This window comes from Grus americana, chromosome 7 (genome assembly GCF_028858705.1).
Source record: "Grus americana isolate bGruAme1 chromosome 7, bGruAme1.mat, whole genome shotgun sequence".
In the NCBI taxonomy this organism is placed as follows: Eukaryota; Metazoa; Chordata; class Aves; order Gruiformes; family Gruidae; genus Grus; species Grus americana.
The window spans coordinates 14,865,388-15,147,043 of NC_072858.1; the positions used below are offsets into that span (position 1 = coordinate 14,865,388).

The following is a 281,656-nucleotide window of genomic DNA, read 5'->3' on the forward strand; positions in this document are numbered from 1 at the left end:
GTGGATGCCGGCGGAGGCAGGAAAGCCACTGTCCCACAATGGGGATTGTTCTGGAGGCCGCGGGCAGGATGTGGCCCAGCCGGCTCCGCGCCTGACTCACATCCTTGCTGGCTGGGAGGGAGCCGGCAGAGAGCCGTGGCTCCGGCATCCCTCCCCGCAGGGCTGGGACGCAGGACGGGCGCTGGTGGGGACCCCCTCCCCAGGCGCAACCCACCACCACCCCATCCCCAAGCGGCTCCTTCTGAAAAATCCCCATCATCGGACCCGGGGAGCAATTACTGGTTCCTTCCGAAGGCAGGTGGGAACCTCACACCGGAGCTGGGGTCCCCCGGGGAAGAGCTGCAGCAGAGCGAGGCGTTTGCACTAAGTGATCACATTTATTTGAATATTTTTTTTGTGTGTGTGTGTGTTCTAAAATCGGTTACAGAATAAATACCTGTGCCTTATAGCAGGAAGTCCACTTTTTTTTTTATACAAAGTGCTTGTTACAGGAAGTTGCATCAGCGATACGCAGGAGGGGGATGCATTTCAGCCACGCTTCCCCTCCTGAAAACTAGAACAGATTTTATTTATTTATTTATTTATTCGTGTTTTGTTTTTTTTTTTTAAAGTTTCTTTTCCCTTTTTTTTTTGTGCATTAAATTTCCTGCCATTGTGTATTTACAAATCTCTGAAAGAAGAAGGAAAAAAAAATGCCAATATGCATGAGAAGTGGCCTCGTAACACAAAAAAAAAAATCAGCCTTTAAAAAAAAAAAGGTAACAAACCCAAAATCTACAAGTATCGTTTCATACTGAATCAATGATAAGATTTTTTTCTTTTTTTCTTTTTAAAAAGGGAAAGAGAGGGTTGGGGAAAGGGAAAAAACTGAACCAAACCAGAAAAAATGAACTCAGAGAAATGGAAAGAGAGAAGGTGCCATTGTCCCTTCTGAAGTTTTCCAAAGGCAGAGAGGAGCGAGGAAGAGCGCAATGCACAGACCCAGACGCCCAACTGAAATCCCCATCAATTTCTTCTCGGTAATTTCTCCCTCGTCTTTTCCCAGCGAGGGGGAGGAAGGACTTTCCAAAATTAAATTAAAAAAAGGAATTAAAAGGAAAAAAAAAATTATTTTGTTTTAAAAGGATTAAAAAAAAAAAAGAGAGATGAGAGAACAACCCTCCCCAAAATCCTGGAGGGGCATGAGGTGGGGAAAAAATTGGGTTTGATTTAGAAGGGGACAAAAAAAAAAAAAAGAAAAGCCAAACCAAACCAGACTTTTCTCTCCGAACGCGTCATCGAGCGGGACTCTCCGGAGAGTGTGATGGTTAACTGGTGACGTAGTGTTTCGCCGACGGCTGGCCGTAGACCCTATAGAAATCCTGCCGCCCGTGCTGCTGGGATGCGTCAATCCATTCCCTCACGGCAAGTCCTGGGAGCGACTGGGGGACGGCGGGGGCGGGCGGCAGCGGGTGGGAGTACTCCTGCGAGGAGACCGTCCAGGGGAAGTGCCCCGACCGCGGGTAGGGCTGGTGCCCGCTGTGGTTGGACACGGAGGAACAGTAACAGTTATCCACGGAGCAGACGAGGATTTTGCGCCCGCCGTACTGGGAGAGCACAGACTGCTGAGATGACGTGGTGTTGGGGTAGTGAGATGGGTTGAAGACGGAGCCCGAGTGCACCGGCTGCGGGCCGCTGGGAAGTCCAACTATGTGCTGCGTGGAGCTACAAGGCACCATGGCTTGTGCGGACTGCCCCTCGCCAGCCGAAGCGCCCTGGCTCATGTACTGGCTCGCCACAGTCCCAGATGATGGCTCGAGGAAGCTGCCCTCGGGGAAGGCGGTGGAGTGCTTGCGCTTCTCCGCGCCGGAGTTGCTGACGGTGCAGGGATACATGGGGATGCTCTGCAGGAAGGGGACGGGGGTGCTCAGAGGACCTGGGGAGGGGAACAGGAGAGGGAGACTGCGTCAAGCATGACATGGCACAGCTCCAGGGTGCTCCGGCCGCTGGTCCGAACTGGCAGTGAAGCCTCGAGACCCGTGCTCCAGCCCGGTGCAAGCAGAGGGTTCCCCAGCCTGCCCCACCAGCGGCAAACTGGGCACACAGCCGTACACAGGTGAATTTGCAGGTTCTGTTCTGGGACCTTGCCAGCAGGCTTGCAGCAGCCCCAAGCGCTGCTCAGCCAACATGTGCGCAGGCTGAGCCCATGCACAGCTCATGGCCACAGTCCGTAACAGGATGAGAGCAGGACAGCCTGGGTCACAAACCCAAATTCGCAAGGAGAGAGGACTGGGAAGCCTCTGCAGGATGTGGTCTGCTCTCAGGAATGGGCTGGGGGCTGCAGGACCACGCTGTCCCCTGGCTGTCGCTGCCCATGCGCTGACCCCCATCTTTCCACTGACTTTTCCTGCTGATGGCCAGCCCCCCTGCTGTGTCACCCCAAAACATAGCCATTCCACAAGCCAAGGGAAATATCCTGGGGACAGCCAGGAACTGGCCTCACAGCACCTCTATGCCCTGACCCAGCTGACCACAGAGGGGTTTGCAGGGGTCCCTGCACCCTTTTGTACTGGGAACTGCAGGGCACCCAGCTATGGATACAGGAGGTAGCAAGGTCCCGTGCCCCACTCCCCCCAGCACCCCTCAGGCTTCACCCACCTTCCAGCAACTTCCTGAGCTGCTTCTCCTTCTTGGCGATCTCGTTCAGGAAGAGCTTGGAGTTGAGGTGGCCGATTTTGGGTGGGGGCAGGCTGCCACCTGTACAGTTCTGGGTCCTGTTGGCGACCGTGGGCAGAGAGGCGGGAGGGACAAGGTACACTCAGGGGAGGGTCAGACAGATCCTGCCCCTGCACCCTCCCAGTGTCAAACCCCTTCCCTAGGGCAGCAGTGTGGAGGGCAGCAGGGAACTGGCTCGCTCTGAGGGGCAGGACCTTCCCTGTCCAGCTTTGCTGTGAACGTCCCATGCCAGGGCGCACCTCCCACAGCCCACGTCCCTCCCATGCACATTGCCACCCCAGCTCGCCCCAGCTCTGCTAGCGCTGGCTGTAACCCCCTGCCCTGCCTCTGCCCCAGCAGAGCCGGACTGCGCCCTGCACCCCAACCCGCTGGTCCCATCCTGGCTGTGTCCCAGCTCTGCTCTCCCACAAACACACTGCTATGTTTCCCCTAGTCCAAGGGGAGGACTTGATTCAATGGCCCCAGGAGGGGATTTTTCATCCTCTCACACAGAGAGGGAAACTGAGGCACAGAGCACGCCTCTCCCAGGCCCTGCAGCATCCCTGGCCCTGCCTCTCCTCCGGATACTGTGCTACTGCCGCCCCCATGACAGCCCCCCTCCCCGCCAAGCACGCCTGCCCCGCTGCACTTACCTGTCCATTAAGATTTTCACAGACTTGGTGTTCTAGGAGGGGAAGGAGAAGCCCCGGTCAGTAAGGACAGTCCCTGTTCCAGTGATCACCTCCCCTTTTGGTGTCACCTTCCACAGCCCCCAGGAGCGAGCAGGCTGCCCAGGGGTGCCAAGCCCCCTCTTCCCTCCTGGCACAGGCTGCTCCAGCCCCATCTCCAGCTGCAGCATCTCTACAAGGCCAAGGCCAGAGCGTTGAGCCTGCCCCGCTCCTCCTTGCCTTCCCCCACTGCCAAGCTCTCTGGAGGCACCAGCAAGTCCCTGTCAGTGCCCTCAGCCCGCTCCACAAGGCTCCCTACACAACCAGACCTCCCCCTGGCCCCTCCCACCCCCAGCATGGGCAGCTCATCTCACCTTCATGAAGTTGATGTCCTCGGTTTTGTCGAACATGACCTGGACAGAGCTGAGGAGCTTCTTGGCCTCCTGCATGCGCTCGTTGAGGTGGAGGACCTGGGCTGCGTTCTCATTGCAGAACTTGGCCTGAGCCTTGTCCAGGATCTCCATGGTCTTCCGCAAGTCCTCATCCAAGATCTGGTGCATCTTCTCGTACTGCAGGCGCACCTCGTCCTTCAGCTGGCTCACCTTCTCCTGGGGGAGAGGAGCAGGGTCAGCCCCTCTGCGCCCTCCAACCTCCGCCGTAATGTCCCAGGACGCCTGGGTCCTTTCCCCAGCAGGGGTGGGTGCGACCCGAGTGCTGCACCACAGCTCTGCTCTCCTGCAATGCCCACACAGACCAATCTGTGGTCAGCTGCCACACGGGACCCCAACGTGTTGGTAGACCCACCAGGGCCACTGCAGAGGTTCAGCTGATCCAGCGGATCCCCTGGACCTACCTCCTGGGTTCTAGGTGGGGATCATCATTAGGAAAGCTAACGCCAAGCAAGAACCTGCTACACCACCAAGGGAGGTGTGCTCCCTTGAAAAACCCTGCCCATCCTCACCCTCATCCCCACCCCAGACTGGGGTCACATCATGCTCCAGAACCCTTCCCTCCATGCTCTGGAAGGCCAAGAGGCTTTAAGGACCATGAGCTGATCTTGTTTTACCTGTGTCCCAGCAAACACCCACTTGCATCTCTTTCACCTCCTGGGTATTTCAGGAGTTTATTTGGGGGTGTCTCATCTCCAGACCCTCCCTTCCCACTCAGGATGAAGCGGGTAGCCCAAGGAAGGCTGTGCTGAGCTGAGGCGGGGGGGGGGACATACCTGATATTTAAGGATAGCCTCATTCCTTGCCTCCCAACTCACCCCAGGACCCACGAGGCTGTAGGGCAGCCCACATTTCATCTCCCAAAAGTACGACTGCCAGGACAGGAATGGAGATGGCAGGTCTGGCTGGCTGCCCTTCCCCTGTGTGTCCTCCCTCCTCTCTGCCCACTCGGCTCCTACGCCCTGGGAGCCTGTCCGCATCGTGCCATGGGGTGACAGTCCCTGGGGCTGGCCACAGCAGGGTGAAGCACCAGTTACCTCAACCAGCCGCTTGTCCGATTCCAGCTTGTAGAGCTGCTCTTCTATGTCTTGCTCCCGCTCCTCCAGGCGGTCCTGCTGCTTCATCAGCATCTTCTGCAGAGATGGGAGAGAAAAGCATCCGTCAGAGCCTGGCAGCCACACACACCAGGAAGCTTCGGTGCTGCCCGTACCAGCTCTGCCCACACGGTTTGGAGGGGACAGGACTTTTTCCCAGCAGGATGCCATCACTGGGCTGAAAGCCCACACGTGGCTGGTGGAGGTGGAAACCTCGCTATTTCAATGGCCATGCTGGGGCCATGGGTACTGGGCTGCTTTATCAGCTGGGGATCTTGATTTGGGTCCCCTGGATGGGGGCACCCCCTTGCAAAGTCTTGGGGACCCTGGGGGACACACAGAGAGGCTCATCTCCCACTATGGCAGCACCGTTTCCAGGCCCATCACCCATCGCCAGCAGGCTCCCATGAGACATCGCCACCCCCCTCGCGCCCCTGTATGCCACGCCAAATCCTTTCTCCCTTCCCCGCCTCCATGACAAGCCCCAGAGCCAGCGTCAGCGTAATCAGGAGGGACAGAGAGAGGAGGAACAGAGCCTCCCCCCCGTCATGCTGCCAGCCCCGGCCCCCACTCCTCAGGGCTGGGGCTGGGCCATCAGCCCAATAACTGGGACAAAACCTTATCCCCAGCTTTCAGCGCAAGCGCCTCGCTCCTGCATGCTTCCCCAGGATGAAAGCCACTACCCATGAGAGAAGAGCTCTGTCCCTGCAAGCAGGGGCAGTGTTTCCCAAAACACCCCTCAAAATGAACTCCTAATTTCCACCCCCAGGCAAAAATTTTTCCCAGGGGAAAACCACCACACCAGTGGGGCGAGGAGAAGGGCTTCGCCTGGCATGGAGACGCGGCGTTAGAGACACTCAATGACGGGAGTGAGATGGGAAGAAACCAGCAGCGAGGATGAATTTCGAGGGGATTATTGCTATTATAAACCGCCGCTCGGGGATTTATAATCAAGTAATTAATTCCTGGACGAGGCGGGAGGGGGAGGGTGGCAGAGGCGCTGCTGGGATTAATTGCATTGCAGGGAAAGGCTGTCACCTCCAACTCAATTCGGGAGCAGGAATGCGATGCCTCCTCCCTCCTGTTGTTTTTCTTAAGGTCTCGGGCACCTCCAGCCTCACTGCCACTGGGCTCCTACCACTAATAATAATGAGGAGCTAAAAAAACACATCTTCCCACTCACAGTCGCACTCCACATGCGCACCTGGTGCCCACGCGTGTGTACCCACCCATGCACACGCACGCAGATGAACACACAGACAGCACATCCACTGAAAGAGGGTCTGAAGGGCAGCAACAGTGGCACAGACCCCCAGGTGTGGGGTGGACATTTGCTGGCACATGTGTGCAGAAACACACAGGCCTGCGAGCATCAAAGGGCATCACCACTGCTATTGGTTTTAAGACCAGCTGAATAGGCGGGAGCATCCACATGGAGAAAGATTTGATGCATATATTAAAGATCTCCTTTTTTTCATCCTAAAAGGGTCATTATTTGCACTGCTGCAGTGCCGGGAGGCTGCAACCTGCTCCTCAGTTAAATATGGTGGGAAATGAGCTCCAGAGTTGCTTCCTTGGTGAGAGCCAAGGGCACAGGCAGGAACTGTGTCCCAGGTCCTGTGCCGGCAGCCAGGCCAGGCCACAGGGCTGCTGGGGGCTTTGCTGGCAGCTCAGCTGGGGTTTTGGGTCCAGCACTGGGCAGAGCTGTGGGGTGGACAGGCAGCAGCCCCATGCAGCCAGGCAGAGGGGCGGCGGGCAGCAACCTGCTCCAGCAGCAGCACAGGCAGGTGCACGTCAACACAACTTGCTCCCAAGCACCACTGACTGAAAACACGGTTTGCAACATCCCTCTCTGCGGGCCTGGTGTGGAGCAGAGCGCGCCTGGCTCTGGAACCTGCCCCGGCATTCGCAGGCTGGAATTTCCCCACTGAAACTGCAGTCGACTAATGGGAAAGCCACCCAACACAGGGAAGGAGATACCTTCCTGCATCCCTGCTTGCAGGAGGCCAATTGAGCCCGGGAGCCGGGGCAGGTCTTGCAGCATAGGCTGAGTTTCTTGCTCTCCAAGCTGGAGAGCCAAAAGACACAGTGAGCCTTCGCACCAAGCCCTTCCCTACACCTCCCTCCCTGCTGGCAGAGACTTGCTGTCTCCACCATGAGCAGCCAGACCCACCCCCACACCAGCCCACTGCAAGGACGGCCGAGTCCTGCAGAGTCCCCGGGAGCAGCGGGGTTCCCTGCCCGCCTTCCCCGGCTGCCAGCTGGGGCAGGGATGGGGAAAAACGCAGGACAGGATCCAAGGCCCACAGCTCACCGGGCAGAGGCCAAATCCCCATCCCACCTCAGCATATGCATCAGGTGTCCGACATGGGGCCACCCCGAGGCAGCCCCTGCTCTTCCCCCCCGATGCTGCTGGGGTGCTCTTGCGGGGAAAAGCAAGGTTTCCCATCGCTGCCAGGTGCTGGGCAGGCAGAGGGGCAGAGGCCACCCTGCCAGCCCCACCGGTGTGAGGGACCCCAAGGGATGAACCAAACAGCCCTGGACATGCACGTACCATCGTCCCCTTCCCGCTGCCCTGCAGCTGCCGTGGCAGAGCTGCCAACCTTTGTGTTTTGTAACAAACCTCACAGTGCTCCGCTCCTGGAATCATACAAGTATGTGAAATCACAAATATATACATAAATAAATGTATAAAAATAACTTTTTTATATATGTAAGTTAATTTAATAGCCACTCACAGCTGGAAAAAGTAACCAAAACCCAACCTAAAGCCATAGAAATCAGAGAGAATGGAGGATATGCAGTGTTTTCTTTCAATCTCACATTTGAGCTACTCTCTTGATTTTAGGGCGATTTAAAAACCATACGTGCCAGGGATTGCAGCAGGATGGAAGGACTTTTCACCCACGGCAACTGAAACCTTAACAAGACACACGGGTATGAACTACCCCTTCTGGCACCGAGGGGCGAAATCTCATTGTCTCTGCAGCACGAGCTGAATTCCTTAGGTATTTTGAAAAGGAAAATATATCCCTTCCTTTCCATCCCCTCCCAAATCTGGTATTTCTGAAGTCATGAACTCCTCCTCCTCCAGGATCAGAATTTCTCAGGGTAATTTCTCATATTTCATGCATGACCTTGATGCTGGGAGAACCACAGCTCCATCCATACAAGCACCCTTCCCAGACTCCAAGCAACTCCGTGATCCCAGTTTGTCTTTTCTGAGACACGCCGCCCATTTGTGAAACGACCACCAAAAAACACTCTGTATTCCAACACTAGCTGAGAGTGGACTCATCTAATTAATTAATTAAGTTAATCTGTGGCTGAGGTAAGTGGCTGGTCCACCCCAACCCCACAGGCCCCAGCGAGATGGGGCTAGCTGCTAGACATGTTTATTCTGATGGAGTTGCAAGTAATCTCCCCCCTCCTCATGGAAAAAAATAAAAGAGGGGGGGAAGGTTGAGCCCTAAGAGAGGTTAGCGGGGTTCTCTGCAAACATGCCATGGGCATCAACCCTGCGCAGGAGCAGGACTGCCAAAGGTGGACAGAGAAACAAGCGGAGGTTATCCTTTGCTTACCGATCAGGAGCCCCACTGCTGGTGGAGCAGGGTGCATCCCAGGGAGCAATCGTGGCAAGTCGGGTTGGGTTTGGGGTACTGAGGTCACGCACTGGGAGAGAAATGCTACCTGGAAGGTCATCTCTGCGGGAAGCAAAGCAAGTGCTGCAGTCTCATTCCAGAGAGGACACGCACAGCTGCTCTCTGTGGGATCATGCCAGGGAAAGGCTTGCTTGACCATCAATATCCACCCAGTGCTTCCTGGGAGGAAACCACCACCTGGGAAACCACCCTTGCCCAGCATACACTCAGTCAGTCTCCCAGTCCGTCCCCTTCAACGTGCATGTGGGAAGCTCTGCACCGGCCCCACTCCCAAATGCCACTCCAGCATGGGACACATCCACCCCTCCAGGCAGAGGATGGGAGAACTTCTGCCAGAGGACAGGGCTGCCCCAACAGAGCGAACTTCTGCAAGATTAAATGCCTGCAGCCGCAAGACAAAAAGATGGTCATAAAGAGTTTAATAGCTCAGACAATATAGGGCATCTGGGCTCCTCATCCGAGAGTCATTACAGGGCTGCAGCACCACAAGCCTCGACTGCATTACACACACGGGTCCAGCTCAGCCAGCCAGGCAACTCCCCACTGCAAAGGGGGGCACTGGAGTGTGGGCAGGAGCTCACACCCACCTGAGACCTCCCAGGTAGGGAGAAAGCTGCGAGCAAGATGTCTCCCTGGATTTTCTTAGGCTGGTCTCACCACTGTTCTCTCACAGAGGACAGGGTTATTAAGTCTGTGGTTGCTGCTGAGCCCATGGTAATGGCGGATTATGCCCCTGGCCCACCTGGAGCCCAGCACTCCCCTCATCTCCCTTTGAAGCCCCCAGCAGCCCGTGGCCCTGGGGCTGGTACCAGGGCAGCAAAATCCCATAACATGCCCCACGGTTTTGCCTGCTCCAAGGATGGCCAGGGTCCCTGCATGCCTCCTGGGGACAGCAGGCAGCATCCCTTCCCTGGGGGCTTGAGCTCTCGCCAGCCCCTGCCTGACTCCCAGTGGGATCAGGAAGGAGCCTGGCAGCTTCACCAAAGCCAGAGAGATGCCCACGACCCGCTGAGCAGCTCTGGTTTTAAATGACAGCAGGAGCAGTGAAAAGCCTTGCTGTGTTAATGGGGGAAATGAAGCCCATGGAGCTTCTCTGATGTCTAATAAGTGCTGTGCATCCTTCAGGGCTGTTCCTCTGGAAAGAGCAACCACGTCCCCACACAGTGACCTGCAGGACACTTGCATGATGCTAATTCCCAATAAACTCGGCTGAAACCCACGACAGGTTTGGAGGGTATTACAGGACGGCAGGTGGACAAAGCACAAGAGCACACATCCCTCGTTCCTGTAGGAAACCAGGGGGGAGCAGAGCGCCTTTAACCGCAGCTGGACGGCTGGCCCAGGACAGGCGTGCTCACTTCTCTGCCTCCCTCCTTCCTTCTCCTCTGTGCCCGGGCCTTCCCCTCGCCGCCAAATCCCAGCCACTGACTGAATAAGGACATTGTTTGCAGCCACCGGAAAGGCAGAACAGAGGGAGCAGCTTGGAGCACGAGGGGGAGGAAGGGCGAGGAGGAGGAAGGTGGAACCGGAGCAAGGAAGCCGCGAAGGGCAGATGCCTGTCGCGGGAATGGCTCCAGACACCTGCAGCTCAGCCCAGGGACTGGGATCAAGGGCCCCCATTGAGACCCACGTCCCGGCACGTTGCTGGAGACAGGCCTGAAGTCACAGCGACTGAATTTTAATGCACCAAAAACCCTGGACTGAGGAGGCGAACGCAACCTTTCGCCTCCACGCACCTCCCACTTGCTGACTTCCTGCTCCCCAGCCCTGCTCCACCATCAGCTGGCCAGTTTTCTGAGAAAAACCCACACAATGAGCTATTCTCATCCCTCCTGTAAGTGTCCCCCCACCTGCCAACACACCGGCACCTTAACACCATGCGGCTCTGGGGCATGGCACCCCCGTACCCCCCAAAACCAGGATCTCAAACCACGAGATCCACTGCCGCAGCCTGAGGGGACCAGTCCCCACAGCCCAAACCCCCTGAAGCATCCTCCCAGCCCCTGCTATGGTCTCCTGCTGACCAGACCCAGGCAAAAGCAGCTCTTTCAAACTCCCCGTGGCCCCCGCAGCATTCATGGGAGGCTGATCCGCTTACAGGGACAGGAAGGAAATGTTTTCTAGTTGGGGTTTCATCTTGCACACATTTACAGTAAGCACCAGGCAGGAGGGGAGATCTCAGGCCGGAGCAGGAGGCCTCACCTCCCCCGGCTGGCCTGGAGCACACGCATGCTGCTCTGGAGTTTGGCTTTTCTCACAGTGCTCCCTGCACAGAGATTGGGCTGGTTTATCCCCAGCAGGGGAAGGAAGAGGGGAGGGGAACAGTCTCAGGGATATTAATAGGTGCCCTTGCTAGGAAGGGATGGGAACAGCAGCCACACAGCGCACGGACATCAAAAGAGACCCCCTTGCTAGCATCTCCCTTTGAGCACGGGGAGAGCTGGTGCTTCATGAAAAAGGGCTGGCAGCCGAATATCCAGTGCTGACTTGGGGGAAACGGGATGCAAGGTGCCTCTCGCAAGAGCAGCTCTCTGCCCTGTTCTCATGCCGGGCCTGGTGGAGATACCTCCTGCCTGTCCCCATCTTCCTGTGAGACGGTGTCTGGTCTCCAAGCCCTCCCCAGGATGCTGGGGAGGAGAAACCATCAGGCTAAGCTCCATGTCCCACCTCCACTGGCTACCCCAGATGCAAAGCCCCATGTCCCAGCACAGGGCATCCCTACAGCTATGGCACATGACAGCCAGAGGTTTCCTCCGAGCCACGACTCACGGCTGCTCAGCAGCATTCAGGTCAGCCCTCGACTCTGTGGCATGCCGGGATGGTAGGCATGGCAGACCATGCTCCTCCACACGGCCTTATACCAGCAGATCTCGGACTGCTGTGGGGCCGTGCTAGTGCCCACAGCCTGGGCCAGCTCTTCCCCTTGTTTACACCCGGTAGAAAGGAAGAACTCTTTAGTAAGGGGAAAATACAAGGCATTGTGTTGCATGAGGCCAGCAGTGGGATTTCTGGAGGCCAGGAAACAGGGACCTATTCTCCATCAAAAAACGACCTTCGGAAGGACCTTGAGGATGTTTAATTTGCCTCCCTGAGCCTCTGTGTCCCCCTGCTCCCTGCTGCCACTGGGGTTACTTGCGGCTGTGCCTCTTGCACAAATGGGGGAAGGAAGCTGGGGATCTCTGTGCCGCTTTCAGACCCCAACTTCAAGCCACAGCCCGGCTGCCACTGCTGTCGGCATCCTCTGAGCAGGGACGAAGAGCTGCTTCAAGGGTAAAAGGGGGATAAGGGGGATTAAGGAGCAGGGAGACAAGGCCAGCAGCTGCAGAAGCATCCCCTCTGTGCCAGCAGCCTCACAGGTCCCAGAGGCAGGACCCTTCCTGATACAGGGTGCCCAGTATGGGCAATGTGCCCCCCAGAACAGAGGCGCCCCGAACACCAAAGCCACTTTTGCACATGTTGCAGGATAGGAGCGAGGCCGTGCTGATCATGGCCCAGCATCAGGTGACATGACCCCATGCAAAGCACAGCAAGAGGCAGTGAAAATGCGACAAACCGCCTCTGCCAGACCTGGGGCTCAAGACTCACTCACAGAGTGGGGAGGAAAGGAAGAAAGGAGCTGGAAACACACCGAGAAGATGAATACAGGGACGGAGGAGCTGGTTTGCATGCCAACTGATGCTGCTGGCTCCACAGGACAAAGATGAGCCCTGGTGATGCCCGTGCCTTTGGCCAGCACAGCCGCCTCCTGCCAGGAGAGACGGCATCTGGCTGGGGAAAACATGCTCCCGCGCTGTGTCCCGGCAGCACAGGAACAGCAGATGCTTTTGGGTGGTGCAGGAGCAAGACAGAGAGACCAGCTCTGAGAGTTGCCGGGGCTGCGGCTGCAGGCGCGACCAGGCCCTCAGGGCAGCAAGAAGCTCAAGAAATCTTTTTTCTCTCTGCTGAGAAGGGAGGGAGAGGAGATCCCCACCCAAGCCTTGGCGCAGATGCCGGCCAGCAGCCCTCCCCGGCCAGCTTTCAGGAGGGAGGACAGTCCAGGCTGCCTTCGCCTGGGAGCAAGGAGAGCCAGGAGTCACAGGGCTCAGCTCCATGTTTATGAAGAACAAGGTCCGCATCTTCTTCACCATCAGGGACGTGAGGGAGGAGTTCTTCTGCCCCCCCCTTTCAGTTTTAGGGGAAAATGTCCTGGTTTGGGGCTGCTTATAAAACAGTGCCAAAATTCACCCTGTTGCTGAGCCATCTCTGGCACAAGGCTCCGGCTGCAGACCCTGGCACAAGCCCACCCTGCCCAGCATGACCAAACACTCTTTGAGCAACTGACTGCAGAGCACCAGCACTGCCGACTCCGGAACACCGGCGCTGGGGCATTGCTGGGGCAGTCTGGGAAAGCACGGGGGTTTGCAACATCCCACAAAGTTTCCGGCATCCAGACCCAAGTGCCCTGAGCAACCGTTTCCAGCCACTTGGTACCTCAGACTGACACCAACACCTGGAGCACATCTGGCTCCAATGACCAGTATCTCCTTCCACTTCCTCCTCGCCACGCCAGAAAATAAAATCTGGGCCCTGCAGCTACACCAACTGGGATCCACCAGGTTTCGCAGTTTTTTGGAGCCTAAGAGATCATGTAAGAAGTCCTGCCCCTTCCGCCTTCAGCGCACTCTGTGCTTGTGGTTTCTTGAATGTTTCAATCAATTTACATGTACGTTACAGGGGCCCTAACCTCCTTTTCTCCCTCTTCTGTCTCTGTTTTCATATGTCTGCCCCTTCCTGACCATCAATCCAGCTGAAAAATTAAGCCAGTAAGAAACCAGCAGTCTCTTTTCGGCTGGATCATCTCCCTGAACTGGCTCTCAGATGCACTCTGCCAGCTCCAGCGGTGGCAGTCTGGGCAGAAATGGGAGGTTGTTCAGCACTGAAACTCAGCCGAATCACAAAATCCTGCTCCTCACACAAACCCTGTTGCTCTGACATAGCATCTGTGAGTTGCTCCATAATCCCCACAAAAAAATAAACAGGCTTTGGCAGCACCTCCGATCCTGCCTCGCTCTGCCGTTGTCCCAGCCTCATGTAGCTTTGTTGAATCCCAAGATCTTCCCGATGTGCTGCAAGTTCAGGGTCCTGGCCAGTCATCCCCGAATTGCAGCTGGCAGGATGCCTTACCTTCAAAAGCAGCCATCCTGCACAGACCCACTCCCATCACTTGGCAGCAAACCTACCCCCATCTGCAGCCCCTGCAAAACTGAGAAACCCTCACCGCCTCTTCCAAATAAACATCTTGGATTCAAGATCCAGCTGGCCTGTGTGATCTCAGAGCTTTCTCCCTGCAGGGGTGAAACACAGCCAGCCTCTTCCACCCTTCCTCGCGTTGCAGGCCGAGCTGCCTCTCCCCTACCCAAAGACCTCCGCTCTGCATGCACCACAGCTCAGCCCCACCATGGGAAGACCTGAGGTCTGAACAACAGCCCCTTCACCTTCCTACCCTCCTAATTTCTAATTTCTGCTCTGGAAGGAGCCCGGCCCAAGGATGTGGATGCACGAGCAGGTTTTGGGGGGGAACTCAGATACCACTGAGGAGCAGCGCAGCCACAGCGATACCCACATACATCCACACATCCCAGCCACGAGACCACTGATAAGTGCAAAGGCAACAACCTGCAGCCATGCACCCTGTCAATGTCTCGTTTGGTGACCCAGAGACAAGGGGTTTGGCTGTGCAGGTGGCACAAAGCCCCTCTCAGGGCTCAGGCAGCACTAGAAAGAAAACCCTACTTTGATTTAAAGGCCATAATTTTATTTTTTTTCCTCCCAACTGATCTAGTTAAACTTCCAACTGCTCAAGGCTATTTTAATTTGTACCGGTAAGTTAAATCAACACAAACAAGGGCAGAACAGGTTTACATGCACCTCTATTACTGGCTTGCACCAACTAGAGCGCAGCTAGATTTCTCCAGGCAGGACTTTTTTATTCTAATAAAGATAAGGGGGGAGGTTTTCTGTGCACCTCCAACTGACAAATGGAGCCTGAAAGTGAGTTGGGAGTCAAAGCCTCGCGGAAAGTCAAGGTGACTTATGCGCCAATAGGCTAGATTCAAAGAGCTTTGCAAAAATGCAGATCAACTAACAAGATTTATAAAACCCGTTAGGGGCTTAGAGGCCGCTTAATTCTCAAAGGTGCCAAGGAAAGTGCCTGACTCGCAGAGGGATGGATGGGGCTTACAGAAGTGGCTATCTCAACCTTTCGGTTGCTTCACAAAAAGGGGACTCAATTTCTCTTGGAAATGAGGTTTTGATGTGCTGAGATGTTTACTCTGAGCCTTGGCTCCTCCATCACTTACTTTAAAGAAAAAGAAACCAAGTCCTGCTGCTGAAGACAACTGTTAGAAACATCTACTGAAAGCCACAGCAGAAATCTGCTGCTTCAGCTCACCAGCGCCAGACACCACCCAGAGGAGTATGAGACTCAACTGGATTCGGCACACAAGTTGGAAAAAATAAAGAGAAGGGGGAAAAAGGAAAAAAAAAAAAAAAGAGGACTTTGCACTTCTACAGCTCCCCAGCACCCAGCGTTTTGCAGGCTGGAAGCGGCCTGTCAGCACCTGCGGTCAGCCAAGGTGACATACAGCGAGTCTATCCACCCCTCCATACCCAAGAGAGGATCGACCACGACCACAACCTGCTGAACGCCGAGGACCCCTCAGCCACCTCCCCGCTGGGTTTTCTCTCTCCTCCGTTTTTTTTCACGAGGTGGCTGTTGAGAATCTGAAAGCCCGGATTATAATCTTTATGAATCCCATAGTTAGATCGCGCTGAACAGCAGCCCAGCAATACCAGATGTTCAAACAAAGCTGCCAACCGACAGCTGTCTGCAGCTTGCAGCGTGTTTTTACTTTAAAATGCAAAATGATACCAATCTATATTAAAAGAGAGACGTTCAGAGCCTTGTGATAGCAGCTGAAGCCGCGGATATTGCTCTTTCATGCAGGGTGTGGCGGCAGAAGGAAATATCTCAGAAACTACTGCTTAAGCCGCCCTCCCAGCCCCCCCAAATTCTGGCCCCTTTCCTAATGGGAAAGAGACTCACGTTACTGCCTGAGTGCCGTGAATGTACCAGTGCGTGTCCAAACAAGCCAGCAAAAAGAAAAATGCAGCATGAACAAACACCATCTAACGAAGGATGCCAGAATGAATCTGGGCGCTGCAGAGCCCGCACCTGGCTCTCAGTGGCGTGGGGAGGACGAACAGACACGCAGGGGGACAGAGGGAGCCAGCCCCGAGGTGGAGGGTGCAGCCCCTCCTGCACCAGTGACCAAACTAGGAGAGCAAAGGTCCCTTCTGGCAGTAGAGTATTGGCAGTGGAAGCAAGGAAGAGGGGCATCTTCACTGCTCTGGCCTATCCACCCAGCGTCCCGCCATGGGTCGTCCCACATCCCTCTAAAACACACAGGGACACTGGTGCAGTGCTGGCCCCACCAGGGAAACTCTGCTGGGGCCTCCTCCCAACGTGCAGCAGGTTTTGAACTTGCATCACTTTGTACCTTTATTTGTGAGGCTGGCTGGGACCGGGCACAAAGACCAGGCACCCTGCAAACTTTTCCACACGCCAGCTGCTGGGGAAGGCAAGAACCAGAGCTCAGCTTCACTCTCTGCTCTTTCTCCCTCTGGAAATGCAAGCCACCTGCACCCGCTGCATTTTGGGGGTGGCAAGAACTGAACACGCTGGACACAGCACAGTACTTCTGGTTTGCAGGAATCGCGCGAAGAGGGCTCTGACTTACTCAAACGTGACGTCCCAAATTCCCCACCAGCCGCGATCACAGGAAATCTTTGGGACCGGTCCCAAGGCTGCCTCATTGTGCTCCGAGCAGCAACAGCATGAATGAATCACGCTCCTCAACGTGACACCCAGCTCCCAGCAACGTACTTGGGACCAAAATATTTACGTTGCAAACGAGTGAGAATAGGACCAAATACCCTCCCCAGCCTGGTGACATAAAAAGGCCAACCTGGTCTTGCATTGAGCAAGTGAGCGGCAGGAGGATAAGAAAGCAGGAGGCAGAGACCAGCCCTGTGTCTCACAGCCTGGCTCTGCCCAGCAATACTGAACCACAGCCCTTTCTCCACAGCAGCAAAACCCCCGCAGCAGCGAGCACCAAGACTACAATCCCTGTGGTACTGTGCTCCCATCGGAGCTCAGCAGCCGGACGACATGCGAGGGAGCATGCTGGGACCTGTAGTTTCCAGCCAGCCAGCTGCAAAACGCCATCCGCCAGTAAACACCTCCCAAATTAAAGAGATGCGAGGCCCCCAAGATCCTGGCAAGGTGCCAGCCGCAGCTTCTTGTTGTCAGGCACTTGGCCAATTCCCATGTGTTGCATTAGCCCCTTTCCAAGGAGCAGCCAAGAGCCTACACCCCGCAAACCTCCTCGCAGCTGAGCCGTGCCCTGCCCTTGCCGAAGCGACCTGTCTGCACAGACAGCAAGATGGTCCCAGAGCTCAGGTGCAGCCCTGGGCTGCAGGAGATGTCAGCCCTGCTCCTGCCTTGCTGCGAGCTCCTCCGTTTCTGCTCTGTGGCACTGGGCCACTGACTTCAGAGGAAGACCCCACAGCCAGCAGTGCCCAAGCTTCAACTGTACAGAGCCCAACACTGCATCCCTAGAGGGGTCAAATAAAGATGCCAAAGTCGCGGGCAGCAAGAAGCCATACACCGGCACAGTGCTTTCAGGCAGAGCAGCACAAGCAGGCAAAGCTACACCGAACCACCAGGCTGATGGGGCTGGGGGCAACCACCTCCCCGCAGCATGCAGCCTCTCCCCGAGCATTGCCACCACACGCTCCGGTGTGGCCAGGACCGTATGTCACCCCTTCGGGAGCATGGCACCCCTCTCCTCACCCTCCCTGCTGTGGAGGAAATCGCATCGCCCAGCTGATGTCAGGAGACATCACTTCACACAAAGGCCAGGCTTCCTGGCAGGGAAGGGGAGGAGGGAATTGGGGAGGAAGAGGAGCCCAGGGCAAAGGCAACCGGCACCTCCAGCTCCCCATGTGCGCACACAAGGGGCAGTGGCAGGAGGCGATATGGTACCTTCTCTTTTAACTGCCCTTGTGCTCGGGGAAATATCCTGTTTCCCAGCGCCCTTCACGGGAACCACAGCCTGGCCCTGCCCCACTGAGCTGTGATGGAGCATGCACCCCTTTAAGGATGCACAGAAACAAGGGACTCAAGTTTATTTTAATTTGCTCCCGCAAATAAAAGAAATCCACCTTATTCACTTCAGCCAGACTGCAGCTGCTGCTGACCAGGGGAAGCATACTCCAGCCAAGTGTGGGGGTACAGCCCCCTGCCCAGTGCCCACCTGGGAGAAAAGCCTCCCTCGCAACAAGCTCAAACGCCAGCACCCCCAAAATGGGCACAAGAGCATGGCCTGCCTGACGGTCTCCTGCCCACAGGTGGCTAAAAGCTCATGGCTTTGGTTAAATGATAAAAACAGGTAAACCAAACAAATTCAGGAGAGTCAAGAGTCATCTGCAGCCCTCATTTCCCAAACTCCTCTCCCCAAAGCTGAGCATCTTTACAACACACAGCATATCACGGTACCCACAGCATCGACATGACCTCCTGCTTCAGCCTCTCTTCCCCTCCTCTCTCTCCCATGGCCCCAGCTCATCCCCCAGCTGCGAAAGCAGCTGGCAGCCAGGACCACACTGCATCGCTTTTGTCTTCACCTCAACCACCTCCCAAGGGCAGGAGCACTCTGGACCAGCTGCATGGGGACTGGTGAAGAAGGTCAGGCATAGGGGACCTATGGGATCTGGTTGATGTTGATTGAGGGGGGGGAATCACTGATGTTGCAGGGGGGAGCCTGGGAAGGTGGGTTTTGGATGCAGGCACCGCCAGGGAATAACCGTAAAGGAGCAAGGCCTGCCGCCCTCCTTCAACGTGCTGATTTCTGCTCCTAGGAGGAGGCCTGTCATTGGTTTTTAATCTTACCCGATTACGGGCCAGCCTTTGACATTATTGATCTCAGGCTCCTGAATTGTCATTTATCTTCCAGGTTTGACTTGGCGATCAGAGCCCGACAGCTCAGACCCCAGCCAGCTCCATCCTCCTGGGAAGCCAGGAGAACCACTCTGCTCAACTCCAGTCCTACTGATTTGTGTGAGCTGTATTCAAGGCTCAGTTTCCACCCCCAAATGAGGCAGCTTTCACCAGATGCCCTCTCCCCATGCCAGCACTGCAGACTGGGGTGTAGCTCATGCTCAGGAGCCCAGCAAAGCCTGCAGATGCACCCTATTGCCATGATGCTGCTGCTCAGCAGGGCTCAGCGCATGCTAGAGCAGTCCTGAGGAAGTCCGATGGGAGCCAGACCTGGCATTTAATCTCCCGACTCAAAAATCTACCTCCTCAGGTCTCCGGCAGACCAGCAGTGCTTTATCAAGCCCAGCAGTCCAAGGTGCTTCCAGCTGCTTCCCCCTTTCAGTTTTGTTATCCTCTTTTAAAGAGGATGCGGTGGAGGCACAAAGGTTATGGGATGTGCTGAGAGCTGCATGGGGATTGGGGGGCAGTGCCAGCATGCAGGGTACAACCAGAGAAGCCATTTCTAGCTGTGACCACACTGCCATTTTCTAGAGCTAAGGGACCAACAACAGCAGCTCCTCATCCCCTTGCAAGCTTGCACCCACAGAGAAACCTGGCTGCTAGCTCGGCTCTGTCGTGGCTTCTCCTTACCTGCTGGCTAGCACAGCCGTGCCTCGGGGCCAGCTTGCAATTTCTGCTTGACCTTCAAAACATTAACGTCTGCTCCTTCCGCCAGGCAGAACAAGAGACAGGCTCCACAGATGCAAAGCAGCCGGCAGGGCCAGGATTCAGGATGCTTGGGAACAGCGCTCCGAGGATGGGACATGCCTGGGATCACTGCCCCACGGGTTCCCACTCCCCTGGTTTTCTCCATCTTCCACCCAGGCTAACAGACGCTCCCAGCCTCCACCTTTTGGGAAGCACAATGTTTTCCTCAAATGTCCGTGTCTACAGTCACTGGATGCAGTGTGTGTGCGAATGTTGCCTTCTCGGATGCCTCCTGTCTCTCTCTCCTGCAAAGCATTGGGAAGGAGGAACACTTTCTAAGGAAGGCTCCAGCAGGCAGTTTTAACACATAGAGGAAGGTTTAGCTTTTGCTCTTCACCTCAGTATTGTTTATCAGATTGCTGCAAAAGCACTTTGATAAACAGAGATTAGTACCGTGTTTGTTCATAGATGTTAATGGTAGCCAGAAGCCAACCCTGGGAAGCACCAAGGGAGGAAGTGCCTGGGTAGGGGAGGCTGGCAGGGTCCGTGTTCAGCAAGGTACCAGCAAAGAAAGTCTGAGTCTCCAGGATTGCTTCCCCACAATACCACAGACTTCTCGACTCCCTGGTAGGTCTCCCCACCTCCACTTATCTCAACTTTAGGGTAACACCAACTCCCCTGATTAGATTTTAGGTTAATGCAGAGATTAAACTGACCTTTTTCTCCCCTGTTGTAAGTAAAATGCTACAAAATCCTTGGCTAGAGGACAGGCCATGGTTTTACCTGCCGGGCTCACACCCTCGAGAGATGCATTTGGCGAGGGGTGGTCTTCACACAACACACAAGGCGTTATTTCCAGTCCCCTGCCTGGATGCCCTGTCATGAAGGATGCCAGCAGGCAGAGGCAGGAAAATAACCCCCAAATGTGCTCCCGTTCCCTTATAGGGCCAGATCACGCCCCCATCCCCTACAACCAAACCACCTCTGACCCAAACAGGGCTTGCCGGGCCTCAGCCACCCAGGCAAAACAGTGCAGCTGGCATGAGAGCAGCAGTAATTCCCTGCTGGATCCAGCCACCCCCATCACTAAGGGGCTAGCACAATACCCAAGGGAAGGGGGAGCGTGGACACCCCCCCCCATCCCCAAAGGGCCTGTGAGGGGGACAGAGACCTCACGGCGCATTTATTCCACTCCATCCATTTGAGAGGCACGCTTCAAGGGGCTTTTTGCCGTTGGAGGCGGGTGCACCAGGACAGGAGAACAAAGGGAGGCACCGGCACCCCCAGCCCTTTGTCTGAGCGCAGAGGAGTTCACCTGCAGGGAAAACCAGCTCCCACCGCAGAGCTGGCAGCTCTGCACAGATTCGGATGGGGAGAGGGATGTAGCCCCCCCAGCCCCCGCTAGCAAGAGGATAATGAGGAGAAGGACACGTTCACGTTACCCTCTCTCCCCCTGCCACACACACAAGCCTGTTACAGCACACGCCAACCCCCCGACTTTCCAACAACAACCGCAACCAGCAATAAAAACCATTGCCACAAAAATATCAACCCGCCCCCCCAGCGCGATCGATCTGTGTCTGCGTGTGGCCGAGCACCAAACCCCAGAGCTCAGCTCCACCGACCAGGATCAACTGGGAGGGAAGGGGGTGGGAAACTGGTTTCCAGGGGACAGGGTTTTAAAGCCACACAATAACTGGCTCAACTGAGGGTTTGGATTAAGCTGTTGTACAGCGAGGAAAAACACTGCCTCCATTAGGATATGGGGAATTTTCCTTCCCTTTCTCCAAAGCTCCAGATCTAGGATGAAGCTTCCAGGTCACCCAGGCAGGGAGAGGAGAATGGGGTAATGCCAAGCAAACAGGGGATCCTGCACAGGGAGAGGCGGGTAGAGGGAGGAAAGGGCAGATTAGCCCTCCTCGAGCCCCAAATCATACAGTTGGCTGGTCTGACAACATTTACTCATATTTCAGAGAGAGACAGCCATCCGGAACGTCACTCCCTGCCAACTGCCTCATCTGGAGCCATCCGCAGCTCGGCTCTTCCCAGCCTGCTCTGGAGACAACCCCCCCAGAGCATCCACACAACAAGGAATTGAGAAAGGGCAGGTAGGGGCAGAGAAGAAATAGAGAAATTAAATTGGTTCATGTTCAAGGGTTTTTAGTGGTTTTTTGGGGGGCTTTTTACAGTTCTGGTATATCACCCCAGCAAACAGATGACTGAGTGTGTGTTACATAGACGGCACTGCTGCACAGTGGCAGGGCACTGCTCTGAGCTGGGAACTTTGCTCGTGTTACCATCATAAGGGAATCACTAGACAGAAAAGGGACAACCATGATACCCTGGTGAGAACAGGCCAAAGCTGTCCTTATCAGAAAGGATTTGGGACTGGGAACCTCTTCCCCAAGTTCACCTGGGGGACATATGTAAAGACTCTTGCATGCATCCAGAGTCTCACGCCTGTAAATAACCATCCCTCCCTGGTCCCATATTTGGGACCAGGCATCTCTTCCACCCCTTCCCAAGTATGCCAGCTATAGCTCTCCTGGGTAAAGGAGGGGTGGCTGCCTCTTCAGTCCTTCTTCCATGGAGGAAAGAGAAAGACAAGACATCCCCGGTCCTGCACATTCCACACCTCCCCACTGGTCCCACAGCATCTGCCTCATCTTCTCTACCTGCAAACAGAAGTTCATTGCAGAAAATTGGTTACCACCGCAAGCGAGCTCAGCAGCTCCAACTCCTACGAGCCATCTCCCTTACTCCAACCAAACCAACATCTCCTGAGCCTACAGGCTGCTGATAAATGCAGAAAGCTGACAAAGTCACCAGAACCTAGCCCAGATCCATAGCACTGTATTTTTTATATATATTTTTTTTTTTTAAGAGAAAAAGCCAGGCCAGACCAGATTCTGCCCTGGAGCCTGCGTGGCAAAGCAGAATCCGGCTCCAAGTGTTTATTTATAAATCTGTACATACATGTACATTTGAATTCTGACAGAATTAATTCTGGCATCCAGCTAATTCAAAGCATTCCTCCCCCATCACACTACTGTTGCAGGCCAGCCCAGCACAGAAGCTGATTATAAAATGCTGCACTAGCCAGGCATTTCTGCAAAGGCTTGTGCTATTGAGCATTCAGTCTTCCCTTGCTTGGCTATTTCATTGTTTCGGTGTCGATCCCTCCTCTCTTGCCCTGTGTTTCCTGGTTACTTTTGTCCCTGCTCTGGAAGCACTGCTGCTCTCAGCCCCATTTCAGTGTCAGATTGAAAAAAAAAAACCCACCCTAAAACAATTACATAAAATTAAAGAGAAGAAAGGAAGAAATTACCACCGTGTACCAAGATTTCCAGCAAACAGATAGGTAGCAAGCAAAAAATAGGCCAATATGCTGCAAGGCAAGCTGCAGACAGATCTGGGGATCGAAAACCCGCTGCCTCCCTCCAAAGCACAGCTAAGAAATCCCTGTGTGGTCACACGCTGTCCTCTGGAGCAGAGAGGAGAGAGGTCAGGGCAGCCAGCGCTGTAAGAGCCTCTTTATTCTTGGGCAGTTGCACGAATCTGATCGCTTGTGCCCTTTGTGAGACATGGAAATCTGCCTTCTCCTCCCACCCCCTTCGCCAGCCCCCTCTTCTGCTCCCCCTGCTCAGACGAGGACAGAGGCAACTCCTGGGCTCCAGAGGCAAAGACCAGAGCAGCGGAGAGGCTGTGGACCCCTCTCCAGCAGGACCAGGCTCAGTCGAGCACGCAGGAGAGCTCTAGGACAGTGCTTTGCTGAAGCAAGGGGAGGGGAGGAGAAGGGAAGGACGGTCCTGGGACTCACGCATTCCTCGAAGGGCTCACCCAGACTACCATGTGCGAGGCACGAGGCTGAGGTGGAGGAAAGTCCAGGGTGTCACACTGCAGCTCACATCTTTCCTACTTCTCCCTCTCCATCATGCCTGCAGGCTTGAGGAGAGCTGCACGCTCCACACCTCCATGCCAGTGGCCACATGACGCTTACATAAATATCACGGGTTGGATTTAAACTAAATGAGGGTCTGGGCTAAGTTTATTATGCCCTCATCACCAGCCAAAGCTGGGTTTATACCTGCTGGTTCAGAGAGCAGGCCAGGACACCCCCACCTTAGGGGCTCATTCAAAGTCACCACCGAGGGAGGGGTTCAGGGTGGAAAGCTCTCTTGGCCAGGGCTGTCTGGCCCAAGTGGACAAAGCCATGCCTAGACATCCCCACCGCAAAGCACAGCCAACCCCTCTATACCACAGGGGTATGCCTGGGCTGTCATTTGTTGCTGCTCCTTTTAAAGCAGCTCAAGGTCCTCAGATGAACCTCTCCCTCTTCTCCTTCCACCTCACTCTTCCCACCACCTGTCCACACAGTGTTTTCTCCTGTGGGAAAAGAGCATTCTCCACTGCAGCCACTGTCCTACTCCTTTATGAAAGCTGTCCCCTCCATGCAAGCCTCCTCCCTCCCACCCAAACCCACCAGACTGCCTCCCCGCGTCCTCCATCTCTGCTGTCACTTCTCAGATTGACTCTACACAGAAGACTTGCAGCTGTGGGTCTAAAGCAAGCAATCGCTAGCAACCTGATGGGCTAAGGGTGAGGAAAACACTCCAGCCTAGCAGGAAAGCAGCGGGGAAAAGCCCTTAATCCAAACCCCAGGGAGGCAGGAAACTGTCCCAGTTCAGCCAAAGATCTGGGACTGCCAAAACAGCCACTGCTGCTTGGCCAGCAAACCCAGATGGGTTTGCAGCAGGGTGGCTCTCTAGGGCAGCACAGACTGCTATCAGTTGTACTGAAATCCCCTGGTGCCTCTGACAATACAGTGCAGCAAAGCCTGACAGGTCGATGGTGGTAAGCGGCACAGAACTAGAAAGTAAGGCTAGGTGGGTGCTGGGATTTCTGCGACTGCCCAAGGCCCAAGAAGTCATTACTCATTACGGCAGCTTGACCAACTGACAGCATCCCAGGGCACAATGATCAGTCACATTTAGGAGTCTTGCACTGGACTCCCGAGGCCTCTGGGCAGGAATCAGGGCATAGGCAAAGCCGGGGGAGGGAGAGACTGGGGTTAGACTGACCGGGGAGGAGGAAGGAGCTGGCGGTTCAGCTCTGGGGTGCTGGTGGAGGCTCAGATGGAAGGTGCAGGGAGAACCAGTACATCTCCGGCTTCATAGGGCCTACTGCCAAAGTCCTCTCTGGACCAGGTATGTTCAAAGAGCGCCGTGGGGAATGCCTGCCAGGCATCAGCCCACACCATCTGCAGTCACGAGAGCTAAATTAACACTCCAACACTTGGGCACTTGCACTCACAATGCCTCCAGTGAGCTGCGTGCCGCGCTCCTCATAAACAAGTCATCTGGAAAATAAGTAAGCCTGTAAAAATCCAGCCCATTGCAAGTTACCAAACCTGTTTCAGAGTAAAACAACCTACAGCAGCTCACGCCAGGAGCCCGGCAGTGGAGCCGACCCCAGCCTCCCAGCACTGGGGCTTCCTAGGCCCCAGCAAAACGTCCCCGGCATGGATGGCAGCATGGGGATGTGACATCGGACTTGTTTCCAAACAGTAAGGTGTCTCTGGCATCAGAGCCATCTATCAAAGAAAAGCTGGTGGTATTTTCCCTGTAGAGACCTAGAGCTTTAGAATCGCAGAAGTAATCAGCTGGGGCAGGTAGGAAAAGCACACGGGCCATCTCTGCACTGGGGCTGGTGGCCAACACTGGCCAAGGACCAGTTTCTGATACAGACTTGGGATTCATCTCTTCCTGTGCTCCTACCAAGTGCTCATCTCTCCTCTCTCCCACACTTAAGAAAGCACCTGAGCTGTGCTTATCTGGGGTGCCGCCACGAAAGAAAGCCCATACCCACCAAGGAGCAGATGGACTCAGCAGCCTGATTTCCCAAAAATGTGAGCTAGGTCAGAGAGAAGTCTACCTCCATTCCCTGAGACAAAGCAGGAACAAAGCCTCTACCTAAGCCCTTTTCCACTGGTGGCACCTCCATCTGAGGATAGGGACATCCAAGCTTGCTGGGACATTCCCAAGCAAGCTCAGCTGTACCTGGCCTCAATCAATCACATCCCACACAAATATGGGACAAACAGGGTAACAGGCCGCAAGTCAGTCCTCTTCTTTGGCTGCTGCCTTCTGACCTGTGCTCCAATCCTGGCAATGTATTTTTCTTCTTTTAGGATAAAAAAAAAAAAAAAAAGCAACGTATCAACCTCATGCTGGAACAACTTTCTTTTTCAACCCTGGAAGCAGGATTCCCCATGGCAGGGAGACGGCAGGTTCCCCCATGCAGGCAGGAGGTGCGTGGCTGGGGCAGAAGGGCAAAGATGGAAGAAAAAATGTTTCGTTTTGAGACCTTGACACAAACAAAATGACAAGAAGCAAAAAAAAAAAAGAGGGTGGGTTGTTGGCTTTTTTCTTTTTTCCTCTCCTCTTTAAGCACTACAAAAACAGGAAACAAAGGAGAAAACATCTCACGGGGGGGAAGGGGAGGTAAGCGCTTTATACGCCCACGAAAGAAAGATTAACCACATATTTTATTTACTGTTTGTATTACAGTTGCACCACGGAGTCCAACCAATTCTGAGCCAGGGCTCTGCATGTTTGCGCAGCACCAAACGCCGAGCAGTCCCCTTCCCCCAAACCTACCAAGCGCGCACCTCGGCAGACACCCTCCTCCCTCCTGCAGACACCCGCCTCCAGCCTTTCGCCCAGCACGAGCTCTCTTGCCCCAACTGCCAGCTGACAAAGCGCTGGTGCTGTCCCCAAGGAGTTCTGAGCCCCTTTTCCCCTTCAAATCAGACTGTAATAGGGGGCAAGATGCCCTCCAAGATGGGTCAGCAGCAGAGCCAGAGTAATAAATACTAAAAAAGGTGGGTTTACAGGGAGGGTGTTTGCAGGCTTTCGTCCCTCTTCTGGGCCACCCCCGCCACACCGAGCTGATGTCGCACCCACACATACTCGCAAGTTCCCCGCACCAAGGACAGGGCTCAGACTCCAAACTTTGACTCATTTCTCAATTAACAGCTTCCCAAATGCAAGCCACGCATGGAACAAACCTCTCACGACGGGGCCTCCCCCGGACCTCCCAAGCCCGGCATTACTCATCCACCCCCCAGCCCTCCTTCTCTGGGATGCTCAAAGAGCGGCTCACCGCCGTGGGGTGAGCAAGCAGCCAGGAATCCCGGGCCTGGCTCCCACAGGCGGGAAGCCGTCACTGACTGAGCACACGCACCCTAATTCGGGAGCCGAGGTGGCTGCCTTCCTTGCCGGATGGCAAGGGGTCGCTTTCAGCCAGAGACCTGCCCAAGGCCACACAACGAGGGCCAGCAACCTGCCAGGTGTTTTTCCTGGGGGCTCTTCCCTACTCCAGCCGCTTCACGGAGGAACTGCTTCAACTGCAGAGGGGATCCTTTGGGCACATCATCCCCCAGCTTCGGGCTGTCCTCCATTGCCCCAGCCTCTGAGAACCCAACCGAGCCATGTGCCCAGCGGGAAGAGACAAGCTTATCATCGCAGAGAAAGGAAATTAAGATAACGCGGCAATGGAGGTACCAAGGGATTTGGCCAAGGTCACAAAATAAGTCTGTGGCTCTACAACACAGCTGTCTGACACGTTCGGTATCTGGCCACACATCCTAAAATTTCACGCCAGGGCCAAAATCCAGCCTAGCTGGTGGCAGCTTTCCGCCGGGTCATTAACAGCGTGCATCCGCAAGGAGCAGCAAACATCCAGCCATAACAACGGCAGCAACAACAAAAAAAACCCCACGCAACAAGAGCGGGAATAGATGAGATCAAAGCATCCTGGAAAAGGACCTGGAAAAATAGTTTTGGTCCCTGGCTAAGACTCCCGGGAAATGCACACGCGAGCCCTGTCCCAGCCCCATGCAGCCCTCCTGGGGTGGCTCCCCACCCTGGCACAGGGAGACCAAAATGACTCCCTATAAATAGAAGCAGAAAAGCACTTCTCCAAAAGCCTGGCTGGGTCTTTCCCCTTCCAGTGCGTGTGGCGGAGCTGCTGGCACCTCCGCGGAGGTCTCTGGTTTTCCCCCAAAAAACCTGGAGAGGAAAATAACCTTTCTGTGAGCTCAGGCTGGCTCCTCTCTGCACAGAGCCGCCCCCCCTCCCAGGCCTGGCCATCCAATTGGAAAGTAATTATACTGCAATTTTTATTTATGACTTTTTTTTTATTGCTAAATGGTGACTCATTTTGGCAACATTAAAATACACAGGAAATCATCCCCATTTTACAGTAATCACCATTCAATTCATTGTTAAATATTTATTCGGTGGACAAGCGCCGGGCCTCTTTCGAAGGGTCGGAGGGGCGGCCTAGGAAGGGGGGTAAGGTGGTGGTGGGGTCACGGCAGGGCTGCCTGCAGAGCTGTTAAATGCCCACCACGAACTTTGGGCTGGGGAACCAGGGGTGAAAGCTCCCGCCAGATGGTCTGGCCATGAGCAAAACACAGACTCGCTTTCCCTCAAATCCAGTGCTATGCCTCATGCTGCTTTAGGGGGTGGGGGGGGCAGCCCTGTGCCCCCTAATAAAAACCCCATTATTTGGCCAAACCCCAAGCATGAATGCTCGCCAGATAGAAGCCGTGGGTCTCTGACATGAAGCTCTCCCAGTGCCAGGGGGAAGGGGATGGCGACCGCTGGCCCCGGCGGGAGGCAGAGGGAAGAGCCGGCAGTTTGACATTCACAGGCCTTACAATGGACGGGGTCCGCATCTGCGGCCGCTTTGTTCCCCCGGCTAGTCTGATTTCGGGGTGACTTCACCTCGGACGCAGGCAGTTCCTCTGCCTTCCCCTAAACGGCTGTGCACCCCAGCAGGAACTGGGGAGACAGCCCCTCCGAACCCCCCTGGCCCAAGACCTCAACCCTTCCCTGCGCAGCCCAGACCCAAGCAGCTGCAGGTCCTACAGCTGAACGACTCCAAAGGCCTCCTCTATGGACCCCCTTCCCTGGGGAGCCCCCCCAGCACCCACAGACTCTGTCATGGCTCAGCTGGGGCGGCCACCTAACATGTCCGCCACAGGGGGACCAGGTGGAGGAGGAGCACCACTGGGGTGGATTTTGTGTAGGCCCTACACAAACACAGGCCTTTGGGGAACAAACACAGCAGGGGAAGAGAGCAGCCAGGAAGACCGGCAACCCCCCAAGCTGGACAAACCCACGTCTCCACGAAGGTCCAACTTACCCTGATCTCATTGCGGCGGATCTCCACATCGCAGACCGAATGTCCCTGGTGGGCCCCGCTGTAGTAGCAGCAGAACTGGCAGACGGCCACCTGCTCGGCCTCGCAGTGGTACAGGCGGTAAGCGTTGTGCTGGGGGCAGCTCCAGGCCCGCACGTCGTCTGCCTCCACCAAGAGATGGCCCCGGGCCGTGGAGGGTTGCTGCAGGTGGGTCTGGACGTGGGACTGGCAACACGGGGCCTCGCACCTCAAACAGATCTTCTGGGCCGGCAGCGGCGGGCCTCGGCGGCAAAAGACGCAGTGCAAGACGGAGGGGGGCTTCTCCAGGTTAAGGGAGTTGAACTTCTCCACGATGTTGGTGAGCTTCAGGTTCTTCTCCAGGTTGGGCTTCTGGTTGTAGGCCTGGTTGCACTCTGGGCACCGCACCAAGCCCGACTCCTTGGCCCACGCCTCCCCAATGCAGCCCCGGCAGAAGTTGTGCTTGCAGGGCAGCTGGACTGGCTCCACGAAGACATGCAGGCAAATGGGGCAGATGAGCTCCTCTTCGAAGCAGTTCTTCCAATTCTCAGCCATCTCTGCCGGCAGCCTCTGGCGACGTTTCCCCCCCCCACCCGCTTCGGTCGCTCAGTGCGGTCTAGGGGCGGACGCCGGGGTCTGTCCTCCCTGCAAAGGGAAGCCTGGGGGTGAACGGCTGGGCTCCCTTCCCCGCAGCACGCGCGATAAATAATAAACCACAGCAGATTTTTAAAATCGGGGATAAAAAGACCCACAGAGCAGCACTCTAGGAATCTCCAGTGAGAAAACGCAACGTCCTTGTCGCTTCATTAAAAAAAAAAAAACAACACAAAAACAAAAAACAAACGACACAGTTAAAAAAACCCAACATGGTATTGTAGGATTTACAGCCCAAAGTCTTAACCACCCCTAAAAGCCATTTGTTTCTTTTTACCCCAGAAGGTGAATCGAAACTTACCAAAGGTTGAAAAAAATCCATACAAAATCCAGCAGCAGAGTCCAAGTTCCATATAAAGCTCCTAAATTTAGCGCTCCGGATCGGATTTTTCTTTTCTTAGGTTTGCAACTGACATTCAATATTTTAAAGGGACTTTTGTCCCCCACCAACCTGGCTAACAGCTGAGAGCACGGACTCGCTCAGGGGTTTTTTCTCCCCTGTATTTCTCCTCCCTCTCCCCCTGATGGGAGTTGGGAATCAGAGTCTTTTAAAGGAAATAGATCAAAGGGTTAAGATCCAAAATGGGAAAAGGAGGAAGGTTAAAAAAAAAATAATAATAGCGATGATGACGATGCCGAAAAAACGAATTCTCTCCGCAGCCCCCGAGATTTGCTTCTAAACCGGGCGAGGAGCAAAGAAAAAAAACGGAGTAAAAAAAAAAAAGACAAGACAGGAAAAAGAAAAGAAAAAAAAAAAACCAAACACCACCCTCTCGCCCGCTTCGAAGATTGCGAGGTCTTGAATGGGAGAGCTCGGTCATTCAGAGCAAACCCCAGCCCAGCGCAGCCCTCCCAGCCTCCTCCAACGCTCCCGGAGAGGGATGGGAGAGAGGATGGGCTTTGCCAAGGGGGGATCTAAACCCCGAATCAACCTGCTCCGACTTCCCACCGGCGCTGGGGGAAAAAAAGGCGTCCGGGGGTGGGCAGGATCCGACCTAGCCCGGTCTCATGGCCGGCCGGGGGGACGCAGTCCCCCGACAGTAACAATGCGGTGGAGCTGGGGGTCCCGGGGCAGAGGGACGGGTGTCCGAGCCGCCCGCGGAGCGCCTTCCCCCGGCGCGGCTTCCCCGGTCCGGCCCCGCCGGGAAAGGGCGAGGCGGCGGCGGGCAGCCGGGAGGAGTCGGCCGAAGCGTGCGGTTCCGGGAGAGCCGAGTCAGCCCTCAGCCATTTTGAGCTGCCCTGCTGGAGAACGGAGACCGGAGGCGCATTAAAAATAAAATAATTAAAAAAAATAAAAAGGTATTAAAAAATTAAATAAAGTCACCGGAACAAAACCACTCCCGCTGCCTCCCCCGCCCGCACGGCGGGGCTCTGCGGAGGGGCTGCGGCTGCGGGGCCGCGGGGCGAGTCAAGCCGGAGCCCGAGCCGAGCCGTCCCGTCCCGGCGGGGCCGCTCAGCACAGCCCCCCGCGCCTGCCCCCGCTGCCGCCGCCTCCAGCCATCTTGGGCTCGCCCTGGGCGCCGACCGACCGCCCGCCAGAGCCCCACGCCCCGGCCTTCCTCCTGCCGCCCCCGGGGAGGCGGCCGCGGCCCGGGGAAGACGAGGAGCGGGTGCGGGGGGGAGGGGGGGCGCGGATCCCCGCAACGGATCTCTTCGGGGAGGACCGGGGGGGGGAGGGGGGGGCGGCGCCTCGGAGGCGGCCGAGCTCAGCGCCGGCGCTGGGGGCCGGGGCGACGGCGGCGGGGGGCGGGCGGGGCGGCCATGGGGGCGGCGGCCGCGGGGGAGATATCGACCGGGGAGGAGGGAGGGCGGGCGCGCCCCGCCCCGGCGCGCAGAGGGGCCGCCCCGCTCGGGAGCCGGTCGGGGTGAGGCGGGGGGAGCGGAGCGGAGCCGCCGGAGCCGGTAGATCCCGCCGGGCGCTGCCGCTGCCGCCTCGGAGCTGCGCGGGGCCAGGCTGCGCTGCGCTGCGGCGGGACCAGCCCCGCCCCGCCCGCGGGACCGCCCACCGCGCGTCACGAGAAACCGCCCCCCGCCCCGCCCAGAAACAGCACCGCCTTAAAGCGGACACGGCAGGCGGTGGGGCCCACCGCGGTGCTCGGCGCTGCGCTGTCCCTGCGGCTGGAGCCCAGGCTTGTCCCCAGCTGGGATGTCCCTGCTGGCCACTCCATCAGCGGCAGGGCCACCCTGCCTGGCCACCAGCATCCCTACGCAGCCAGAAGCCAGGGTTGCTCAGGGTGCTGGTCCATAAAAAGGGGCTGATTGCCCTGGAACCAGCTCACATCTGGGCCACAGCTGGGCCTGGGTACCGTAAATGCCCTCTGGAGCCTCCTACACCCTCTCAGCTCCCCCCTGGATGGGCTGTTACTTTGCACAGACCATTTCAGGTGCATTTCCTCCCTGTGCAGAGCAACAGCCGTTTGTCCCTTGGGGTCTTTGCGAAACCAGCAGCCCCAGCACCTCTTGCCCGAGCCCAGGGCACAGAGGTGTCTCTGCTAACAGCTCTCCCACCAAATGTTTCCACAGCTGTTTCGCTGGACACTGTATATCCAACCCCTGCCAAATGTGCCAGGCCACTGGGAATAAAGCATGTTGCTGGTGTAAATCCATTTCCCACTGGCGAGGGGGTCACAAATGGCTTCAAACCAGAGTATTTAGACCAAAAAGTGCTTAGGGTGCACAGTCAGGTTTATGGTGGAGTGACAAGGGGGCAAAGGCTTAGATGGTGGCTTGGCGATCTGGTCCCAGTCTTGCCCCTGGGTGATGCTCACTGATGGCAATTTGCCTCCAGGAGGGATTTAGCCCCAACTGCAGTCTCAAAGCCACAGACCAGACCGGCCAGAGACACCACCCAGTAGTGTCTACTACAGCACCCTATAGCCCCAGTGCCATGGGCCACCTGGGGCAGCCGGCTGCCTGCTAGAGGGATGAGCATCCTGCAGCACACCCGAGGTGGGGGTGATCCGTGTCTTTCCACACTTTCCTTTACAGGAACCCCCTGTGCACAGGTGAGATCCCCCTTCCCATTTCCCTGCCTCCACCTTTCCCCTCTCACTTCATGCTTTGACAGGACATGGGGGAAACCTTTACCTGCTGTCTGTGTTATGCCCAGCACACCCCAGTCCCAAAGTGCTGCCCCAGGGCAAATAATAACGAATAATAACAGTGTTGTACCCCAGCACATCCCACAGTGCTGATGGGGCTGCAACGGGGCTGCACAGACACAATCTACAGTCGGTGTGCCATGCTCAGGCTGGCTTGGGGTGCCTTGCTCACCTCTCATTTCTGGGTGAGGCTCCCACAGCCTCTTTGCCACAATAAAATCTATTTCTGGGTTCAGCCGGCTGATCCCTGCCTGCATGGGAAAGCCCACAGCAGGGGCACCCCGGGACTGGGGCTCACCCTGTATCACCCCTCGGCCGCCCCGCTCCATCCCCGCACACCCAGCCTACAGCTCCTGGGGCTCGAGCACTGATTCCTGCAAAGGGAGCAGTTTGCCATGTAATTCCTCTGCCAGGCCTCAGAGCCCACGGGCTGTACATCTCCTCTGGGGTTTTACAAGCCGTCCAGCAGCCAGGGCCGGTGGGAGCTGGGCAGGACAGAGCAGGATGTCTCAGAGCCGCTGCTGGCTGGCCGAGCCCACGTGGAGGCAAACCTCTCCTCGAAAAGTCAGCGCAAAACTATTCGTGACTCTCACTTTATAAACACAGGCAATACCAGGCAGCCCCTGCTGACAGCCACCGTCCCCACCCCAGGCAGGGCACAGCTCTCCTGCAGAGGCTGCTCGGAGCCCCCCCGTGCCCTCTGCTGTGGGTGAGCTGGGGAAGCCGGCTGGTATTTAGCAGGATTTCAAAGTGGAAGGTGGATGGGATGGGGCTGAGCCAAGCTGAAAGATGTGTCCTGCTCTCAGCTGAGAATCCTGCTGCCCCAGGACTGGCACTGGCCCTGCTGTCATCACACCCATGTCCGGATGATGCCATCTCCCTGCCCAGCTTGGAGAAAACCCCTTAGCAAGGAAAGCCCCAAAGCCAGGCTGGGCATACAACCCCTCCATAGCCAGCAGGAGTTGGCGGGGGGGGCTATAGGTGGGTAACCCCCTGCGCACACAGCTCCCAACCACCCTCCTGCCAGTGCTGGGTGGCCAATGGACAGCAGAAGGAGAAAGCTGCAGAAAGCCTGCCCACGCTTTGGGCTCCTCTCTACCAGGATTCGGTCCTGTGTGGGTGTCCCAGCCCACACCAAGGGGTCACAGAGGTGGTTTTTAGCCAAGTCCTAATGCGCATCCCTCAACCCCCCCACCTCGGTTTTCCCAGCCACCGCTGGGCCATCGTTCCCCTTTACCAGTGGTCTCACTTCTGCAGCCCTTAGCCCTGCCCTGGAGAGACCACGGCCCCCACCAGCCTCCTGGTAAAGTATCAGCGTCTCTGCTGAGGCCCCAGTTAGCACTGACTGGGCCCACAAAGGGCCAGCAGAGCATCACCCCACACCCTGCAGAGCCAGGATGCTCAGGCACTTGTCACCAGGGTCTGGCATTGAAGTGGCATTGCCTGGTACAGAGGGACCTTGTCCCCAGGGAGCAGGGTTGTGCTGGCTGGTCTGCAGAGCCGAGGTGCCTTCATCACTGTGGGCAGAGGACGAGCGGGGCCGTGCCTGGCAGCTCGTGTCAAAGACCTGCCTCTGCTTTTCCAGGCAGACTTCAGCAATGTTTGACCAGCCTGCAGACGTACAAAAATTCTGTTTGCTATTTAGGGCTGTGGACCCTACTGAGCTGATTGGAGGGGGAAGGTGTTTGCACAGATATACAGAGCGGTGGGTAAAGTGACAGGTTCTCTCTCTGCCATCACCGCATCCTCGGAATGCTGCTGTGGGCTCCAACACCCAGCCCTGCACCTTCCGCAGAAGCCTTCGGCCCTCCAAAAGTAATACAAAGCGACGTGCTTCTTGGGCCGTTTATAACTCAACCAACCAGAGAGAAGCCATCACCGCCCTTCTGCCCCCCTTCCGTGTAAGCCTGGTGAGGTGGCTTAGAGCGATAGAGAAAGCTCCCCCACCCTGCTCCCAGTGATTAACGCGTTGAAGGCTTTTGCTGAAGTTTTAAGACTGGGTTTAAGGATTTAAGGAACTTGCAGGGCGGCAATACCCTGGTTTGCAGCACTAAATCCGTCTGCTTGTGGCCGTCCCCTGTTCCCGGCTGGGGTGGAGGAGGAGGGAAACAACCCCACAGAGGAGGCACGACACAGAGGTCCCCACGGCCGGTCACCCCGTGGGCTGGGACAGGACACACCGCCGACATGTACTGCTTGTGCCCAGCCATCCCATGATGTCACACTCATCCATCTCACACTGTCACCTGCCTGCTGCTGCATCCTCACAGCCCGGTACCTGCCAGGGGAAGATGCACATGGGGTGCATGCACGTGCACGGAGCATCTGCAGGGGAAACCTCCTGTCCTCTGATTAATAAAAGGGGACCAGGAGCTGGGTGTGCAGCCTGCTCCCTGCAGCACACAAAGCAGGTCCCCTGTCCCAAGCACCCTGGCGTGTTGGGATCCAGCAACACCCACATCCGACACTGGCAGCCGGGAGTGGGGCCGGGACAGCACGCTGGATGCAGGGATGGTGATGCCCATGTCGGCCCCTCAGGAGAGCTTTGTCCTGGTGCATTAGATGCACAACTGAATCTCCTCTCAGGGCAAAAATGCTGGGCTTTCTCCCTTCCTCCTCTAGCCTAAAGCATGGGGCAAAGCAAACATTGAGGGCTGGCCAAGGGGGACTGCATGGGGGGTGGTGGGGGGGAAGGGCAGGGGGGGCTCCGCTTTGGCCCAGGGCAAATCCAGGGTGGAACGACCCAATCTGAGGTTGAAGAGCCAAGTCCGTGGTTGCAGAGCCAGCTGTGGGACAGGGGTGATGCTCTGAGGATTGCTGCCGTGGCCGGCGTCGGGGTGCTGATGGGTACCCGTGAGCCGCGGGTCTGGAGTGCGAGGAGCTGGGAGGAAGGCGGGAGGAAGGCCGGTGCAGTTCCCTGCCTGGTGGGTTTCTTTCTATGCAAATGCCTGGGAGCAGCTGCCCTGCCGGCATGACTCATTTCCTGCTCTTGTGTCACATTCTGGTCAGGCCAGTTTGGCAAAGGCTTTCTTCTCTCCCTCCCTGGCTTCTCCTCCTTCTCTCCCCCACTGCTGAGGGCTGGGATGTGCATTTGCTCAGCCCCTGGCAGGATGAGGCAGGATTTTCAGGAAACTGCGTCAAAGCCACAAAACCTCCATATATATATATTAAAACAAAACCCAAACCCAACCAAACAAAAAACCCAGCACAATTTTCTTTTTTTCTTTTTTTTTTTTTTTGAGCATGAGGGAGACTGGCAGCCAGATGGGCTCCTCCGCTCTTCCCCCCGCTGGGGTGGCTGCTTCCCCCCGAGACGGGATGGGACCCGGCAGAAGAGCTGTAAAAGTTTGCTGGGCAGCAGAGGGGGGAAAAAAAAAGCAGCTCCATCTAATTTTACCCTCTGCTGCCAGTTGGAGAGGTGCTGTCAGAGCTGCCAGTGGGAAGCCTTTAGGAGGGGATGGATGGTGTGAGCATCCGAGGGAGCCGCCAGCCCTGGGGTTCGACTGGTGTTTCTTATTCCTCGGCAGCACTCTGGTGCAGCCTCAACACTGCACCCTGAATAATGTACTGGCCGCGGTTAAAAGTAACTCGTTCGTCTTAACAGGGTTGGGAAGAGATGCTAGCAAACGCTGGCAGACCCCAGCATGGTGGGTCTGTGCAGGGGTCCCGTGTCTCCCACCGCAGGTCGGGGCAGGGGAAGGTGGTGCCAGGACCAAGTTACTCCGGCTGCTCCTACGGCCACGTCCAGGCTGGCGCTGTCCTAAGCCCAGGCTGTGCCCCAGGTACTAAAGTCACTTTTGGGGGCATTTCCCGCCTGGTCTGTGTTGTAACTGTGAGACTGGGATTTACAGCCTCCCGGGCAGCAGTGCGATCTCTCCTGACCCAGGGCTCTTGCTTCACCGTGCCTCTGTCCCCCAGGCACAGGGTCTGTGAGGTACATGTCCCACGCGTGCACCTCTTGGAGAGAGCAGCATCCCTCCGGCTACTGGTGGCCCCGTTTCTCCTTCTGCACCAGCCCTTTCCCGGGTGCATCAAGCTCTGGCACAGCCTCCCACACTGTGGCTGGGCATCTCCCTGGGGGAAAGCCGGAGCTCCTCAGCGCTGCCAGCCCCGTGACCAGCTTGGAGTCACAAAGCTGAGATCTGATCGTGGGAGACTGGGGGTGAGAGTGGGGTGCAATCCCACCACCTCCCTTCCCATCTGCACTTGGGTTCAGCCGCTGTCCCACCAGAAGGCTGCTGCGGTCCCTGCCCAAGCCGAGGTGTAACCTTTGCAATCTTCACTCTGGAGCAATTTCTCAGCCTTCCTCTTCCTCTTCTGCGTGCTCTCTGCAATTAAAGCCAGCTGCAGCCAAATGACCAAGTGACACACACATGCTAAAAAGCGCCCCGCCAGGCAGCTACTGAGCTGTCCTTTGAAGGGCAGAGCATCCTCCACCACCATGCCCTGTGTGACCCCCAAACCCACAGTCCCCGAGTCCAGCGGTGCTGCTGAGCCCCGGCTCGGTGCAGCCAGGGGAAACTGAGGCAGGGCAAGGGCAGGGACTTGCCCCAGAGTCGCAGGCTGTGCACCTCCCGCTGCCGGGGCTCTCCTTCCTCTCTGAAAGCCTAAAGGTCTGTTTGCCCGTGACAAAGGGAAGAGCATGAGGGTATCTGTGTAAATTAGGTCAGGAAGCATTGCTAATAAACTGTCACTCCTGGTTGTGTAATGGGAGCAATTATGGGTTTAGGTCTTGTTAAGACACCAGGAAGGAAAACAGGGTCTGTCTGGGGGTAGGAGGAATATGATGGCAAACAAAAAGGAGGGTCCTGTTGACAGAAGGATGAAGCTGCCTTTGCAACGGAGGCGTTTCCATCCCATCCCAGTGCGTTGGCAGCCTGGGGCTTGGATTGACTCCCAGGTGCAGGGGAATGCAGGGGGATGCAGGGGGATGCAGGGAGCAGGTTCCCAGCTCTCCTTGTACTCTGCTCCTTCCCCTGGGCACCCCAGGGCACCAGGGACTCGGGGCAGATGGTTTTAACCCCTCTGAAATCCCAGAGGCACCCCACTCAGCTCAGCACTTGGTGCCCACTGTCCCCACACAGCCCTTCCTTGGGGTCCGATGGGGACCCATGGGTGGTGGGGCTGGTGCTGGGCTGTGCCAGGAAAGCCTGGGAGAAGCATCTGAGCTGTGTCCGCCTGTGCAACCACTGGCTGCCCTGCTCTCCCCAGGGAGCTGCCAGGCTTCCCGTGCTGCCCACTGCCCTGTGCAGCCCACTGCCCTGCCGGGCAGCAAACACCTCTCTGCCCATCCCTCCCGAACCCACCGAGTGGGTCCCTCCCGGGGGCTCTGGAGGGATGCTCAGGCGCTGGCAGAAGTCACCCAGAGCCCAGCCAAAAGAAACCCAGGGCTCCCCATAAACAAAACCCTGGGGCACTGCCAAACCTGGGGTGGGGGCAGCCGTGCCCCCTCCTTGGGTGCCAGGAGAGCAAAAGGCTCCAGTGTGAATCCAGCCCATGCACCCCAGAAAGGAGGGGCCGGGGCACCCGGCGGCCAGGGTTAGCCTTTAACAACCCAAAACATGGCATGGAGGGAGAGGAAATTCTTGAGGCATCTACTAACATAAAAAGAGTCATACTTTATGTTCGGTCCCACTTATGGCTTATAAATGATTACTGCACCTTTTAATAAATGGTTAATCAAGTGTTAGAGTCCAAACAAGTTGATGGGTTGCTTATTACCACGGTTTATAACCTTTTATGAATGCCTTCTGTTGATGTACTTATAAACATCCATACCACGTACTTCTCGTGTCTTGACATGTTGGTCACATCTGTTCGAAGTTTATTAACTCTTGAGCTGCTTGCTAACGGCAGACCGGGAGGGATCCTGTTATTTATCTGTATTAATCCGAGCGGCTCAGAAAGCATACTTGGGCGGGAGGCGCTGGCCGAGGGGTGACGTGGACATCCCCCTTTGTCTGAAAAAGGTTGGAAGCAAGCAGGATGCATCCTCATCAGAAATAAGTCAGCAGCAGGGTGTTGCTCACATGGGTGCGGGTTGGTTTTTTTTTTTTGTCGTCACCAGGACAAACAAGCGAAGGAAGTTGGTGGTAGATTCTTCGTCTCTTGAAGTCATCAAGCCGAGACAAGACGTCGTCCTGGACCGCTCGCTTGAATCAAAAGCACAAGTTATTGGGCTCAACGTGAGAGGAATTGGGTGAAATTCTCTGGCTGGCAAACACAGGAGGTCAAACAGGATGATTTAATGGGCTCATCTGGCCTGGAAATCCACGGAAACATCCTTGGCTGTCGCTGTTCATGCGCAGCTGAAGCCCCCCTCGCATCATGTTGCAAATAATGAAATAAAACTCTCAATAAGCTGAATAATCAGAAAACAATTTTCCAATAAAAGCATCCCCCAAAATCTCCTTTTAAGGCAAGGACTGGGATTCCCACCGCCGAGCGTGTTCCCGACGCCTCGCGTTATTGTTCAGCTGCCTGTACCGGGGCCGGGCAGGCTGCCACGCCGCCCCGCACCCCCAGGGACGCTCCATGCCGTGTGGCCCCGCCAGCCCCCCCCGCTTCTGAGCCCTTTTTGCCTTTATTTTTCCCCTTTTGCTGGATGCTTTAGATAATTTTCCTGTTCAAAAAGCAAGCGGGGAGTATAAGGTGCCATGGTTCTGTGTTTGCTCCAGTGTTTTTAACAGCCAGAGAAGGGATTTGTGCATTAAGCCGATAGGGACGGTCCCAGCCCGGGTGGGAAGCTGAGTCTCTGGTTGCCTTGGCCTTGGCCACCCCTGGAGTTTTTTTAATATCTAGCTGTGCCTTTCCCTTTGCTCCCCGGCCCCTCCGGGTCCCCCATCTCCCACAGCAGCAGCGGGGGCATCTCCAGCACAGGGCAGCCTCACTCGCTGCCCTCCCACGGGTTGTTTGTGGCTGGACTGTGGAAAGTCAGAGGAAATGTGAATGGTGGGAAAGAGCATCAAAAATACTTTTCCCCCTGGAAAAACAAAACCAAACCTGAACTACGCTTTTTTTGGAAAGCTGCTGCAGCAATGGCTGCTGCATGAAACGCACCTGCAGCCAACATATCCCTGCAGCAGGACCGGCCATGTGTGGTCCTCAGCACCTGTGCTTTGGTGCCATCGCAGACCCCCCCTCCCCCCTTTCCCAGGCTGGGAGAGCAGCTGCCGGAGAGTGAGATGGGGAAGAAAAAGCCCTTTGCCCAAACTCTTCTCGCTGCAAGCACACCTGCCCCGTGGAGAGGAAAACGAGATGCAGCAGATGTCGGTCACGCTCCTTCCCACAGAGCCACAGGCTTCGGGTGCACCAGAGCGGGTCCCCCACTCTCCTGGGCTGCTGCACCCCAGGGTGCGGGCACTGCCGACTGCCCGCCCCACTGTGGGCACAGAGCCTGCACTGAGGCTGCGCCAGCCATGCTGCCACGGCCTGTCTAGTCCGCTGCTTCAATCAGCGCGAGCGATGAGGTGCCAGGGCAAGAGAGGGACATTTTTTTCTCAAATGCAAACTCTACCCGACAGCAGGAACAGTTGCTCTGGGAGCTATTTGGAGAAACTGGAGCTTTTGGGTATGCTGGGGGCTCCTAGACAGGGAGCTGGGGCACACGTGGGGCTTCCCTATGGCACCTCTCCCACCCCTGCCAGGTCCCGGTGTCCCACACCGGACGGTGAGGCTGTGGCTTGCAGCGGGGTGAGGATGCTTGCCAGCTCCCCACCGTCCCTGAGGCTCAGCTGTGGGGCAGGGGGTGTTTGTCCCACGACGAGGGGAGGCAGCAGGACCGGCCCAGCCTGGCTGCTTCAGGCCCCTCTCCGGTTACGGCTTGGCCACGGGGCCCCGCAGGAGCGCGGGGTGTTAATGTGTCAGGTCCTGCGCGCCGGGGCGTGCTGGGAGGCTTTCCTCTGCACCGAGGTGCTGCTGTGGCCGGCTGTGCCACGAATGCTGGCTGGGCGAAACAGCAAGTAGGAGAGAAACGAGGCAAAAAGAGGGGGAAAAGAAAAATCCAGAGGGACCTGGGTGCGCTCATCCCTCACGAGCCCACATTTCTGGGTGCTGTGTGACACATCCCTGTGGTACAGGTGAGCTAAAGCATGGAGAATCCCTCCATCCCATGGCTGCACCATCCCACCATGGGCTGGGGGATATGCCATGGGAAGGGACATACTGCGGGGGTGATGCTATGGGAGGGGGTTTGGGGGTCAGGACCGTGCCAGGTACCCAAGGCAGCAGAGCCAGCAGCCATATTGGCTCTGCCCTGGGTGGGCAGGGAGCACAGCGGGACCACCTTCCCGTGGGGGCTGCCCCCTCATCCCTCCCTGTGGGGACCCTTCTCCCATCCCACCCTGTCTCCCCCTCCCGTGCCACAGGTGCACCCTCCTCCCCGATGAGGTTCCCAGGTGCCGCAGTTCACTTTTCAGATGGGAAATGAGCCCTGGCCCTCCCTCCGCGCTCAAAAAAAAAAAATCAAGAGAGAAGAGAAATAAACAAACAAATCCCTTCCCTCTCCTGGCTTGGCATCTGTTCGCAGCCCTTCCATTATTAATTAGAGAAGCTGCCGGCATTATTAGCAACAAACCGCTCCTAATGAAGTTCAGAGCCGCAGATCCAGGAGGGGCTCCCAGACACCGCTTTTCAGAAACCTTAATTAAATTCACAGCCCGAAGGTGCTTTCAGCTGGGGTGGAGGCAGAACGGTGAGGCTGCCTGGGCTGAGCACAGCTGCACCAGTGGCAGGGCTCGGGGTGACACTGGGAGAGGGGCACCCTGCTGTGCCACAGTCCCTGGGGACACCCGCTCCCCTCTGGATTTGGGGCTGAACCAAGGGATCGGCTGGCATGTGCCCTTGCAAAAAGGAATACTGCCCGGCTGCCGCAGGCATGGTGAAAGTGGATCATTTAATTAATTAATTAAAGTAAGCGAGTGGCCCGGACTGTGTGAGCAGCGGGGTCCCTACTCAGTCCTGGCTCCGCTGTCCTTGATGGGATGTCCTAGCCGGGTGGCCCTTCACTTGCAAATGCTTCAAGGCCCAGGAAGGCGAGGGCCAGGAGGGGTCTGGGGACCAGCTGCAAGCAGCCCCTCACTGCCCCAAATCCCCTGCCCGGGCAAATAACCTCGCTGGGGCTCCTGGCTGACTGGCCGGTTTCCTCAGGTGAAACGATTAAAGCCAGCCAAGCTACAGCTGTGTTCCCTTTGGCACGTCTGGCAAGGCTTGCTCTGCAGCGGCGGCACTCGGAGATCCCACTGCTTTGCCTTGGGGCTGGGACAGTTCATGTCTGGATGCGGCTGTGGGAGAGGTTCTTTGGGAAAGGGTGGTTTTCACCCCAAACTTTAAAAGAAAATAAATCCTCTTGGAAACCCTTTCCTCCAATTGCTCCCTGTTCGATGCAGGGAGGGCTGAGTTTACACCTCTGGAGAGCAAGCACAAAATATGCCCCAAGCTGGATTTCGGCTCCCTGCACATCCTATCCCTTACCTGTCAGCCCTCCCCTGCGCGCAGTGATCTCCCCCTGCCCCAGATATTCCGCTCTTCCTCTCTCTCACCTTAAAAGAATTTATTATGAAGGAGTGTAAAAAAATTACTGCAAAATCGTTCTGTGTTACTGGGAAATCATTGCAACATTAGCTCAGTAATATTTTTTCATAAGTGTTTGCTGTGTCTCTTCTCCGACATACTCGGTCTCCACGCGCACGTCCACACCCCCGCGAATCCCGCCGAAGCCAAGAGGAGCTTGGCAGAGGATGGGAGCGTGGACCTGACCCAGCACTCACCCCAGCTCCCTCCTTCCCACGCTCACGGACAAGGTTGCCATCCTTCAGCTGGGCTGAGTCCTCGGACCCACAGGCAAGCGCTCCCCATCCTGGCTTGTCCGAACGGCACGGGGTGCTCAGGCTGCTCTGGCTCAAGGGGTTTCACCAGCAGATGCTCATGGAGGATCCTGCACTGGGATTGGCCGTTTTGCTGAGGATTTTTGGGAAAAGGAAGATCCCTTTCTCTCCCATGCCTGCACTCGGGAGGTCTGGGCAAGAGACCCCACTGACCCGGGGCCGGGGGGAGAACGTGCCGACGAGGAACAGCAGAGGAGAACGGGCTGCCAAGGCAGCCATGGGGCCGAGTGGGAGGCAGGCAGTCCCACCGAGTCGCCCGCAGAGAAGGACACCGACAATTCTGCAAATACGTTTAATGCACTTAGAATACACGGGAGGAAAAAAAAAGTTTAGTGATTCACAAAAATATTACAAAAAGTCACGTGCAGGCGAAACACACCCAGCACTGCAATAACAATGTAAGAATTTACATTAGAAACTAATATAAAATATTTAAAAACCTCTGCTAGTTTAGCTTTCCATTTGTTTTTTGTCTTTTATTAAAAAAAAGAGGAGGAGAGGGGGAAGAAAGGCCATCTACAAGGTACTGATACACCGGCTGCAGAAACGCGGGCTCCTTCCAGCCCCGTCGGTAGCATCCTTGGGCTCCTCGCTCGACGTGACCCCGCGCACGCAGACCGCACACACTCCCACACGCATACGGGTAGACTACAGAAAGGTTCACCTCCGGGCTGCGAGGGCAGCCCCGGCAGTCAGGGTTTGTTGTGGTCCTGGTCACCCCACATGTCCCCTGCCCTGGGAAGCTTGCCTGTGCTCTAGGTTTTGCAGAAACCATCCAGCACACAGAACAAATAGTGTCCCCAGCGAGCGGCAAAACCTCCATCGCTTTAAAAAACAGGAAAAAGCCAGCATGTCCAACCTGGGCTGGATGAGAGAAGGGTTTTGAATGATTAAACTTGGGTTTGGAGCGTGACCATGGCCAGACACGGAGCACCAGGACTGCAGGGCTGGATGGGTGCAAGGAGCATCCCAGCACAGGGGCCAGGGCATCAGTACAAGCCCCAGCGGGATGCCGTCTGCTTCCATGGGGCTGCAAATTGCCGCTTCGGGGAAAGCCAAAAGCCGAGAACAAAAGGGCCTGGAGCCCCCCAGCCCGTGATCAGTCACTGCTGGGACGACACCACCACTCACACCCGCCTCCCCTTCCTCTGCCCCCCACGGGTTTCGCAGCCCGCTTGCTGCCACAGGAGAAACGGTACGGGAGCTTTGTCGCCAGCACTGCAAAGTCCTTCTGCACCCATCCTGCCCGCGGCATTGTCAACACACACTGTGTTTATGTAGGACCTACCGCACACGGCGACAGCTCAGTCCCTCCCACCCTCACTGCTCGTGCAGCAGAGGGTTTCCGGAGCCGCACTTTCGCTGCAGTTGGGCCCCAGGGAAAGGAACAAAGGAGCCATTTTCATCTCCAGCCTCGCCGGGAGTGGAGGGAGAGGGCGAGAGAAAAGACCAGTGTTTGCAAAACACAACAATCGGCAGGAAATTTTCCTCTGGCTTTTCGAGGTTGGGGTTTTTTTCTCTCTCTTCCTCTTTTTAAAGAGGGGAGACACAGTGTCAGGACAGTTTAAAAACAACCAGGCACTGGCCAGCCACATCTGCCACGTGCAGCCCTTTCTGGGCTGATGTTCCTCTCCTGCTGTCGGGGCCCTGCGAGCTGAACGGTGAACGATGCCGTGGTCTTTCGGCGAGGGAAAGGGAAGGGGCTACCTTCACGGCAGACTAGAAATGATGTTTCTGAATTGATGTGCCGCTTATGATGATTTTATGGTCTGTCAGCGATTTTAGGGGAAACAGAATCATGGTAGAAATGAAGAGGTGGTGAAGCACGATACACGACAGGTTCACTGCCTGAGAGAGACAGGTTGACGCGGGGCTGGGTTTAAAACACATTTGCAACCTCAGGCTTATTCTCCATTTGAAATTTTGGACTCATGTCGAACACAAAGGTTTTTTTAAAAAAGAAAAGAGAACAAGCAGACACTAGACAACAGAAAAAATGTTATAAAAATAGTAGGTTGCTACAGAGCTCGTTAAAAACTGCCATGGTCCCAGAGACCTAAATTCAGCTTTAAAATCTTGGGAGGTGAACCCCACAGGCAAACATGCATTTTGAGATTGTTTTGGATACAGTTTGGCTGCTGTGCAGGCTGGCGTTTATCGATAGGGACAGATGCACAGAAAGGGATTCCTGGTTGCTCGACAATTCATCTGCCCTCGCAGCTTCACTCACAGGGAGAACTAAGGCACAATATAGACTCCATACGGAGGGCAGTCACGTAGAGGACCAAGTCCCCAGGAGGTGGAAGGGCTCTCATGGTGCTGGACCCGCTCCTCACCTGGCCATGACAGTGCAGGGGCTGGAGCCACAGGGTGCAAGGCCACACTCTGGGCTAGGGGAAAATTGGACACATGGGTCTAAGGGTTTCCTCTGGCCTGAAGATCTGCAGATCTCTTCTCCCCACCTGACATGATGCTGCCTTGCCGCATCCAGATACAAGCTGGCAAAGCAGGTCATGGACTCTAGATGCCTACCTAGGAGGAGGGAGTAGTCATCAGGACAGATAAACAGCCAAGTAGCCACGATCCCATGCCGACCTGTCGTCTAACCCAGCGTCCTGCGAAGCATGCAGTCAGCCAAACATTTTCCAGTGAAGCATCTGAGAAAGGTTTTTGTGAGGAGCTGGGGGAACATTTGATGAAGGGAACGGACGGTGGGTGAGCAACAAAGCTTGCTCGTGACCAGCCTGGAGGTTCTCACCAGCTCATGCTCCACTCCCCACTAATTAAAATAACAAATGAGACTGAAACAGCCACGTTGCCGCTCCCCATCTTTGCCTCAACCTCAGATGCAGCTAACACAGCCGTTTGCAGTCTGCACCATCAGCGGTGGGTACAGGCCAGAGTGTGAACACGCAGTGAGATGTGTGTGGCTGGCTGCTTGCACCCACGCAGGACCTCAGTGGGTCCTCGCATGGAAATGAGGACTTGCCTGCAGGGACCCCATGCTGTGCCGAGGCCCTGATGATTCTCACTTTGGTTTCTAGCTTCCCTGCACCCCCGTTAGCTCCCCTTGCAGTGCCTGTGGTGCATAAGGACTGCGCTGCCTTGAACAAGCCTGAGCTGTGGGTGCAGGAGGGAGGCTGATAACCTGCTCCCCAACCATGCAACCTCTCCCCAGCAATCTGCCCCCTCCAAGCCAAGCATCGCTTTCAACTCGTTTTTTTTTTTAAAAAGCTACACCCCCTAAATATTTCTCCTGGTCACAGATGAAAAACAACACAACCCCACTTCTTCAAAGACCATTTTGATGACCCGATGGTGTCATTTCAAAAGCCATCCAAGAGCAACTGAGTATTTGAAGTGAAGAGCTTCAGAATATAATTTCAAATCACTGTTGGCAAATCTATGTACAGTAAAACCAATATATCACCATCCTCAAAGACATTACACACAGCAGGCACCACCTATCTAAGCCACTGAAAATATCACTGCAGGTCACACCAGCTACAAGATTGACTGCTCTGCCTAGATCGTATCCCACATACTTTAATATTGAAACTATACATTCCTTCTCCTGTTTTTAATCACGACTTGAGAGAGAGAGTAGTACTGGTTTTTAGGACTTCTCTCATTTCTGAACTGCTGTCACATATTGGATTTTCAAGGCATTGCGGGTCTGCCATAAGGCTCTTCATCTTTGGAAATACCCCTATCAACCTGCATTGCAAGATTTCTCCAGGAGGGAGAAAACCCGTACTCGCTGCCTCTAAGCTGCGTTCATGTCCACCCAGATTGCTATCTTTAGCCAACACAAGCCTCACAGGTTTTGGTTTCATACAATCCTGCTTCAGACCTTCTACACAATCTAGAAAAAATCAGCACCAGTGGACCTACCATCTCAGCAGGTTTGGGCTAGAAAAATACTGTGGCATTTATTAACACCAATGCATTTCCCTTTTTCAAACTACTTGCTCACTAAAATACAAAGATTTCTTTTCCATTTCCTTCACACACAGGCATGTCCTCTTTCCCCAAGATGAAAATATCCAAACTCGAGATCTCATTTACTTGCCAATGAGTAAGCCTTTGGCACGGTTGCAAACTCGATGTGAATCAGGGGAGGGGAGGTCCTGTGGGTGCACAGCTCTTCATGATACTAACACGCAACTTTCTTAGATAACTGTTGAGAGGCAGCGACACGACCTTGGAGCTTAAGGGCTGACTTTCACCAGTTTCTCTCTCATAGTTGGTTTAACAATAAGACAGAGATTTCTATTTTAGCAGTTATTTGTCTAATATTTTTCCCCTTAACTAAATAGGAAGATTTCATTTCCTTCCCTTCAAACCTTCCCCTCAATTGTTATCTGGCTACCAGCAAAGATCTGTGAGAAAGTGTCTCAGAAATAGACATTTCTGGCATGCCACCTGTTCATAACTCAAATACACAGAACTATATATAAATACATGACACGGAACAAAAATACACACACACAAGGATACTGGGTGGATTTTCAAATGCATTCAGTGTGCTCCCTCTGAAGTCAATGAAAACCCAACCAGAGCGTCTGATGAGAGTAAATACGGTGAGGAAAACATACACATAAGAAAGGCAGAACTGGAGCACAAGCCAGCTCGGAGGAGGTGCCTTCCCTGCATACAGCACCGCATCCCTGCTGCAAAGGCTCAAAGAGTTCATAGGGCAGGAGGTCCTAAGCTTTCCAGATGTGTGTCAGAGCCCAGAGAGGGTCTGATGGACTTCTCTCTGCCCTGTGCTGATCTCTGCAGGAACAGCAACAATTGACCTTCCAAATGTCCCTTCTCCACTAAGATGTGGATTTTAAGCTCCTTTTAATGAGAGCTAGCATCTGGAAACAAGGAAGAGCAGCCAGCATTGTGGCAACGGGCCAGCTCTGCTGCAGGCACCCCCAGCAAGCTCATACAAGAGCAGTCCATGGGCTACTGTTGGCGGATGGCTTTGGGACAAAACTGTAGTTGCTGCCTTTGCCTTTTTCCCCGACTGCCACAATCATCTGTTTGTTCATTATCTTGCGATGGGACACTTGGGCACGTCATTTTTGAAGCCGGACTGGTACATTTTCATGCCACGTTCTCGCCCACGCTGTCCCCTGCATATACATCTACAGCACAGAAGGGATGCTTAGTACTAACCAGGACAATGAAAACTGGCCAAGAGATCCCACGGATGAATGCAGCCCGCCACAGCACAGAAATCGCTCTGGCTGGCACAAGCAGATATCTGAAAGTTTGTTCTTCCGCAGCAGGATTTTAAGATGATCCTCTGAGTTCAGACAAAATGACAAACTCATTTACATGTAAATTGCTTTCGTAGCTTTGCAGAAAGGAAGGTTCTGCCGAGCAGTGTTGGACCCTGCATTTGGCCTGCCTTAAATTATAATATAACAACAATTATAATAATACAAATACTACTTTGTACACAAAGCACGCCCTCCCCTGCAAACCCTGGCATGCTTCGGTAGGTCCTACAGCCCTCTAGTCAATAATCACCCTCTCTGCACAGAGAGACATTGAGTGACTTGCCTGAGGCCACAGAGGAATTCTGCTGCAAGTCCAATGAAAGCTTTGTGGCTCCTAGCTCTGCTTCTTGACCAACATTAACCAGCCTCAAATATATGCAAAAAACATCAAAGCTGACTGTGCCAGGAAGAAATTAAATCAGAAAACAAACAGAAAACCAACCCTGGGGTACTGTGAGGCCTCCTGGACTTTGCTGTTTGATCAGGGGAGCTAAGTGTTAAAAGCTTTTGTTATACTTGTATTACGATCACACAGCAATTGCGCATAAATTGCCAAGTTAGCTTACAGGCAGAAAGGGGTGGAAGGAAAGCTGCACCTCCCCTGACAAGGAGCGAAGAGTTGTCACCAAAAGACAATGGGCAGAGGAAGGCAGAGGAATACGTATCAGAAACCTGCTGTGGTTTGCTGCACAGGTATCCACTGGGGCCAGCATCTCGATGCAGACACACAACCTGACCCTGCAGAGACCATCTCCTCCGCACACCGTGTTTTGCTCTGAGGAGGAAGCCACAGGGACCCAGAGAGAGGGTCTTTTCAAACTGATTTTGATGCTTTACAGTTCAAATCTATCTAAAAAGAAGGATGTCAGCAACAAGAGCCAGCACAGTGAGGCTAGAGGGAAAAATGAAGCTGCACTAGGGCACAACCCTGCTGGAACAGGGAGAATGGTTGGCTCTATTGAGGCTGAGTCTCCTCTCTGCTACGCCAGGGCAGTTGAGATCTCCATTTCATATGCTTTCAAGCGGCCCTCTGGATCCTGCAGAGCTGCTGAAGTTGTTCCTGTGAACAAATGGTCCTTTCTAGCTTCTCAAATTCGGTACAATAGCAAGGAAAAAATACTTGACAGTATCTCTTTAAAGATAAACACACTGTAAACAGGAGATCTCCCCCGCCCCGGTAGCTTTCTTCCTCCTGCTTGTGCAAAACCAGAGGTTGCGACCTTCCCTGGGGTTCAGGCACAAGGACAGGATGCGCGAGAATAAAGTTGCCTCTGTTTGCAGCGATACCATAGCTAATAGCACCAAGACCAACACTTAAAACATGCCTAATTTGAGGGCAGGGAGGATCTGGGTTTGTTTTTCTTGACTGAACTAGAAAGTTCATCTTTAAATCTGTTCAGCTTCAAGCATGTGAGCTTTTGGCCTCCTTTAAACAGGGGAAATACCATTCTGTTTCTGAAAAGAAAAAAAAATAGCACATGGAAGAACAGTTCTGCAGTCAGTAAAAGTTTGGCTAACAAAAGGACTCCAGAGTCACGTAAAGAACATTTAATCCATGGATTATAGGCTCGCACCTGGCAGAAATGCATGTGTAAATACAGGCGTGCAGAGCGTCTACACCCTGGACTAAGGCAGAGGGGAGTTCTGTAGCTAGGAGAGAGAAAGGATTCTTACTACTAATTTTCATAGTTAAATATTTCTCACTCGCACTCACACATACGCAGGCTGTTCCCAGAGAGCTCAGCCTTGGGAAGGATAAAGGAAAGGGCTCAGTTCGGTCTGGGCTGGTGCTGAGTAGCTCCTCTTCTGTTTGCAGTGGTTGTGCAGTAAACTCTTTTATTTGCAGGCAGAGTTTTTACTGCATTAATTATCCTGTGAGTCACTGGGTAATGGACAGTAACTTGGCTCTCCCAGTTGTTAGAAGGGTGTAATTCAGCTCTAATGCAGCGGGTTGTCGAACACAGCATCTGGCAAGATGGAAACTTTCAGTTTCTTTTCAGGCCAGCTGTACTCCTTTGGAAGTTTAAACTGTAAGACAGTAAAGAGAACCAGTTAATGTATATCGCTGCAACCTAACCCATGGAAAAAACCCAAAATCATTGCAAAGGCAGGCAGTCCCATGTTGTTATTATTTTTTAAAACAAGAGGCCACTAAGAAAACATTTCCCCATCAGTATGTTTTGGACAGCAGTGGACATTAGATAATGTGGCCTGTGCCTCAGCTGCCAAAGTAAAGTTCTGAGATTTCAGCCCAAGCACTGTTTATTTCATCAGACAGGTTCTGGAGGGTTTCTGCCCCCATCACCATTTCCCCTCCCCTCTCTCTCTGAAAATTCACAGCACAAGGATCTCCCCCTGCACCTGACCATGTCCCTTTTCTTTCACCTACCCCAGCCCCCGCAGCCCCCAGTTTGCTGTAGAGACTTATGGCAGCTTTAAAACTCTTGCTTGTACAGGGTGGGATGCACGTGAGCTAGTGCGGCTCTGCAAATGGCCATCACCTCTGGGAGGGCAAACTGTGCTGCCCTGGCTGGGGAGATCCAGCGTGCCTGAACAGCATTTCTGCTCCAGCCCTACCCACTGCTGGTACAAAGGCTTTGCAGAGTGGCCGTACAATGCCCCGTACTCACACAGGCACTCAGCTGCTCAGGCTGTTTTGCAAACATTGATTGAAGCACAGGGAATGGAGATTTTTTGCCCCAGTCTGGTTTACACAGCACTGTCTCTGGCCATTGTTTCCCAAACAAGGCAAGTGCACCAGTCCTGTCCTGACGTTGCTCCAGGGCACCCCGCCTTAGGCTGGGAAGTCACCCCAGCATCTCTGATCCCAACCATGACTGTGTGGGGACAGGGATCCAAGGTCCACCAACCCCTCTCACAACCACCTTTGCCCAGGGCCCATGCATTCACACAGATCTCTCAAAAACAGCTCTGTGGGGGTGGGGGGTGGGAAGTGGGGGGTGCAATCTCTTAGGCTACAGATCTGCCCCACAGCTGAATGGCAACCAGTTCTGGACAAGCATTTCACGTAATCCCGGTGCCCAGCCTGAGGGTCCAAAATGTGGGGGACAGCTCTGGAAGCCAGGATGATTTTGTTTTTAAAACTCTGCTGCACCCACAGTGTAGCACCGCCTGACACTGTGATAGTCCCTGACACCCCGATGGGACTCCCAGGAAGGAATCTCGCCAGGATCCCACACCATCGGCAACAATCTGACCTGGAGGCAGCTAATTCAGAATGGTTACAGATACAGTGGTCCTCTCCTAGGAGAGTCCTCAGACCAAGGCCAGCAGTGCCATAAGCTTCCCAGGGGCTACGTAAATTAGAGAGTTGGTGCAAGGGGACAGTGACCTGCGAATCATCCATCTTTATCCAATTACTTGTCTTTCTTCCCATAAGCACACGTGCTCAGTGGCAGGTTCCTGGTAAAGGAGATCCCCTCCAGCTGCCTGCTCCACAGCAAGGGTGGCTCTAACATGAATTTGCTCCTGACCTTGCTCCCTTTGCAGCTGTGTACGAGGGTGACCTGCAGTTGGTACCCACTGACCTTAGTATTGCCAGGCTGGTGGTTCAGAGCCTGACCCATGATCTGGGGGCATGGCAGGAAGATCCTTCAGGATAGCGGCTAACATAAAATTCCACTCCTTCTCCTCTAAGAAACATAAACAGCCCAAGTCCCACTTATGGTTGCTTTTTTTTTTAAACTCAAGCCCTGTGTATAACTTTCACCATATAATCTAGTGGCCCTACACTGCCCAGGGGATTCTTCTGAGTTCAATGTCTGGGGTATGTGAAAAACATGCTAAAGATACTCAAATCATTTAACTTCATTTCACTTAACAGAGGTGGCTCTTTATGCAGCAAAGGAAAGACTCTCCTTGCAGTGCTTCATTCTAGCACATGAATATCATCAGCAACAGCCAGGACTGCTGAGGAACGCCTTCAGTTGGCCCAAAATGGGATCCTGCAAGTTACAAATCCTTGGAGGAATCTGGATGCTGAAAGATCACATTTCATCTCAAGTATTTTCCTTTTTATAAACAGGAGTGGTTCCAAAGCAATCCTCTTGGAGAAGTCATCCTTTGCATTTGTTTGTTTTTCACTTTTTAATTTAGCAAAGTCACAGTAACTCGGAAACGAGCGCCCAGTCGCTGTGCCAGGAGCTGCCATGCCCATTGCCTCTGCCTCTCAGTGGAGAGCAAAGGAACAGGAGCCATCCAAGGCCTTAACTAAAGGGCCTTCAAACCAAAATGCTCCTGGGCTTCCATGTCACTAGCAAAAATGAGCTTTGGATTAGGTTTAACTGGATAAAAGCTGGCCTGAAAGTCACTGCACAGCCAGCAGTGTGCTCCCCTTGCTCACAGGGTGAAGAACACCCTGGCATTAAATCAACTCTGGATTAAACAATTAGAGCCCTGAGATTTTCCTGGGGGGGAGGGGAGCAGGGCGAGGGATGGGAGGGCTGCTCTACAAGCCAAGGAAAGTTTCTTTAGAGTCTGCAGGGAGCTGTAAAAAATGGGATTAAAAATATTACATGTCATTTCTGCCACTGCTCTTTGAAGTCAAGCAGAATATTTATATGGCATGCATGGGAGACAGGGTGTTAAATGTTCCCCAGGAAGAGATCACATGGCAGAGGGAAGTTTAGCACCGCACAGCAAAGCTTTATAAAGCTCCCTTGGCTGCTGCTATAACGCTTCCAGGCTGGTGATGGTCCTCTGCACACCGTGCAGGGGCAGCAGGTGAAGGCCAAGCAGCAGATGTGAAAAAGCCCCCGTCTGCTCTCCAAATCCCAAAAAAATGAGGCCCCTTCAACAGATTGTTCAGCAGTATATGTGCTGCCACTGCTTTCAGCCTTTCTGAAAGTGGGGAAGGTGATGTGCCTGGAGCTGCTGCTGAGGACACTACGCACGGCATGGGGGAAACCCCGTCACCTGGCCCAGGGGCTGCACCGCTTTGATTTGGGGTGCTCAGATACTGTGTTGGGAAAGATGCTGGTGAAAAGGAAATGCAGAGTCTCTCTTAATACCTATCCCTGCCCTGTATTTCTTGCAAACCCTTCTCTCAGTGCCTTAGTTCACAGCAGATGTGAAGATTTAGCAAGGCCTCAAGTCTACGGGGCAGGGCTGCAGCCTGCGAGCTGAGGGGAGGATCAAAAACAAGCTGCAGGACGGGCTGAGCTCTCTGGGACAGTACATGGGAGATAGGGGAATGACGCAGCCTTACTTCCTCTGGAGAATTCAGATCTTCTAAATCTTCCAGCATTCTCTCTACGAACTCTTCGGTCAATAGAATCTGCAAAGGAAATACAGTAGTTTATGCCTTTATGCTCCTAGTTTTAGCTAATTGCCAAGAAACAGAATGACTTCTGCAGAGAGCAGACTGTACCAGCTCACGCCTTCCCCCATGTCCTTCTTTCCCACAATACAAAGGTTTGAGGGCAAGGAGCTCCTAACTTTGCCTCCCACCCCAACCACTGCAAAAAATGTTAAAATTATACAGCAGTCTTTTTTGACCCTCAATTATCTTCCTCAGTCTAAAATTAGAGGCTCAGCTTCAGACAGACAGAGTGGGGAAGAAGGAAAAGGGGTCAAGATAACAACTGTTGGAGAGACAGTGGGAGACAGAGCCGCTTTCATCTGACCCATTGAAGTTAAGCTCACGGTTTAATCAGGAAACAGCAGCACAGAGAGAGCCTGAGACCCATACAGAGCCAGTGCTCTGGGCACGGGGAGGGCTCTGACCCGAATGCAGCACATCGTTCAGATGAACCAGATGCTGGGTCTGGGAGGTGCTCCCAGAGGTGCCTGCACTAGGCACCTCCATGCTGTATCTCACGTGCCCATCTCGCGCGCCTGTGCTGGGAAAGCTTTTGGCTCATCTCAAGGCCAGGTTCACAAGCACAAAATGGTCCAGGATAGCAGCTGCCAATGGGTCAAAATCCCTGGCTGAGGGCCACAACCCTGGCTCCATGGAGCCCCCCAAGTCACACAAACCAGAGACACTGGGGGGAAACCAGCCCTGGGAATTCAAGGGGAGGCACTCCCACCCTCTTTAAAAAAGCACATGGTAGCCAAAAGCAAACACGTCCTGCCTCTCTTCACAACAGCCGTAAAGACCAGAGCTCCAGGCAGGCCAGCTGGCTTGGCACAGGAGCAGAGACGGCAGTGCGGGACCAGGCAAACATCCCCACACGGTGAGGGGGCGTTGGAGCGGCATTCCTGGGAGTTAGGTTGCAGCAGTATCCAGTGGATTATTCCCATTTCAGCCTACAGGTTTGTTTCTTCCCCCCTGCTCCTCCCTTCCTTCCTTCGCCCCACCCTTTACTCTGTCTCTGGCATTGTTTTCCATCCTGAAGCAGCCACCATCCTCATGCCCCCTTTCTCACCCTCCCCTTTCCCCATGCTCCCCAGCCATGAGCTCCATGCTTCCTCCCAGAGAAGGGACTGCTCCAGCACCAAAGGCTGACAGAGGTAAGCGCCTAGCCCCGCTCTCTGTGCTGTCCCCTGCAGCTCCTGTCTGGGAGAGGGGCAGCCAGGCTGTCCCACCTCCGTGCAGCAAGCCACCTCATGGCCACCAGCCTGTAACATCAGTGGGGAGCGAGTGACCACCAGGATGCCATGGGCCGTTTGGCAAGCAGAAGTCTCTGGGCTCTGTTTTGGTCACACACAAGCATGGCTATTGGACAGGAGAAAAGGAGGACTCTGGTCTCCCTTCCTTCAGCTGGCAAGAGAAGAGATCCAAAAACACCAAATCCAGATCCAAGAGCTACCAGGTGTCTGCAGTTCTTTCCCTGTCAACCTTGCCACCCTGTTGCCATTGCATACAGATTTCCCAGGGGATGACGGAACTGTAACCTCCCCTCTCCACCACATTCCTCTTTTCACTTAGCTTCAACCTGCAGCAGGCAGGCCAGGGTTTATGATGGAGCTGCTCAGCATGGATGCAGGCACCTCCATCAGGCCTTTCTGATCATACCTCGAGCTTGAAAAAACCCTGCTTCAGCTAGAAGCCAGGAGCTTGCTGCTTTGGACAGGATTCTGCAACCTGGCACCAATCCGCAGACTGGCAAGCTGAGAAACATTGCACTGAAACACGCAGTACCACCGCAAACTACTGCAGTCTCCTTGCAGGAGCCTGTAACTATTCTGCCTGTTGAACTGGAGACACTCGTTTGTTGACTGTTAGCAGGAGGAGGAAGCCGTCTGTCCGTGTCGGAGGCAGGAGGGCAACCCGATCGCTCAGCTTAGAAGGAAGAGCTGGGTGGGGAGCTGGGACTCTGCATGGAGCAGATCGGTTTCTGCGGAGGTGCAGCCTGCAACGGGGTGAGGGAATGAAAACAATTTGGCAGACATCAAAATCTACAGAGCAGCCGGAAAAAGGAGGAGGAATTGGTATTCACAGCAATCAGGCAAGGAGGAAATGAATATTCAGCCATCCACGGATGAGCAAAAATGCCAGAGGTTGGGATGGGTGAGAAAGCAGGAATGAGGAGCCGCAGCTTTGGCAGTGGGACTAGAAGACAAGCGCAGCGAGAAGACCCCTGGGCGCTCCCAAGGTGCCAGAGGCAGGAGAGAAATGGGAACCACGTGTGCAAGGCAGCCAGCTGCTCTGAGGCTGGAGGAAAACAAGAGAGAGTGCACAGGGGTAAACAGCAAAGGGTGGAGAGTGGAGGGGGGACAGGTCAGGTCCCAGCTAGGCCACAGACTCCCAGATTAGGGACAAAGCTAGCGCTGACCCGGGGTGCAAGCCCCCGAGATGGCTGAGCCCATCTGCAGCTCACTGCCCCCTCTCAGTGAATTTTCTTAATCCAGCTGAAAAAACCTCCAAATTCCTCTGATTTAGTGAGCCGAACTGGCTCCCTGAAGGGTCTGACAAGTGGAGTGGCACAGGAGTCCACAGCTCAGCTGTCTTGTGGACTGTGTTTGTGGGATCAAAGCAATGGCAGCCTGCTCTATGCAGCGCACTGAGAAAAGATCGCAGCGCCGTTGTGCAATCCCTGCATAGACAGTTAACTTTGGTGGAGGGCAGGCGTCACAGGCTGCAATGACAAACTGCTGCAGTGACATTCACAGTGTGTCACTCAGGGCCCGTCCTTAACAGCCCGACTCAGAAAAAAACCCACCCCAAACCCTACTACCCTGCACTGCTGGGGAGATCTGCTCTCCTTCCTGGAGAAGAAGGGAGTCTCTGAAGCGCAGGTGTAACCAAACGGACAAGCAGACATGTCCCTCGGGACAGGAAACTGGCACTCTTGAGCTCTCCTGAGGATGCAGGGGGAAGGCGTGCGTCCGCAGCACAACAGCTGCTGGAGAGGGCTTTGAAGCAAGCAGTATTGTCATCCTGGATTCGCATCTAGACAAGATTTCTCCTCTTAGAAGTAGCCCAATCAAAACGGCCCAACAGCATTAATACCTGTGCTCATAGATCAGGCTGCCATCCCCACCTGCAATCAGCAAAACCACCTTCATGCTGGTGAGTGAGTTTTTGCTCCTGCGGAGAAGGATGAGAATAAATCCAATCCCATCTCAGCTTCCTTCACTCACAATATTTCAGGTTTCCAGTTCTTGTAGCATGCCTGCTCCTGCACAGTATGATACCCCATTACATTAACACACACACGTTATATGTGCATGATATTAAAGGTGACATTCCCAGCAAATAAACATGACAGACTGCCATTGCTTTAGGCACCTAATTTAATTTCCTCTGGGATTTAAACCTTAGAAGCTCAAATTAAACAAATAGGCCCTGTTCACTTTATATTTCAGACCAGAATCTAGAGTCTTCCTCCGATGCTGTTAACTGATCTTATCAACAGGACACCGCACAGAGATCACAATGATAAAGCAGCTTATTCCCTCCCCAAAGGAAAACGGAGCCCTGCTGTTGTGCTGCAGCCATGGGAAAAGCCGTTGCAATCCAGAGGGGAAATGAAGTTGTCCAATGCGTCCTGAGCACATCTTTTCTCCCATGAAATCTCTTGGCCAGTACTGAGGAAGGAGAGGAGCTCTCCCGAGTGGCGGCAGGCATCCCAGGTGTCACAGAAGCCGGGCGCTTGCAGTGCTGTGTTTTCACAGCTCTGTGCAAACACTCCTGCTGACCCAGCCTGCTGAAGCTGGTTACAGGGTGTAGCTCAGCCTTTGTAATGGCTGTTTGCAGTATGAACAGGGAACGGCCTAGCCAGCCAGCTGCAGGTATCTGAAACATCTCCTTCGGTGCTGCACGGTCCTGCTCACACCAGGATCTCCCTGACCTGACCCAGAGAGGCCCGGACACATGCTATCCCACTGCTAGCACATCTAGATTCCATTTTCTGTGTTCTCTGCGGCTGTTAGTCATGCTGCAGATGCTTGGAAGACAATGACTAGCCGAAAGATAAGTCCCTTTTCTATCACAGGTACTTACCACACAACTGAGGTCTGAAGTTTGGGTTCTCACCACTTTACTAACAGCTGTATGTGTCCAGACACGTTACAAAATACCAGGCTAGGGTGTCTTATTCAGGTGGATATGTTCAGGGAACACACGGGCTGCATGCATGATGTCTCCCTCTCGTGGCAAGTCCCACCTGAGCTGGCTGAAACCTACTTCTTACCTACAGGGCTTACCTACGGGTCAACTGAAGGACCTTGTGTGGAAGCTTTCACAGTGTTGAAGCTTTCATACCTGCAGATAGTTGAGAAACCTGTATCGTGACTCGTTGTGACAGGCTGCGAGTGCATGAAAACAGGCGAGATCTAAAAATGTACACAAGGTCACGGGGCTCTAGACCAGTTTGGCTGACTTTGAAAGCAACTGGTGCTTAGTAAAACATTAAAGACTTTATAGTCAGGTTATACGTACCACCCCAGAGTTAATACCCCATCTCTCACTATGGGGTTCAACCCTACCATGAGGGCTTGAAATTCTCAGCTAAGGAAAGGCTGGCTGGGGCCAGAGGTCACATCATATTGAAAGCCTGGCACAGCTGGCAAGTCTTTCATCAAGGAAGACCCTCAGAAGCTGAGCTAGGAATCGAGCTGCAGCTCCAACTTCAGGAAACATGCTTTGTCCAGGGCAAGACAGAAGTGATTGGCTCAGGGACAATTAAGCAGAGGTGCTTTTACTGATAATACCCAATTTTCTTGCCTACCTAGAAACAAACCAAACAATTCCACACTTTGCCCTAGTGCTTTGTTTGCATTAAACACTGCCACTTGCATTTCTAGCAGGTTTGTCAAAGAAAGGAAACCATGTTTTATTAGTTCTGTACTTAGTACAGAGCTGGCTTGTATGGCTCAGCCAGAGAAGGTGGGGACACATTGCAATAAACCCCTATGTAAACCATACCAACCCTTCTACAAAACTGTTCATCCATCCAGGTGCTATGCCTGGAATGGGTGGAGCAGTTGTACCCTAAGCCACATGTCATCTATTACATCTGCAAACATCCAGCAACTTTTAGGAGCCCTTTGCCCTAAAAATGTTTCAGCTTAATTCCTGTCAACAGCACAGCAAAAAGTGAAGTTAAAGTGCATCAGCATTTCCCACTGAAATTAAACACTACCAAGAAAACCCCCTAATGAATCACGCTTTGTGGCACAAGCATCCCTCAGCCCATCTCGCTGCTGTCCCTTTGGCTTGTCCTTCTTTGCACTATTTTGCTTCGACTGCAAGTGGTTCAGGGCAGAGAGCTTGTCACTGCATCTTTCTATGTCACACCCAGCCCTGGCACTGTCTGAAGAGGCCACCTTGCTGCCTGAATCCACCACAGCTCTCATTACAGCCTCAAAGGTACCAGCATTGCAACAAACACCTTTGATGGGAAATTCCACTGTTGCTCTTCAAGGAGATTCACAACCCTCCTCGTAAAGGAAAAACATCCACTCACAGATGCCTCGGGGACCCTATTGCTTCACACTGCGATGTTACAATCCCAGAAGAGGAAGTATATGATGACGCTGAAAGATTTTGACCTTGTGGGATCTCTCCATGACATTCCCAACTACAAACCTGATCCTGGGGACCTGGGCTCCTCAGACCCCAGCCTGATGAGATTCATCTTGCAGACAGAGCTGCTTTCAGTGAACACGTAAAGTTTGGCTCAGTTGGAGAGCAGGCTGACAAGGGAGCCAAGACAACAGGCAATACCAATTCTTTCAGAATGAAAATGCAAAGGAAGAACAGGCATTTCAGGGAATGCTCCAAGTGGGTGGAAGAAAACCTACACAAAGTAGCCAAAATGTAGTTTGAGTAGCAAGGGAGGGGCATTACATGGTGGGATAGTCAGTCGGCTTAAGAAGGATGGAAGAACTTGACTCATCCAAAACTAGCCTGAACAAAGTACTAGAGAACATGCTGCAGGAGAGTTAATACAAGGAGGATCGTGATGATCTAACTGGACATTTTCGCCCTACTGTAAGTTTCCTCCAACATCTCATTCAGCAGTGAGGATGAAGAACACAAAGGGATGATGCAGTGAGGTTTTGGGGAGTGTTTGGGGAGGACAATAAACTTACTGGCAAGTGTTAGTTTAGGTTGCCCTAGACCTGCTCAAGAATTTGGGGGAAGCCACCCAAAAAGATTCTGAAAAAGGGGTTTTGGTTTTGGTTTTTTTTTTTGGGGGGGGGGAAGATACATAAAACTGCTTTAGGAACAGCAGGTTGTAGTTGTTCATGACTTAAACCTGCTTGTGGGTGTTGTCCTTAAACACACCATGCCACACATAACACATTTACTCAAGTTTGGGGAGACCAAAAAATCAATCCCTATCTCTTCCAAGAGAGGACTCGACCCATGGCTGCCACTTACAGGCGAGCATCTCAAACATCAGAGTAGCTCTTTCAAATGTTGCTTTGAATCTCTGCTGCTGCCATTATGCCAATGTGCATAAATGATTTAACATGTGGTATAGCAGAGAGAAGAACCAGATGTGCTCATTTCCAGGGGAATGTCCTAACTCTACCGGAACAGAGTCATTCTCTTGTGCTCTCTGTCTCTGTGACTAATTCAGTGTTTTATATGATGTGGAACAACTCCAATTGGATGAGCTGAGGAAGAACCAAAATACCCTACAGTTGTGGTGCCCATAAAGCCAAGAAGTAGAAATAGGGGTTCAAATAAAAGGAAAGGAATAAAACATGAGTTTCTCATATCCTAGGCGAGTGTTTTATCCCTCAAATATTGATTAGAGAAGGCAAAACTTCTAACAACTCCAGCTCCATTCTGCAAAACTAGATTTTTTTTGCTGTTTTTATTGAAGAAAACCTTCTATTTCTGGTTTCATTCAACACAAAAGCATTTTTTTTCAGCTTTTGGTCTCTTTAAGGCTTTTGTTTCAGCAAGAAAAACTGAAAATATTTAAAGATTGGGCTCAGTCTGATCTTCTTTCCCAGATTTTTCTCTAAGGTTGCCAAACCAAAAGAATGGATCATCCCCCATGACCCTGCTCACAGTAATCCCCCCTGCCACGACTGCCAGCATAGATAGCGCATGTTGATAGCTCCTGAATGCTGGATGCTTCCCGCAGCCTCCATGTACCTATCCTGCCTACAGGCACATTTAACATTTTCTATGAGAAGTTTGACCTTGCTGTCCTAAGTCTCAACTTAATTTTCCATGCTGGATGCCTTGTTTTTGATTTTTTTTTAAAGGTTTTTAGGGGAAAAGGAATCAAGTTCTCTCAGAGAGGTATTTTGGAAAAAGTATTTTTTGACAATACTAACAAATGCGTATGACCATTTTGTTGCAAAACATGAGAACTACCCATTAGGAGGAGGGTGATGAAGATTAGCAAAAAATGCTCTGGAGGTCAAGGGAAAGTCTTTCTCCTGATCACGCAAATGCTTTGCCGAGTCAGAAGCCTCTGAAAGTCACTGTTTGTCTATAGCCTTTCAGAGAAAGGCAGAAAAATGTACTGAAAAGCCCTCTTCACTGAGAAGGCCCAGCCCAAGACAGCTCTGCCCCAAACACAGGGCAGAGGTAGCTAAGGAGTAGTTTCCCCTCTGATCATTCCTCTGAGTGGCAAGGGATTGCTATGGCACCAGGCACATCAGGACTAAAGACAGGGAAACTCTCCAGTGCTCCTGCTGGAAGTCAGGCCATGTGGAGGAGGAGGAGAAGGAATTTGCCAACTTGAATGAAGGGGAGGAAAGCAGAGACAGGCCAGGATGAGGGGAAGACGGAGAGTCAGAAAAACAGGATGGAGGGCAGATCAGAGGCCAAAGCCAGAGGCGACACAAAGGGCAGGGAGACTGGAGGAGAACCCCAGTTCCACAGCCTCAGCAGCCACACGCTGTCTGCTGGACGTTGCAAACCTACTGGCACGGGAGACGAGCAAAGAGCGTCCTCCAGCAGCGGCCGGTGCCAGAGGATAATACCCCACCACCACTGTGAGCTCCTCAGCTAACACAGAGACACAGACCTTGTGCTGAGAATCAGAGGGTGCCAACTGCAAATGAACCATAGCCTCCATCTGCCTAACAGGATTCGTTATGAAACTGAGTAAATTACCTGGAAAAAAAACCCTCTACGCTCCGAGACCAGCGACATCGGGCATACAAAACTTTGGAAATGGCTGCAGAGATTGCCTGCACCATGCTAATTTGGCCCGAGCGTATGTCTGCCTCATGAAACAAATTTGTAATCACAGGATCACCTGCCATTTTTCTCCTACAGGACCTCTGCCCTGCTCAGTCCTCAGGATGGTTCTGCTCACTGAATGCAGCATTAGTCATCATTTCTTTTCTTTTCATTATCATTCAAGTTGTTTCCCCATTCCCTCCTACTCTCTTCCCCTTTATTTAGTACACTCCATCCGACTACTGCCAGCATGGATTATACTGGAAGTACCTAATCGTACTGTCCTTACCACTCTCGCAGCCTCTGATGTGCTCAGCCTCGCATTTCTGTGAGGCAGGGAAGCGCTCCTCTCCATGCAGCTGATGGGGGAGGGAGGCTAAAAGAAGCTGAGGCCTAACAAAGTCACGGAGAAAATCTGCAAGAGCATGGAGCTGAACATGGGTCTTCGACTCCCAGGCTGACCTCCTACCCCAGAGAGATCCTTTTTCTCTCCTGACTTACAAGAATGAATTTTAATCTCTTCCTGAAATTGTTTCTGGTGCTCATCTGTGGAGCTGGAATGCTTGGCAAGCACTGAATTAATCTTCATAGGGTGACTAGAAGAAGGGTTTCATGAACAGACACAGGAAAAATCAGTGAAGAGAAAACAGAATCTGAACGTCCACTTCTTGTGGGTGCCTGTCTCAAGACTTGCAGGTCCCTGTTTTCCACCCACTCAGCGCTGCAGTACACAGGGGTGTCCACAGAGGAATTTCTCCTGGCCTCCTCCTGCCACTGGGAACACAGATGGGACCTCAGGTCTCGAGCTGGCCATCCAGAAAACGAGGAACACAAACTCAGTTGCCACCCAAGAACATTTTAGCTTAAGAGTCTGGAACAGCATCGAGAAACGACAGAGTAGTAGAGGCAGGAACAGGATCCAATTCTCCAGGGCAACATTTAACAGGCTTCACCATGAGACGATTGTGATTTTTCTGCAATTACCTGCCTCATTCACTGCACGCCTTCTAATTTGACAAACAAACGAAGTGGAAGTCCTATAGGCAAGAGTCTACTTTACTCCACACTCCTGATTCATCCCCCAAACACGTTGCATCTTTGTGCACTGAATGAGGCAGGCATGCTTTGTAAAAAATAGATATGATCCTTCAATTAGATATGGTATCAAAATACACAAGTCTAACAGGGGCAAGGCTAAAGCGCAGAGACTGTTGTTCAGATATTTCTTAAATTCTGTGTGCTTGATTTTGCAGTTAACGAGGACTCTAACTATAGGTTTATTTTTACTGCACTGTATTGGCTCATATATCAGAGTCTGCAGCAATATCTGACGTGTAACATGTACGTTGCACATGATCAAAGACTTGAGTGTCATCTTTTTCCCTAGAACAATGACTGCCTAAAGCAGCAGGAGCAGAAATTATCTAAAGGTAGTGTTAAAGAAACCTCCTTCTCCCCTCTGGGGAGAGTAAGCAGTCCAGGTGAGCGAGGTAGGAGGGGAGAACAGTCTGCTTTGTGCTAGATGGGCAGAGAGCTCCACATAAAAGCAGAGGAGCTTTGCAGAAGCATGTCCTGACTCCCATCACTGGAGACTTAATGATGGTAATTCCCAAAGGATGATGCATGCTGACAGGCTTTGACACAAACTACCCCAGGATAATATTAATATGTATTAAAGGCTCAGGCAACTTTATTGGGACGGGCTTGATCAGTAACACATTTCAACAGAGCGTCTCTATCATCAGCTGGAATATAAGTAAGGGAGGGAGGGAGGGAGAACACACGCTTGCTTTGGGTAGGTTTTAGAGACAAACAAGGCTGATCTGTGATGAACTGCATGCTTGGCACAGCTCAGATCTTGGACCGAGAACTTTGGACACTCCACCACAAATATGCATGTCACTGTGGGGCAGTGTCTTGTCTGCATCATCAGCATCCTTAACCCTCCAACATGGGGCCAGACACCTCCTGCACAGCCTTTCTCTGTGCATCTGGAACATCTACCCCTTGAAAGGAGAGGAGAGGTGCTTAGGCAGCAGTGTGGGGGCTCTGCTGTCACAGCACTGGGGGAAGGGGGAGTGGAAGAACGAACCGCGGAAGCCTTTGATCATGTGTAATGTTAATGCAAGTGTTACACATCAGAGACTTTGCCACAGTAACTAGCATATAAACAGGACTCTAGTGTTAACAAGGAGGACTTCTTGAATATGTTTGTACATTTCTGAGTCAAAGTAATTTCCCTATTCAACAATACATGACACAGTGGAAGAAGTTCAGAAATAAACCAGCCTGACATGCTTAGACCTTTAATAGAATTTAGCTTCTTAGAACTAATTAAATGTTACTTAAATGAAAAAAAAAAAAATTCCAAGTACTTGGGAAAGGTGCCAATTTGACAGCTCTAGAGAATGAAATAATCTAATCATCCCCAGAGCATGGGCAGCAGCAGGACAGGCTTCCCCTACCAACATGCCTCGAACGTGACCTGGAAAGACTGTTGATAGAAACGGGGCGTACAATCTCTGTGGTCTAATGACTCCTTGTCTTTTCTGCTGAGACTGCTAAAACGGCTCCCGCCGAGTACCAGCTGCGGTGGTGATACGGACACCTGTCTGGTAGGAACGGTGCTGGGACCTGCCAAACTCCTGTCATTTGCTAGCCCTCCACGGGAGCCCAGCGACTCTCAGCTCATTGCTCAGCCCGGGCAAGCGGGGGCTGACAGACTGCAGCAATTCTCCGGCCTGTCCCACCTTGGACACGCTCCGCTCCAGCCCACGAGATGTAAACAGGAGGTACTGTGTTTAGTCTGCAGGTTTGGGTTTTCACTGTACCAAAGCTCAGGCTCAAGAGGAGTCACTCTCTGGCTGCTGCAGAGTCGAGGCCAGGATTTTTCAGGCTATTATTCCTACCCTCAGATAGAGAAGAAGTCCACAGGAGGACATGCCTGCCACCTCTCTTCCTCTCCATGGTCCCTCCATTTATTTGTCTTTGCAACAAGCCCCTGCATTGCAGTGATCTGCTTTCAGCCGCCGACTCTCCTTGGAGCTCATTGCTGTGCCTGGGGTCCCAAGCGAGGGAGGAAGAAAATCCTCTCTGGGCCTTGCTGTGAAAAGCTTTGCGGGGCTTGCCAACTCAGCCAGCCCAGACTGCAAGGGACTAAACCAAACACAGCTCGCCCCCTTGGAAATTTTATGCACCACAACTTCTTTTACTTCTGAAGCAAAGCCACATGAACCTCCCTCCTCCGCTCCCAACACCACAAGGGACTGCTGAGCACGGATCAAGCCTCCCATTGCACAGTAAGCCAAGAGCCTCAGACACTCCCACATGTATCTCACACAGCTGGGCGCTCCTCCTCTTGTCCCAGGCTGCTTTTAGCCTCCCTTCCTCCCCCACCCAGCTTCTCCTCCTTCATTCTCATCACAGGACAGGGCAGGAGCCAGCGGCAGAGCCAGTCACATCACATGAGAAGATCCAATAAGCTGACCTCGTCTAGGAGACAAAAGAGGGAACTTGCTTCTCTTTACCCCTCAGAAGCCAGCAATTCTCCATCTTTCCTCCCATCTCCTCCAAAAAAACTTCCATAATTTTCAGCAGACATGGAAGCAAACAGGTTCAAAAGGGTTAATATTAGTTACATGTCTGAATAGTGACCTAATTATTGCCATTTTTCACTGTTTAGAAGTTACCTGACTACTCTACACATCAATAAATTTTGAGATGTGATGTAAATGCAAACAAACACTCTTATGTTTGGAGTTAACACAGTCACAAGATCCTGTGTATCGTGTTGGGCAAGCACAGGAACCAACAGCAAATGACCCACCCTTAAACCTGACCATTTGCTGTTAATCATTACAGGAGAGTTGCACTTTCCAGTCAGTACGATCAAAGCACTCGAGCTCTTTGAAAGTCCATACACACAAGATGATTCTAGCCAAGATCAGCTCCTTTACAAGTCATACAGATTTCAAGGTATGATGTCCTCCAGACATATGAATATGGGCAGCGGAATGCCTTGAAAACAAGTCACTGGAAGGTTAACTGCAACACTGCAATGCTAAAACAAACCCCTGCCTTCAAAACAGAAGGGGAGGCAGGAATGCCACAGTAACAGTGAAGGCAGAGATGTACTGCATGCGTATAGTCCCTCAGAAATGGCCTTTTCTGCATAAACACATTCCCCAAAGCTTTTTTATTTTCGCAGTATGTTTATAACCATAAGAAATTCAAGGTTGGAACACCGCTACACCATCATATCATTAGTGCATCACTGCTCTGGGGGGCTGACCCTCAGCACCAAACAGATGGGGAGTTTCAAGGAAAATCTGTGATACTGAAAAAATCTGGGTGCAGAAAATGTGTAGGTGCTTCAAGTAACCATGAGCTTTTGTCAAAGAATCAATAGAAAAGAGTGAAAACTGAAAGAAGCTGTGCTCTCTGTGCTGCTCTACTATTAGGGATGATGTAAAACTGAGATCTTGGCTCTGTAGGATCACAGTCCCACAGCTTTCTAGCTCTTCCGCCCTGGCTCCATTCTTGTTTAGGTCATTCCACTCTGCCTCCCCAAATTCCTTTCTGGAAGAAATCAAGAGTAAATACAGCCTGTAAAGTGTCCGCTGACTCCAGGAAATGGACACTACTGTATTCACAGATGATTTTTAAATTTTCCAGCCACTGCTTATCAATTTGAGTTCCATTAATATAAATAGTAACAGTTCACCATTATTTTTTGAATCCATAATTACTGAAAATATTACACAAGAGCTATGAGAGATGTTGCAGCAGAAAATACAGGCTTGCTACACTTTTAAACCATGTAAGCCCTTAGCAGGATCATTTTTAGGACACAGTAAAGGAGGAAGGGGCAAAAAAAGGAAGGAGGTTTTCTCACTTGTAACCAAGGTCCATGTGCTGCATAGGGGTGCTCTTCTGTAGCAAAGGCTCCTTCTACTCCCGTTGATACAAACGTGATTGCTGTATCCCCTGTAATACTTTTATATGTAAAGTGCCGTCCATGTAAGAGCCTTCCCCTGGGGAATAAAACATATGTGTGTGAATTGAGAGGGTGTGAACAGCATTCAACAGAATGATGAAGATCTATCACTATAGCTTCTGCCATCGGCATGCAAAACCATTTTGAAGGCAGCAACTATTAATTTTTCAGGAATATATGAATGATTTGCTCCACAAAGCAGGTCACAAGCCTCCTTCTGAGGCAAGCAGTTCCCCCTTAATCTCAGGGTCTTGTTACAGAACTAGAACGCATCTAAATCCCACTGCATGCCTATCCCCACGATGAGGTGCTGATGTATGTAAGGGCAGGGGACTGCCAGTCTTTCAGTCAGATGAAAACTGCAGAAAAGAATCCAGACTCCACATTACGTGGGAATGTGAAGATGCATTGCTAAGCAGGATTATCAGTGGGGCCAAACTTACCTACCATGACAATACCTAGTAATCCATTGCCCTTGTTCTTGACAAATGTAACGTATTACTTAAGCAAATGCCTAGAAAATATGCATACATGGCCATCTATGGTAACACTTCCCTTTTTTCATTCAGTGCTTTCCACAGGGAAAATCATGGCTCTGGCATTTAGGCTCAGAGCACGTGACACGCATACATGGCTTCCAACATGCATGGGGGAAAATTTCAGGTGAGATATATAGTGCCTAACAGAGTCACAGCTGCTTGATGAGTTACTGCTGGTCAACTGAGCTGTGGTAACTGATCAGGACAGACTGTTCACACATTTGTGATGTAAAATAAAATATGTTCGTGTTAACTATCCCATTGGTTTCTCAACAGGCACAGGCAAATGTGATAACTCTGATACTACAGACTCATTAAGCTAAAGTAACTAAATCACCTACAATCAGTTGTCTCTACCCCACAGTTCATCTTTATGTTAAGGACTACAACGTTTGCCACAGGTATTTTTAAAATTAGTGCTGACTGAAATTGTGGAAACCTAGAAAAGTTACTTACAGTGGTACGCACAGCCTGAGCCTTCAAAAGACAATGTGTAGAGTATGTACACAAGGTGATGTTCCTTCAGTCATGTAAGTGACATAATTTGTCTAAAAAACACACTTGCATGCATAAACTGACTGCAAACAGGTTTTGCACAACTACTTGTGTCTTGAGTCTGTAAGTCACAATTAACAACTTAAGGTATTTCTTTGACAGAGTATGTTAAGACATCCCTTCTTTATCACAGAGTTGCCAGCATTAGACCAATAAAAACCCTCTATACTAACCCTGTCCTGTTTCAGCACTCAAAATACACTGGAGGACATAAAAAGAATGAGAAACAATCTTACCACGATGAGCACACATGCAAAGAATCATCTGTTTCTAATGTGTTTTGGCAAAATATCTCAGCTCTGGCCTTTAAAGACCCATTGCATGCATGTCTGTATAGTGAAACAATGCCACAAGGCAAAAGCGGCATGTTAGCACAAGCTGAGGAGGACGGCTTCACTCACCTTAAACAGAGGGGAATGAGTGCTCCGGACTCCTGGTTAAATTTCAGGTGTACGCTCTCCAGCTGTCTCGTGCGGATTAGCTCATGAGGAATGATAGCTGCTGAGCTCTCGCTTTCTAAACTGTCCTTACGGCTTCTAAGCAAAGAGACAAGATGCACATATTTAGGATCCCAGTGGTGTGTGCTATTTCTGCTGCGTTTCAGAGCGATTGTGTGAACATTGAAGGACACAGGAGCAAACTGTTATGAAGACGTATCTGAGTTTTCATCACCCCTACAGAGACACAGCCTCCCTCAGACTACCAGTCCCAGCAAGCAGCTCTTCACATTGATGTGATGACCTAGGATCTGAATTGACGCGCACACATGGTGCATCCCTTCCCAGCATACAAGAAATAAAGCTTCTGGAGCAAAACTGCACTCTCCAGAGCCCCAAACCACTATAAAATGGCTTGGAAGAATTACCAGGTGTGCCCTCCCTTCAGCTTTTGCTATATCTTCAGAATTTTTTAGGTAGTGGCCTGCAGGAAAGAGTTGCCCAGTCCCTTGTGCCCTTGCTCGAATATCTTTGAGGTCTGAGGCATCCCTACAATTGTCTCCAAATCATTTCTTTGCACAGTTGAACCAAAAGGTTTTGAGAACCCTCCGCTTCTACCAGCATCAAGTGCAACAGTCAAAAGATGGACTCTACATGTGACGAGTAGGACATCCATAGATTGTTTTCCCTTGTAAGTGGGGCTGCTTTAAGACACTGCAGCTTTGCTTTCTTATTAATTCGTTTCTCCAAGACCAGTGTATTGTGAAGCTACGACTAAAGGTTATGTTGTTACATGATCAGGAACTTTGCCAGATGGAATCCTCTAGATAATCAAACCGGTATATCTCAAAATACTTGACCATAAACACTTTATATGTTCAAAGAGCATCAGCGTAATCCTTTACTTGATAGTCCAGGACAAAGAATGAAGGATGAGGTGGTTACAATTTTTGCGGATGACATGGACTGATGCAACATGTCTGATATGTGATTTATATTCTTGTCACTTGACGTTCCACATGAACTTAATAGAGGTAAGACTTTGTTAAGATAGTTTCTATAGTACAGAATCACCAGAGGAGGGGGACAGGCAAAGCAGGAGGGAACTGAGTGATGCCACACTGCAATGTGGTTCCATTGTGCCAGACAGACCAAAAGCCAAAGCAAGCCGTGGCTCCATTTGAGAACGCTGTTAAGCCTGGATCCTTCCTCCACCCAAATGGAGCCACCTTTAAATGTACATCTAGAAATGATTGTAAAGAAACAGCTTGACCCTCACAAGCTGACTTAGATCACGCATCTACTTGATGTTACATTTGGGTGCTCTCCCAAAATTACTCCCATCCACCACACACATAGTAATACAGTTCAGTATGGCTTCCAAAGCAGATCAGCCTATTGCTTCCACCAGGTCACCTAGTCCCAGGTGAGCCTTTCACCCAGGCTGCTGAGCTGCCCACTCTGAAATGAGGATACAAGCTAAACTCTGATATCTCACAGTGCCTTCCTGAAAATACTCTGCACAGCCAGGTCAGAGACATGCAGGAGAAATAATCAGAGCAGCTCAGCTCCCTGCAAGATAAAAACTGTAAAAGGCATCCCATATTCTGCCTTAGCAACACACAAAAGCAATAATGGACCTAGCAAGGACACAGTCGGTCAGGACACAGCTTATGAACAGGGTGGGCTGAAGGACTGACAGTCAGCAGAGCGTCAGTCTGGTGGGTTAACCCCGAAGCAAAGACACAACGTGCTTTGTAGTCTATAGGTGGCACTTAAAGCTGTGTTTAATCTACTTCAGCAAACATTTTACAGCTCTTTGTAGGTGGGGTCTTCAAAGAGTGGAGTGGGCCAGCATTTTGCAGGCTGATTACCTGAGAAGTGCAGTTACAGTTGATTAATGATCAGTTGACCTTAAGCTAAGCTTTGCCTCAACTTCCTTATCAGATCTTATATACACAGTGAGCTGTGGGAAAGTCAGCCTGTGGTCTACAGCTTCCAATCATTCATTTATCAATCCCTACCAAAAGGGTCAGCCATTAGCAACGCATGATTTTCAAGCAGGCTATAAGCTTGCGCTCGTTAAATGCAGTTCCAGAGTTTACCCACCCTGGAGCGGATCAGTTTTACAGCAACGTTATTGCTACAGACAAGGGACTGTGCCCTTCTCACTGGACTGCCTAAGCGTGCCAGGCACGTCCCATAACGCAGCCTCACAAGTAATCGCTGCTGTAGGTTCATGCTTCGGAAGGACAGACAGCCACAGGACAGTTCCCCATATCCCTGGACTCCAAACCCCCTGAGGTGAGGGTGGGTTTTTAGGTTTCCACCATGCTAGCCAGTACAGCTGCTAGCACAATGGGGCCGCAGTCCGGAGGAGAAACAGCCTCCGGTTGTTAATGCAATAATAGGAATGACGACAATATTCTGGAGGCAAGGGGCAAAGCTTTAAGTCTTATTAAAAACAGCAAATGCTGTTTGTCATTACACACTCAAGAGAAGATGTTGACTAATGTATAACTATCAAGCGGAACTGTCATGACTTCAAGGCTGTCAATAATTATGACTTCACATTAATAAGTAACCAGCCCTTCTGTCAAAAAGGTGAAGGAGTGAAGCAAAATGGTAGTTAATACTTTGAGTGACATGAAATTATTAATCCTTTCCACAAAACTTTTCCAAAATAGTCACAGTCTCTGTGTTTCTTGTTTCATTTTAGTGAAGCTCACACAATTTCAGCTATTTAAAGTTAAGGGTGAAACTCCAATAGTAGAAACCAAACAACCTTCTATCTAAGCGATACCTTTCTATACGCAAGAGTTTTGTGCGGTGGGAACTTCTGGACATGTTGTGGACTGTGCGTAACACAAGGCCACAGTGCCATCACTTTCAGACTCTGGAACACATTGCATGACACCGGGACTTGGCAAGACCCATTAAAATTCTCTCTTTGTGCTGACCCTTCCAAAGGGTGATGGCCCAGATGAAGGGTCGGCAGGACTTCTAGGTTGTTATTAATAAAAAGTTCATGTCGTAACACACGCTGCCATCCACAGCTTGCAGTTTTCAGCCTCAGAAGAAAATGTAGAAAAAGTTTGCTTTCTAACACTAACATCCCTGGTTTTACGACTGTCAGTTACCCGTAAGCCTTTGCTTCCTCCACCCCATCACCAAATAAATCAGCAGCAAAAGCCAGTGGAGTTTTATTTGTTATGACTAAGATCTAGCTGACTATCACGTAAAATGTTGCAAACTTTGTCTATTCCAGATTTAATACTTCATCCAACCCACACAAAAAAATTCATGTTTCTCAGTGTCCAGAAAAAACAAGTCTGCAAAAGCCAGGGCTGCTGCATTAGGAAAGGCAGTAGATTTAAATGGAAGCAGCATGCCGGAAATGCCCCAGTTTAAGGACTGCACATCTCGTGTTTTGTGAAACTAGAGGGGAGTTGGAGGAGATTAAAGCACATTTCCCTCTGATTGGGAGCTTGTGGGAGGTGTAAACGTGGGCAGTTGTCAGATTAATTCTTTAGATGATTACATTCTTTTTGTTTCTTTAAAGCTGTTTGTAGTTGGGTTTGATGTCTCCTGTTCTGGGCAAGTGTATTGCTGCAGTTACCAAGGTGACTTTAGCTGACTTTCAACTATTTTTTCCAGCTTCAGTTTCTACCAGTAGTCTGCTTCTGGGCAGAGGAGAGAGGGAAGAAATTATGTTTGTTGTTTTTTTTATTTTTAAATCTCATGAATGCTGATTAACAGTCCATGAACTTAACCGAAGCTGTATTTTTTTTTTTTTTTGAGAGGGGTGGTCAAACAGTTGCAAAGGTGTCCAGTGTGGCCTGCAGCTTCCCCAGACCTCTGTCAACAGGGAGAAAAGGCCCGAGGAGACTACACATCCCAGCGTGCTGTGCTCCTTCTTGATGTGAGCGGCCACGCGCTGGAACCTGTAGGCTCCCGGGGGCCCTCTCTTTATATTAAAAATGAGGGTGGCTGCAACCTGCTTAATTTTATGCCAATTAGCAGCAGCCCCTGGGGATCCTGGAAAACCGCCAATGCAATCACTGGGTTGCACAGTTTGGATGTCCCCTCCTTATAAGTCATGTTTATAGCAACCTCTTCTCAAGCAACCCCACTGGCAGTTATTTTATGGGATTCAAGAATAACCAGGTTGATCGGATTAAGAAAGGTTTATTTACTCTTGCATTTGCATTTTGCTTTATGATCAGAGCGCTTGATCTCATGGACCTGTCACGGAAAGAGGTCTCAGTTCCCTTCCAAGCTCTGTCACTGACACGGAGCAGAATTTTGCTGCGTTTCCAAGACTCTCCCAGGTACCGAAATCCCAAAGGACATGCTGTTGGAAGCTGGCCACAGCAGGGGCTCTTTGTAGGAGTGGGTGCCCACTGCATCACTAACCTGAGTTACAGTCACTGCTCCTTGCTTTCTCGGTACAAAACCCAGCACCATGAGTTACCAAATGCAAACCATTACAGCAAGCTTACACAGCTGGGAGAGAAAGTTTGGGGGTTCTTTCCCCCCCTTTCTTCCCTTCCCAACCTTTCAAACCTCCTCACTCCCAAATGAAGATATGGTCAAAGATCACTTAAGTGCTGGCAATCTTCCACTGTCTTTCCCACAGTTTTCCCCGAAGGGCAAACGAGCAGTTGTGGGAAAGAGCCCTAAGCATTTTGGCACAGAGAGTTATGGGACACGTCACAGATGCACAGAGGCAAGTGCAGAAATGGGGAGGACATGGTACACAGCTCCTGCTGTGGTCACACCGAGACAAGGCTAGCTTGAGTGCTCAGACCTGGGTGCTCTTCATCCTGGTTAAACCGGATGGTGAAGATGTTCTGCATACATTTCCTGGCACAGAAGGGCTCCAAGGACAATGCCAGTAGCAACAATCTTCTTGCCACTCACATAGCCCTTGGGAAAGCTGCATAATAACTACTGTCAGTGCTTGCAGGGGCCAGACTGTTCCAGACCTGCAGCTGAACTGGGATTGAGAGATTTAGGCTGTGCCACTGGCACCCTGCAGACTCATGGGCGAAGTCAAACAACTCTTTTTAAGCTTCAGGTTCCCCATCTGTAAAGCTGAGACATTTTTCCACGTAGGGGTGTTGCAAGGATTAAGTCAATGTTTGCAAAGTACTTTTAGATTCTTAGATGAGGAAAGCTATGTAGCAGAGCAAATTATTAGCATGGTGACCACTCTGCACTTCTGACACTGGTTTTCCAGACATTTGCTTTCCTAGTTCACAGGCTTGTCACCCAGCACTCAGCCTCATGCTGAGAGACACTCCCTAAAGTATATTGCCTCCCCCCATTCAGCATTCCTTATTCAAGCAAGACACCACTGAATGGCGTCTCGATGAGAGAGCATGCCTAAATAAGCAGGACTGGATTGGAAACTTACTGCTTAGTGGTTGCAGAATCAGAAAGTCTAGCCAGAACTAGATAGTTTCAGAGAACACTGAAATGCTCCCCTTTATGTAAAAGTTTGCCTCCAAGAACTCAAGACAGGAAACCAGCTACACAGACAACAGCTCCCCTCTGCCCAAGGAAAGCAGCAATCAAAACCCAGCACAACTGGGAGAAGCAAAGTGCAGACTTGCCTCAGAGCAAATCCTACATCTTGATATTACCGTCAGAGCTTCCTCAGAAATGCTGCTCAGATGGAGCTTGTTAACGTGCATTAACCCAAAGCTACTCACTGAAAGGAGAAATCAGCATGCCCTATTTACCAAGTCAGAGGAACTACATGGGCAGTGGAGTCCAGTCCTGCAAGTGGTGCTACTGTTACTCATGCACTCCAAACCAGGTACACTGTGTGTCAGTCTGGGGTTATCCTGGGAGGACTTCTGGAGCGACACAACTCCTCCCTCTTCCCACAAGGGAAGAGCAACAACCTGAGAAGGTCACAGCCAGGACAGTCCTGCCAGCCCCACCTGCCAGAGGGTTGTTCCCTGCTCTGTTTGCCAGGAACCTGCCTTCATTTCCCTGCACAGCTGGAAAGCATTCAGGGCTGGATGGAATTAGCACACAGGCACAGAGCTACCATATGTTCAGGTTTCCCTGGACTCAACCTTTCTGCCTGGAAATTGGATGCTGATGGGATTTGAGATCTCTGGGGCACCCGCTGTGGGTCCCTCAACAAATGGCTGCGGTGCATGAGGGGACCAGCGCATGCAGAATTATCTGGGTAATCCCAGACAGAAATTTGGGAATCAGGCATGTTGAACCACACCACTTTATCCTTCTTGAGGGAGAGCGATAAACAGTAGAGAGACACTGGAGAAGCTTTTGCTTTTTGTCCAAGTAACATAGCCTTGGGAGACCTTTTTCCAACACTGAAGTCTCACCTTCAGACACTGGGGATGCGTGTGGGCATTATTTGAATCCTGGCACAACGAAATGTAGCAATTACTGATAATTTTAGCCTCAACATGTGCAGTAATGCAGCGTGCTAGCTTTAGGTTTCTACTCCATGCCTCAGCTGACAGGAGCAGTACAACGGTGTGAGTCAGCCAAGGGGCAGAAAAACATCACTTTCAGCAAGACTGTGTGATCAAGGGGACCCTTGAGGGGTGGAAAAGGTCAAAAATTCCCCTATCCCAACCCTGGCTCTCACTGCAGCTGTGGCATACTAACTCCTCTGTCCTCATCTGTAAAGTGGAGATACTACTCACCTACCCCACAGGAGAGCAGAGAGCTAATTGCCAGGGACAATTAAAGACTTGGCCCCAGAATTTATTACATCAAGAAATTAGATAACAAATGAAGCAGGACTCCACAAGCGTCACTGATCTTTGACATCTAGAGCTTCCAACCCACACTGAGGTCTTCGCAGCAGCAGTGATTAGTCTGACATCTAAATGTTCCTTGTTGGTAAGAGCTCGTCGTATCCAACAAGTGTGCATCTGCACACTTTGGGAGACCGGGAACCTCGCCTTTCCATCAGTCTGAACAGCACCTACCAAGCTGATGGGTCCTAAGAAATAAATAATGCACCACTGTAAAGTACATTTGTATTCATACACACCTCATTTTTCCAAGCAGTAATCAAGAGTATTATGTTACCTATGGTCGAAATGATTAGTCATGTTTCCAAAGATTAATTTACATGTTCTTTTGTTTAATGCGTACGAACTGATTTAATGGCTGCTTATGAACTGAGCTAACAGTCATTTTGAGAAACAGATGTCCGATGCAGTTTTAAGCATTAAGAGTGCTTTTATTCATATCCTTAGGAGAAAAAGGGCTACATAGTCTACAGTAATAACACTAATGAATCAAAGTACTACAGCTGCCCAACACAGTTTTGACAGAAACCAGCTTTTTCTCAAAGGAACTTTTTTTTTAGGACTCTGAGACAGTGAACAACTGGTAATATGCATGCTTAACATGTAAGTATGTGCTTTGCTAGAACCAGAACACTGAATCAAGCCCTATCTGCAACCAAACAATGTGAGGCTTTTGCATAAGCATTGAAAACTGTAACTACACAAAGACAGGGAAATCTGTATGGAATCTGGATCCTCCACATTTTATACAAATAAATATTTGAAAGTTTGAGTGTTTCTGATACTATTTTGTGATGCTGAATGCAGAACAGGTTGTCTGCTTTAAACCCTGATAGATTGTGTGTGGGTGGTAGGGTTAGGATAAAAGAAAGGGAAGAAAGCTACTAGGAAAGCAGTTGGTGGCCACAAATCTATGATAAATAAACAGCACATTCCTCTTCTGCACGAAGCCATTAGAGTCTGTGTCAGACTTTAACATCCTAATGTCAGCTGGGTGCAAATTTGATGGTCTAGGGTTCTGCAGTGCTCCCTATGGAAAATAGATTTGGAACAATTTGCCATGCCCCAACAGAGCGTTTCTCTCAAGTTCCCAAGGAGCCTCTAATGCACCAGTTATTCACAGGACCCTTGCAACGAACCACGGGTTTGGTATTTTATGGTCTGGTGTGTACAGTGCAGGATATGATTACACACAAGCCTGCTTCCCATCAGCCAGCACCTCGTAATCGTTAACATATTTATCCTTGTGGTGCCTCAAGAAGATGACATTGTTATTAGTCCCATTTTATAGATTCAGAACTGAAGCTCAATAGCTAAATGACTTGCCTTTGATTACACAAGATTTACAGAAGGACAGAACTGAGTCCCAGCCCTACCAGGCCCAAGCAAGGATTGCACCAGAAGGACTAGATCTATGTGCAGAGCTGTCCTTCATCTCAGGTGCTTGTAAGTCTTATGAAATGACTATATCTGCCCTGGGTTTTGTGCCTTTCATGTCTCAGCCTTTGCCACTGCAGATACCTGTAGGGAACACGAATGTAGATATATTACTAACGTGCAAAAGCTGAACTCTTAAGTTACATCCCTCTGCAGCAGCTGGAGATGAGAGTCTCCAGATCATGCTCATGGACTTAATAGAACATTGAGCAACTTTGCTCAAACACGTAAGACATGCTGAGACAGTGTATTAAGAAAGGCTGACACCTAATAAGATCTTCCTTTTCTGCTTCATCTGCACCACACTGTGCTGGAAAATATGTTGACTGATAAGTTTTAGCCACAGTAAGAGTAATCATCAGGTCTGATTTAAGTACCAGTTAGTTAGAGGTTGTGAGTAAACTCTGCTTTCCGGCATAAACCACACCTCTCAGTATGGTCAATGCATTGAACAAGTCCCATTTTATCTGCTACATGAATTGGAGAAGAGAAGCCATTGCACAAGTAGAAAAAGACCTTTTCCAAACTCCTCTCGAAGTAGTCAGTAAGATGGAGGAAGAAAGCATTAGGGCACACTGTTTTTTTAAGTTGAGATCTCCTCCATCCCTCCGACACTATCACCAGAGTAACCACTGGTAAGACACACAGCTGATAGCCCTCTTTCCTTAACTGAACTGCTACTATGGAGAAGCAGGCTAGCTATCAGTTTCCAGAGTGGTAACCATAGACCTCAGAGAAATGTATTGATCTTCTAGGAGGCAAACACTGGGAACCAGCCATTCCTACGTCTCAGGCTTCAGGCAGGGTGGGTGCGCAGCTGCTACAGGTAAGAGATTTGCAACAAAGAGCACTGTCACAGATATGGGGCTCTGAATTTGACCTGCCTTCCTCTCTGTCTCAGAACAGTTAAAAACCCAGGTAAATATTTGTGTGCTTCATCTTAGACCTCTGCTAACCTTTCACCACTCTGTCTTCAGCGTATCTCTGTTTATCTTACCCTGAATAACGTTAAGCTTTCTTATCTAAGCAACAACTGCCTCCCAGCATTAAGGCTTACCCATCAGCTGCCTCCCTGACCTGACGTGCACCCCAAATGTTTCTGGTTGTCCCCAACCGCTGCAAATTCAGAGCTTTTACTGGGCATACAGATTCATGCAGGAGCCCAGCTTCTGTGAGAAATCCTGCTCAATACTTTTGAGCATTCCAAGGCTGGGTGTGATTTGTGCAAATCAGATGGTGTAATTTTATTTTTTCAGTGGGGCCAATGGGACCAACCTTCAGGCAGGGAAGTACAACTCAAGATCTGAGTCAGGTCAGAATCTGGCTCTGTACAATTACTATATAGCAAAAGTAAGATTATTCCTAAAGCAATAATAAAGCCACTTGAGATTTTATTTTTTTTAATAAGCACCAATATCTTATATTACTTATTAGTACGCAGCATCAGCAATTGACATAATACTTCCCCTACAGGATTGGGCAACTCAGAAACATTCATATGTAAAGCAAATCAGAAGTCACCAACAAAACGGAACAAGAAAGGACATCAGGGGCCTAACCAAGTATGAGGAATGTTTTTCTCATGAAATGCTTGAATCAAGAAACAAACAGGAATTGAAACAGAGCAGGATGCTGTCCCTGCCTGGCACTACAGGAAAGAGCTGATTTTCATGATGATCTTTACTCTTGGAAAAAGAAAGCACAAACGTTCATCAGAGACTAGGAAACCAAAGGAAATACCAAGATGAAAGAGTGCAGTAAAGATGCATGCCTTTCTGTATCATTTAGATGAAAACATTAAAATTGATGGGAAGACATTTAATTAGCAACTGAAATAAGCCAAAGAGGGGAAGGGGAGAAACCGAAAAAGACGGAAAAACTGATACTGCAGATGGCTTGAAACCACAGGTCATTTCCTGTAGATTCACTGAAGTCAAAAGTTACAAACGAGGAGAGATCTACAGGCCCACCTAGTCCCACTTAAATCACCTGTTAATCTACAGACGATTAGAGACCAGGGTGGTATTGGCACATAATTACTGCCAGTACCTGCCTAAGTAAGGCAAGATCAAAGTCACTTTAAAAACAAAATAACAACATTTTAATCAAAAGGTTTGTAATTATGAGCTTGAAAACAAAATGCTGGGGCAAGAATATCAGCAAATGCTCATCTATACCACCTAACTCTTTGGATACCATAGGACTATTTACCACAGTACATTTTACAGGGCTCAGTCCAGTCTGATTTCAAATACCGTACGCCGTGAGGAGCAGGTCCTGCAGAACAGTCAAACCCACTCTGTGTTAGCAAGGTTTATCTAAAACCCCTCTCAAAATCTGCCCTCCTGAGCACCAGCTCATTAACCCAACTTGAACAACTTTTCTCCCTCTATCCTCTTGCTTTGCAAGTATTTGCTGCTAGCTTTCCTCTCCCCTTGCCAAGTCTTTTCCTACCCAGCTTTAACTTTGTTTTCCATGCTGAGCTCTTCAGCCTCCCTCTTCCCACCGTCTGAGCGTGCATGGTGAAACTTACGGTGCTCGGTCATGGTTCAACCCGTTCTGTCTTTGTGCATTTATTGGAGGTAGAACAGGTTTGCTGTTAATCTCAAGCCCTCTCCGCAAAGTCTCCCTGATTTGCTCCGTATCTGCAAAGAGAATTTTTTTAACATGATTTAGAGTCCCCAGAAACATCACAGACACAAGGAGATGTCAGCTTTTTTTTTTTTAAAAAAGGCCTGTTTCTATGTTGTGTTTCATCTAAATGCTTCCCCTTCAGAAAGAAATTATGCTAAGGGTGAATTCTTAACAGCTCTTCCTGCACCTTAGGAGTTATTTCACTTTATAAAGTCAGCATCAATTCCCTTGGTTTGGGTTGTGATGTTATGTCAGGCAAGGAGAGCTGGAACCTTTGGTCCTGCGCCCTCCCGATGAGGAAATTCTGAGTAGTTTTGTATCCTTTCATAAATGAGGTGTTTGCTGTTTCTGCAGCTCTCCCAGAACCTCCTGACACCTCCAGCCGTTGCACTGTAAGTCACTTTTCCCATTAGGCATAACGGGAATTTGTTCCTTTACCAAACAAGTGCAAGGCGGTCCTTGAGTTTTTGCAACTGGCTTTGCAAATCTGTTGATTAATTTACAATAAAATCCACAAAAGAAAGGAATTTTATGCAGGGCAAACTTTATCTTCAAGCTCACGTTTGAAAATAAACTGCAAATTATGGAGTTCAGATGCAGTCTTTTTACTTTCTCATTTTCCTATAATGTCTAATGGCCAAATACTTTAATAGGATGCTTTCCTACCTTTCTTAGAAATTTCCTCATCTTTTTCTGAGAAATGTGGAAATTAGGTAAAGAAAAAATATCTAAATTATTTCAAAAACATTTGAAAGATATACAAATATCACCATGTATACCTGTCTCGGGTTTTTCATTTACAGAGCTGAAGGAAAATAGCCTTTATAATCCAGTACAGTTCAAAATATTTGCATAGAAGCCAGAAGGAACCCTATATGCATTTAAATAGGTTTTTTACCATAGACTTAAAAAAAAAAGTAAGATACCATTCCTGTGGAAAGCATAGTTAATTCCAGGAAATCTCAAGTCCTCAAATTTTATGTTACTTCACCCATGTGAATGATAACACGCATAATTTTAAGCGCATGAAATGGCTATGACAACATCTGTACCGTGAGATGGCATCTCACTGCAAAGGGGAACTCCGTATTTTATTTCTTCTTTCCAGAGTTCCGTATTTGCAAGAATCACTTGAGTTCAGCCACAGCAACATGCAGCATCAGTCCAACTTGTCACCCAAGAAGTGACAATGTCAAAAAGGAAGCGCAGCCTGGGAAAATGCAGTTGCTTCACCTTGCAGGTGTTTACAGTCCTGGTTTCACCCAGTGCTCGGTTTAAATTTGCAGAGTTAATTAGAAGTAACCTAAAAACAATGCAAAGATCTCTTTTCCTCTGTCTTGCCTTCCTCAAAGAGGCCACACCAACATTCATTTTGCTCCCCGGAGACATACTGAGCCTTCCAGTAAATGTGGTGTTTGTTATGAACCCCAAGATGCTGCAAGACTCAGCCCACTGCCCAGACCCATCGGAAAACAAGCCAAAAGGCCATGACAGCGTCTCGGCCCAGGACCTCTTACCTTTCCCAGAGAGTCGCCGCGGCTGAGTCCCAATGCAAATGCTCCTGCTGTCTTCATCATCCTCCGGGGGCCGGCTGAGATCATCCCAGGCACATTTGGCACTCACTCCACTCAGGTTTGACCCATCTGTCTCAATCCCTTTGTCGACTCTCTCCTGCTTGAAAAGATCCAAAACCCCAAGACTTTTTTGGGTGTGGCTTGAACCTAAGCTGGAACCCACCCTGGCTCAATCCAACCTTCAGCAGCTCCTGTGCATCCCCCCCATCACAGCCAGTTTCCACTCTGGCCCCTGTGCTTTGATGTGTCAGCTAACCGTGACTGCACATTGAGCCATATCAGGGAGCTGGTCTAAACTGGAACAAGCCTTTTCCATAGCAGGTTGGTCTGAACTCCTACCCTTTTCCCACTGCTTTACTACATGGCCCTGGCAGGCACAAAGCAGGGAAAGAGAGAGGTGGAAATCAATGGCCTGGGGTACGCAGGGTTGCTTCTTTCAGTGTTAGCTCCAGTTTATACCAACTCAGAGTAGTTGTGACACTACATTATACACTCCTGTGTGAAGCACAGCTTGACAGTCTACCAATTACATGTCAATAACAATAAACCCCTGAATAACTAAACCTAAGTTCTCTTTCCAAGCTTACCAAGCAGTCCCACAATGAAAACAGCTCACAGAGACATCATCATTCACAAGAGTTCACCATTTGCAAACTGCCTGGACAAACCACTGCTTTTCAGTGTGCTGGGGTGTTCAGTAAAGGGCAAACATGCAAGGAGACACAGATCTGCATGCAATGTCAAAGCTTTTGCATAGCTTGCTTTATCGGCAAAATACACAAACCCCCTCCCTTGCAAGTTGGACTTTCCAAGCACGTAACCACCGTCCGAGCCTAGTAGGTGTTGCACACCAGCCACAAGCAGCTGGATACTCTCGGACACCACGGATTTTCTCAAGGACATGTGCATCTGTTGCCTGCAAGACTGCCCTAAGCTACAGCCAAAACTTCCACAGGACACCTACCTGCTAGAGGAACTGGCCTTAGTCTGAATTTCCACCTCGGTCCCACAAGGGGGTAATGTTGAGCTGAACAAACTCAGGGCTGAGCTACACCGAGTAATGGCTGCTCTTACCACTGCCACCTCTCCTCTGGAACCAAATCAACCCGGCTCATTTTCCCTTCTTCTGAAGGGGTGCCACTTCTGGTACTGCTCAGTGGCACCAGCAAGATCTCCATCTCACTGCATACATACTGTAACCTCAAAAAAGGCATTGAGTCCTGCTGCTTGTGGGACAAGAATCTTTGAAGATTTGAGGAAAGGGCAGAGCTGTGTTACGCACAATGGGAGCGGATCTCTCCGCTTGTTATTACTACCCACCAGTTTGACCTTGCCACTGGAGTCGAGAGACCGTGGGAGCATCCAGCACTTTGCAAAATCTGCAGTTTCCAGACTAAAACCCACATACGTTCCTCCCCTTGCCCAGCCGCGCACTCTGTGCCCTAGAAAGAGCATTGCCTGTTCTTGTGACCATTCAAAAGAAGATTTGAGCAGCTCAAAGATAAGCACAAGCACTCAGGGTGTGGTTGCACAGCAGTTTAAGCTGATGTAATTCGCAGTGGCTGCCATCCCATCCTCCTCCTCCATGTGCTCCTACCCCTTCCCTTGAGCCAGCTCCTTTTTATTTTCAGCTGGATCACCTCCCTAAACTGGCTTTTTGGCCCAAGAGTGGAGGCAAAAGCCTGTGGCTGCGGGCAGGACCAGAGCAGTCCTGTCTTAGATTTAAGTATTCAAGAGACTGCCTGCCTTCTGCTTCTCTCCCTGAAAGACTACTCCTTGTTGGGATCTTCCACTGGCGTCAGGGGAAACTGGCTTCTATGAAAACGTAATGGGAAAATCTGAGAAATAATACATCTGCTGGGATTTTCTTTTGTTATATCCTAAACATAAAATTAGTTGTTTCACCCAGAAATAGAAGTTGTGGAAAAAGAAATAAAAATACATCCGATCGTACATATGCAAACAATGCTCTAAGTGAGATTTAGCACGTGGTTCCTTCGGGAGCCCTCTGCGGCGCTCTGTGAGGAACCCAGATCAGCTGGCATGGGGAGGTTTAACTTGTCAGCATGGTTATTTTTCATTCCAGCAACTGGGGAAGCACCAAACTTGCCCTTGAGCAGGGAGCAGAAGAACCCAGAGGGCCCTGAGGACTCCATCGGGCAGAGGCTCTGGTGGGACGTGCTTCTCCATCCCTGCAGCCAGGGCCCCTGCTCAGAGACACAGTCAGGGCCTCCGGACAGCGCACAGAGCCTCAGGGAGGGGGAAAGGGACTCGTCATCTGCATCTCAGCTGCTTTGCAGAGCACTTCCTCAGGGGAAGAAGTGCTGCTCTGTTGGCATCCCTTGGAGATCAAGGGGGGCTGATGGAAACGAGCTGGCCTAAGGCAGCCTAATTTGCATGCTTGTTTTATAACGTTTGCAAGTATTGATGTTGAAGGGGGAGAAAAACAAAAAAAACCAACCCTAACCAGTGCAGACTCTCAGCTGGGGAAATGCACAGCTTTACCCCATCTTTAGCCAGCAAAGATGTGCCTGGGCTTCTTCCTCCCTTGAAAGGGCAGCCTGAGCAGGAGGTTGGAGCAGCCCAGGGCAAAGGAGGTTCAGCTTTTTCCTTCCTCAAAGAAAGGATGTTTCTGTCCCATTTTCCTCTCAGCATGTGGGAGGGATGCTCTGAGGCTCTTATAAGTCATTGATCCCTTTCTAAACGAGCCAGAGCACTGCAGTGTGACCCGCAGAGCGGCAACCACAACTCAGGAAATTCAAATCAGCTTTATTCTCTTCTGAGATATCTGCTAAAACAGAAGCAAAGCACTGAGAATCAGCGCAGAGCTGGGGACCGACAGGGATTGTTTGACAGTGCTGCCAGGGAAATCTGAATGGCCTACAGGGAAGCCTGGCTGAACAGAAAACAGCCAGCGTTGCCACAGCATTAATTGCCGACATCCTGGGATGACATCTTAGTTAGGATCCATTCTCAGCGACTCCGAACAGAAAGTACAGCTGCTGCTGCCAGGGCTGGGTTTAGGCCTCAATCAATTCCCACAAGAGACAATGCAGCCTCAAAACAAGCTCTGCCCGCTTCCCAGGCAGGCAACATGCTTCCCTGCTCCCAGGAAAGTTGTCCGTTTTCTCTGCCTGCTCCCTCTCCCCCTCCACCTATCTTCCACCGCTGCCTTTCAGCTCTCACACACCCTGTACCACCACCAAGAAAATGCCAAGCGAATGACACTTTATCCTTTCCCCACTAATTACAGCAGGAGGTGCGTGACATGGCTGAACCCAGCCCAGCACAGCAAAGGCTCGTTGCAGGACTTGGCGCCGCAGCAGCAGGTTTTGCCCTGTGAATCCCCAGGGGCTGCAGCAGCAGAGCAGAAGGAAGGTGTGTACACACCCCCCCACACCCCCCCCCGCACATATGCATTACTGCAAGGGCAAGAGCGAACAGAAACAGGAATGTCTTCAATGTGAGGAAGTCCGGAAAGACCATAGACATAGCAGCTCTCAGTGGCAGGACACACTGCTGAGGCAGAGGTACTCTTTCTTTGCCTTAACTTGCCTTGGCTGACTCAGATTCCAGTAAGCTGAGCTACTTTTCATTTACAGTAAATTGAAGAAAACCCTCTTATCATTAGGAATCACCAGTGCGCAGAGAACAGAAACACCCTCCAGGAGGGGAGAGGACAAAATTGTGAAGAGCCTAAAAATTTCATAGGACTTGCATCTGTATTAACTCCCACACTGTGGGACATTTGTGGAACATTTTTTGTGTCTCCAACTTGGGGTTATTTTAGATGAACAAATCCTTAAAAACAGTAAAAGTAGAATTTGGTTTTGTTCTTAAGCTTTCAAAATAAGATGCTGTGAGGCAACTGAGGGTAATCAGATGCAGACACACAGACCATAAGCAAACGCAATAGCTTGTACAAAACGTGCACATATGCACGTGCCCTACCAGGCTAAGCTGTAAGTTCTCTGTTAAAGGCAAATACTCAGTGATTCACTGAAACAAGGTCAGCACCACACTGGATTTGCCTGGGACCCATGTACTCCAGTACCATAACTCTGCTGAAGGGATGCAGAATTTTCTCCCAAACACACGGATCAGCAGTAGTCCATGGGATGGTAACCCCTCCATAGAGGTCCTATTCTGATCTTTAAACTTCAGAAATTGAACTCTGAAGAAGAAGGTTTAATATCTCTCCCTGCATGGATTATTAATAACTGCATGAGATACTTTTGGCTTCCCGTTATTTCTCAGACCACACTAACTACTTGGCCTCAGGTGACATCCTACAGGAATGAGCTACACTGTCACATTTGCTGTAAAAAAAAATATTACTTAGTTGATTTTGAGTTTTCTGCATGTTATATCTCCTTAAGCTTGCATATAAAACAGGAGGAATTTCCTGATCTATCATCTCTAAATCTTTTATTGTTCTATATTCTTTTATCTTCTTCTATTTTCCTCCTTTGTAAAACATGCCGTCCAAATCTTACCAATTTGTCTCATATATGACATTCTGTTTTCCTGGTCTCCCTTCTCTAACTTTCTTCCTAGAGCTGCCATCCACCTGGGGCTGGACATGTGCACTCTTGAGCCACCTCTAAGACTTTTCCAGGATTATTGCAAACATTGAGAAGATCACAGCACCTTTACAGAAAACAATAGAACTGTTTTATACCATTAAACCAATTCTCCCTGGCTACTACAAAAGACATGACATTTTATAAACTAAAGACATACTTGCAGATGTGGGTCAATCTCGAATATTGTCTCTCCTCTTCGCATATCTGTTATCAACCAGGGGCCTCCAGCTCTAAAAGAAAGCAAGAAAGGTAATGAACCAAACAAGCACTTTAGCTGATGCTCCCCAACAGAGTCCTCAGAGTGGATCTGTACTGGAAGGAAGCACAAGACAGAGCTTAAAACGCGCCTAGAAGCCCCTCTATGTCGTGTATACATCCTATAGCACGCATTTGTCCTTTACATTTCCCAGATACATAATGAAAGCCCTCCATGACCTAGCTGTTATCTGCCTAGTGTCTGACACCACCAAGTCTTGCAAAGCAGTCAGGATTGACACAGGCTATCCCCTGCATGGACCCACTTACTCATACAAGACTAAACTGGGTTTTAATCTTACAGGTAACTGAATTGAGACTGAGAAGTCCAGTGTAGCCTAGGTCTAAGACGGATGGGCAAGGCACGGGGTCAAGATTTATGCCTCTGTTACATATATAAAGATGCAGCAGGGTCCCAATAGGACTGCACTTTTTTGCTGAGATCGGCAGTCATGTTCAGTACCATAAAAAGCTTATTGCTCTGATAAATATCCTCACAATAGATGTTTTACCCAGTTGGTACTTAATGGCTGAGTTACTCAGATGGTTCAGGGAAATCGTTGTTTTCATTAGCAATAAAAGTCAGAAGGGTCAAGATATTTCCCAACAAAGGTGATAGAAAACAGATTACTGTGAAGATGAACTACTCAGAGACTTTACTTTGGGTCACAGTGCAGGCAGACTGCAGAAGTCAGCCTTAGATGGTGCTTTTCATTTGAAGTAAAAACTGAAGTCTTTTGGAATTGCCATAAAAATTTTCATTTTTTTCATGAGATACTTTGTTATTGCAGTCAAAAGCCCCCTCCTCTGGCCTTGTCTGTGTTACCATCTCCTAAAGCACTTGGAGTGGGAGCAATAAAAATTAATATTTTATAGATTTTCAGATGCATCGATAGCCACTCTTTTTTTCACATCACTTTGGAAGCTGTTAATTATTAACTGCAGAGGTGTGACCTGCTTCAGTTCCTCACTGGGATGCAAGAGGCTTTTACCCTGACTCCACCATCACTGACTTAGTAGTTTGCAGGTTTGCCTTCAAATCATGCACATTTGGGTTTTATTTTATCCTTGGAAAGGTGCTTGTACCACAGCACAAAAGCCAAAAACCAACATGAGAACAGACTGAGAGGTGCTATATCTGTGTTGACTTAGAGGACCCAAGGGAGCTGCAGGCAGTTTTTATTGTCTTGGGGTCCCAGAAACAAAGCTTGCAGCTGGACAAATTCACTCTACTCTAGGGCACTCGCATAAATTATCTGCACTTGTGCTTAAAAGGGAAAAGTTCAAGTTTAAAAAGTTCAGCAGCAAAGGCTCTTCCAAATAATCAATCAATTAAAGGCCATTGTAACATTAGAGAGTGTACTATTGTGCCCAGGAACACATATTCAGAACCATTTTGTTTAAAAAACAATAAAAATCTTTTGAGCTACAATCACACAGCAATAACTTCTACTAAATATAAGAGAAAAATATTTAAACAAAACAGCTGCAAGACAAAAAAGTTTAGCTGCAACCTGGCAGCAAATAAAGCATCATTTAACCTTTAAACCCCATCTCCTCCTTGACCCAACGACATGTTTGTTTTGCCATGGGAGAAATAACAATGAACTTCACTTGCATGATCGCTCCTCCTGTTGCAAATTGGCCCACCAAGAGTGGGACCAGTTTGAGAGTGACTTTCTCACTTTCAGACAGTACACAAGCTTTGCTAGGCACTGTAAGTCAGACCCTCTCCTTCTTTCTTTTGAACTACAGAGAGGTCACTGTAACAGTTATCCCAGCTCTCTCAGGAAGAACCAATGAGAAAATGCTGCAGGCGCAAGAGGAAGGAAATTAAGCTTTCAAGACCTCATTCTGTTTCACCCTGAACATGTGGACTTCCACATGCATTAATTTGCCATCTAAGCGTCTGTGCGTGAGAACAGATTTGCAACGAATTCCCATCTCTTGCTACAGCACAGGATTAAATAAGTTCCATCAACAAGTTAAAGATTGTTAATAAAAATAAACTGAATTGTTCTCTAAGGGAATGCTCCTCCTCTATATATGGGCTATATGAGCACTTACACTGGGACAGTCCGAAGCAGTTCCAAGATCCCTTGCCCATTCCACTGCTGAGCCGCATGCAGTTCCTCAGTGCAAACCCCAACAATCTGGAATAAATGACAACAGAGATACTAAACTGAATGGGAACCGTGCAAGAACTATAGAGAAATCTTGCCATGTGGTGCTGGATCAAACAGTGCATATATACAGAAGCACTATTTCTTTAAAATAAGCAAGGACAAATGGTGCCCGAGACAACAGAGGGATTCTGCAATTCCTTATGCCCTCTCCCCACACTTACCATGTGAAGTGCCCTGGTCACGTAACATTTAATCTTGCGTGGCGTGTGCGAACTTAACTGTGAGGAGGGCCTGGTGATAAATCAAGGTTTACTGAAGACCCACTAGTGAACATTAGTCTGTTCTCACTCTTCAAGTCTAGTCCACATGGACAGGCTAGGGTCTGAGGACATGCAGAACACTGCTCTGTCAGCCAATTGCTAGGGGCAAATGCAATACTGCACCAGCGATTTCAATCAGGCAAGGGACCCACTGCCATGAGAGAGTGCTTTGGTGCTCATCAATCCTTGACCAACTCAGTTTGCTGACTGGTTACATCTTACCCGGCATCATAAAGTAAAGCTGCTTACACATCGCATAATCCGCGCGTCACTGCAGGCAATCGCAGACTTCTGCCTTCCTGTATAAGGCAGGATGCGTTTGCTTTTCAGGATGGGAGCTGCCACACTGAGCAATACCAGATGTCCCTCTCACAGCAGCTGAGATCAGCCGCTTCAAATGAAGGGGTGAAACACCCTCCAGCTGATAGAGGAAGGCAGTTTCTTCCTGATCCGTCAACCGATGGCTTGTGCCTCTGAGCATAATGATTCATTCTTTGGGATGAAAAATTATTTTAGCCATGGCCTTCTATTTTCTTCCTCAATACTCTAAACCATTTCCAACGACATCGAATTTTTGGTCAAAATCTATTCAACTGATGTTTTATCAGAAAAGAGGAAAACTGAAAACTGAGTTCTGAAGAGCAGCAAGCAGAAGCGCATGATGTGCCTTTGATGCAAGCGCGTATCTGCGCTGATAGAGATCTGCGTGGAAAACCATCAAGGTCAGCACGTACCGAATTGTGCACACTGTACCTCCCCTGCCCCTTGCAGAGCTCACTCTCTCAGGATCCAGCCCTTGCAGATGCACTTCATCCCCACCCATCTTCCCAGGCTTCCTCCATGAACAGCCTGAATCACCCTTGCTTCAGCACACCCCTCCCTGGGCCTTCACTCACTAATTACATACAAACAGCTAGACTCTAAACAGAAAGTTATTTTGTGTTCATTCTTTTCTTTTTGCAATCATTTATCCTCATGGGTCAAAATAAATCCATAACAACAAGCATCAAACAAAGGGGAAAAACAAGTCAACTGCATGTGTTGTGGAAGATTAGAGGCCAAGAGCCTCAGGATCCAAGAAGCTGACTGTCCTTTGACCCAGGCTAGCTGGGCACTAAAGAAGAGATGCGGACTAACGCAGCACTAGCTGGGGAGGGAGCCAGGAATCACCCTGCTTAGCTTGGCTCTCTATCTCTGCTTCCAGGTCCCACAACACACCTTTCACTGATTAATCCCACACTCATCTCTTTCTTGTTGATAAAACACCTCGGAAGATTTGGGAAAGCCTCTGCCCTCGCACAGCAGTTGCCTTGTGCAGGTCTGTGGTAATGGAGCTTCCCCTTACATGTTGCAACTACAGCCCAGAACAACTGGGAGCAACTTGAAGCTTAAATTGTAAAATACAGACACTTGCAGGGAGAAATCAGCAGTTGGTATAAACTATGCCAGCTCTTCCACTAAGCTTAATAACTCCATATGCAATTTTAAAATGTCCAAAGCAGCCCATATTTAAGAGACATCACTGAGAAGGACTTTGTGAAAGCAAGCAAACCTATTTGGCCAAGGAAGCTTCCCTCACTGAACAGTAGGGTTAAATCGCAAGGGATTTTTTTAATGTTTCTTTTGCAAAGCAAACCTGAACTTTTCTTAAACAGTAGATCAATTCAGGAAAACTCACTTATCCTCTAAAGAATCATTGTATCAATGCTGCAACCTACATTTCTGCCATTAAATAATGCTAAAGCAACTCTGAGTTGCGCTCCAAACTCTTCTTTTCCTTGAACTCAAACCAGTGGATCTTTTACCAATACTGCCATAGAATTAATTTGAATTTAGCTTTACATTACCTTTTAGGAGTGTTTCATTCAACTTTTTTCCCTGCATTCATGTTTGAAATTTCAGAGCAGTAATATTCAACTCCAGGTCTGTTTCAGGGTGTAAACCTTCTCTGCATCAGACAGACCTCTATCTTGAAAACTGAGTATGCCATTGCTCAATCCTGGTAAAACACTGAACACCTCCAGAGTAACAACTCAGAGATGAGATCCATAGAAATAAAATAAGGAAGAAAGGTGGAAGACAGGATAATAAGCATCTGACTTAATCAAAGCTAAATTAAATGTAATGTTAGCCACATTCCACGCCCAGGAGGTGACAATCAGAGCCACCATTGCTGTGTCATACCTGTAGGAAAGTAACAACCCCGAAAGGAGTCTGCACCGGCTGCATCTGAGGGTCTTCTGTCAGTAACATATGCTGGATTCTAGACTCACTGTTGTCCAAAGGGCTGTGCCACGATACATGGTCACCACTGCAGAAGGTGTTTTCTGCAAGGAAGAGAAACAAGAAATATTTAGTCCAAAAAGTCTGCTAGAATATTCCTTCTGTTAGCATTTGCTCCTGACCAGTCAGGCAGGGGCCTCTGGTCTGGACCAGGACAGTCGCTGGTGGCTATTCGCAGCGGCTGCCTCCAGCCAGCTCTGCTGAGTCTCCGAGTCAGCTGAAGCACCTGAAGCAGGAAAGGGGTCTCATTGAGCCATCTGAATTCAAGCACTGACTTTAAAAAAAAGAAAGTGTCCTGCTTTGATATTAAACCCAACACAGGAATATCAACAAATAAAATTAGCTTCTCTCTCATTTACTATTAGTCTCGTATTGTAAGAGGGCGCAGAGTCAGCAGGCCATACTGGATGCCTATGGGATGGCGATTCACACTTAAATTGCAGCTCTGATTTGCCACAGAGAAAAGATTCTGAAGAAATGTGAATTAAACACAAATAATACTCTGCTATATCTAATAAAAATCCACAGTCTGCAGCCCAACTTGTGATGGTCTAAGTCAAAGCCACTTTCTCTCCCAATTGTCTGGTGGTTCTGGTGCAGAATTGTAATTAGTATGTTCCTTTTTTCCCAAACAATGACAAAACCAGTGGGCTATAAATTTCACTCTATGTCAGAATAGACTGCATCAAAACAAAGAGCCAGAAATTATCCTTCTCTCTTCACAACTGTAAGCATTCCTTTCTTTTCCTCCTCTCCTACTTAGAAAGACAAAACACCCAGATAATCCCATGTTCCACAGCTGGTGCATGCCAGAAGGCATACCAGAACCCATCTGTATGTTGCTGCCCCATCACAGGAAAGGCTAATGCTTGCTTTCTGAGCGAGCTACAAGTAAAACCACCAACCACGACCATTTTCACACCAGTTAAAGCATGCTCCATTCGCACACAGTTCCTAGAGCATGTGTGCAATAATGCTGCCTAGCCAACTGCCTTGGCCTCGGGTCTTGTGCTTGTCCCTCTCCAGGTAGAGATTTTATAGCACATACAAAGAAACAGCCTGGAATCCATATTCTGCCCTCTGACATCAGTGTAGCGCCCCAGGGATGAACCGCATACTGCCTGCTTCCAAAGGCAGTGGCAGGCACAGCATCCCTCTCCCTGACCAAGCTCGTTGATGATGGCAGTCTTGGCTGCTGTCCTCACCGTGGTCTCTCCCGACACCACTCTTACAGGAGAGTGGGAAGGTAGGCCTCGCCCACTGGAAGAGGACTAGGACTTCCACTGTGGACTGGAAAATGTTAGCGGTTACTTGAGTTGCTGCCTGTCAAGACTCATATGACATGGAGCAGGATCCAATTCAGAGGAGTGTTCTTTGCCCTGTAGCTACAAGCAGACGTGGTCCTGGATCTTCACCTAACCTTCCCACATCACCTTTGAAATTCATATCAATAGGACATCTCTTAAATAAGTATCTACAGGGCTTATCTGAGAATCCTTGAACGTGGCAGCTTCTGCAGCAGCAAGAGAGAAACAGCATTTGCCAGTAATTGCAGCTTTGTCCTCCGTCACATTAAACAACAGACACTTGCACGCCACTCACTGTGCGTCAGCACCACGACGGCATGCACATGCTCTCAGCTAGCAGCAAGTGTAGGATGCTTTGAGGGAGCCATCACCATCAGGCAGGTAAACTAATGAGAGTTATCTTGTAGTGGCTGTGGTTAAAAATACTCGCAGTCATCTCGCTGATGAACTAACTCCTGCTCACCCATTCATGGGTTTCCTGCAAGGGTGTCCTGGGCAACTCGTAGTTTCTCCACCAGGTGTCCCCATTGGTGTGCATTTGAACATTTTTAATATATGTTTTTTCAGATGAATTTCTTGGACAGCTCATTTGATTAAGAATTAAAATAAACTCCAAATACCATAAGAAAGCTGGCCCGAAAAACGAAGCATGTAACAGAAGTGTTGTGATAAGTAAGGGAATGTTTTCCTTAGTTAAAATTAGGCAAGAAAGAAAACATAGCGAATGCAAGCTGCTTGGAAGAAAGAGTTTATCGTTATGGACACTGAATTACACGCTTTCAGCTCTGCGACTGAAAGGAGTGGTTCAGATATTACTTTACTTTTAAAGTTGGGGAAATATACGTAGACAGAAATGAAAAACATTTTTTTTTTTTTAAGTATCAAAATTGGGTTAAAGAAACAGCACTTAGAACGTTGCAAAGGATATTGTGGTATTATCCAGGTTAGCCAAAATGTGGCTGATTAATTTTTTTTTTTAAATGATAAAAGCCTCTCAGTCACAGTTCTCAGGAATGAAACAAAGCCACAAAGAGCTTATTCTTGGGCCCTGTCTTTATACCACAACATTTTGCCCATCAAATGCTCACACAATTCTATGCTGATCGATCGCTGCGTTTCACTGCTGGTGCTGCTTCTCCTGGGAAAGCCCAGCCCGTTTAGAGCAGGTTTTCAAATGCAAATGTCTCTGCTGGAAACCCACCTGTTTATGTCCATGTGAACACTGAACACACTTAGAAAATCTCCCTCTCCCTTGCATGCACACGAACACCACAAGATTCACACTGACTACTCAATTAAATCACAAAAAAATTTTCTGCAAATAACATGAAGCCGAATTAAAACCTGAAAGATTACAAGAAATTCAGAATTACAGCCTAAAACTCAGTTCTTTGCTTGCTGCATTGTAACCCATATGGAATGTAAGATCAGTTCTTGTACAGACCATTGCAGCACTGAGGACAGCTTGAATTGCAAGACTTGTAGCTACAGAAAGGAAGAAATTACAGAAACAAAGGACTAGAAAAACACTTTCTCTTCCCTCATGCTGGAAACAGAGATGAGAATCCTCCCTTCCTATCTTTCACACTCATGTTTTCAAAACAAAACAATCAAAATCTTTCTAAGCATTTAAGTTTTAAACAATATTTTTGCTAGAAAATCCTTAAGTTTTCATAAATGATTCCTCCAAGGTATATTTCTAACTAAATTTGGGACTTTCACAAATGTTGAATTAGAACATAAACCACCCAGATAAATCCTCAAAGTCATCACAGCACAGATGGATGTGAAAAGTCTCCTGTAGCTTTTGCACCTATCATTTGCAATGCTGTCAATAACACACTTTGTACACCTTGCCTTTCATCCACAAACATGTACAATGTGCTAGGATTTCCTACACGTACATAAGTATTTCCATAAAACCAAGAGATGAGTAGGCACAGGACATGTGCACTCATCTCAGGTACACAAACAGTACAAGCACTTTACAAGGAACACCATGCTTCAGTCAGATGGACCTAAAGACAGCTCCTTTTGTTCCCAAAAATGCATCCCCGTGTCTCCCATACCATGCATACCAACTGGAGAAGCAGCCTGCCATCTCCAAACTAATTTCTGAGATCTGTTTTTCACTGCTACGAACCAAGGATGGGACTAGGACCTTTAGTGATAAGGATGCCAATATGGGTGTCAACAATATTCACAGTTTTGTAGCCATACCTCTCAGTATGCATTTTGATGCCTACTACAGATAAAAAAATGAGACACCTGCCCTCACTTGAAAATAGACATGTAAAAGAAACATTGTATGTAAAAATAAAAGATTAGAGGAAGAAGTTTATATCCATGGAGCACTGACCCACTCTGACAGGACTCACTGCTACAAGCATCCCAAAACAATTTCTGGTTTGAGCCCAAAACATGGCTCCCCTTTCAGATAAGCAAAAACCATTCCTTTGCAAGTTATCTCAGTTCAGTAAATCTGAAAGTTTACAGCCTCAGCAGCAAAGCTGGTTCTACAAGGATCCCATCACAACACTGGTGCTGTCCCAGGCCCTTGTAAATTCGGGAACAGCCTCTGCTTTATCCACATCCATTTACAGCAACCATCGATTCAATGCTTTTCACTCTTAACAAGCTCTGCTATGACAACCGTTTCGACAGTTTTGAGGAGGGATTGGAGCCCAACTGATGTTACAAAAGTCCTTTTGCACTTTCTTAATGAGACAAAATATATTGGTGTCCAGAATCCAGGAAAGGTGAAATGGTTTTCAGTGGTAGCTGTGAAAAATCACAGGCTACTACTGAACAAGCACCTTCTCTACCATTTCAAGAGGGCAACGTTCAGCCTGCTGGGACTCGGGTATCGTTTGCTGCTGCAAAGACTTCTGCCTCTTTGAACTTTGGTGTTACTTGGCTCCACAGCAAAGCCAACAAGAGACGTGACATGTTCGGGGAAAACATTTTATAGAATGGAAGGATTCTGACGTATTCTTCTAACAGATAGCAAGCCTCAAACTGGTGGCCAGTTGGCATGTTCCCATGCTTAGAAGTAAACCTGGACAAGACTTCTATGAACGGGGGAACTAAGGACACTTTGTGGGTTTGCACATTGTGGATGTATTTGTCACTGCCTAAGAAGGAAGGAGCTCTGATTAAAGCTTTTACTGCAAGCTGTGGCACACACAGGAGGACCCTATCTAGATTCACTTGTGTCTAAGGTCAAGCGCAACACATCTCTGCTCTTCTCCACTATACAGGGCACAGTTAGCGTTTTTTCTCACCTGCTCATTTTTACAATCCTTTAAGAACCAAGTCTCTCCAAGAGCCCTACTACTCTGTTAAGTCTGTTTGACATTGGCCAACAGGTTCAAACACCATTGCGGAGGCACAGTCAGCCTTCTAGGCAGAACAGCATGACTGCATACGCCGCCTTGCCTTAGGTGAGCACAGCAAAAAAAACAGTCACCAGAAAAAGTTACCAGGACCTCACCAAGGAATTGTCAAATGCGTAGGACAGATAGCAAAGCACAGAAATGATCTAGCCATCAACAGGAGAAACTAAACGGCAAAGGAACGGAAAGTATGATAAAAAATTAAATCCAAATGATTTTAGTGTATGGCTAAATCAGCAAATCCTCAGGAGTAAACTAAGGCTCTGATTTACTGCATATGAGCTGATTCACAGGAACTGCTGTTGAATAGTTCTGCCTCACAGTAAACCTGAGGTGGTTACATGTTCCCTCTGTGGAAGGAAGAGCTGAGCTACCTGACCCGCCTCAGGATAAATACGTATCCTTCAGCAGTTACCATGGGAGCGCTGGATGTGTTGTAAATACGCAGGCTTACAGTAACCTCTTGGAGAATCATACCCCTCCTGCTTGGAAGAGGCACTAACAGGACTTAAACCCAACGCAGCAAGGTGATCCATCCTCATAGACTTGAAACTGGTTCTTTTTCTGCAAGTTTGTGTTTTAACAAAAGCTACTGATTTTTTTTTACCATTTTCTTTCTGTTAGGGAATGCTGATTTCATGAAGTCAAACTGCTTCATAGGGAGGTATTGATTTCATAAGAATTCAACAAGGAAATCATTAAAACATTTCATTTCAAGCTTACTATTTTATTTCATAATTTATAATAGCAAATCTGAAGCCTCTCTCCAGCTCTACAGAAATGGGAGGTCTTTAAATTTCCCATAGACCAGCTCTTGTACCATTCTATTATGCAAAAGCAGTATCTATAAGACAGTTACACCAGACCACTCTTAAGATTCCCATATTTTGAAATCTTTAAAATGTCATTATCCATTTTCTTTTACAGCCCACATAAAGCAGGTGAAGTTCCTCCATGCAGCAATGATCATAATTCAGCTGCTCAATCTATCCTAACTTTACTATCCAACTGCTCTATAATGAGAACTGGGGAAATAACTCAGAGGCAACCCTTCCACTGTGGACTAGTAAATTTTCTTTGTGTAACATTGCTCATGTATTTTCTTGGAGTGCATTCCTCCCCACCTTTAATTTGACTAAATATAGTTGATGCCTAAAGAAATAAAACCAAGTCATATTCTTGGCCTCAAGATGCTTTATAAGCAATGTAATACATGCAATCTACACTCAAGAGGTGTTACCTAGCTCTAGAGAGAAACACAGATTACTTCCCATTGTATTTTCAATTTCTTTTTTAAACCTGCCAGTTTCACATGTATGGGATTCTGCTAAGAGCCCTTACTCCCTTGAATAGCCACAGGCAGCAAGCTGAAAAGGACAGCAAACCAAGACAAGTACTAGGATCTAAGAGAGCTCCATCCAGAGGGTGGATGTGGGTCAGGGAACATCTCCAGTGAGCTTGCTACCCTGCACCCAGAGCAGAAGGGAAATAGCTGTTTGGGCATCTGGGAGTCAAATATCTTCTCTGGCAGGCACATAGGGGACCGTATGGAGGAAAACAAGGAGCTGATGCTGTTCCACCAGCAAGGAGAGAGCACAGGAACCTGAAGCGTATCTCTTCTCCCTGCATGGCTTGGCATATACACAGTCCCCAGACCGAGTCTGGCCCCGGGGCAGTTCAGACTGCATCACTCTGGTTCATCCAGAGGCTGGAAATTTCCCGCTTCTGACATGGTCACACCATGTAACTCTTTAGACAGATTTTCAAATTAGGAGAATAGATTTGTAGCCTGACTGTTCCCCTGTATCTCTTATAAGGCACCTCCTCCTTTGAAATGCCAGCTAAAATCTGCAACAGAGAGGTTAAACTGTTGTGACTAATCAGTCAGATAAATCCATCCGGACAGTGTGTTACAGGTTATGAGCTGATACTGCACAGAGTGGGAGAAGCCCCAAGTACATTAATGACTAAGTATGCTTGGTTTTGGAAAACAGCCTTTCTACTGCACTCATATCCTTCCAAAGCAAGTTTCTGTGTTCCTCTCTTGTTTCTGCAGAAAGCCAGGCCATCATTACATGGTCACTATATTCTGGGATACGTGCAAGGTGATGCTGAAAGAAACAATCCTGCTCGTCCCTCTGAGCGGCTACCTGGATCACCCCCTCAAGCCAGTAATGTTGCTTAGCTATGCTAGCACAATGCTTGGCACTCCTCTGCCAGGTTGGTCTAAAAAAATATACTCAATAAATCTGCAACAGTGTGCGGCACTGGGGATGCTGGCATGCAAACAAGATGACCACATCCCTCACACGAGCCAGACCTACATTATCTGCATCACTCAGCTGCTTGAAAACTCGCTGCTTTCAGGAGTACAAACCTGCATTTTGTATCCAACTGCGAGATCTCAGCCAAACTGCAGGCAGCGAGTCACAGACGTCAGAGAAATTCTGTGTTTGAGGGCAAAGCAAAGAAGGATTTCGACTCCATGACTTACGGGTGCAGGAATGTTAAAAAGGCCCCCAGTGAGTTCCTGACCAGCACGACAGTGATGCAGCCAGACATTTAAATTGAATGCAGCTTATGCGATACTTATAGAAACAATGTAATTTATTGCATTGCTATTACCCCATGCACAGTCTGTATAATTTATTATATAAATGTATTTTCTCCAACACATTTTTAATATTCAGTCTAGCTCTGTTAAAAAAAAAGAGGTAATCTGGCAATCTGTCACAAATAAGATTTGATGCTGTTTTTCAGTACCACTTTGCAGACTGAACAGCTAGAATTAATAGCGAAACTGTAAGGGCAGACACAGAGTCCAACACTGAAATGTATTAGCTATATTTTTCACCAGAGCAACTTAATATATTCCTAACTAGCTCAATAATGGATATAAGCATGCATGCAAAGATGTAGCTATAAAAAACAGCTACAGAAGCTAAACATGAAAATCATGTCTAAAAATCTCAAATACTATACACAGATGCAAATTAAAAAAAACCCAACACAGTATAAAGAAAAAGACTTCAGACTCATTTGCCAGCCACATTAATTTAAGATAATCTAGGGATAATAAAATTAATGCTAAATTTAGTCTGTCTGCTTAGTTTCCTAACCTACAAAGAACTGCACACATGGATTAGTAAAGGGGAAAAACAATTGTGATATAATCTGTGGGGCCCGCTGGCAGTTAGTTTATAATTTCATTTTCAACTCAAGCTGAACATGTTTTAAGAACATACAAGTAGAATCCAAGCCATGATATATTTGCATTACATGAAAAAAATCCTTTTCCTCCTTGTTTTTCTTTTTCAGTTCAGTTTTGTTGCCCCTTATCTCCTGTCTGGGAAACAGGAACCGCCCAGCCCAGGCACTCCAAAGAGGTGCAAATTCACACGGTGCTGCTGCCTGCCGCAGACATGCACCATAGACAAGATGCCTTAGGAAGAATTAAATCCCTGGAGTAAAATGAAACAATAGCTTCACTGCAGGGATTCAAATTAGGCTTTTAGAAACAAGGGGCCTAGGAAAAGCTTCTGTAAAAAAAAAAAAAAATAGTGTGGAAAAAACCAGATTATCGATACTGTAAGGACTGCTTGACCTCTGAGGTTCGATGACAGTTTCAGAAAACAGAAGTTTGATGCAGATTTTTTTTAAAAAAAGAAATGATCTGCAGGTTGAAGATACAAAATTGATTACTACACAGCTCCAGGTTGTTAAGCCTGGAAAATTAAGGACTCCCATCAATTTATGCAAGCACATATAAACTTACTTGATCATTTCAGTCTCCTGGACTGAAAGCCTGACGAAGGGGCCAGAATCCCCTCCCATGCCTCCCCAGGGTCCATCACCAGCAGGACAATGTGATTCCTCACTCCTCCATGCCCGCTCAGAGCCCTCCCTCACCCCTACTGGCAGTGGGATGGTGGAAAACGTGTCTCTCTGCACTGCAGCTTCCACTGATGGAGTTACAAATGCTGCTTTTCTTATCACAAAGTAAATCCCAGACACCTGGATGCCGCCTTACGTGACATTGGAGAATGTAATATTTTAGCTGAAAAACAAACGCTAAAATGCTATCATACAATAACGAATTTGGTTCTGGGCCTCCTCTACCTCTTCTCTTTTCCAGGACATTTCTCTCCATCCCTTACACATCTACGTGTCTGGCTTGCTCCTTCTCCCTGCCCATCTCTATATGCGTATACAATTTCCATGACTGCAGCCTCCGAGAATTTCTCACGCAGGCTCCCAGCGAGTGACTCCCGTGCCCAGGGCACGCTCCCACCCTCTGCAAGCGGTGGGCCCCCTGTCCTCTCCCTGACTCCATACAGCCTACTCTGCCAGCCACCTCCTCCCACGCTTCCTCTCCTCCCCACAACTTCATTCAGCTCCTCCATGTCTGCTCCTTACAGCCTTCTCCAGCCATTGCAGTCAGCAGAGCTGGCACACCCAGCAGGCTTGGCACCCCTTTGGCATAAGTGCTGCCTGGGGCAGGATGCATCTGCCGCCTTGCTTTTGCAACAACACAGTTCTCACCTATCTACTGATTTATCTGCACAGCTCCCTCCCACAGGGAGGGAAAGCTGGAGAAAGGCACGGCAGCATGAAAGGACTTACCTGGCATTGCTGAGTATGGCAGAGAAAGAAAATGAACACAGATGAGAGTTGCTCATTCTCAGCCCCACAAAACTCTCCTGCCTCAAGCTCTGGCTCCTCTACACCTCATCACTCAGACTGATCACCCTTGGGTGCTGCAGGGCTGGGCTGCTTTCACCTCTTCCAAGGGGCAAGTGGGAAAACCTCTCCCTTACCCCCTCCATCCCCAGCCAAGCAACAAGGCAGCAGGAGTGACACACTTCATAGAATCATAGAATGGTTTGTGTTGGAAAGGACCTCAAAGATCATCTAGTTCCAATCCCCCTGCTGCGGGCAGGGACACCCTCCACTAGACCACGTTGCCCAAAGCCTCATCCAACCTGGTCTTAAACACTTCCAGGGATGAGGCATCCACAACCACTTGCCAAATCCTGAACTCCAGGCCAGGCAAGAGACCCTTCCACCTCTGTTCAGCTGCGCTGCTACCAGCTTTCTGCATCCTCCACCTGAACAAGACATGTTTTACAGCTCCCCTTTAAAGGATGGTATTTCTGTCTTTGATACTTTCAATTTTTTACTTTCTGTCTTCAATACTGAATAGCCCTAGGATGGGGGTGGAGGCCCAGGACTGAGAAAGGATGTTATACAGCAGGATCTCTTGTCAGATAAGGACTAGGCTCAAAACACATTTAATGACAGTTTATTTACAGGTTATGTGGTCCCACGTGGCCAATTTGAAGAAATACTTCCCTTTCATTTAAAACCCGTCTCCTGTGTTCTGACATGTGAACACCAGAATGTTTTACGGTTACCTGAGCATTTCCCAGCCAGATGCAAGCAGAACTTGTACCCACAGCGTTTAGCAACCTTTACGTGTCCTCAGTGAGGGAAGAGAACTGCAGCAGGACAGAGAAACTTTTTTTCTTGTTTTTGAACCTTCTACATACTTCTGCACATGCAGGCCACTGAGAAGTGTGGATGCTTAGATGGACACAGCAGCACGATGAGACTGTACAGTCACTTGAGATCTTCCCCTAGATATCTGAGATGTTTCTGTTGAAGAGCTTTTAAGGAGCTTGAAAGGGAGGCGACGGCACTATCCTCCTCTGAAGGACCCAAAGAAGATGCAAGCAGCTTCTTTTAATAGCCTTCACAGCACAGATGTCTGATAGAAAGACTGCAAGACTGCACTAGGGCATCCCTTTTGGCAAAAATTATTCAAGAAAGGGAAGACAGTCTGTGAGAAAACACCTACAGAGTTACCACATCACATTCTCTTCAGAAAAATTGTCTAGTCAGCTGGGCATTAGTTCTGGGGCTTGTAACGGACAGGAAAGGCATGGGTCTTTGAGAGTGCACTGTAGCATTTTTCTCACTGGTTGATTATTTTCTCTTAAATTTTAAGGAATTTAAAGCTTGCACAGGCCAAACTTTTGTTTTACTTTGGCAAAGCAGGAGGCTGAAGGGCAGGAAACAGAGGAACTTTGTATTCATACATATTTGTGTAAAATATTAGTTACGCACTGAGCTCTACCAACCCATTACAGTAGTGCAAGAGAAACACACAAACTTAGTCCAAGAGCTATATTTATGGTTCAAATGCAGAATAACCAGCCTGTTTATGAAGCACCTTTTGAAACACCATCCCAAGTGTTCCGAGATGATTCCTTTAAGGCCCTGATTTTAAACCAAAAAGCAGGAGAGTCCACTTTCCACAAGCTCTGGGCTGCCTGCAGTCTCTGAATACACTCTCCCAGTTTCTCTTCCCCACCAAGAACAAAACGCTTCCCCTGCTGTGCCCATTTGCTGCCTCCTGGCTGAGCAGGCTGCTGCAAAGGATCTTTGCATCCGAGTCTGTCAGAAGATAGTCTGTAATGAGCGCCGCGTACTGCCACTCTCGCAGGCAAAGTGCAGAGTGGGTTAGGCAGAAAGCACAGTTTGAACACCACTTGCTGCACAGATCTTCAATAGAAAGTTTAAGAAGGTGGATATGGAACAGTGAACCCAACTTCCAGTTCAATCCACTCTGCAGTTTCATCTAACATGGGCTTGGCAGCTGTCAAGGGAAAAACGGGTTCTTTTCACAAGGCTACTCAGTACGTGTAACCTTCAAACTCCTCTGTGCATCCCAAACAATTGCACACAGGCAGCGAGAGAGGATGCTCCTGCGACTGCAGAACAATCCCTCTGTGTTGTGGCTTTCAGCTCCTCGATAGGAGGAGACAACACTATTCTGTGCGGAAACCTTTAACTATTAGAGCGGCTGCTTCTGTTTCCCAGAAAAGGCTGGGTGGCACAAAACACTCATATATAAGACACCAAAGGACCTCACACCAGCAGGAGGGGGAGTTTTCTGCCTTCCCCAAGCTGTTTCCTTTGTCTTGAATTCCTCCTTCAGTACAGGGGACAGAGTCTTTGTCCCAGGCTGGGCTGACAATGTGCAGCTTCTCCCCCGCTTCCTTACACCAGGAGTCAGAGATGCTGCTCTTAATGGAGACTGCTGGTCCCCAGCATGTGGGCTCCTCCTCACCCTCCTGCAGCCCGGAGGCTCTGGGTAGGATGGAGAAAAGGCTTCCTGCAGAGAGCTCGTCTCCCCTCTACTTTGCGCAGAAAACATTAGCAAGGTCAGTTCTAATCTTGAACTGCGGCCACTCAGGAAAAACACCTGCTAGTACCTCACGTCCAAGTGTCCCGGGGCGCGGGGCCTGCTGGCTGTCCTCCTGCCGCTTCGGCTGTTGGAGCAGCCTTGCACGGAGATGTGTCACACAGCTTGCTCTGGGTCCCCATGCCCATTTCTTTCCTCCCTCTCCCAGTGGCAGCCCACATGCAGTATGAAGGCTAAAACACTTGTGCATTTATAAATGCAACCGTCTATCAGATTTACAAGTGTTGCTGCTTTGTCCATCCCTGACATTTGGGAACAGCCTCAGGGCACAGGGACTGATGCAAAGCACAGAGAGAAGACAGGTCTCTCTTTTTTTTCTTTTCCTTTTTGTCTTTTTTTTTTTTTTTTAAATAAACCAACTGAATGAACTGTATTGAACAGCTGAAAAGCAACGAGCCAAGTTCAGTTCCCAGGCAGGAACAGGACATGAGTTGACAGAATTAAAAGGGACAGCATCAGTTGAAAACTAGCCAACTCAAACTGGGCCTAAACCTACTTTATCTAAATTGCAGTAGCAGCTAAGAACAAGCCTCCTCTTTCAGGCAGTGCTGAGATCCCTCACTTACTGCCTAGAAATACTATGCAATCAGTAAAGCAGTCCAGGGAAGACAGCTTTCCTTCTATTTCAACAAAGTCTTTTATAAGGAACAAAGACTTTCTGTGCCTCTGCTCCTGGCACAAAGTCTCTCCATGCTTTAGTGTCAGCCTACCCTTTGGGGCTGGAGAAGGTCAGAGACCTGTTCTCAGTCAAAAGCTAGAAGTCAGAGACACAACAGTGGCTTCCACAACAAGGTACAGAAAGTACCCAGCCTGACCCACGAGTTCAGACAAACTGCAGGAGAGAAAAAAGCCCAAAATCCATGAGGTTAGGGAGGTAGAGAAGAAAAGGCTTTAATTTATATTACATAGCTAGCTCACTGACAACATAAGCCATAGACTCTTCCTCCCTCAAGTTGAATGAGAGTACAGGTGTCCTTGGAAACTCCCAGGTTCCCTGTCACACTTTCCTACTGCTGAACCGCAGACCAGGAGGAAGCTTGGAGGAGCCTCACGCATAGTCCAGGTTCACGCCACCAGTGCAGACAAAGCAAAAGACAATGGCACACAGCAGTGGTGTTGGTCCCCTCAAGTTCCTGAGAAAATGTCCAGCACTTTTTAAACCTGGCCAGAGGGTTGCAGGGGCTTTTCTATCACCACAGCAAAAGGAATTTCCTGGAAAAGAGATTCTCCGGTGTGGCACAATGTAATAGCAAGTCCCAAGGAAAGGCTAGGAAGATGCTACCAACCAAAACCAGTGAGAGCTAAATAACTGCCAGCTTGTCCCATCAGCGGCTGAAGAAGTGACAGTGCTCCCAGGCAAAGGGCAGGACTGAGCCTGGTGCTGGGGTACGTCCCTACTCTGAACAAGAAGAGAAGTAAAGTTAATTTAGTCAGCCAAAATCTAAGGTCATGCAACTCCATTTGTGCTGCCAGGAAGAAGGAGAATAGGGGCGCACCACCTGTGTGGTGGCATAGCAGCATTCACAGCTGTATTTCTGCTCTATGCCCTCAGCTAGTCCACCACCCATATCTGAAACCACTCTGGTCGAGACAGGACTTACACAGGGAAAGGACAGGCCACCTGGTCCGTGCTAGTTCACAGCCTGGGAACCCTCAGCCAGGGCCAAAGATTCCTCTCTAAGGACTGGCAAGCTTCATACCTCTCCCTGTGCCTTGCCACGCAGCAACAAAATAGAGCTGGGTGTAAAGGTCCCAAAAATTATAGTCACACAAACAGACAATATTAAGCTTTGCAAGCATGCAGAGAGGAACTGCATTAATTTCATCTAGGGAACCCAGAAGCATGCTGACCAATGTGCCAGTCAGTGTCACCAGTGCCAACAAGACCTGTCCTCTCCCTCCTTTCCAACTGAAAGTCTCCTTCCACTTTTCAGCATGGCTGTTGCAGACGGTCAATATTGCCACGCTTTCCCTACAGACCCCTGCTAGGGGTTGGCAAGACCACATTAACATTAAAAGCAGGTGGTGGAAGTTTACAGTTTTGTTGAGGGGGGAAAAGGAGAGCTATAACAACATCTTTCAGTGAGCTCTGCTCGACCAAACCCAGAACAGTCACAGAAAAAAACCCAAAACTGATTAGAAAAAAGGTTTGATGCCAAAGATTAAACAGCAAGAAGGCTTCTTGAGACTTGCCTGAGAGTTGCTATGTCAGGAAAGCAGATAGGTGTCTACCAGCCCCATCCTTCAAGCACACCCAAAGAAAAAACACATAAAGCCACACTAACGTCTCTCCTCCGAGAGCTCAGGTACACAATCAAGTTACCGTGGGTTACAACTACACACGCAGGCTGAGGCTGGCACGAGGCAAGTTGTCATCTCTTGCGCTGCAAAAGGTTTTCCTCCAAGTGGCACTGCCTTGTGTGTCGGCTAATGGGCGCACACACAAAGTGAGCAGAGCTGCCACAGCAGGACATGCAACAGGTACTGGGCATCCAGCTTTGGGAAGGCCGATCAGATAGTGCCAGCAGGCAAGTTTCAACCCTTGAGCATCCCGAGCAGTAACAGCAACAAGATGGTAAGACTGAATGTGGTCCCAGCTTCAATATCTTTTCTGTGCAACCCTGGGACAGTATTTCAAGAGAAGAAGCATTTATGTGCCTACAAAACGTCTCCTCTTAAGAGTCATTCTTTCTGCAGACAAAAACATTTTCCATGAGGTCTCTTCAGTGTTGTCTGTCTGATCAACAGCTTTGCAGACAGCTGCTTCTCTCTGCATTACCAGCAGCGCTGCACAAGCTTTATTTGTGATCTACAGGGGGGAGTAAAAGAGAGCTGGGTCCATCCACAACACACGCTTTGCTGCAATGCCTACCAGGATACAAGAGTTGCATTTGGCAATTCCCTCCCCAACAACTTCAGAGCCCCCAGCCAGCTCTGGGGGCAGCCAGCGACAGGTTGGAGACCAAAGCACGAGCTCAATAGCTGCCTGTCATGCCCGGTCAGCCAACCGCCCTGCACACAAGCAACCGGTTTGTTTTATCAGCCAGCACGTCATTTAGTACCAGCCATAGCATGTACGTCCCCAGCTGGAAGCTCGGGGATGTGACAAGGCTGGCTTAGGAAATGGGGGAGAGGGATGGGAAATATTGGAGAGGTGAGCTCATAGGCAGCAGTGTGGGGAGAAGTGGATTTATTGCAGCGGTCTGGGACAGCGGGGCTAGCGCAGAGAGACGTAAAGGACCAGCCTTGATCTGTGCTGCTGCTGCTCACAGAACAGCTTGTTTTATGGGAAACGTCTAAGAGGAATTAGGCTAAAACCCAACCAATTTCTCATGGACCACTGAATAACTATCAGATGATGAGAGCTTTTGGCCATGACAAACTTGGGTTAAATTGGAACCAGTGACTTAATGTTTCCATACCCTTTTGCAGAATAAAGGCACGCAGCCTGCGTACTTGGTTGAGTCCTGTTCACCTACGGCAAACAACCGGCCAGAAGGCTATTTTACAAACTTTACTGCGCTACAATTTCAACATTTGAGCAGAGTTCACTACATAACAGGTTCTGTTGAAATGAAATTGATGTTCATTTATACTTCTTTGTGGAGCTAAAAAAAACCACAGTTAATCTCCCCATTTTTAATCTAAAATCCTGGAAAACTACAGAACAGCCAGGGCCAGCTCTACACTGGAAACTGGTCAATATTACAAACAGATGATAAAAAATATATATATTTTACAGAGCCATAGCAACAAGAAGAGAACAATAAATCAGCCTAGGGATGGAAAAAAAAAAAAAGGCAGGCACCGTCAGGGAAAAATATATATGAATTACTGAGAGATTTTATTTGGCTTTAGTCATCCTACTGGGAAGAAATAAACACTGTTTTACAAACAAGCTAGACAAGCCTCATTTGTATTCAAGGAAGCAAGAAGTTTGTTTGGGGTTTGTTGGTTTTGTTGTTTTTGGTTTGTTTCCTTTTTTTTCCTTGTTACACACAGAAATCAGCCTGTGTCGAGAATGTTTGAAAACATGTTGGCAAGGAAAGAGTCACTGAAGCTACCAAATTGAAGCTTTCTGGACTCCAGAAGATCTGAAGATGAGGTCTAGTGGTTATGCCAGGGCAGCAAGTGTCAAAGTATCTGCTGTGTTAATGGCTGCAGGTCTGTGACCCCAGCCAAATCACTTAATCCCACTGAGTCCCATTTTCAGTGTAAAAGTTATACTGCCTGTTAAACACAAAGTGCCTCCGTGGCTCAGTCTAAAATTGAATCAGATGGAAGTTGATGAATAAGAAGACTGCACCTACACCTGCAGTCCTTACAACTCCTGTAATCACCCTCGTTTACCAAAGGGGAAACTGAGACACGCTGAACTGGCATAATACCCTCAAATTGATGCACTTGGCCAATGACATAGGCAGGAACAGTGTACATGCTTCCTCAAACTACAGACAAGCCATCAGACAATAATTCCTACCTGAAGAATGCATGACATGCCAGAAATAACTAAGGCAAGCTAAACATACCTCATTTTGGGCTTGCTTTTCAGCTGGGCTGCCGAAGGCTTGTGTGGCTGTGCTGCCTCGGGCACTTGCATCAGTCAGAACCATCCTTCCTTCCAGTAACTTTGGAAAATTGGCCTGCAGACTTGAATTGTGACAGAGGACAGAAGCTCACAGGTACTAAGCTCCTGCAGGTTTCACAGAAATAACTAAAGGACAGGAGAAAATATTTCATACCTCATCCTCTGAAAAAGGAATCCCTCACAACAGCGCGGAGGGTGCAGACATTCCAAGAGAGGTATTTGTGGGGAACGACCCCCCCCCCCCCCTAAAAACAACAGATTGGCTATATCTAGTTTGGTCATTATTTTGACATGTTGCTATGAACAAGTATAACTTGTTATGTACCTGCTGGAATTAGTTCTGTCCAATACACTTTTCAAAAGTGTAATAAATTTTCTAAGGAATAATTCATATAAGCAAGTTTCTCTTGAAGTAATCAGCTGAAATCTAGATTAAATCGCCACCCACAATCTTGCATGCTTACTACCTTTGCTTGTAGATTTTGTTACTACTGGTTTTCAGTCCCCAAGACACAAACAGCTTCCTACTACTGACTAGTCAAAGGTTAAATATTAAAATTCAACTTTTAAATTAGCTGAGACTTCAAAACTCACATTTAAATATCTTTAGTGCACTAGTAATCAGGTAAGTATGAAAAAAGATAAATTATGTGTTTATGGAACCACAGAAAATTATGTTTGGAAGACTGGAAGAGGACACCTAGTCAGTCAAGACATATTTATAATATAAAGGAGACTAAGAAGGCTCCTACTCTGCCCCCACACAAAGCAAGGACCAACTCTTCCTGACAAATATCCATGAAGAAGAATAGTTTGACTTGTTCTCAAAGGCATACAGCAATGGGGAATCTGCAATTACTCCAATGCTTCACTGCACTTATAATTTGAAAGTTTTTCCTAGTGACAAACCCTACACTTACCTTATAGAAATTTTAGTAGTGATAGGCACACGAAAAATTTACTACTCTATTCCCTACAGCAACCTTTTGCATATTTGAAGACTGTTCTCACATATTCCTTCCATCTTCTCTTCCCTAGACTAAACAAACATAACTTTTGATCATTCCTCCACAGGTCATATTTTCTGGACCTTCAGGTCATTCTTATTGCTCTCCTCCAGACTCTCTCCAAGTGGGATGCATCTGACTTGAAGTCTTTTGCCCAAAATGAGATACAGTGCTCTCCCTTTCCCTTCAAGGTGTAGCCAGAAGTGTAGAAGGACCCTATCACATGCAATACACAGAACACTTATTTACACATCAGAATAACTTTGCTTCTTATCTCTTAGAGGGAAGAGAACGTTGGTTTAGGTGTAGCCCATTGGTGATAGTAACTCCGAATCATTTTCTTCTCCTTTCAGAACTGCTGCCTTTCCCCAGCTGATAATTGTGCATTGGATTACTCCCATGTAAGCATAGAACGTTGTACTTGTTGCACATTCCTGACCCTACTGCACATAGGCACTTCAGACCATTTCCACAATTTGCAAAGGTTGTTCTGAACTCCAACCCTAAGTGCCTAGTGCTTTGCTGCATCTGTAGATGTCATCAGGATACTCCTCATTTCATCATCCTGGTCAATACCAAATTGCATGAATGCTAGGACAGCTTTTAGACAAATCCAAACTCTACACATCTGCTTTGGTTGATGACAACACATTGACAATTACTCAGAGTCTAAATATCCAACCAGTATTGAATCCTTTTTTCTTTAGTTTTTTATCAAGATCGTGCTTCCTCAGCTTGTTCACATACCTGTTGGAAGGGACAATGTCAAAGGTCTCACTAACATCAAGGTAACCAACATTCACTGCTTTCGATGGTGCCTGTTACTTTGTCACAATTAGTTTGTTCTGATTTATTCTTGATAAATCCATGCCAGGATGTCCTTTATTCCCCGTATGCCTTCTAGATGATTTTTTTTCCTAGCAGTTTCTTAAGACCTGAAATCTGAGCAACCAATTAGAAACCTCAGGGTTTTGCATTTTTGGGGTTTGATTGTTTTGGTTTTTTTGGGGAGGAGGGGTGAAGAACTGCATTTGCCACTTTCCAGCCTCCTGTCGCACTACCTGTCCCCCTGCAACAGCGGAGGCTGAGACTGCTCAGGCTGATGGGTAAATGTTATCAAGCTCAGCCAACCTGCAAATCTCTACTTCATGGACATCACCTCAATGCTTCTGAAGCAAGTTTCACTAGCTAGCGCCCCACTACAATTCATGCATTGTGGAGAATATAACCACGACACATGCTATATTGTTATCTTTAGGATCTATGCATGATGAGCTTTTCCTGACAATTTCTCCAAACCTGTACCTTAGAGCTGCAGCTGTTTTCTTTCAGGGCAAGAAAGATGGAAGCAGCAAGAACTCATACACACAACACATGTGTTTCCATGCTAACATCAATTGCCCTCATGATGCATATCAGGCAGGCCCCTGAAAACAACCTAACTTTACCTAAGAGAGAGAGAAAAAAAAATGCAGAATTCCATTCCAGGAAAGCACAAACCATGACCTCTCCATACTGATCAAACACTGAAATATTGCTGTACTTAAAGAGTTAACAATTGTAACAAGCCCTGGATAAACTTTCTGTAGGAAGAGCATTTCTTCCTCTTCGTTTGAATTGAAGTATAAATTTGTTCTACTATGAGATATTCCCAGAATACCCACGAACCATGACAAGCTAAGGTCACTGAATTGTACAAAGTTTCATTTTCAAGGTTTGCAGGTTTTTTTTTTTTTTAAATAAAAATAACAGAGTTGGAATTTGTGGTTATGGTCAAACAGTGATAAAATTAAGAACAGATAAAGCCACAAATAAGATTTTTTGAGACTTGCAAGTTTGGTTTTGTTGAAGGAGGGGAAATAGTGCCATTTAATCAAAAGCACAAAGCATCGAGTGTTTGTTACGGTGAACAAGGAAGCCAAGGCTCAAAGAGGTCTGAAATTCAATGCAGAAGGCTGCTGTTCTAAAGCACAACCACGGTGCAGGAGAGATAGAAACAAAGGAAAGCAACATTCATTTGCCTAGAAGTGTTTGTTACAAAAATACATCACCTACAATGAGACATGCTTTGTAATAGCAATACACAGTAATAATATTTAGGACAGCAGTAGCTGCTCAATGAGTTTTCAACTCAGTCGTCACCATCTGAAAATGCTCAGGCTCAGCAGGAATATAACTACACCTTACTCTCCCCCAACTTCAACCAGCCCCAGCGAAGCACATCTATGATAACCAAAAAGTTGGCTTGTTATTCAAGAGATAAGAATTTAGCTCTTAGCATAGCTTTCAAAGTAAACAATCCTTTGACATGCCAAAGTGCTTGGAGCCTATCCAAAGAGTTCCTGCCAGTTTTATTTTTTTTTCCCCTTGCTTCTTGTTCAGAGTGGATTACTCAAGTTGTTTCAGTTCGTCAAATGTTTTTAAGGCTATTTTTGAGTATTAAAAAGACTCCACAGATTTTTAAACAACTGATGAGGACAACATTAAGGTACATACACTAGAGTCAAACAACACTCACCACTGTTGCATTTGAAAAATGCTTCAAATGGTACAAAGGAACTTGAGCAAAAAGAAATCTTTCATCATGTAAAACAATGCTGTCATGCCACAGCCTGCCTAATGCCCAGTGGGCTTCAGCAGAACCACCCCTTCAAATACGCAACAATTTTAAAGTTTTAACATCTGACCAGGTAAGTCCTGCAAAAGACCAAGGAAAACAGATGATGGCAGAATCTCACTTGGCTTTGCAGAGTGGCCCTGTCAGACTGGGGGAAATCCCGTGAGGCCGAAGAAAAATAACACTGCCGAGCGCTGGGTGCCTGATTGCCCAAAGGTGAGAATTGCTCTGGAGACTGCCAGTTTGAGAGGAGGCAGCTCACAGGAACAAAGCAAAGCGGGACACATTAGATGTCCAGGAGGCCTGGGGACTCTGCAGAGCAACAAGGTGAGCGAGCTTACACTAAATTAGAAAATGACCACATCTAGCTATGGTCAACTGGTATTGCCCCAAGAGATCAAAAAGAAACATGATAGTCTGCCCCATTACAAGTCTTACTTTTAAAGGATTAACCTGACATCTATGATTAGCCAGAAGATTTTAGCCTGAGAAAGTTCTTATTCAAAAGACAAAAGTGATAAACAAGTTTGTACTAAAATAAAACTAGAGGTTGATTACTTGCTGCAACAGCATACAGTTTCCAACAACCAAGGAACGGTTGGTAGTACTTGGTGACAGTACACAGCTGCTTGCTGAAGGGCATGAAGCAGTATGAAAAAAATCCACCAAAAATCCAACTCTTCTGTAATATTTTAAGGGGCCTCTGGAGGTCTCCTGTCCAGCCTCCTATATGAACTTGAGCCATCACCAATGCCAGATAGATCAAGGCCGTTGTAGCTTTGTTGAGCTAAGTCCTGAACCCTTTCAGGACCAGAGATCTACCAACTCTCTGATAAACTGTTCCCTGTGCTTTGCCACCCTCCCTGTGAGCAAGTTTTCCCTGAAGCCCTTCGAGAACCCCCCATAGCACAATTCAGAGCTGTAGACCCTTGTTGTATTACCTAGGGCTTGACCCCACAATCTTGTAACTACCCCCTCAACAGCTGTAGGCTCCTGTTAGATCACCCTGCACCTTCTCCTCACAGGCTAAACCCAGCCCTGCTGCCTCCAGCTCTCCTCATAGCTCACATGCTCTAGGATCCCAACCACTCTGGACTGTTTTCTCAGAACTTCTTAAACTGGGAGGCCCAAAACAGGACACAGTATTTTAAGTGATGCCTCCCCAGTGCCATGCAGAAAAGGTACTAACCCCTCAGTCTGCTGCTCATGCTCTTCCTAAGGTAACTAGCATGTGGTTTGACTATTGCATGATGAGTGTAGTGTTGGCTCATACTCAATGTCATATTCAAAGAAGTCAATTTATGATTCGTACACAGGTTTTTTTAATAACATAAATTGAGAGCTAAACACCCAGAGGCTAGGTAGAATCCATTAACCTATATTTGAGCAGGACCTTTAAAGAGTCATGGTGGACAGAAAGTCAAAACCAGCATAGATAAGCAGAGGATAATACTGGAGGCCCTTAGAAGTTCATGTCAGACTGACATGCATGGGCACAACCGCTCTTTCCAGTTTAAAAACAGTTCATTGGCTTTGAGGTTAGAAAGATGAGACTGCACTCGTGCAGGAAACCAAACAAGGAAAGTCTCTGCCTGGTGCGCCAGCTTAGTCACCGAGAAGTTTGTCCTAAAGTACCCTACCAAATCCTGTTTCACTCTGCAGACCTATTCTCACCCAAGGAAAGGGTGAGACAAACAAGCAACTGCTATAGAAAGGCTGCTTAATGTGCAAATAGAAGGCTCTGAAACTACTCTGTTAAAGAGACTGTTATGACTCGACTGCTACACCAGACCAGAAAATTTAAAAGGCTCCAAAAGGGGTCTTATAGGTAAGATAATTTAACAGATATAAATAATATACAACATGTTACATAAGAGGAAGACTTTAGACTCAGATGTTTTCTTCACACTCTGCGGTCAATACATAGAAAATGTGAGTGTGAATTCATGACTGCGTGGTCAGTATCAAAAAGCTACTGTACAATACAATTTAGGCAGGACAGTAATCTTGAACAATGGTACAAATTATGACAGTCAGCATGGATTTAGATGCTTAAGAGTGGCAAAAGTCAAGATAGAGAGGTAAGCCCAAATTTGGATGGCAATTAGAAAGGACAGCTACACAGTAAAGGTTACAAAACAAAATGCTTGTGTCATTTTAAACTGCAGCAAGAGACACTCCCAATATGAAGACAAGCAATAATCTGTGCTGGCATTGATGGATGCCAGTCAATATTTAGAAAAAATACCCCACAAGAGTTGTTGCTGCCTCAGAGATTTGTCACAGAGGTTAGCAGAGCAATCCTGTTTGCACCCAGACTTTTCCCCTTTGAGAGTCAGCCAGCTGACTGAAAACCAGCAGTAGAATCAGAAGTTACTTAGCAATTTATTAACTAGTAGAGCAAGTACCAAATGTTACAAATTCAATAATCATTGATTTAGAAGGTACTTCACCTGTAAAGGTTAAACAAAAGTTTTTCAAATATTTTCATTCAGATCTTGTGATGCCGGAGCATGCCTTTCAAGTACACTATGCACTCAACCATTCCACAGCTCTTCATGTGCTCACAACTACAAGCTAATATTCCATCTGCTGATATAAATGAAACCCAGAAAAAGTAGTGCAAGAGGATGCTTTGTAGGCACCCTGGTTCCCAGTTTTCTGGCAAGTCTCCATCTGCATTAATGATTCCCAATTGTTAATTCCTCAGCCCTCCCAGCCTTGGCATCCCTTATGACTTTTACATTTTCTCATCTCACCAACTCCTTGTTTACATACCTTGCTGCTGCTCAACTGCACAGACCACAGGAAGATACTTGCTTGCGAAGGAACTGCAACTATTTTGGAAGTTACAGCCCTTCTGCTGAGAAGTGAGACCTTACCAGATGGGTGCTCCTCAGCCATTTCAGGAAACAAATGAGGTTTTATTACCGAAAGACGGTGAAACCAGCAACGCAGGAAAGCAACAAAGTGCCACTGGGCAGGCTTCCTATGGTTACTAACTGTTCTCTCTTCAGCTTTTCAATACTAAGGATTTGGAGTTACCTGAACAGCAGTTGGGTTTTATCCCCAGCAAGCTGGGCTGATGGAAGGAACACGCTCTTTTGGGTTCCCACACAAAGATCATTCCCAAGATTTGAGTGAGCACCGATGAGACAAGTGTCATATCATGTAACAGATGTGGCCCTTCAGAATGAAAGCAGGAAAAAGCGAGGCAGCATATTTAACCCTGCAGTACCTGACTGGAAGACGTATCTGGCTAAGCCTTGCATTAATTCTGCTGGCCAGGTAGGTGGTGCCGACTCCCCCGTTTCTCTCTTTAGTCGAAACGTCAATTCAAATCCAAAACCACTTGGTCCATCTGTTCCCGTAAACCTGGAGGGAATGAACAATAAAAAGTCACAACATACTTCTTGTAAACAGAGCAGGCTTCAAGATTAGGACCATGAAAAAAAGGAGAGTGTTCTCCTCATAGAGAAGTTTAGAAATTCTCTTATTTCAGTCTACTCTAGCTCAAATGGCATAACATTGTTAGGTTAGTTGATGTAATACTATTTTGAAGATAAGTATCATAGTAGTGTTTTCACTCAGAATAATGCAGTCTTGGAACCATGACTTCTTTCCTGGGAATTTTCAGCAACTTGAATTTGCTTTTAAAACATCATTGTAAGTTTGCACCAAGAACTAAATAGGAACACCAAAGCAAGCTGATAACAGAAAATGATGTTATTCCACCCTTGTGAATTCAAATTTCTATACATTGAGAAGTGGGATGCAACTAAAGTACTGGGTGGTAGGTTTCTGGGTTGAAACAGTTGAATATTTTGATGTACAGCACACAATTTCTGCATTGAAAGTGGTCAGCAGGGGAGAGGGAAACAAGATGATGCAGGTAGAAAGTTAATAACCTCTTGCACAATGCACTAATTCTTATGTTGCTCCAATATATGCCTGCACACATTCTCCTTGCTTATGTAGGAGGACAACAGTGGAAAAGTATTGAATATGACAACCGCTGTTCAAGAAGCAGTAAGTAGTTTGGCCATTTCCCCATTTGACAAAGATAAGTGTCAATTTATTTGGTTTGGTCAGATAGGGTCTATCCAGGAGAATAAAGTCATAATCAAAGTATCAAGGCTATAATGAAAATGAGTAAACAGAGCATACTCCATACTACTCTTTCCTTCAACAAAACTAGTCCTCAAGAATCCTTTTCTTTATATTTATATGCAAGGGAAAGTTCCTGTTCCAAGTCACCAACAGCTAAAAATGCCACACTTGCCTGTGGAAAATGAGAAACCCCAGGGACAAATAAGTAAGCTCACAAACTTGAAAGCAAGTTGGGGACATCCATGTCCTTTTTACCACTGTCACTGCATCCCTTGCTTGCTGCAGAGGAAAGAAAGAAGGATAGAAGGATTTACACTGAGCATAAAGACATCTCACAGAAGCTGTCATAAACTAGTATCATTCTGCAAGTTTGAATCTCCAACACCTGCAGCCATTGTCAAATTCTCTGGAGAAACTTTGCAAATGTCTCGGATGCTGGTACCTTGCTGGCAGATATGAAAGGTACAGTGCACAAAGCTTTAACATTGTGCTACTACTAAAAACAGTCAAACAGAGCAGTCCGGAAAGTGGTAAGAGCACTATCCATTTGAAAAACACAGCTCACCAGCAGTTCGGTGACCACATGGATGGATTGTTCCCATAATAAGGAGTTTGGTTTGAAGTAGAAATGCTTTATAGCAACCCTGCCTAATGACAAGTGTTAAAACTGATTGAAATTAAGCATCAATGCAACTCCTTCATCATGCAATGTAACTTTATTTGAGGATTCTTCAAGTAAAGCTTGACTGTGGTAGATTTTCAAAGGATGTAACGAAAGTAGTTATGAAACATATCCAAGGACAGAACTGAACTATGGGACAGCCCGAGAGATGACAACAGCTGTGACTGAAAACAAGAGAGCAGGTACTGAAAGTCAGTCAGACATCTACAATAAAGGGGAGTTATACAATATAGCAAATAAAGACTTTATTTCATTAGTATAAAAAGATACAAGCATGTATATTTTTTGTTTCCCTCCATATTATCCTCATGAAATTATCTTCAACAAAGACCTTGAGAATTACATGCTATGAAGCAAATTCTCTATGAACATATAATGCATTTCAGAGTGGTCAACTGGCACATATAAAACCTCTTTTAGGAAACAAATGTACCTTTAAGCAACAAGTCAAATAATGACATTTGATTCTTAAACAAAGCAAGAGCTTACTGAATAACCAGCCAGCCAGGGAGTGGAATCTGGATGTGCAGCGAAACCTGTGTTCTGCAATCATGCCTGCAGGTCTACCAAAAAGATTGGTACAGGATGGCGATAGCTTCACAAATGTGAAGTTGTACTTTGTACATTCCGCACCCCTGTAGTGTTTTATTAGCTTCACATATCAGATAGCAAAGGAAAAATAGAAATATTTCTTAAAGGGAGAAACAAAAACGCTTCAAAGTGGGTAATTTTCAAGGACTGATTCCAGGAAAAAGTGTACACCAGAAACTGAAACACATTATGAATGGGTTAATTTTAAGAAGGATCAAAGTTAACAAAAAGCCTTCAAGCTGATCTTTCACAGTTAAAATTTTTGGAAAGTAAGATGGCTCCCTATTGAATTTCCTCCTTTCAAGGCATGTTCTGAAGCAACACAGCTTTCCTTCTAATATGCATCGAGCTAGAGGTTAATGGTTGGTTTATGTTTGGGGTTTTTGTTTTTGGGTTTTTTTTTTTTTTAACTCCACAGATCTCTCTGCTTCCCAGAAATAACTGTTTAAGAGAAGACCACACATGCTTTATACTGATCCATATGCAAGTTACTGAGTAACGGAAGTGTTCAGGTGAGTATCCATCAAATTTAAGGCAAGGTGAGCATTTAGGAGAATACTGCCGGTCAGCAACATAGTAGTAGTTGCAAAGAAGTAAAACTGACAATGTTGCTTACGTGATTTTTTGTATGGTAATGAAAGAGACTCTAGAACAGAGAACTACTACTGGAAAATAAATAGAATAAAAGAAAAGGAAACAAGCAGTAAGTCACTTCCCTTCTAAGATTTTAAAAAAAATCCCTGAAGAATCAAAATATGTGTCTTCTAAAAAACACTCAAAAATGCGGCAGCAAACAATGTTTATAATACTCAAATTCTTAAATTAACAGTTAACTCTTAGAAAAATCCTATTTGCATGTAAGAGTTTTGTATTTAAAGATTAGATTTAAAATGGTTTTGAATAGTTAGTGGTCACAGGTTGCTGAAAATACACTGCTTTGTTACAGTGAAAATTTAAATCCATGCAATTCACCTGTATTGTGCAGCTGTTCCGAGGTAACAGTCTATAAAGTAAAAGTCTTTGATCTGTTTAATTTTAGGTTGGTAATTTGTTTTTGAAGAAATTGTGACACATGTGGCTTTAAAAGCTTGCAATTATTTTAGAAATCCTGTATGTTTAATTCAGACAAGTCTTTCACAGGAAGAAAAGATTAATATTCAGAATGTAATTAGGATAGTCACTTTCAGTTAGCATTTTTGCCAAACATTTTGCTTTTATTCTTCAAAAAAGCCTTGTATTTAAAAGTTAAATGTAGTTTCAACAGCTGCCATAAAATTTCTCTGAATGAACAATGGACCAGAGCTCCTGGCTGAGGTTCAGAGGATGTACATGAGAATGGAGACAGATGTGAGCTTCAGGAACTAAATAAACCTATAACAACCCTGCCACATGCCTCTGACCCTTGGTCTAATGAAAATCATAGAGAAGAATCCAGTAGCTGAGTTAGGCAGCTTGGCTTCTCTCATGGAAGTCCTTTTTCTAAGGAGCAAGCACTTATACCAGCCCCTACTCCAAAAATCTGTGAGGATAAGAATGCACCAGTCCGCTAGTGGAGAAGGAGCAGCCACAGCCAAACACACGGGAAATGAATTAGCATGGTAAGAAGCCCAAGACCTCCAGATGCTCGTGCCATACAAATGGAAGACCAAGCAAAAGGCTTTTTATCCCCAAGGATAAAGAGACTCCTCCCTTACAGCTGGGCTGTAAGCAGTTGCTCATTCCCCCAAATCACTTGTGTCCATTTTTGTTCAAGGCCTTACCAACAAGACAAAAGATGCACCTATCGTAACCAAGAAACCCATCCATGATGGGGAAGCTAATAAAGTAAGATTCCCCATAAACAAGTTAATTTATACCAAGATGTTCCGTTACTTCCATGTGGAAACACTGGATTCCCACGGCAGCCTCCTCCTTGTAGGGTACGTTCCCACTGCTTAGGAGTTATCTTAGGAGGCTGCCGAGGAACTGGATAAAACAGGATCACACCTTGCACACTTGTAGATGTTCAAACTCGTGCTCCTTCGCACAAGTTCCCAATTCACCAGACTTCCAGAAAACTTCCAGAACAGTCAACCACCTTCAGCCAACCACAGTCAACCAACAAGCTAAAAAAACCCCAAAACCCAATGTATAGCTCCAGAAGAGACAAACTGAACAAACCTTATTTCCACACAAAACTGGGTGGAGGGGTGAGGATAACCCATAGATGGAAAAAGTCCTGCTATAGCACATTGAAGCCAGGTTTTCTCATGACCTCTTCCCTCAACTCCCCAGTTCAGCACTACTTGTACCTGTATTGTTCCCTTCCAAGCGAGCAAATGGTCCGCAGGAGGTTAGCCTGACCCCGAATCTTGTGTCAACTACAGAGGTAACATGTTTTTATCACACGCTTTGTCCTACAGAAGCAAGATTCTGGCACTATTTGGAGTTGGTTTCTTTGTGAGCAAGGGAGGTACGGTCGGGGTGGTGGTTTTGGGTAGGGTTTTTTGATTGTTTTTTTAAATCTGAAGGTGATCAATTCAGACTACAGCCAATTTAGAACAAAGGCTTTGCAGCTCAGTTCAGCATCTGAACGCTGAAGTGCTTTGCAGGTCATTTCTTCAGCAAAACAATTACAATACAGCAGTCCAGAAGCGCCTCAGCTTTACAGTAAATCCATGATCTGAGATGGAGCGTGTGCAGGAAGGAAACCTCAAAATTAGTATTTTGTATCTGTGCGTGGCCCCAGGTACATAAACTGAAAGCTGCAACACAGCATTATGTTTCTGTACTGAGATCTGAATATTTCACAGTTTGGTTTATGCCTTGTTTCTGCTGAACTCTGCCATTTTGAGTGAAAGTTTCTTTGAAATAGTCCTAAAATGCTAAGAAGAGAAAAAAAAATTAAAAAAAAAATCTATATTCTGCCCCAAACCTAAAGATACTAACTATATACTTGTGCCTACCACCGCTTTGCCCCCTCCGACACGAGGGCACATCACCTTTATAGCCAACCCAATTGTGAAGCAGCCGGCTAAGTTTTCACAAAAACAAACACTGACGGAGAAATTCTTGGCTCGCTGCATGCCCACTGGCACACATCAGATAATTTTATATTATGACTACAGCAGTAATGGGAGGCTCTGGTATCTGCCAAGTCAAATCCAACCCTATATTTAATATTAAAACCTTATTTTGTCGCATGAACAAAAATAAATCTTTTGAAAGCCAAGGTCATATATTACATGCCATTCTTTGGGTTAAAACTCCTTTTATCTGTTCAGCAAATCAGCTCAGCAGAACAGACCACATTGCAGCACTGCATACATGCTGAAGGAGCCTGGCTTGTTCCTTTAATGAGGTAAGAGTTTCACTGATCATGATATTTAGTTCCAGCAAAAGAATCCAAAGAAATAGAGGTTCCTTTATTTACCGAGCTGTGCGGCCAGGCCCCCCGAGCCCCCCGCCACCCTGCGCTCTGCCAGCCCCTCTCCTGAAGCCACACACAGAGAACTAAAAAGCTGCTCCCCTCTGCAGCAGAATACCCAGGGCGTTTTTCACATCAAATAACCCAGCTTAAGAGGATCAAAAGCCAAACTAGCCCTCTGCTTTTAAAGCAGCTCTGAAAACCAGAGGCTTTTCAGTTTAAATCAAAGCTATTTGCCAAAGCAGTTTCGTTCTCACTTTTGCAAGGAACAAGAGAAGGTTTGCTTCACTGCAGTGCAAAATGGCAGTATTTCTGAAGTTCTGCCTTTGAAAGCTACACAGCACCGGACAAGGAGCAGAGTGTACTAGGTGTTTATTTTTTGAGAGTTTAAGAGTATGTGTATATAAATATATTAGGTGAACCAATCCCTGAAAATGGGAGTTTACGTAGGGAAATGCTGGCCCTTCACTATGATTATTTCAGCCAGGGAACAACAAGAAAGTTCTTTCAGGGTATTTGGGGATAGTCAGGACTGCACTTTCAGAAGTCACAGCTCCACTCCCAGCAGCTCCAGGAAGATAATCCAGGTCTCTTCTGGGAGATGAGGGCAGGCTCTGGTTTTACTTAATCTGCAACAGAACTCTGGACGGACTTGTCCCAGCTGCAGTTTTCAGTTCCATTACTGCTGCTTTTGTGAAGCTACTTAAGCTGCCTTTTGCTTCAACTCCTTAATTGCATTTCCCCACATCTACAAAGACAAAACTTCCTGCTCTGCTGCTGGTGAGCCACTCTGATGCCATTTTGAAGGCTGCAGAAATACAGTATCACTTCATTTTTTAGTCTAGCATCAGGAAGAGCTGCTGTTATTTCCATCACAGAGCAGTTTTAATTCTATCACCTCACCACCCCCACCCCCCCAAAAAAAAAAAAAAAAGAAAAGCCACAGTAATTGCCAATCCATAGCTTTCAGTACTCTAGATCAGCCTGTCAGGACATTTTAGAAGCTTGAGAAGGTGGTTACACCAAGCTGATGGGCATTGCCCATCACTCTGCTTGAAGACACCAAAGTTCTTCAAGGCTCAACTCTCACAAGTGTTTTAAGACTGCATAGCTAGTAACCATCCCAAAAGATTTTTCTATTAGCTAGCAAAGATATTGCTATTAGCAACACAAAGGACTAGTGTAACAAAAAGCATCAGTGACAATGACTGACTTCACAGGTCCTCCTTGAGAAAAATCAGAAGGTATACCATTTCCCTTTCACTGCCCATATCTGCTTACAAACAAGCAACACAAAGGGTGGTCTCCTGCCTAAAACCCAAGGAGAAGCCTTCAGCAGGTTGTTACAGCCATTGAGTTGAACATCTTAGTGTCTCGTCTCCCAGGAAGAACATCAGGCAAGAGCTGATGTGCCCCAAATATTATTATGAAAGCTCCAGATGCGTTACACAATGTCTCCCTACTATAAGCAAATGACTCTCAGATTCCAGAGCTTCGGGACTGGGGGAAGGGGGGGGGGAGGGGGGGGAAGAAGTGACCCTACCTAGTGCTTCCAGCATCTTGCCTAACAGGAAATGGTTGTTTTATATTGTTTGACAACTGCACTAAAGTCTCATCCAAGAGCCTTGACGGCACGCTGTGACGCTCCTATGAAGTAATTTCATAAGAAAATAGGGATAGCAACCCCCATACGTGAAAGGCTTATAAAGTATCCGGAAAAGTTATTTTAGCCAAAACCCACCTGCTTACTCGCATATTCTCCTGGATTGTTGCCTGGCATTGAAAAAAGCATCAATTTTAAAGAAAAAACCACATAAAAATGTCTGAGAGAAGCAGGGGGTGGTTATCTGGACATCAGATGGTTATCTCTTCAGAGTGCTCGACAGGAAATTCCATGAGCTCTCGCCACCTCGAACCTGCGTGCAGGATTTTACTGGACTCCTTCCTATCTTGATTCAAGAAAAAGCTTCACGCATAAGCAGGGCAAATGCAAAAAGAACACATGCTCGAAGATTTGTTTCACATAAAATCAAGGTCGGAAAGCAAGTGGCACATGGTGCTCGAGACGCCCATCTACAGCCATGCCAAAAAACTGTTGCTTAGAGCCTGCTCTTACAGTATGTCATATCAAACGTGTAAGCCATCAACCAAATGGAAAACCTTTCTAGAAACAGCACCTTAAATTGTTGTTAGAGAATTATTCCAACATCTAAATCCAAACAGATGCAGAGGCACTCACTATACAGTTATTTGGAGGCGGGTGTCTCAGTTTTCAAAAATATTCACATAGGATCCACTTCGAAAACTTACACTGGATCTGAGTAAAATTTGTGAATTGCTTTGCTGCTGGCCAGTATGAAAACAGAACTCTGCTTCACCGAGCTACCATTCAGCAAGTGAAATGCAGAGGGGGGAAGAGGAGACTTCAGTTTAAGCTTCACTTACACATACACAAAATTGAATCCACACATTTACTGTTCAACTTCTTCAAAACTCAGCTGAAGCCTGGAGATTCAAAGTTTGGGGTTTGTTTTGTTTCTAAAAAAATGTTTCTGTAAATAATGAATGTTGATACAACAGATAAATTTATTTTTTCCTCTAAACTTTCAGACTACAGGGCTAAGGTTGTCTTGACTCTAACTCAGCAGACACAACAGCCTCATGAGATAGTGTCACTTGAACTATGTAATAATACAGTAAGGGTTTCCAGCAGCTTTAGACACAAGCAGCATGGGAACTGTCATGTGCATTTTGTAGAGCTGACAGACTAGCCACTTCTTAGACACCTGTATCAGTCAGGCATGCGAGAAGCACGTGGCACACAAGTGACATTCAAGTGTGGCCATACCACAGTCACCTACATCTGCTGAGAGCTGGGGTTGCTCAGCCTTAAAAGAAGACTAAAGGGAGGGAGTAATCTTATTGCTGTCCTCAACTACCTATTGGGAGAGTGAAGGCAAGATGGAGACAGACCCTCCTCAGAGATGCACAACAAAATGGCAAAGGTCAGTTCCAGTTACATGTATCTGGAAATCTTTTCCACATGATAGTGGTCAAATCCTGGAACAGGATCCAGAGAGGCTGTGGAAGTTGGCACTCCAACCAGGCATCAGCTGGAGATTTTCAGAGGTCCCTTCCAACTCAAGTGATCCCATGAAGCATCACGGCCAAGAACACAGATATTAACATTTACTACTGGTACCCTATGTCCAAAACTGAGCTGGCAGGACCCACAGTCAAAATTTGTTTTGACAGAAGTGGTTACTATACTCAGCTCCTACCCACCCATGTGGGAAACAGTTCCTGAACTATGCTCTCTCCAGTCCAGCATGTTAAACTAAACCACCATCAACTTTCAGGTCACTTTAGCCTTCTGAGCTGCAAGTTAAGGCAATTTAGGGGCTGCTTCTCTGAGGTTCAGCTGTCCAGTTTTCAGCTGAAAATAGTAGCATCTGGAAGAAGGATAGGATCCCACTTAGCTGCTGGAAGTTAATCCCTTTGAGCTCTAGAGGCTTGGAAGCATTATTGTCTCATTCTGGAGAGCGCCAACTTACAATCATATATGTAAGGATACTGCGTGTAGATTAAGGGCAAAAGGCTGTAATGGCCCTGTCAGTGCCAAAGGGATCTATCTGCTTCATTATTAACACTAAGTCAAGAAACTTCAGAATATTCTTAAAGTCCTGAAACAGCACCTGGGTGATCTAAGTTTGAATCCCTTGTCTGCTTTAAACTTCCCACCCTTCTCAATGAGCTACTTAAGAATTTGATTCTCAGATGTAAAACAATGCTATTTCCCTGCTTCAAAGAGCAATGTAACACACTCATCATATAGGAAATACTTATATCCTCAATCTATTAAGGTCACAGAAGCTGGGAAATTAACTCCACATTCTGCACAGCATGGACAAACACAACATGGGAAATGACTATAATAACAAAATATGAAACAGGAGGTTGCATGGGATGTGTTACACTCTACCCCAGCAAGATGTCCACACGAGGGCAGTTTACTTTTCATTTTCTCTGTTTTATGGTGCACAGATGTAGTTAGACCAGTAGGTGATGGTTTGATCTCCCATTACAGTCATAACTAAACTGACAAGACCAAACCATTTCATCTTCATGATTCCCAAAACATGTATTAAAAAAATAATAAATCTTTGTGAAATCAAGTGACTAGAGGACTGGCCATGCTTTTCCACTTCAGGGCTCACACATTTCTCCAAGGAGCCACCCAGACTTCCCACCTCACAGCCAGCAGAACCCATCCCAACTCAGCTGAGGTGTCCCTGAGAGCAGGTTCTCAATCACCACCCACAGCAGGCTGCATGCACAGCTAGTATCGCACACGAGGCTGCGCTTTTTGACGTCACCGGGAAAGTGCAAACAGCCTCACTGTGATGGCCTGGGGAAGTTGCTGCAGAGTTGCATCGCCTTAATGCCCACTGAAAAGATCTGGAAAGAATAGCTAGGAGTACAATAAGGATTTGCTATTACATTCACAGAATAAGGGGCAGGGAACTAGTGAAAAAGAAAACAACTTATCAAGATCTGTACTTTAACATTTTACTTAAATTATCTATTTATGCTGTACTTCAGAGCTATTTATCCTCCATTTCTACAAGGTTCATCAGAACAGCACTCTCATCTGGCCTGAGCTGGAGGTGATTCTGCAAACAGCACGCAGGCACTGCACTATACAATGCACTAGGGAACACAACCCTTTATCTGCACCCAGATGCCATTTCATATTCGGACTGAATCCTTAGCTCCAATACACTGGTCTTTGCATAGCCTGCAGAGAGTGGTAACACATCTCAAAAAACTTCACGTAATGGCTGAGCTGCAACCTCATCAGGCAAGAGAACATCAGCGAAGGGCCAGTTCGAGCCAGCGTGGCAGGGAAGGACAGTATTGCTGTGCTTGGTGAGCAGCTGGGAAAAGGGCACTGAGTTTCCTTGCAGTGTCTGCTGGCTCCTTCCTAGCTCCTACTGTGGAAAGTTCTGCAGCTGCTGGGAGGAACCCATTCGCATAACAAAAGCGGCTTTCAAAAGCAGTATGGGAGGGTGGAAAGAATAAGAGAAAAACCCAAAACCAGAAGCTACGCTGACAGCTACAGTTAGGGTTTTTTCAGTATTGCCTACAAGTCTCAGGCAAGGATCAGGGATCCAACATGTTACGTAGAATATAAACACTGGTGTGTCCCATTACTTTCCTGCTGGCTAAAGAACATAGTTTAAAAAAAAATCATTCAAGAAAGGACTTTAGCACACCCTCGAGCACATTTTTAGGACTCATGTAATTAAGTTCTCAGCTACGCAATAAATGAGCTTGAGGCATAAAAGGTATTTAGGAGCTTTTAGGAGCCTGAACTCCAACAGAGTTCAATTGGGGCTTATGCACCCAAGTATCCTGCTGGATCTGGGATTCAATCCCTGATATTTCACTTCACTGGCTGTGGAAATCAAGATGGTACTTCCCTACTTGCTGAGCTGTTACGTAGTCTCATTTCATTGAAAGGGTGCATTCAAAACCATACCGATGAGCACCATAAGAGATCTTAACCAATTAAACAAGTAGGGAAAGGCCCTTCGAATTTGAGCTGTAATTCCAGAGAAAAGAAAGCACCAAACTGCTGGCGAAAGATGCCCAAAAGGGAAACATGAGACAGCTGCAATGAAAAGTCTACTACATTTTTTTTTTTGACCTGCCTTTAAGTGTTAAGCTTCTCCTACAAGACTATCATTCCTTTGAAGTGTTGGAAACTTTCAGAGGTAGGAATCAGAGGCTGATATTTTTGATCTATAAACACCTGGCTTGTGAATGTCACATGGACTCCATCCATTGTAAGACAAAATCCAAAAGGATAAAATAAATCTTATAGATTTTAATAGTAGCAAACCAGGTTTGCATCTCAACCAAACCAGTAATGGAAACTGCAAAATGGCTCAGCTTCTCTTACAAAGAGGAGTAAAATTGGGAGAGAGATGTTGGCTAACAGCATATTTCAGTACCACTTACTTTTTAGTGCAGTAAGCACAAACGCGCTCCTCACATTCCATCATCACTTTAGGAGGAATAACCTACCCAGTAAAACACAGAGTTCAGCGTACAGCTCATCACAGCGGCTCTGTTATAGAAGTCCCCCATCCATCTCTGAACACTAAATTCTTTGCTTTTCTGCTTAATGTTACTCTTCTGGGTAAAAAAGAATTCAAGGCCCAGAGACATATTATTTTTGCGTAATAAAGTTATACATATGGATTCAACTTAGCTAGGAAATGTCAACTTAAGGCTTGTCTTCATGAGGAAATTTACTGTAACTAGTCTACCAGTATAATTATATTGCTGTAGTTCTACTGGTAAAATTCCCCTGTTGAGCCTTATTCATAACAAAAGCCGCCTTTATGGTTTATTTTTGTCGACTATGCCAAAAAAGGCCCCTGCTCCAGAAAGGCCACAACAATTCACAGGGGAGGAAGGGAAGGAGCTATGCCAGTGCAACTGGAGCAGTAGAAAGAATAATAGTATAGAAATGGCAGTATTTCTCTTTGCTAACAAATTATTTGCTACCAAAAAAAAAAGAAGAAATGCTGTAAGAAAACTATACTGTACATCTGATATCACTGCAGGTAAGGTTACGTGCCAGGTTTATGCCACATTTCATAGCTTTGGTAAAGCTCCCCAAGCCAAACACTGCTCTGCATCAGCCCTCCATATGCATCCTTTTGTTCTCGCCTTCTCCCCGGCTGCTGCAGCGCATTTCCCAGTCGCACGCTCTTTCCCCCATTCCCCTACAGGAGTGATGCCTCGCAGCCCAGCCACTGCCCTGGGCCCCTTGGACAGAGCACTGACCCTCCAAGACAAATGGGTGTTAAATACTAGCCCCCCCAGTTTACAGTTTGCCTCTTCAGGGATGAGGGATAGCTGAAAAGCAAACAGCTCTCTCTGCAAAAGGGATTTTAAAACAATCACCCTTCACTTCAGCAGTGCAAGAATGCTGAGCTAGACAAAACAATGAGCCATCTGTGCACTCTTCCCTCCTTCCCTTGTCTCTACCCTCTGGGCTTAAATCAGAGCTCCCCAAGAATGGCCAAGTCCCCCTTCACCTCCGGCCACCCTGTTTACATCCCGCAAAAACCCAGTTTTCTGGCCTTTTTTTTTTTTTTTTTTTTGCTTTTTGTTGTTAAGATCCCTTGCAAAATCTTCCTTTAAACTTCAGCCATTTGTCAGGTGGTATCCCATCTATCCAGCTTTGTCATCTGATCAAAAAATGCCTCCCACCAGATGATCTGTTTCTTGTTTACCATCCCTGGAGGCAGAGTGGCACTCAGGAGCCCTAGCCACCCTTTTGTCCAAGGAAGGGAATACCATCTGAATGGGAGACCACCAAAGATTTGCAGCCCTCTTTTGTTAGCCTGGTGTCACTGCCTATTGGGCTTCGATTCAAAATTGAGATGACAGTACAGAGGCAGTTGAGTTTGGTAATTGCTATGGAGTTTCCAGCTTAGGAGAGAGAAATACCAATAGCTCAAATTTTTCAAATAAAATTGGTAATTTTATTACCTATGGTAATTTGTGGTTACCAGTTGTAACCACTGTTCTATCAAGAAACACAGACTATTCAAGTACTAGTCTGGAAGGCATGTTCCCAATGCTAAATCTGCATTTGGGAAAAAAGGGGATTAGGTCCGAATAACAACATTCAGATGCATCTCTTCAAACATTCATTTTGTTAGTATTATTATTCCAGCAAGCAAAGGGATAAAAAAAAGTCAACCCTTCTTTGATCTCACAGTCAGAATGGCCACACAGCTAAAAAAGTGCTTTTACCTTCATGTCCTACTGAAAAAAGAAAGCCCACTATCTTTTAATTCTTGCTTTTTAGAACATCCTAAACAGATCTTTATCAAATAAAACAATCTTTCACTAGAAGACCCAACTTTGATCCCCAGTTCCTCCTCTTCCCGGCAGGCTGAACTCACTGGGAGAGCAGAGGGAGCCTGGAAGCTCTCCCGTGTCATTCAACACTAACCCAGCTGGGAGATGAGAGTAAGGAAGCCCTGTCTCAGGCCAACTCTCCTCCCATATGCCAAGTTCATAAATGTCGAAGTTTTGCTGACTAAAAGAAATCATCCAGTTTGAACACCGTGCCCCTTCCCCTGCATGGCAGCAAGAGGATCGTCTTACTGGAACGCACGTGCAGATGCGCTACTGAATAGGATGCAGGGCTTGCCTTCAGTAACGCTCAGCTATAAACCTACTTCCAATCTTTTTCCTTTTTTTATTGAAAACAGTCCTTCTTGTAAATTCAACTACTGTGCTGTAAACGTTAAACGAATTTCCTTCAATGCTTCAAAAAAAATTTCCAAGTCTAGCACAGTTCAAGCATGCTCTCGTCCCACAACCTCCGCACGCAAACACAGATACAGTGCAGCACAAAGTGGACTTCTCTCTGTAGGTGGCCTACATCTTTCATATTATTAACGGTGCTAACTACCTCCAACAAATGACACTTGTAAGCCAAGTGCACTCTGCCTGTGAGGAGAGAGAAAAAGATTTGCCCATGGTGACCACAGCTTCAAGGGAGGTCTGCCTCCAGCAGGGAAACACAAGTCTTAGTCCTGGTGCATTGCCTTAGTCATTGGAGGGATGCCGTCAATGAGGCGCGTAAATAGGCTTGATGCTTGGTTCAACTGTTTTTTTGCCTGGGAAACAGGGAAATGAACCTTACATGACCACACACGTGTATCTGCTTCTGTAAAATGTACCCACAATTTTTGAACTCATTGGTCAAATTCAGTCAAGTCACAGAATCATAGAATGGTTTGGGTTGGAAGGGACCTCAAAGATCATCTAGTTCCAACCCCCCTGCGGCAGGCAGGGACACCCTTCACTAGACCACATTGCCCAAAGCCTCATCCAACCTGGTCTTAAACACTTCCAGGGATGGGGCATCCACAGCCTCTCTGGGCAACCTGTTCCAGTGCCCCACCACCCTCACAGTAAAGAATTTCTTTCTAACATCTAATCTAAATCAACCCTCCTTCAGCTTAAACTCATTACCCCTTGTCCTGTCACTATACTCCCTGATAAACAGTCCCTCACCATCTTTCCTGTAGGCCCCTTCAGGTACTGGTAAGCCGCAATTAGATCTCCCCAGAGCCGCCTTTTCTCCAGGCTGAACAATCCCAACTCTCTCAGCCTGTCCTCATAGGAGAGGTGCTCCAGCCCTCTAATCAGCTTCGTGGCCCTCCTCTGGACTCGCTCCAACAGCTCAAAGTCTCTCCTGTACTGGGGCCCCCAGAGCTGGACGCAGTACTCCAGGTGGGGTCTCACAAGAGTGGAGTAGAGGGGCAGGATCACCTCCCTTGACCTGCTGGTCACGCCTCTTTTGGCCAGGACATGGTTGGCTTTCTGGGCTGCAAGCGCACACTGCTGGCTCATGTTGAGCTTCTCATCAATCAATACCCCCAAGTCCTTCTCCTCGGGGCTGCTTTCAATCCATTCCTCACCCAGCCTATAGGCACTTGATCCCACTGTCCATGTCGCCAACAAAGTTGTTGAATAGTGCCGGTCCCAGTAGCGACTCCTGAGGAGCACCACTCGTCACTGTTCTCCACTTGGACATTGAGCCGTTGACCACAACTCTTTGAGCACGACCATCCAGCCAATTCCTTATCCACCGTGTGGTCCATCCATCAAATCCATGTCTCTCCAATTTAGAGACAAGGATATAGTGTGGGACAGTGTCAAATGCCTTGCACAAGTCCAGGTAGATTACATCAGTTGCCCTTCCCTTATCCATGGACGCTGTAACCCCACCAAGGACCCTTGTCCTTCAAGGGAAAAGTGGTCTCCAAAATACCACATTTCTAAAGTAGGCAGAAACAGCCAGACAGAAGAAAAGAATCCACAGGCACTACCAGCAGACAGTTTTCAGTAGAAGCACAACTGTATTTCTAGACACCAGAGAATCCACACAGGTGAACCCTGTTAAAAGTACCCTCATTTTGGGAAAAGCTTAGACTAAACTCCTATCTTTATAGACATGAAAAAATCCAACCACAAGACAAATCCAGTTAAAAAATCCAGATCTTATTGGCCCCCTGCAACTAAACTGCTCATTTCAACTCTGATGGGTTCTCAAATGAGCTATCATTAAAAGAAAATACTTTTTTGCCACAGAACTCCCTAATTCTGTGGTCTCTCCCTTCCCACTCTGCCATGAAGTGGGCTCTTCTCTCTGTCTCAGAAAAATGACCAACTAGAAAAATAAGCATTACATTTGGGGTCAGTCTCCAATAGACAAACAAGAGACCTAGGAAGGAAAAGGAAGTTGAGAGTTTGGTGCCCATCTTGGACTCTCTCTCCTCCAAGTCTTAGCTCTTGTACCTGCTTCCTAAACTGATGTTTCCCAATGTCCTCTTCCATGTCATTCCCTTTAGCTGGGGCAGATGCTAACAGTAGACAGAACAGCAACAGTAGACAGAAGAAACATTTCTTCAGTGCGCTGGCTAGAGCTCAATTCCCACAGATGAAGCCATGGCAACATGAAGCAGGAAGGTATGGAGACCTGGAAGAAGCTCCTCAAGGTGACTGTAAATCTCCAGAATTTCATTGCTGTGGTGGCTGCTACCCACAGCCAACCCATCACAGTCACGCCTCACAAAAGTCTGACCCAGGAGTAGAACCACTATTTCCTGATCCTCAGCTTGAGGATATGTCCCCAAAACTCAACCTTACTTCCCTGTTCCATGTGCTACCAAGCTGCCAGACCTGCCACAGCAGGTGTCCTTTGACTTTAGGACTCATAGCCTAGTGAAACAAAATGAGGATGAGCAGAGAATTTGCATGTCTATACTATTATTTAAGAAAGTCCTCAGGTTCCTCTGTATGAAGTATGCTTCAATCCCACACTTGAAAGAAACTGGACACTGTGAAAGGTGGAAGAAAGGTGGGTTTTTAATAATTTTCCTTGAACTTCAGGCTTGACTCCTAAACTAAACTGATTTGATCTTTCATCTCTCCAAGGCAGACACACTGAAGTCTATAAAAGTTGTTTCAAAATCTTATCTGAAATATGGATCCACAACTAACACCACCCCCCTCTAATTCACCGTCTTCCCAAAGGGCCTTTATTTTATTGCATTTTCACAAAAACAAAGAGGGGCAGAGTCAGTCTCCACCATTTTAAAAGCATTCACTGTCACCTTGGAGTTTGGTGTAATATTTCAGCGGTGCTTTAGGCATGTGGTTTATAAAGCACTTGGGGACCCATTAAATACCAAAATTTAAGGCTAAAGGCTGGCAAGCTGAGGGCAGTGAGCTTTTAAATTTATGAAAGGCTACAGAACTGAGAGGCCACTAAAGTGACAGCTGTCAGCACCACTCCATCCCACATTCATGCAGGCTCAAAGGAGAAGCCAGCACACACTCCAAAGAAAGAGAGCGCTCGTTCCAACTTTTTCAGGCTATTTTCTAAATACACTTTTCAAACTCCTTTCATACTCGGAAAAAGCCTTCCAGAAAACATCCACCCCTCTGCAAGCCTTGCATTTGTTACCTGATCCAGTTTTGCGCTCCTTTTTCTTCCTCCCGGCTCTAACAAGCATCCTTGCCCTTTTACAAGTTAAGGTCATTCAGAGGATCTATACAAGCAAGCAGAACACAAGCTGGACTGGAGATCTTGAAAGACTCGTGCTTACCCTCACCTTTAATAGGGAGGCACCACCCACAGAGACAACACGTTATCCCGGCATGCACCGCTCCCTCCCGATCCAAATGGTAAGTAGCGCAAATCAAAAGGACCACAGCAAGTTGGAACCTGTTGTCTCCGCGGGTGGTACCCTGCATCTGTATTAGAGATGAAGGCAGCTGTAATCTCTTTGGTTTTATGCAAATGGGATGCTGTGCTTCGGCTCCTGGCTAGCTGCCAGGAAATAAATAAAAAAAACCCCCAAGCACCACCCTTGTCAATATGAAGTTTGCGTAGATCAGGAAACTCAATTATTGGAATTTACATAAAAAGCTAAACATCAAAACACAGTTGGCATGTTTCTTCTCAGGATGTGGGAAGGCCACAAATACAAATCTTATCTCTTAACCTAGCCATAACTTAAGCTTTCCTTTCTATTGTGGCTCTGAATTACAACCTTGCAATTTTAATACAAATAAGGCTACTCAGTGTTTTCAGGAATTCTATCGCATCTTGGTTCTCATTTTCCATGCACTTTTTAAACAAAAAGAGTGAGCCCTCAAAGTACAGCAATATTTAACTGGCAGATCAGCCTTGGCCTTACAGCGAATTGGAGACAGAAGTTAGTCTGGTGAAAACACCCATCACCTCCTAGCTCTCTGGACATCCCTACAAGCCCCTGTGCCAGCACAATCCCGGGCTGGAGCATGCTGTGACACCACAGTAGCTGAAGCTGTCATTACCACTGATGGAATCCGACTCCAGCTATGGTTGCTGACACTGTTTTCCTCAGATGCCCATTCTCCACGTAAGCAGAAGTCACCATCATGTCTGGAAACCACAGGAAGGATCAGGTGCCTGTGCCCTGGCCCTGCTGACAGTCTGGCATTGGAGCACAAATCCGCAGTTGCCAGCTGAGGCACCGTGCTTTGTGCAGACACACAGGGACACGTTCCTTGCTGCTGACTTTGCTGTGGGGCGGTAGCTGCCAGCAAGTGGTAGAGAAGGGTGCAGGACCTGTCTCCTCTCTCACAACTGCACTGGCCAGATGCTCCCTGCCAGCGGGCTCACATGCTACACACGCAGTCGCCACTGCAGCGCAGTCTTTTCAGAAAGCAAGAACAGTCAAAAAAAACATTAACCCTGCTGAATAGATTCAAGAAGTTACACATCGGTTTTGATTTTAAAGTAGATAGAAAAAGTTAAAAACAGGGAATAACTTTGCAAAAACATCCTGGAAGGATTTTTGCTGCCACTCAAGTTGTGCAACATGTTTGACTGGAGAGACTTATTTCCATGCAAGCAGCTTGGCGTGAAATCCCACTGAAAGGCCTGCGGTTCCCTAACGCTGTCATGACGTCATGATTTAGGACTTTTAGAGCGATCAGCCCAGCACAGCTGGTGTCATGGTTGCCATTATACCATGAAACACTGAGTGGTTTTAAATGAAAAAGGTTTCCCCATTTGAAATTCTTAGATTTCTTCCATCTTATTCTGTGGACTCTTAAAACCAGACCAGTTCCGTACGCAGAGTATAGCTGATATTTAAGCAGAGCAGGAAATAGTGCTGCTTTAACTGAAAATAAATCTGTCAACAAGGAGGCACAGGGAAAGCTCCACTTCAGACTTTTCAGGTTCTTATTAAAAAATATAAATTAAAGTCAACATTTTCACATTACTTGCTACATCTGTTTGCTATTCCATTATAAATAAAAATACAGGGGCCTCCAATTCAGCCAGTTCAGTCAAAAAAAAAAAATCAGAAAGTCCTTTTCATTTAATACTGCATTATAATTGCACTGCGAACCCAAAAGAGGTCCACAAGAAAAGCTATGCATTACCCAAAGTCAAGCTGGGGGATTAAAAAAGCCTTTGGCGGTGTACTATCCTTCCCTTTCTAAAGGATGAAGGACAGCAAGGTTATGGAAGCACATCCCTAATCTGGGACCTCTGCCGGCTGATACAAGGAGATCTAGCTCTGCACTCTTTGCAGAGAGAGCTGGGAAACAAAACACCCCACAAACCAACCCTATCTCCAGAGGCCAGGGCACTTCAGCAGAGTTCAGTGCCACACCAGCTTTAAAGGAAAATTTCCAAAGATTTAAACAACTCCTCTGTCACCCTGTGCTCCCGTCAACCATCCCACAGCATGCTTTACCTCGGACAGCAGAATCCCACAGTCCTTCAAGCAACAGACTGATACCCTTTTTCTTAAATAAGGGCTTTATTAAATTTCCTGATGAAGAACAAGAGCCAATGGAGCACGCAGGAAAATCACTACATTCCTGCGATGAGCACCCAGTGCTGGTCTGGTGATGTGCAGTTCACATGGCAGTTGTTTATCCGAGAGTAGTTTGCAAACACCAGCTGTGGTTGGGAGAGAGAATTGCTGGTGGGTGCCGAGCTCCTTTGAAAATCTACTCTCTGCCTGTCTACAGTGCTCACCTACCAGGTGGTAACTTCAGGTTCAGCGTTTAAGAGATGTGTAGGCACTGACAGCTTCACCACATGCATAATTGTATATTAAGACTACTTACCATAAAGGCAGAGACAGCCTTCTCAACAGCACACATAGTATTAAGTTTTGTAGCTCCAAGAATGAGGTCAAAATAAAGGTGACAGACTGCAGACAGCTGAACATCTCAGGGCGAGTGACACAGGCACACCTTGCCATGGAGCCAGGAACATTGTTCCAGCCACGTGGAGAGAAGGGAAACACACGCACATACCCTGAGCATGGAAATCACTTTGATGGATCTGAGCAGGCCTGTGCTCAAGAGATTGCTGCCAATGTCTGCAAAGCCGCACAGCAGTGAGGGCTCCCAGCTGCAGCAGCCTTGGGCAGCGTGGTGCCAGGGCAGCCGAGGCACACCGGCTCTCTAAGCCTCCTCCCTGGCTCAAGTACCCGCAGGGCGCTCAGGGACTTCAAACCTCCCACAGCATGGCACAGACTTTGCTCCTGCTTTTCTCTGCAGGCCTTGGAAATTGCCTGCAGCCTATGTCTGCAGGGGGGTTTCATTCCTGTGCCCTGTAACCAGCAAAAGGCACAATCCATGATCTCAATCCAAATTTCCAGAGCAAACCATATGACAGCATGAAGGGTTCAGACGTCTTGTACCAGAAAGTTATTTAAAGTTGTGACATTCCACCTGCGTAATACTTTCACTCCTCCTCTCCCAAGCCTTCCACTACAGAACACCACCACTTTTTGTCTAGCAGCTTTTGGGACTGAGAACATAGAGCATGTGCTAGGGCCAAGGCATCTGTGTCCTTACATAATTTGCTTCTTCAGAAAATGACATCACCCTTCATATCTTCAGCTGAGACCCTCATGTCCACTCCATGCTCCCACCCAAAACCATCAGGAAAGATTCTGAGCAGAGAGAATAGTCTCACCGTGGGAAAGCTTCAGGCTAACAAGACACTGAAAACAGTAAGTCAGCACAGCATTTACTCCCTCCGACATTAAATTCCAGCAAAACAAGGTGGGCAAACACAGGTCACCGAATCTTGGCAACCTCAAGTTTTCAGTGGCAAAGATGAAATCTCATGATCTGAGAACAAAGGCACCACACGAAGGCCTGCGTGTCCATGGGAGGGTCTCTTGTGGAAGTGAGGGAAGGAAGCCTTTAACTTCATTTCTTTCACTTGCCCTACTTTTCCCCTGTGCCAGCAACTAATGAGTGGGGTTTATAGCTAGTAGAGGTATTAGCTAAATGTCCCAGGCAGATCTCTGTGACACTAGGGTCCTTTATAAAACTCCAGTCTTAAGACACTTGTCTTCTGAAAAACAGTTCTTTAACCACAAACAGGAGGAAAAAAAAAAGAAAAACTGCCTTGAGGACATGGGTAAGGTTAAAGAAACTGTCTGACTGCTGCTGTTACAAGAGAAGCTGCTCAGTGAAAAAACTGTTGTCTGAATCTTAACCAAAACAAACAAAAGAGAAAAGCTTGGGTGAACAAACAGAGGCCTTTGCTGCACCATTCATCAAGGACATTTATCCTGCAACTATGAAACAGCCCAGTTTCACTAAACAGCAACAGTAGAAACCTCCTGCCATTTCTGGCTGGTTACAAGGCCATGTTCACAGCCCCAAGATCAGGATAGTTTGGCTACTGCTGTGCACTTTACCTGGAGTTAAGGAGCAAGGTCAGTAAAAGACAAGAATAAGATTAGATCATGCCGCTTGCCTGGTCTAATACAAAACGCCTGCTAAAGAACATCCATACCAGCAAGCTAAGATAATAATTGAATTATTGGAGAGAAGACAGTCAAACAATTATAATTTTATGCTTCTGTTACACAGATTGGCACTTTATACAGCAGCCACTGGAGTGGCAGTCTGCTGACAGCAACACTGCTGTGCCAGCAATAGGAAAAACGCCCTTACAGCAGTTTTCCAGAGGAAAGCATTTAACATGCACAGGGAGGGGTCAGGATTTAAGCATATGACCATAACAGACTACCAAGAGTGAAAAACACAACAAGACATTCAGTTAAAAAAAGCTTCCCTACCAGTTAAAAAAAAAATCACTCAACTTTTAACACTAACAAGGAAACACAGTGCATTCAAAGCCTGCAGAGGGGAATGTAGTAACTCTTTTACATCCAAGAACAGGCACACGTCACCCCTTGCGAGACCCTGTCTATGGTATTCTCAGCAGAAAACCAGCTGTTCAAATAATATGAACAGTAGGACCAGGTTTTACCTATGCTCACCCAAATGCAATGCAAAAAGCAACACACAGCAACAGAACTTAAACAACACTTACTCATGGACTCTGTTGTCTCCATACAAGTCACTTAACCCAAAGCTGACGTAGTGCCAGTGCTCAGGAACATTCAGCGCTGGGTTTCCCAGGTTTCTGTACATGCTAACGTAGTCCAGAGGATCAGGTCCCCCCAACCTGCATTAAAACCAGAAAGATTCTTAAGTTAGTTAGTTTATCTAAGACAAATGGGAAGTCTCCACAGGTGCTGCAAGGGGCTGCACAAAGACCTGCTTTAAAACATAGCTAGTACAAAAATGAAATTAGCATGTTCAAGTTACTTCTAAAAAAACAAAGTGAGGAGAAAGGTTGGATTATGTCCAGAAAGCTTCAAGCACAGGAAGGCAAAGTGCATGTGTGCAACACACTACAATGTTTTTAACATTAAAGCATAAAAACCCCTGGAAAATCATATTAAAGCTTCCACAAAACACAAAGAAAATTGGAAAATTGTACTAGTGAAACAGCAATAGCTCTATCTACACTGCAAGCTCTTAATTCAGTCCAGAGGCACATACCTCAATTAAAGAAAATCAAACAACAAAACCTGACACTATTCCTCAAAGCAGAATTTGAAATGGCTAAGTTTTGAGGACAGTAATCCATACTTCTGAACATAAACACAGCAGTTAAAATAGCGGAGGAGAAAACCATTGATTCAGAAAAATTACTACCAAAACCTGAAAAAGCTGCATTAATTGAGAATGAGTAAAAAGCATCACTGCAGCCTCTGCTTCAACATTAGAACAGGTTCCCTTGAAGAATATTACTTAAAAGTCAATGCAGCACAGCCAGACTACATTAAGCAGCAATCATCAAAACCTGGAGCCACCCTTCCCATTACAAGGCACAAGGAACCAGGCTGGTGTGCACACCAGCACGCTCCTCCTGCCACTCTCCATCACGTCTGCCCATGCAGAGGCAGGTCAACTCCCCACTGAAGGAACGAATGTGTTAGACTGTTTTGCTTGCTGTTTGCCCTGTCAATCATAAAACATACAGGTAGAAGCAAGCAAGAAGAGACAAGACATCAAACCACCTACCACAAGCATTTATGGAATAGCATGAGCAGCTGTTTAACTGTTTCCTGCCTCCAATTCACTTTTTCGTCAAGTAAAATACTCTCAACTGCTCCAAACAAGAAAATCCAAACTAAGATGACCCCCTTCATTCAAACATCTTATTACACACCAATTCCCCTCATCTGCATTGCCTCTTCAGACTCTGACTCTATCAGTCACAGGGCATGCCTGTGCTTCCCTCACTAGCCCTAGGGGTTTGTGTATCATCATCACACACACCACAACCACCGCACAGAAAGTGTTTGAGCACCTCAGTTTTGTTTCCTGATTAAAAGTACCGCTGCTTTATATCAAACACTGGCAAGTTTGGCAAGAAATATTTTCTCAGCATCCAGCCTGCTCGTCAGCCTCTTGTAGCACCCTCCACTACCACTGCTCTGTGACTCCTGGCAGCGTTTGTGCTTCACGTGTGGAGATCTATACCTTGCCCTAGCAAGGAAGGTCTGGAATGATCAAACAGCAAGGCTTAATTGTAATTATCCCACTTAAGGCCAGCACCCTTCTCAGAGCCCCATCTAGCAGCACAGAGGAAACACCAACAAGCATTTCAATCCTCAGGCATGAGTGTAATCAGGTTGCTAGTAGTAAAGTCGGAGTTAGACCCACTGGCTTCAGGAAACAGGCAGTGAGTGCAGAAGACATTTAACCCTGAGCTTGCACAATTACCCCTAGTTCACATTGATCAAGTACAGCAACTTCTTTAAGTTCATTTAGGAGAGACCCTTGAGAAGACAGGTTTTTTCAGAGCTGGGGTAGCTGGCATTGCAGAACTGAGGTGCTAAAAAGTCACTTTGCAATTCTGCACCGGCCTCACCACAGAGCTGCAGCTCCTGGGCATCTCCACAGGAGACCCTCTGAAGCAGCAGTCACTATGGCTGGACAGATGGATCCAGCTCTTGCTGGTAGCTCATCGGTCTGGCAAGAGGCCAGCCAGCACCCAGTCAAGCTGACATGCAATGCACCTCTAAGAAGGTGCTTTCCAGGGTGAGTTCTGAGGAGAGTTAATGAACATGGGAACTCTTCGAGTTTATCCCCTGCAGGGAAGACGGTGCCAGGAAGGGCCATGGGAACGGGTTTCCTGTTGTTTCCAGAAGGTGCCTACATACTCTACGCAGATTTCTAGTGACAGACACTATTTGAAATCCTTTGCCCACCTCCGGCTGCCCAACCTTATCAAGTCTGTACAAAGCAATATATCAGCTTGTTGTATTAAAAGGCTTGTGGGCTGTTTCCACAAGTGTGCTGTGCTGCCTCCCTCCTACTGCTGCAGGGGGAAGAAAAAAAAAAAGCAAAAAAAAAAAAAGGGTTATCTAACACAAGTGACTTTCCCTACGACAGCTTCCTTCCTCTTAAGTTACATAAGGCCACCACAGTGGTTCCAGGCGAGCTCCAGCTTCCCAGCGGGTCAGTCAGGGATGCAGCCCAGGATATCAGGGCAGGACAGAGGGCGTGAGCATCCCACCCCCAGTAATGGCACTGAGGTCCATTGCTGAGGGCTAAGTCAGAATTATGCAGCCTTCTTGCATGACAAGCTGCATCTTTATGGCATAAAAGGCAAACTGGTGAGCAAGCACAGGGAATGCGTGTTAGATCCTGGGAGGGAGCAGAGTTTGATCCTTAGTGGCAGCCCGGGAAAATCTATTCTCAAAGTCTAGTAATAGCTTGAAACACTCAGAAAAAAAACCAAGTCTCCCTCTGACACACCCAGGGTCACACTGGAGGCTGAGATCTCTGCCACAGATACCCATTCAGGTGGCTATGTTCAGAGTGTGGTACCAACGCCCCGGCTAGCACTCAGCCTCCCACGGCAGTAACTGCCAGATCCATGATGGAAGCAGCCAGGTGGAAGCAATTCCAGCCGGGATAGACACTCGCCCCTGAGGAGTCACAGTGAACAGCAGCACTCACACACAATTACTACCTGATTGGGAAGACTCCAGAGTGAGGGAGGTCAATACACTGACCAGCAAACCAGTGTGAGAGATTAGCAAGTGGTCAGAGCCGATGTGTAGGATTTGCAATGAAAGGAAAACACCTCCACCTGCTAAGCAACAAGCATCTCCCACACACACAAAACCTGCTTCCAAACTGATTTTAATAACACCTTACATGTCAAATGATTCGTGCTGGAACACTGCTGACACAGGCACTTTGACACTGACACATGCAAGACAAACCCTTATACTGCCCTTTTTCAGGATGCTCTTCCCCAGGGCTACTTAAACACATTCATCGGGTCTGAGGCACACAGCGAGCAAGTCCTGCCTAGACTGCACCAGGTGAGCCAAATAGCTCTCCTCACTCCTGCCAGCACCCCCATGCTTCTCTCCAAAGGCCAAGCCTCTCTGGGACCCACAGCACCATGCTACCTGGGAGGCAGCTACAGCAATGGGGCGCCAGCCAGTGTCAAGCTCTGTCCTGCCCAGAGCAGACTCAGCCAGAATTAGCTACTCAGTGGTTAACACACCGCATGACAATCCAGACGGATCATCTATAGTCCCTGAGAAATTTGGTAGGCTTGGAAGAGAGTCAGACAAAAAGCGTGCAGCAGCAACTAATTAAGTTTTGAAAAACACACATCCAAGTCATATACCTATTCCAAAACCGCTGCAACTGCAGGAGCATCCAGCAGTAGCTCTAAACCAGCTACCTGGAGCACAGCTAGTAACGTACCCATGGCAATAATGCTCAGCAAAGGCTAGTCGGCACAGGTATTTATCCAGTTTCGGTGGCAGGTTTCACTGCTACGCTAACTAGTCAGGCACCGCTAATGCCTGCTGCGGTACATCCTCCCGCCCACAGCCACTGTTGCAGGGTTCGACCTTGTATCACAATCTACATATCAGTACACGCGTTCACACAAAGAGCTGGAAGCGTTGGAGGATTTTATTAAGAAGAGCCCAACTTCAAAGTCAGAGGTACATTACAAATTTGTTACATTCTCTATTCATGGAGCTCATTCAGGAGCAAGAAGGGCAGCCCCAGGGGAAACCCAGTATTTGCATCTGCACCAAGAGTCTTCCTTTGACTACTGTTAAGAGCACTCTGAAGCTTCTCTGGAAAGAAAAACCCAAAGTGGGCAGAAAGGAAACAGCTCCACAATGGGAAAAAATTGGAAAAATCCCAATCCGTTCACCCTGAGAAGACCTTAGAGGATTGTTTGTAGTCGCTTCCCAGCAGCTGACAACGGGACTGCTTTTCACAGCTACCTTTTGACAACCTTTCAGAACTAGTGTGTGATCCCCCAGTGGCTGCAGACCACAGATCAGTGTGCTGGTTTTTGAGTACATGGCCTAAATTCAAGACAGGTGATGAAAAACCAACAGTCCAGCCCAAATTCCACCTATTTCAAAACCTATCACAAAGGCAAGTACAAATGTGTTTTTTCATCAGCATGAATTCTATGCACGAAGCAATTTCACTCAGAGGTGCTCAACCATGTTTTAAAAATAAACGCAGATACAGGTATCAGAGAGAAACTCCTTCTCAGCACACGGCCTTTATAAATGGAGCCAGGAACTCCTCCAAGAAGTTCCGATTGCAATCACGAACTCTCTCCGAAGATATGCAAATAGCGTTTAAAAAAAGACTAGTTCCATGAAATAATCCACACAGCTAAACCCCTTCATTTAATAGGTATGTGGTTCTGCAGATTCTCCAACATTAAGAAGTAAGGATCTGCTCTGCTGTGCAAACTGAAGAATATAACTTCAGTTCCCTGAACAAAAAAAATTGCTGTTAACCATAGAGAAACTGATACATATAATTAAAAGCTGATTAGTGTTACAATATTTCTCCTAAGGCAGGGAACTTTGTTCAGCAATTTCCTCTTCTAATCTAAACCAACTAATAGCTGGCAGCCAGGCAGAGGACAGACCAGCAGAGAGCAAGCAGTGGCGGAACTCATTCTACCAGGCTTCAACAAAACCAACCTCCAAACTTTGCCAACTTCGCCATCAAAGGGAGAGCAGGTACCTGTAGCATAGCTCGACCTCGCACAAGAATTTCCTGCACAGGACAGCGTAAGAAGCTCACCTGATTTCTACAGGCAAAGCTCTCAGTTCTTCCTGCTGGCTGAGCTTACAGTCGGAAGAACTGCTAAGTGGAAAATGCCAGGATAAACAGGCCTTCACATTACTTCTTGCATGCAACCGACCATCGCTGCCAATAGCAGTTTTTCTAGTGTTTGAGTTCCAACTGCAGTGAAGCCCTAACCAACCCCTTAAGCAAACAAGCAGCAAGGTTTCTTCCCAAATAAGGGTCTCCACCATTCTTCATTATAGACCTAAATCTCCCTCCATCCCACACAAATCTTACATCACTCTAGTCAGTATTGTTTTAAGCTGTTGACAGAAAAGTGCTGAGTCCCAAATCAAGGTGACTGGAAACTCATCAAGCTTGAATATCTAAGATTAGAAATAGGAGTAAAAAAAAAACTGATCAGACCACCACTGAAGTACCGCAGTACTCACCCACACAGATGATTAAGAAATTATTTGTATTTTGAGGTCTCAGATTTGCAACGTCTTATTTTGGTCCACTGTGTCAGTTTATGTACAAAAAAAGCCTAAGCAATAAAAGCTAACAGACATATTTCACAAACAACAACACTTCTTTGGAAGACAACAGCAATAGCTTGGCTGTCAGAGCAAAACACAGGGAGGATGTTATTCTTCTGTTGCTCAGGACTCAATCAGATAGAGACATACAGGTTAAAATGAACTGTAAATAAAGAAATTGAGTGTTTACTAAACTTTTTCCAAGTGCTGGAGTAGACACTGGTCAATGTCAGGTCCAGCAAACACTCAGGGGTGACCTGACCATGTTCCTTAGGCCCAGGAGAAGGGGCCAAGCACCAAAGTGATAGTAAAAAGCAAAAGAAACTCCTCTTCGCACAAGGCTAGATGCTAGACACTTATCTCGATAGCTAAACATCCAAGTACTTCCTTCATGCCACTCTCCCACATAAACAACTGCTGTTACTGGTGTCAGACACTGTGTCAGCAGAGACAGTAAGCAGCAGATTCGCAGTCTGCGATAACACATGGCTACGCAAGGGCAAGAGAAGCTAGCTCTGCCCCGTGGGTTTTATGGGTGCACGCACAGCACTCATCTGGCTCGGAGGCTGGAAGGCAGGGTCACTCCAGTCAGCGCCGGCCATACTCGAACCCCAAGCTCCAGGCCAGAAGGCAGAGATGTTGCCTCCTGTGCGTGAGGGGAAACTCCAGTCCCCCACGCTCTGTGGGAACCTCTTCACTGAGTAACGCACACTCCCTTTTCCCGTGACCTGCCCCGGCCAAGGCCCTCATCAGCCACCTCTCACTCAAGGGAGCGCCAAACTACCCCAGAAACCCCAATACATCCTCCTGTCTTCAGTGCAACCCTCCCTAGACCCTTCCTCCGACTGCCAGTGCCTCCTCCCCAGGAACCCCACCAAATACACCTCCCAGGCACCCCATTGCACCCCCAAACCCCTCCTCCACCAGCCCCACTGCACACCCCCAAACCTCTCACATCTCACCCCAAACTGAGCACACAACCCTCACCCCTCTCCCCTTGCTGCAACCCTCCCCAGCCCCACTGCTCCCCCCAACCCTGGTACTTCTCCCTAGCTCCACTGCTCCCCCCAAACCTTTCCAACCCCACACAAAACCCACAGCCCCTCTGCTCCCCTGCAAGACCCCCTCGCCCCACTGCTCCTCCCCTAGACCCACGCAAGGCCCTCGGCCCCCTCCAGGCCGCAGCCCCGGCCGCCTCACCAGTACTTGAGGATGGCGGTGACCTGGAGCGGGTTGGGCTGGTCGGGATAGAGACGGCGACACTCGCCGTAGATACCGTGCAGCCCTGGCGGGAAGAGCGACGGGAAGGAGCCGGACCCGGACCCCGAGCCTGAACCCGGCCCGCCCGCGGGGGGACCCCCGCCAGGCCGCACGCCCTCCATGTCCCGGCGGCGGGGACGGCGCGGCGGAGGCGGCTGGTCCAGGCCCAGCCCAGCGCGGCCCGTTCAGCTCCGCTCTGCTCTGCTCCCGGCCCGACGCGCGCCCGGCCCGGCCCGGCCCAAGCGGCGCTGCGCGGCGCTGCGGGAGGAGGAGGCGGGCCCCGCTACCCGGGCGACGGTGAGTGACACGGCAGCCCCGCCAATGGCGACGCGCGACTCTGAGGGCGGCCGCGCCTCTTCCCGCCCCTCTCCACGCCACGCCGCGAGCGCGCCCTCTAGCGGCGGTGGCGGGGCACGGCGTGGAGCAGGGCGAGGAGCGGGGGCGAGGGGCCCCGTCAGGCGCCGAGGGGAGCGCGGTGCGGGGCTGCGGGGTGCGCGGGGCTGCAGGGGGGGCCCGTGGGCGTGAGGGGGGTCTGGGGGTGCAGGGGGTTACCGGCACCTGGAGGGGCCTGAGGGAGGAGGAGGCGTCGCCGTGGGGCAGCCTCAGGGAGGGGTGAGAGGCCTGGGCAGCGCTGAGGTGGGCAGGGGCCCGGCTGGCGGGAGGCCCGGGGCTGAGGCCTGGTGGCTCTGGCTCGCCCGGGGGCTTACTGCAGGGCAGGTCCCGTCCTAGGGCAGCTCCCCGGCCACTGCCACCCCTGGCCTCGACACTCAAGCCTGTGTCAGTACTACCTGCAGAAGCGAGGCTGTGAAGTACAGCAATTCAGCAGCTGCTTCTGTTGGACTTCCATCTGTCCGTGCAGCAGGGCTCGGCACAGACAGCTGGGTGCGAGGCTTAGTGCTCATCTCCATGCCGTTCATAACCCGGTGGTTCTGCGGGACCATGGCTGTGCTCCGAGCCATGGCCAGCTAATAGCCTTATTTCCTTTACAACTGCTCTTACGGCTTTTGTTACTGCTATCTTTGTACCTTCTTCAATCCTCACAGTGCCTTTATTCTCCCCTTGTAGGTACCTCAGAGGCAGCTATCACAGTAAATAGGTGAAGTTCAAGGGCTGTCTGATCGAGGATCTTAACCTGTGTACTAAGCATTCTGAAGATCTGGCTCATCCCTGACTTGCAACTACACCTGTGGTCCTGCAAAGCCTTGTGCGTATGTGTGAGCCGGCATGTGTTCAGTAGTCCTATGCATTTTTGCTAGAGCAGTGTCCTGCTTTTTAATCAGCATAGAGAAGAAATGAGCTACAGAGTGCTGAGAGGATAGGATGAGTGCTCCTGCTTGTTGCATTTCTCATTTAAATAGCTGAGAGTTTATTCTAAAATCAATATTCACAACGTACCTTTTAGGAGATCCCATTTAGTCAAGAAGCTGGCAAGCAGACAAACAAATGACTATCCACTTGAGGAGATGAGCAGTTGGTATTCTCGTGAGTCACTGCTGCTCACACGAACGGTATTTCACTTGTCCCGTTACTGTGATACTACTTTTTGTGACATCCACCCAAGAAGTCAATTACAGTCAGCTGAGAAGGTAAATGTAACAGAGTCATGTATGAAGTGCTGCGTCGGCTTAATACACACATAACGAGTCTCTCCTGGCATTTATTGAAGTGATATTATACTGGTCTTGAAATAATTTAAACCCCTTCATCCTGTCGTGCAAAACCGCTCTTTTACACAGGGTGAATGATGAAAATCACTAAAGATAAATATCAAGTTAATATCGATTCAAGTAAATGTATCATTTTAGTGGTGTTGTCAGTCATCGATGATTCAAAGTGCAACGGAAAACAACAGGGAACATATTATTTAATACTCAAATGCCTTTTATGTTCATTCTTTGTACCGACACTGCTTTTCTGGATGTCGTGCCTCCAAAAATGCAGAGAAACCAGGTGATACTCAGAGCAGATGCGTTGTGACCCACAGTTCGTAGGGATGACCCCATGAAATGACAGAACAGTGAAATGCCGTCATTGGTGGTGGGTTGCCTCTACAGAAAACGATGTGATCGGGTTTTCTCTTTTCCAATTAGAAAAATTGGGGGAAAAAATCCGTTAAACTGGAAAGCAGCCAGTTGGAATCCAGTGCTTTTTGGTGGAATCTGGAACACGACACCCGCCCGCGTTACTCGAGTTTCACGCCGTGTTTTCGCCCCGTGGGTATCTTTGCCCCGTTTCCGTTTCGCGGACTACATCTCCCAGCATGCCCCACTCCAGGCGCACCTTCCCGTAAGGCGCCGCGCGGGGCCCAGACTACATTTCCCAGCAGGCACCGCGGCCGGAGGAATACATCACCCAGGCGGCTCCGCGCCCCCATTCCGCGCATGCGCCGCCGAGGGCTGGGCTGTTGCTCCCTGACGGGTGGCTGCGGCGGGTCCTCGCCATGGAGTCCTACGACGTGATAGCGAACCAGCCCGTCGTGATAGACAACGTGAGTGCGGGCGGCCGCGCGTCCCGGGACCTGGGAGGGGCGGGAAGGGCCCGCGGGCCGCAATCCCTTTGTCATCGGGGACGGCCGCACCCCGCCCGCCGCCCGCCCCCCCCCCCCCTTGCCGGCCTGGCCGCCGCCTTGGGCCCTCGTACAGCGCTGTATGCTGTGTCCTCGCAGGCCGCCACCGGGGCGGGGCTGCTGCGGTTCGGCGCACCGCGATTGGCTGAGGAGCTCGCCTCTCACCCGCCGGAGGGCCGCTGCCCCTTGCTGGTGGGGAGCGGTCGCCGCCGAGGTGCCTGCTGGCTGGGAGGGGCGGGGCGACCCCATTGGCTGGGGCGGCTGTCAGTCAGCGGGAGCAGCCCTCTGTTACCTGTCGAAGTGGGGCTCCTCCCGTCCCGCCCTCGCGGAGAACACCTGTGTTCATTGGCCGCTAGAGCTGTCCGTCAGATGGGGCTGCGCCCCCGGCTCTGCGGCCCCGCCTTGTCCCTCTTTGTGCCCGGGGGACAATGGGGCCTGATGGGCCCGGCCTTGGCTGGACTCCCAGCGTGCTCCGGGGGTGTTTGCTTTTCTCTGTTGGGCCGTGCTGGAGATGATACCCTGCAGCCACCCCCACATCGCAGGCCAGCTCCCTGACAGGCCCAGCAAAAGGAGGATGGTCACCCCCTGTACCAGCCATGTCCCAGCACATCCAGCCTAGTGGTTGCAGCAAGGGAGTGCCTGCACCCAAGGTGCCCGTTCGCACACAGAGGCCTACAGGAGGCAGAGCTCCTGAAGGAACTGTTCACAGCATGGGTTGCATCAGCTTTAATTTGACTGGGGTGTGGTGTTGCAGATGGCTGCTTCCAGCTGATAATGTTTCTCATTAGCTCAAAGCAGACCTTCAACCTGCATGGGTAATAGCTCAGTTTGAGGTGAAGGACAGTGATTGTGAGCCTTGTGAGATACTTCTGGGTCCAATTCTGATTAGTCCCGTCCATGCTGGCCTCTCAAGAGAAAGGACCATCCAGGAAGGGTGGGAGGGCAGATCTGAGGGAGCCTCCTTCAGCGTAGTGAGTCACCAATTCATGCTCCTCCCTTCAGACCTCTACTGCTAGTGATCCAGATTTTGTTGTTTCGAAGGGTCAATGTTGTGCTCCCTTCTTTCTCCATAATCTTCATGTTATCTTCTCTTTTGGAGACATTAAAGAATGTTAGGTTGGTTGTTCTTAGAAATGACTGGAGTAGTAGTGACCCTGCTATGGTGTCGAGGGATTAGCTAACCATTAAAATTATTTCCAGGCACTCCGGTACTGTGGGGATGAGTTTGTTTTATAGTCAAATAGTAGCAGCCTATATCTAATTTCAGCCTGTCCTTTTGTTATTTAGTGCAATGATTGTCGCCCCTGCTTCAGACCTAAAGAAGGGCTTGTGTGGCAGCAACTGACTCTGTTTCTTTTCTCATTTTATCAGCTGGTCCTGTGAAAGCTAATTCTTCTTGCCTTTCTGATCAATGAGTTCTGTCCTTTCCCCTCCCCGTACAAGAATTAGATGGTTGTCGTGACATCTGCCTTTAACACTGGCAGGCTGTCAGCCAAGGAGCCTTGTGGTGACACTGCATTTTTGGTACTCCTCTGAGTTCAGGCAGGATAGGAAGCGGAGCTGCTCAGAGCAGGTACCGCTGTTCCTGCTGCCTCATTACTGCTCTTGCTCAGAGAGCTGCAGGCAGCTTTTCCATGCAGAATGTCATCCCATCATGTGTGTGTGAGAGGGGGAAATGATGTACTCAGCTGGTGAACAAGCCAGACCCACTCCAGCCCTGCTCTAGTATCTCGGCATGTTCCAAAAGGACATTAAGGTTTGTAGCTAAAAATTCAACAAGGAGTTGGGGTTTTGTTGTTGTTTTTTTTTTTTTTCCTGTTACCAAACAGTACACTTGGCTTTGTGTTTTCAGCAGGGAGGGTTTTGTAATATACAGTGAGAGGTTGTCGCTGTACCTCAGCACAACCTTAATATTCCTTCTTGTCCAATAAGTCATTTTTAAAAGAATTGTGTTCCCATCTTGCACTGTAACAAGCTCTCCCTGAAATAAATGGTCTGGGAGCCCTGATGAACGTAATGCACGTGTAAATAGACAGCATGATCCAACCATGGCCTAAGCAAGTGCAAATTCCTTGACCTCCATGGAATTGTCTCTGTTTACATAAAAGAGGATAAAATTTGGCTTTGCAGTTGAAGTGGTGGTGTTTTAAACAGCTGAGCTGTCAGTGAGGGCTGTTGTGTCTTTAGTTTGTTCTTGATCTTATAAAATGCGTATGTAATAAAATAGTTTTACGACAACATGAAAAGTGCACTCTCCATAAAAAGTGCTACACGGCAGATTGACTCTTGGTGATTTCCATTTAAATTTGAGTCCTAAATGCATCAAGATGAATGAATCAATAACTAACTAGCTACAGAGCTCGCAGAAGAGGCATGTTCAGTTACTTCAAGGTACTCACGAGAATTTTCCATGAGATTATCTTCCTTGACCTTTACAATTGACATGTAGTTTTTCCTTCTTCTTTTATTATTTTGCTCAGATTAAAAAAACAAAAAAAAACAACAAACAAAACAGAATGAAAGCCCAGCCAGGATAGTTACTGGTGGAAAGACATTAATTTTAAAATTTTTTTAAGTTTTAATAAATCAGACCTTGTAGCAGAAGGGAGGATGCATGGTTTTTTGCTTATTTGAAACAAAGATAAAAAAAAGGGTCTTTACTTTTAAACATTCTGAATCAGGGTTATTTCAAAATTTGAAACTTTCCTCTCACTGTATAGGAATCTTGAACTGGTCTATACTAAATAGATTTACTCAGTGCACACATATCTTCAAAGAAGTAAAATGTTTCCAAGAAAAATGGAATAGGTCAGAAAGTGCAGTCAGGTCTTCGTAGTGTGGAGACAGCAAACAGCTGTGCTCCATTTATTCCCAGGCACTTGGAAGCACAACTGTGTTGAAGTCCCATCCTACCGGCACATTCAAAACAGTCATTTGTCTTTGACTCCAGCGAGGAGTTCTGAACTACCGACACATTCGGTTAACTTTGAACTTCAATATGTAAATTTTAAAATGTATAGCTTGCTGGGAATCTCACCAGGACATGCTGGGTAGTTTTTGGCCTGGCATAAGGAAGTTTCTATCTCTGCGTTAAAAAAGGAACATAATTGTTCTCCTGAAACCACTTCCCAGCAGCGGACTGTGCTGGCAGCAAGATCAACAAGTATCTTGAATAAAATATTCAATAAGCACAATATTCTCATGTGGTTACGTTACTGCGTTTGATTCAACTTTTTTTGCTATGAGGCTTGACAAAGGATGGTATTATTTGCCAGGTATAGAGTTATTTATAAGCTATGATAAAGAAAATGAAAACAGTGGGTTTGTTTTAGTCCTTGCTTCACTTTGAAGTGAATAGCCAGAAGAGAATCTGTCTAAAGGGAAGTCTTTTAACACTTCACAGGCCACTTTGTCACGCTGGTACCTGTTAGTGCAGACAGGATGCAGCTGGAGCCGAGTCCCTCTTGCCCAGAGGGAGTAGTCCTGCCCAGGTGCCAGCTTGGGTGCACTCCTTGAGCCAGCCTGGCTGCAGGCATTTGTCAGGAGACGAGGATTCAAGCAATCTGTCTTTTATATCTCTTATAACTAACTAGGTCTGGTTTGCAGAGTGTTCCTGATGCTCATCTCTTACAGATCCATCCTGGCAAATCTGACTGGTGGTTTTAAGGCGGGAGTGCCCCAGCCCTGGTGGCAGAGTACGCACGCTCTGTGCAAAGCCTGGTACCTCAGCTGAAACTGCTGGTGAAAGTAGCTTGGGAATAAGGCGCTGGACTGTGGAGAGGCTGGGGCCGCCTCACATTCCTTTCTGCTGAGCCTGCTCTGGCTGGTAACCTCTGGCACTGGAACGGGGCAGGCAGCACGGATGGCACCATCCAAAACCACTGCAGCAAAAGCTTGTCTGGCAGAGCCAGACCTGAGCAACTCGTTTGGCCTCAGCCTCCAAATGAAAGCAGTGATGCTGACCCACACAGAGGTGGTGGGAAGGGGAAAGCAGTGGAGGACCTGTGTTGCTACGCATTTTGAAATGCTCTGGGGCAGCCAAAATGTCTTTTTGGTCTCAAAAACAGTGCAGTCCTGCTGCAAAGCCCTTGCAAGTGAACAGGCACTTCACAGGTTGCAGGTTTCAGTGCAAACTCGTGTGCTTTGTGCCCAGTATGGGGTAAAGTGGAACTGCTCCTCTTTCTGCAGAAGAGCTTGCTCCCACAGTAGTCTGGGATTACTAGTGAAACAGCTTATCCAAGGAGATCCTATGAAAATCTGCTCCTTAGCAAAACTTGGGTGTTCCTGCAAGCTGCTCATTGTTTCAAGATGTCATTCCCTTGTGCAGGGAGAGGAAATGGAGGAGGGGAAGGAGTCAGCACAGATCTAAGTTGATGATGGGGTTCCCAGGATGCTTTTGGATGATACCGACCGGGATGGGAGCTGTGGGGCCAGATGCCCAGCGCTGACTCACTGCCAGGGCCTCCCTGTGGCTGGTTTTACCCGCTCTGTGTTTGCTGCTTGTGCTGCTTTGAACGTTGCAGAAGGCTTTTTGGATTTGCGTCTTTCTGACTGCCATACCTAATCTCTTCTTCCTTGTCCCTTCTAAACAAGCCCTGTCCTGTCAGCTGCTTTTCCTGCCTCCAGCCCTTCCCCTTGCAGTCTCACTGGCACCTTTGTTCTTTCCAGACCCCAGTCTGGGTTTCTTTCCAGTGTTTTTTCTGACCACATTTCTGTGACCTGCCTCCTTAGCATTAGCTAGTTTATTTACCACCTGATCTTCTTTTCTTTAGTCTCTGTTCCAGCCTGTTTCACACAGCCCTTTCCTACTCCCTTCTCTGACTTTATCCACCCTCCCTCCATTCTTTCCAAATTGCTTCTTCTGAGAGGCCTACAGCCTTCATGCTCCCCCTTTTAGCAGTGCTCCTGAAGCTGGCAGGTTCTGTTTGTCTTGGTCAGCTTTCTGGAGTGCTCTCCTGCACCCAGAGAGTATTTAAGATCGATAGAAAACTGCAGAGCTTGGATTTAGCCTCCTGCACCCCTAGCTATAGCAATGGGTAGAAAAATACAGCGCGGCATTTGGGCGTGTAGGTGGAGCAGTACCAGGATGCTCCCAGAGGATGCTCCCAGAGGGTGTTTGTTCCTTGTGTGATGTGTTGCTGCCAGGGAGGGTGCCAGTTACTCCCCTCTAGTGGCCAAGCTGGCCTGCTGGCACCTTCCCATACCCAACCCTGCCTAGAGAATCAATCCCTGGGGAGCTTTATTGCTCATAAAAAGAAGATCTAGCAGTGCTGATGTACTTTGCTACTCCTTTAAAACTTGCAAAGATGACTGACCAGATTATAAGCTAATGTATTAATCTGTTGCTCCCGCAGGGTTCGGGTGTGATTAAAGCGGGTTTTGCAGGCGATCAAATACCGAAATACTGCTTTCCCAACTAGTAAGTATTCTGCTGGTCTTGGTAAGTTCTTAGTACCGTGTATCAATTCTTTGATACATAGAGGGGAAGAATGGTCCAATTTTGTAACTGGAGAAATGAGTTATTCTTTTTCTGCCTGCTGGGCAGAAGCATCAGGGAGAGGAGATCTCTGCTATTAAGTACTTTGAGATTTTCGGGGGGGGATGTACCATAAAAGGTAACTTATTTTGTCAGGCTCAAGACCCAACCAAAGCTGTAGGATCCTTTAATCTTGAGACATGAGGAAAAGGACCAGGAAAAAGACAAAGTGGGAATGAGAGGTGTGAAGGCGTCTGTATTTCTTTGATGTGTGGTCTGATGTCTTGATTCCTGTCAGACTTCCGTGGAAGTTTTCTGAGAATTTTACTGGAAGGAGGACTGCTGGATCAGGAACTCTGAATAGTCACTGGCTTTTATTTAAAATGGGATGGCTCTTTAATGAGTGTATTTGTGTTCTGAGCAATGTGCTCGGTATGGTGAGGTGGGGTATGGGACTATAAATGTCTAATCTGAGAAGCCTACCTATGGTCAGGTGTGCCTGTCAGCCTAGACCATTGCTCAGCATAGCCATGTTCACCCCAGGCACTGTTGGAACAAGTAAGTCCTGAATCATCAGGGAAGGTGTGGGCAGACTCACCTGGCTTATGTCCTGTCAATTCAGAACTGTCTGCAATCTGTTCCCTTCACCTCTGGTTCTGAGGTTAGCTCAGGGCAAACATGGGTCTGTCTGCACCTGATAGTGCCTCCAGACTCACACGTCGCTTTAGAAAATACTGGTTAGGACAGAGAGGAACACAAAGTAGTAAATTCTTGGGTGTACCTGAGCGCTCTCTCTTGAAACATTTATATTCTTGCCTCTGTTCTAGTGTGGGCAGACCAAAGCACGTTCGTGTTATGGCTGGTGCTTTAGAAGGGGACATTTTCATTGGTCCAAAGGCAGAGGTAAGAAAACCTATATACTGTACTTCTCCATATATCTCAGTATGCTGCTGTTAGGAGGGGCTGTAGCAGTTGTGCTTAAGGGCTGTGATGCCTTGATATCAGCATATAGATCTGAAGAGCAGAATAGATTGATGCTTTTAAGTGTGTCCAAGGTGGAGTGGCAAGCTTCATGAAATTCCTGTGCAAACCTGCTGACCACAGACCTTTTTCCCAAGTCCTTCTATATCCCTTTTTTTTTTTTTCCTAGGCTACTTCTAGGTCTCTATGGTTACCTCCCCATCTTTTTGACTGGGAACTTTAGAAATGGGACCCTACTTGGTTGCCTTTTATGTCCCTGGTGTGGGCAAGAAGTTTGCTTTCCACAGTCCTGCTTTTGTCAGTGTGTAGTTCGTATGGTCTCACATTTCTCGTGAGCCCTCCAAAATACATTTCCCAATACCACCCTGTTATGTTTTATATCATGACTGAGCTGGTAAAAGAAAGGTACAATTTGATAGGTGTCTGTATGTTGGCTTGAAAAGTGTTAGGATGGAATGTGCTCTGCAAATGCCAGACTTTTGTACTTGGTATAAAAAGGCCTTGTTTAATCTCGTGAATACTTCTCTGGGAGAGATGTTTGTGATTAATGTTCACTTTTTGCCCTTGTCTTGGTTTCAGCTGGGATAGAGTTAATTTTCTTCCTAGCAGCTGGTATAGTACTGTGTTTTGGATTTAGTATAAAGATAATGTTGATAACACACTGATGTTTCAGTTGTTGCTTAGCAGCAATTAAGTCAAGGAGTTTGCCAGCAAGGAGGCACGAGCCTTCCGCAGGAGGTGAACAAGAAGCTGGGAGGGGCCACAGCCAGGACAGCTGACCCAAAGTGGCCAAAGGGATATTCCATACCATATGACATCAAGCTCAGTATATAAGCTGGGGGGAGTTGGCCAGGGAGGGGCTGCTGCTGCTCAGGGACTTGCTGGGCATTGGTCAGCGGGTGGTCAGCACTTGTGCTGTGCATTACTTGTTTTGTATATTCTTTTACCATCGTTATTATTCTCTTCCTTTTCTGTCCTATTAAACTGTTTTTATCTTAACCTACAAGTTTTATTTTTCTTTCGATTCTCTCCCCTATCCCACTGGTGGGGCAGGGAGTGAGCAAACGGCTGTGTGGTTGTTTTACCTGCCAGCTGGGTTAAACCACAACAGCCCTATATGCTAGACATAAGTTGTCTTTTAGTGCAATCAAAAATAAGGGAACCTAACATTAAATCATAGTCATAGTGCTCAGAAATGTGATGGTTTGAGTCTCTGACAGGTATGTTCTGTTGTTGTTTCTGTTTGCTCAGGAGCACAGAGGTCTCCTCTCAATCCGATACCCGATGGAGCATGGCATAGTGAAGGACTGGAATGACATGGAGCGCATTTGGCAGTATGTGTATTCAAAAGACCAGCTTCAGACATTCTCAGAGGAGGTGAGATACCCTGTTACATAATGGCACAGGCGTCACTCTGTGTGTGTATAACACCAGGAGCCTTGGAACTCCAGGAAAGATTTGGGACTTTTCCTTTGCTTTTCTTTCTAAATGTGTCTGTTGTTAAATTAGGCTCTTTCACCTCTCAGTAGATACTGCACAAGAAGTGTCCGAGCAGAATTCCTCCTCGGATCTAATGTTCTGGCCTGACTGAAAATCTGACTTTCAGCATTCGTTATTCCCACTCTCTCCAGTGATTCTGCTCTAGGCCAAGTGCTTCTAACTTTTCCTGTTCTGCCTGCGCATCAGGCATATCCACTCAGCAGTGACATGATTTGAAGTGAGGAAGGAGAAAACCACAATCCTGTGGTCTGGAAGGAGCTGACCAAAAAATTATTAAATGACTGATTGCAATAGGTTGTATAAGTGGAGTAGGAATATTTCTGCCTGCTCATGCTAAGACCATATGCCTTCACTCGTTCTCAGAGTCTGTGTATTTTGGCTAACCTGGCTGACTTTTGGCACTGAGAGTCATCTTGTTCATCCTTCTTGGGGCAGGGTTGCTTATAGAGTAGGCTTCCTAATACTTCTTCATGACTAGACTAGAACCATGTTGGTCTTCCAGCTTAACAGAGGTTATTCACAGTCTAATACAGCTCGGTAGCTGAAATTATTCCTTTCTAACAGTCCTCTTGCACCAATAGGTTGTAAAATGAATAAATAAGCAGAAATTTTCAGGAACACACGTCTAGCTGCCTCCTGGTTATTGCAGTACAGCTTCTTCTTTTCTTTACCAGCATCCTGTGCTGCTGACAGAAGCACCTCTAAACCCACGCAAGAACAGAGAGCGTGCTGCTGAGGTGTTTTTTGAGACCTTCAATGTGCCAGCACTGTTCATCTCCATGCAAGCTGTGCTTAGCCTGTAAGTGTCTTTTGTCTTTGTTTTGCGCTTGTGAAATGTTGCTGTGAAATCCATTTTTTTAACAAACAAAAAACCCTGTGGAAGACCACACTGATGTCTGACTTACCCCTTTTCAAGCAAGAACTGAAACTCAATTTAATTTCTGTAATAAAGACTTTACAGGAATTTGCTGAATTATCATGAGAACTAGATTTTTGGGGGTTTTTTAGCCCTTGTTCACATGAAATCTCTGCTCCATGAGTTGAGCCTGGATGTGCTGCATGCTTGGGGTCACTTTCAATCACTTGTTCTGACTTGATTCTTTGCCCCTTTGCTAGCTACGCAACTGGGAGGACTACAGGAGTGGTGCTGGACTCCGGGGATGGTGTTACCCATGCGGTTCCCATCTATGAAGGCTTTGCCATGCCTCACTCCATCATGCGGATTGACATTGCTGGCCGTGATGTCTCACGCTTCCTGCGTCTCTACCTCCGGAAGGAAGGCTATGACTTCCACACAACCTCCGAGTTTGAGATTGTCAAGACCATCAAGGAGGTGATGCACTGTCTGTCTCTGTGTTTTTCCAAGAAGGGATTTCTGCCCAAGGGAAGTTGTCACTCCTGAAATCTAGTGGGAAGTACCAGCCTACCTAGCTCCACACCTCATTCCTTTATCTATCTGAGGGAGGCTAGGGCCACTAAGATAATTAAAGGACTGGAGCATCTCTCATATGAGGAAAGACTGAGCTGTGAGAAGAGAAGGTTGGGAGGATCTCATCAATGTATATACATGTGTGAAGGGAGGGTGCAAAGAAAACAGAGCCAAGCTCATTTTAGTGATGTCTAGTGACAGGACAAGATGCACAAACTGAAGCACAGGAGGTTCTATCTGAACAGAAACTTTTTTCTGTGAGGGTGACCAAGCACTGGCACAGTTTGTCCAGAGAGATGTGGAGTCTCCATCCTTGGTGATATTCAGAAGCCATCTGGGCATGGTCTTGGGCAACCTGCTATAGATGACCCTGCTTGAACAAGGCGGGTGGACAAGATGACCTCCAAAGGTCCCTTGCAACCTCAGCCATCCTGTATTCTGGGAGACTTAGAGTGAAAGTTGCATCTCATCCCTATTGAGGGGCTGTTAACATGGAGATGAGACAGGCTGGTGGTTCAGAATCTGTTTTGCATTTACCTGTGCTGCAGTTTCTCAGGGTCTGATGACATCTTTCACTAGTGGTTTTTTATGCTTCAGGGTAAGGGCCATTAAAATCCATGGCAGGTAGGGATCGCAAGTGGGATATTGCAAGTTGCTCCTGCTCCGTGAAAGGATTTACTCACAGCATTCACCTTTACAAAAGATTCCCCTCTTGATAGGGTCTGCAGTGTTTAGTGACCTTGGCTTCTGTTGTGTGCCAAGAGAGGAGGACAGAGGGGGCAGTGAATAGTAGCTCAGAGATGGTGACTGCTCACAGCAGCTTTGCATCATCACCGTGCTCACACAGACGGCTTGCTCTCTGATTTCAGCAAGGCCGTGTGTGACTCGGGGCTGCCTGCACGTCCATGCCCTCAGTACGTGGGGTCAGTCTTCGGATCGGTACTGGTTGTGGTTTCTGTGTGCTGATGCCTGGCAGTCCCTGCTGTGCCGTGGGCCCCATCAGAAGCTATGATTGCCGCAGCTAACTCTGGGCTGAGGCAGCAGCCTGTGCCAGGGCTTGAGAGCAATATTGAGCTATTCTTGAGCCTGTGACCTACCAACAAAGGGCCTTAATGGAAATAGTTTGCTTGTTCTGCGTGGCTGTGGCTCGGTGTGGCTGTGCTGAGGGAGCAGTGTTTGTGCTTTGTGCCGTGGTACAGCTGAGTGGCTTTTGCCTGTTGCCCAGAGCAGGAGACTTCATAGGGTTGTAGGTTTTAACCTGGTAGCTGCTCTCTGTTCTACAAGTGTTGATTGCTGAATGGGAGAAAAAAACCTGACCTGTGCAGGTACTGCAGCATCTGTGGACCAGAAGATCCTAGTGATCAGAGGCTTGCTGGAGAGTTTTTTGCTTCAGAAGAAGCCTGTTTTGTACCAAGCATCAGCTGCAGTGCAATTGCAGTGGCCTTACGGGACAAAGCAAAAGGCTTATACTCTTCAGAAATACACTTGTACTTTTCATAAATGGCCAAGGCTCCTTTTGCATCTTGGGTGATGAAACTATTAAAAGGCATTGTGCTGACTGTTAAGTGTAAAGTGTTGCACCAGTGCAATCTTTATTTCTGGACTATACGCTTAGGGAAACAAAGAGCAGGGGAAAGTGAGCCAAGCCCTATTTTGCATACTGACTACCCTCACCAGTGAGACTGCTAAATAAGTGAGGAAACAACTTGATAGTCGCTTTCCAATCTACACCTTTTGCTTTGCTTTAAGATTAATTTTAGCTGGGGAAAGTGTTGCGCATTTCTAGGATACATGTGCCTGGAACTTGCAGTCGGATTTCTGTTGATGCTGGTGCCGTTTATGACTTGATTTGCAAAGATCAAGAGGGGTTGAGTGTGGCTTCTTGTGTTTGCAGCTTTCTTGCCTCGGGAGAAGTTTGGATATGCAGCCTGAACGCACCATGGCAAGCACAAAGCTGAGATCCTGGACATGGGAGTTTCTCAGTCCCAAAAGCTGCTTGTGATCTGTTAGAGTCTGACTGACTTGAGTTTTGTGTTTGGTTTGGTTTTTTTGTCTCTAAAGGGGAAAAAATTAGGAAAGAAATTTGGGGATGTTGAAAAATCTATGAGAGAAATTACCTTAAAAGGAGAACCCTTACTTATACCTATTTCAGTGCAGGCATTGTTCTCTGTTTCTTGGTTTACTGTGAGGGCAGTCAAACACTGTAGCAGGTTGCCCAGAGAGGTTTGTAGATTCTCCATCTGTGGAGATACTGCAGACATGCCTGGATGTGGTTTTGGGCATCCTGCTCTAGCTGACCCTGCATGAACAAGGGAGTTGGACTACATGATCTCAAGAGGCCAACCTAAATGTTTCAGTGATTTTTGTTTAGTTTTTTTTATTTAATCCCCAAATGAATAACAATTTGGAATAGCAAAGCTTACTATGCAATAAAAAATACGGAGTGCTGGAGCAGTTTGAAAAGTTAAAGTATTTTGTTTCCTGTAACTTAAAATGTAGGTGGGCAATGGGAGGTGAGCAGCTTAGATCGTGTTAAGAAGTTTTTGCTGTTAGCTATTAGTTACCATTTACCCTGTTGAAATGCAATAATGGACTTTGTTCACACTCCTAATCCCTTGCGAAGTTACGTGAGCCTACCTTTATACAAGGTGAATGTCACTAAAGGTGTTTCAGGTGCACGTTTTACTTTGCGCTCACAGGATAGGTACCCCATCTGTGCTAGGGGAGGTAACCTCTGAGCAGTATCAGAGAGCTGGAAGCGAGAGGTGAGCAGCAGCTAGAGGGGGTGTGAGCGTACTTGATCTCTCTAATCATAACATGGAGCTGTAGCATGAATAGGTATTTTACCTGATGTGAACCCAAAAGGTCTTTTCCTCAGCACAAAATATCATGGAAATTTGTCTCCCCAAAGGGATACATGGATTTTGATTGTTAGTGAGAAAAGTATTTTATCAGAGGTGTGTGGGTTTACCCTTCTCATCTTCCTCTCCCTGACTGTTTCCTCTCCAGCGTGCCTGCTACCTGTCAATAAACCCCCAGAAGGATGAGACTCTGGAGACTGAGAAGGCTCAATACTACCTGCCAGATGGAAGCACTATTGAGGTTTGTAAGGACCACTCTTGGAGGATTCCTGATGTGAAGCACAGGGTTTCCAGAATAGCCCTCTACCTAGTGATGCAAATTTGATGCAGTGTTAGGTAGGAGGGGATAATTTTAAAAGACCAGAACTCATCCCAGGCTGTTGACTGGCCACTGGAATTTTTAGGGGAAGAAAACATTATTAGAAACTTTACAACTTCTGCTGTACAATTTATACTGAAAGTCCTGGGTATGGATGCAGTATGACCCTGGGGAGTCTGAGCTGTTTGAGTGCAGGCTCTGATGTAGCAAATCTTTATGCAGATCAGGTGTGGAGTGTGGGTAGTAATCAGCTCACTGTAAACTCAGTAGTGGTTTTGGATGTGGCTTTTGTCCTGCCTAGAGGTGCAGTACCAATTGCTTTGAAGAGTGAGTTAGGAATATTCCTCAAAAGACTGAGCCCTCTGTAGAATGGTTGAAGGAGGGGAAATACAGGTCTTACCTCCAGCACTACGTGGTGCTCCCTTTTCTGCCAGTGACCTGCTGTATGGGGCTGAGCAAGTTCCTTCATCTCTTTCATCTGTAAAATGAAAATAGCACCTTTTCTAGGAGCAGTAGACCAAACTGGCATTCACCTGGCAACTAGTGATGCAGCATGAATGTCCAGGAAACTTTGTTACTCTGAAGTTTCACCTAAAACAAGTCCAAGCTGTAGACAGTGAACAGAGCCACACCATGCTCTCTTCCCCTCTCTGTTAACTTCTCCCCTTGCAGATTGGCTCTGCCCGTTTTCGGGCCCCAGAGCTCCTGTTCCGGCCAGACCTGATAGGGGAGGAATGTGAAGGACTCCACGAGGTGCTCGTTTTTGCCATTCAAAAATCGGACATGGACCTGAGGCGAACGCTGTTCTCCAACATTGTGCTATCTGGAGGCTCCACGCTTTTCAAAGGTTCCTGCCTTTCCTCTTTCAGTGGGCTGGGACGTACCTGATCTCTTGTTTCCTTCTCATGTGAAACTGGGAAGATAACCTAGATCGCCAAACTTGTCCTGTGGGATGAGGGCTGTGGGAACTCTGCTCTCTCAGGAGGGGTTACTGTCTAATTTTCTGAGTCCCAGTCATACCCTTCTGGGTATGCAAGACACCTCTGCCCGTTGTACATCACCTTCTGGGCTTGAAGGGCTTTTATTGTTTTCCTCCTGTTGCTCTGACTGTGTCAGGACTGAATAGGTGTGCTCGTTTCTGCTGCTGAAGTTCAGAATATTTGAGATTAGGTACCTAAAAGGCTCTTGCATTTCCTAAGGTTCCTTTAGGTCTCTGGTGTGTGAGAGAGTCTGACAGTCCTGGCACTGCATGAAGTGTCAGCTATGTGGGTGCAGAAAGCTTTCTACCCATCCCCTCAGGGCTCAGCTGGCCCCCATAGACTTAATGATATCCTCTGCCAGGACCCATCAGCCTGTTACCCACAGGTGGACATCTCCAGATAGGTCCTGGTCTTCTGTTCAAACCCTGCTCCCCTGTACAAATGGGCTGGACATGGGAGGAATGTCCAGGGATGGAGAGAACTGTCCCACCTATGGTCCTAGCTAAAAATCTTGTTTGCTCATCTCGAGTTGCTGCTGAGAGGTAGAGCCTGTTGTGCCAGCGTGTGAGGTCTGCCTAAGGGAGACAGAATCCTGCTCTCTCACTGGCTGCGTTCTTCTCCTCTCCAGACTGGTCTCTGTGAGATCTGGAGTGGGAAATGTGGGTAGGACTGCATAGGACATGTTCACATTGTTAGTAGGTAGAACTTGGGATTTTGCTGAGGGGCTCAGACTACACATTTTCTGTCTGTGTAGGTTTTGGCGACAGGCTGTTGAGTGAAGTGAAGAAACTAGCTCCGAAGGACGTCAAAATAAGGGTAGGAGCAATCTCTTTTGTGTTTATCACTTTCTATGTCTGGTGTTCTGGGGCCTTTAAAGAACCATGCTGAGAGCGCAGCTGCCATTTGCTTCAGACCAGAAACAGCAAACACTGTTGGGCTGTCTCAGGAAAGCTGTTGTGACGAAAACCTGTTTGATTTCATCACAGAGAAGGTGGCTCCTCTGACAGTGTGACCTTGTCCAGGATCCTGGACTACTGGGGCTGGTTTTTTGGGGGGGGACATAGGACGACACACATTGCTTGGTGTCTGTCTAGTGGGAGAGATCGTACCTGTGTTTGTCAGCTGTCAGCTATAGTGAAATGGGGGCAGGGTGCCAGGAGGAGCAGACTGGAGCTTGGGAATGTGCTGACTGATTCTCTCTTTCTCCCAGATATCAGCCCCTCAGGAGAGATTGTATTCCACGTGGATTGGGTACGTACTGCGCAGCCCATTGGCACTCTCACTGTTGTCCCTTCCGGTGCTGTGTATTAGGAGGGTGTCATTGTTCAGCTGTGCGATGCTCAGCCTGCTTACTGAGCCTGACTCCATCTGCACTGCCAGCCCCTTGGCCTTTTCGGTCCTGAGGGCTCCCGCAGGAACTGTTAATTTTCCTTGTCTTACCAGTCTTAACATCCAGTCTAAGGTAGAACAAGCTCATAGGTAGTACATTTCTTAGGGCAGAGGCTCTAGGTACGTTCTCCCTCTTGTGTGTGTCTTTGCTGCAGATCGGGAGAACTAAACTCTCCTAGAAAGTGAGAGCAGATCCCGTGTGACCGGAGCTGGTGCTTGGAGCAGCAATCAGCAGGGCCTTTGGGAGGGGGTGGCTGGTGCCAAGCCCCATGGTGCTTGGCACGATTGAGGGTAACGGGAGGAAGTGGCTGTCCAGAGAGCATTTCTGTTGTAGATAACAGGGAGCCTCAGCACCTTCCTGACATAGGGAGGTGCCACGCGATAGAAACAGCTCATCTCTTCAGGGATAGGATGAGAGTGCCCCAGCGTTTTCCTGTAACCCATAACGTGCCTGTCTCTCCCCAGTGGCTCTATCCTGGCCTCACTGGACACCTTTAAGAAAATGTGGGTTTCGAAAAAGGAATATGAAGAAGACGGAGCTCGTGCCATCCAACGAAAAAGCTTCTAGCCCTGGGACCCATCCTCAGTCTCCTCTGAAGACTCACTTCAGTTCTAAACTCGCTTTTCTGAGTCCGAGTGTCTGAGAGCTGCCTGTGTGTGTGTGTGCGCCAGCATGCCCCGTTGTCACTGAGCAAAGGCGACAGCAGCAGGAAGGTTGTATTAGTACTACTAACTTCTTATTTTTTTATTTTGTCAGTTTTTTTTTTTTAAATGGAAAGGAGAAAATACCAATCTGACTTTCTCCAGAATGGCCCATTCCTTTTTTCATTTCAGTCCCTTAATTCCTGTATTGCAATCACATTTGTCACTGTAAAACAAACAAGCAAGCAAAAACAAAGGGAACAGCTTATAGAAACTGCAACGGGGAGCCAACCACTGCAGACTGCTCACGCAGGCTATGGTCAGCCTGACTGCAATGCCTGGATCGTCTGGAAACACATAGCTGAGGCCCCATAGCTACTTTCTTCTTCAGTGTCTTCACCATCAGTAGTTTTTTGAAGTTGTTTTTAATATATTTTTTATTAAGAGAAAGCACATTCTCAACAGTTAAACCTGTTTGCCCCCACTGTTTTTGGTGCGTGAGTGTGTGTGTATGCGTGTGTAACTTCTTAGCCTGATGTGTGGATCTGCACTGCAGCTGGAGAAGTTGGTGATAGGACTTAGTTTGTATTGCATGGAGTAGAACAAAGCAAACCTAATCAGCTATCATTGTACTAGACGGTTATTCTCTCGTACCTTGTTTTAAATACCTTTTCTCCTCTGGAAGCAAGTGCACCAGAGTGGGGGTGAAGGCACTTGTGTGTTACCCTTCAACCTGCCAAGATTTACAGTGCTGAGTTCTCATGTTCTTTCTCTGTAAGAGTTGAGGCTGTTTCCCTCCTTCCTGCCATGTCAGGGCAAAGGGAGCATGTATTTGCAGCCAGGCATAACTCTCGTGTACTTTATCCATTCTGGGGCAAAATAATAATTGGAAAGGTGCATTGTAATGTAAGAATTGTTTTATTTATTGAAATGTCTGAGGATCTCTCAAATACTGACCACAGCACCTGGGAATTATGCTTTGGGTCTTCTTTGAACACTTCTTACCTAGCTGTCCCTTGTTCCATGTTAACACTGTTCACAGCACACATGCTTGGTGGAACAGCCAGCCCTGTGATGCCACCCAGTAACTGCTCTGTAGGGAGTCCTGCTGTTCTCTATGAATACACTCAATGAGAGGACAATAAACTGTACCAGGATGCTGGTGCAAGCGGCAGCTTTGTGAGCGGGAAGCTGTCGCAATGGCTGTGTTCTACTGTACTGTGCATGCCTTTCTGCTTGCCTGCTGGCTGCTTTGCTCTACTGCTTTTACAGCCACAGGCAGGCCTACAGCCCTGCTTGTGCTGGGTTGTGCCACTGGTTCTCCTCTAGGTTTTTCTTATGCATTATTTGGTGCTCTCCCCCCCCCCCCCCCCCCCCGTCAATTTTCTGCAGCACCTGGCGGCAGCAGCAGCAGAGCTGGAGTTGCTGTGGCGGTTCCTCCCTGTTCCCCTCCTTTCTGTTTGTTGCCACACATAAGCTCGGGGCTGCTTTCAAGCGCAAAGACAGGGTGAGAGCAGGAGGGCTGCAGCAGCCTGGCTGCCAGCCTGCTGCAGAGCTGTGGCAGCAGCTGGTGCAGTGTCCCAGCTGACATGAATGTAAGCAGCAGCAGCATGTTCCCCCTGGCAGGAACCACATTTTGGGAGTTCACTGTTGGGCTGGGAGAGACTGTAGGCTGGCAGGGTGGTCTGTTCCTGGCTGAGGCCAGGCTGCTTGTTCCCCTACACCCATCAGAGCAGACTGGGGGGTTTTTTAAGCAAGAACCTGTCGGGTACAAAAAAGCAGTTGATGCTCAGCCTTGTTCTGTTGAAAAAAAAATCAGTTGTGTTCTTGCTGGTTTGCTGCAGCGTGCAGAGAGGCAGAAGCAAACCCCTTGTTCAGTTACCATGTGCCCCAGGCAGTGCTGGTGAGCTCTTCCTCCCCTCCCAGCCCCTCCGCTGGCCTTGCAGCAGCCTTGCTCCATTTTGTAACCTGCAGTGACCAGACAGAAAGGCGCCGTCTCCAATCTAGCATTCATTTGATCTGCCTGTTCCCTTGCACACTGTCCAAACCATGTTGCCTGGTGGTGCCCAGCATACTTAAATAAAGTCATTCATATACAACCCTTGAGCCTCCTGATGTCATCTTCCCACATTTGCATTTTTGAGGAGGTAACCTGTATTCTTCTCTTGCCTGTGCAGAATTGTTGCTGGCCAGTCTCTGCAAGGAGATACCATCTCTGGTCAGGATTGCCTTCCTGATCTGACTTCTGAGGGAAGGAGAGTCCTGGGCTGGAGCTGTGTTCTGTGCTGGTGCTGTCCAAAGCTGCTCTCCTCCTCAGCAACCATTGTATAGTCTGTCCCTGCAGACAGATCAAGGGCAGCTGAGGAGCTGGTGCAGGCAGCGAGGAGAGCCCTGGCTTTGCAAGGGTGATGGAAGCAATGCCACCGTTGTCATGAGAGGAGCTGGCACCAGCCCAGGCACTCGCAGACAGCTAACATGGCAAGCTGTGCTCGAGGGCAGGCTGGGGGGCATGGGAAGGTGGCAGTGCCCAGACCAGCTATTGGCCCCAGCCTTGTCCCCTGAAGCAGCTAGTGAAAGGAACAGTCCAGTCCCTGAAACCTTCCAAAGCAGGAGGGGTGACTCACCTCCCCACAAAAAGGTGATACCCCAGCCTGCTGATCCTCTGTGCCCCCTGCAGAAACAGACCCAGGCCCCAGTACACAGTTTTGTGTCCCCTTTTCTCCTGTACCACCAGTTGTGCCCCTTCAGCACTGCATGAACCTGGCCAGGTTAGATCCACCTGCTACAAAAATGACCGAGCAGTACAGAAAAAAATCATCTTTAATTTATGAAATGAAGAATCATTCTCAAACATTGTTAGAAGTCACACAAATAACTTATGATTGAACCATCAAGACCTACAGAAGCCTCACAGCAGGAACATCTTGGTCCAAGACAGAAGGCAGCCACGTCCTGAGGCAAGAGGGCAGGTTTGTGGGCCGAGACCCTGGGGGAAGCTGGCACTAAACAAAGAACAGCTCTTCTGTCTGCCCCAAACAGTGCAGGGATGGAGGAGATTTTCCCTCATCTCAAGGATGGATCCCTTTGGTGACCACCTGCCCTGTCTGCTCCCAGCCAGAACCAGGGAGGTCAAACCACCTGCCCTCCTCCTTGGGTCCATGTCTCAGCAGCCAGATGAGATGATCAAACTCTGGGGCACCATTTTAAGTGGAAAGAAGCTGAAGTGTCTGCCTCTACCCAGAGGTAAAAATGTCACCCCCGTGACTGCCCAGTGTTGTGTCAAACTGGGTCTGAAGAGAAATCAAAGGCACAAAAGCAAAACCCGCTCTCTCCTCCAGGCTGTGCTCTCCCCTTGCAAGGGGGGAAGGCACCAGGCTGCCTCACCAGGGATAGTGTCCTGATCCAATGTCGGGGAGGTTTCTTTCACAGATGGCCCTGCACAGGGAGGCACTTCCATCAGCTCAGCTGGGAGTTGGTTCCCAGACCTCAGCCCCACAGCCCCAAGCCAGCATGGGGCTGGGGCTCATAGCACTGCTGTATGACAGCACCAACTGGAAGGGGCTGTGGAGGGAGAGGAGGGATAAACAGGCACTGGGAGATGCTAGATGAGATGTTCCAGCTCAAGGCTCTGAACCCAGTTCAAGCCCAGTGAATTTCCCTCCCAGCTCAGCAACAACTCCCTCTGCAAGGCCACAAACAGGGGAGCCTCAGCTTAAAATAAGCACAGCCGGCAGACCCTGGCTGTGCAGGATATTGTCCTGGTAACAAGAAATGCCTAAGAGTGGATTTGGTCCAAGAACCACAGCACTCTATGTGGGAGCTACTGGGAAAGGCCTTCAGGGTCCTCCCATCCCTGCTCCTGCTGTCCTGCAATCACCCCCTCGGTCACTTGGTCACTCAGGAGCCTCCCACTCCCCAAAGCTGCAGGGCTCCAGCAAGGAGCAGTCGTCTCCTGCTCAGCCAGAGAGGCTGCAGTTCCCCAGGGCCATGCCCAGGGCAGAGGACTGCCCTGGGGATGTGGCTGTCTCCAGCACACATTGCAACCCAGCACCCTCCCCTGGGATGAGCAGCCCCCGGTGGCCTGGGACAGCCTGGGATAAAGTGTTCTTGCTCCCATGGCCAAGCGATCTATCCCAGGCTCCTCACACACTGAACTTCTCTGCCTTCCCCAGCAACTGCCTCCTGGAATAAGTAAACATTGGCATTACAGCATTTCACAGTTGAACCGTAAACATGGGGGTTTCTCAGCCTGTCTGTGCGCTGAGCCTGCAGTCCTGCACTGGCCTGGAACCAGCAACATGCCAGAGGCTCAGACACCCCTAAATTGTTTTCACCTCTGGTGCTTGGCCTTGCGACAGGCTTTGGCGCTGAGCCTTCACCATCTGCAGACGCTTCCCGTGCAAGCTGAACTGAGACCAGCTGAGGAGCTGCAGCAGTGCACACGTGATGGGTATGAAGACAAGGAGGTAAAAGCAGCCCTGGCGAAGAGTTGGCTCCAAGGCTGCAGCAGACTCCAGCTTCGGCTGGGCACTCACCACATGGCTCAAGGGGTTGCGCTGGAAAATGTCGTAGCCTGGTGTCAGAGAAGACTTTGTGAGAACGGGGACAGTGGGAACGGACCCTTGTCTATTCTCTCCAAGTGACTGGGCTTGGCGATGCAGAGACCACACACAGCTTAACAACTGGAAGAGGCCTCTGCACCCACCCAGGGCACAGGACACCGTGGAGGACACTGAACTCACAGATCCACCCTCTCCTGCCCCACTGTGTTCCCCAGGAGCAGCCTTACCCGTGTATGCGCAGAGCAGCCAGGTGCCAATCAGAGGGGCGAAGGTCTGGCCCGGCTTCGTGACCAGAGCCACCATCCCAAAGAGCAGTGCTGAGGCTGCCTGCTTCCTGCGGTTCAGGACTAGATCCTCATCCACTAGGTCAGTGACCACCAGGTTGAGCAATTTACAGGTCCCTTCTGTGAACACCCGGTTGCTGCAGAACAACAGGCAAATCACTGAACAGGGGCACCAAGAAATGACAGGAGTAGGTGACAGATCAGAGAAAATGGAGACGAAGATGAGAAAGGAGGTTCAGAAGCCCTGGCTATGGGAGGGGAACACTGCTAGCAATAAGCCTTGTGTACCCTGCAGCGATGCCTTGGCTCAGTCCTGACCTGCCACACAGACAGGCCTGGGGATGCGACGCACTGGGCCAGCAGCAAACAGGCACCTGCAGCATGTACTGAGGCTGCAGAGGAGGTGGGGAGCTCAGCTCAGCAGCCTGGAGAGGCTGCTGCAGGCTGCCACCAGCCCTGCCGGGTCTCTGTCCTCCTGAGCTCACTGCCTCCGTCACTCCGCCGCAGGCACAGCTAGCAGATTCTGCAAGGACCTGTCCCACGCTCATGCGCTGTCAGAGCTGGGAGCCACGTGGCTACTGCTCCCCACCTCCCGCTCTCCTCCATAAGAGAGAGGCAAGTCATTTCCAGGCAGCGGAGAGCAGGGGAAGCAAGTGCTGCCTGCCTACCTGGCAATGAAGATGCAGAGCAGATACACCTGATCAGGTCCTGCCAGGAGCATGACAACACTGAGAGCCAGCTTCAGGAAGAAGAGTCCTCGAACCACGGCATAAACCCCACAGCGGCGGCAGAGGGACAGGAAGTAGAGGTTGTTGAGATGAGGGGCGATGTAGGAAACACCTGAGCAGACAGAGGCACAAATAGCTTGAGGAAGTTTCAGTATCCACCACGCCCCCAGGACCAATAACGACAGGCAGGCCAGCAGGGCTGTAGGACAGGAAGTACAGAATAGCCCCCTCGCACATACAGAAGGCTACAGCAGATTTACTCAGTGGCTTTGTGGCACAGCACACACTCTTCCTACAGAGGGAGGCCTTCTTCCATCAACCTCATGGGCAGGAAGGAAGAAAAGACTTGCCCAGTGTCACACAGGGGCTGGGACTCAGCCCTGGAGCAGAAACAAGAGGGACAGGACAGCATGACCAGACCTGGCCCACACAGAACGCTCCCAGGGTAACTCTAGGACCAGTGCCCACAGATGGAAATGGTCCACACGCCACAGATAAAGGGATTAAATTCAGGGCTGTGTTCCCTGCTGCATCCTGGGGACACTACCTGAGCGGTTGTGGCTGCAGAGCAATACCTCTGTGGTGTCTAGGCCTGAGTCCAGCACATGGGCTCATCACCAGTAGAAAAGGCTCCAGGTTACCTCTCTTGCGCCCAGGAAACATGACTTGGAGGTCCCAGGGAAGCATGTGAGAAATCTTACAGCCCAGAGACCAGCATGTGAGCACACCTCTCCCCAGTGGAGTCTGGGAAGAGCAAATCCAGACCCAGGCCAGGTCCTAACCCAGCTGCTCCCTCCAGTCCCACCTGAGACTCACCGAGCAGGAAGGATCCAGTAGAGACAGAGATCTGGTCTGACAGCAGGTGCTCCAGGAACAGAGGGAAGAAGTTGCTGTTAAAGTGGCAGTGAAAAACCTGTGAAGGCAGCATGCAGACAAGCTGGTCAGCAGGAACAGCAGTATGAGAGAACAGAAAAAGCTAACAGCCCTCTGGGCTCTGTTACCCTAGAAGCCCTGTGCCAAGGGACCATGCAGGATGGGCCTGGAGTACTTCAGCAGAGCAAGAGCTTGGCTGTGGAGTTTACAACACTGTAGGCTGAGACCACAAAGCTGGAACACCACCAACCATGCTCACTATGCCTGGGGTCAGTACTGCTTCCCCACTTGCAGGGCACCTGCTCAGCACACAGCACTGCTGGGGCAGGCAGGGCAAGGAGGTGACAGCAGTTACCACAAGGGTTTGGGGGGGACAGCGGCATGGCAGGAGGCAGCTGTCAGGAGGACAAGGATAAGACAGCAGCGAGGTTCAAACACAAAGATGCAGAGCAGCATCAAGAGCCTGCCTGAGGGGAACCACGGGATCCCCAGGGAGACAGGAGCTGTGATTGCAGCACACAAGGAAAGCTGGGCAGGCTGCCAGCATTTGGTAGTAATCACTGAAGAGGATGAAGAACAGCAATGGCAAAAGCCAGCTGGGAGGTGGATCCAGCTGGACAGTGAGAACAGTGATGTGAGCCTCAGGAAAGCAGGAGGAAGAGGAGATTGTGCTGACAGCCATGCCAGAAAACTGCACTCCTGAGCTCATCCCCACCACGAGCCAGGCCTTGTGCTTTGGCACCCCAGATGGGGCTGCACAGAGCTCAGCGAGCCCCATAATCCAGCCTATGCCGCAGAGAGGAAGGAGTACCCCACATCTTGCTCAGGAAGTATTCTCAGGGTGCAAACAGAGCGGCTACCAGCTGCTGAATCAGCCAGCATGTGCGGGAGGCTCCAAGAGCAAGAGGGTGCTGGGAATACCTCTGCCCTTCCTGGGGAACTCGCATCCTGCTGAATCACCACCCCAAACAGCCAGAGCCAGCGCTCATCCTCTGAATCACAACGTGTTGCTGCTGTGCCTACCTGGATGAGGTTCATGCAGACAAACCAGAGGAAGTTGCGATGCCGGGAGAGCTGCTGGAGATACTCTGCCAGGGTGATCCTCTTCTCCTGGGGGACAGAGAGTTTCTCAATGTACAGCCTAAAGGGAGAGGAAGAAAAAACAACCACCGTGAATCCCTCACACCAAGCAGGGAGAGCCCCCAGCTCTCTCTGTGTAGATGCAGAGCTGTTTCAACTCCAATCCCAACCTTCCCTCTCCCCGGACCAAATCAAAACAGCAAAGTCTACAACAATGTTTGCTTATTGCTAGCAAGAACCACAGGCCACGTGTCTCTCAAAGAACATTTGTCTTCTGAACACAAAATTCAGATTTCTGTCCATTAAAAAAAAAAGCAGCATTCTCCTCTTATTAGCCATTCCACTACACATATGCTCCTCTTCCAGATCCCTGTGGTTAGCTCACCTGGCAGATCTCATCAGGATCTGCTGTGTTAGTACAGTATAATGCTGGCAGCTCATAACAAGAGACAACAAGTGAGGCAGCCCAAGGAAAAGCAAGGGAGCTGAACGGGGAAAACCAGCTGCATCGTGGCCCACCAGCAGCCCAGCCACTATCAGGTAGCTAAAGCAAGCAAAAGGGTAAGAGACATTCACTTGTCCAACTCCATAGGAATGGGCAGCAAGGTGGTCTCATGCTCAAGCAGGAATGCTTTCATGACAAGCTGCTTCTGACATTTTGCCACTCACAGGCCTCATTGGGTGCTCTAGATATTAACTCATTTCATGTTCCAAACACTGGATGGCCATACAGCAGGTCAGGGCTCTGCCTCCAGTTTGGGCCGGGGTGTCATGAAATAGTTTTGTCCTATTTTCAGTGGGCATTAGGAGCCAGTGTGACAGAGGTGATTCTGAAAATTGTATCAACAAACAAGAACCATAGATGATTAACAAAAATTTGCCTCATCCTGGATTTTCCCCACGTTTAGTTTGCTGCAGTGCATAAAAGGACTCTACAAATCTACACTAGGCCTTTGTTCCTGCCACAGAATTGGTGACACTTACTCTTTTAGGGTTGACTCTTGGTCCCATTTCACTTTCCCATCAGCCTCAAACCGCTGGCGAAGCAGCTGTGTGGACAGGGTAAAACCAACGATGGAGCAGAGGGCCAACACAACGCAAAATATGCGAAAGGAAAAGAAGTTCTCTTTGTTCCACACTGCATAGGACATGAAGACAGAGAGGGAGCCTATGGCACTGAAGAGGGAGCAGTAGAAGTTGAGGCTAGTCCTGTCTTTTGCTGAAACAGCCAGGTCTGCGAGCAAGGCGTTGTGATGGAGGTCGACCATGGTGAGAAAGCTGTCATACAGGCAAAGGCAAAGGAGGAACTGCAAACCAGGATGAGCCCAGGCAACCCAGAAAGCCAGGAAAGAGATGGCAAAGAGGGGGCCATTGTGGCTTAGCGCTCTGAGCCTCTTCAGAATTACTTCTGGGGAGGAAATCTCTGCCCCTGGCCTGCAAGAGAAGACAAGAATTTTAGACACCTGGACAAAACCCTGCATGACCATGTATTCTCTCTCTCTCCAAGGAAGTTGTGTAAGTGGCCTAGACACAAACACAGCTTTTGTTCATGCAACAAGCACCCACATCAGATACCTTATCAGGTAATATGTGAATACACTGAAAATATGGGTTTAAGAAAGCCAAAAAGGATAAAATAAGGGACTTTCTTTTCTCCAGAGCAAGTCTCTCCCTGATAGTTCTGCACTGTCTGTGCTTCACACAATGTAAATGACTTCAATGAGCACTCAAGGTTTTTACTACTTGCAGGAAGCCCCATCATGATTTTCATTAAAAGCTTGACACAAATACATTAGACATGCTAATGGCCAACAGTGATCCATGATCCAGGAAGTTTGGGAACAACTGGTCTGAGGCATTCCAGATGGAAATAATTGTCCTTTCCCACCTTGTGTCTCCCAAACCACATACAGACACTCTCCAACACCCCACTAGGAGGCTTGCTCATATAGCAAGGGCTTGAGATTTTAGAAGCCCATATTTTAGGTTCTGTACCACTCATGTGATTGTTAAGGATTAGGGTCACCTCTACCCGATAGTTGTGTGATTTCTTCTATACAGCCAGGTACTGAAATAACATGCAAAGAGCACTGAACTTCAACGATGCCAGGAAAAGGAGGTATTCAAGAGCTCTGTGCCCAAGAAACCATTCCCACACCATCATTTTAAAGCTGCCAATTTCACATCATCTCCCTCAGAGACTGAAGAATTTCCCAGCCTCTGCTGGAGGTGGAACTTCACTTACTGCTGTGTGCTAAGGAACACTCGGTCACTCAGCCAGCCAAACAGAGGGTCATTGAGGCTGTTCCAGATCAGAAACACTGTCTAGGAAAGAAAACAGGACAGTGAAACAAACCACAGGACAGCTCAGTTCTGTTACTGAAGCAAGCAGCGCTGAGCTGGCATGCTGAACAACCAGCTGGAACCATCCCAGCGCACCTTCCCATCCCCATCACCGCTGTACGATTCCTCGTTCTGGGGCAACTGCCAGATTAACGCAGCGAGGCCAGTGGTTTTCCCTGCTTGTGAAACACCCTGACATCCCCAGAGGAAAGGTAGCCTTAAGAACAAAGTCTCTGGGCTTTCTATCCCAGCTTCTTCTCTGTTTATGTAAGTGGGGAAAAACAGTAAGCCCAAGCTAGCACTCAGAAGGCTCCCTTGCTCCCTCTCTAAAGGGGAACCCTGCTATTACAACTAATGCTCCTCACACTTCTAGCAAGGAACCATCTTGATTTCAGAATTTCTTACTTAAGAGGGCAGCAATCTATGGAAAAGACTAACCTCTCCTATCCAAAAGGACAGTTTATCAATCTTGTAAACAGAGACAAAGGTGTCGACGTAGTACAGGAGGAATACGTTGTGCAAAATGGAAACAAACAGCGACAGGGACCCATAGATCACTGCAGTGGGCAAATGAAAAAGACAAGCCAACAGTCGCAACCCCATGTTGGTGTAGTCAGTGTTCAGCTCCCTCGATCACCTCCATTTCAGATGGGATGTCTTCTCCCAACACCTGCTACATATTTGTTGGGGCCAATCCATTGTTGCTCCTGCAGGAGAGAAAAAATAAAATAAAATAAAACCAGATTCAATTTCTTAAATGAACTAAAACTTGAATCAAATTAATCGGTAAATCTTTGCCAGCAGAGATCAGAATTCATATTGCTTTGAGGAGCTGTTCAAAAGTGAATTGGAGGGGATTTAAGAGACTAAAGCTGTCTGCTGCACTAAAGCTGTTTCATTAAGCTGAGGCCAGGCTGTGGGCTCCCAGGGGTACAACTATCATGAGCAGGTTGCCCCGTCCTTTACCCTGTAATGTTCTTTGTTACCCAGCAAGTAGCTGATTAGCTCTTTCCAGCTCTTCAAAGGCAAGGTCACAGGAGGAATCAGACTAGATGGCTGCAAACAACAAAGCAGCCTGCAGAAAACACACCTAGCCACTAACATTTTTAGGTACCGGTGTAAATTTTTAGCCAAATAAAAATGACAACAGCTGTGATGTAATCTCACACATGCACACTGCTTTCCCCCAGCAGTCACAGCTGAGTGCACCTGGGCTGGCTTAGATAGGAGTTATTTATGGCAAGCAGCATTGCTGCTTTGTGGCGTGAAAAGACATGACCAGAACATGACAGTGTGCAGCAGACATGCTGCCATCACGCGATAAAGGCAACCAAGAATCACTTCGCACCCACCCAGCTTGTCGTGGGGTGGCCGGAATTTTAGGATCAGTATCTGAAATAAAGATGCTTTGGCTGGACAGCAATATATATATGGAAATAAACCAAGTGGAAACAGCAGCCTTACACCAGAACAAGTCTCTGTATGTTCACAAGGGGCTGAGGTGTGAGTGGAGGACTCCTTAGACCAGCATGGACAGGAGGTGGGACCATCGTCCTCCTGCGATGTACTCTTGTGCTTTTCAGACTAAGCCCCTCTCACACTCAAGTTGCTACAGACCAAGGGCAAAACACAAGGCACCTCTTTTCAGAGGCACTCATGTATCTGGTGAGATGTTAAGGGTTCTTAACTCAGTGTAAGCCAGCTTCTCCAGCCCATGCCACCCTAAGAAGCTGTGTTCACAGCATACACATGACAAGTGACGACAGGGTCACTATCTTAATGCTGTCACAAGCAAGATAAAGGGGTGGAAGTCACTCCTGATTCAGCCCGCCAGGGTCTGCACTCACCCAACTCAGACGCATCGCGGGGACAACTTCACAATGCAGGAAAGAGTGAGCGCATCAGAAACGGGAAACTGCACCAAGCCAGCCTTCTTGGGCTTGCAACATCAGCTGCAGCAAGTCCAAGCAGAAGATCAAGGGGAAGAATTAAGGGCTGGGTATGAAACCTGATGAAACTCCAGTCCCATTCAGCACTTCCCAGAAGCCATGAGTCTGACCACCTCTAGGCAAGATTAGAAAATCAAAAATAACTCTCTGCTCTGCCTAGCCCAAGGAATTCCTCATAACTAGCTCAGAAGGAGCAGGAACAGCATTTGTTCCAATCAATTACATCACTAGATTGAAACTGCACATCAGCTCCACTCCCAGCCAAAGCACTAGACCTCAACTTGATCCAATTGCAGAGTCCTCATGGAGCAGAGCCACCATTCTGCATCCCTGCCATGCCAAAACCCATGGCCAGATAAAAGGAAGACACTGCTTGGAGGGGAATTCAGCCAGACAATGAACTTTTATAGACATAATTAAAGACAGACAAGCCTCAAGGGGAAATTGCATTTTGTACAGTCATGAATTGAAAAGGAATCAAGAATGTGATGTGTAAAGATAAAGGTTAAGAAGAAGGGAGAGCTAAGCCAACTGACCCATGGATGAGTCCTGTGTCTCTCCCCAAGAGCCTTCTGTGAGGACCGGCTCAAGGGCAGATGAAGGTATCCGAGCGCTGGGCACCCTCACGAACAGGATGGAGAGCAAGCAGATGGCATCATTTTGTACCGTACGAAACCTGAGTGAATCCAGACCGTGACCACTGCGTGCACATCTAACCTCACTACAAACTTCCCGAGGCATAGAAATGAGGAAGCTCAAAGAAGGGCAACTAAAGCTACCAAGAGACTGAGGCAGCTGCATGCTGAGGAAAGACTAAACAGCTGGGACTCTTCAGGCAGAGAGCAAAGGCTGAAGGGGGACATGACCAAGGTTTAGAGAGTCCCACGTGCCCAGGATAAGGTGAAGGCGGAACTGTTGTGTGCCCAGGACACAAGAACTGGGAGCACTCGCTGTAACTAGCAGGAAATCAGTTTAAAGCACATGAAAATATTCTTTACCTGGCAGGTAGCAAACATCTGATATTTGCTGCCAAAGGAGGTTGCAGAGATGGGCAGCAGGTTCAAAGGATTAGACAAATGCATGGAAAACAGCTGCACAGAAACAGCTACTACAGGGAACAGGCAGGGAAATCCCCTCTAGGATCCCTAATCCAAGGGCTGTGCATGCTGGGGGTGGACAGGTGGAAAGGCCCACAGACAGCAGCCAGGCTCACACACCCTTCCCCTAAACAGCATCTCCCGCTACCACCATGGGGCAGAACATGGGGAGAGACAGACCAATGTCTGACCTGCTAGGGCTGTTCTCAACCTGGACTTGACGTCACTACCTAATGCCTGTTTGAAAGCAAAGCCTGCTCTAGGCTTGGTCCTTAGTGCTGCACTTTACATGTGTGCCCACCCAAATGATGCTTCATTAAGCACGTTGCACGAACCACAGCTGCTGAAGTTTCCAGAGACACCTCATTTTGCCATTTATATGCTAGAGCACTGTTTAAAGAAGACGAACTTCCACTTCCTCTCCTCCTTCTCCCTCGTCACTCCCTCACAGATGTACAACCCCTCCAGCCAGCTGACATTTCTAAGTGATTTCACTTTGCTGGGACAGTTGTTAGGTCTTTTTATGTGTTTTTTTTTCCCCTCCTCATCTGCAAATGTGCAGATGAAAAGAAACAAGTCACGTTTGTCTGTAAAAAGTAGATTTTGCTTCTACATCCAAAGTACTTTGTTATTTAAGCTTGCCACACTGGTATTTTCATAACCTTTTCCTTGGGATGGAGAATTACTCATGGAGTATGTCAGAACTTTTCAACATTAGGCTTTAAGTGGTAATGGGAAAAGGACCCGCAGGAGGGAATAGCTATCGCTCATTCATACTGAACTTCTAACGCACAGTCATAAAGCAACAAGCTCGTAAATTAGAAAGCAACTAGCCTTTGTTTCAGAAACTTCCACCTCCGCATCTGACATCTGGCATTGCTCCTGCCAGTGACGTTTGCAAATCTTATCTCTTTGAGAAGGATGTTTAAATACTGGCTACCAGGAAAGCATTACTTTTGTTTGAGAGTGCTGGCGTATGGTGGCTGGAAACACACATTTGGGGCTCGCACATCTGCTCTAACTTCCTAGCCAGCTCACAGTTGGATCCATGAGTCATTGTGTCCCATGGTGATTCAGCAACCCTTTGGCCTTACAATAAGACTGAGCTCCAGCCTTCCACAGCTGAAGTCAGTTGTACTGAGCTGGCAACAGAGCCACACACATGAATCTTGGTCCAAGCCAGTCTTTTAAGCAGGGCCAGATGATTCCTAAACACTGAAGCTGCCACTAAGGAACTCGAAATAGTCATCTGCAGACCTGACCACAGCAACAGGATGGCTTTCCCATTCATTCTCCACTATGTAGGTAATGCAAGCTGGAATATCCCAAATAACACTTCAGGATATGTCTGTGCTTGCTCCAGCCACCACCACACTGCTAATGCTGCATATTCTGGATTTTGGGTGGCTTTTGGTGCTAAAGCAGAGGGCCAGACAAATATACCAGCTCTGTGTCTCTGCATCTGCAACACAATAAATCCACCAGCTGGACGAGCCACCCAAGAGGGGACTATTTCTAGACATTCATCACAGCCAGACAGGACTAGGCTGCTGGCGGTCCAGCCCCATCCTCAAGGATGCCAGGCTGGAGCTGCACCCAGGGAAGAGCCAATGCCTTGTGACCCGTCCCAGCCTAGCACCTGGTGCCGGGCATGCCAATTCCTCCCGGACCCTGTAAGTGACATTCTCAGCCAGAGGAAACAGTCACAGATGTCTTCATCTGGTCAGGCTTATCCACTGGTGATACGTCCGTTTTGTGAGCAGGGACCAGGTTCTGCACACTCCTTCCCACCCCACGCATGCTATACAAGGAGGCCTCCAGAACACAGACACCTCAGTGGGTCCTCACCCCATGGAGCTATTTAGATTCTGGCAGGACTCTGTTCAGTAAGAAAGGAAATCCCTCCATGGAGCTATTTCACTGAATAAAACTGAAAGAGCCTCCACTTAAACCAAAAAAGTCTCAAAATCCTATTCCTATCCCTGGAAAGCTCCTATCTAGACATACGCTCCACAAAATCTAGGCTCCTCTGACCAAACTCTGATCCTGTGCACCCTCTTCAAGATGATATATCTCCTAAACTCTCAATTTCTCCACTGTACTACTTGTGAAAACCTAATGTCATGTTTCCTCAGATAATCCACTTGCTAACAGGGAATCTCGAGGGAATACTAAACACAGTTCCACATGAAACATTAACAAACTCCCAAACAGCAGCCTGGTATCTGAACACTAAAGCAATGAAGCTTTTGAAAACCTGATACCACCTGGGTCAGCCAAGGAAACGTGCCACTTTGAAGAGGACATGAGGGTGTTTCCCAGTACCGTTTACCAATTCAACAAACACAGATGCCTGAGTATCATGGGAGGTTTGGTAACACCCTTCTTATTACAGGCAATCATATGCTTCCATGAGGTGCTGCCGTCACTCCTGCAGAGTACATACAGGTAAACAGAACTGCCACAAAGATAACAGTTAACATCTTGAACCAGCTGGTGGTTTCTGTGGAGCTGTGTTTCAGCACAGCAATCTTGTTAAATCAGATCTCATTCCATAATGAGATTACAAGGTTCGTTAATAGCCGTAACTCAGTAAATCTCATAGTCTTGGAGCTTGGTAAGACACTTAATGGTATCCCTTTTCTAAAAAATTGTTTTACAGTGCAAGGAAAATGTATTAGATAAAGAACTGGTTCCCTATGATGTTACCATCAGTGTAAGTGCTAATCTTGTAGTGGCCTTCACAGCACTGGTATGGGAATCATTGACAGGTAACTCTAGCCTGTACTTACTCTGTAAGTAAATACGAAGCCCTTATTGAAAACAACCCCCAAGAGTGGAATCACAGAAGCTAGAAGAGATTACTGCATAGCTACCACCTGTTCTTGTTAAGACTTAATAGGAAGCACCAGGTGAGAAGCACTTTTTACCCCTCTGCCCAAGTGAAGCAGCCAGGAGTTTCTGCTACACTAGCTCCATCTTCTCACCAGGGAGACTCTTCCCCTGTGCAAACCTTTCAATGCCGCAGCTGCCACCCTAACACCCCAGCTTCAGCCGCAAGGCCCCTAACCAAAGGGCTGAAGGAAGTCCAGCCACTGAGGCCGCTGGAGATCTCTGTGGTGTTTAGGCTTGAAAAACACAGCACTAGGTCACCAACTAAAGCAGCCGACATTCCACGTGCAAGAAAGGAACGTGGGGAGCCAAGTGACACCTGCAAAGCAAGGCCAGAGATGGGGACGCCATTTCTTTGGCCCGAGCAGCAGTGCCACCCCCAGCGCCCCATCCACCGGGTCCCTCCACCATGGGGGGAGGCCTAGCAGCTCCGATACAGAAAGTGGCAGCCGGGCAGCGGCACAGCCATTGTTTTGTGCTGTCAGGGCCTCCTTTCGCACGTCCAGGTAGGGTGGGGCAGTGCCAGGACCACCTCTCCTTGCCGGGACCCTGCGAGGGGATGGGAGAGAAACCAGCTCCAGAGCAGGGGACAGACGAACTGAGGCCCTCACCCAGGGGCACTGACAAGGAGGGAGGAAGAACACCCCCCGGGCCCGCGTGGGACCGTCCAGAGTAACAGGAGAAGGCACAAGACGGGGCTCTACCAATGCAGGGCAGGGGGAACCCCCCAACCCCACCCAGGGAACCCCACTGCGTTGAGGGGGCGTCTCCCCCACCCCGCCCAGACAGCCCCGCTGCAGGCGCGGAGACAAACCCAGGCCAGCACTGGGACGGGGGAAGCGCTGCACCCTCCCCACAGCCATCCCCTCAGCGCCTCCTACCTGCCTCCGTTACCGGCGCTGCCGCCGACGTGCCGCCGCCGAACGGCACGTCCGCGCATGCGCGCCTGGCGGCCTCCCGACCCCGCCCCATGCTGTGCTGTGCTGTGCCCGGCTCCGGCCTGAGGCCATCTTGCGTCCTGGCAAGTGAAGCCGCGCCCTCCCAGCCGCCATCTCATGTGAAGTCACCCACCGCCTCATTTGCATTAAACCCACCCCTCAGCGAACAGGAACCACAGAGGGAAAAGGCACCCCGAGGGCCTTTCTAGGCAGAGCAGGCCGGCTCCTCTATGATCCATCCGGCTCGCGGTGCGCCTGTCGCCATGGAAACGCTGCCGGGCCGGGAGGACTTCTCACTTCACACTTCCCTCCCAAGATTTATTTACATTATATATTTCAGGAAATAGAGGCTGTTGTTGTCCTTTATTATTTAAGATCTCTCTTCGGAGCTTTCAAAGAAGCAACTCCTGGTTTTGGCATACCCATCGCGTTCCACCTTGCACCGCAACAGTTGCTCCTGTCCAACCACTCACAAATTTCACCAGGGGAAATTGAGACAAAAGCCTAATTGCTGCGTTCAGAAAAGTATCATTGCATCCTATTACTTCCCAACGTTTTTGTGTGTTACGCTTACTAGCAGTTTCCAAAACAGGTCATTTTTATAAATTCATAGAAACCAGGCAATTAATTGCAGTCAACAGATTTTTGTAATTAAAGAGCAATTTGTAGGTATTTAGCTTCAGCTACGGAGATCGCCTGCAGCAGAGCAAGGCATTAAGCCTTAATGCAGCAGTTGTGCTGAGCAACGACGAGCTGACCTTGCAGACCAAGTCCCCCCTTTTTACACCTGCGTGGGGATTTGTATCTGCAAGGGCCCATGACAGTGCAGGTGCTTACAATAAGGTAGTGCTGATGGGAGCCATTTGTATGGCTTCTTACTTAATTACAACCTACTGGATGAGCAGTGAGTATAAATACCAGCTTAGTTGGTGGTAGGTAAGTATGAGTAAAAAGCTTGGGGGGCAGGTAGAGCAAAGGAAAAGTAGGGCTTATTTCCAAGCATTGAGTGGTGAACTCTTTCCCATACTCTTCAGTCTGTTACTTTAAAATTTGCAGCTCTCCTTTGAGTGTTGCTAATAGTGGTTTGCTGCTTTGAGGAAGAACCTGAAGTTTTGGTGAGTGCTTTTGAGGTTTTTTTTTTTGTACTGGCTTCATGTGCTGACTTCAGCTGTTCCTTTACCTGTGACCTCTGTCCTTACTATGCCTGAGTTTTTATGTTCAAGGCTTTTTGTTTGGCTTTCTTTTCTCCTGTAAGGTATCTCACTAGCTAAGGCATGTACCTTGTATTAACTTTAGTAGTTTTGTCTGTAGGCAGCTAGGCTTAAAGCTCCCCATCTGAGTATGTAATGTAACTGCTGAAGGAATGAGCTCCCTGTTGCTTTCCTTAGCTACAAGGGCATGTTCAGGCAGGTATTGCAGCCCTGGTTACTATAGGAAAGCTTCTGTAAGGTGTGATGTGATATCTTAGTGTATCTCCTGGCTTTGTGTGTGTCATTAAAGTATGTTGGTGAAAAGAGAGTGCAGAAAGCAAGCTGCTTTCTTAAGATCAGGTTGTGTACCCTACTGTTTCTTGCTCCTCAGTTAAGTGAAGGTATCATCTTGGATGGGTTTTTTCAGGATGTGAGTACACATACCCCAACAAATGTCTGTCTCTTTTCTGCACTTATGACTAAAAACTTGTCTATGTTGCAATGTTTTACCAGTTACAATGGCTAAAACAGTACTAGTACTAGTTTAAATGTTTGTAGTAGTAGCATACAACTGGGATATTCTGCACTTTGCTTGGCTCTTTGAAAACATAAATGCTTAAATTCCTCTAGAGGCTATGTCTCTTTCATCCTGGCACATCTGCTCTTTTATCTTGTAGATGCAAGTCCGTGTATAGTAGTATAACTCAGTTGGGGTATTGATTCATGCCAGCACTCTAGCCTGTAACTTTCTTAGCATCTTCTGCTTGTGAAAGATACTAATGTAAATTGTTATTGTTATGTGATGATAGGCTTTAAACACTTTAGTTTGGAAAAAATGACATAGAAGGGCTTCTCTGAGTGATTGTGTTCTTGGAAATACAAGACTGCCTTTTGATTCCCATTAAAAAAATCAATAATGTTACTTGTGAGCTATGTTCTGTATTGTCTAAAGACCATAACAGAAGGTATTTGTTTTTTTTTTTTTTTTAAAAACATATTACAGAGTTGTAGATCAGCAGACACTGCAGCTGTTTGCCTTGGGGGATGCAATAAGAGTGGTACTGCCATGGGTAATTCTAGCTCAGATGTTTGAACTTAAGTTAGAAATACAGTGTGTGTTGCTGTTGTAACAGAAGGTATTTTTATATGCTAAAGAGATTATATGTAATACACCCCCCAAAGTCTGGATAATCTGTTTCCTGCCCTGTCCCACCTTTTGTGGTGCCAATCCCATGGGAAGATCTAGTTCAAGTGCATAAGAAGTTACACCTTCCTTGCTCCTAAACCACATGCCCTCAATGCAGGATGCACAGGAATGGGATCCAAGTGTACTGAAAGCACAAGTAGTTAAAATGCAAATGGCTGGCGTGACATTGGACGCTAGCGTGTGTTAACAGTTAGAAGAAATGCACTGTCAATGTGAAGCCCCTTTGGAGAACCATGCTGTGTAACTAGCTAAGGCCTTTGCAGGGCACCAGGAGACTCTCCCAAGAATGTTTCAAGGGCAGAGACTTGTAATCAGGCAGCTGAGGGAGCGGGATGCTGTGAAAGCACAAAAACAAGTGTGCAAAATATCTTGCTCTGCTATGCAAACTGCCTGTGTGTGAGATAAGTACCTGTAGGTAACTGGAGCGAGGCAGAGGACTGAAGGCCAAAACAGAATTATTTGACTTGGAGTGTGAAAAGTAAACATGTAACCAGGAGGAACCAGATAATTATAGAGGTGTCTGAAGCAACTCTTGCAGGGTAGAACCTTGCAAGGCCACTCATACCATATCAGTAATACCATGTAAATCTGAGATTGTCGAAGTAACGATATCGGAAATGCCAGACTTTGTTACGGGTGTAGCAAAACTGGGACCAATGGGGAAGAAGTAATGAGGGGTGGATTGTCTATTTGGGAGGAGACTGGCTGGAAGAAGGAAGGCATGAATGTGGCAGAAAAGTGGATCCTGAAATGATAGAAACAGAGAAGAAGGTATAAAATGAGATGAAGGAAGGTGGGATCAGCTGACTGGAGGAGATAACTGCAGATGGTAGTGAAACCTGAGGACCCAAACCCAACTGGGATGCTGGATTGGTGTTCTTTGGACAACTTGCTGAACTCTCTATCAGGTCTATGTTGGAAAGACTGGGTGAGGGAGGGCAGAGTGAAGAGGGCTACGCTTGCACCCTCGTACTGTGTGGCGTGGAAGGGAAGGGTGACAGACCTGTAACTCAATAGCAGTTGTGTGGGGTTCATAAGACTTGATTAGTAGCTTTGTAGTTGTGTGCAAAATGATGAAAGATGTGATATTAGTGGTGTGTTAATGAGATATTGATCTACTGGTGCAATTGATAAAAGTTAGTCTCCTGAGTCAGTTGTCTCAAGACTGCAATCTGAAGGAGAATAGCTGGGCAGAAGTAACAGCTGGGGGCTTGTCCTATTTTGGAAGCTTGAACTAAGTGATACTGATATCCTGTCTTTGAAGAAGAGAGTGCATGGATGGAGATGATGGATATCAGATGAACTGCTGAGTGAGAGGAGGAGGGGGTCTGTTTGTGCAGGCTGTGTCCTAACATGGAGGGGATCATTTGGACTGTGAACACTATGAAATGCAGATTAAAATATGCTTGATTAAAGCAAAAAGTAGTGTCTAGATACACTGCTGTGTCTTGGAAAGTGTTTAAATCAGAAAAAGGTGGCAGCTTCTGGCAGGACCAACTGGAGACACAGAGCACAGATTTGAACCTCAGGTGAGGAAGACTTCTGATGGAATGGTAGTGATTACTAGGAAGATGAGAATGGTGGGAGCTTTAATAACACAGAAGTTAAGCTATGCCAAACAGAGGATATGTCGAGAAAGCTTGGAGTGTGTCCAAAAGCTAGACCTTGGTGCAGCAGACATCTCTACCCAGGGTGAGGTTGAAGGAGTGATGGTGTCAGGATCACCCTGGCAGCATGCAGGGGTGGTTTCCAGAGCCCTGCCTGCTGATGCAGTGACCCTGTGGTCACACTGACCATGTTTTATTCTTGGCAGTGCAGCTGTTTCAGACCTGTTGTGTTATCCAGCAGCTGCAGTGAGAGTAGGAGGGGTGGTGGCTCCAGACATCTCTGTCAGCAGCAAGTAGCATTTTCACCGCTATTTGAGCAGAGTTATGCAAGGGGGTGGTTTTTAGATCATCAGAGTCAAGTAAAGACTTGCTCTGCAATGACTAGGGCTTTTCCTGGTGTTGTGACCTCATACAGAGTCTGGGCTTTGCACAGACCTCAGAAATAAGTGCCAGACCCATACTAGATTGCAGTGTTTTCTGGGAATGCTGCTTTGAATAGCTGAAACAAATCTACTCCTTCAAAGGGCCTGTGTAAGGGGTGACTGACTGTAATACACATTAACTGCTATTTCTGTAGTTACTGGTGCCAGCTGGAGCTCTTTGCGGTGTGCTAGTAACAGCAGAGTTCAGAGGTAGCAGGATGAGGACTGGGCTCTTCTGGCTTCAGAACTGAAATCCTCCCTCTTGGTTGAGCTGAAGGGGGTGAGAGCTGGGAGTGGTTCTGAGCCCACCTCTTGGAGGGGAGCATCAAGTGCCGTAAGTGTTGTGTGAATGTTCTCTTGGCAGGGTGGCAACTTGCTCCCTGGAGAGGGAGTTGGTGTGTCTGAGGTCCTCCCAAAAGGAGAGGGATGGCTGTCCATCCCCAAAGGAGGTTTGGTATCAGCTGTGCTGATGGTATCTTTTCATTTGGCTTGGGCAACTGTAAGAATTTGGACAGTAAAGTAGTTTACTGATGGAAAGGTACCCCCTGTGGTGTGGGGGAGGCTGGGTCAGATCTCAGCATTGTTGGGGAAGTTCCTTGGACTGGGTGAGTGGTTTGGGGAGGGAAGGCAATGAGGCTGCTTGCAGACCTTCCTCTGGTACCAGCTGTACCATTCAGTGTGCCAGAGGAGCAACTGTGCTTCTTCCTGGCTGAAGAGCCTTGTGGACCAGCATTTTTTGCACTCTACAAAGCCTACAGACTGGTGCCCTGCTGGTAAGGGCTGCTCCAGGCTCCTAAACTTTTGTTCAGTTTGGAGATGAGCAGGTGAAGGAATTGGTCCAGTCTGGAAACCTGGGCTGCTTGACCTGCTGCCAAGGTGAGGGTGTCACCCCTCAGCTGCTGCTCCTGACCAGCTCTGTGCCTGGTGGGGGCCCAGCTACCTCCATCTGTCTGCTGCCCTGTGCTGCTGCTTTCTTTGATCTCACAAAAATAGCTCCTTTTAGCACAAATGTACAAAACTGGATTAGTGAGTTTCTTATGTTTCTACTAGTCATGTGTCATACTTCTAATCTATCTCAAACCCTTTCCACCTTGTAGCTTTACCCCTCTTTGTGGAATCATTAATCTTTCATTCAAAGTACCTGCTCTTCTCTGCAAAACCTTTTTTTATCTCGTGGGCTGTTCTCAAGCTGCTTTCAGTATCAGTTATCTTCCTTTACATGTTGATACTAGGCAGCACAAGGCAGCATGGCAAACAGCCTCATCCCTTTTCTGAGAAGCAGAGGCTGTGTGTTCTCCTCCCTTGCCAAACTTTCTGTCTAGAAATATCTGAGAGGATCAGCATGAGGAGATGCTGGTGTGTAATAGTGGTCCAGTTCCTGGTATGCAGTGCCAGCAGTGCCTACAGGTAGCAGGTATTGCTACATGCACTGTGGCTCTATGGAAGATGAATTGCACGCAGAAATCTGTGACCATGGTGGCACTTGGGGGTACAAGTCTGAAGCAGAGAGCTCCTCCTGAGCTGGCCTGCTGTGCAGCATGAGCATGGGAGCTGGCAGGCTGCTGTGCTCTGTGTCACTGGAGAGGCCACAGGGGTGCAGTGTGTGAGCAGGAGAGGGACAGAGATGGCCCTACTCCGTTTCAGCCCACACACAAGAATCTTTTTCCCTTTCTAGATGCTATGAGATTTTGTCTCTTCCAAGAAGTCGGCCCTCCCCTTGGGCTCTCCTGGGCTTTGCCTTGCAAATGGGAGGCAAGACCTGTTCTCTCCAGCCCTGGTTTGTACTGCTGTTAATCAACTACTGCATTGTGGCACCTTGCACTAGCATGATGTAGTAACCCTGTGGAAGTATTTAAGATTCCTTAGAGTGCTTTGCTGGGACAGTGTGGGTTTGCTTTTCTCTTGGAGAGTGCAGCAAAAACCTGTGTTCTGTTTCACCTTGGGGGGGGGGGGGTGGTGGTGGTACAGGGGCAAAATCCAAAAGTGCTTCCATGATTAAGCAGCACTGGTGTGGGAATGTGCTCCCCTAAATGAAGATTAAGGCCTGTAAGGATCCAGCTTGTAACAAGCTATTGCACTTTCCTTGAATTCCTGTGTTGCTGCCAGGCAAGTCTGGTTGAGTGACAGCATCCTCTTTAAGAAGGCAGCCAAGTGCCTGTGTCCTAAAGATCAGTACTGGTGATGGAGGAGCAAAGCTATTGTGTTGTACTTGGGAGTCTTCTCCTGGGTAAGTCTGTCTTCAGAGACCTGAGCAGAGCATGATCTTATGTTGGCAATAGGGAGAATGGAACTGATAAGTAAAAAGGAGGGAAAAAAAAAACAAAACAAGAAGCCACCTTATTTGTTGTAATTCTCTCCTATGCACTGTCTCCAGCTACTAGGATGCTGGATAAGTGTGTGGGTCTGATAGCAGAGCTGTGGAGGACAAACCTTAAGTTTGGGTTTAACCTCTCACTTCTAGAATGTTCCTTGAAATTTTGGGTTGATTTTTTTCCAAGGGAGGTGCTTGCCAAGGCTTTGTCAGATGGCAACAATTTTGCGGAGTCTGCTCAAAATCGGGAAACTAACTGGAAGTAACTCATGACTTCTTCATCCCCTTGGTTAGGGGAACATACTGCTTTGCAGTATTCATCACTGTACCCTTGGGAGTTGCTACAGAGCAATGGCAATAGATCTATGGGTTTTGTAGGGTGAGGAGAACAACAGGGCAGGAAGAAAGCCAGAAAGAAGAGTCTGAAAGTTTGGATGATAGTGGAGAAGAAAAGGTAGTGAGGTGGGATCATAGAATTGTAGAATCGTTTGGGTTGGAGGGGACCTTAAAGATCATCTAGTTCCACCCTGTTCTTTTTAGAAGCTGATCACAGGGCAATGGCATGAGGAAAGAATCATTAGAGTAAAATAGATGGCCATGTCCTCCCCTTTGGGCTGAACCTCTCTAGAGCTGTATTTCCTTTTTGGTATGCTCCCCAAAGAAGCATCTAAATAACCAGTTAAAACTGCTAACCTGACCTGAGAACCCCAGCTAACTTTGGTTGCTGCTTCAGGTGGACAAAAGACTTGGTGAAACCAATCTCTCCAGACATGTGAGATTTGTATGAAGTTTCACATGTTGGGTACTGTGTCACACCTCATATGTTGGTCTGCCTAGTGAGGCTCACTTTAATCTCTCCTAGAGACTGTGCAGTCTGGCATGGACCTGAATATTTATGCCTTCTCATGCTTTCTGGAGCTCAGTGGGTTTTGCGCTCCATGACTACCTAAAGAGAAAGCTCCCCAAATTCAAAGCTAGCTGGGGTGACAGTAAAACTCTCCTGCCCTGACATTTGTCCAGCAAAACCATGTTCTTCTGTAATTACGAGGAAGTAATTTCTGCTGCTTTAGACACTAAACAGCCTTACTGGCCTTGGCTGTTTCTGTATTAAGTAGTGGTGGATTCATCACCTGTAGTAACTGCATAATAGAGTGGTGAAACAGAATCTGCTCTGTACTTGAGCTATCAAGTGTACTCTCTTGTTTTGTATTGCAAACATTGCTTGATTGCTCCATAGCTACTCTGTCTGGGTTGGCTGGCACTGAAGCATGCTTTGCTTGGCAGATTAAGTATTTTGGGAGCTGTGGTGACAGTCGTCTTGACCTGCACCAAGATGTGTGAGGAGGCAAAGGCCCTGCCAGATGGCAGAGCAGTGGGTGAGGGAATTGCTGGAGTCAGCTCTGGCAAGCCCAGGAAGAGTCTGAGGTGTCATGTTCTCACCAAGCAGAGATGATCTTGTTTCAGCTGGCTGTGACCTTAGCATTTTTGTCTCTTCCTCTGTGCCTGGCTTCTCATTCAGCTCCAGCCAAGTGGGGCTGAACCCTTTTCCAGCAAGGCCAAAACTGCTGGAAAGGCTTGTAGGGAGAGGCTGCCTTGTCTCTTGCTGTGGCCTTTCTTACTAGGTTGGTCCCTTGTTGCTCCCTGCTGGCAACCACAGCTCCCAGAGCCCTGGTTGGGGAGGCTTGGCTCCCAGGCACAGCATGGTATCTGCCCATCTACCCTTTCAGTCTAGGCCACCAAGGAGCTGGTGGATATTGATGGCTGTCAGTGGCTCTCAGGAAGACAGAGGCATTCAGCAGAGCTCAGTTTAAGCTTTAAGGACAGTTTTACCCTTTCCTGCTTGGGACATCCAGGTGCCAGACAATGGATGTGGTGATTCTTCCCAGGGCATAACAGAGCTTGGAATTGGAGTGAGGGAAGGAAGTGGATGGTAGCCTGAAGAGACAGGTCAGCCAGGATCCCCTCTGTCCTTCTGGTCCTACAGTTGTTTCTGAACAGCTGGAGGCTCTTGGATGTTCACTTCCAAAGCCAGGGCAGCCTCTGGCTGCTGGCACTGGAGAAACAAGAGAAGTAGGAGCAGGTGAAGAAGGGGAGAAGAGACTGAGGGCTGGATCCTTTCCTCAAGGGCTACCACTAGGTAATGCTGGTGTTTGGGGGTTGGTTTTAAGCATCTGGGTTTTGATGCCTTCTGGCCATCAGATGATCTAACAAAAGATTACCCTTCTGGCAAACCCTGTTTTCCCTGAAGCACTGCCTGCTCTCACCTCCTGGGACAGGGTCAGGCAGGCTGGTACTGGTGCTATCAAAGCCCTCTTGCCTCCTGTTCACATGGATTTGTCATGCTGTAGCTCAGCCCTACAGAGTCTAGCAGGGCTTTGCTCCAGCTGTGGTCTCCCAAAACCTGCCTCTGGAAGCTGAGGCAGCCTGAAGGTCAAGATGAAAACAGAAACTGCTGTAATGGGGTAGACCATGCTGGGAGCAGTAGGCTGCAGCTCTGGAGGAGCAGGACAGGGGTCTTGTGCTTCCTGCAGCACACCTTGTGATTCAGAGCAGGGCCGTGCCTGCAAGCCGGGGTGGAGATTTGGGCCCCAGTGCTTGCAGAGGTAAGCCTGTCAGAGCAATCCTGAGAGCTCTGGTGCTTAGGCACAGGGGGAGAGCTCTGTGCTGGGGAGCAGGCAGGGACTGGGCAGTGCCAAGCAGCTGTGCAGTGGAGACCAGGAAAATCAAAGCCAGCCAGAGCCCTGGCAACTGAGCCAAGGCTTGCTCTGATGGATTTGCAAACTTCCTCCAGGGCTGTGAAGTATTGTCTATGCTGTGTTGGCTGTCAACACCCTTCTCTCTGGTGATCTGCTTCCAGGGAAATGCCTTCACTTCTGTGGTCAGGCATGTGACAATGCTGCCTTGGGGTGCTCCCAGCCCTGCTTAATTGTCATCTCCTTCTCCCTCTTATTTCTTCAGTTTGCTTCCTCTTTTGTGCCACCCTGCCTGGCTGAGCCACTAGCTTGTTCCCCTTATCTTTTTTCCAGTGCAAAATCAAAGCAATTAATACTTGTGCTGCAGCTGCCTTAGTGCTACAACATGAGTGACTTAGCCTGTTACCCCTTCTTCCCCAGCTGCCAGGAAGGATCAGGAGCACTGATACTGCCAGCCAAAAGGCAGGGTGCTGCAGTGGATGGTCAATGGTCACATCTGTAGTTTTTCTGAGTAAGAGCTGGTCATCAACTGTCTGACATAACAGCTTCCCCAGGGCTGTCCCAAACTGGCAAGAAGCAGCACGCTGTTCCAGTAGGACGGTAAGCTGGGCTTGCTTTGTTTCACTCAATGCATGTGAGAACTGTGTGGTCTCCCTGCAGATGATGGATCTATGGAAGTGATCCTGTGGCTCTCAGTAGGGGTGCAGGGCTGAACTGGATTAAAAGAGATACTGAGACTGGTTTTTTAAGAGGAGATCACTTATTCCATTTACCTACCTCATGCTGCCATTGACACACAATAGCCCTCTGGATTTTTGTAGTGGTTCTGGATAAGTTAGGCAATGTGTTTGGAAAGTAGCTAATTGTTAGACCTTTATTGAAAGGAGAGTAAGTGTGCTCAGACAGGCTGCAGGAGGCTCAGCTCTAAACCTCTTCAAAGTGGTCAGACAAACTTGAGAAGAGACTTTCAAGAGCCCTCAAGCACAGAGGGGCATCCAGCCCTGTCCTTGCCTGCTAGGTGCCTGAGCTATGCTCTGTTGTAAGCTGGGCTAAATGCAGCAAGCAGTGCAGTGCCTGCTCTCCTCCTCCCCAACACCTGCTAGTGAGCTGTGGAGACCTCTGTCAAAGCTGTTTTGAGCTTTATTTTGCTCGAAGCTGTTTGGGCTGTTCTCTGTAAGGGCTTTAATGAAGCAGGCTGAACTTTTTTTTTTCTCCTGTCTGGGGAGGTGATGGTCATGATGGACTTTGACTCCTAAGCTGCAAGTCTTATTTAAGGGTACTGCTTAGCCTTGTCTAAATACTCTACTGCTGTTCCCCTGAGCAGGGGCAGACTTCTAGCTCTGCACCCATGGCAAAAGCAGGCTTGAGCTAGTGCAGATTACAAACCTCAAGGGACAGGAACAACTTGTGCTGGCTGGAAAAAAGAAAAACCTGCATTATGTAGTACCTGGCATTGCTTGTGGTGGGCAGGTTCCTAGAGGACTGCCAAACTTCTGTTAGGCTGTAGCAGAGCACTGGACTGAGGGATGAGTTTAATCTTGCCTTCCTGGTCAACAGCTAATGAGAGGGGCAAATCTGTAGTTAAGACTGAAGCAAAAAGAGCCTACAGGATCTGAACTTGGAGGGGGGGTGTGTGGAACTGGCTGCCTTGAGTTTTGTACATGGTCTTTCCCTGTCTCCTCTGGTAGCAAACTTAAAAAACAAAACCAACAACAAAAAGCAAAACAACAACAACAAACACCCCCCCCCCACCCCACCCCCCATGCTATATACAGCTTTCCTTCCTGCCCTTGGGGAGAAGCTAATGAGTCACAGGAGGACATTGCTTAATGCCCTGGAGGGTTCTTGGCTTGTCTGGTGAGGGCAGGCTAGGAACAAGTTCAGCCGGGAGTCAGAGTTGCTCAAGCTAAATGCACACTTGAATGTGACTGGTAACTAGTGAGACCAAAATGAAGATGCCTTTACATGGGAACTTGACAGAGGACGTGTAGATGCGTCTGAATTTTGCTCCAGAAACAAACGGTTGGCATAGCTTTTGTTTGCTTATCAGAATACAAGCGGGGCTTTGGGAGGATGGGGAGAGAGTCAAGGACAGTTGAAGACTATTTTACTTGATTCCCTTGTCTGGGCAGGATGGTAGCTAAAACAATTGCAGCAGGGCTGGGCTGTATCCTCTTTCCTCTCTCTGCCTGTTTTCTTTATTTTTGGACTTCTTTCATTTGTGTTTGCCTTCCCCATTTTTATGCCTGCTCAAGGGTCTTTAGTTTCTTGCAGTCTGTTTTGATGCCTCCCAGCAGTGCAGAGCCATGTCATGAGGATATCAGGCCATCTTTTCTGCCCTCTGTGGGTTTTATGCCAGTTTGTTCCCATCCTCATAACTCTGAGATCTGGGTGGGTTAAAGGATGGGTCTTGTTGAGCAGCTAACAGGTAGTTGCTGGCAATGGGGTTTTGCTTGTGCTTGGTATGTAACTGCCCCTGCAAGCTGCAGATGTGGGTAGCTCCTTTGGTTATATACATTCCAGAACCAGGCTGAATAAGGAGATAGACCTAGCACTGTAAGCATACCAACTAATTAATCAATGTAAATTGTTTCTCTTCCCCTCCTGTCCTCACAGCTTTTGAGACTCAGCAACTGCTCTGGAGAAATGTCCCCTGTGTAAAACCCCAGCTCCTGTACAATGTACCAGTCTGGCTTTGTGCCACGGGAGTATTACCCAACCGTGATCCCACCTTCTGCTTACGCCTACCCACTGCTGCGGGCTGGGAGAGCAGAAGACGCAACCAACTCCATGATGTTCCCTCCCATCCATATGCACAACTTCTACAGCCGACCTATCACCTTTGTGGTGGACCGGAACAGCTACCCTGACTATGCAGGAGGTCAGGTGGAGTATCATCATCTCTACAGTGCATCCAATCCCTATTTCCGTCCATATTACACCTGGCACTTCCCTCCTGTGGTCCCCATCCCTCTGTACAATCCCTATGCAAACTACAACCCCTACACTGCTTACCAGAGGTCAGATCAGTATCGAGACACATGGCCAGAAGGCTTCACAATGAGAGGGGAGCTTCAATGGGGGAAGCTCGGAAAGGTGTTTGGACCAAGGAAAGACCTCCCAGAATTTGTGAAGGATGATCTCAGGAGGGTTTATGGCACCTACCCACGAACCAATGTCTCCATAACCTACCGTAAAGGGGAGTTCTTGGTCAAGGGAGACCCCAAGGTAGGAGAACAGGAATATACAGTGGAAAAAAAAGTCATTCAGCGGGTTGTGACCCCCAGTGCCAGTGAGGCAGATGACAGCAGTGAGGACCGGAACCGTAAGAAGAAAAAGAAACTGAGACGTTGATGTAGTCAGTTGCCCAATGGACAGATGCTCCAGAGCCCTTGTGGGAACCAGTTGGCAGCTGTTCTTGGTGCAGCTGGCAAATAGCACAAGCAGTGGATTCCACCACTCCCATTGGCTTTTAACTGCTCCACATCCTCCACAAGCTTACGGCAGCTTTACCCTGTTTGATGCATGATGCCCATCCTGTGAAGAAACCACGTGGCACTTGACTGTCTGTTGGATCAGCTCTTTGGTCCTAGTTTTGAAATGAATGTTTACTTTCCACTGGTTTGGTTAAGTGGCCACAGTCTGGTGGGGGGATTTCCAGACAGAAGCCCTTGATTAGAAGATGGGGCCTCTTCCTATCCTGTCCAAGGGAAGGTCCTGAAAGCTGGCTCCTTTCCTGGCACTCAGTTAAGGAGATCAAAGCAGGATTTCCTCCAGGCTGGGGGCAGTACAGGTGTTGGAGAGAGGGGTTCTTGAACACTGTAAAAAGCAATCATTTGCATATCTTATCACTGCTGTTTATGACCATACTATTGCTCTTAATCACTGTGCGATGCCTGTATGCAGCACTTCCCTACGCTGGCAGAAGATCCTGGTGTCCCCATATTCTTACACTTGGTAAGCTGGTGCTCAGTTCTCCTGGCCACGTGTCCTTGTGGAAATAGCTGTGTGAGGCCCTGCTCTGGGTCTGACTTGGCTCTGGTTGGAGGTGCTGGCTCTCTGGCAAGGTTACTGGAGTTGTGTGAACCATAGCATTTCCACAGCTTGGTCTCTTGGAAGGGTGGACTTCAGAGTTGTGCTGGAAACCTGGAGGGTTGTGAGGGTCTGCATCTGACTTGCTTGTGAACTTCTCTACCTTTTAAATGATTATAAATAAACAATAAAAAACCCCAAATGCAAATGCTTATATTTCTGGTTTTTAGCTACCTGACGGCAGTCTCTCCTGTGAACAACTTGTGACCTGATCTGACACCTTTTTGCAGAGCTGGGGATGACTTCTGATAAATTCCTGGTGGCTGTTTTACACTGCGTTATAGTGGAGAATGTCCCCCAAAACTTAAGGCAGGCAGCCAAGGTCTCCCAGAGACCCAGACTTGCTCTTGCCTAGCTGTGGTGGGTTATTCTGCTAGCTCTGCTTGGCAGCACTCTGCCTTGCCCCAGTTTGGCTGTTGCCTAACAGTTTCCTCCTTGGGGGCCAGCGGGGACTTTCTGAGCATACAGGAGAAAAAGGGGACCTGCTCTGTCCCCCTGCAGCCTTCCCCTGACATGCCATGTGGGAGAAAGGCTGCTTAATGCAGGAGGGAACTGGGTGCTCCTCATTTGCATAGCAAAGGAGAGAGTCTGTGAGGGTGAACTTGGAGGCTCTGAATTGCTATAAAGTCAAAGCAAGTGGATTTTTAAGTTAATGCAACAGTTTTTGTTTAAGCAATTGGTAGAATGTCTTGGCAACTATCTGGATTTCCCCTTCCCTGCTGAGCTTCTTGGAAATGGGTTAACTCTGCTGCCACATAAAGCTGCAAGAGGGCTGAACCAGAAAAACTGCTGCAGAAACCTCAGACTGAGCTGATGCTCCTTGCCTGTGTTGCAAGCAGTGGCTGTGGGACTTACTGAATGGGTCAGAGAAGGCCTCCACTAATGACTGGTGGCCTTTGGTTATCCAGTATAGGAAAAATGCAGCAATTCCTGACTCTTTGGCTAAGCAGGGCATCCTGTGCAGGTAGAGATGTGCACTTAGATGTCCATTGTCCTGCTCTGCAGCAGCCTTGCTGCAGTTCTGGTGGTGTGCTCCCTGTCCTTCCAGCAGCAGCTGCTCCTACAAGCAGCGGATCAGATACTTGTGTGGGCAGTGCAGCACTCTGATGGGATGCTGGAAGGAGTTTCTTCCTCACCCCTTACAGCTGGGACTTCAGAGCTGGATGCCACCTGCCATGGGAGGGGTGTTGGGAAGGAGCTGCTCTAGGTGAGATCCTGGAGCAAACACAGACCAGCTCTTCTAGGCAAGGTAGGGGGGCAGGGGCATTGGGTTTGCCCTATGGTGATGATGAGATGCTACATAAATTACCAGGACTTACATAATTTATCCTAAATGCCATTCCTCCAGCTGATAAATTCCTGGTGGCAGTTTTGCACTGTGTTATAGTGGAAAATGTCCCCCAAAACTCAAGACAGGCAGCTGAGGTCTCCCAGAGCTATATGATGGATGGGTGGAAAGAGGCTGTTGCCTCCACAAAAACTTTGTCCAAATACCTGTTTCTGCTGGGGACTGTGGGGAGAGAGAGCAGGCACAGCCCTTAATTTTACCTGTCCTGTTTATCTTCTCCAAAGTTTTGTTTGGTTTTGTTGCCTGGACTCTGAACAGGAGATTGCTGGGCACAGCCAGGATGTTGTTCTGACAATGTGTATTATTTTTATTTTCTCAAGTGCCATTTCACTTCCAGACAGATGAAAACATGTTGTAGTTGGGCTTTTTTTTTCCCCTTGAAGGAAAGCCTGCCACAAATGCCCCCTGCCTCGAGCGGCTCTGTGAATGCAGGGTTTCCTGTGGTGGCTGTAACTCACCTCCATCCCTACTCTGGTCTCTGTGTGGGAGCAAATGTGTATGTTCCTTGCAGAAACAGCTCACAGCTGCTCTCTCTTCCTGATGATTCGAGGCTTATTTGCTGCCCAGCTGCAGAACTGAATCCATAGGGCATTTTTGGAGGCTTTAACGCCTATGGAATTCAGTTCTCAGAGCCAAGCAGCCAGTACGAGTCAGCTTCCCCTGGCCCCAGCCGGCTGCATCTCCATCTGCAAGGGGGGGAAAAATAGCAGAGAGCTCATCATGTTGCTGACACAGTGCAGGCACTGAGCTGACACAGATTTCTGCAACGGGGAGCTGCTGCAAGGAGAGGACTCTGGCATCTCTTGCCCCAGAAGCAGCACGCGCAGCCACAGCTTTCTTAGGAAACTTTGTTCAAGCTGGCTGCTATTTTTTTTCCACTGCTTCCATGTGTTTATCCTGTCCTTCAGAGCTGCTGCAAAGCTTTGGGTCAGCCCTGAGCTCTGTAAACCTGCTGGAGCTGTAAGAGAAATACCATTTCTTCCAGATGGGGCTAGTATTTGCAGGTGCATTGGAAATCCCACCTATGTGTTTGCCCTGTGTGGGGGCGGTAACACATCCCTCAGTCTAAACTGTTCCTCTGCGTGTGTGTCTGAAAATGGGACACAGCCATGCCTGGGGCAGTGGGGGGATGCTTGGCACTGCAGGAGCCGTCCAGTGTGCTCAGGCACCAGCCCTCTGCTCCATTTGTACTGAAACCAGTGCTTGCAGGAACCCCTTAAACTGGGATGTGCCAGCTGATGGATGGAAGTGGCTTGTGCACCAGGTGGTGCTGTGGGTGGACCACGAGGTGCAGGGGAGCCTGTCCATTTGCAACTGGAAGGGACAGAGGGTAATTCTACAGCTTAAAATGAAACAGTGAAAGGCCTCTTCCATGCAGCTCAGAGAGCAGATCCAGGGAGGGATTGGTCTTGGTCTGGGCCAAGCTGGGACATACTGGTGCATCCCACAACCATGCATGTGCCTTTTGTTCCCTGTGTCCCCCACCCTCTGGTTTGGGCTGCAAAGCTCACGTGTGTGGAGGGGCAGACTCAGGGGACACTTGGAGACCCCCAGTGAGCAGCTATGGAGGTGCTGATGCTGCTGGCAGATTTGGGCGGTGTCGGTCCTTCAGCAGGAGATGTTCATTTTCAAACCCAGGGTAGCTGAAAGGCAGGGAGAGGCTTTTTTTTTTGGCTCGGCAATAGTTTTACACAGTTGTGACAACAGCGGCTCAGGGTGGCTCAGGCAGGAGTAACTGCTGGGAGATGGTCACAGCCCTTTGCCTGCACACCGGCAGTGCAGGAGGGGAGCCCTCGGGTCTGGCGGATCAGCAGCAGAGATGGGAAATGACACACACCACTTTGGAGCATGGGGAAAGATTTCGATGGGGGAAGCACAGAGCAACTGTCGCACGAGAAGCTAACTTTGATTGCTCAACAGCTGGCCTGGGGCTCTATTTTAATCCATCCTCACGGAATCCGAGTTCAGCCGGGACAGTGTGAACTCACCATCCCAACAACCATCCCAAGGGAGCCAAGCCCCATTGCAAAAGCTGTGGGGTCCCAGCCCTGGCATATCCCAGGGACCACGTGCAGCAGTACTGCAGGAGCTACCTGGAGGGGCAGCAGCAGAGGGAGGTGGGGTAAAACAGAGCCTTACACCAAGGTTCCCCCTGCCCCACCGCAGGTGGTCATGGTCAAAGTGGCGGCTCAGGGACCCGGCTGTGCACGGTGCTGTTTTTCAGACCAGTGTGGCAGAGATGTTTCAATACCTCCGAGCACCCTGAGCTCAGAAAAGTGGAGTGATCTCCCTCTTCTCCTTGTCCTCCTCCTCCCGCTCTGCAGGCAGGCACCTGTGCAAGGGAGTGGGGCAGGAGGCAGCCTGCCAGAGATGCTACAGCCAGGTGGGAGCAGACCTGCCAGTCTGCAATGGCTGGTAGGGATGGGGTGCTTTGGGGCTGCTCCTTGGCCAGCTCATGCCATGGAGTGGTTGCCTTGCAGTCCCTGGCTACTTAAACACATGGAAAGCCTTTGAGCTTCATTTTTTGAGCTATAAAACTCCTTTCTGAGGCATTTACCCCCAAAGGGTTGAAGGACAGCTACTGTTCAAAGCGCTGGCCACTTGCCTTCAGCCCTCGGCCGCTCTGAGCAACCACCACTTTCAGGAACCGAAAGGTGGAGGCGAGGGAAAAGCCTTCCTCCCCATCTTCCTCCGTGGGCTGATTTGCAAAGAAAGGGGAAGGGTTTCAAGGAGACAGGCAGGCAAGCAGGATGGGGGTCCACCCAAACAAGCCCTCCATGATGGTGCTCTGGGAACCAACCCCTTTCCTCGCTCCGTGGCCCCAGGGAGGTGACGTGGGTGCTGGGGCCACGTGGGACAGCTCAGCAGCTGCCTGGCATGTGTCCCACCATGCCCTGTGCCCCTGCCGTCCCCAGGATGGGGCAGGGACAGCTCCAGCAAGCTACTTTTGGCATCCTGCCTGCAGGTGTTGGGGCAACCCATTGCCAAGAGGCACCGGGGGCAGTTTGACTCAGGTGTGATGGGAAGCCCACAGGCTTCATGCAAGTTCCTATGTGCTGTGTGTGCCAGGCACGTCTCCTCTGGGCTCTGCCTTTGCACCTTGCTGTTCCCATCTCCAGCTGAGCAACAGGAGGATTGCATCAGCCCACCTGCTGCCATGCAGCTGGGGGCTTTGTAGCCCCACTGCAATCTGCCTCCCCTGGCTCTGCACTGCTCAAATCCTCCTCTCTGTGTGGCTTGGGGCATGCAGCATCCCCATGCCGGATCTGATACACATGCCTTTCTGGTGCTGACTGTTCTGGGCTTGTCCTGCCTCTGGGAGAGGTCTGGATTTGAGACCATGATGATCCCAGCAGCCAGGTGATGGCTTGTAGGAGCTGACAGACATGCCCAGGAGCAGGTAACGGAGAAAAGACGGGCTCCAGCGCAGGACCCAAAAAGTTGAGAGCTCTGCAAAGCTCCTAGCCTCAGCCTGAAAATGCTGGTCAATCAAGAGACACTGCAGGCAAGCAGGTGCCCAGCAGGACGCTGCTGCTGTGGGGCTTTCTGTGTTGCGCTGAGTTAACCTTGCAGCCCCTCACAGCCCCTGCTCCCAGGGCAGGAGGCTCTGAGGCCCCACGGCAGCAGTGATCCAAAACAGCCAGCCAGGTGCCAGGGACAGCCGGGCCCTGGAGGGGACCCACAGCAGCACCCATGGGTGCATTGAGCCGCTGTGAGAGCCACCATAGGGAGGCATCACCCCAGCCCCACGGGTCCAGCACCCACCTCTCCGTGGTGCTGTCTGAGGTACACTTTGCCTTCCCTGAAAAACCCCCATTCCCTTCTCTGCAACGAGTGGGGGAAATATTACCAGCAAAGACGAAAGCCCACAGCTGAGCAGCCTGGCCTGGCCCTCAGAGCACAGCAGAGGTGGTCGCACAAGCATATCTCCCGGCAGCAAGCCATGTCAGGAGGTGATGGGAGGACACAGGGAAGCAGATCCTCATGCAAGGCCAACCCCACCACTTGGAGATCAGCATCGCACCAATTCAGCCCTGAGCTGCTGGTCGCATTCAGCCCTTTCTGGCTTTCACCCTGCCTCCCTCCCGTGGGGGGCATGGGGCAGGCTGGAGGGCTCCCCTCTCCCTTGCTCCTGGGAGAGGCAAAGCACGAGCAGCTGCTCCAGGAGGGGATGTGGTTGCCTTGCCAGGACCCCCAGGTACCACCACTGCTCGGCAGTTAACAATTTATTACTTTATGTGGCTAAAAGAGCAGCAGCACCCTCCTTTTGGTGTTGCCAGCTAATTAACCCAGGAATTACTGATTATCCAGGACGCGCCCAGGGCCAAGCAGCAGAGTCGCGTGGGTGTTGCACAGCCACTGGCGCCACGCTGACATGGTGGCTGGAGCGTTAATCCAGGGTGTTTCGCTTTGTCTTCCCGGGAAGTTTGCAGGAACAGTTACATGCCTCCCGCCCCCTGCCCTTTAAAATATTAGCGGGTCCGGTTTTGCAGATTACCCAAAAAGCCAGGGATAGAAGCAAAGATGCTTGTGCCCCACACGCAGGGTCTGACACCTCCTCTCCTGCTTCCCACAGCCGGGAGCGAGCGCATTGCCATCAGCCACGAGACATCACCACATCCCCGCGGCTCGGCACGGGGAGAGCAGCCCTCCACAGTGCCCGGGCTGTGGCTCCCTGGGGAGAGCAGCAGCAAAGAAATCACCCCACGCCAGCTGCACCGGTCCCCCAGCTCCAATGCAGACCCTCCCGCAGTGGCAGCGTGACCCCAGCACTCACCCCGACAGCTCCGGCTCCCATCGAGGCAGGTCTGCGAGCGGTGGGGCTGGAGGCACTGTTAAATATTGCAGCTGAATTACTCACTTCTCTTCCTGGACCGCAGCATGCAGAGTTTCCACCCACTTCTTTCACCTTTGGTTTCCAGGCTTTCTGAGAAAAGGGGAAGCTGTGGGAGGGAGCGACCGGCATCCCCGTGCCAGGGCCGTGGCCCCCAGCAGCCTCCCTGGCGCGAGCCCCAGCAGGCTCTGCTTCCCGGGAAGGGGCGGAAGCCAGAGAGGGGGCTGATTTCCCTGGAAGCTGTGGCATGGCCAGGAGCACCCTGTGCTCATGCTGGGCTGCCCAGCACCCCATGACTCTCCTGGGTTGTGGGGATTTTCCTCCCCAGCCGAGCAGAGGGGGTGCCTGAGTGCTGCCTCCCTGGCACAAGCTCAAGAGTGGCTGCCAGACCGGCTCAGCCTCCTCCTTTGGGAGTGAAAATCCCCCCCTGGGACTCAGACGCATCCTGGCCTCACCGTGCCAAAGCCCATCCACCTCCTCCTTTAACATAGTGCCTCTGCAAGTGCTGGGGTTGGGGTCACCTCCACACCTGTGGTGAGCGGTGTTCGTCCTCTGACCGCAGAGCCCTGCCCGCAGCAGGTGCTGCCATGGGCCTGGCAACGCACTGGCCAGCGTTCAATCCAGCAGCATGCCTGTCAGCACCGCAGGGGGCTGGTTGCCCTCCCCGGGACATCAATAGATGATGTCCCCTGGGACATTATAGCCAGGCAGGTAGCCCCTGCTGGTTAACACCAGCTCTAGTGGGGCGAGCACATGTGCCTGGTGGGACTCCTTTTCTGTAAGGTCCTGTTGGCCAGCGTCCTCTTCCCGTCCTTTCCCCCCCTGTGCCGCTGAATGCCCGACCATTGTTTTTGCTCAGAAATGACGTCAGGTCCCCCGGGGTTCCCCTCTGCCAGCGGTTTGGAAACGAGAGTCTGGAGCCCCAGAGCAGGCTGCGGCACTGAGCTGCCAATGGGGCAAGCACCGCCACTCCTCCTGTGCCACGGCAAACAAATCGATAAATAAATTGGCAAATAAATTGATAGGGGGATGGTCAGATGCCTTGGCACACCTGTCTGCCTGCACTGCCCCTGCCCACGCTCGAGAGCTTCCCTGCGGGTTTAGATAACGTTTACAGAGTGGTTTTGTCTTTTGGAGGCTGCCGAGCATTTCTGGGGTGGGAAGCACCTGGAAGGCTGTGCCACAGAGATGACCAAGCTGGAGCTGCAGATTTATCCATGCAAGTCCCTAAAAACAGCCAGCATCATTAACTTGGGGGCCTCAGGGTGTATTTTTGGGTGACCAGGCACAGGCTTGGCTGTGTGCTCCAGGTTTGCATGGCTGCTGCTCTCTGCCCCATGTCTCCATCATGGCGGGGCCAGACAGGAACTTTGGCGTGTGAATCAGAGCGCTGAAATTTCTCCTATTTCTCAAGGCTGGGCTGCCCTCCTACCCACGGCAGGTTCCACCCAGGCATGACATGGCTTACGAGCACCCACAGCATCAGACATACCTCCGACTGCTGCTTCTGATGCCTTCCCTGGGACAAGGCTGGTCCCCAGAAGGGTTTTCCCCCTTCCCAGTACCACGGCTGGCCCCAGCCACTGCCTTGTGCCATCCCCCTTGGCACATGGAGCCCCCACCCACCCACACGCCCCAGCCACTGTGGCTCCACATGTCTCTGCCTGCTGGGAAGGGTCCAGTGTGCTCCTGAGTTGGAAAGGTGCCAGGGAATGGGGGGAGAAGCAGGCAGGAGAGAGGCATCAGTGGGGCAAAGAGGGAAGCCACTGCAGGCCTGATGCCAGGGGGATGGGCTGTGAGCAAGGTAGCAGGGCAGCTTTGAGCCTGCACGGGTGGGAGGGAGGGGGTGTACAGCTTCACTGGCTCCCCAGCTTGATGCAAGTCATGGGAGGAAGAGGAGGAGGAATGTGCTTGCATTTGCAGTGACCACCCAGCTCCCAGTTTTGTGGGTCTCCTGGGCAGAGGTGGGTGAGCAGGAGCAGACCCCGGGGCTCACCCTGCAGCGCATGGGACCTGTCCTTTCCCCACCACATTAGAGCAGCCGAGGCTTGATGCCATCCCCAGGCTGCATTTCTCCAGATTCCCCCTGGTTTTCCCCTCGGCCAAGGGCAGCGGGTGTGAGCGAGGAGCAGCCTGGCCCGGCTCCCTGCGGAAGCGCAGCGGCTCGGCATTTATCGGGGGGAAGCGGGAGCTTCCTGCAGCCTTGCTGGGCTGGGAACACAGGTGGGTGTGGGGGGTTTGTCCTCGGGGTTCCCGTGGGAGGGGAGGTGGGGGGACAGCCCACCGCAGGGCTGGGGCTTCATTCGCCCTGGGGGAAGAAAATCCACCTTCCAGCTCTGGGGAGGGGGCAGCTGGATTTTCCTGCCCATCCAAAGAAAGCCAGTTAAAAAAAATCCTTCCAGCTCCCACAACTGCAGAGAAAGCTGGCTAGAAGGACTAAGGTGCCTTTTAGGGCTCAGAAGTTAGCCGGCAATTAAAACACCTCGCAGTGTGTGCAGCTTGAAGCAGCAAGTGGCCTTAAGGGACAGGCTGACGTGCTTTCCGAGTGCCTGAGCCCCGCAGCACTGCGGGGTTTTGGACGAAAGCTGATGCAGCTGCCCTGCGCCCCTGGGAGGACACCTAGAAAGGAGACCGGTGAAATGGCTGCAGCCTGCAGGACTGTCCCAGTGGCCAGCCACAGCCTCCGGAGCTGAGGGGACAAGGGCTTCCCCAGCTCCACCGCCGGCTGAGATGTGGTCCCTTCCCGGGAGGGGGCAGCGGGATGTGGCCCCAGGCTGTGTACAGCAGGGAGGCTGCAGCTGGAGGTGCTGCAGGGCAGCAGTTGCTGCTCAACCCTTTAGTAGACACTAGAGAAGCCCAAAGGAGAGCCCAGATCCAGGGTCGTGCCCAGCCAGCACCAGCCACCCCTCCCCAGGCAAGATTTGTCTCCGGTGTGGACTCCCAGGTGTCTAATACAGACTTAATGCCACGCTTCAGCCTTAGCTGAGGCTCAGTCCATCTCCAGACCTAAACCTACAGACATCGGGCGTCGTGTGATTCAGTGTCTGGCTGTCATGCTTCTTTTCTTTTCTCTCTCCGCTAAGCCAGCAAACCGCCTGCACACCCCCGTTCCTCCGCCAAAAAATGTAATACACGGGGGAAACCACATCTTTCAGCTTTGCCCTTGGGATGAAAGATGTGGTGTTTGGGGCAGTTTGGGCTCAGCAGGTGCTTTTTCCGCTGTGAAACTGTGACAGCATGAGGCCAGAAACACCCTTGCTGAAAGAGCTGAGCAGCCTTAGCTCATCCATGGAGCCTGATCCCTTGAAACCGGGTTTGGGGGGCCACAGCAGTGGCCTCAGAGCCAGGGTGGCAGGACAGGCGGCAGCCCCAGGGATGCTCGTGCAAAGGGCTCCTGCCCGCCAAGCACTGCACCGAGTGTTTGCACGGCTGCAGCGGAGCTCAGCCATAGTTCTAACCATCAGTGACACCTCACAAAAAACCTCCCCCTGCAAAGGCACGGCTAGCAGAAGGTATTTTCCTGCCACAGGGACTTGCTCTGCCTTTCTCCCCTGCAGAATTTTCTGTACACAGCCAGGGTTTCACCCAGGCTCCCCCTCCACCTGCCTGGCTATTTTTATCCCATGTCAGATTTTCGCATCCTTTGAGACCTTCTGCCCTCTACCCAGATGGATAGAAATCGGGCGAGATTTCCTGAACTACCAGGACAGGGGAGAAATGGAAGTGAACAGCGGACATGCATAGGAGTTCGGCTGGTGCAATTGCCAGAGATGGCATTTACCGCTCTGGACCTCCTTGTTCTGCCCCCAAAGAGATGCTGAAGGCAGCACGTACCCCACACAGCTCCCCACTAAGTGTGCTGTGGCAGCACAAACCAGTCCCCTCCACAGTGGCGGCCCCAGAGGAAGCATGGCCAGGGGGAAGGGAGTTTCTTGGGTTGTTTTTCCCCTCAGGGTTCCTGTTTCCCCTCCAGCCCTGATCCACTGATGCTGGCAGCTGGCCCCCAATCCCCACATAGCTTTGCAGAGGGAGCAAAATGGATGGTTGGGGCTGAAGGAGCCCAGGAGATTGAGAAGGGCTGGGAAGAGGGGGGCACAGGGAGGCAGGGGTGCCCCCTCGCCCTGCTGCCAGCACAGCCCTGCCTGCCAGCAGCCCTGAAACTCTTTGGGAACCAAATCTGCTGGCGGGGAAGGGAGTAAAACCGCAGGGCTGAGTCACTCCTCCGAAGGCATTTGCATCTGGGCAAGTTCCAGTTGAGCCCCCCTCCCACTACCTCTGCGTGGGGTGTCACGGGCAGCTTACAGGAATGGCCACGTCCTTTTCCCCGGGACGGAGCCTCCCTGGCCGGTCACACTCAGCCAGCAGCCGGGCAGCATCTATCAGCGGCTCTGGCAGGTTTCCATCGGAAGGCAGGAAGGCTTCCCAGCAGGGAAAGCTGTGCTGGTGAAGGAGAAGTGAGAGTGAAGGCGAGTGGTGCTGTGAGGAAGATGATCCTCTTACCAGAAGCAGCAAAGCAGAGTGCTGGCTGGGCATCACTGCCTTTCAGCATTTCCCAAAAGTGGGCAGGCTGGGGGTGGTTCCCCTCCAAGCTTTGCATTAGCAAACAGGGCAGGATTTGGGGTCATGGTTTGCAGGTGGTGGCCCCAGCCCAGCAGATGCTGCTTGGGGATTTAGGCTAGCAGAGGAGCCGCTTACAAGAAGGATGCAAGGCTGGGAGCACCCTGAATGCTGCCCCCACACCAGCAGAAGCCCGTGGTTTTGGCAGGGGCGGTAGAGGGGTTGGAGGGAAGGTGGCAGGGCCGGAATTTCCCACTGGTGGTGGGGGCTGGGCAGGGGTGGAGGAGCAGCCCCAAAGGTTGCAGGGTGGAAACAGCTTCTCCAGGAATGAAAGCACAGCGAAAGGGTGTCTCTTCACTCTCAGAAACGTCTTGGGGAGCTGTAGGAGGGCAGGGGGTGGCCCTGGTGCTCCCCCATGTCCTACCTCTGGTGCAGCCCCCAAATTGCCTGGGTGCTGCCAGTGCCAGGAGTGCCAGCGGGAGGCCTGGGTGCCCAGCAAAAGCACAAGGTGCGTTTTGGGCTTCCCTGCTGGAAAAGGCTGGTGAGCCCCAGGCAGCGTTGTGCTGCCTCCTCCCTGCACTCTGAACCTGGGGCTGATGTTTCCCCAAGGTTTAAATCCCCCTGATGGACAAAAGCATGCTACTGCTGAAAAGAGCCTGGCCAGGGTCAGGTGCTGTGCGTGGCTGGAGCAGGATGGGTCCCAGACCAGGGTTGGGCTCAGGCATCTCAGGGTGAGAGATCAGTACCCATGTCCGGATCTGGGACCCATCGCACAGTGCCAGAGCTCTGTGCACCGTCTTGGCAGTGTCCAACCTCCCGCTCCTCCCTCTAGCGGCTAAAATCCCGGCTGAGCCTGGGGCTCCCACCGCCCCCAGCATCACCCAGGGCTGGGGCACAGGGGTGCAGGGGGACCCTTCCCCCCGATCACCCCCACTCTGGGACGCTAGGTAGGTGACCCCAGTCCCTGCCAGCCCTCCTTGGCAGGGATGATCCTGCCTGCCCCAGGTCTTGTCTGAGAGGAGATGGAGCTTTGCGGGTGGATTTTGGATTAGGGACCATGTTACACATCACAGGAAGCTTTTCCCTGGTGTGGGGCAGGATTCATGCGGGTTCCCACATTGCTCCATCTCCACAAATGCCCGATGAGGAATGCCAAGGGAAATGTCAGCTCACCTCACCTCTTAGTGATTTCTTTCAGCTATCCTTGCAATTAGTCCCTTGGGTAAAAAATAGACTTTGGGCTTACCCAGAATTTCTCTTTGTGAACAGTGCCCTCATCTTGTGACTAGGGCACAGTGGGAGGTGAGAGCTGGTTAGCTCGTAGCTAGCATCAAGCTTTTTGCAGACAGCATGAGGTGGATGCGATGAACCTGCCATGATGCTGGGCTCCTTCCCAGGTGGGCTGCTCTCCACTGGGGTGGGGAAAGGAGCCCGCAGAGGCCAGGTGGGCAGCGAGGCGTACATGGCAGCGAGGGATGCACGGCAGCTGGCTTGGGGCATGCTGGGGCTTTTTTCCCCCTGTAAGCATTGTGCAGGTGTGCACGGACCACAGGTTTGCTCTGGCACTGGTGCTTTGCTGCAGGACAGGTTGGGAGGAGGAGGAGAAGGAGGTGCAGAGCCACAGCTCCCTAAGCCAGGAATCGGTGCTGTGTTGCTCCCGGAAATCCAGCTGGGATCCACCCACTGTTTACAGAGGAAAGTGCAGTGAATCATCTGTGTGGGGAAGGAAAACACACCAAGCTTGGGCCTTATTAAGCTTTCCAGGCAACTGAAAGCTGCCCAGAGAACACCTGACAGGGATCAGACCTGACTCAGCAACCCAGGCACCCCAGGGATGGGAGCGAGGGCTGGTGCTGCTTGGAGGGGTCTGTGGCTTGGGACAGGGCACTCATTTCTACCCCAGCCCAATAAGCAAGGATGGCTAAACCCATCTCAGGCGGCAGCGGCAGTGCTCTGCTCCCTGCAGGCCAGCCCGGGGGAGCTCCCAAAGTGCGGTTTGCCAGGCAGATGTCCCGGCTGGTGGGGAAGAGGTGACACTTAGAAATAAATGGTTTTCTCTAGACATGGGAGAAGGTCAGGATATGGGTTTGCTATAGCAAGGACTGGGCTGCTACAGCTGTCCAAGCACAGGGGCGCAGAGCCCTTGGAGATGGTCTGGGGCGCTCTACCTGGCCTTCAAAAGGACATGGGTCTGCTGGGGTCCTCTGATGTCTCTGCCAGCCCCGTGGACTTTCTCAGGTACCCTCTGGCTTTAGGCAGAGCTCAGGCAGCTAAACTGATCCCTCAGCATCCCAGCACAATGCGCAAGGAAAGGTTACTTCCATCTGCAATAAATTACAGATGAGAAAAGTTTCTGTGCCCATAAAGAGCTGCGCTACCTTCCAGCTGTGGCTGCTGTAGCAACCACTCTCCCCACAGATGTGGCCTTAAACCAAGGTGCCCAGTACTGAGACCTGTGTGCTGTGCCCCCAGGGCTGCAGCAGAGGAGGATGGTGACACTGGCTTCGTTTAGCACCTGGAGAGCATTTGGGATGGGGTTTGGGCCTCGTTAGGATCTGCCAATGGCAGATGGGAAAGGCAGACTGCAGGCACCTGTGGTCAGCAGATAAAGGTCATGGCAGGCAACTTTAGTAGTTTGCTGCTGGATCCCTGATGTGGATCCAGGGAAAGCTGAGTCCTTCCTGGAGGTGTGCTCTGGCGTTTTCAGAAAGTCACTAGGAGCAGAAGGTGGAGGTAAGTGGGGATATAAGGGGGGAAGACCCCAAAAAGCCACCTGGGACCCTAGGCAGGGGTGGTAACAGCTGCTGTGTGGGTGGCAAAAAGGGCTGACCTTGTGCAGGGGCTACGACTGCAGGGTGTCTCCAGTTGCAGCCCTGATGCCACCCTGATGGCTGGCCCAGCTTTGGGCCCATTTGGGGTTAGTGAAGTTAAATCTGCTGGAGATGACAGGAGTAGCAAGATCACATGCAGAGTGTTGAAGCGCAGCAGCAGTGAAGCTGGGGCTGAGACCCCAAGGAAGCCTGGGCTTCTTTGCATCCCAAGCCAGAGCTGATGCCGCAGGTGAAGGGGAAATGTTCAGTGCTTACGGCTAAGTTAGAGGAATTGGAAAAAATTGTGGGCCGATGGGGATGTTACCCTTCAATACAAATGCAGGTGTGTCAGTCCTGCATGCTGAGGTGCAAGAGCAGAGAGCTCCTGGGCAGACCTATGTGTGAAGGGTGCAGCTGAAAGCCACAAAGTTAGAATTAAAAAAAAAAAAAAAAGGTGCCATGGGCCTCAGGGTGCAAAGCCGGTGACCTGCTGCCGCTCAGGAGTGGTTTTAGGAGTGACAGGCCCTCCTCATGGCAAAGAGGCAAAAAGCTGTGGCAGCTCTGCGGGGACACAGCCACTGGTGTTGGTAATGTGGTCATGTCAGAACATGGCTGGGAGCAGACACTAGATGGCTGCACACTCACGTTATTGCTGTCAGGGGTGTCTCAAGCTGCACAGCATGCTCTGGAAATCCTGATAATGTCTGCTAGACTCAGTGACCTGACAAAGAATAACTTTGAAGAAATAGCAATTGCCCACTATGTGGCCAAGGTGGTGATTTTTCTTCATTTTAGTTGCACTTTTCCCAAGCTCTGCTGCTGCCTGGGCAAACTTACAAGGTGAAAAGGAGCAAGTTGTGCATGGGCTTGATGCTGAGGGTGGTGCAGGTGTGGCTGATCCTGCCTCTGGTCTTGGTGATCCACTGGGTGCTCTCCAATATGGATTTCTAGAGAACCTCGCAGCACTGAAAAGGTGGAAAATTAAGGTGCGCTTACTCTGAGTCATCAACCTCAAATAATTTTGGAGCAATGTTTGCATGACCCCTTATGTCCACTGCTTTTTTTTAACCTATTTCTGGCCCTTCTGTTCCCCTGCAGGAAGTTCCTGCTGCTTTGGGGCTAGCTGTGGCCCCCTCCACCCCATTTGCAAGCTCTTGCCTGGTTATTTGCTACACTGAGACCTTGTGGGAGCTCCCCCTTGGTGCAGTTCTCCTGCATTTTCTTCCCAATAACATTTCATTGTGACCACACTCTTGTAGGTGGACCTGCCCTGGCATACCAAGTGTTTTCTATGCAAAATGAAAGCTTGGCTGCAGTTTGAGCACCCTGTGAGAAGTAATCTCTGGATCCTGCTGCCTGAGACCATGCAGCCTCACCCCATCTTCAGGGCAGCCTTGAGCTCCATCAAGTGTTGTTCCTGTCCAGGAGCAGACCACAGAAATCCTGGTGTCTTTGTTAATGCACCTTGAGGTATGCGAGATGTTTGCTTTTTTAGCTGGATGAACGCTGTCTCTGGGTCATTTTCCTGCTCTGCACTGCTGAAGGCAGAGGATGAAAATGCTCCCCTTGGTGCCTGCTCTTGCCCTCAGCTGTAAGTACTGAAAGCATCTCACAGCCTTCCCTCCTTTAAGCTGGGCTGTTAAGGTCTTGCTTCTTGTCTCCTGTCAAGGTTCCTGGCCAGGGTACTGTATCATATGGCAGGAACAGCAGCAAATTTAGCCTGCTTTCCTTTCCTCAGTTTGCCTTGCTGTAATGAACCAGCTCATTTTGAAGCCGAGGTCTGTGCTGTACAACACTTCGGAGACCTGCTGGAGGCACCAAACCCAGGGAGAACCGCACTGCTTTTCTGACCAGATCCCTCTCTGCGAACGCTGCTTTGGGAGCATGGCTGGCTTCTTTCACATAGCACGTGGATAAATCTTCAGGTCCCTGGGAAGAGACGTGGGTTGTACTCGAGTATACGGCAGTGACAGCATGAACTGATGCACTCTGCACGTGTTTGTACCCTGGAGAGGGAGGATGAAGTAAAACCTCTGTCCTCAAAGGTGTCAGTGGCATGGGAGGAAGGCATTTGTCAGAGATGGTCTCCATATGAGCTCATCAGGTTTGAGTCCTGCCTCATCCTACTTTGTAATAACCTGCCTGGCCAGGGGAAAAAAGGAAAATCAATGTTTTTTTGTCCCCAGAAGCCTGATACAAATGGAGTGTGGGGAAAGGGCTGCAGGAATAGCTGAGGATGAGGGAATGTCTGCAGATACTGCTCAGGGTGCTGATAGAGCATAAAGGTAAGGGAAGAAAAAGCCAGCACTTGCTTGGGAGATTAGGTAAAAATCAACCTCCCCATGCTAGGCTCACAATGTCTTTGGGAGGATTCATTAATACTTTTGTGAGTTAAAGCCTACAGTTTTCACAGCATCGGTGAGTGTTTGTGTTCCTCCAATAAAAGAATATTTTCAATTTCATTGTACTGTTGGCACAGGCTCATTGATGAGTACACAAGCACTCTTAGATTTACTTGATATAGTATCAGACTGGGTAGTCATATTTATTGCCTCTTTAAAAACTGAAGCTTTCAGTTTAGATTAAGGACTCGTCATCTCTGATCTACGCTTCAGTAAATGGTACGTGGGAAAAGCAGGCCAGTCACTTTAGAAACCACTTGTACATTGGATCCTTAGGATGAGCATCATTTTCCTCTCACATGAAAATAAATCCTGAGTGTTCCTATGCTTGCAAAGACTCTTCTGAGCTTAATTGCTTTCTCTTAGCAGTGTTTAACTTGTATCAGTCTTCTGATGAGAATAAACCCATCCTCTTTGGTTGTTACAAAGCCTTCATGAAAGTGGAGTGATGGGGGCAGCATAAGAGAAAATACCTGAACCCCACACAAACAAGTGTTGGTGGGTCACTGCAGGTGTGATTGCTGGAGTTGCTCATGCTGGGAGAGTCCAGGGCGAGTGTAGCTGTGTCAGGTGGGAGAAGACAGGTTTGGGTTTTTTATACTGTTTGGTAGATGAATTGTGATGTGGCTTTATAGAAGTACTTGACCTGTGTTTTCCTGTGACATGGTGACCATATTTACTTGGCAATGCTGGTGTTGGTGGGCAGAAGTGAATTTGTGCACACCCCAAAGCTAAACTGCCCGGGAGATGGGGGCTAGCTGATATAATAGCAATGGGAGCGATATGAGCCGTGATTATCCTCTCATACAGAAGGCATTTGACTTTGCTAGGTTAAAAACTCAGATTTACTGCCTAAATTTCTGTGCAATATTTGAAGTGGATGGAGTTCTAACACTGTTTGTGATCAGAGTATTTTGCTAAGACATCTTGACAGATCACTGTGATCCAAAAGAGGCTGTTAACAGTAATAATTAGCAGTGTGTAACTGAGGCTTAACTGCTGGAATAGGGTACCCAAAGGCACTGCTGGAAAGATTGCTCTGTGGGGCTGTAAAGGAATATGTATGTTAGGCATGCTGGGATTCAGGGAAAAAACACATTTGTGGAAGGGCTGTTGAAACCTTTCCCAAGCTGCCTGTACCTGCTGCCTGTTGGTTACCTTGTCCCACCAGGTGAGCAATCGGAGAACTGTGGGGGAAAAATTGCTAGTCAGGTTTTGCTTTGTAAGCATTAGTAAGAAATAAGAGGCAAGGTTAATATTTTTCTGCCAAAGGAGACATTCTTAGGTTCGTATAGTGGTCTAAGTGGGACCCCAGAAAGTGAGAAGTGCTTGTGGGGTTCTTGTCAAACTAAGTAAGAAATTACAGGAAACTTGTGTTGCAGTGAAAGGGACAATGGGGTATGTAGGACATCCAGGATATGTTCTGTCTGGGATGATTACTTTTGTGGAGCAGGAGGGGAAGAACTTGAATTCGTTTCATGTCCTGGAATGAGAAAAGGAGAAGGGCTGGGAGCTGGATGTGAAACAAGCTCGCACGTGCCTTTGAACATGCAGCGGACCACTGTGCGTGGATGCGGTGGTCAGCAGTGGAATGCCTCACGTGGGACCAAATACCAGCTGCCTGCCTGCGGGTACTCTGTGGGTGCAGGATGCAAGCGGATGCAAAAGAAACCTTTTATTTCTTATTCTGGAGTTCAGCTCTGCAGAACAGGCAGAAACCAATAAGACCGCATAGACTGACCTCCCATCTTTCACAGGCCATGCCATTCCTTCATGTTTCTCTGACATTAGCCCATTGATTTATGCTAAAGTACCTATTTTTTTCCAAAAAGACAGATCTGAAGACACCAGGAAATGAGAAAAACCAACACTTCCCCTGATAATTTGTTCTACTAGTTGACCACTGGCACTCTTTCCTGTTTCTTATTTCTCATTTCAGTCTGTCTGGTTTCTGATCCTAAACACTAGCTCCTGTTATAGATATCAGGAGTAAATCAAAATGCCCTCTAGAATAGTACCTGCTTTCTTTTCAGAATGTTGTGTATGGCAATTAAATCTCTTCAACTGGTCTTGATTTTGCAGAAGGCTGGGGCTTAGTGCTATTGCTACTGGAGAAAAAGCAAATCCCATCCCTTCCCTCACAGCTGGTTCATGCCCTCCTCACACCCACATGTATACAGCCCTGTAATGATTCTGTTGAAATATATAAAATTTCTTCTTGTTGCCTCTGGGTTACTTTAAGTTTGCAGTCTGCTTGCCTGCAGGGCTGTATGGATGTCTGGTGGTGTGTGCTGAGCCCAGCATGGTGAGGAGGAGGTCAGTGGTGTTCCAGGTGGGATGTTGCTGCAGCAGAGCCCCCTTTCAGGGATCAAACTGCCATCAAAGCCTTTCGCTGAGGGATGCTTTTCCAGTCCTCAAATTAAAAGAAAAGCAAAAGACTGATGTGTTTGGCTAGTGCCTAATGCAACCAGCCCTGTCTGCAGTGCTTTGTAAGAAACAGTAACAAAACAGTTATTGACAATAAAGCAATAAGCTTTCTTGAGTGTATGATAGTGAAAAATGCCTGACAAGAAAATGGTTTTGCTTCCTTTGAAGGGTTTACAGCTATTCTGAGGGCAGAAATATGAGAAGAGCAAGCACCCACTGCAAATGTACACCCTGTTCCTCTTGAAGGGCTTGGCTGATAGGGAGAAGGACATGCACAAACCGTTTGAGATAAATATGCCTGTCAGGATCAACCCAACTGAGGCAAAGGGGAATTAACTTATGGAAACTCGGTTAAATTAAAGCACATGTGAGCTGGAGCTATTAGTGGGAAAATGCAGAAAGATGTTTGTTTCTACACACATGCACTCATTTCAGTGAAGACAAGCTGGGTTAGCAAAAGGTCTATTTAATAAGCCTGGAAAAGCTACTTGGATGGAAATCAGTGAAGGTGCACTTACAGTACTGGGCTAGGAGGGCTGAGGCACAGTGGCAGTTTTTAGCAGAGAGCAAGGAACTGTCTTGCCCAGCTGTGGCTGATAGGGAACATGGATGAAACTAACTCATTTTTGATTGGAGTCTTGTCTTTACAAGTTAAACTCTTCCCTAAGAAGGAATTAAAGGGAATTCCTTTGGCCCAGCTGAGGGAAGTGTAAGAATACCTACTAAGTTATGAGCATCTTACTTTTTTGTGGCCCATTTAATGAAGCTGTAAATGTTTCATGGTTTGTATGACTCGACTTTAGTTTTAACATAGGAAATGCTTCCTATATTAAACCTCTCAATTTCTTCAAGGCTATTACATGAAAACAAAGGTTTTAAAGAGCCTTTATGACTTTTCTATAAACAGTATAATTAAAAAGTTAGTAATTACAAGTTAATTATAAACTGGGGCTGTCACAATATAAAGTTAAAGGCATAGCTGAGCTCCAAACCATTTTATTATCAGAGATATTCAGATAGTCAAAGTCAGTTAGCCTGTTGAAAATACTAACCTTGTACCTAGAAATGGAGTCTGAGGCATACAATGTCAAGGAGAGTTTTAGAAGGTCACTCATATTTTCCAAGGTTTATTTTGAAACTGTACCCGTTTGTCTTAGCTCAGGGTTTGACCTGTGGATCAGCACAGACTGTTTGTGTAGATGCCAGAGTCAACAGTTGATCATTAAGTGGCAGATAAGCTACTGAGAAAACCACCTATGAGTGTCCCAGGGTGGCTCTGCAGTGTAACTCTGAAATCAGACAGAACCAGGGTTGGCTGGAAGCAGGATGCTGTAGTGGAGGGAACCTGTTTTAGTAATGCTTAGTGATGAAAACATGGAGTATGGGGACACACACCCCAATTACCTCTCTTCTTTAGCCAAGCTGGGGATGCTGAATGTAGGAATTGAACAGTAAAAAGAAACAGGTGAGGAATAATCCAAGAAGAATTGATTATTTTTAATTTCCTGAGACAATACACTTAAAGATCCTTGTGGAGAAATGCCTTCTTGCAAAATTGTCCTGGTTTTGTCTGAGATAGAGTTACTTTTCTTCCTATCAGCGGGTACAGTGCTGTGTTTTGGATTTAGGATGAGAATAATGTTGATAACACACTGATGTTTTACTTGTTGCCAAGCAGTGCTTACATTAAGGCAAGGACTTTTCAGCTTCTCATTCCCTGCCAGCAAGGAGGCTGGGGGTGCACCAGAAGCTGGGAGGGGGCACAGCCAGGACCCTGACTGCCCAAAGGGATATTCCATACCATATGATGTCATCCTCAGTATACAGCTGGGGAGGTGGGCTGGGAGGTGGTGCAGCTTGAGAACTAGCTGAGCATCAGCTTTGGGTGGTGAGCAATTATGTTGTGCATCTCTTGTTTTGTATATTCTTTTACCATTATTATTGTCTTCCTTTTCTGTTGTATTAAACTGTTTTTATCTCAACCCAGAGGGGAAAATCCTAGGTGTGCGAGCAGTTTACCCTGTGGGTATGGGGACAGATGCTTCTGCTCTACACAGGGCTGCTGTGGGAGTACTATCTGCAGGCTTGCACTTTGTTCTTCAGGAAAGCTGTGTGTCGCTCAGGGAATTGAGAGGACAGCAATTAGCGGTGCACTGTAGCAATATCTGATCTTTCTTAGGTGGAAATTGCTGTAGCCAACCCTGTATGCTGCCCAACTTTGTGCGTTTCTAGCAGTGATTTGGCTTTAGATCCAAGAAGAAGCTTATGACTCATCTCAGCTATCTGCGACATGGACCAGTGTGGGGGAGCTTGCTGGGGTGCTAGACTGGGAGGGTGTATACAACTCTAGGAAGATGACACATGCTGTACTTGCTGCCCTATGCCTGTAAAAAAAAAAAAAGTGAATCTTTATGAAAGAGGAAGTTTACTTAAAAAAAAAAAAAACTTATTTAACTCATTGTCACACGTCATTCACATTTTCACACCCACATACACACGGGCTCCAAGACATGTGTCAAAGCTTGCAGGGATCACTTGTGTAACAGAAAGGATGAGGTGTTGGCTGTCAAATCCTTGCTCCATCTTTTTAGTTCCTCTTGAGCATACCAGATCTAGTTTTTTAGTTGATTTGAACCAATTTCTTGGAAGGTCTTTTACTCCCTTAAGAAATCAGAAAGTTATTGCAGTGAATTTTTTTCCCTGTGAGAACCTTGCTTCTTCCTCCATAAGTCTTAGACAAGGTGGTTGCCCATTGTCTTTTCTCATGTGAGTATCCTTATGGCCAGTTTGCCTTCCTGTTTTGACAGCAGAAAGCAATGGCACATACAAGGTGACATAAGCTTGTCACCATTCTCCTGTTATTGGAGCACAGGTCTCCTGATGAGTTGTTTCAGCTGTGGCCTCATCAGAGCACAGGCTTCATGATGTAAACATCTCATCTGTCAATGTTTCAGTCTGATTGCTGTTGATTGTGTTCTTGGTCGTTGATACAAGCCACTTTTCTAGCCCTTGCTTGATTAACAGTTTTTGCTGGTGCTTTCCTTCATATTTCTGCTATGACTATCTGCATTTCTATCTGAACACCAGCCTTCCTGGAACAGGTAGCTGTATGGGGTGTATAGCGGTTGGCAACATTTTGTAGATGTGCAGTGACTCTTAGAACAGGTGTAGGAGGAAGCGGTCCCTTCACGGGCTGTCCACAAAGCTTGCTGACACCCTGGTGTTGGTCATAAAACTGAGAGACTCCAGATGAGCACTTACAGCTTGCATTTGTGTTAAGTAGATGTTGGCTTTTGCCAGTTTGCTAAATGTGCCTGACTAATCATTCTACTAGACTAATTATGTCTGTTCTGTGAAGGCCAGCTGGTATCCCAGGCGTATTTGCGATATTAGTGACTAAACAACTTCCTTGCTACTAGCACAGATCTGAACAGCCCAGCCGGTTAACTTGCTGGCCTAACCTCTTTTTTTATTAACATCTCTTTTCTGCTTTTTCAAAGCCTGTTCCTCTCTCACCAAGCTGTGATGATGTCATCCACTGGGCTTTTTCTTCACTGAAGTGATAACTGTGCAGTCCCTGGCTTCTGGGGGAAATGGTTGGTCCTGCAGACTTAGCTGGTTAATAAAGTCCTTTAAAAAAGATTTTTTGAGTACCTGCCACTTTTGATATATTAGCCTTCTATTTGTTCTCTCACAGACATGGAACTTAAGATTAAAAATAGTAAGGCAGTGTAAGGGGTTTGACTGACTGACTGCATGTCTTGTTTTTGAAATATAACAAATTCTTCACTCACTTTGCCTAGACATCAAATGTCCTGTGTCTGCTTACTTCTGATGGAGGCTGTGATTCTTCTCCTGTCCCAGCAGGCATTTCACAATTAATTATTTTTTCAGGCTAAGCAACCCCTGACTTCGTTAGATCTCTGCAAAAGAAAGATAACATTTGAGGCTGATGCAGGGATTCCCTCAATATTTCCAACAGAGATTTTAAGAGTTTGGTCAGAGCATACCATGTAAGTAGAAGAAGAGGAGAGAGAGGTCTGGCAACTTTGATTAGCTGGCTGAACTTACTGAATAAAATTTCTGTTCCATGTTATGCTGAAGGCAATGTGTTCATGTTGTGGAGAAAAAGCTGGAGAAACATTGATAAGCTGCCAAAGGAAAACCCTTTTCACTGACTGCTAGCAGTGGCTTGCCCCTCATCGCTATATTTTGTTTGAACTTTGGGTCAAGAGTGATTAATCTTTGCAAAAAGAATCAGCGATGAACAGGATGTTGACCAAAAATGTAACACTGCTCTTCTCCAAGAGAGAGCTTCCCTGGAAAGGGACCTGCAAGGATGGGAACTGGCTTTGGTGAATGTTAACATGATAGGTGATATCTGCTGAAGAAGCCACAGGTGAAGGCCATTTCCACTTTTACTTTAATTTGCTTAAGCTGTAAACAAAGCTATTTCTAGTGCTCTTGAGAAGGGAATGTTGTGTGTGTGGTTATATAGCTCTTGCCTGTGAGGTTTAAGCGTTGAGAGTCCTGGCACTGACAACTTTGCAAGGCTCAAATAATGAAAAGATAGGATATGGGAGAAGTAGAATAGGTGGAACTTAACTGACCTACATTGATTTGAAGTTTTCCATGAAAATGATTGTGGGAATGGATAAATGTCAGGAGAATGATCAGTGTGTGTTAAAGGTGTGAGCAAACTATGTAGTGATTAGTAAATGTATATTAATGTAGTAGAATTATTATGGTACACAAAGCCAGGACAGATGATATTTTCTACGTGGTGTCCCCTTGATACATCAGTGCAATGCTGCCAGATTCTTGCCCAGTCAAAAAAAGGGAACTACTGTGCTAGCTGAGTTCCTGGTTAGAGATGCCAATTCCCTGGATGAAGCAGGCTCTGAAAGAAGAGCAAATACTTCACAATCTTGAGATATGAAAACTCCCCGTTGATGAAACTATTATTACAGTTGAAACCAGTACCATAAATATTCTCTCCAGATGTTCGCTTAAATGAAAGTGCAATCTTCTGCTCTGTGAGCTGCATGTCAGGATATCAGTGTCTGCTTGGTAAAAGAGGTGTAAATTGGTCCCTGGAATGCTCAGAAGGGATTTAGCTGAGCAGCTGATATGGTAACATCTGGGAATTAGAGTGGGAAGGGAAGAGGTTCTCCAGAAAGATGAAAGAAAAGGAAACTAGGAATGCCAGGGAATGTCTGTATCTGAACTGTACTGTAATTTGTGGCTGTGCTGAAACCACGCAGCAAATTGGTGGTGAAGGGAACAAAGAGCAGCCGAGGCAGGCACAGCCAGGAGGCTGGGGCTGCAGGTGCCTGGGAAACAAGTACATCAACTTGATGAGCTTACACAGTCGTAGCTCAGACACATTCACGTGATCTGCAGCTATGCTTCTAGCTATATGCTCAGGTATATGTTTCAGTCAGAGGAAGCCAGCCTAAGTCTAAAGAAAACATCTTTATTCTGTTTTAATGAATGAGAGTTTTTCCTACTTTAAAAAACCCAAACTGTGTAGCATTCAGCAGTCCCCTGTACATTTGCAGTGCAAAGAGTAATGGCTGCCAATAGCAGAACACTTCCACGAGCGTGGGTGTTATCCCTTCCACCAGCTCCACAACTTTTTTTAGCATCTGTGTTCTCCCAGGAAAAACAAGGAAAAAAATCTTCTAAACATTTCCTGTCTCTATCCATTCCTTGCCATCTACGCGTTCAAATCTGTCACCTGTTTTCTATTGCTTCCTATCTTTCCTCATATATGCCACATTAAATCATATATAAATGGATGCTGAGACAGAGCTGGTCTTTGCTCCTTGTCCCACCCTGACTCTGCTATTGTTGTGTGCATAGAACAAAGCAAAGCTGTGAAGGATGAGAAACCTCGTTATTACAGCTGTCTAGCTAAAATGAGCAGCTTTGAAAGCATGACTGATAAGCAGCTAGGTGAGACTAACATGCAGGTATCTGCAGCCATCAAACATAACAGTATTTGTAGAGAACAGCTGTGGTAGGATATGATAGTGTCATATATGATAGTGTCTGAATATAGCACTGGGATATACAGCATGAACTACTACTAGCTAAGCATTAGATATAGCTTGAAAGTGTGATTAAATGCATGTGTAATGAAAATAATTGATGGAAAAGTATGTGGTAGAAGATAATCACAAGCAGGAAAATGTATCATGCAATGTATAAGAAATTATTTAAATGTCTATAAAGGAGAATGATGGAGAGAATCTTTGGTTTTGGGGTGCTGGAGAGTTGAGCTCCTCCCAAAGTGCATCATTATATTGCCAACACACAATGTAGTGATTCCTGCTACTGAAATAAAGGAAGTGCATGACTGGAGTGGTGGCATGCTGAGCTTTGTGGGTGAGCAGCCTTCTGAAAGATCCAGGTTTGGAGACAGATTGGGGAATCTGTGCTGCCAGTTGTGACCAACTGTGCTCATAGCGGTTGGTGGGAGAGAGCTGCCTGCGTTGTGCCTGGGAGGAACAGCCTGCCGTGTACCTGGGGCACTTGTGTTTCAAAGCCCCCTTCTGAGTTTAAACAGACTCTATAGGTGCATATGGATGGATAAATAGTTACCAGAAAACAGGAAGCTGAAGAGACAAAACATACATGCTGAGAGGTAGTGTGTGCAAGCGTCCCAGGAACCAGAGCCAAGAGGTCTTGCTGATTCCACAGGAACTGATGATCCCAGGACACAGATGAATCTACACAAGGCCACCAGCGCACATGCCATCAACAATGGGTTGTATCCATATCCAAGAAGGCGATGGTGACTATATGCTGACAAAGATTACAGGATTACATATGCATCTACAGAAGCAGATTGACTTTCTGAGCATTGACCCTGAAGCCACTGGCACATCAGTATGAGCTTCTGTATCTGAGAAAACCACTGTGGTCAGCTTCCCCTTCCCCACTGGGTAATGATGAGTGATTGCATGTGTATGAATCATGAAAGAATACCTGAATTTATTGTCTGGATAGTTATCTGATATTAAAAAGTCTATTATGGCTTAATAAAGGATATGCTAATAAATATTGTTTGATTGGTTTCTCCACAGACTTGATCCTGTATCAGAGAAAAGGCGATTTACAACACTTGAACTCCGAGGGGGGAAGACTTGTGAAGATACCTGTCTTTGCCCTTACCTGTTATTCTACATTGGTTCCTTAAAGAAATCTTCCTTTTGCAGCCTCACCACTTGTTTCTTTGCTTCTGTCTGCTTCTGTTCTTGTACTTAATATTTCAGGAGAGTTTCACGGTCCTCTGCCACTTCAGAAAACTACCTTATCTTTTCAGTCTAATTCCCTTGAGATAGCATGAGGTCGATGTTTTTGAACGACTTAGCTTTTGCTGCGCCTTTGCTGAGGTCAGTCACATTAAAACAAGGTGGAAATGAACAGTCACATTAATGAGAGAGGAGGGCCCTAGAATTTCAAAGAATGTGGTTAGGGTAAGTATTTCATATGGAGCTTTGAAACAGTCATGTTATAAAGTGGATGGAGGTGCATAGCTTAAGATGGCCATCCATGTGCAATGCCCTGCATATTGTACACTATGACTTTGCAACCTGCAGGACCTCCTCCTCCATTTAGATCAGGGCTACAAATCACCCCCTGGAAAACTGTCATCTTCTCATAAATTTGAAGAGGAAGTTGGAGTTAATGGTTGAATGCAGGTTATAGCCTCTTCTGACTGCTGAGGGTGGCCCTGTGGCTGTGAATGGCTGATGGCCCATATACCTAAACATACTTCTCCAGGAGTGGTCTGCTGTGTCAGCCGTGCGTGGCCACTCTGGTTGCTCCTTTGCAACAAAGCAGAACCTACTACAGGCGGTGGTTGCAGTTGTTGGGAGGGCTGGAAGCTGGAGTCTGTCTAAAAAGTTCTCTTCTGCCAGAGGAGCAGGTGTCTCCATGCAGAACCCCTTGGGTGAGGGATCTACGGGGGGAAAGGAACAGCCTTCTTCCTTTTCTACAAATGAATTTGAGGTATTAACTCTCTCTGTGGCTTCTGAAATTGAAAGCAAACAAAAACTGTTCAAGAAACTGATGTGGTTGGGTTGTTTTTTGGGATTTTTTTTTTACAGTATGATTTCAGCTGCCACTGTAAGACTTCAGAAATAGTTTCTAGTGTTAAAGTATGGTAATTCTGCGGTGATGGATGGTTTTCTAGAAGAAAGGCTGAAAGTACCGATGCATTTACATGAAAATTGGACAATCTTGAAGTCCAGCTATGCTTTCAAAAGCCTAAAGGCAATTTCTTCACAGACTAGAAATGGTGCTTTGATTTCGCCTCCTTCGTTTCTTTGACAAAAGCATACGTGCCCTTTCAGATTCAGGTCTTTTAACTCTATTTAGAAGATTTACATTAAAATATTATAATAACGATCACATGGCTGTGACTGATATGTTTCAGATGTTAAAGGGCTGTGCCCAAATCACAGTTGTTCTTCACGACAGAGCTGCGCCAGGGGGCAACACATTTCTCTTTGGATACTGCTTCAAACCTCTGCACTCTGGGATACTTCCTGTTTTTGCTTGAAAATAAAAGCATGAGTCATTCTGGAAGGCAATTAAGGAAGAGATGAAATAAATAGCAAAGAATGACTCGTATAATACCCCCAGTATAGTTCCAGATCTACTTGTAAAACCTCATCCAGTTTCCCAGATTTGTACTTTTTCAAAGTTTCTGGTTATTTTTGTGTGTTCAGACTGCGTGATGGGAAGGACTAATAGAAATGAAAATCAATAGCACGGAATTGGGAAATGATTTTTCAGCTTCTTTAAAGCAAGGCATGAGGTAAGTGTCTTCTAACTTTTGCTGAATTTGGAGAAAGGGAATTGCAAGTAGTGAAGTGCTCCCAAATTGTCAGGGAAAGTCAGATTCCCTCTTTCTTGGGAATAATTAGTATCTATAGTGATAAGAGTTATTCTAACTAAAGTAAGTTTAAAAAGTAGCTTGAGTATTATGATTAATTACTGATAGCTATACTTGTGTGCGTAATGAGTGTTGTTGCTATTTATTTGAAATTAAGGCCTGCTGTAGGGCATGTATTAGTTTAAACAGCACGTGTGTATGTACAACTCTCCTGTTTGGTGGGGGGGGGGACGGGGACGGGGACGGATGGACACACGACCTAAGCTGATACCATTACAGCTGTTGCACATTTTTCTTACTTCCCCCAGTGTCCTCAGTGCCACAATACCCTACTGTTCAGACACTTGCAATAAGCAGTTTATCATAAGCCATGTTATTACTTGAGTAATTAGTGGGTTTTGTGTCCTTGCTGTCTGCTTATTATGAGAAACAGCTTCACCTTGTCATCACCAATGCTGGAACGAGACTTTCTGTAGAAGCTGCTTGGTACCTCCATATTTCCTGCAAACTTACCGATGCATTCTGTACCTGACTCTTTTGTTGTGTTTTGTAACTGTTTACATCTCCAGGTCATGTAACTGTAAAAATGCCTCTAGGTCTATTGCAGTTTTGCAGGGCTGAAGTATTAAACTAAAAGGTAAAGCAAATGTTTATATTATTTCAATTTCATCTGCTCCTTCAATGTGACATAAAAATATTTCTGGAATTCCTGGCTACCACTGGGTGTGAAACTTTAACACTTTATTAGACAGTAATTCAAATACATGCTATTGTCTTTTCAAGCAAATCTGTATGACAGCAAGCCCAACTGTTCTTCATTTGTTGCTGGAGGAAGTTACACCAAGCATAAACATGAATGGATTGTACTGTTGTGTATGGTGGCTCTTGAAGTGTGTTGTCAAGCAGCGGGATCCCCTCCTGGTAGGTTTCTTACAAACTAATAGCAAGGGGATGGTCCCTGGGCAGGGAGCTTGCAGCTGAAGACAGCATGTGTAGGGTTGGTTAAAGCAAGGAACGAGCAAGGTATGCGATGTGATGGCAGCTCTTTTGAGGCTGAGTTTAAGATATCATCAATTACATGGATGAAAGCTTTTGAAAAACAGACCGTGAGGGATGGGGCAGGATGGGGGTGTGTGTTGGAGCAGCAGACTCCAAAACCAGTTTCCTATTTTGACTTGTGCTTTCAGTTGTGTGTGGCTGTTGCTTCTGCTTTGCAGACTGTCCCTAGGCCAGCCTACCTCGGGCAGGGTGACATCAGACGGGTCACTCTTCCATTTGAGTGAATTGCCTCCTGGTGCTTCTGGATCCAGGAAAAACATTAGGAAAAGAGTGGCCTTGGTCATCTCCACTCTTAGGCCAAGTGCTACACAAAACCTCAAACCAAAACCCCAACAAAACAGATTTCAGCATGAACTGTCCCAGATAACCGTCAGGGCGCTGTCGGGTTATCTCTTATTTCTGCAGACCGAGGGCAGGGACTAGCTCGTGTCTGTGCAGCGCCTGCTCTTAACTGTTAGAGCAACTAGTGGGGAGACATTTTGATACTGCTCATTTTTATAGACACTAATTATGTAAATTCATGCAGAACATTACAGGTTGCAGTACTGGGCTTCTCCAAGGTTGCAAATCTGGTTCTTTAGGTCGTGTAGTCTGGGTTTTTGACTCTGGGCCAAAATGTTTGAAAGGCGGTAGCGCAGGATGTAGCGCAATCGCACAGGGGGTGTGTTTGGGGGGGCACGTAAAGCAAAGCGTAGAGTGGGGCTTGCGCAGCAGGCTGTGCTTGGGAAGGTACGGGACTGCACGCTGTTTTGGTGGAGATGTGGACGATTTCAGAGAAGTTACTCTCTTCCCAACTTTTTACCCTTGTCAAGCGCCTACGGAGATGGATGTGTAGTCTGGATTTCCTCACAGCCTGCGGCTCACGGGCTGTCCCTGCCCGCTTTCCTCTCGGGGCACTTCTGCTTGTAGAGGAATCGCCCTAAGCGTACCCCAAGCCGAGGGCGCTCTCCCCGAGAGGAGACTTGCAGCCGCAGGCTCCGGCAGGGACGCCGGTGAGGGAGGCCCGGGGCCGCGGCGGGGCAGCCGAGAGGCGCCCGTCGGGAGGGTACGGACGGAGCCGGGCGGCGCCTCGCGCCGGGGCTCGGGCCCGCCCCCTCCCCATGCGGACCAATCAGAGAATGGGAACTGCAAGGGGTGAGTGGCACGAGACCAAGGCGCCAAACAGCCCTTCCTCCTTCGGTCGCGGACGACGCTCCCACCTCCCGCTCTCTTCGTAGCCAATCACAACCACGCTCTGTCTGCCAGTCCCGCCCCTGGCACCAAAGAACTAATGGGAGGTGCTACTCCTCCAGCCGCTGAGCCAATCAGCGACCGAGTAAAAAAAAAAACCCACACCATCCCCACCGCCTCCCGCCTGCAGCCCCCGGAGGCGAGGGTCGCGAGGGTCGGCGGCTCTTGCTATGGTGCCCGGAGCGGCCTGTCTCCCCATTCCCCTCCGCCGCGCGGGATCAGCCGGGCAACCCTCGCCATGACCCGGCCGCTCGGGGTGGGCGTGCCGTCGCCGGGTCCGTCCGTCACCAGGTCCCGACGCCATTTTACACCGGCGGCCGCGGCCAGAGAGACGGCCCAAGACTTCAGGTACCGGCGGGGAGCGGCTGAGGGGCGGGGAGCGGCGTGGGAAGTGGTTGTGGCCGCCGCCAGGCGCTGTGCCCGCCTAGCGGGGCGCCTGGGTTCCCGGCATACACCGCGCCTCGCGGGGCGGAGGGGTGCTCCCAGTGTGCACCGCGCTTCCGACAGGGGGCGCCCCCGGCGGGCGGCTCCCGGCGTGCATCGCGCCGGGCTCGAGCGCGAGTGGAGGGGCCGGCGCCATGGCTGGCGGTCGAGGCCGTGTAGCGGGCGGCCGCGGGAGCTTCGCGGTGCTGTTCCCAGCTCCGGCCCTTCAGTCCCGGCCAGGCTTGGCGAATGGGGGTGTGGGACTGTCAGGGAGCACGGCGGTGTGCCAGCCGCGAGGGGTGGCCGAAGCCCCCCTCATCTATGCTGGCACCACTGGGAGTTCCATCCCTGAGCCGCTGGCCCTTGTTTCCGTGCAGTGCTGGTAGTTCGTTGGCTAAGGTGAAAGGGGTCTGTTAGCCAGGCGACCTGACAGCATGCAAAGAAACTGAAGAAAATGTCTGGCTAAGTACTGACTAGTGTCTTCAGTACATCATTCAAAATATGCGAGTCCTCCCAGGTGTACCCATCCGTCCTCCCATCTCGCGTCCCGGTGTTTGTTAGCAAGGCTACCTGTAGAGCTAGGTAGCTTCAGCACTTGGGCTCTGCAGGGAGACCTGTAGCTGCCATTGATTCAGCTCCCAAGCCTGTTCCAGCTGTGAACCGTACTGCTAATGGTGCTGGAGGACGAGGTCTCCGGTGAAGGCGGTGGCCATCAGTGACAGTTTTTAGACGTGATGAACCTGTTTACCAACTAGAAATCCAAAGTCTGCTAAAGACCTGATGAGGTTTTTCAGAGGCTGGCGAGTTAAATAAGTTTTGTTTCTTGCAGTATGAGACAAGTCATAATTTTTTTATGCCGTTACCAGAACCTTATTTTGTTCATTTCTGCTGATCCTCTTTTTTCATAGCCCTGACATTTGAAGGAAAGGGAGAAGGTAAAAGTTCAGTTCCTCTTCTGCGTCGCTTCTTGCTCAAGAAAGCGAAACTACTTTGTGCTTTGGTTTTGCTGCGGTCATCTAAAAGATAGTTGTGAGGTTTTACACGTGACTTTTCTGTTTTTTTGGTTGGTTTTGTTATTTCTACAGTGCTTTTCAAGATGTTCCATTTCATCAAAGATGTCATAACATTTTGTAGTCGCTTTGCTTTCTCTGAGCTATTGCAGGTGTTTACAGCACTGATTTTTAAAAATACAGTTTTTATCCAACCGGAGATAACCACTGATACAGCTGTAAACACTAGTTACTTTTAAGGAATACTCAGGGGTTTGTCTTTTTAAACAAGTGAAAGAATTTCGTCTCTCCCTCTTTCGTGCAGGTTGTGCTTTTAATTTTGAAAAACCTGAAAGGTCTGTTAGGTGCATCTCCTGGCTGTGTAGCTTTTTTTTCTTTGTCAAGTGAGATCATGTATTTATGGATTTTGCCTTTTCTTATCTTGGTTTTTTAGGGGTATTCCTGGTGTCTCAGTTAAGGTGAGATATCACAAAAAGTGATGGAGTAATTTTTAATGGGGATAAATATGTTTTGCTGAATTGATGTATTTTGCTGAAAAGTGTTAACCAGAGCTATGTAGCTGTTGACAAAGATAGGTTAAGCAACAGTGACTTCTATGTGAGGTAAAAGAGTGAAACCCGATAATTATCATTGCTTCATCAGTTCTTCATTCTTTTAGGGCTGAGTATTTGATGTCTTCTTAAAACAATAGTGGAAGTCCTCCTGTGAATAGTCTTTGAACAGTTATGGTCCTGTTCACATAGAAAATCAGGTGTTCTTTTTGTACTTGCATATATATGAAAAGCAGGTTGGAAAGCCCAGAATGTTCTCATGTTCCTCCTTGTACTGTATCGCATGCTTTCTTTTTTTTTTTCCCCACCCTTTGCTTTTCTGAAGCTTATAGTTGTCTGAGATACAATACAGCACTGGAGAAATTATTATTCTGTGTTAGTTGGACAGTTCCTATCCCTTACACTTTGAAAAAGCAGTAGAATGCAAAGTAGAAAATGTCAGTGGATAAGCACTTTAAAACAAATAGTCTAAGACAAATCACTCTCCAGTCAAGTTAAACTTTTATCCTAGAAAAAAAAGCCTTTTTTTTTTTTTTTTTTTAAGTGGTGGTGCCTCCAGTCTCTCAGTTATGTTATATAAGGCTTTGTATAAGTATGGCACAAACATGAGTTTTGTTACAAAGCTATCGCACTTAGAATAAAAGACAGCAAAAGGATACAGCTATGAGGTAATGGCTGTGGGAGGGAAATAAGCAGTTTGAAATCAGTGGTTGTGGGAGGGAAATAAGCAGTTCAAAATCAGTGGCTGTGGGAAGAAGGAAGAAGATAGCAGATGGGTTTGGTTTGTCTTCAAGATTTAAGTGTGGAGAGAAATCTGAGAGGTAAGTGAAGATGAGGTTTGGACAGCAGACAGTAGTTTGGTATTGCAGATGGGGCTTTAACCTGGAAGGAAGAAGAGCAGTTGCTTAGGAAAACAGAAGAGTTTTGGAAAGGTAGGTAGTGTAGGAAACTGTGGGCATGGGATGGTTTTGTGAGAGTAGCCACGAGCAAGCACTGGGAGTGCCCTGAGGAATGCAAGGCGGGGAGAGCCTTGCTGTGAGAAGGTGAGGTCACAGTGTCAGAGCGGGAGGTAGTCTAGGGCAGAAAGACAAATCAATCAGCAACAGCAGCGAATAAACCTGCAATTTAGCCTTTTGATTCTTCTGTTGAACTGAAATTTGGAGACCCTGTTGCTTCAGCATGTGGGACGAATGGGTGTATTTTGGCTGCGACAGGTTGGAGACAAGTAGTCTTTGACAAGGAGTTTTTCAGCTCTCTTTGGTAAGCCAAAAAGTTTTATGCACTGACATATTCTGATTACAGGTGGCTTTTCATTGAATTACAATATTCTCAAACATCATTGCTTGCCAGTAGCCTGATTAAAGAAATATCAATGTATTATAAACAGCTCTTTGTGTTTGTATTGGTGCTAAAAAGGCAGAAGCCATATTAGAAAATGCAAAAGTGAAAGTAACAAGCTTACAGAAACGTTCAATATTAAATCCAAGTTTAGTTTGAACAAATGAGCAGTGGGTTCTTCTGGCCTGAACTTCAGAAATGGTTGTTGAGTCTGTGAAAGCACAGTCATATATGACCGCTTGAATATATTAGCTTAGAATCTGGAATAAATAAGTTTTGCCTTTGTAATCACTGTTACACAGACAGTAAGGCTATAGCTTTGTTTTGAAAGGCACAGAAATATTACAAAATATGGAAGAAAACCTTAACAAATTGGTATTATTCTTGCTTTCTTACGTCAATATCTTGTTGGAATTTGAAGAAACACTTTCAAAATAGGCACAAGCATAGCCTTGAAGTTGTTAGTAAACTTCCTTGTTGCATGGGAGAGGATGAAGATAGCAAGTTCATAGTTCTTGATGTATTTTAATGTTCATATTTGTATGTTACTGTGCCCATTTTTAGAAGTGATATTCTCTCAGAGAGAAATGCCATGGTGTTCTCACATCCCACTTATTCTTGCCAGAGAAAATGCCTCTTATTTAAAGCTATTAATTATCCTGTTGCATACATGTAAAAATGATATGGTTGTAGACTGCTGTTTCTGTTGGAAGCCAGAAGATGCCCGTAACGTGTGCTGGGAAGCAGACTGCCACCGTGTGTGTTTTGTTAAGGGGCAGTGCTGGTAAAAGTTCCTGCTGAGAACTCTGGTAATAGTGCAGATAGGAATTTGCATCCCAGCCTGGCACCAGATGTGTGAAACAAAGCAACACACAGTGGCACACAAAGGGTTTTGGAAACAGCAAGAAGAAAGTTACAAGATTAGCTGAACTTTACAACTTGCAGATAGAATTTTGTCGTTAGACTTGATTGCAATTCATAATGCATTGAAGAAGGTTTGGTCACTGATGGTATTGAGAAGGCCAGCTGCTTACCACTATAACACCTTAAAAAAAAATTACAATAGGAGTTACCAGCTGAAAGTGTTGACAGTGGAAATGGGGAGGTTGTTCACACCATCACATGAGGTACTGGTGAGGTCTCATCCGGAATACTGGATACAGGTGAGGTCAGTACCATTTAAGAAAACAGTGTAAGCTGGAAGGGTGGTTAAGACTTACTAGGATGGTAAAGGAAACAGTTTGAGTGAGGAAACTGATGGGTTAGCTTCATTAGCCAAGCAGAATGAAGGCTAGAAGACAATGAGTATGATGATGCTTTCTCTGATCTATCAGAAATAAGAGCTGCTGGCATTAAAAAAAAATCTGTAGAAATAAATTACAGTATTTTAATTTTATTGCTGTTCACTGTATGGGCATTTAGACATTGTCATTTTAAAAATATAAAGTTATGTTTTCTCTTCAGAAACCAGACCATTACGGAGTTCTTCAAACCAGTTTTAAACCAAGGTAAATATATGGGTTTTTAAATGGAAGGTATTTATATGAGTTTTAATTATGTAAGTGTGCAGAAGTATAGTCCAATTTCATTCCAAATTGGAGCAGCAATATAAGGACTATAGCTTACCAAATATGTCAAAATGAGCGCATCTAATTTTTTTCTAGAAATGTAACTGAAACCATTAATTTCCTATTAAAATTAATTTCTTTAAATAGTGATGTAATTATTATTTTAAGTTATTGTTTTATGCTTAAGCTAGATTGTTTATAACAACTGAAGCTGTGACATAGATCATGCAGTTCTTTTATATGAAATAAATCGCATGGCACTAGCAAAACTAAATGATTAAGTAAATGAGTTTTAGGTTGCATGTAAGAGAGATAAAATATCAAGTCATACAGTCCAATAAGATAATTTTTTTTTCTAAATTGAGATTGTGAATAATTTGTCTTGTCTTTTCCCTCTTAGACCTTGGCCATAAAGACAGAACTGTGTTGGGCTCACCAGACAGAGGAAATGTAAAAGATGCAGGAAATGGACTGTCAGTTTTACGTGCTGAACCTTTTGAAAAGAAAATATCTTCTCCAAAGAAGGTCAGAAGAAAAAAGATGCCAGACCAAACACCAAACACAAGTCCTGTGATAGATGCCTTTCGGAGAGGAATTAAGGAGAAAAAGGATAGTGTAAACTTTTTAGAGAATGGCAGAGCATGCAAAGCACTGGGTTCATTGTACCCAAAAGTTGTGATTTCAAAACTCCTTGTTACTGCAGGGTCTCGCAGCTGTTTCTTGGCCAAAGAGGATAAAACTGTCAAGTCAGAACAGGGAAGAAATGAGAAGTGTCTGGGTGTAACAAGAGCACCATTGTCTTGTGGAAATAGTTGGGAACAGGAAACTGACTGTATGGATCTAGAAGACGCCAGTTCAGACTCTGACAAACGGATTTCATCATCAGAAGCTGATACTCTAAAAGCCTGTGATAGAAATAATGGCACTGCGAATAACGCATCTCTGTGCCAAAAGCCAGGTCTTCCCATGAAATTGCCCTACACTCCAACTGACTCTGAATTCAGGTTGTCACTGGAAGCTCTCTGCAGAGAAAGGAAGCAGAAGAAACACAGAATGAAACAATCTAAGCCACATCCTGTAAAGCCATTCTCAGGAACAAGTGTATCACGTCAGGTGTGTTTAGAAGAGTTGTTAAAGGTGGAAATCAGTGCATGTGTTTTTTGGTTTTGGGTTTTTTTTCCTTTTTCAATGTAGGGTGAGATTCTTGGTGCTGCCTTTTTCAGATGTAACAAAAGTTTCTGCTCTTCTGCTATTCCTTTGTAAATTTTAGGTCATGCTTGGGTAAGCGGATTCTTAACTATTTTACAATAAATGAGAAATCCTGGTCTAAAAGCAGGGGAGATATTCTGGGTTAGATGCAAGCATGAAAATGCAATGGAAATTGTAACTTTAAGTTGTATTTTGTAGAGAAAATATCTTTATCTTAAATGTCATATAACCTCGTGTTTTCTTACAGTGTAGTGTAGGGAACAGCCTGACCAATTTCTGCTAGTTAGAAGTTGCAGTTAATAGCAGTTCAGATTTATGCACCTAAGGCACAGTGTTTACACAGAGGTCGAAGTGATCCTGTTAAGTATGTAGTATGTCATTACAGGTTGAATTATGTTCACATTTTAACAGCCAAGAAAAGCCTTTAAAAGGTTGCTGGTTGCTTGCAAGGGAGGTCATTATGTGTGCCTCCTTAGTGTGCTATGAATGGAACAAAAAAGATTGTTTAGCTTGTGTTCCTTTTCTCCCTAGCACCCCGCCCTCTGTATGTGCTTGTCTGAGCTTTCTGTTATTTTGTTATTGAAGTTCCTAATGACTTGTTTGAGGAAAGCCAGCTGGGCTATGTTGCCATATAGCCCAGGGACACAAGTGGCTAATGGCCCTAAAAGTGGAGAAATTTAGAACCGGAGGCCAATCTGAAGAAAAGATATAAAATTTGGGTTGCGGAGAGTCCTTTTGTTGAGATCTTTGCAGCTGTTTTAAGTTTATGTTGAAATGAAGTATATTATGGTATTTCTGAGGGTGTGTAGAACTAAGCCTGTGCTGGATTCAACACTTGGTTCAAGATGTCAACATCCTAGTTTTAAAAAGTATGTGATTAACTTTTTTTATCTTCTCCATCTTTATTTTTAGGGAAATGGATGTCCTTTAAGAAAAATACCACATTCCGGTTCAAGGGAGACTGCCTCAGGTAGAAGCAGTGCTGATAATATGGAATTAATTAAGCGATCAAGTTCATCACTTAGTGTCTCTTTTTAATGTGGTGGAGTTTTTTTTCTCGAAGTTATGTGGGGTTTTTTCCTCTCTCAAAAAATGAATGCTGTATGGTCAAGGTTATTTCTAATATATGGCAATTTAGTCTTTTGATTCTTCTGTTAAACTGAAATTTGGAGATCCTGTTGCTTCAGCATGTGGGAAGAATGGGCATATTGCAGTATTTCCAAAATACTTTTAACACTGTTTATTATTTATAATAATAATTATAGTAATTACTAATAATAGTAATTACAGAAACTTTCTTCCAGTCCCATACTTCAACTGGCCTGTTGTCTGTTTCCAAAGACTGATTGATTCTAGTGTATAGGAAGAGTCTTCTATGGTGGCTACTGAGCTGCTTTAAAATAAAAGGATTTAATTTCATTTCCAAGTTAGTTACAATAATAACATAACAGTACAGTATTAGCTAAATCTTAATTGCGATCCGCTGTGTTCAAGCAGAATGGAAGTACTGTAGTTTCTGATAAAAATTTCAGTCATAGTTGACTTAAAAACAGAAGTTAGTTTTAAAGGTAAGCTGTTTTGATTATTTTTTTTAAACATGACAGCAGTGGTTTACTTTTTTCTTAAACACTTCATAGATAATGCATCTCAACCAAAGCCGGTTTCAAAACATGAGGCATCTTCTCCAAATGCACTGAGAACATCATCCGAGATGGCCGCTGGTATGAGGAAGAGCCAGTCTGTCCCTTCATGCTACCTTAGATCTAAGATGTCTTCTGGGCGATCCAAACAAACAGACTTTCCTAGGAAAAGAAAGCGCGCTGCTGTGAGTATGGATGCAGACAGTTCAAATCAATCTGAAGTATCAAGTTTGAATGACGCTGCTTTTAGTAGATCATCTGCAAAATGCAAAAATAGGAGGTCTGACTTTGTAAAAAATATCCTTTTAAAGTCTACTTGTGGTGATGTTCTGCAACTAATGGAGGCTGCTGCTCTACCTGGACATGATTCTACTCTTGCAGAGGAATACCTCAACTCAAGTGATGAAAATGAGAAAAATAATAGCTCCTCTGTAGGTTTGTCATCTTCGTGTTCTGTACACAGTCCTGGTAAAAATAACCATGTTTCTGTTGTGGATACCAAAGAGAATCAATTGCAGGTGGCTAACTCCTGCATTTTCTTGGAAAAGTCACGTCCTTTTTCTCAGGAAAAAAGTACTGTGTTGCCTTCTTTCCACCACTTAACACAAACAAAAGGTGTGAAGTCTCTTCTCCAGAAGGCTGACTTATCTCAGGTATTGGATGCTAAGAAAGAGCAAGATGGGAAAAGACCAGAAAGATGTGCACACAAAGTTTACAGTATTCAATCCAGCAACAGTTTTTCAAAAATAAAAGAGAAGACTTCAGAAAATGCTCCTGATTCTTGTTCAATGGAAGGTTCTGGGAAACTTGCACTCTCAGAAGACAGTGGTGAAAGTGTTCCCTGTTTGTTGTCTTTTAAAGAAGGGTGCATGGACAGTGGCCATACATCTTCACAACTCTCTGGAGAGTTAGAAGTTGAAAGAACCTGTACAGACAAGTCCAAGTTGAATGGAAAACCAAAAAGCAGCTTTGATAGTGAAGACGAGAGTTTGGAATGCAATCTAGATGATGATGACAATGATGATGAAGTATTCATGCCACTGCAAGAAATTCTCTCCTCAAGTCCCAAGCCACAGGCAGGAACCCTGGAGGAATCTTGTCTTGACAGTTTTTCTCAGGACACCATGACTCCATTACTGAAGCTTCGTGTAAGTGGCTATAAAAAAAAAGTGTTGCATCAGCTTTTTATGTTGTGGTTTTTTATATTATTTTTTCCTTTATTCGTAATGCATGAAAACTCAAGAGTTATTAACCTGCAAAACTAGTCACTCAGCTTAAGGGTCCTATGCTGTATAGTGCAATGTAGTCAGAGAAACTGTTACTGTGCTTGTCCTTGGAATGGCTGAAAAATGGTTTGTGCAGGCAGATTGCATTAGCTGCATGCCTTTTGGTGGTTTTAGGAGTTCTCTTTTTGATTTTTCCCCTTAAAGAAAGGCAGGAGGTTACATTTAGAAGATGTGTGGGGTCTAATGTTTTAATTTTCCTGATCAAGTAAGATTTTTATAAGTTGAAGTTAACTAGAGGAAATTGATCTAGATGTTGAGAGATCTGTGCTAGACTCCAGTCATATATCTTTGTCACAGTCTGTGATGATCAGAAATACGAGTTCTTGATCTGTAAGTGTGATGTTTCCTTTGAGGTTGAATTTAATGGAAATTGGAAGTATTTTAGAAAGGATTTCAAAAAGGGATCCCTTTCTCATGAGGAATGGATGAAGAAGTGTTTCAATCCCGGTTTACAAGATATTATAGTGAAAAATTGATGTGTGTTTTTAAAAGTTAGCCTACTTGTTCAATAACAGCTTGTCAAATATGTAGTGATTTTGAAGTTTTATTGTAAAATAATGGTTTAATTAGGAGATTCCTGCAGTAGGACTTAGTGTGGCATTCCTGACAAAGCTGGTAAAGGTTGGAAATGACTGCATTGAAATAAAAATATTTTGTATTGAGGCTAGCTGGGATGGAGTTAATTTTCTTCATAACAGCTGTATGGTGCTGTGTGTTTCTGACACAGTGTTGATAAGAGACCAGTCTTCTGGCTATTGCGAGCAGTACGTGCACAGCATCAAGGCTTTCTCTTCTTCCTGCTCTGCCCCTGCAGCGAGTAGGCTGGAGTGGACGAGAAGCTGGGAGGCAAGACAGCCTGGACAGCTGACCCCAGATGACCAAGGGGATATATTTCAGGCCACATACTGTCATGCTAAGCAATAAAAAACAAGCAGGGGCGGTTGGTCTGGCATGTAGCCATGACTCAGGAGTCTAGCTGGGCATCCTTCTGCTTGTGGGAGGTGCTGAGTGATTGCCTTTGCATCACTTTTTCTTTTTCTTCTCAACCTTCACTTCTTAAACTGTCTTTATCTCGACCCGGGAGTTTTCCTCACTTTTGCTGCTCTTATTCACTTCCCTGCACCACTGGGCAGGGAAATGAACAAGCTGTGTGGTGCTTAGCTGCTGGCTGGGGCCGCCCCACCGCTGTTTTCTACAGTAGAAAACAAACAGCAGAATACCTGTATAAATACTCTCCTACTCCTCCCCTCCTGTTTTTAAATGTCTGAAACAATTTGTTGACAGATTCTATCTCTGTAGGCAGCTGTTGAACAGCCATAACTATTTTATCTGTCCTTACGATTCATTATGCAAGCATGTTATAGATCAGACTTCTGTGGTTCCATACGTATTCCACAATCTTAACCAAACATGTCTACGTAATTACTGGTTAAGATTGATATAAAGATGCAGCCTAGATCAAATGCTTGTGGAACATGTATGTGACCACAACACTTGACCTACCTTGTTTCTGCATAATTAATGTAAGACAAAACAGTTAAGAACTGTCCCAAAATTTCCATGACCGTGGTTTTTGCATATACTAGCATTCTTCTCTTGTCTGGTAAGAAGGGGTATATATGCACATTGGAATAAAGTCTTGCTTCCTCAGTTCAAAAGTTGTTTTAGGCATAGTTATCAGATATAAGGCAAGAGATCTTTAGCTTTCCCACAAGATTTCCCACACAAAGACATGCTGCTTGTTACATTCAAAAGGTATCTCTGAGTACCAAAAAATAATGCTGTATTAACTGGCTTTTTTATTAGCAGATGAACGCTAACTTCTTAAACTAACTTCTGTTACCTTTGGGTAACAGAAAATCCCCAATGAAAGGGTACGCTCTTAGTGAATTGTGTTCTCCTAAAATGAAGGCGCTCATAGAACAAGCTTTGTCACTAGTAAGAGGCTTGCAATTTAAGGTGGTGGTCTCAGAAGGGCACTGTTTGTCCTAAGAACTGAACCATGGCCACAAAAGACTTCAAATCTGTGTTGTCTGCTACCAGCTGAATAAAACACTGGCAACTGAAAAACAAACTAATTTTGCTAGCAGTTAAGACTTTATTTGTGCGTTGTTTTGGTTTTTAATTCTATTTATTAGCTTCTTAATTTGTATTTGTATTAGGATTTCGATTGGAAGCTTTGTTTAATGATTTTGAAGGTAATTTAGCAAACACTGGTGCTTTGCCGTCTAGGGACTCCTGAAAGTAACAAAGAGGTACTGAATCATTTTTGGAGTTTCTTGTCTCATGCATGAGAATGGGGATTCCCAGGGTCTCAGTGGATGATAATAATAAAGCTGTGAGGTAAAAAGCTTCTGATACTAATGCTCTTTGTGAAAGTTAGATGGAGGTCAGGGAGAGCAGCAGAGACTTGCTTTGCTGTTCAAATCCATTGTGAAGCACAGTTATTTCTAAATTAATCACTGAAAGAGATTTGACCTTTATATAAAAATGTCAAGGGAGTGAGAAACCTAAACTGTTAATCGTCTTTTTTTAGTCTCCTTTGAGTTTTTAGGTAAAATATCATTCAAATTGGAAGAGGTTTCTATTTTGATTATGTTTATTGTCTAATAATGAATTGATAGCTTGTGGTATTTTTTAAAATTTCTTACTATTTCATTTACAGCTTTCTAAGCCTCCTGTTGTTAGCCAGGTGTCATATGTGAACAGCTTAGAACATCTCTTGAAGGAGAAAGAAGAATCTAAAAGGTTTGTTTCTTAAAGATGCTTTGAAAAATTTGGGATGGATTTATAGAAGCTTAGACTTACTCTGTCTCCCCAAAACTGATGGAGTTTGGGTAGCAGTAAGCTAAGCTTTGCCTGCTGATGCCACCAAGATGCATCTGACGGGACCTACAAGTGCAGCTTAACTGTGAAAGCTGAATGACAGGCTTCTTCCAAGCAATGATGAGTGATTTGCGATACATCTGTCTACCCCTCAAGAGCCAGACTAAATTTACTGATGCCTTCATTGTAGGTCACTGAGCCAGCTAGCAGCTGCTAGCCAGGCATGAAATAGAAGTATTTATGTAGGCTAACTGTACTAGTTTCTTCAAAGGCATTTGTAGCTCAGTTTTGGTTTCCAAAGTTGTGTAGATTATTGGTATCTGAGTAGTTGCACAGTTCAGTGAACAGAACTAATGAGTGTTCTTGCAAGAGATCTTTTGGGTAGAAAGTGTAATGTGGTATATGTACTAATGGCTGGTGGTGGTGGGTATATATGCGTGATTAACTGTTTTTATTAAAGAAGCTGACCCTGTGGGTTGACTGACTATGGATTAATGAATACTCCTATAACTAATACTATTTCATAAATAAAATACAAGTAGGAAGTTTTAAAAAAAAATATATCTATGCAGAAGATTGAAAGTTTTGTGCAATTACAAAAAAAATCTGTTTGAGTGTATTTGTCTCTGACAAACTAGTGATTGAACGTGCTGTTGGAAATTCATTAGACTTTGGGCTACATCCACTTTGTATCTTGGAATAAAGACATGTTTGTTTGCTTTTTGCACAGGCAACGTCTCATGCTTTTGCCATGCGTAATTGGCTACTGACTCCTGGGTTCACATTCAGAGCTTGAATTTTGTTGTCTTCCGTTGTAAATACTAAACAGTGATGTGTTCTGCTGCTACTGTTCTTTCAGGGTAGATGAACTAGAAAAGCGGTTACAGGAAGACATACAAGGAAGGGAAACTGATTCTTCAGATGGAGAAGATGAGGAGAATGCCAGTGGAGATGAAGATCTCTCAGAAGAGCACAGGTCCTTCCAACTCCAAAAGCCATTAAATCTAGTTCTTCACTTTTCTAGCCTTTTTTCTAATCTCTCTTTCCATCAGTTGTTAATTTGTGTAATGTGAACCATTTTTATCGTCTTTCAGGGCTGGGTGGATTTTCTTGGACATTAGTGTATTTTAACAATTCAACTTTCATGTAAGGCTGATGTGTTCATCATCTGAAAATAACTGTCTCAACCAGCAAATAGCCTCTCAATGTTTAAATTCATAAAAGCAATTTTAAATTTTACAGGGCGTTTATAAAGAGATTTTCAGTAATAGCTCATGCCATACCTGACTACCACCCTGGTGAAGATATATTTGATTTATCAACCTCTGGGAAAGTCTTCAATCAGCATAACCTTGACTTGAGGAATTTTCATTTCATTCCTCAAAATCCTATAGAAAAGCTACTTCTTAGGTAAGAATATCCTCTTCACTCTGTGCTTACTTGTACAATTTTCTTCAGTGTTGCAGTTTTTAAAATAAAAATAGTATCTTTGCATGCAAATGAGCTCTGTCTTACTAAGTAGGCAAGACTGACTCCCTTTCCCCAGAATTCTACTTTTCAGGTTAGCTTTACAGAACAGTGAATTGTTACTTGAAGCCTCCTTCTTTCCTCCTCTAGAATTCTTGAAAAAAAAATTCTTAAATGAGACATAAGATAAAAAATAGGTGTTCTGGCCTCTTCCATATTTCTACTGTGTTGGGCTATCATTGATAATCTGACCAGTTTGTGGAAGATAAATGCAGAAGTGAAATGTTACAATGAACAAAAGCTCAACTGTCCCAAAAGGGGGTCTTTGTGGTGAACTGATTTGTGACCTACTAATGTTGCATTATGTCTGCTGAAAGACTTTTACGTGTTTTTGTCTTGAATGGGCCTGGGACTTAGGGCTCCACTTAATGAGGATTGCAGAAAATCACAATTTCTGACATCTGCTAGATTCAGTCACTGAGCTAGCAGTGTGTCTGTTTGTATATAAACAACTGTTCTGTAACCCGTAGGGATTTGTATTCTATATTTGAGGCCGTCAGGCTACAAATAGTTGGACATATTCTTGCCTAATACCACAAGTGCAAATCCTGAAAAATTCTGGTTATTTCAGTTGACGTTTTATTCCAAACTTGCATCAGTGAAACTGAGAGAATTCATTTCGTCTTAAGTGATTTTGTATACATATGTATGTGCTGCTGTGGGTGTGAAGAGGAGGAGGGTGGCTTCCTCTTGTCTCTTGAGGAAGTGATGTTTGTGATGTACTCCTTTGGCTTCAGGCTTCTTTATTAATAAATGTTTTGAAGATCACAACGATATAAACTTCAAAAGTATCTTGTAAATCAGTGACTGCAGGAATAAGAATTAAATAAATCATCCCTTGCAGAAGGCAATTATGATTTAATTGCTTATGCATTCTGCCCAGTTGGCACAGCTGGCAAATCCTGGCCATCCAGTTGGCATATGGATGTCTTCCTAGCCACTTGCTCAGTCAGACAGCTAGAGGGTGTATGGAGAAGTTAGGACACAGATCTCTCAACAGAGCTACGTGTTTTAGTAGATACCGAGAATAAAGGAGACTAAAGAAGGGTATGTGTGAAACTGGGTATCATTAATTCAGCTGCTTCTGACATACTGATTTTCTATAGAAGACTAAAGCTAGAATAATTCAGTAATAAAAATTATATATTTTCTCTTCTTCCAACAGCTACTTTTTGCACCTCACAAATTTGCACAATAGGATTGGACTGTTTGATTTTAATTGCTTTAGTTTGCCTCCAGGCTCTTTATTTAAAAGATTATTTTAAAAATCTCAAGCTCTTTTCTTCTAGAAGTGTTGTTAAAGGTCACTGGACAGTAAAAAAAAAAAAAATCTTACTCACTGATCTCATTGAGCATAGCAGCCTGTCTGTGTAGACAGGCATAATGATTCATAGTACAATAGTGTAAGTCAATGTTTGTTTGAAGCTATAATTCTCTAATAACACAAATGTTTCCAAATTATATAGTAGAGCATTCTGGAGAAAGAGATGGTTGTTCTAAATAACAAATAAGGTTTAATTAGTATAGTATTTCATATAGGTAAGAGCATAAGAATAACATCTGTTCTGGACGTTCAGATCTTTGTTTGCTATTGATGATGATCTCGGTAGTGGGGAAGTTCTTACGCTTTTGTGAAGGTGCTGATTCAACCACTAATGGATTTTTCTCCTGTTTCCCCACCCCCATCTTTGTCTTACAGCTCTGGTGTAACACAGCAGCTTTCTTTAGCTGTTAATGGTTTTCTAAGTTCTGCTTATAGTTGTGTCTTGTGTCCCATACCAATTCTAAAGTGGCTTTTCCAGGTAAGACTCCACTATTCATGTACAGACAGGTACTATTCATGCAGTTATACTCTGTGCAGGTATAATAGTCTTCCTGGAAGCCAGCTGTACCAGGAATAATCAGAACAAGTTTCTGAATCAGTTGCATTACGTTAACAACTTCTAAATTAAAAAAAAAAAAAAAATCTTTCTTTCTGGGTTCTGATTTGTTCTCCAGTCTGAAATACTTCAGTTGTCACTAGAGGTAAAACACTAGGGATAGCTTTTTCTCCACACTTTCTAAGTGACTGCAAAGCTGCATGTCCCTGTCCATCTCTATACATGTTACTGCATTTGAAAAGAGCGCAGTACATGTTAGGTGAGAAGAGATTTCAGGATATAATAGTGTGGGCTAAATCACAAGCAAATGTTAATCTTATTTCTTTACACCCTTAAGCAACAAAAAAACCCCAAACATGCTGCAGTATGCAAAAGTAGCATTTATGTGTGTATCATAGAATCATAGAATGGTTTGGGTTGGAAGGGACCTCAAAGACCATCTAGTTCCAACCCCCCCCTGCCATGGGCAGGGACACCCTCCACTAGACCAGGTTGCCCAAAGCCCCATCCAACCTGGCCTTGAACACTTCCAGGGAGGGGGCATCCACAACTTCTCTGGGCAACCTGTTCCAGTGCCTCACCACCCTCAGAGTGAAGAATTTCTTCCTTCTATCTAATCTAAATCAACCCTCCTTCAGCTTAAGGCCATTACCCCTTGTCCTGTCACTCCATGCCCTTGTAAACAGTCCCTCTCCAGCTTTCCTGTAGGCTCCTTTAGGGGCTGGAAGGTGTTATAAGGTCTCCCTGGAGCCTTGTCTTCTGCAGACTGAACAACCCCAAGTCTCTGAGACTGTCCTCATAGGAGAGGTGCTCCAGCCCTCTGATCATCTTCGTGGCCCTCCTCTGGACTCACTTCAAATGTCTGCACTGCTTGAAATAATCTATATTCACAATATTCTGTTCTAGGTATATCTTTGGATTGTGGGTTTTTTTCTGTTACTGTTTTTTATTTTATCGAAGAGTTGGTTTATTTTTTTAATTAAAAGAAAACTGATGACATTATGCAACTTGGTGTTTGACATGTAGCTTCTTTTTCTCTCCACAGATGATGTCTGTTCATCCTGACTATTGTGTTTCCACTCAGATTTTAGACAGATTGATGGAGATAACACTAAAAAATGGTGAGTATCTGAAGGATTGAAAACTGAGCACCTGAGTGAAGGCATTTCCCTCCTGTTAAGTATAGGAAGGTGTTGGGGAGGAAGTAAAAAGCACTGGCTCTGTTCTGTGATTCTGGCATGAATTTAGGTTCTCTTATTTATGGAACGCACAAATGCTAAGAGTTGGTCTTCACTGAGTTTATGCAAGATGTACCACAGAATCTGGTCCTGGCATGTACTTGCAAAGCAGTGTGTCTGGTACAGAGCCTTTAAACTCACTTCTGTTATTTCACAAATACAATTGACCTGAAGAGGAGCCCAGTCTGCTCAAAAGTTTACTCTCCTTTTCATCTTTGCTTTAGAAAATGCAGACATTAATTTCATACCTTAAGGACTACAAGATGGTTTTCACGTAGTCGTTCCTAGTATGTAGCACTACATAGTTTCTTTTCAGTTTTGCCATTTATCTGGAAAGTAATCATACACCTCCACAAAAACACTTTCAAGGATCTGCTTCAGCCCACGTTGCCACTCGTGTCTTGCGTGTTTTGCCTGCCTTCATCTGTACTTTCAAATACTTCTTCAGTACAAGTTCTTTTGTATGTTCTCCATGTCTTCACTTTATTCAGATCCATCAAAAGTCACTAATTCATTTAAGCCTGCCAGTTAACATAGTTAAAGTAATTCAGTTCTCTTGAAGTACTGGCTCAGGTCTGTCCAAATTGTACCCTGTATTTTGAATCTTGTTTGAAATAAGACTGTGAGCTGGTAGGAGAAGGAACACAGCCTTCTTTATTTTGTGCTTTCCTGGCATTAAGCTTGATTCTGAATGAACAGTTCAAGCTGATCAATGAGCCTTCAAAGAATTAAGGCTGGGAGACATCCCAGCAGATCTGACCTCGGAGCAGGATCAAATAGGCTACAGTTGCTCCTGGAAAGTTGCCTAACCACTTTAAAATTGCCAACTGTGGAGCCTTTAAACCTTTCTGAGACATTCTGTTCCGGTGCTTAACTAAGGATGCATCTTTTTTGTTGTTGGTTTTTTTACTGAATTGAACACTGAGATCTGAACCTGCAGTGTCTTGAGTGTTATCTTCCATTATATTTGTTTTTCTCTTACAGTCTTAGCTCTAAGACACAAAATTGACCCCATTCAGAATTCTAGTGACTTCTGTCATTGTTTGGAAAACACTGCAGCTAGTTTGATGTTACTTTGTTAATTTAGTGTCCTATAGAGTCCTCTGTACAGTTTGCAGACTTTCAGATACAAGTTGTCATGCAAATCAGCCCTTTTTACAATGAGCGTTGTTTCTTATTTCTATCAAATAAGTGAATTCCGTCTCTTTAGCACTTCTGTTCTAGAAGCCTTGCCTGTTTTCAAATCTTACGTAGCTCCACTTCCAATCCCACTGTGATAACACCCTCTTACCTGTGCCTACACAGAACAGTAACTTAGGTATTCCTTAAAAGTAAATATTGCCTCCTTGCTTATTCTGCTGTTTGTGATGGAAGAGAGCTGTGAGGGAAAATGGGTGGAACTTTAAAGTAATTCACCTGTTACATAGGCAAGATGTTTCTCTAGCATAAAATACTGTTAGACTATTTTTTCCCCCTCTTGTGGTTCTGAAAATAAGCGTATTGTTCAATGTACCAACTCTTCCGAGATGAGAGCTGGTAGAATTCATGCAAGCTGCTGAGCTTATTTGTTTCCCTTAAAAGGAACTAATGCTAAGTACTAAATTTAAAACTAATCTATTCCATGTCTTTTACTTGTAGCTTCCATCAGTGATGAACAGTCTAAACCATGGATTCCTTCACTAGCTGATGTGTCAGCTGTTTTTGTCAATATGGGTGTTGCGATTAGATCTCTCTTTCCATTGCAGCATCTTCAGCCCAACTTTAACGAATGTGATATTTTGTAAGTGTTTTCCTTTTGATATTTATTACTTAGATCCTGTGAAAGCAAGCCTTGTGCTTAGAATGTAGAATCAGAAGATTCTCCTTTATTTCTCCTCCCATCAAGCCATACCCTTCTTTAAATTCTCAGCTCAGGTCTTAATACAGAACTTTACACAATGCCTGCCAGGTAAGGATTCAGTAAACCAGAGCATTGTCCTTTGTCCTGCACCTTCCTAATGAAAGTTACAAGAATTGTTGCCTAAATAGCTGGGCAGAATTGTAAGTAATCAGTTATAAGTTGAGACAGATATGTGTGCTCTGTAACTGAAGATTGTTTTGATTTGAAGGTATTTGGAAACATGCAGGGTTGGTTTTTTATCTTCAGTTTGATGCAAATAAGCCTTTGTGGGCTTTTAAATTGTTGATTTATTGCTCAGATTAGTGTGTCTCTCATTAGAAGTCAGATGCAAGAAACAGTGAGTAAACAACAGCCAAGAGGAGACCTAACTTCTGCCAGTCCAGCCTTCTCCAGTCTACCAGAAAACAATTTAATTAATGTGGTTAAGGTGAGAAGACTCCAGTTAGTGTGGGAGGGGGGTTTTTTGGGGTGTGTGTGGTGGTGGGGTTTTGTTGCTTTGGGGGTTTTTGTTAGCAAAAACTTTGGTGTCTCAATCTAGTCCTGGGCGCGTTTTGTGACTAGATGCTATCCTGGAGTTTCAGCTTCACATTCAGCAGAGATTATTGCAGGCTTGTTGCAAACTGTAAAGTTTCCTTTCTCCATGACTTCCATTGGCTTCACTCACAACTGCACAGTTCTGCTGCCTCCCTTTTCCAGCTTGTGGCACTTTATCAAAGGTCTTTGCTCCCTTGCGTAGAAGAAATACTCATTTCTGTGTCCCAGGGGAGATGGGAAGGGCAGTTGATGTTGGATGCGATGTCTTGCACTGCCCCAGCGTGTTAGTGAGCTCTTGGAGGTATGCGATCAGTCCCTGTGCAGCACAGTGAATGAGGTGGGAGCTCAAGGAGGGCAGGTGGAGCTGTGGCTGGCTCTTCTGTGGAAGTTAGCTGTTAGATCCATGTGCTGTGTCCTGTGAGACCATCGGCTGAATGAGTGCTGGTCACGCTTCACAGACTAGTTCTCTGTGATTAAAGGTGGTATGGTGAAAATACTGACTTTATAACTGATTTCAGAGTTTCTTGTCAAAGTATTTGAATCCTCCTAACATCATTTCTTTAGAGATCTTTAACTATAAAATCACTTAGTTCAAGAGGAAGCACTCAGAGCATCTCCAATGGAAACAGAATACACATCTCTTGATTAATTTGTGTTCTTATTTTCACACACATCCCGTATTGTAAGTAACCCATGTGATAGTACTTGGGTGGGGGAAAAAATCTGTTGATTTATGTTTTCAGTATTGTGTATTTAGAAGGTCTGTCAGTCTTTCAGTTAGATGAGGATTATCTGTGCAGTGGAGAAAGATCCTTCCTACTCCTGTAATGTCCGGGGAATATTGCCATTGTTCAAAAGATAAGCCTCCAGCAGGTATTAAAAAAAACAGAGTGCAGTTACTGGGAGATGAGATGTCAGTGCACAAGTGTTGCAACGACAATCTATGATTTGCAGTGTATATTAATGTGAGGGTAGAAAACTTAAGTTCTCATCATACTTTAAAATAAGCTAAACCAATTTCAGATTTTAATGCTTTTTATTTCTTTTAAAGTTTCTAGGTTTCTGTTCAACAGTAATTCAAGGTGGATATACTGATCAAGAAATATTGCTGCTCCTTCTATTGCTATTTAAAATAAGCTTGGAGAAACAGTTAAAACAAATTCCTTTGATAGATTTTCAGTGCCTTTTCATAAAGCTTCTGATAAGTATAAAAGACTGGGATACAAAGGTAACTTCATAAATAATCTTCTTGTACTAGATTTATGAAACTGCAACTCAACATTCAAGAAATTTCTCTTTTGAAGTCTTCATTTTTTTCTTGACGTATCAGAAAAATACTGCTTGAACATGTAATACAAACAAATGGGAGCTTTGGATTTGTTCTGAGATTTAGGAGGTGGGTGGGTATACTGAGAGGGATTTTGTCGCATGACATTATGCTTACCTGTCCTCTTCTGCAAGAGGACTGTTGTATTGAACTTAATCTTACATTTACTAAAATAGCTGTATGTTTAAAATGGCGCTCTGAAAGAATGATGAAATGATTCCACTAAGTTGATAAAATGTCATGAAAAGCAATCTGATCTCAACTACCCTACTGTGAAATAGTATTTAGCATACTTAAATGCAGGTGCAATGCAGAATTATCTTTCTGCACATCATCTCTTACTAGATCAATTCCTTTTAAAATTTATGCTGTGTACGTTTCCAGGGAGTAGATGTGTACTCCTTTGCTAATAAAACAAATCCCCACCGTATCTGTTCTTCGGTACCAATATTTTTTGTTATTGTTGTTTTAAAGATGCCTGAACTCTGCCTGGCAGTGAGTGAACTCTCCAGTCATCACCATAATCTCCTCTGGCTGGTTCAGCTGGTGCCTGGCTGGATAATACGTGGACGGTAATGACACCATAACATCAGAAATACGTAGTATCATTAACAGCTAATTTATTTCTGTCATTAACAGCCGATTTACTTGTATAAGCTCAAAGTCTGATAAATGCAATAGGTCTTACATGGTGCTTTAAAAAAATAAATTGGGGTTTTCTCATATGTTACAGATGTATGTGCGGTTCTTATTGTGTGTGTATATATAGCTTCTTAATCATCTCTGCTGTGAAAAAGGATTATTTTATATTTTGTGTAGTTTTCTGGGCTGTGGACTTCCTGCTACCCTGTAGTGAAGAAAGACAACAACTTCAGATTCTGACATCCATCACCTATTCTAATTCTTGTCTGAATGACCAAAATTAAATTTTCTTTGGGTGATTCATGTCCGCTTTTAAGCATCAAATCTGTTATGAGTTCTGTATCTTTGAAATTAATAAATTATAATGTATCTGAGTGAGGAGAATGAATTGGGTTCTCAGTTTCAGGCTTGGAGGCAAGCATTTAGCAGTGTTTACTTGTGCAGAAGAAAAGCTGCCATGTAATAAGGGTACTTATATTTTATTAGCCTCCTTACTAGTTTAATAGCACCTGTACTCAGAAAATTCAATTTAATAGTTGTAGGCAAGTTTATGTCTAGGGAAGCTATGCATAGCCTCATATACTTTGTAAAAACAGTGTGGATTTAAGAAATTCTCTGGGAAAGACTTTTTTTTTAAATTGTTTTTCAGGGAAGTAAGAAGACGTCTTAGCCTAGTGATAATTTCAAAGCTTCTTAATAAAAAGCATATAGAAATACCTGATGACAGCGACAAGCAGGTACTGCATATATGTGTTGTGTGTCTATAATTTGAAAGTTTAGAAAACATGCGTATTATTGTTTGTGGTTTATGTTTTAATACTGTAAGCCTATTTTCAAGAACCTTGCAAAATGACCAATTAGTAATTTTTAGTTTAGATTAGTATTAGTAGTATATTTGCACATGTGTGTAACCTGCATGTTCTGCAGCTTGTAAGTGCAGTATTGTTTATATGCCTAAACATTTCATTTTGAATGTTGGAAAGAGGTCTATGCTTCTTTCAGTCTTCCTTTTGTGTTCATGTAGAGTCACTCTGTTTTCATAGGGTTGAGCTTTTATTGAGGCAATGTACAAACACTTTAGTTTGTGAATAATCAAAAATTACCCAAACCACAAAAACTTCCATTTTAATTAAAAATTCCTTTTATATTCTTCTCTTAGTGGGCAAATAATATTGTAGTGGCACTTGGTTTCCAATTTTCTGTTGCCATTAAACCAGTCCAATTTGTTAATGTTTGTAGATGTCTCTTCTGCACCAGTTTCTGGTGGTCATGAAACCTTCTAATCTACTAAAGAAGATGAGAGAAGGACTGGGGCAGCAGAATGCCGATGGAGACCACCTTCATACAGCCCTAGAACAGGAGGTATATAGCTGATAGTGCTTTTTTGCATTTGTCGCTTTAAGCATCTTCTACAATTTTGAGAATGTTTCTTTTGATTTCTGTTAACTGAGGACAGTTTCGTACATGGAAGTGTACATACGCTATTTTGTTGCTGTTCATCTGTATAATTAAAATATTATTTGTGTTCAATTTTGATTATACTCATGGAGGAAGGAAAGGAAGTAGCATGTGATGGAGGAAGCTGTATTAGGCTGTTTTACAAATAGGGAAATAGATTTTCTGCAAGGCTGTGTCACATGGATGTCTTGAGTCCTGTCCTCTGTATTCAGAGGACCATCCTCCCTCCCTTCTGATGTAATCAGTGAAAACTGTTTGATGCTGAGACAGATCTTCACCTGCAGGCTTCAGAAACAGATTTATGAATATTTTCTCATAAACGAGTATTAGAAAGATTCAGTATTTCCATCCATCCAAAATTTGAATAATGGTTTGGTTATTTGGGTCTGTCATGGAATCCTTAGCAAGTATTTTGATATAGATGTAGATGATGGAAAATAAAGCCAACTGCTGAATTTAATTTTCAGTAATTAAAACTACAGAAAGTTTTGTACAGTAAGTTTTACTTAGGTAACTTAAAACAGTGTAATACTGTTTTAAAATGTTTCTAATATATGAATGTACTGTTTCATATTAGTTATTTAGGCAAATGCGTAGACATACTTGTCCATTGATCTGGCTGTTGGAGGAATCATTACAGAAAACAGAGATAGTGCTGTACCGAAATGTGAAGAGTTATGATTGTGCTTTGACTGCTAAAGCTCTGTTGACTTCTCTCCAGGCATACTACTTAATCTACACCCTCCTTCATCTAGTCAGTGAAGCTAGTTTCTTCGACGTTGTAAATTCTAATCAAAGGGTAAGTAACCTGAGTGGCTAGATTTTTAGATTTTAAAGGACTACTTATCATGCACTTTTGGTCTATTTTAGTAAGAACTATCACGTGATAGAAGATCACCAGTGGATAATAGCACTGGAGGAAACTTCTGTTCTGGGGCAAAGTAAATGCAGGTGAGCTTTCTCTGCACTTACTGCAGAGAAAGAAACCTCTTCTGCATTTCTGCAAATGGAGCCACCTTCAAACATAAGGCTGATTTTGTTAATCTTTCTCAAACAGTAACTGGAGATGAACCCGACACAGAAATTCTGAGTAGTCCAGTGATCCTGTGAACTTTTGAAGTAGGGTTGAAATTTGTCAGTCTAGAAGAAAAACACTTTGAAAATATCCAGTAAAATATGTTCAAACACTTCATGGTTTTCTGTGCTGGACTGCAGCCATGCAGCAATTGAGAGCTAGGACTCTCTCTCTTCTCTGTAGCGATAGTTCCCTTGTGCCATGTGATGTGAACATCTGTTAAGTAATGCCTTCTGCTCAGCCTTTCAGTAATCCTATTCGGATTTCTGTGATCATTTCCTGTGACTTGCTTGCTGCAAGGTGTTTGCGTACACCTTCTGCCCCGTGGAATCACTCTTGGCTGTTAAGAAATCTGTCATATGAACTGTTTGAGAGAGGCAAGGAGTAATGTTTGGTGACATTTCGGGGCTTAAGTGTCTCAGTTTCCTGCTCAATGCAAAAAGATATTCTCTGAGTGTAATCTGAAACAAAATCATATTTGGCAAAGAAAATAATTATTTTGTTATGTATCTTTTGAGATTTGTTTTTTACAGTTGCCTTTCTGAAGATTTGTGGAGAACTTGATCTTCTTTATATTTTTTTTTAATAACTCTATTTCTTAATGGCCTGTTAGCCATCAAGTGGCAAGAGTGGTGTGACTGAATATTGTGCAGGCTAGACTTTGTATAAGATCAAAATGACTATTTCATTTCTGGCCCTCTTCCAGTTAGATGGGGTAAACTGTCATGGTCTTGAGACACCAGCAAATGTTTATAAGTAGAATTTCAGCATGTCTCACTGGTTCTGCAGAGCTGTTCAGTGAGGGATTGAAAACAGGAATTTTATGAAGAAATTCACAGAATGCGGATGATTTTGGGACCCATTATCAAGAGATTATGAAGTTGCAAAACTGCTTTATTAGGGTAATCAGAAATTTAGAAATAAAAGATGAGTGCATAAACCTTGGATGTGTTTTACCTGCTCAGCCAATTCCTACAAAAGAAAATTACCTGAGTTATCATTACTGAAAAGGTTATTTTTAGCTATTGTAATTTCAGAACTTTTTTTTTTTTTGCTGATAAAAGATCTGAATGGCACTGCACTTGCTACTTTGGGGATAGAAAGGATTTACAAATTACCTAGTAGGAACTTCAAAATTTGTGATGTATAGGTCTGCTATACTTTGAAACTATTTTTTAAAGCTCTTAGACCTGGTTTACTGGGTGCATACCAGCAACTGATAGAGGATCTTGTGATCTGATTTTGTTTCTTCCCCCCCCCTTCCTTACTGTATATTTCTGAGAAAAATTCAAACTGAAGCATATCATTTTTAAATTGAAATAATATTTGAAGAAAGCTTTTAGTTTTGACATGGAGGATTTAAATAGCTTTACACTTTTGTGTTTTTTTAGCAACATTTACTGAAGCTTTGTGGTGCCTTAGATAAGCACATAAAATGTGATATTAGGGAAGATGCAAGGCTGTTTTATCGAACTAAGGTAAGACACATAAGGTGTGTGGGGTTATTTGTTTTGTAGTGTTTTTTCAGTGTTATGGATGTGTATTGTTCCCTCATCCCAGCCCTGAAATTGTAAGAGTTCCTCATGAGTTTGCTTGGGGTTTTTCTTCTGGTTTCTCTGTCTGCATTGTGTCTTTGCACGTACACAAATATATACCCATTTTAATGTACTGGAAAGTACTCTCTTTGCTAACAACAGGACTCTTAGCAACTGTAAAATGTGAGCTTGTCTTCCTTTTAGCCTGGCATCTCAACTTTTAGACCCACAGAGTTGCTCTGTTTCTTTTTCTGGCAGTCACTGATAGTTGACTCCTGCTTTAAGAGCAGAGGCTACTTGCAGGGCAGGATAGAGAGGACTGAAAAACTAGCCTATCTTGCATGTGTCTCTGTTTTATTTTCAAATTAATGAGCTAGTTAAAAATGTTGTGGATTTAGGCCAACAGTGTATGTGGTGTCGCATCAAGCTTGGATAATTGCCTTTCATTTGCTTTGTGGTGTAGGGCTACTACTGATAGTCCTAATTTTGTGACTTTGATGCTTTGCATGCAATCGTAGTGAGCCAAATCAGATCAGTGATAAAGTGACTGACCTCAACTTTGAAAAGCCTTGGCTTCTTCAGCTTTAAATCAAAGATTTGTAGCTGTGTGCATCCTTGCCTCTCAAGAAGATTTTTCATTTCATTCAGCTAGATTAGTAAAGTGTAGATCCTTTTAACAAGTTAATGAATCTGGCCTTAGAATTTTGTATCTCAAGTTGCTTTCACTTTTGTTTCTATTGCCCTTGCACTGAGAGGGGAAAATCTTGCTCTGTTTTTCTCCACCACTTCATTTATGTAATAGTACATAACTTCCAGAGGATGCCACTGTGCTGGGTTTTAACACAGCAGATAAAGCAAATCTCAATTCTGAATGGCTTGGCTTCAACACCTCGTGATTTGCTTTTGAAAAACCACAATTTTGTGTGTAAGGAATTAATTTAAGAAGCAGACAGTGCTGCATCGTTGGCTCTTGCAATTACAGTTGCGGGTACCTTTTACAGGTACCATCAGACTTGCGTAACAAACCAAACTCACCCCAAGGATGAGGTGAATGTTTGGAGGCGAGCGGCTTGCGGGCCTATTCCAAACACTTAATATGGGGAGTCATGTGCCTGTAATGTGTTCATGTGGAGTATGTGACACTGAATTCAGAGTCCCAAATTACAGCGGTCTGGTTGGAGTTGAGATGGTGGTACTTTATGCCAGCTGTAAAATTGTTCCCTCTCAGTAAATGTTGGGTTATCTGGGGTTTTGTGGGTTTGGGGGGTGGGAGGCAGGGGCTTTTTAAACATAAATGGCTAAAGTAATCAATCTGAATTTGCAGGTAAAAGATTTAGTTGCTAGGATATATGGCAAATGGCAAGATATGATACAAACCACTCGGCCTACTCAGGTACTGTAATGAAATCTTTTTCTCTCTTTTCATATTGCAGGGTGCATTTAACTAATTTTTTAGCATTTGAAAATAGCATGTTCTTGTAAAGAGATTTTTCTTCATAAATGGCCTGGCTGTGGAATACCCTTAGATGTATTAGAATAGATTTTAATTAAAATTCTTACTTTGCTGGCTTCAATAAAAGCAAGATTTCATCTTTATCCTGAAAAGCGCTGCTTTCATAAATGGCTTGCGTAATACACTGAAAGTACAGAGTCTAGTCACAGGGCCTGTCTCTGATTATAGTTATTAGCAGATGCTTCGAAAAGGACGTTGGGGCAGGAATGCAGTGATGCACTTCCTGTGTGGTCTGGCACTGTGTGACTTCAAGACTACTTAAGTCCAAGACTCTGTCCATGTATGTTTAACGGCTCTTGATAACTCCTCCCCCTTTGAATGTGTGGAATGTCAGGCAATGATTAGGAAAAGCCTTTCATGCTCTGTAAAAGTATGCAGTTGTAAATAATGTCGTGATTAGTCTTTCATTAATATTTGCCTTCATGATATCTAGCTGGCCTTGGTGGAATAGGTGGATAATTTCTACTGATATCCGAGTTCAGAGCTGTTTCTTCCAGTCTAGAGCTGTAAGGTTCCTTTTGTAACATAATCAGGCCAACTGTTTTGAGTCCTGTCTTGGAATATAAAGCTACCTGTCTTGGAAAAGCTTAGCTTTCCAGTAATGTAGTGTATCACTTACCTAAATTTAAATTAGACATATACACTTAGTATTGATTTCAGTTAAAAATTGTGTAATCAACCATTTGTCTGTAAAGACAAATCACTCCCAGCAATGTGCAAAAAAGACATAATTTGTAGTGGGTGTGACATTTCTTGTTACAGAGGGGGAAGGGAATTAGACAGTAACACATAGCTGCAGAAGCTGCTTAGCAATTTATGAAAGTTGATAATGATGTAGCTCTTTCAGAGTTGTTTTGTCAGAGATATTTGGAGTTGATTCCCACATATGGGGAAACTGGCAAGTGTTTCAGAATAAAATTCTAGGGACTTGCAACACATTGTGGTGATCTTAAGCTAAGCGTTTGCCTACTCTCATCGTTGGTTTTCTGACTTGTTTACTATTTTGTTTTTATTATTTAGGGAAAACTGCATGACTTCTGGGAGCCAGATTTGTGAAGTCTTGCCTAGTTCAGGGAAAATAACAGTAAAAACTCTGAAATAAAGGAAGATGTAGAATGAATGGAGCTTTGCCTTGGTCGGAACAGAAGAAATCAGTCACCTGAGTTAGAACTTGAGTTTCAATCAGGCAAATACTAGAAACATAAGGATCTACTTTGACTAACGTTGCTTTTACTACAAATCCTGAAAAATTGAAGTGGGTGAGCTGAAAAAAACCCAGCAATTTCTATAGCCCTGTCTGAATTGGGTAGAAATATTTTATCATATTGAAAGCTGAGGGAAGTTTTCTCATTTCCATTGTTAATCACAAGACATACTTGAAAACTGTATGAATTGGTTTTCTTGCCAGCACAAACGTGCAAGCATTGTTTTAGGATGGCTGGGAAAGTACTGCCCTGTGACATGGATTGCGAGTTCAGAAACAGTGTTAGACCTCTCCTGATGTGAGCAGGTGAGGAAGTGGTTCAGAACTGGGCTGAATAACAGAATTGCTTGCACATGTTAATCTGCAAAGCAGAATTGGTATGACCCTCCAGTGTCTCTAAAAAAAATACAAAATACAGCAGTTGCACGTGAACAAGTGACTGCTCTTGTGTTCACTGATGGTGGAAACAGAGCTTAAAGAGTGGCTGTGCCCAGACAGATTAAGTGGATGGTTCTTTGCTCTGTCGTTGTGTTTTATCAAATAACAGAATAGAACTTGTTATTACAGTGACGCATTCATTTTAACTTAAATTCCTCCTCTTCAGGCATTAATTCATTTATGCAACAAATGTGACTGCACAGGAAGTGATTTTATAAGACCAAGTTATAAATGAAGTTGTCGTACTGGTCTTCAAGAAACGAGCATATCTGTATTTGTTCTCTAGCTTCAGCACTTGCTCTAAATGGAGAAAATACTGTTCCTGAAGTATCAACTCAATGGAGATTCAAGGAGATGAGCATTTGGCCATGTATGTAAAAACTGTGAAGGCCCTATGAGGTCTGAATTCCTTTGTGTGAAGTCTTGCCACACACGCAGTATGTGCACAGAGCTCCAAGAGCTGTTTGTAAAATAATCAAAGGAAGATGTGATCTCCTTTTGTGCTCTCTGTGCAAATGCTGTCATTTAAATCTTAACACTGTGGTTTGTCCGTAGGATGTGTGTATGTACAAAGAGAAAATTAAGGTATTGGGTAGAAACACCAGCTGGGGCTCCCCTAACAAGTGAGATTTTTAGTAATATCAACATGCACGTTTTATAATACTGCTTCCTTTTAATTTTTGTAGATTACCCTGTCTTGTCTTGTATGATAAATTCCCTATAACTTTCTAAGATAAGAATGTAAAATAAGGCTTAAAAAAAAATAACAAACCCCCAGACCTTCAAATTTAAGTATGTATATTACATATAAAGGAACTGCTATACAATGGACACGTGTCTTATAGGGAAGGTGTTTTATTTGCAAATTCATATTAAATGTTTTGTCTTTCATTTCAATTTAGAGAGTTAGCCTAAGACTGCCATGTCTCTGTGCCCTTCACAGGATAATCAGCTTATCTTTGTTCAAACAAGTTATGCTCGTGGCATTGGGGGGAGGGCGGGGGGTGGGAGAAAATCCCTCTTTGTTAATCTCAACATGTTATTTAAGAATTGGAAGAATCTACCTCAAAGGGTATCTTTGTTTGACAATAGAACTGCTTTAGGCTAAGAAAACCTGCATGGTGTTACATAGGTATGGCAATGCCATCCTTTGCTCTGCCTGTCTTTAATATCTATCAACCTTCCCTCTGGTAGCAGTTGCTTACTATGTTTGAATATATTGTATGTAATTTTATTAATGTTTATATTTTTTTTTCACTAATGTTGTATAAAGTTTAAAAAAATTGCAGCATATGTTTACTGTATGTAATGTGTATATATTTTCTTACCATGTAAAGTTGAAGTTGCTGTCCTGTATATTTTGGAGAAGGGGAGGGGTTTAGATGAACAGCTTTTGTACTGCAGTTCAAAGCACATTGAAACTGCTGACTTTTTTTTTTTCCAGATGAAATAACCACTTTGATATTTACTTTTATTTAACAGAACAATGAAAAAATAAAACCAGACATGCTTTTCTAATGAAACGTCCCTACACAAAATGGGCATGCCCCAGCTCCATTTCACAAACAAAAGGCTGTGGGTTCTATTTTGGTCTTACCGCACACGTCGTAGTTCTTGGGTTTGCAGCTGATTAGCTTGCTATAAATGGAGAAGGTCTCGAAGTAATTCTTAGTTCAGCCAGTCCTGTGTTTTCATGCTTAATGCCTGTGTATACATTCTGGCATTTTCCTCCTCTCTTCCCCCTCCTGCTTTGTCTGGAGTTTTCATCCATCCGTTTTGTAGCCGAGTAGTAGTTCCCCAGTTGCTTAAGTCTAGACGTGGGTTGAGTTGGAGCTCATCAGCATCCTTAGAGAGATGATCCTGAAGCATCACTGCAGCGTCTTTACAAGGGACAGCTGAGCTGAGCTCTGCTTCAGGACTCCTGGAAATGAAATAGCAAACCTGCTGCTGTTGTGTTTTGCCGACTCATTTACTGGCCCCCAGCCAGAAGTCACATGCATTGGAAAAGGCTGTTTGCACAGTAAATGTCTTAACTGCTTTGGTTGTCTTCAGACAAGCATTTTGCACTGAGGTTTATCTTTTGATATTATGTTGGCTATATTAAGAGCCATGTTTTCTCATTTCATGTGAAATTAGGTGCACTTTATTGCAGTAATCACAGACAAAAAATTAAAGGCCAACTATAAAATATACATTTGTGTCTCTTTGTCTTTTTTAAAAATTATTTTATTTTCTGACAAGCCTCTGTATGGCTTCAACTTCAAGCCAGAAGCATATTTTTCTTTTTTAAGAAACCTGCCAGTGAAACTATTTGCACATCTCATATTCTCACTGTTCCTGTTGTGGAACTTGGTAATGGATGGGGATTTCAGAAGTGATTAATGGCTTGCAGGTAGGTCTGGCTGAAGGTCAATAGGACATGCACGCTTCATTGATGTGGTGGCTGCAGGAACTCTCTGAAGTCCCCAAAGCTGATAGTGGAGCTGAGAGTATCTTTGGGAAAAGCAGATGACTGGAACAAACATGTGAAGTGTGCCGTTGTTATCAGCAGAGCAGCTGGTGAGATTGCTACATGATCGGATTTTAGAGGTAGCGTTTCAGTGTGGAAAAAGACTTTTTTAATAATGAGGGATGGATACTGCAGCGTTAGTTTTCTGAGCCCAGATGAGCCAGGTCTGTCTCTATCAAAGGTGTCCGTGCTTCACATTGTCCGGCAGCCAGCTCTGGGTCTGAGATGGCCTGGCCCAGGGTGGGCACGAGGTGCATGGGCTGTGAGAGACTACACTGTCTCTTGGAGATACAAGTGAGTACTTCTAGGTCGTTGGGTTAGAAAGGATTCTTACGCTGACCCCATCGCTAGCAGGAATCCTTCAAGCCACAGTATTAACACTGGTCTTGTATGTTTATTTTTCTTCTTTCCCAGGTGACCTGTAAGTATAGCATAGTATCTCTGGGTTGGGTTTGTTTGTTTTTATTCCACTGGCTTTTAGTGTTTGTGCGACTTTTCCACTGGAAGGGGCAAATCAGGGTGCTGCTGGAGATGACCCTCCTACTTCTGGGCACTTGTTCCTTGGGCTTACCAGCTCTTGAGAAACTTCTTGCTCAGAGTTCCCCAGTGGGAAACGCTGTGTCAGAGGGGCAGTTACTGGTGTTTCGGTGCCCTGAAAAAGAGAAAAGGCTCAGCACTGGCTGGGCACTGCGTGGCGAGCCAGCCTGGTGAGCAGAGAAGAGGCTTGATGAGCTTGTAGGAATCTCGGCAGCTGCAGTGGGATCCACCCTTGGAGCTCCAAAGGAGCTGCCCAGAGAGGTCGGACAATCATTAGTGGATTTAGCTCATTCTTTGTGGTTTATCAGAACGCTCTTAATGACGTTCAAATTGTCATTTTCCTATCTTCCCCTCCCCCCCGCCCCGGGCAGTGAAATACCTTGATGTTTTGCCTTGTGGATGTTTTGCCAGCTTTTCTGGTGGGGCCCCTTCTTATCTAGTGTTGAAAAGGGCTTTCGGTGTGCAGGAGGATCCTAGAGAAAGTAAATTCCTTGAAGGGCTTCTCCTTGTGGAGGTGCTTTTAGTTTTGCCTGACTGCCACTTTTCTCAGTCAGCGCTGCTTTGCCTTTGCAGTAAGGAATTTGAAAGGGAATATTTTATCTGGTGTCAAAAGTAGGGCTGAGTGATGAGAGAGGAAAACCATTCACATCTTCCCGTCATGATATTCTGGCCTGGGTGCTGAAAGCTGGTCCCCATGCTTCTAGGCTGCTGGTTAAGATGTATTTTCAGGTGACTTTTAGGCAGCATTTGGATGTGTCACACTCTTTTGAATGCCTCCCCTGTCTCTGCGGGGTGAGCTGCTGCTAGTGTTTCATCTTCAGCTTCCTGCCACCTCCCAGTTCCCTACAGGGAGGTCATAGGGGAGGGGATGGAAACTGGAATTGTTCCCTTCATTGTCATCAAGGCGTCTTTGCCATCAGCCTGGGGGGAGACCTAAAGCTTTTCAAGGCAGGTTTGTCCCGTATGGTGTGTAGGGGAGGGCTGCTGGCCACAGGGCCATTTTCACACACCCTTTTCCCAGTGCTTCCCTTTGGGTTTGCATTCGCTGCTGCAGCTGCCCGAAGCCAGGCAAGTGATGGATGCTCCTTCCCTCTCGCAGAGAAAAGCAGAAGGGGTAAATAGGCTTTTGCTAGTTTTGTGCTACCGGGCGAGCATCCTTCACCCGAGCAGCAAGTGCTGTGAGCTGGGGCTCACCTTGCGGGCTCCATGGCTTTGCCTCTGGGTCTCAGGCTTTCTTTTCTCAAAGCCTGCTTGGAGATGAAAGTCCTGGCTCTCGGAGCGCAGGCAGGAGCAGGGGGTTCCTTTCCTCTCCGGGCTTACAACCAGGCTGCGACTGGAATAAAAATAATAACTTAAAGCTGCCGGGCTCGGTGGTGGGGAGAAGATGGCTAGGCATTAAGTTTCATGCTTTATTCACGCTGCAGGCTTTTATAAAGGTAGCGTAAATCATGCAGGGTGGCTGTGGGCGCTTGAGTCGGTATTGTTCAGGCTCTCAGACACATTGATTTGCCCTAACCCAAGCTGCAGGGAGAGGCCTGGCAGATGAGGATGCTGAGGTGCTGCACTGCATATCAGCTCTCCTCCACGTTTGTGGAGCACTGCCTGCCTCCCCTGTGTACTAACCTATTTTTTTTTTCCAGTATTTTGGGCTCCAGCATTGTTATGGTAAGGTTTGCACAGCACAACGTGTTTTTCCCTCCACTTGATTTTCTCTTATTAGCCCATTTTTTCCTCTTGCCCTCATTCTGTTTTTCCCTGCAGTATGCGCACACCGTTTGCTGAGAAACTGTGTCAGCCTCCTTCGTAATTAAGAGTCTGGCAGGAGCCAGCGCGACAGTCATTTTGGAGATGACGCTTCCAGTTTGGAGCTGACAGTAAGCTGGGGTGCTGCAGCAGGGGCTCGGTGCTGGGAATGTGGGGATGTTCTCCGGCTGAGCGGGGCAGGGGGACCCCCAAGGAGCCCGGCACAGGAGCAGTGAGTACCCTGGGTACATCTCAGCTGGGGTATTTAAACTGTGTCCTCCTGAAAAGTAGCTCCAGGAATAGTTTAAGTCTGGTTTATGTCACAGGTTTAGCCCATTGGGAGGGAATCTGCATGTGTGTGTGTGTGTATAGGACAGGAATAAATTGTTGTGGCCCCAAGTCTGCTGTGTCTCTCCAGCTTGGGAATAGTTTTAATGTTGGAAAGTGAGATGGAGAGCTCGACAATCAAATGGCCTAAAAAAGGGTAAATAGCAAGAAGTTATTCAATGGCTCTCTGTAATTTGGCTTCAGACTCTTTAGTTCTTTTATTAGCAGGAAGGCTCAAAGCAAACAAAAGGAGACAAGAGCTGGGGATTTGCTTGCCTCAGGATGTTGTGGATGCTAAAAGCTTAGAGGTTCAAAGAGGGTTTCGCGGCAGAAAAATCCATCAGGGTCTACAAAATCAAAGCAGCCATCCCTGGCTGAGAAAGCTTTATGCTGCTGATCCCTGGAGGGTGGAGAGCGTGTGCTGGGGAGGTACCCCCGGCATCTGTCCTGCTCCTCTACCCCCTGCGAGGGGGACAGGATTTTGGTGTCATCTCATAGTTTCCAAAACTGTCTGTCGTGTCTCTCCCACTCCTGAGACAGAAGTTGCTGTTGAAGGTGCTGCCAGCCCTTTCTCAGAAGGAGCCCAGCGAGGTGTATGGCATCAAATGTCTCATGTGGCTGAAGAAAACCCAGTGACTTTTTTTGATCTTTCTAATGACACTGCAAGGGAGACCAGGAAAACAGGTCGTGTGGTGCAGGAGCTCCAGCAGAATACAGTAACGCCTGGCCTCCTCCCTCTCCCCTCCCCTCCCACCCCATCCATAGATGTTTTCTGCTACGGGGAAATAAAAATAAGGGAATATGAGGAGGTCTTTTAAAAAAATCCTTCCTATGTGGTACCTTCAGAACATTCAGCATTTTCCCTCTCTAGTTGCTGTGTTAGATTTGCCTCTTGGGGGCAACCTCACCCTGCTCCAGCTGGGAGCGTGGCTTCTGTCGCTGCAAAGACAAAAGGGAGTTCAACCTGCTTGGGAGATGATGACTCACTGTGCATCTCTCACTGCCTTTGCATTATCAGATCATTTTTGGCAATCGAGGTCATTATTTGCTGAAAGGATTTAAGGAAAGCCGTCGAGGTTGACTGTTTGCTGCTTTTCAGAAATGATGCGATCTGTTCTTGAAGGTCCCTTTCCAGGTTTGGAGTCCTTCAAAGTTTTTTCTGCCCTCCTGTCCTTCGCAGAGAGGAGGGTGGCATTGGAAGGACGTATGTTTTGTGGCTCTGGCTTAATGGATAGAGCATAAATCTGTGTAAGGAAGATTTACTGTGATCTCACTGCTCTTCTTTTGCCTGGGATCCCTTGGGCTATCACTAAGCCTATCAGTGCTGCAGTTGCTCTGACTTATATATAGGGGAGAGAGTAAACTTATTGCTCCAGCTCCGTTTTAGCGCTGTGTTCCTGAGCAAATGTCTCATACAAACCCCATCCATAAATAACCATTTACATTTATTTAAAGGGCGTTGAGGTATACGGTGGAATAAAGGCAGTATTATTCATGCTCCGTGCTGTGGTTCCTAATGGTAGTTTACACGCTGATATGACCTACAAAGCTTGTTGTTTCGTGCCTGCAGTGCTCTGATGTTGTTCTTACCCTGAGGGGTCAGAAATGACAAGAATAAACGATCATGACGGGTGTCTTGCAAATCCCCGTTCCCTTGCCTTGGAAGTGTCCTTGCAAGGGAGCAGCTCGGTGACATTGCTGGCGCAGGCAGGGGGGGAGGCAGTGTGTTTGTCCGGCCGTGGGAGGCGAACGGGGCGGCCTTCGTGTGAGACGCGAGGGCAGATGGATTTATCCGTATTCCCATTTCACCTTCTCCCCGAAGCACAGGGATGCGGCTGGGGCTGGGTAGGGGGGTTGGCCCGAGCCCAACACAGCCAGGACCCCCCCAGGAAAACACCGGCAGAGGTGGCTGGAGCGAGTGGGGTTAGCCACGGACCCTGGAGCTTAGGGAGTAGCCGAAAGAGGGGTGCAGGACTCCGCAGCCTGCTTCTGCCCGATGAAGGAATGAGTCAGCCCTGCTGGGACAGCAGCTCCTGGCTCCAGCCAGCCTGGGCGCTCGGACGGCAGCTCATTAACCCAGCCCTCCAGCACTTGCTCTGCTGGCCTTGACACTGTCCTTCTTAATAGCTCCCTCTTCTTGTCTTCTTTCTTGTTTTTTTTAATAAAGGTAAATTAGCTGTATGGATATGCAGGAACATGAATCAAAAGAATTCAGCTGACTCGAACGTACCATTTTTAGAGAGATGTGCTAAAGCACCAGGATGTGATGGATGCAGCATGCTCAGAAAACACCTGAGGACAAAAACTGCTTCTAAGGCAACTCACCACAGCTTCCCAAAATCTGATTGCATAGGGGGAAAAAAAATAAATAATCAAGCTTCGGAATACATAAACTCAGTTGAACCGTACAGGGAGATGGTACCAGCAAGAAGCAAATCAATTTCCGAAGGCTGCAGAGAAATTTCACTGATTTGGATCTTCAGAGCAAGGCTGGCTTCACTTAAAAGAGTTATGTTTCACCTGAAATATTTAACACTGTATCTAAAGAGCGCACCAAAAATCTCCTTACGAGGTCATTCTAGAGGAACCTTGGGCTCATGCAATGCTTTTGATGGGTTAACTCAGAAATCTGTTTAATTTTTAAAAAAAACAACAGCATTGGTAGGGTAAGACTCTGGCCTCTGTCGCAAGGAAGCAAAAATTACCACGTAATTAATGCTGGGCTGCTTTTGGGACACGTGCTGATAGATCTGTTGTTAGGAGGGAGATGTTTCCATGGCAAAACCATCATCCTAAATGGCACTGTAACTCAGCGGAGATGCAGCGATGGCCCCAGGGACCGTCTTCCCGGTCTGTTCCGAGCATCCTTCCAGAGGCGGTGGGAGCACGATGGCAGGAGGGATCGGGGCAGCTCGCGGTGACGCTCCCCACACCGTGCCGCTGCCGCTGCACCAGGGCTTTGCGGCAGGGCGCTCTGCTCAGTGTTTTTCAGTCCTTTCTGACTTTAAAAGAAAACTACAACAAAAAACGAGCTTGAAATAGCTCATTTTATCTCACCAGACAAATAACTTGCTTTGAGCATCATTGTCACTCAGGCTAAATTACTTTTAGATGTTTTTAATGACTGGGTAACATTTTTCAGCTGCTCATTCTGCGGCACCCTGCTGAGGGAGAGTCCATCTGTAAAGACCAAGGACTCTGATATCGTGGTTGTACTTCCTGACATTCGTTCGGCTTTATTATTTGATATGTGATTCCCTGTGGTAGAGATGTTTTCAGCTAAATTTATAGCTATAAGCTCTTTTCTTTGCATAAGGGGACCTGTTTCCAAACGGGGCTGGGAGACTGGCTATGCGTGGAGCAGCGGGAGGTCAGGGATGTAGAGGAGAAACTCTGGGAGATTGAAGGTGACAGTCCAAATCCTATCTGCGCTAAGGTTGATGTTACCATAGGGCTGGAGGGATTTTAACATGTCATTTGTTACCCCTGCCTTTCATTTCACTTGTCATGCGTGGCACGGAGAGCCGTGACTTGCAAAACGATCCCAACAGAGACATGGTTTGCAACATCAGCTACGCTGGTCTCCCAAATCCTTCTTTCCGAGGTAGGCACAGCTTTCGCATTCATTCCCGAGGGTAGCTTTTAAGCCACTCGCCTTCACCATCTCCGGGTTTTGCAGCGCTTCAAGGAGATGTATTTTTAAATCCGAGCTCATAAATTTTGGAAGCTCCTCTCCTTCCCCCACCCCCTCGCCCCTATCAAAGTGTCAGAGCCGAAGAAAAACCGTGAGAGTGATGGATGCGCCCGGCTCTGCTTGCCAGCGCTCTGCCTGTGCGCAGGGGGTTATTTACTGCACTGCTCGGGTTGTTTCTTCTTTGGTGGCGGTGATGGCAGCACTGGGAAGGAGGTGATGCCTGGGACGGAGAGGCACCACGGGTCAGCCTTCGGGCTGGAGCAAGGCAGGGCTGGGGAGAGGTCACTCAGGCACGGGGGCTCAGATGGCCAAACGGCAAAGCCATGGGGATGTGGATCCTGGCCCAGGGGGTGGGTGCTGGGGGCCGTTACACCCTCCTGGCTTTAGCTCTGGGGGTGTGGGTTAGCTCACCCAAAAGGGCAGCTCTTAAAAGGCACCGGTGTTGCCCCAGGCCCCGTGCATCCCCAGGGCTGTGTGTTGCCGCTGTTGGCAGTGTGAGTCAGGGACCCGACCAGCCATGCTGGGGAGAACCCCATGCTCCCTGGCCAGACTTGAGCCCGCCTGCTTTTACTGGGAGCAGCTGGGAAGGGCGGAGGGGTTGCCTATGTCCAGCCGAGCCAGCCGCTTCTCCCAGGGCTGGAGCCACGTGTCACCTCCTGGGGCTGGAGCTGCGGCTCTGCCCTGTCCCTGCCTGCAGCCATCCCGGTCCTGCTCCTGCCCCAGAGCCGGGATGAGACCCCGTGTCGGGCCCCGAAACGCCACCCTTGCCTCTCCAGCGGTTGCTGGTGTTTGCCCCCCGTGCTGCAGGAGCATCCCAAAGCAGCCCTGGCCAATTGAAAGGCAGGGCAGGAGCCTGCCCCCCCCCCAGTCTCACCAGCCCTTCCCCGCAGGTGTGCTGCCGACAGATCCCGAGCCAGGAAGATGCTTTCTGCCAGCTCGGAGAGGTTTGCAGACGAGCAAACCAAACCCCGCTGGCTGCCCGTGTGAGCACCTGTCCTCTGTGAACTCCCGCGTGTCTCTCGCAGACGGGCTTGTGGGAACAGATCGGAGGCTGCTGTGACTCAGCTGCTTCTCCCCTGAGAAAATCTGCCCTGGCACCACATTCGGCTCCATGGTTGGGGCTGCTGGCACCTGGCAGCCTTCATCAACAAATGGCCTTGGGCAAAACATCCCAATTTCCACTGCCAAACACTTACAGGGGAGAAATCCAGCATCTGATCTTGTGGGAAGTCGGGGCAGCAGCTCTGCTGCTGTACTGAGCTGGGGGAAAAGTCTCGTCCCTACCTGAAACCGAGCCCTGGGCTGGAGCGGCTGCAGCATGGGCTGGCTGTTCAGCTGCCTTCTGGCCTGCCCCTGCCTTTTTCCAGCTCCTTATAACTTTCTCAGACAAATTCTTCTGCAATTGTAATTTTCCTTGCTGGCTCTCAGCCCGAAGAAACAGTGGTTTGGAAAGTTTGCTCAATGACTCGAAGGGAAGAGGCTCCCGAGCCTTTCATACTCTGTGCCCACTGGAATATTTTTCTTTCCCCGGGGCTAATCTGTGGAGCATCACGCTTGGCTTGATGAGTCCATGACGCTCTCAAGAAACAAAGCCAAGCCTGGCAAGCGTGCGCTTAGCTGCTGGGAAGCCCTGAGTGCCGCTGCCGGGCTCCAGGCATCACCAGTGTGTCTTTTCTGCTCCTCTGCTTCATGCAGCGCTGCCAGCCTGGAGCCTGGGCAGGCTGGTCCTGGGGCAGGCAGAGGGGACCGCCAAGATGGCAGATGCTGGAGCAGTGAGACTGACCCTGTGGCACGGGGCTGGCATGCTCCCCGCTGGCTTTTCTTCCACGGAGGCAGGCAAAGGGGTGACGCCAGTCTTGCAGCATAGTTGGGGGATGGAGAGGCCCAGGGAAAGGTTGGTTTGGTCGTTGTTGCTTTCTCGTGTCGAAAGGGAAAAGTACCCATTTTTCCGCCGGTGGTTTTGACGTTATAACACGCCTCTCGGCATGGTGCGGGCTGGCATGGCTTTAGCGTGAGTTTCACAACTCTTTTGTGGGTTTCATAAATCCCCAGCTCCTGGAGTGCTGTGATTTTGTAACTCCTAGCTGGCTTTCAAACCAGTCTGGAGAGCAGCTTGAAATGGTTGGCTGCCCGCTGCCCCTCAGACCGCAGAGGTTGGCAAACCAAATCCCAGGCACTGGGGTTTTATCTCACTTCTCTTGCCCAGGGACAGGCAGGCTGCCCGCACTGCTGGGGAGGAGCCAGACCTGCCTCGGGAAGCAGTTTCCTACCAAAGGCTGCAGATCCTTGTCAGCCCCGTGGGTTCAATAGGCACTGACACCCCATCGGTGCCGCACCCCATCACTGGGAGCTTTGCGACGTGCTGCTGCCATGGTGTGCACCCCTGCCAGCGTATTTCCCATTTAATGCTGGTTGTTATTTGATCCTGCTGAGCTGTTTGCATTTAGGCCGCTGTGATCCATAATGAAATCGTCTTCCCAGCAAAACCTGGTTCCTAGTGGTGTGAGCAGGGGCACACAGCAGTGGGGAGGGTGGGGGTCCCCTGCCAGTCACCCAGGACACCCCCGTGAACAGGGCATCCCCTATGGTCCTGGCCATGTGGGATGAACTTGGGAGGGGACAAGGGGGCTGGAGGAGATGGAGCCTGGGGGCTGGCATGTTTCGGGGCTGCAGGCAGGGTGGGGGTCCCTTGGGGCACAGGGTGGCAGTGGGTGCTGAGATACAACCAAACCAGATAATGCTTCATCCCCAGCAGAGCCTGAGGCACAGCAGTGTTGTGTATTAAGCAACTTCATGCATGTCATCTTGTGCTGTGATGGGGTCCCCCATGTCCCCCCAGGAAGGCTGCAGGCTGGCAGCGGCTGGAGAAATGTCTCTGGCTGGGGGTCCGGCAGGGAGCCTCTGGCAGCGCTGCCGCCCCGGGTGCTGAGCTGCAACCTGAGCACGTGCAGGTCGCTGGCTCCCAGGCTCGGGGTGAGCGCAGCATGTGCGCTGGGAGAGCTGATCCGCACTAATCCCATCAATATTTCACGGCGCTGTGGCCCTGTTATAATTCCTCGTGTCATCTGGGATGCCGGCTGGGACGGGGGTGCGGTGCCAAGTGAAACGTGAGAGCTGCTGCAGCTTCGCCCTGGCTCCTTGGGCATCGGAGGGGCAAAAGGGGCTGTCCGCAGGTGTTCCTACCCGCTGCTGTGGGTAGGGTTTTCTAGCAGAGACGGGCAAACCAGAACATGGCGGCTGGTCGTGGGCATCCGCCTGGCTTTGCCATGTGCCGGAGCAGTGGGGCTGTGCTGTGACGGGCAGCTGCCCCCACAGGCAAGGGCCAGCTGGCTCTGGTGTGGACGGGGCTGTCCCGTGGGACAAACCCGCTCTGCCCAGCCCTCTCTCCGTGGGACGCGGTGTTTTAAGTGACAACAAAAAGACATTAAACAGTAACCAGACTCTGGGCTGGTGATCAGGGCACTAAAGCGTCTCCTTTTCCTAAAGGCCGTTTAGATTAATGGGGAGAAGAGAGGATGAGGGCTCTCATCTCCTCACGTGGCTGTGGGAAGGGCGGTTTCCCAAGGCACTGTGGCACAATACGAAGTGTTCCCTGCTCCGGGCTGTCCCCTAGGCTGGGATGGGGGCTGCAGGGCAGCTCTGATGGGAAATTCTCCTTCCACCACCTTGCTGGCTCTGTGCTGAAGTTGGAGCACAAACAAGACCCCTGCTCGACAGAGCCTTTCTGTGGGGAAAGGGACACCGGCATGGGAGACGATCGGGTCTGGTTCAGCTGATGCCGTAGACATCCCACTCTGGCTCTTGGGAAAGCCGTGCAAATAAGAGCAAGGCCCTGGCCTTCAACCTCGTGGGGCCCTAAATTCCTTCAGTTAATCTCATGGGGGCAGCAGAGCAGGCGAAGGCTCTGAAAATAGATCTGTTTCCAGCTGCCGATGACTCGTGTTAATTAATTAAAGCCTCGCAAGCTCAGGCCTGTAAATACGCAGTGCCGAACACGATGGGCTCTGCTCGCTCTTTGCTCATGCACTAATTACCCCGCTGCGAGGCCAGGAGCTAACGCAGCTCCAATTTGTGCTGGGTTCGGCTTGCAGCCACGTGGGAGGGCGCCTGCCTCTGCTGCCCGCACGGGCAGGGAGTATTGCTGCCGGATGGGACGTGCACAGCGCCCTGGAGAGGGAGGGAGTCTTGGGCAGCCCTGTCCCAGCCCTGGCACCCCCTTCCGCAGTGCTCATGGACCAGTTCTTCCCATAACCGGCCCCGCAGCCTCCAGCTGCAACTCTGTTACAGCAGGGGATGGGATTAGGAGCATATGTGGGGGACTGGCTGCCTCACAGCACCCAAACCCCCAATCCCTGGGTAAGACAGGCTGGCCAAAAGCATTCCTGCCTTGCAGGCAGCGCCTGCTGCTTCAGCCTGCCCTCCCGCTGCCCGAGCAGCGCTCCGGGTCTGGCCAGGCAGGGCTGCAGGTGAGCCCGGCTCCTGGTACATGGGCATCCCACTTCCGCAGGGTGGGTGGAGAGGCGTGGTGAGGCGTGGAAGAGACGCTGGGGTTTTGCCCAAGGACAGGAGAAAATGGTGATTAGCTGCTGGAGCATACAAGAGGTGAGGGAGGGAGGACAGGGAGTGCTGGAGGAGGTGGGTAGCGTCTCTGCTCTGTTCTCTCAGGATCCCTGGGAGTGGGGACAGTGAAGAGGTCCCAGCATCTCGTGCCGGATGACGGGATGGTGGCTGCTTGGTGAGCGTGTGCGAGGGGGATGGGAGCCACCCCATCTGCAGGAGTGCCCAGCCCAGATGGGTCCCTCCTTCATTGAGACCTGTCAGTGCATGGGGGACTGGGGGAGTTCAAGCCTTCGCTGCTCGCCCCCACCCACAGTGTTTTTGAGAGGCAGGACCCTGGCACTTAGGGACCCTGAGAGTGGTATGTCAGTCGGGCTCCCCACAGGAGCACCCTGCTGTCATTCCCAGGTAAAAGGTCCAGGTGATGGGGAGGGCTCAGCCAGTGCTGACCCCCATCCCCAAATGATGCTGAGCAACTTCATCACAACCCACTCAGCACTAAGCCCTGCTGTGGGTCCAGATCTGGGTGTGCAGGGCCAGGGGGACCCTTGTCCCCTTCCTGGAGACCTCTCTCCTCGTGGGAGACTAGTGTGGAGCAGAAGGGATGAGCCAGGACTCAAGGGTGCTGGTGCTGGGACTGGGCACCGCACGGCTTTGTAACCATGGGCTAGCAGCACCTGGCCACCCCACCAGCTTTGAGAGCTGTAATCCAGCGTGTGCAGGTACAGCATCTCCCCACCTCCCACTCCAGCTGATTTCCAATTGCCCTAGATCCAACCTGCTGATTACATACAGCGCTCAGGGTTTTTCTTTTGGGAGGCCTGCCGCCTCCTGCGACGGGTGAGGAGGGAGGGTTGGCCAGGCGCTGAAAGCTTGCGAAAGAAAAGCAAACACAGGCCTGAACCTGGCAGCTCCTGCCTGTGGGGAGGAGCCACAGAAGCCACCCAAGGCAAAAGGCTCCACACAGGGCTGTAGAGAAACCATTACCTGCCTGTGTTTCCAAACAACCTTCCACCGTGGGTAAATGCAGACTAAATGGGGAGGCACGTGTTAGAGGAGGGTGAAGATAGGGCACGGTGCTTCGGTCAGGTGTGTGATGTGGGGTGCGAGCAGCTGGGGTGGGTTCAGGGAGCGAGGAGCCTTGGCAGGTACCGCAGCACCAGCTGGGTGGCTGTGGTGTGATGACACCACATGTGCTGCGTTGGCAGAGCGGGATGATGCTTATCTGCATTCAGTAATGCTTTTTTATAGTCACAAGCCCAAATTACCAGCCCTTTACCACCTGTCCTCACCAGGGACTTGAACACAGGCTGTACAACCCAAACTGCCCGTGCTGAGCGACTCCCCCGGGCCGGTGCTGATCGTCCCCGGGGCCGAGGGGGTTGCACGGCGGCGTCTCTGCGTGCCGTGGCTGTGCTGAAGGGAACTCTGCCGTCCGCCTCACAGTGTTTGCTGGGGAGACCCGGCGCAGGCAGGGGTAGCCCGGCCCCGGCTCCCCTCCCCGCCGCTCCTGCCCTCCTCCTCCGCGGGACCCGTGCAGGCGGCCGAGTGGCTCCGTGCCGGGGCTGGGCACCGCGGCCTCCACCTCCGCGCACCGGCGCGGCCGGCAGGGGGCGGTGCGGGCGGCTCGGCTCGGCTCGGTACGGCGGGGCCGCGCACAGCCGGGCTACGCTGCGCTGCGCCGAACCGTGCCGTGCCGCCAGCACCTGCTGCGCCGCCGAGCCGAGCAGTGCGGCACCATACCAGGTAAGCGCCAGGGAGACGCGAGTGGGGAGAGCCGCCGGGCGGGTGCTGGGTCCGGGTTTTTGATCGCGGGTCCGCCCGCAGGGTCGGGGGTGCTGGGTCCGGATCCAGAGGCAGGGCCGGGGTTGCTGGCTCCGGGTCCGCAGGCAGGGCCGGGGCTGCTCGGTCTGGGTGCCGCGTCCACAGCCAGGATCCGGAGAGCTGGATCTGGTTACTGGCTCCGGGTGCTGCATGCATAGGCAGGGGCTGGGTGCTGGGGTCGGGTGCTGAGTCCGCAGGCAGGGTCGGGGGTGCTGGGTCTGACTGCTGAATCTTCAGGTGGGGTCGGGGGTGGTGGGTTTGGGGTGCTGAATCTGGGTGCAGAGTCCACAGGCAGGATTTGGGGTGCTGGATCTGGATGTTGAGTGCCTTGGTAGGGCCCGGAGTGCTGGGTCTGGGTCCAGGTCTGGGTCTGCAGGCAGGATTTGGGGTGCTGGGTGTGGATGCTGCATGCACAGGTAGGGCCTGGGGTGCTGGGTGCACAGGCAGGGTCTGGAGAAGGAGGAGCAGGGGTCTGACGTGCTGGGGTCAAGGTCCAGGGAACGACGCCTTGGGGGAAACAGGGAGGCAGAGCTATGGGGGCAGTATGGAGAGGGGTTCAGGGGAGGTCTGATGCAGGTGAGGATTTGGGGATGACAAGCTGGAGGGGAGGCTGGGATACACCGGATCTGGTGGCAGTGCAGGTAGCTTGCTTTGGGGACAGGTTTGGGGTGGGGTGAGTTGGGGCTAGGGGACCTGGGCAGGAGTGACAGGGGGACATGCTGAGCAGCCAGACAGGACAACAGCTCCTGGGGAGAGGGCTAGATATGCCCCCCCGACCCTCTTCCCCAGCACATTGAGGGGGGGGGTGTGTGTCTGTGGGGATGGGGACTGCTGGCGGTATTTGGGGAGGCTGAGTGTTACCTGGGGGCAGCTGGTGTTTCAGCTGGCTGGGACAAGATACTAAACCGATGCAGGTGGTGCAGTGCAATCCCTGACTCCCATTCCCTTCCCCCTGGGAGGTGGGGGGCTGTGGGACGTGGTTTGTCTGAGCTCTGGCTCCTTGGGATGCATTGCTGTGGGGGCTGCGGATGCTCCCAGGTGGAGGGGACCGACTTGTGCTGGGGGCTTGTCTGTGTTGAGGTCGAGCTTCATGTCTGCTGATCCGAGGGTAGAAGAGACCTGCTGTGCAGCCAGGCAGCACTGTGATTTGGGGCTCTCTTTGCCCTCCCCGCCTGTACCCAGGTGGGCCAGTGGCTTGTGCCTGGCCTTTAAAACCAAGAGCGTGAAGTGGGAGGAGGAACCATGAAAGTGCTCTTCAGGTGCCAAGAAAAACAGTCTCCAAAGACAAAGAGACTGCCCAAAATGGATGAGGAGTGCAGATTCCCCCAGAGGCAGGGAAATTATTAATAACAACGATGGCATTTTTTGTGCTAGTTGGCCTACCACCATGGGCTCCGGCTGCTTCACCTCCTTCCATGATGGGTGCAGGCTGGGAGCCCCCACCTGAACCCCAAACCCGGGTGGGATGGCCACAGCGATGCTGTGCGCGTGTCCCACGGGATGTGTCTCTGCTTGGTTTGGCCAGGCTCACTCTGCCTGGAGGGACAAGGGGCAGGGAGCTGCCCCCCAGCATGCCGCGATCCCTATCTTGACTTTGTTTTTGTGTTGCAACCGGAGGGGGGAAAAAAACCCAAAACCCCAACAACCCTTTCGGCTCCTGCAGATGAGAGCTTTGTGTTGTAGGCTTGTTCTCCCCCCCACTGCCTCTTCCAACATCCATTTGAACCTTTCACCACTTTCCCCGCCAGGAATGCAGCGGGTTTGCTGGAGCCGGGAGGTTTATTCAGCAAATCTGGCAGGTCTTGTGCTGGGAAAAAGCATCCAGGTGCACTTGGCGAGGGGGGGCTCTGCCGGCACCCCCGTGCAGGAGGGCAGCAGTGGGTGCGGTGGAGACACCGTGCCAGCCTCACCTGGCTGCGTGCGGGGAATTTCCCTCCCTGTGCTTGCCCGCCAGCTCCGCTTCGCATCGTGATGGGACTTGTTGGGAAGCGGCTCATGTGATGGGTGGTTTGGTGGGGAGGTGCCGGTCCAGGAGGACCCACTGCCTCTCCAGAGGGGAGAACAATGCCTCCTGAAGTTATTTTTACATTCCCCAGCTGTGAAAGCCCCCCTGGCAGTGGCCGGCTGCTGCTGCGGGTGTTGGGCAGGTGCCTGTTCCCGTTCAAAGGTGAGGAGAGCTCTCTGCCCCGCTGCCACTTCGCTGCCATCCCTCCCCACCTGGCTGTGCCACCACTCCTGGTGATTTACAAGCCCGAGGGCTTTGCAATAGCAAGGTCACTGCCAAACCCACCCCTTCCATCCTCCTGGGGCCTGAGCTCTGCTGTCTAGAGCCAAAGGAAGCGGAGGGTTTTGAGCACCGTGTTACCGACCGGTGTGGGAACGCAGTTTGGTGATTCACTGTGTGCTCCAGCTTGTGCTCTTCTTGTTGCTTAAAAGCTCCCCCAAGGTGCAACCCCACCTCCCCTTACTTGATGGAGGGCTCTTGTTTGCCTGTTGCAAAACCAAGCCCGTGCAAATGAGGTGGGAAGCTGATTTTTGGGGCAGCAGAGTTGGCGGTATGCAAAATGGCTGTGGGAATGGCCAGGTGCTACTGCCTTGTGCCGTGCAGTTTTGAATGCAAAGTTGAATGCAGTTGGGTTTGACCCCAAATTTGAAGCTTTGTTGGAGAGAAAGCAAAGGAAACAAGAAGAGGTTGGTAAAGCTGGAAGCCATAAAACCGCTCCCGTCATCTGGTTTTGCTGGACTTTTGAAAAGAAAACAGTTTATCTTTGGAATAAATAAACGGGAGAGGGACAGGCTTGGGGCGGAAAGCTCCGTGTTCACGCCAGGCGAGCTGGGTTGTGCTCCAGCTCTTGCCCCCGCTTCTAAGGGGACTCCAGGTTGTGCAGGATTTCTGAGCCTCAGTTTCCCCATGGGAAAACCCCACGCCGCACCGATGGTGGGAACCCTGGCCATTGCCAAGAAACGTCTTTGAAACTCAAACCTGGCTTTGGAAGGAAACTGGAAGACAAACCGGCTCTAAACAAACACCCGAGTTAATTCCGTGTCTTGCATTGTACGAGCCCAGTGAAATGAAACAGAGTGCAGCCATGGGGACGAGCAAATGGATTCAAATGCATCAAAAAGCCCCAAAATCTGTCCCTGAAATCTCCCTTTATATTTAGGGTTGGGGTCTTTTGTTTTCTTTCTAATTGTTCCTGGGAGTTTAATTCTACAATTATTTTCCTGCTTCTGCTGTGGAGACAATGTGCTTCAGCCACAAAGCCTTTGAAGGCTGAATTGCAGATCGCACCCGGTGCTCAGCCACTTGGATGCAAACGCCCCCTCGCTGGGAAACTTTGCTGCGATGTGGAGGGCTGTGCGTCCACCTGTCCATCTGTCCGTCCGCTTGTCCATCTGTCCGTCTGCTCTGCCGAGGGGCTGCCAGCAAGTGACGAAGCCTGGCCTACTGCAGGAGAGGCAGGAAAGGATGGAAAATGGTGAGGTTTGGGGGTGATGTTGCTACTGCTGAGAGTGCCTCTTCCCCACGGTGGAGGAGGTGGGAGCCCAGGGGTCTCCGCTGTGCTGCCCTGCATGCTGGGGGTCTGCGCTCCGCATCCTGGGGCTCAGTGGCCGCGTTCTGCCTTCCCTGTGGCCAGGGTGTGGGGCAGGCTGGCAGGGGAGTGAAGTCAGAGTCAGACCACCACATCCTCCAGTTTCACTTCCCAGTTCCTGCACAGTTCCTGGCTGGGCTTTCAGGTGCTCCTGGGCTGCAGGGTCAGCCCAGGGCTGCTGCCGTGGAGTTTCTGCAGGGGGAGATGTGCAGGATGGGAGGGAAAAGCTGCTGGGACTGTGTCCTCACTGCTGGCTTGCAAGAACCAAACAGCCTCCAGTACACAGGGAATTGCTCCTGCGAGATTTGCTGCCCTGCCCAGGGATGCCGGGTCTGGACTGGCCGGGGCATCGCTTAGTGCTTCCAGTCCCGCCACCGAGCTGCAAGGATATGCCCTTCAGCCTCTCCTTCTTGCATGCTTCCCTCCCAGGCCAGCTCTAAGCAAGGCTTCTAGGGTGATGGAGCTGGGTGAGGAGCTGTTTTGACTGATGGCCAGTGTTGGTGGGTTTTCCTTACAGACGGGGAGCGGAGGAGCGCTCTGTCCTGCTGTTCTGGGCACCGCGCTTGTGCCATTTGCTTGCGGCACACCAGGAGCTGCTGGAGTGGAGCCGTCCCCACGCCTGGCAGGTGGCTGCAGGCAGGTGATGCCTGCCCGTGGCAGAGGCTGGAGCAGCTTTCCTTATTTTCTCAGTTGGATTTTTTTGGGTGGGTTTGGAGGGGAATGGCAGGAGAGCTCTCACGGGGATTTGGCAGTGAGCTCCATGGCTGCCTGGCAGCCCCTTTGAACCTCCTGCTCCACATCAGACCCGACCTGACGGAGGAGAGAAACAAGTTCTTGTAAAATCAGTGAAAATGGGGAGCTGGGGAGCAGCTAAAACACCCCGATCCCTGCAGCTGTGCAGGAGGACACTGTGGCTGGTCCCTGCCCCTGAGTGGGTGGCATCCCCTAGAGGGATGCTGCAGGGGGATGGAGAAAAAGGCATGGTGCTGGGAGCCAGCGGGGAAAATCTGTCAGAAATTGGGCTGTTATGTTTTATTGCTGATGGATCAGCTTGTCTTTTTAGGGATGTTTGGATGCCTGGCTCCTGTTGGCACTGGTGCCCCTTAAACAGGCCCACGTCCCCAGCTGGCCCTGCTTGCTCTCCCATCCATCGCTTTGCTCCTTCAGACGCCTCCTCCCTGCCGTGATGTTGGTGGGATCAGAGCTGGGCGCTCTCCTCTGCCGGATGCTCTGCCGGTGGTGGATGGGGGTCGTGCTGGGCTGGGGAAATTTGGAGCTTGTTCCCACGGCCCGCTGGTGCCTGCCGCCTGCCCCCTGGCTCCGCGGCAGCTGTGCCGTGCGTGGGGGCTTTGTGGCGGGAGCAGGGCAGGATGCTCCTTGAGAGGAGCCAATGTCACTGCTCTCCCTCCCCTCTGCTGTGTCCAAATCCCAAATTTGGGTAAAGGAGAGAGGTATCTACTTCCTGAATCACCAAAGCTTTCGTGCGTGTCCACTGAAGTGCCTCGGGGTCGAATGTGGTTTTGTTTAAAGAAGGCAATTAAAATAAACTTGGCAAGGGGCTCCCGGGAGGTCAGTGTGTTCCTTCCCTCCCCATCCCCTAAACTTGGTGCAGATCCCCTCTTCCCGCAGGGCTTTCGACAAGTTAGCATTTTTTCTTGCTGCTGTTGACAAAAATCCTGGCTGGTTGAGAAATATCCGTGCGGCAGCGCCAGCCCAGTCCCACGGGTCAAATCCTGCCCCTGCAAATCTCTGCTGGGAAGGGCAGCTCGTCCTGGGCTGGCCTTCAGGGATGCTGCTGGGGGGGGACCCATTGCCTTGCAAGGCACCCCGGGCACGAGGCCATGAGCAAACCCCCGTGATGGACAGATGGACGCCGCGGGCTGGGGGTGGACCTGCGGCTGTTTTATCATTTGCTGGTTGGGCTCTGCAGCAGAAGCAAAGTGCTGGAAGTTCGTCAAGGGCTGAATTAAAGTTGCCTGGCAACCTCCATCCCGGTGCCTCTTCCCGCATCTCGCAGGATTTCCCACCCAAGGTCTGGCAGCTCCAGGGAAAGGGGGGCCTGAAACGCACTGCGCTCGCAGCCAGACACGGGCCAGGCTCGCCTCTCGCTGTATGGCTCTTTTCCGTAATTCCTTGGCTGATTCCCACGCCTGGGAGCCGGGAGCAATCCCCGCCTTGTCCCCCGGGGCAGGCGCCTTTCCCCCCCCCCTCACTGGGAACGGGTCGGGCTGTTTCGGCTGAACTTGCGTGGGTCCCCGGGGGGATAAAATGGCACTGGGCTGGTGGGAACGCGCCTGGGGGAGCGAGCGGTGGGGTGACGAGGGGGCCGGGGGGGGTCATGTGCCAGGCTTGGCCTCGATGAGGAGAGCTGAATCGGCCGTGCGGGGTTTGGAGTGCCTGGGCTGGGCTGCCGTAAAAAAGCAAGGTGTAAACGGTGGCTCCCGGTGCAGTCCCTGCCGGGAGTTTTGTTAAGGCTGTTTTGCAACCCCATAACCCGGAGGAGAGCTGCTGGAAATCCTGGCCCCCACTGGGAAGGCAGCAGCAGCGCTTGCTTGTAGGGGTGCACGATGCCAAGGGGGGCAGCCCCAGAGGAGGGGAGAAGGGTCCGGCAGCCATTCTGGGAGCCTGCTTGGGCTTTGCTGGGGCTTGGTGGAGCAACCACAAGCTGTCCACGGAGTGGCGGGATGGGGAAGCATCCAGTCCTGCTCTGTAAATCTCTGTCCCACCATCAAGGATGGATGCTGGGGGTGAGCTGGAGAAGGGCTGCTCCGGCTCGGCATTTCCAAATTAAAAAGTTGGTATTGTTTTTGGCTGTGCCGCCAAGGAAACAGCCATGGGGGTCCCGTAAGACCCTGGCTGAGGTCCCTCCATATTTGCCAGCCCCACTGACAGCGCAGCTTCCCTGCACCCCAGCTTGTGGCTGGCTCTTGCTCCCAGGTTTTGAGGACTGCGAGGCAGCAGGAAAGGGCCACCATGGCTGGGAGAAGCTCCTGGTGCAGCGGCCATCCAGGGGTGCGGCAGCTTCATGGCACGGCTGGTTTCTTTGGCTGGATCCAGGGTGGTGAGACCTGCTGCTGGGAAATTCACTCATCAAAAGCTTTTTGCACTTCCAGAGACACTGGTCGTGGGGATTTTAAGGAGGTGCCGACCGGGCCGGCTCGTTTGGGTGTGCTGTGCCGGCTGGCTGCCGGTGGGAGGCTGAGGCCGGCACAGTCATGCTTGCACAGCTTCCGTCGTGACCCAGTAAACCCAGTCAGACCTGACCGGGGCTTGCTCGCTCCCCTGCGCGCTCACGCACGCCTGCACGCCTCCGCTGCCCCACTGCTTTCCTGGTGTTCCCCAGGGACCATCAAACCCGTCCTGCCGGCGGGAGCCAGTGCCTGGGTCGGGCTCGCCCAGCTCTGTGCCGGGAGCCGTGGCTGTGTCCCGTGGGAGCCCTGGTAGCCAGCAGTAGGAGGGTGAGCTTTGGCTGCTGTGGACCTTGTACGTTGTGCTTAGAGCGGCTGCTTCCTGTCTTCGCTGTCAGCTCCGTGGCTGGATTCTGCCTCCAACACCCTTCTTCTTCAGCGTCGCCGGCCGGGGCGGGAGCTGGGGCCGTGTTTCAGGTCCTATGTCGACCTCCCCTGTGCTGGGAAGTAGGTGAGGCACCAAGGGGCTTGGGAGCTTGCTCCTGGGGATGGGTTGGGCTTTTCTGGGCAGTTTTTCTCGTAATGCCCAGACTTCATCGGAACTGCTGTTGCTTTTCAGCCTCTTCCTCCCCTCTTATCTTCCTTCCCCAGAGAAAGCTCTCTGCAGTGTTTCCCCTCCTGGCTTTTCCCCATTTCCCATGGAAGAGCTGGGCTTGAGCAATCCAACTACCCCCAGCCCAACTTGCGGGTCCCACAGTCTGGGACCTCCTCTGCCTCCTGACACTCGTCTTTGCCCAGAGCTTTGAACTTGCACCCTGCTGAGGGGGGAAAATGATGAATTTTGGGGGGGGGGGGGGGGTCTGGTGTGGCTGCAGCCCAGGGCGACAGTCTGAGTGGAGCTAAGGATGGTTTCAGTTCCTTCTTCTCTTTCTCCCCTACTCTAGGTATGAAAAATAAAAAATAAAAAATAGAGAAGCTCAGAGCAGCCCTTCCCTTCAAGTAAAATATTAACTGGCTTTATAGCTAACTGATTAAATGTCCTTTAGGACAAAGTTACATCTGATCTCAGGCAAAAGAGTCTTTGGAAATGGGTGTAGCTGCTCCCCTCCAAAAAGTGGAGGAGCCCAGCCTCAGTGGCACGGGAGGTTGCTCCCCCCTGCCCGGCTGGGAACCTTGCACAACCCCACAAATTAATTTATTATTATTATTATTTCCCCCCTGCCCTGTGCTGGCTTGGTGCTCACACTGGTTAAATGTTAGCTGGGGCTGGCTCGCAGCACTGCGCTGCCCTGCGATAAGCAGCGTCCCTACCCAGCCGCGCTCCCGGCTCTGATCCCTGTTGTGTTGGAGCTGGGCAGCAGGCAAAGTTCAGGGCTTGTTTGTTCGGGGGGGGGGAGATAAGGCGAGAATGCCAGGCAGCATGCAGGCAGCTCACAGGGCTGTTACACATTTATTAGAGATCATTGTTTGCCCTGTCGTAAGAAGGTTTCTCCTCCCCTCTGCTTTCCCAGCCCAGTTGCACGGCAGCTTTCATGGCTTGTGTGTGATTCCAGGCTTGTGTGCCTGCACAGAGGCCTGCGGAAGGGTCCCTGCAGCTGCTGGGGTGGCCCCGGTCCCGCTGGTGGGATGGAGAGGTGTCGGTACAGGACTGGCTGGAGGACTTTTGGGTGGTTTGGTGCTCCAGATGTGACCCTGCTACTTGCTTTGCCCAAAAAGCTTGGTGGGTTTGGCTCATGCTAAACATGGGGCGACTAAAGCAACTTCTTTCTCACTGACCTCTATCCCCACTCACCCACCTTGCATCGCCCTGCCAGGCCCGTCGCTCATGGGCAGACCCTCGGTGCGAACAGGGCTTGCCCCAGGAATAGGAAGGAGGATGCTCCGGGTTGCCATCCTCTCATCCCTGGGGAGCTCAGCCCCGTGGGTAGCACCCCGCCCGTGCTCAGGGTTGGGTGCTCTATGGGTGCTCTGCGCTGGTCCAGTGCCTGGGGGGCAGCGAGGCAGGAGGGAGCAGGGGAGGACATCTCCCCTCTGCCCCATTCCCGGGATGCTCTGGGGCAGCAGCCAGTGCAGGCGCAAGGTCTGGGTCTGACCCGCCCCCCCTCAAAGGGAAGAGCGGGTTAATGCAGGCTCTGGGACTGTGGCTGGATCCACATCCAGCCCCTCGCTTCCCCTTTTCAGCCCCAAAGCCTTTTTCACTTTCATTTCACTTTGGTTTTACCTCCCCTTTGCCTGAGACCTGGTGAGGTATTTGCTTCAGGGAAACCGTCTGCAGCAAGCGTGTTTGAACAGCTTCTCTATGGGGCCAGGTATTTGGTTTATATATATATTAAAAAAAACCCCTAAGCAAACCTATAGGTGCCGGTTGCTTATGGGGAGCTCCCCTGCTTGGAGACACCCAGTCGTCTCCTTTCTCCTTAGCGCCTGCAAAATGAACCGGTGGCTTTGCTCAAAGCAGCCAGGAGAGGCGGGGGGGTTATTTGGGAGGGATCGGATGCATGAAAGCGAGAGCTGAGGTAGATGCTGAGCTTCAAGGCAGCTTGGGATGAAAGAGAAACTGAAATCTCATGGAAAAACACTGGGGGGAAAACTGTTCTCGCTTGAAAAGACTTGGTGGAGATGCCAAGCGGCTCCTGCATGGGTTTTCCTTCGCTCTGCGTCGCTGTGTGCCTGAAGCATCCTTCCCTGCGCCTCGGTACTCGGGAGTCTTGTCATTTCAGGAGGCAAAACTTGGGGACAAATGTCTCGCACGGCAGGAGACAGCCAGCTGTGCTTTTGGGGAGAAGTGGAGCCCTTGGGCTCCCTGGGAGCCCCCCATCATCTGTCCCATCACAGCCGCTTTGGGGACCAGGGCTGGGAATACCCCAATGTGCCAAGGCACCCGCAGAGGGGCTTGGCCCTGACCCCCGCTCTCTGCTTTTGGGGGTAAATGAGCCTGCTTTTGGGGTGTGAAAATGCAATGGGGGATCAGCTGGCTCCACTGAAGCGTGTCCTTCAGTCATGGGGAGCTGAGGAAGGAGATGTCTGGAAGCAAAGGAGGGAGGAGACCGGAGCAGACCTGGAGGAAAATGAGCCTCTGAGCAACCGAACCAAGTGCTCAGCAAGCGACTGCCGCTACTGCGATGGAGCAGACGCTGAGCCAGGGGGATGCTGCAGGGGGTCGCTCCGCTCGGATTCCCCTCCCTGCCCCGTGCTGGCTGCGGGCTTGACATCTTGTGCCATGCCTCAGTTTCCCCTTTGGCAAACGAGGGTTTGCTTTTCCCTGAAGCCATTCCCGGGCTGAGGCCGTGCCCGGTCAAGCGTCCATGCGTGTGCGCGGCTGGCTTCTTCCCAAGCCCGCTTGCTCGTGAGGTGCTGGGGACAGTGAGTGGGAGCATCTGACCCAGTGCTCTGTGTTTCAGGAGGGTTTGGCGGCTCGCCCCGTCCCGGGGAGCTGGGGAGCCTGTCCTGAGGATCGGCTGTGCCAGCCCGGCGGCAGCGGGCTGGGCAGCTGCCCTCGCTGGGGGAGCGGGAAGATGAGCGGAGGCACGGCCCATCTTCTGACGGCTCTCTTCGTGGCGACGGTGGTGATGGGCTACCCATCACGGCGGTCTGCCACCGACCTGGATGCCACCCCCAGGACGACGATCACCTTTGACGGTAAGGTGGTGCAGGTCTCGGTGGTGGGGGTGAGGTTTGGAATCTTGCCAGCACCAGGTTTGGTGCATCGTGACTGCGTCCAGCCTTCGCCACCCCCCCAGAGTGGGGGACTCAGCATGGCGGGGTGGCTACAGGAGGTCCTCCAGTCCCCTGGGCTCCAGAAATCAGAGCCCACATGGCTGGTCTGGTGTTGGGTGCCCAGAGTCGATGTGCCCCAAGGGATGGAGCAGGGCAAAGGCATCTCCCCAAAAGCCAGGGGGGACAAGGACATGCAGGGAGCCAGCCTTGGCCAGCCCCTGGCCCTGCCCAGCAGCCCTTGGAGGGTGTCCTGAGCCGGGCATCACACCCAGCTGGGCTCTCATGGCCCAGATAGTCAGCAGGGAGCTTTCTTCCGTGATTTTCTCTAATTGCCACTGGGCTCTTGGTCTCCAGCCTCTGTGGTGTCAGCCAGCCCCACAGTGTCACCATGACTTGGGCATCCACATGACTTCGTTGACCTCATTAGTGAAACCCAGCTCAGCGGTCGACGGCGGGAGAGGGTTTCATTTGCAGCTGGGGTGCCCTTTTCTCCCCAGGCAATGCCTCCTTTTGGGGGGGGTCGTTCCCTTCCCAGCTGCCTTGGGGGTACCAAGCCCCACTCCTGCGGTGGGAGAGTCTGAGCCTGGCTTGGGGTCCCTCTGGCCAGGGCTGAGTCCCACCTCACACTTCTCAGCACCCCAAATTGGATGGTTTATCCGGCTCAGTAGGCAGGGAGCGCCCAGCCTTGCTGCAGAAGCTCTCCCCTTGCATGGCAGTTTTGGTTCAGTTGGTTTGCATCCTTCCGTTTGGCCTGGCTGGGTTTGGTTTGGAGCTGGGGTTGTTGCTGGCATGTTTTTGCTTCCTCCAGCGGTTCCCCAAACAGTGTGGCAGGTCCATGCTGGACATGGACATCGCAGCTCCCACCCCTGAGCTGCTGTTTTAATTAGCGGGGAGAAATTTCCCCTGTGAGCCCGAGCCCAGTTAGTGCCTTTCGCCTCCTACCAAACCTCCCCTCTTCCTGTCCTCCTGCGGTAACCGCCGGCATCTGGCACCGTCTGCCTGATAACCTCGGTGGGTGCCTTCCCACCCGCTCGCGGCTCCCTCCTCTGTCTTTTCCCAGTGGCTCACGCCGTGCCTGCCCCGGGGTCCCCCCTCAGCCCCCTGTTCCCTTTGCAGACCTGTTGGGTGTCCGGCGCTTCAGCGCGCACACCCTCAACTACAGCACCCTGCTGCTGGAGGACGACCGGGGCATCCTCTACGTGGGCGCCAGGGGAGCCATCTTCGCCCTCAACTCCAGTGACGTGGCCGACGGCTCCCACCGCACGGTGAGCCTGGCCTCTGCCCACCACCGGCTGCTTGTCCCCTCCTGTCCCGCGCTGCCTGGTCCCTGCCCGTGTCATGGCCACCCTATCCCTGCTCATCCTGCTCACCATCTCGGGTCTTGCCTGGAGGTGCTGTGCCCAGGTCTGTCCCCAGGTCTGTCCCCAGGTTCCCTGTGGATACCAGGTCCTTCTCCCCAGCCAGGCAGCATGGGGACAGTGGTGGGAGATGTCCCCGAGCTCAGAGTTGCTTGCCTCAGGGACACTCCAGCAGGACAAAGGGCAGGGGAGGAAGTGCACCCCTTTGCTCCCCCTGGAATGGACACCCCAAAATCCTCTAGGCTCCTGTGGGTGCTCTGGGGTTTCTGCCTGCAGGTCGGGGTGTGGGACCACTCGTGCCCTGGGCTGGGGGGATGCGGGCAGGCTGCCATTTCATGCTCTGAGCAGCCGTCCTCTCTCTAAATAAAAGAGAGGATTTTAGCATCTCTGATGCCTCTGGCAGAGGCTGGAGCCTGCATGATGGGGGGACCACACAGTGATAGGGGGGGGTCACACAGTGACAGTCCATCTTCCCCTTGCAGATCCGCTGGGATGCCTCCCCGGAGACGCAGATGGACTGCCTGCAGAAAGGCAAAAACAACAAGGTGGAGCTGGTGGGTGGGTGCCGGGTGCCGGAGGGGGGCACCGTCGCTTTCCCCGGGTGATGACGCCTGTCCTCCCCCTCTGCAGACTGAGTGCTTCAACCACGTGCGGTTTCTGCAGAGGCTGAACAGCACCCACCTCTATGCCTGCGGGACCTACGCCTTCCACCCGCTCTGTGCTACCATTGTGAGTACTGCCCAGCACCACGGCTGTCACCCGTCCCCTGCCACCACGTCACCCCGGGGTGGCGCAGCACCTGTCCTCTCCCACCATCTCCACCCACAGCCCCACTCCCTTTCTGCCTCCATCCCAGCCTCTCCTCGGCTCGGGGTGGGTTGGTTTGGGGATGCAGCCACCTGTGACAAAGATGCCCAAAGTTCCCACCCTGGTGCTGGGGTTAGACTCTGACCCCATAGCAAGATGGCTGGGGGTGGGGGGATCGCTGCTGTGGGAGGGACACGTGGGTTCAGCGGGGTGGTGGGGTGGGACATGCAAACGCTGGAGGTGGTCCCCAGCCCCTGCTATTGCAGGGTCCCTTCCCAAAGCGGGGGCTGCAGACTGGCTGGTGGCCGGTGGCAAGTGTGTCCAGGGAGGGTGAAGGTGGCAGGGAGGGTGATGGTGGCAGGCTGACTCAGTGGCCCCTCCCCAGGGATTTCCTGGGCCAGGCTGGGGGTCCCTGCGTGGCGTGACTCATGGCAGAGCAGCTGGGAGCAGCCACGTCCTCCGGCAGCGGGACTTTCACCCCTGTGCGGTGGCTCTTGGTGACTTGGTCACCCTTTGCCCACCTCTCTCCCTGAGCTATGGGGCAAAGGGGCCTGGGGCTGTGTCCCCAGCCTGGCCGGGGAGCCCTGGAGGGGCTGTGCCCATTCCCACAGCCATGCCACCGGTCTGGTTTGGCCATAGCACACCCTGGGAGTCAGGCGGAGGAGCCGCTGAGCTGGAAGGGCCCCGTCATTATTTGAAGCGCTTTGAACTGCAAACCCCAAAGAAAATAACTCCTGCCGTGATGGGGACGTCACCTCGGGGGACCCAGCCCAGCTGGGCAGCATCTGCCAGCCTTGCACAGCCCAGGAACATTGGCTGCACTGGCCAGCCTCTGCCCAGCACCCACGCGATGCCAAAGTGGGGTGCTGGGGCTCCCCTTCCCCATGAGCCCTATCCCTGCTCTTGGCTGGGGGCTCTGGCTGTCCGTGTGGTTTCTGACCAGCTGGAGGGTGCTGGCAGGGGTTGTAGTACCAAGGGCATGGTCACGGGCATCACTTTGTCCCCGCTAGCAGCTTCTGCGGAGAGCCTGGGGCTGGCAGGCGAGGCGGGTCTGTCCCCTCCTGTCTAACTCGGTCCCCTGTCCCCCTCAAGGATGCTGACAGGTTCACGTTGCCGTCCCACTTTGAGGAAGGAAAGGAGAAGTGCCCGTATGACCCTGCCCGTGGCTACACCGGCCTCATCGTGGGTAAGCAGCACTGCGGCTGGCAGGGACATGCGGGATGCCACTGACCCTGGCCCCATCCCCAGCACCCCCACGGGGGGTCCCCAGCTGGATGGGCTCTGTGTGCAGCGCCTTAGCAAGGCAGGAATTGGTCCCCCTCCTCCTTCTCTGCCGGGGGCACAGGGATGCTGGTGGCTTTTGGGGCTGTCCCTGCTGTGCAGGGCCATGCTGATGGGTCCCTGCCTTGCCTAGATGGTGGCTTGTACACGGCCACACGCTATGAGTTTCGGAGCCTCCCCGACATCCGGAGGAACCTGCACCAGCGGCCGCTGAAGATGGAGGAGTCCCCGCTGCACTGGCTGAACGGTGAGACATCCCTGTCATCCCCCAGGACTGGTGTCATGGGCTGTGGGACACTGTGCATCGCCTTGGGGAGCGTGGAGCTGGGGTGGGGGATTGCCTTGGGGTCCTGTGTGGTTTGCCGTGAGAGGAGACTGAAGCAGGGGGGGATCCCCTGTGCCATGGTGGGTCCCCAATCTCCACCTCTTGCTCCGCGTCCCCCCAGATGCTGAGTTTGTGGCCTCCATGCTGGTCCAGGAGAGCAAGGACAGCCCTGTGGGCGACGACGACAAAATCTACTACTTCTTCACGGAGCGGGCAGGCGAGGAGACCACATCGTTCTTCGACAAGAGCCAGGTGGCCCGAGTGGCCCGGGTGGCCCGTGTCTGCAAGGTAGGCATGTCCCCAGTCACAGGGAGCCAAACGCTGCTCCGCCTGGCGCGGGGGCTGCGTGCCTGCACCTTGGGGGAAACTGAGGCACGGGCAGAGGGGGACACACTCCCCCACCAGCCTGTGCAGAAATGCTCCCTGCGCCCTCCCAGAGTGATGTGGGGGGGAAGAAGATCCTGCAGCGCAAGTGGACATCCTTCATGAAGGCACGCCTGGTCTGCTACATCCCCTACTATGAGGTGCTGCGCAGCGTTTGCAGCCTGGATGGGGGCAGCTGGGCCAACACCGTCTTCTACGCCACCTTCACCCTCTCAGCACAGTGGTGAGTGTGGCAGCAGCCGAAATGGCTGGGGCTAAAGTCTGCAGCACAGGGGGACCAGAGATGCTCGAGGGGAGGTGCAGGTGGGTGCTGAGCACCTGGGGGTGCGTCACTGGGGAGCACCCCTGTGTCTGCCCGGGCTCAGGCAGGGCTTTCCCCCCAGGAGGACCATGGAGGCCTCGGCCGTGTGCCGCTACAGCATCTCAGCGGTGCAGCGCGCCTTCGAGGGCCCCTACATGGAGTACCAGGACTCGGCTCGCAAGTGGTCCCGCTACGACGGTGCGGTGCCTGAGCCCCGACCCGGCTCCGTGAGTGCCTGGGGGTGTGGAGCAGGGGGGAGCGTGGGGCGGCCGCATCCCCCCCTGACCCCCATCTCCCCCGGGCAGTGCATCACCGACCGCTCCCGCAGGAAGGGCTACAACTCCTCACAGGACCTGCCCAACAGCGTCCTCGACTTCATCAAGCTGCACCCACTCATGTTTGAGGAGGTGAAGCCGGCCGGCGGGGAGCCGCTGCTAGTGAAGAAGAGTGTGGCGTACAGCCGGCTGGCCGTGGACAGGGTGCGGGCCCTCGATGGCCGCTCCTACGATGTGCTCTTCATGGGGACGGGTGAGCGTGGGATGAGTTTGCCAGGTCTGTGCTGGGCAGCAGGGACACATCCCACACTCCCTCCTGATCCCCCGCTCTGCTCTCCAGGGGATGGCTGGATCCACAAGGCCGTGGTGGTGGGCTCCAGCATCCACATCGTGGAGGAGGTGCAGGTGTTCAGGGATCCACAGCCCGTGGAGAGCCTGGTGATCTCCCACACCCAGGTGAGGGGTGGAAGAAGTGGGGGGGACACCACGCATGGTGCATGTTTGTGCTGCGAAGCGGCCATTGGGCTGTTTGGGGGACTGGGGGGACATGACTCCTGGGTCACCCCAGCTCAGGATACATGCCAGAGGCCAGCGGGGCAGCCCGGGGAAGGGGACCAGCCTGGCCCCCACCTCCTCGCCAGGTGCCAGCTGGAGCTGGTGGCACTGACTGGAGCTGGGGGCCCTTCCCTGCGCACCCCCACCAAGGGAGAGCTGTGCTGCGTGGCTGGGGGCGTTCTCTGGACACCACGGGGTACCCCACAGCCCAGCCACGCCATGCCAGGGCAGTGCTGAACCAGCCCTTTCCCCTCAGAGGAGCCTGTATGTGGGGGCAGCCAGCGGGATCCTGCAGATGCCCCTGGCCTCCTGCGCCAGGTACGCCTCCTGCTACGACTGCATCCTCGCCCGGGACCCCTACTGCGCCTGGGACGGCAGGGCCTGCCGCGCCACTGCCACCGCGGCGGACAGGTAGGGATGGGCTGCCCATCCCCAGCGGGGTCCCCACGAGCCTTCCACCCACCTCATCCCGTGCTGTTGCACATCACCCTGTGGCACTGTCGCCCCGGTGGCCGTGACCCCGTAAGGGTGGGCTCAGCTGGGGCTGTACAGCTGAAGCCCCTCACGTCTTGCAGCACAGGGCTGGTGCAGGACATTCCGAATGGCAACGAGGGATGCCGGAGCAGCTTTGGGCGTGGTGAGTCTGCGCCGCCCCTCAGCACCGCAGGGGATGCCGGCGTCCGGTGTCCCTTAGGGTGGCCGGGATGGGCGCGAGGCAGTACGTGTCCCTGCAGGCTCCCTGCCGTGGAAGAACCGGACGGTGCTGCAGGGGGATGACGTGCTGCTGCCCTGCGACCAGCGCTCCAACCTGGCGCGAGCCATCTGGCTGCTGAACGGCAGCGAGGTGCCGGGCGCGGGGCAGGACCGGCTGCGCGTGGGGGTGGATGGGCTGCTGGTGACGGACACACTGCCGCAGCACAGCGGCGAGTACCGCTGCTACGGGGAGGAGCGGGGTCTCCGGACGCTGCTGGCCGCCTACAGCCTCACTGTGCTGCCCGAGCTGCCCCGCAGCTCCACAGCCTCCCCCCAGCCCCACACTGCCAGCCAGGTGGCCGGCGACATGAAGGTGGCTTACGTCTCTGTCATCGTCGCCTTGGTGGTGCTGTGCGCTGTGCTCAGCGCTGTCCTCCTCTACGTGTCCTGCCTGGAGAAGCGCAAGGGCAAGTATGTCCTGGGGCAGCCGCGGCCAGCCAGCGTGGAGCTGCAGACTGTCTCGGCCAACTGCCTGCGCAAGGGCCACCGGGAGGAGGAGGAGGAGGAGGAGGAGGAGGAAGAGCTCGCCTACCCCGATGGCTGCCTGCGGATCATCCCCGGCGAGGCGCCCACGGCTGCCACCTCCCCAGTCAAGGAGCTGCCAGCTGCCGTGCCCCCGCTGCCGCCGCCACCACCACTGCCGACCGAGCTCACCAACGGCGTGGGGTCTCTGCCCAACGTCCTCCGCAAGATGAACGGCAACAGCTACATGCTGCTGCAGCAGCAGGAGGAGCCGCTGGCCTCGCCACTCTACAGCGCGTCCTTCACCGAGGAGCTCAGCAAGATCCTGGAGAAGCGGAAACACACGCAGCTGGTGGAGAAGCTGGACGAGAGCTCCGTGTAGGGGCCGGGAGGGGGGTCCTGCCAGCGGGACCCTCCTCCCCTCTGGCCCCTTCTCCTGCCCCCTGCCAGCAGTGTTACAAGACTCAGGCAAAACTACCTCCTGGATGGCAGAGCTGGGCCGGGCCCAGGCTTGGCCGTTCCTTTGGCTTTTCACTCACTTTTGAGACTCGCTGTACAGAAAAAGAGAAAAGAAAAAGAATCTATTTAAATTTGGGAGCTCTATTTATGTATGAAAACCCACCGACGGCGGCCACGAGCTGGAAGCAGGAGCTGGCGCCTGGCTGAAGGTGGACACCGGGGGGAGGGAGAGTTTCTGTCTGTCTGTCCAGGCATGAGAGAGAGATGCTGTTGTGGATGTGCGGACTCGGCCTGCCCCGCTGGGCATCCCTTGGCGCACGGGAGCTGGATGGCTGCTGAGAGGTGGGTGAGGAGCAGGGAGTGGGGCTGGGGGCTGCCGCACGGTGCCTGTGCCTCTCGCAGGGTGTGGGGTCCCTTCCTGGCGCAGGTCCAAAAGAGGGGCCGCGGACACATCTCGTGTTGTGCGGGGTGGCCTCGGTGGCAGCCAGCCCCTGCCCACTCTCCCACATCTGCCACCCCCAGGGTTTTCTCTCTGGAAGAGGACGATTTGGCAAGGGATGCAGCTGGGGCGAGGAGCCCGTGTCCCCGAATGTCCCGAACAGCTGGTGGAGCAGTGTGTGCCCGCTGCAAGGAGGCCCCAGGTGAAGCGCAGGGCTGGGTGCCCTGGGGAGGTGGCACCCCCAGGGCCTCCAACCCTGACAGGGCTCTGCCTCCTGTCCCCAGGGCGCTGCAGGGGAAGAGCGGGATGCAGCAGCGGGCAGCAAGATGCACTGGCAGCAGGACCAGCAGCCACCGCCGTGCCCTGCAGCATGGCAGGGGGCCAGCACAGCACCCACGTCTCCCCAGCATCCACAGTGCCCCTGCAGCCCCGGACACCACGCATTTCTGCCCTCCAGCGTGGTGTCGTCGGAGATCTGGGGTTCAGGCACAGCCCTGTCCCCTGTGGGACAACGTCTGGGAGGAGAAACGTCTCGCACAGTGAGGAAGAGGAGCCGTGGACCAGGACCTG

General features: G+C 48.9%; 7 protein-coding genes across 32 annotated transcripts; 4 read left to right on the plus strand and 3 right to left on the minus strand.

Moving 5' to 3' along the window:
• Positions 1–357: 357 nt before the first annotated feature.
• Positions 358–30,860, minus strand: TRIM8 (tripartite motif containing 8). Of its 2 annotated transcripts, none has more exons than XM_054832200.1 (7): positions 29,537–30,860; positions 28,567–29,226; positions 4,849–4,944; positions 3,737–3,970; positions 3,348–3,379; positions 2,638–2,753; positions 358–1,915 (listed from the first exon to the last, which is right to left on the minus strand). In XM_054832200.1, exons 2-7 carry the CDS (start codon positions 29,134–29,136, stop codon positions 1,308–1,310), a joined length of 1,656 nt encoding a protein of 551 aa, XP_054688175.1. In that variant the 5' UTR covers positions 29,137–29,226; positions 29,537–30,860; the 3' UTR covers positions 358–1,307. The 2 variants fall into 2 exon arrangements, with proteins under 2 accessions (XP_054688175.1, XP_054688176.1); XM_054832201.1 differs by having other exon boundaries at positions 28,567–29,382.
• Positions 30,861–42,501: 11,641 nt separating this feature from the next.
• On the minus strand, positions 42,502–142,228 carry SUFU (SUFU negative regulator of hedgehog signaling). Of its 2 annotated transcripts, none has more exons than XM_054831434.1 (12): positions 141,891–142,228; positions 135,053–135,187; positions 113,028–113,164; positions 89,510–89,652; positions 86,947–87,032; positions 84,782–84,854; positions 79,982–80,135; positions 78,364–78,475; positions 67,552–67,686; positions 65,955–66,093; positions 52,724–52,792; positions 42,502–49,524 (listed from the first exon to the last, which is right to left on the minus strand). In XM_054831434.1, the coding sequence occupies exons 1-12, from the start codon at positions 142,070–142,072 to the stop codon at positions 49,435–49,437; spliced, it is 1,455 nt and encodes a 484-aa protein (XP_054687409.1). In that variant the 5' UTR covers positions 142,073–142,228; the 3' UTR covers positions 42,502–49,434. The 2 variants fall into 2 exon arrangements, with proteins under 2 accessions (XP_054687409.1, XP_054687407.1); XM_054831432.1 differs by having other exon boundaries at positions 79,982–80,138.
• Positions 142,229–144,286: 2,058 nt separating this feature from the next.
• ACTR1A (actin related protein 1A) lies at positions 144,287–162,192 on the plus strand. Its single transcript, XM_054831727.1, has 11 exons — positions 144,287–144,438; positions 149,871–149,935; positions 150,820–150,895; positions 152,225–152,350; positions 153,148–153,272; positions 153,590–153,806; positions 156,912–157,004; positions 157,755–157,929; positions 158,817–158,878; positions 159,273–159,313; positions 159,917–162,192. Exons 1-11 carry the CDS (start codon positions 144,391–144,393, stop codon positions 160,017–160,019), a joined length of 1,131 nt encoding a protein of 376 aa, XP_054687702.1. The 5' UTR covers positions 144,287–144,390; the 3' UTR covers positions 160,020–162,192.
• Positions 162,193–162,895: 703 nt separating this feature from the next.
• On the minus strand, positions 162,896–196,558 carry MFSD13A (major facilitator superfamily domain containing 13A). Of its 5 annotated transcripts, XM_054832246.1 has the most exons (10): positions 176,783–176,817; positions 171,811–171,915; positions 170,402–170,670; positions 169,866–169,945; positions 168,605–169,054; positions 167,564–167,681; positions 166,484–166,580; positions 165,608–165,779; positions 164,883–165,076; positions 162,896–164,666 (listed from the first exon to the last, which is right to left on the minus strand). In XM_054832246.1, the coding sequence occupies exons 3-10, from the start codon at positions 170,564–170,566 to the stop codon at positions 164,413–164,415; spliced, it is 1,530 nt and encodes a 509-aa protein (XP_054688221.1). In that variant the 5' UTR covers positions 170,567–170,670; positions 171,811–171,915; positions 176,783–176,817; the 3' UTR covers positions 162,896–164,412. The 5 variants fall into 5 exon arrangements, with proteins under 5 accessions (XP_054688221.1, XP_054688222.1, XP_054688225.1 ...); XM_054832247.1 differs by lacking the exons at positions 171,811–171,915; positions 176,783–176,817 and adding an exon at positions 196,487–196,558; XM_054832250.1 differs by lacking the exon at positions 171,811–171,915 and having other exon boundaries at positions 170,601–170,670; positions 176,783–176,924.
• Positions 177,354–190,503, plus strand: C7H10orf95 (chromosome 7 C10orf95 homolog). 6 transcript variants are annotated; one of them, XM_054832254.1, is made up of 2 exons: positions 177,354–177,954; positions 188,886–190,503. In XM_054832254.1, exon 2 carries the CDS (start codon positions 188,949–188,951, stop codon positions 189,621–189,623), a length of 675 nt encoding a protein of 224 aa, XP_054688229.1. In that variant the 5' UTR covers positions 177,354–177,954; positions 188,886–188,948; the 3' UTR covers positions 189,624–190,503. The 6 variants fall into 6 exon arrangements, with proteins under 6 accessions (XP_054688229.1, XP_054688227.1, XP_054688228.1 ...); XM_054832252.1 differs by lacking the exon at positions 177,354–177,954 and adding an exon at positions 178,332–178,459; XM_054832253.1 differs by lacking the exon at positions 177,354–177,954 and adding an exon at positions 178,332–178,389.
• Positions 196,559–205,288: 8,730 nt separating the features above from the next.
• SLF2 (SMC5-SMC6 complex localization factor 2) lies at positions 205,289–250,245 on the plus strand. Of its 10 annotated transcripts, none has more exons than XM_054831397.1 (21): positions 205,289–205,380; positions 215,831–217,569; positions 224,723–224,766; positions 225,227–225,939; positions 226,948–227,005; positions 227,673–228,823; positions 231,627–231,709; positions 232,647–232,763; positions 233,030–233,197; positions 235,014–235,116; positions 236,240–236,315; positions 238,071–238,212; positions 238,651–238,759; positions 239,918–240,094; positions 240,668–240,765; positions 241,485–241,572; positions 242,075–242,197; positions 243,015–243,092; positions 244,760–244,846; positions 246,228–246,296; positions 248,225–250,245. In XM_054831397.1, the coding sequence occupies exons 2-21, from the start codon at positions 217,508–217,510 to the stop codon at positions 248,291–248,293; spliced, it is 3,615 nt and encodes a 1,204-aa protein (XP_054687372.1). In that variant the 5' UTR covers positions 205,289–205,380; positions 215,831–217,507; the 3' UTR covers positions 248,294–250,245. The 10 variants fall into 10 exon arrangements, 6 of the variants coding, with proteins under 6 accessions (XP_054687372.1, XP_054687371.1, XP_054687370.1 ...); XM_054831396.1 differs by lacking the exon at positions 205,289–205,380 and adding an exon at positions 210,078–210,204; XR_008577839.1 differs by lacking the exons at positions 205,289–205,380; positions 215,831–217,569 and adding exons at positions 220,035–220,284; positions 247,437–247,675 and having other exon boundaries at positions 248,345–250,245.
• A 12,812-nt stretch (positions 250,246–263,057) lies between these two features.
• On the plus strand, positions 263,058–280,805 carry SEMA4G (semaphorin 4G). 6 transcript variants are annotated; one of them, XM_054831357.1, is made up of 15 exons: positions 263,058–263,171; positions 273,372–273,609; positions 274,804–274,952; positions 275,528–275,590; positions 275,676–275,774; positions 276,945–277,038; positions 277,267–277,380; positions 277,580–277,746; positions 277,896–278,065; positions 278,226–278,370; positions 278,449–278,671; positions 278,759–278,874; positions 279,230–279,384; positions 279,549–279,610; positions 279,693–280,805. In XM_054831357.1, the coding sequence occupies exons 2-15, from the start codon at positions 273,486–273,488 to the stop codon at positions 280,568–280,570; spliced, it is 2,559 nt and encodes an 852-aa protein (XP_054687332.1). In that variant the 5' UTR covers positions 263,058–263,171; positions 273,372–273,485; the 3' UTR covers positions 280,571–280,805. The 6 variants fall into 6 exon arrangements, with proteins under 6 accessions (XP_054687332.1, XP_054687334.1, XP_054687336.1 ...); XM_054831359.1 differs by having other exon boundaries at positions 279,708–280,805; XM_054831361.1 differs by lacking the exon at positions 263,058–263,171 and adding an exon at positions 268,770–268,874.
• Positions 280,806–281,656: the final 851 nt, after the last annotated feature.

Coding starts and splice junctions, on each gene's coding strand:
- TRIM8 (XM_054832200.1), bottom strand. CDS start 29,136: ATGGCTGAGAATTGGAAGAACTGCTTCGAAGAGGAGCTCATCTGCCCC. Junction 4,945..28,566: donor TCCGCCGCAATGAGATCAGG/GTAAGTTGGACC, acceptor CCATCTCTGCAG/AAGATGCTGATGAAGCAGCA. Junction 3,971..4,848: donor CGGACAAGCGGCTGGTTGAG/GTAACTGGTGCT, acceptor CCTCTCCCCCAG/GAGAAGGTGAGCCAGCTGAA.
- SUFU (XM_054831432.1), bottom strand. CDS start 142,072: ATGGAGGGCGTGCGGCCTGGCGGGGGTCCCCCCGCGGGCGGGCCGGGT. Junction 78,476..79,981: donor GCGGCGACTCTCTGGGAAAG/GTAAGAGGTCCT, acceptor TTCTCTTTGCAG/ATACGGAGCAAATCAGGGAG. Junction 49,525..52,723: donor ATCTGAATTCTCCAGAGGAA/GTAAGGCTGCGT, acceptor ACTGTCTTACAG/TTTAAACTTCCAAAGGAGTA.
- ACTR1A (XM_054831727.1), top strand. CDS start 144,391: ATGGAGTCCTACGACGTGATAGCGAACCAGCCCGTCGTGATAGACAAC. Junction 157,005..157,754: donor CAGATGGAAGCACTATTGAG/GTTTGTAAGGAC, acceptor CTCCCCTTGCAG/ATTGGCTCTGCCCGTTTTCG. Junction 157,930..158,816: donor AGGCTCCACGCTTTTCAAAG/GTTCCTGCCTTT, acceptor CTGTCTGTGTAG/GTTTTGGCGACAGGCTGTTG.
- MFSD13A (XM_054832247.1), bottom strand. CDS start 170,566: ATGGGGTTGCGACTGTTGGCTTGTCTTTTTCATTTGCCCACTGCAGTG. Junction 167,682..168,604: donor CAAGAGTCAACCCTAAAAGA/GTAAGTGTCACC, acceptor CTCTCCCTTTAG/GCTGTACATTGAGAAACTCT. Junction 165,077..165,607: donor CTCTGCATCTTCATTGCCAG/GTAGGCAGGCAG, acceptor GTTGTTCTGCAG/CAACCGGGTGTTCACAGAAG.
- C7H10orf95 (XM_054832254.1), top strand. CDS start 188,949: ATGTACCAGTCTGGCTTTGTGCCACGGGAGTATTACCCAACCGTGATC.
- SLF2 (XM_054831393.1), top strand. CDS start 220,175: ATGACCCGGCCGCTCGGGGTGGGCGTGCCGTCGCCGGGTCCGTCCGTC. Junction 238,760..239,917: donor ATTTAATTAATGTGGTTAAG/GTGAGAAGACTC, acceptor TTTCTTTTAAAG/TTTCTAGGTTTCTGTTCAAC. Junction 242,198..243,014: donor ATACAGCCCTAGAACAGGAG/GTATATAGCTGA, acceptor ACTTCTCTCCAG/GCATACTACTTAATCTACAC.
- SEMA4G (XM_054831357.1), top strand. CDS start 273,486: ATGAGCGGAGGCACGGCCCATCTTCTGACGGCTCTCTTCGTGGCGACG. Junction 273,610..274,803: donor GACGACGATCACCTTTGACG/GTAAGGTGGTGC, acceptor TTCCCTTTGCAG/ACCTGTTGGGTGTCCGGCGC. Junction 279,611..279,692: donor CCGGAGCAGCTTTGGGCGTG/GTGAGTCTGCGC, acceptor GGCGCGAGGCAG/TACGTGTCCCTGCAGGCTCC.